This window comes from Ursus arctos, unplaced genomic scaffold (genome assembly GCF_023065955.2).
Source record: "Ursus arctos isolate Adak ecotype North America unplaced genomic scaffold, UrsArc2.0 scaffold_26, whole genome shotgun sequence".
Lineage (NCBI taxonomy): Eukaryota > Metazoa > Chordata > Mammalia > Carnivora > Ursidae > Ursus > Ursus arctos.
This window is the reverse complement of record NW_026622941.1, coordinates 13,611,368-13,855,160: the sequence shown is the minus strand read 5'-3', so window position 1 is coordinate 13,855,160 and position 243,793 is coordinate 13,611,368. Positions and strand designations below refer to the sequence as shown.

The window sequence follows — 243,793 nt, the reverse complement described above, 5'->3', positions numbered from 1 at the left end:
ACAGCACCACCCAACTGAGAGGAAACCCTCAGTCCCTAGCTTGTCCCTGGGGAGGGAAGGAAAGGACTGGATGATACACCCCAAATTCTCACTTTGCTGAAGACTGCCCAAGGGACTGGTTTCTGTCGTACGTGAATTTGAGCACTGAGAGCAGAGGGCCCCAGACTGGGAGCCACTGAGAACAGAGGTAGCAGTTGGGACGAGCATGTACATGTTCGCTAAAGACAAAGAGAAAATTTCTAAAGCAGACTTACAAGAAATGCTGAAGGGAGTTCTGCAACTTGAAACAAAAGGATTCTAAATAGCAACACAAAAGTATATGAACCATAAAACTTGCTGGTAAAGGTAAATATAGAGAGAAATGCAGAATCCTGCAATACCGAGATGGTAGTGTATAAATCACGTTTAGTTCAAGGGTAGAAGTTAAAATACAAAAGTATAAAAAACTGCAACTATAAAAACTATAAAAATACATGAAGTGGATACACAATAAAAAAAGATATAAAATTTGACATCAATAACACAAAGTGTTTGGGGGAGAGACATAAAAGTAAAGAATCTTGTGACTGAAGTAAAATTTTATCAACTTTTATCAGTGTTAAAGTTATAGGAAGTTTTCTGTAAGCCCCATGGTAATTACAAAGAAAATACCTACAGAAAATACACAGAAGAGGGGCACCTGGGTGGCTCAATCGATTGAGCATTCGACGCTTGATTTCAGCTCTGGTCATGTTCTTGGGGTCATGGGATTGAGCCCCGTGTCAGGCTCTATGATGAGGGTTCTCTCTCTCCCTCTCCCTCTGCCTCTGCCCCTCCCCCTCCTCGTGCACACACTTTCTCTCTCTAAAAAAGAAAAAAAGAAAGAAAGAAAAAGAAAGAAAGAAAGAAAGAAAGGAAGGAAGGAAGGAAGGAAGGAAGGAAGGAAGAAAGAAAGAAAGAAAGAAAGAAAGAAAGAAAGAAAGAAAGAAAGAAAGAAAACACATAAAAGAAAGTGAGGAAATGAGAAAGCAATCAAAGCATGCTACTAAAAAAAATAATAATAATAAAAATCAATGAAGCACAAAGAAGACAGCAAGAGAGAAAGGAAGGGACAAAAGAACTACAAGACAGATATCAAACAATTAATAAAATGGCAATAGGAAGAACTTTTCTATCAGTAATTACTTTAAATGTAAATACATTAAACTCCCCGATCAAAATACATAGAATGGTTGAAAGGACAAAAAAAAATTTTTTTTGAGACCCAACTAGATGCTGTCTATAAGAAACTCATTTTAGATTTAAGGACAAACAGAGGCTGAAAGGAAGGGATGGAAAAGATACTGAACAAAATATGAGCAAACTAAATTCAAAAGCATAGTAAAAGTATCATGTCCATGATCAAGTGGGAGTTTTCCCCAGGATGCGAGTTCAGTGGAATATAAGCAAATCGATCAGTGTGACGCATCACATTAACAGGGCAAAGAAAAAATACCTCATCATCTCAATAGATGCAGAAAAGGCATTTGACAAAATTCAGCGCACTCTCATGATTAAAAACTTGCAACAAAGTAGAAATAGAAGGAAAGTACGTAGCAAAGGCTCTATGTGAAAAGCTCACAGCTAACATCTTATTCAACGATGAAAAACTGACACTCTTCCTCTAAGGTCAGGAACAAGACAAGGATGCCCACTCTGGCCACTTTTTTTTTTTTTTAAGATTTTATTTATTAGAGAGAGAGCGCGCATGAGCAGGGGGAGGAGCAGAAGGAGAGGGAGAGAATCTCAAGCAGACTCTGTGCTGAGCGTGAAGCCCGACGCAGGGCTTGATCTCACGACCCTGAGATCGTGACCTGAGCCGAAACCAAGTCGGTTGCTGAGCTGAGTCACCCAGGCGCCCCTAAGCTGCCTTTTAGATGTATTAATTGTATTTTCCATGGTGATATTGTAGAGGAGGAAAACCTTTTCCTTGGCCTTCTGAGGGTCCCTGCCAGAGTCTGAAAATTAAACTGAGAAAGACAGACTAACAGGAGAAAAGCAGACAAATTGTGTTGAATATGCCCATGGAAGTCTTCACAAGAGAATGAAGACCCAAAGAAGTGACCAGAACAGGAAGCCTGTATACCTATTGGACAAAGAAACAAGGAATTTGTGAAGAGTTGAGAAGACAAAGGGGTTTAGGACCAGGACTAGGTGGTCCTTATCTTTCTTAAATAAGAGTTAGTTTAACAAGGTTTGTTTGCAGATTCTTCTGGTGCTCTCTCCGGGCCGATAAAATGTGTCTCCAGTAAAAGACTTTATTTCCTGCCTTCACGCAGAAAAGGAGGCCCTTCTTCTGTGCTTATCGCTTCTTAATTGCCTTCAGCTCAAAATAATTTTTATCTCAAAGAGGCCTATTTTGGGGTAGTGTTCTGGTTTCCTTCAGTATATTTCAGTTTGTGTTTGGAATACAATAAAGTAAAAAAAACTAAATTGACACTGAAAAGATATTTTTCTACTGAGATTAGCTCCAATCTAAAGGTTAAATAGTTTAAATTCTAAAAAGGAATAGTCTTGCAACATCTGTGTGCACAGAATTTTACGGAAATTGGGAATAGAAAACCCCTTTTTTATATTTAAAAAAAAGGTAACGCTTATTAAGTGCTTCACCTGTACCAGTTAATTTCATAATTATATGGTATTAGGCATGCCGATAGGTTCTCTGGATGGCGGACATAGCACGGTGGCACTCGGACAGAAAGCAGAACTTTTGTTACTTTCAGCTCCAAACTAGAGAAGGCAGCCGCACAAGGCCACAGCAGTGTGTGCCTGGGACAGGGTCAGCGAGCGGAGCCAAAGGGCTGTTTTATGGCAGGTAGGGTGGTGTGAGCTAGGTTTTGTGATTTTCTAGGAATTGGGTATTTTGACTAATTCCAAGGACCCAAAGAAGAACAGGCCATCCCTGGGTGTTAGGCGCCTGGGGGTCTCTGGCGCTTGGGTCCTGGATACTGTAACCCAGGGGTGCTAGAGCCTGACAAGGGAAGTAATCGGGGCGGAGGCTTAGCAAACTACCTGCAAGAGGAAAGGAGTTTTTAGCTCTGACTTCAAAACTGGATCAAGAGAGCACTCGTGAAATATTATGTTACACAGATATCGTCAAATCACTTGAGCTCCTTGAACTCATGAAACACCTAGGAGGTAGGTAGTAGCATTATTACTCCCATTATACAGATGAGGAAACAAAGGCACAGAGATAAAGTTACTTGCAAAGTGATGGCAGGTAGTGAGAGGCAAAGTGAAGATTTGAAGCCATGTGATTTGGTTCTAGAAGCCACATACCTTAATCACTATGCTTCACCGACCAGAATAAGGCGGACAAGGTGGGAAGTGAACACAAGGGATGCCCTAGGCCATCCAATCCTGGGTCAATAAACAGTGTCGCGTGCAAAGCATAAGGGATAGAAAGACAAACCCATTTTCATCAGAGCATCACATTCTCTCCATGTGAAGCTAGTGAAGCGATGTGGTTGAAAGGAAGACCCGGGGACCAGTTTTGGAGATTAAAGAACAATCTTTCGGCTTTTACTTAGCTTACTGTTTATTTGGAAAGGCTTCGGGGAGTCTTTTTTTCAGAGTGTGGGGCATCTAAAGTCACCCTCCTGCTGGAGCCATCGAATTCCCATCATCCATACTGTCGGATAATCCACCCACGCTGGAATTCGATTCCATGCAACTCACGATTTGGGGCTACGCTGGGAGAAAACAAAATTCATTTAAGACTTGCTTTTGATTTCAAGGTTATTTAAGGAGCTTACACACACACACAAAACACCCATAAAATAGAAAATAAGAGCCAAAATTAGTGCTATAAAGAATAATTCCAGGAAGGAAAATTCAAAGCAGCTTCAGGATAGAGCTCATTCTTCCGTCTTGGACCCTCATACAACTCGTACCTGTGTGGCTCTTAGTATTAATCTGGCTTGCCCATCGCAGTAATTCGTGTACTTACCCAAATCCACTACCGGACAGTGAGTTCTTCCTCCGGGGGCAGTAGCCACTCACCTTCTAATGGAGGTTCTGACAGTATCTAGCATAGTGACTTATTTTTTGCTAAGCTCTCCAAAGTGTGTGTTGAACATAGCCGATTTGGGCATAGGGCTGAGCCTTAAAAGACAGATTGGTTTGGAAAGGAAGGGAGGAAAGGAATAAGCTAGGAGAACAAACTCATCAAAAATGGAGAGAAAGGGCAAGATATTTCAGACGCACAGTAGACCAGAAGAGGGTTCACCCAGGAGAGATGCAATGAGATAGAAAGGCATAGAGTCATATTGTGAAGACCAGTCTATGAAATTGGAACTTTCTTATATAGGCTGGTGGCTTTCAACAACACGGGCTAGGGGGAATTTGAATCTTCTGGGAAGTTTTTAAAATCCCAGTCCAGGGGCGCCTGGGTGGCACAGCGATTAAGCGTCTGCCTTCGGCTCAGGGCGTAATCCTGGAGTTCTGGGATTGAGCCCCACATCAGGCTCCTCCGCTATGAGCCTGCTTCTTCCTCTCCCACTCCCCCTGCTTGTGTTCTCTCTCTCGCTGGCTGTCTCTATCTCATAAATAAATTTAAAAAATAATAAAATAAAATAAAATAAAATAAAATAAAATAAAATCGCAGTCCAGAGAAGATGAGATTGATAAGGGGGCAGCATGAAGCAACCATGAGCATTTTGAAAATGCTTCCTAGATGATTTCCACACCCAACGGTTTGCTTTTGGCACCAAAGAGACTTTGAAAAAAGTGTAACAACGGATCCAAAAATAACATGAATGGAACTATTTAATCAATATGTTCATTTAAAGTGAGAAAGCTTGATCTAAAATATACTTTACGTTTCAAAGTATATAATAGCCAATGTAAAACTCTGGATTCTAGTTACAATCTATTTAGAGGATTTATTCAGTGAGGACACCTTCAAAGACCTTCACTTTTTTATATAAAATGAGATTTCCTATGGATATTTTAAAATAAAAATAAAATTTTTAACTGAGAAAACTATTATATTCTGGGCATAAAAATTTTCAAAAATACCGACATGTGGGGGAAAAAAATCACCCCAAATCCTACAATACAGAAACATCCATTATAATACACTCACATAATTCTTTCCTTTGCCTAGCCGGCTTCCCCTTCCCCACCCCATTTAAAAGTTGTGCCCATTTGGACATAGAACAGCTTACATACAAATATACATGCTGTGAAACAAATTCAGTTTTGGTTCAACTGGCAGTTGAGGCCCATCCTTCTCCCAGCCACACTTCTATTTCATTAAACTTGCAAAAGCAGGTCCCTTGTATTAAACTGTTTCATTTTTGGACTCTGCTCATAGCTGATGGTGGGGTTTTACCATATGGTGCATTTTATCTTCACAGTGTCCATGCAGTTTGGCCCTCCCTGGAGTTTTTACTTAGTGGAGGCCATGCCCACAAGGAAATCATTCTCTTCCCCTCTCCATGGCTCCTGCTGTCATGTGGGCATCAAAACAATGACCTAATGGCCCCAAGTCTCATAAACTCTTTGGAATGCGCTTTTTCTGCCTCTGTCTAAAGCCCCTTCTCTTCCAAGAGCTCAAATCAAGTTAACAAGGCAGGCATGTTATGGCGGCGACGCCATGCTTTTCTCCATCTCCCTTCTTCCTTCTTCCCACCCACTTTGCTTTCCCCCAAGTGCCCTCACGCAAACCGACTGCTCCAGTTTCCTTCCTCAGTACAAACCAACTCAGGCAGGTGGCTACCTACAGGCTCGTGCGTGCATCAGACACATCCAAACATGAATTCTGGTTTCGCTCAGCCAAAGATCCCACACTACCGAAGCGTAGTTAGGAAGATCGTTCCCTAGAAGATACACAGTAGGAGGATGGGCTCCGGGACTGTTAATAGATTGCCCCTGAGTCACTTGTTTTTCATAGCCGATTTTGAAAAGCATGACTCGTTATTCAAGAAGTTATCAGGATGTAGAAAATCATTGCTCAATTTATTTGGCAATAAAGATGGCCATTATGGTTTTTATGCAACTTTGCTTCTGTTAGGTAATTCTTGTTGACACAGTGTTCCAACCAAGTTGCTGTGGAGCAAGCGCTGAGCAGAAAAGCACCTACAAGGGCTTTAAATGGCGATCAGCCACAGCAAGGAACCAGCCTACCCCATGCTATGAAGCATGCAGCTTGAGAAATGCACCTGTGTCACGGGGCAGGAAGAGGAAGCAGAAAGAAAATGATGTGAAATGTTGGGGTTCGGGAGCAAACGGTCAAGAAAATTCTTGAGACGTCTTCGGTGCAAAAAAGGTGGTTTTATTAAAGCATGGGGATAGGATCCATGGGCAGAAAGAACTACCCTGGGGTTGTGAGGAGTGACTGATTATAGACTTCCAAGTTGGGAGGGGGTTAGGGATGCGTTAGTCTCTCATGAATTTGGAAGCAAGCTTTCCAGGACCTTGAGGGGCTAGCTGCTATTAGGATAAGGTCACGAACTACTGTCTAGTAAACCCCTCTCGATGGTTATATTCTGTCTTCCCCACTCTTCAGGCCTTAATTTTGACTTGTCAGTCAGTTGATGTTTATCAAAGTAGTTTTTTCAATAATGATTGATAAAAGTTCTATTTTCTAAGTCCTTGAAAATATGTTAACCTTAATGCATGAACTAAAATTAACACAGTGTAAAATGTCATGATCACAACCTTTTCTCTTTTCAAAAGCATGCAGATGATTCTCCGTGCAAAGTTAATCTGATTTTTAATGCTCCGTGGGTAACATCCCCTCCCCACCATAGAATGAGCATGTTTTGTTTTTGGTTTTGCTTCTGTACCAATTCAGAACCCACTATTTTCTTAGTAGGTGGTATGCAGTTACCCCCAGGGAGAAAAGCACTCTTTTTAAGAGAAAACTCTGATAAGCCTGAAATGCGGTCTAGCCTCAGGGGCAGTAGACTGATGGATTGAGGTTTGAGAGAATCTGTTTTAAGAGAAGGAACCCGCTGGCTGCTGAAAGAGGACCGGAAAAGGGTAGCCAGTGTTTAGGTATTGGAGGTAGCATGGAAAAGGAGATTCTGAAGATGAAATTGGAACTTTCTTATATAGGCTGGTGGCTTTCAACAACACAGGCTAGGGGGAATTTGAATCTTCTGGGAAGTTTTTAAAATCGCAGTCCAGAGAAGATGAGATTGATAAGGGGGCAGCATGAAGCAACCATGAGCATTTTGAAAATGCTTCCTAGATGATTTCCACACCCAACGGTTTGCTTTTGGCACCAAAGAGACTTTGAAAAAAGTGTAACAACGGATCCAAAAATAACACGAATGGAACTATTTAATCAATATGTTCATTTAAAGTGAGAAAGCTTGATCTAAAATATACTTTATGTTTCAAAGTATACACTTTGGAAGTGTCTTTAAAAAGAGAGAGAGAGAGAGAGAGAGAGACAACAACTCCAAAATGGAGTCACTTGTGCTAAGTCCCACATCAGTAAGCCACAACTTAATATCTAACATAACTGTGGTTTCTCCAGAGAGGATGGTTTTTCACCAGTCAACCTGGAATTACCAGGTCAGTACTAGTTAGGCAATCCCCACTTCTCCTCCCTTTAAGAGGGCAACTTTCCTGAAACAATGCACTCTATGCAGGAATAATTTCCTTTTCCCATCTCCTTTCCGCCTTTAAAAAACCTTTCCCTTTCTACAGCTCAGTGGAGCTCTTCTCTATTTGCTAGATGGGATGCTGCTCAGTTCGTGAATTGTTGAATGAAGTCAGTTTGATCTTTAAATTTCCTCAGTTGAATTTTTATTACTTAACAGAAGCCAGTGAACAGCAGACAGCATGTGTTTCTCAACAGAGAGAGTATTCAAATTTCTCTTGGCGCCATTCCCTCAGAACTCCCTTCTCAGCCTACAGTTGCCTGGAAAATTAATATGCACAATTTATAACTCAATTTTCCGTATCCAGGAGATGCGGATCTAGTTTACTCAGCTAGACTGAAATGGCATCTTTCCCTAGTAACATTTTCTGGAGTTTTGACCTGGGTTAATAATGCTCATTGCTGGCCATGCTGTCTAAAATTTTCTTCTTACTGTCTTCGTTTAAAAATATCAGTAGTGGGGCGCCTGGGTGGCACAGCGGTTAAAGCGTCTGCCTTCGGCTCAGGGTGTGATCCCGGCGTTCCGGGTTCGAGCCCCACGTCAGGCTCCTCCGCTATGAGCCTGCTTCTTCCTCTCCCACTCCCCCTGCTTGTGTTCCCTCTCTCGCTGGCTGTCTCTATCTCTGTCGAATAAATAAATAAAAAAATAAAAAAAAAATCTTTAAAAATATCAGTAGCAGCCAGATTTATCAAACATTGATCAAGCATTTTTCATTTATTCATTGTTCACATACCCATCAGGTTTAAAGTCTTTCTTATAACCTAAAAGAAAAGGAGGGACATTTATCACAGAACTATTTCCCATCTACAGTCAAGGTTAGGTGCCACTAAGAAATGGTTCTGTTTGGGGGCGCCTGGGTGGCACAGCGGTTAAGCGTCTGCCTTCGGCTCAGGGCGTGATCCCGGCGTTTTGGGATCGAGCCCCACATCGGGCTCCTCCACTAGGAGCCTGCTTCTTCCTCTCCCACTCCCCCTGCTTGTGTTCCCCCTCTCGCTGGCTGTCTCTATCTCTGTCGAATAAATAAATAAAATCTTTAAAAAAAAAAAAAGAAAGAAATGGTTCTGTTTGGAATTGTTTTTATTTAGCATTTGTACTTCTGTCTGTAGAACGAAGATGATGCTAAAATATTAACAGTAGAGAAAAAACTGAATAGAGGAAGCCGGGGGTAGCTACTCCAGGATGTGGCCACTTAATTTAGGAAAGAGACAGAAAAAGAGACAGAAAAAAAAAAAAGAGAGAGAGAGAGACAGATATGTTTAGAAATATTTTGAAAAAAGAGCTATCAGGCACCAAATTATATCCTTATACAATGCAGAAAATGCCCTGCACCCTGACTTTTTCAGCCCCTTTGGAGGGAAAAGGGGGGATACAATGCCTATCAGCAGGGTAAAAAGTTCGTGTTTGTCATCTGTACAAAAAATAATAACAATAAGCCACTGAATCAGCGTTCAACTTGTACAGAAACTTCTCTCTTAATCTCTCATCGCCGGCTGCAGTAAACTATTCCCGATGTCCATCTCACCCGCACGCTCTGACCCTAGAGCTAAGACAGGGGAGTGACTTTACAATCTCTGACCAGTGACAGCCCCTCTTTTGTGTACCCCATTTACAAGACACTTGCAGTCTGGAAATTATAATGGGTGGCAGCTTAAATAAAGGGCAGGCAAGCGAGTAGAAGAAAGGGTGGGCAAACAGTACGGAAGTGTGTTCTACGCTTCTAGAAAATGAACTCTACAGGCATCAAGCCCAACGCCAGGATTTCTGGGGAACAGCTACCCTTTCTTTGGTTCTCTAACAATTTAAACTCTATATTCTGACCCCTATAGACCGAATAGTAAGTTTAACTACCAAAACAACCTACATACCATGATGGAGGGAAGGAATACCAAAGAAAAGAAGAATTACAGACATAAATATATGGAATAGTCGGATAGTAGGCTAAAACATTACCCTACACATTTTTCTTCTGAGACACTGTTTAATCTAGTAAATCTTCCATCACTCTATTTATTCCAAGAATCTAAGGCTTATTGCTCAAGGGAGGAAAAATGAAACTATTGAAAGATCAAAGAGTAAATGTGTGGCTTTTGAGGTCCCAAGCAGACATAGACCATAGTCTTCAAAGCCGAAAAATTGTAAGATCTATGCGTCTGGGAGAGGAAAATATTTTAAAATATTCAAAAACTTGGTTTGGAAAATTGAAAGACACAGATTGAAATAAAAGGGCAACCGGCATATTCAAGAACAACAAATTGGAATAAAAACTGTAATAATGTTGAATTAGTTCCTATCCAAAGAAGTAAAAAGTCTGAGGAGGTGATAAGAGAAACACATAGTGGCTTGATGCAACGGCCAACACCACCCTTCCGCCAGGGGCTGAGTCGCCTATTTGATGGGTGGGGCAGTGTGTGGAAATATTTGGTAATAGAAACTCAAGACAGGTCTAGAATTACCAGAGCAGAGGAGACGATGTTTAAACTTTCCAGAACATGGCTCCTGATCTTGCAAACCTTGTAATGGAGTTATGTGTCCCCACTTGGCACCTGAGATGTGCAGTAGCAACGGCTGGGAGAAGGGTCTGGAGCGGTGAACCCACGGATGGGCTCCCTGATTGACACACTAGACTAGAGTATCTGTGAGTCCCTACTGCCACACCCCAGGGATCAGAGAGACAGGAGAATGAACCAAAGGACCCAATGGAATCCAGGTCTGGATGGAGAGGTTGCCAGTGGTATCAGAAACAGCTAGCTGCCTACTAAAAATCTTGTTTCCCTACAGAGAGGTGATATTCCAGCCACTGACCGCATTTCCCAGCATCTCTGGCATACAGGTATGGCAATATGTCCAGATATTGCCAATGGAATATGAGCAAACGTGATTAAATCAGGAGTGTGTTCTCCATAATTTTTCCCTTTCTTCTGGCTGGAAGAAAAGACTCCAAGGTCCTAGGGTCCTGGTTTCTGCATCCAGTTTGTCAATCGTAATGAACTCACAAGGCATACCTAGAATATATTAAATATTCACAGGAAACAGTAATATCAGTAGAATACACCATAATGAACTTTGAAGGGTGTATTTGGGATATCATAGATTTTTGAATAAAACATAGTGCTGTCCTAGGACATTGAGCAAACTACTATTGTTAAACTGTTTGGCCCTAACTACTAAATAAAAGGAATCATTAGATATTTGTTTTGGTCTGCAGACCCAAGAATAGATTACTAAGACTCTTAGGACACTACGAACCAAGAAAGTTTGGGAACCTCTGCTTTAGGGAATGGTGGAACCACAAGATGAAAGGATGTTGGGTTTCTTTTTTTTTTTAATAATAATATTTTTTATTATATTATGTTAGTCACCATACAGTACATCCCTGGTTTTTGATGTAAAGTTCGATTCATTAGTTGCGTATAACACCCAGTGCACCATGCAATACGTGCCCTCCTTACTACCCATCACCAGCCTGTCCCCTTCCCCCACCCCCCTCCCCTCTGAAGCCCTCAGTTTGTTTCTCAGAGTCCATAGTCTCTCATGGGTTTCTAAATTTCTAAATGAAGGAAAGCTATGTACATACTACGAACTCCCACATCGAATGGGGATATGAGCCAGACATCAACTTCTGTTGTATTAACCCACTGAACTTTTGGAGTTTGTCATAGTAGCTAGTATTACCCTCACTAACACACAGAGTACTTAAGAATCTAGACCCAAGGCCAAGAACCACAGATAAAGGACCAGAGGAGATAAACCACATGTCAGTAGAGACCACCAAGCCAAGAGGATGACTCACAGAGTAGATGCCTCTTATCCAGTACCAGGTCAATACATAAGCCCCCTGAAACCAAGATCAATGTCAAGGAAATGGGGGAAGGATGTGGAGAAGGCGAAGGATACTAAGGACTTAGCCCAAATGAGACTGAGTAGCCTAAAATTTGACATCCTAAAATCTCTACCATCAGTGGATAAGTGTTTGAATGCTAAGCATACCTTTTGAAAAAGAAATAAATTTACATTATGTACATTTCATTCTGGAACTATAACATTTTGTTGTTTTTTTTTAATAATGATTTTTTATTATGTTATGTTAGTCACCATACAGTATATCCTTTGTTTTTGATGTAATGTTCCATGATTCATTATTTGCATATAACACCCAGGGCACCATGCAATACGTGCCCTCCTTACTACCCATCACTGGCCTATCCCAGTCCCCCACCCCCCTCCCCTCTGAACTATAACATTTTGAATCCATATGTATGTTACAGCAAGGAAAGAAATACAGAGGTCACCGTCTCTGTTTCTATAACTGGTCACCCAGCTATAGCCTGGGACCAACATCTCAGCTTGTTGGGATTCTATGTCTACTGGGGTGAAGAGCCTTAGTCCCTGGTGGTGCTCCCAGGTGAGGGGACAGCACATTCATCAATCACTTCGGTAGGACATGGTGAGACCAGGAACTCCCCCCGAGCTCTTTCTACCACTCCCTCCTATTACTGCGTAGCTGTATTTCCATTCCATTTTCAGGCTCAATCACTCTAACCAGCACTATAATCCTACTCATGCCTCTTTTTCTTCCCCCCAAAGAAACCCAGTGAAGACCAGGCAGCATTTTCAAATTCCAATTCAATGAAACTACTATTGTGCCTCTTGGTGAAAACATGCCTCTTCCCTTCCTCATGGAAACTTCTAAATCCGTGGAGTCCAGATCCATGAAAAAGTAGTACCAGGAATAAGGTAAAGGATGATAAGTAGCCCCAAACCACTCATGTCCACTGGAAAAGTGGTAAAACCATTTCATAGTTCACATCTTCTGTGGTCCTCCTCCCCTCAGCTTTGGTGTGAGTTCTGCAGCTCATTTCCCTCCCAGATATGCAAACCCCACCAATTTAAAGAAGGTAAGATGTATCATCATCCAATCCAGTGATTCTGAAATGAGGACAATTTTGCCCCTTAGGGGAACATTTGGTAGTAGTGTCTGAAGTCATTTGAAATAGTCACAACTTGGAGGGAGGGGTGATAACTGGCATTTAGTGGATACTGGCAAACGGATGCAGAGGGCAACCCCCCACAGCAAAGAATTGTATGGTCCAAAACGTCCCAATGCTGAGAGTGAGAAACCCTGATGGAATTAATTCGCTTATTTGCATAATTCGCTTCCCCACTAGAATGCAAGCTTTGTGAGGGCCGGGGCTTGGTCCATCTTGTCTGTTACTCCATGTCTGGCACATGGAAGTCAACAAATATTTGGTGACTACATGAGAGATGAATGAGCGCCTCCCAGCTCACATCAGGTATTTATACATATATGCTCACATCCAAACACTCGGCTCCGTGGAATGGAAGGGCTGCTGATGGTAGAAGGTAGCATGAATTTAATATCTGGGATGGCCCAACTTCTTCGTGCGTCCTAATGTAGCTCTCTTCCCAACATGGCACAAAATGCCCATATTTTCCCTCACTTTAATTTTCTAACTTGAAGAAAAATGTGCAGTTTTTACAATGTCCTCAGTTCCTTCATTCACATAATGAATGTGCTGTCACCAAGCAAAAGGATGACTTAGGACTTGTGTTCAACAATTTGCACAGAGATTTGATGTACTTGTTCTAGACCTTTTCTAACAATTATAAATCTATTTCCGCCTCTAGGAAAAGTGTTTCTCATCCTCCCTTCCCATCTGCCCTTGACACCGCAGTTAAGCTTAGAAGAAAGACCAGGAGAGAAGAGTGGGGTGCCTGGCCCCCCAGCTCTGTAGGAGTGGCTTGTCCCGTCCCGGGTTCCCACACTGTACCTTCACCATAGCTCTAGGACAGCACTAATGGCACCTTCGGAGCGCCTGTTTATTTATCTGGCTTTGTCCCTCTTGCCTGCGGTAGGTCATGATCTTGATGGTCTTCATACCCCTGGCAGCTGGCACACAAGATGGGCTCCATAAATGCTTATTGAAAAAATAAAATGCCTTCTGCCAACTTCACAATGTCACCTAGGGCACCCTTTGCCAACTTCACAATGTCACCCAAGGCATAGTTTTGCTTACTTCACAATGTCAACCTACCCAGCACAGAAATGGGGACTTCCCAGCGGCTCAGAAATAGATCTAGTTTCAGCCCCGTCTGAATCACAGTCTAGTGGGGGCTCCAGCCAATGACGAGAAAAGCAAAGGATCGAAAGTCGGGCTACAGCAAATGCCTTGAGGTTAGACAGCCCGCGATGGAGGAGCAGTAGTCACTGAGGGCCAAGGGACCCGTGAAGACCCCTGCAGAATGGCCAAGAACCAGAGCTGCGTGTAGAGGGGGGCATGCATGCCACACCACTGCTCAGCCTGCCGCTACAGACGAGGGGCCCAGTGGCCGACCCTGGCGACAGAGGCTAGCAGTGTTGACGTGAACGGGTCGGTTCAAGCCCGGGGCCGCCACACCGCCCGACGCGCGCAGAGAAAGTGGCACGTACGCTCGCCAGATCCCAGGAGTGCGGCTGGGGCACTTTCTCAGCCCAGCCCACACGGTGCCCGAGGGTCAGGAAGGACCCGCCTTTCCCGGCGGCGCGAAGGTTGTTCCCAAGGCCACGTGAGGCTTCCTCGCCCCTAAAAGCCCCAAACCGGCAGGGCTAATGGAAGAGTAAGGCCGCCCCGACCTCGGAGACACGGCGCCCGGCTGCCGGCTCTAGAGCCGCTCCAGCAACAGCTGCGTCGTCCAGCCCCGGGGAGGTCGCGGCCGCCCGGCCATGTCCCGCCGCAGCCCGGCCGGGCGCCTCCCGCTGCCCGCGCCGCCCTCCCCGCCGCCGCTGCTGCCGCTGCTGCTCCTGTTGGCCGCCGCCGTGCCGCCGAGCCTGGCAGGTGAGCCGTGCGCGCCCGCCGGACCCGGGAGGGGGAGTCCGGAGAGCCGGGGCCCTGGGCGCCCGCCCGGCCCCGCGCCGCGCCCGCCGCCGCTCCGTGCGCTCCCGCCCGCGCGCCGGCTCGACCGAGTTGACCGCCGGCGGGTGGCGGGGTTCTGGGGGCCGCGGCGGGCCGCGCTTCGGCGGGGGAGACTGACCCGGCTCGCTCCCGCGCCGCCGTCGCTCAGGGACGGGCCCGGGGAGGGCAGGGGCTGCGCGTCTGCGAACTTCCGAAGTGCGGGCGGGGATTGTTGGCGAAGGGGTCAGTGCGCTCCGGCGCGACTCGCGGCTTGCGGAGCCTCGACTGGTCCTAAAAGCGCAGCCAGAGGACGTCTAAATATATTTATTCACATCATAGAGGTATGATTCCGGGCTGTCAAGTTTGTTTGTTTTTTTTTTTTTAATTCCTTAACTGCCAATGACTTTGGCTTAAAAGAAGTGCAGCCTGGTATTGTCGGCTTGCTATGGGCCAGGCAGCGCGCTAAAGGGCTTTTCACACAATGCTTGCTCTGACCCTAAATAGGATTGCTATCCCCATTCTACAGAACATTTGAAATTGAGACAAATTCAGGAGCTTGGGGTAAGATACACCGCAAGTGGAGGCAGAGCTGAATTGCCAAACGGTATTTACTTAACTACTCCCCTCTTCGTAAATGAGGTTTTATCCCTAACAAAAAAATAAAGAAAGAAAAATAATAAAAATCAATCAATCAATCAATCAATCCCGGATTTGTCGGTTTTCTTCCCAATGGATAAGACCAAGATAAACCAAAGAAACTTGAAAGACTTCAACAGTAATGTTAAGAGAGGACTACGTTTGTTTTACTTCCTAAGCCCTTTTCTGTGCTGACCTTGTGCAAGAATAGGGTGGGGTTCGGGAGAGGGAACCCCTTCACAAACGAGTGTACTGATTCTTACCACACCACCTTCCATCAAGGAGTGACCGCGATTCGCAGATTTCAGGGCCTGCTTTTGCAACTTGCCCGCTTACCACTCTTCAATCTTTCCGGTCTTTTAAACTGCCTGGGCCTCTGGGATCAGAAGCATGAGCACCCCTAACCTCCTGCGTCCTGATCTACCTGCACCTTCTGTTCCAGGCCTGCACTGTGGAGGGGGCTTCCGGCCACCCTTTTAGCCCAGGGAGCCTGCTCCGTCAGACATACCTGGGACAAGGCTAGGAACTGCTGCAGAAATAAAATGGCTTTTTGTGTCTGGAATGTTGAGTGAAACCCTTCTAACTTCCCTGCTCTTTTGGATTGTGTGGATTGTTTTAAATGTTCCTTAGATGGAGGGGACAGCCTGAGGAGTGAGGTGGAGATACTGTTTTTCTGAAGGTGAGGCACTGTTTATTCAAGAAGAGAACACCTGGCAAGAAACAGCTGCTTAAACAGAGTTCCCCAGATAATCAGCTGACGCCAGGCCAGTCTGGTCAGGAGTCAAGGCAAAGACTGAGGGCACGTCTGTGGCCGGTGATCCTGACAGCACTGGGCCTGGCAATCCAGAAAAGACTTCTTATCATGGCCTTGAGGAACAGCTAGCTGGTGAAGCCCACGCCGACTGTTGCAAACAGATGTGAGCTCTGTTTCTTTTCTTCCACCCATAGTAACCTGTTTTCCAGTGCAACTTTTGGCTCTTTGTTTTACCCTTCTGCGAGACTGCCAACAACATGTGGGCACAGAAGAGGGCCTTTGATACCGCTTGCTTGTCGTGTTTTCTCTGAAGTGCCCAGCTCAGTACTCTGAATTTACTGAGTACCCAACACACACTCACGGGATTGCGTTTTCATCTCCCTGGAATGATCTTTCTATCTACCAATGTGCACCTATAAATCCAAAGACAACTTCTTTAATTTTTAAAGGTTACTTTGCAGTTTCACTACTCCAGAAATATTGGCCAACAATTGCACATTCTTCTTAGCCTATCTTTCAAACTAGTATACACTTCAGACATAATCAGCCTTCCACACTGAAAAGTCCCATATTTGTTTTTAGGATGTCTTCTATGATTTTTCTTGGTGAAGTCACATCACTAGGGAAAGAGACGGGTCGGTTACCCAGAGACTTATAAGGTGCCATGTGCCTTGGTAAAACTGGTTCCAAATCTGGCCCCTGGACTTGCAGGGCTAGATTCTAGAAATGCTTTCTTTCCCGTGCTCCAGAGCCAATCAGATACAAAGAAGCTGATTCACCCTGATAGACACAGAAGTCTATTCACCAAAACACCAATAATGAATTTTTAGCAGACTGGACGTTTGCATAGCCTGCCCCAGCCACTAGAGAGGTAGTATGAATTCCAGAAACAGAAAGCATGGGGCCAGCCTGCCTGTGTGTGAATCCTGGCGCCAGGATTTATAGTGTGACCGCCAGCCAGTTATCTACTCTCTCTACACCTCAGTTCCCTCATCTGTAACGTGGGCATTGTAGTAACTGCTTCCTGAGGCGGTTGTGTGGAGCAGGGCCTCACATACAGTAAGGGCTGTATAATTGCGTGACCGTTATTATTGGCCACTGGAGTTGCTTTTTCTCTGGAAAGACAGAACAGATCTTTGGATAAGGCAATCGGGACTACAGATGATAATCTATGTGCTGTGCTGAAATAACTTGGTATAAAAGCAGGATTTTCCCTTAGTCCTGGCCCAGCGTTGCTGGGATTTGGGATTCCCCAGGTGCTTCGGGAAACAGCGAGCAGTACCCTAGGTCGCTTTCCTGAGTTATGACTGATTGATTGAAATCACTTGATTTTTCCTAAGCGCAATTTTATCAGTCATGTCTGCTTTAGAATTTCCCAACTCTTCTCAGACTTTCTGAGCCCCACTAAATCTTCCGACAGCGCGTCCGCATTGTCTTAAGTGTTTCAGACCCAAAAGAAGTTGGTGCTGTCTGTAAACCCGAATATTCTCTCGTGCTCTCCCTCTATCGGTTTGTTTATAAAAATGTATACATTCAGCTTTAGTGTTAAAATTTGTTTCCTAGTCCTTCTGGAAATGGGAATCTGATGGCAAAGATCAAAATCCTTCTCCAGAAGAAAATTTTAAAAGATCCTCCTTCAGTCTTTAAATTGAGGTAGAACATTTAAAAAAAAAAACTTTTCATAATAGGTAAACTGCAAGTCACGTGAACTTCAGCTTGGGACTTCTGACATGCAGAACAGAAATTATTGTTTTCACACTTTCTTAGGCATTCTTTTTATTTTTGTCACCTGTTATCTTTTGGTTTTTTTTAAATTCTAAATTATCAGGCATCAACTATTGAGATAACAAAATAGGTAGCAGCACCAAAAATGGAATGAAACTCAAAGGATTTATTTTGTTCAACATTTTAAGTTTTTTAAAATGCATTTAAAATGCTTTTTTTTTTCCCCCAATGGAGTAAGTTCCCTACAACTTGTATTTCACAGTCACTTGAAAATTGTACTTTAAGATCTGGCTAGAAAATTTATTAATGTTTTTATGTTGTTTCTTTGCACTACTGCAAAACAGGAACTTAATGGGGTAGAAGATGAAACTAAGAGAGGTAGTGAAAATATGAAGAAACTGTAATCTACAACTTGAAACTGTCTGCACGAACAACAAATATCATGTTACAATCTTCCAATAGGAAATTGTGAAAGGCTCTTGATTCAGAGCTTGCTCTGAAATGTGTCAGTGAGCCTTGCAAATGAGTGACCATCCCTTCACCTGAAGTACGGGCGAGTTACTCAAACCAGCATTTGCAAACCCAAGATACCAAAATTTGAACCCACAATCAGAAATCAAGAATGAATATGCAGAGACTCGATACCGATCTGCCTCCTTCCCAGCTGGTGGGACAGTTTGGGATGTAGGCAAGAAAACACTGTTCGGCCCAATGGAGTCGATACAATGAAAGAACAGATGTCACCCCCTGATTCTCAAGGAGCTTATAATTAAATTTTCGAACCACACTACATACAAATACATCTAACAGAGTGTGACGTAGGTGAGGAGGGGCTAAGAGCGCCGGATCAGAACAGGGCAAAGCTGATAGGACTTTCTGCAAGAACTTGCAGGGCTAGACTGATTGAAGCTAGCCGTGCAGACTGAATAGTTCGTTCCGAGAGGATAAAAGAAAGGGTTCATTCCACATCCGAGCAAATCTCTGGCATTTTTCTGTATTACTGTTATGTTTCTTTGACACAACTTTTTTAAAGCGGTATCCCTTTCTTTTTTTTTTTTTTTTTTTAATTTTATTTATTTACTTGACAGAGAGAGAGAGAGAGAGAGCCAGCGAGAGAGGGAACACAAGCAGGGGGAGTGGGAAAGGAAGAAGCAGGCTCACAGCGGAGGAGCCTGATGTGGGGCTCGATCCCAGAACGCTGGGATCACGCCCTGAGCTGAAGGCAGATGCTTAACCGCTGTGCCACCCAGGCGCCCCTAAAGCGGTATCCCTTTCTATTTAGCTAATATCTTGGGCCCAGTCGGCCTCCCACCTCACCTCCTCCCCCTGCCGTCTCTCCTGGCTTCAGCCACTGTAACGTGAGCTGACTCACCCTAGCCACCCTGCAGGGATGCCTTGCTTTCTACCTCACAGCTTCTCGGGCATCATTAACCACTTAGCGCTGGAGCGCCTGCAAGCCTGGGCAGAGGCAACTTTTGACCCACGCAGGATGGGTGCAGGTAGTTAAATACTCCCCCTCCATCCCCGGGATGGGGTCCTGGGCGGGGGCTTATCTCCACCCTTGATTGGACCATCTCAGATTGCACCTTTGAATTAGCTTTCCCTCCTTCCCTGTTTCAGTTTCCCCATCCCCCATCCCTGATCCCAGAATGAGCCCCCTTTCAGCAGGAGTCCTAGGCTCTGATTTCTGTTGCGAGTGGGAGCTGGAACCCTTAGAATGTTGCTGCCTGGAGGTTGTTTCTCATGAATCAGTGATTTTCTTAGTGACTCTGTTGAAAAGTCCAAGCACATCTAAAAACCAGATATCAATTTACTGAGTCCTTCCAAAGAAGGGAAGTAAATAGAATGCCAAGGTACACCAACAGATACGGAGAGCTTTCGTTCGATGGGCGTAAAAGAGAAAAGCAGTTCAAGGACCGAGATCAGAGAAGTGTCAGCTAAACTCAAACTGAATAGATTAAGTTGCAGTCTTAATTTATAAAATATTTTCTCTCACATATTCTGCGTCTGCCCTCTCATGCTTCTTCCTCTTTTTCTCTATCTAATTTACTGAATATATTAGATAAAATTGCATTGCTCCAGGCTAAAAACCACTTACTCTATCATGAATAAAATGCCTGGAAAAAATAGGTTCCAAATATGAGAGAGAGTGATTTAGGCCACTTACGACTATTTTACAGATTCTAAGACAGGGTTAGGATTTTTTTTTTTTTCCAACTGAAAGCAACTCATAGAAAATATTAGAATACACAAGTAAATAAATTTAATTTGGTGTTTGGGTTTTTATGTTGAGAGAAATATAAAAATGAGGAAGCGTCTTCCATCTTTATCTACCCAAGAAAAGCACTCTGTTTTCATAAAGTAACGTTCCCATTCGTTCAACTTGATATTTATCAAGTGTGTTGATTTTGAAGATGTCGCCGTTAGAGACTTTTAAATCTCATTTCCCTTTTCTCAAGTCTAGGGGGGATCACATGGCATCAGCCCCTTGGGTGTCTGAACAATCCCCTAAGCCCCTTCCCTGAGCTTGAAGACATAATGACTTGAGTTATGTTAGATCAACTGTGAAAGTTCTGATAAACTTCACTTTCATTAGAACACATACAACTAAACTTGACTCAACCCAGAAACAGCGCTGTGCTGGGACGGCGCTCCCGGGAAACAGCGGTAAGCAGGACCCGCTCTGCCTTCACGGCGTGTTTATAAAGCTAGGGTGGGATTCGAAGTATGTGATCTTGTCCTGCCGTTTTGCAGGTATCCTTTCCACAACATCTGCTTCCCAACATGGAGATGTTTTGTTAAGAAAAATAGAAAAGTAAAATGGCTTACATTATTAAAGGATTTAAGAAAATCGGAAAGTAGTAGGGTAGCAGGAAATCCAGAAAGAGTCGATGCAGTGGAGAAAACATTGAGGGAGAGAGAGCATAAGTTAGGGGTGAAGTAAGAAATGCAGGTGTTGGCTTAATTCGCAAAGCACTTGCTCAGTTGGTAAGTTTGTTAGCAGTAATTTTTATCATTGAATTCTTTTTTTAATAATATTTTTTATTATATTATGTTAGTCACCATACAGTACATCGCTGATTTTTGATGTAAAGTTCAATGATTCATTACTTGCATAAAACACCCAGGGTTCCATGCAATACGTGCCCTCCTTACTACCCATCACTGGCCTATCCCAGTCCCCCACCCCCCTCCCCTCTGAAGCCCTCCGTTTGTTTCCCAGAGTCCATGGTCTGTCATGGTTCATCTTCTAAGGGAAAAGGTTTTTTTTTTAATGCCTGGAGGCACATGAGTGTCAAAAAAGCACCGATTTGCAGACGTGTATTATTTGTGGTCAGGAAATTACATAATGCCAGCAACAGTGAAAACACAGTCCTTGATTGCTTGGGTGGAGAGCAAGCCAAGGTTTATGGCAAAAGGGGCCATTGAAAGGGAAGATGAAGTGAGGGAAGGCTACGGTGTTCAATGAGAAATGCCAAGATTTTGGAGAAGGGAACAAAGCTAAAATTGTGCCGCGTGGATAGAACTGAAAGCGAAGAGCCCGACAAGGCAGGTTCACCTTCCTTCTTCCCTTCACCGTTTCTGCTTGTGACCCTGCCCCCCGCCCCCACTTGCTGTAGCAGTTTGCAGCTGCTGTGTTTCTGGTCAGCCGTGCTTTCTTCCTTTCCCTACAAGACTGGCTGGAGGGGAGGGTGGAAGAGAATGTGTGCGGAAAGCTGGGGAAAGTCTGAGGCCATGCCACTGTTATCCAAAATCAATTTGGAAAACACATTTATTGCATTTGGAAGAAGGGAAGTTTCTGCGGATGCTACCCACAGTTGTCAAACTGTGGCCAGTTGGCTTTATTAACAATTAGACTATTATTTGTCGCTGGAAGTCTGTTAAAGTATTTTGAACCTACCTCTGTTTATGAACGTCATTATTCCCACGTAGCCATTTTTAAAGAAAGCCCACCAGTATGGTCATGACTTTACTCAGAAGTAAATGGACTTTCCTGCTCAGGATCATTCCTTAAGGGCCATAATCAGCTTTAGCCTCTAAGCCTGACCAAATCCCAGCTAATCACCCAGCCCCCTCGGGACAAGGTGCTATGATACTCTAGTATTTGAAGATTATACCTTCAGCACTTATTTGATTGACAATCTTTGCATCAAAATAAAATAAAATGTTGAGTCAATTTTTGATGTTGACAACAGATAACCATATATAAACATTTAATCTGAACCTTCTGGTATCTTAACCACTGAAAACACAGTATGTCCAAAATTAAACTCATATTCCCTTCCAGGTCTTTACCCCATCTGCTCCCTCTCTCAGTGAATGATACAACAACATCCATCCATGGAGTCTCAGTCTAGAACCTGAGAGTCGTTCTGGCCTCTTCCCAGCTCTTTGCTGACCTGAATGCAAAGTTGGTCTTTAACCTGAGCAGCTGTGCCGTAGTTTCTTAGGCCAAGAAGCAAATGCATCACATACCATTTCGCTTCTCCATTTCTTTCTTCCTAAGTCTCCCTTCCTTTCACAAATACTTCCTGAGTATCTGTGACAGGCTAGGCACAATAGCAGTGCTGAGTCTTTGGCCTCCAGGAGCTCATAGGCTAGGAGCGGCTGAAGACGTGTGAGTTACAGTACAATGTGATAGGCCCAAAGAAGACGGACCTACAAGCAAGTTACATGGAGCTTGTAGAGCAAGTCAGCCCCCACAAAGGGGGGTGCTGCTTCCTGAGTCTTAAGTAGCACTTTCAAGATTGCCCCGTGGTTAACAAGAGAGAAACTCTGGGGCAGAGGAAATGGCATATACAAAGTCAGAGGGGTTGGACCAGCTCATGGCAGGTTGGACAGTGGTATATAATGGCTTCCGGGTCACTAAGTGCATGGGGTGGTGGATGAAGCTGCATGGGGTGGGCAGAAAGCAGATCACGAAGGCCAAGAGTGTAAGCTGCAGAATTTGACTTCTAGGAAATGGAAATCATTGACGATTTTGACAGGCAAGTAAACAAATTGGATTTGCATTTTAGAAAGGTCACTCTGGCAGAGTATGAAGAATGAGTTACAGGTCAGAGGAACCTTGAAAAAGGCCTTTCTTATAGTTAAGGCTAGCTGTGATACCTGAAGTAGCAGAGAAAGGTAGAGCTGCGGAGGTAGAGACGGGAAGGGAGAGGTGCTTACGAGGCTTTGATTCAACATGAGTTTGCAGGAGAGAGACGGGGCCTGGATGGGCTTGGGCCTCAGGTGGAAAGATCACAGAAGTAGAAAGCAGAAGGTGGAGGATGGGTGGGAGAGAGTAGGAGTTCTCTCTTGGATATTTTGAATTTCTTTTGCTTATGGAATCATCTAGGTGGTGTTATCAAGTGTGCTGTCGGGTGTACAAGATAAAGAGGAATCCGTGAGCACAATGAGGAAGAAAGCAGGCAGGGAAGGAGGAGATTCAGGAGACTCATGTTGTCCGAGATTCATGGGAGGAAAGAGTTCCAACAACAAGTGGTCACCAGAGTCAAATGCTCTCGGCAGTTCATGTGACATTAGGATTCAAGGATGTTATTAGTGACCCAACCCAGAGCAGTGTCAGAAGCAGGGTGGGCATGGATGCCAGCTGCTGCCAGCTGATGGGAGGAAGATGAGGAAGTGGTGTGTGTGTTCCTCTTTCTAAAGGATGAGGTTTGAAAATGGGCCAGTCATATTCACAGCTCTCTCACCAGAACCTAGGTTAGTCCCTGACACAGCGTGCCTTATAATACTTGTAATAATTTCATGAAAGGAGTGAGAGATTCTGGCAATGGGCAAATCTGGTCCCAGGATCCAGAGACAACTTCTGTGACTGGTTTGCCCTTAGCCATGAGACAATGGAGCATGTCAGTACACTAAAGGAGGAAGAGCCACTGCAGGAAGGGAACATTAGGGTACAAGAGCAAGAAGACACAGGATGGAGCAAAGTTCCCAAGGAAAGTGAGAGGAGTCGATCCATAGCATGGGTAGAAGGATTGAGGTGAACCAGAAGAGAGAGATGGCTATAGGATTTGTAAGGATAAACTCACAAAATTATCAAGAACTTGAGAGGCTCACAGGTGATAGTTTTTTTTTTTCCCTGCAAAATAGAAATCTAATGTCATGTGTGAAGAATTAGGCAAGAAAGATAGGATAAGAAGCCTGAGAATATGGATGCTTTGGTCCAACTGACTTGGGGATCAAAAATGTTGCAGACCAGGTACTTGAACCCTATCCTTGGTTGAAGTAAGAGCTGGGCAAGGTCTCCAGCTCTGACCTTGTCCAGAATCCCATCTCTGAGGATGAAGCATTTAGACCCACCTCTATGATGCTGTAATTACTTCCCCCCACTTTTGACCTAGGTCACTGTGCTCTGACCTCATCCCCCTTGATTAGGCTCTGGTTTTTCCCCACTTATAACAAGGACTAACTATAGTGGCAGATTTCCCAATTCTAGTAGAATGGAATTCTTTAAAAGCAAATGTGTTGGAATTGTTGGTTATGTGGGAAAAAATGCATCAGCAAATCAGTTAAATGGCATTCTATTATCACTGCTTTTTCTTTTCTTCCAGAAGTCTACTATGCAACCGCGTACTGGATGCCTGCTGAAAAGACAGTGCAAGTCAAAAACATACTGGACAGGAATGGGGACGCCTATGGCTTTTACAATGACTCTATGCAAACCACAGGCTGGGGCATCCTGGAGATCAGAGCGGGGTATGGGTCTCAGACCCTGAGCAATGACATCACCATGTTTGTGGCTGGCTTTTTGGAGGGTTACCTCACTGCCCCGTAAGTACTTCAGGCGCGGTGGAGAACTACCAGGTGACTCTGTCCCTTTCTCTGTCCACCATTGGCTCTTGTCTTCCTGACATCAGACATTAGAACTGGAAAGTAGTCTGAGGTCCTCCTCATGGGATAGAAACATGATCAGAATCACATTGTCACCTCTAATCAGTACCTGCCTTGGAAGAAACAAAGCCCCCAGCTGTGGCATTCTTCCTTTCTCATGGCACTTAAAATCTTTACTTTTTGTGAAACTGTTTTAAAATACAGCTAAGCCATTTTATCCTACTAGCCATTTATTGTCTGGTAGAAAGAAAATGATGGGTGGAGTGACCGAGGAACACAAAACACAGAGTATACATTAAATTTAAAATGTAAGAGCATTTTTTTCAACAGTCTTAAAACAATACTTTCAAGTGGGCAAAGATTTTAAATTGAAATTCTGATGTCTAATATAAATATTCCTTCCAGTTCTACTGTTACTTAATTCATACATCTTTCCCGTGTCTTATGAAAATAACAAGGGTGTAGTTAATAATAACACAGTCAGGACACATCACTTTTTGAGATAAGCTCTTTAAGGAAAAGAAGGTTGCAACTCATTTAATCAAGCCTCATCCTTTCTTTGATATAAAAGTGTCTTGACGATTTGGCTTTTTTCTTTTATTTTCTGTGACCTAGATTGTTGAGGACAGTTTAACCAAACCCTATTGTGTGCTGTTACCACCTTAGTAAGTCACCCTAATAAGTGCAGTACTGATCTTAATTTGTTTCTAAGTGCTGGAGATTATATCAAATTTTGAATAACTAGTTCTTGGGCTCTGATCTCTCTTTTTTAACGAACTAGAAATTTCTGTTTTTCTTTTTTGCACCAAATTTCTGTTACCATACAGGTCCCCTTAATGGTATACTACTCTGAGATGTATAAAACTTTATGACTGGATTAAGATTTTTAAAAACATGAGCCTGGGTGGCTCAATTGGTTAAGCATCCGATTCTTGATTTTGGCTCAAGTGACGATCTCAGGATCGTGAGATTGAGCCCCTTGTCAGGTTCCGAGCTGGGCGTGGAGCCTGCTTAAGATTCTATCTCCTTCTCCCTCTGCCCCTCCCCCCCAAAATAAAATAAATTTTTTAAAAAAATGTTTAAAACTATGTTATATAAATATAAATATATATAATATATAATCTGAACTTTTCATCCTTCTCTACAAATCTGTATTTACTGTGTATCTACTACTTCTGATTGCATTATTTAAATTGAGTTGCAAGTTTAAAGAAATAATTTGGGCTGAAGTTGTATGGCTGTAAATACATTAGGTTGTCATGGATGCTATACATACTGGGCCTTTAAGGGAGACTGTGATTTGAGGGAGCGGCTCTAGTCTGAGACAGTTGTAAGGATGAGCATGTCTTCTGTGGGTACGAGTATCACAGCAGGAGCTCTGGGGAGTTTGCCAGAAGGCTTCTGACAAAGGTGGAAATTCTGATATTCTTATGTCTCAGGAAAACATAAATTTTAACATCTCACTTCTAGGGGTGACCTTATCATTTTACCCTTATTCTTAATATAAAGCATTGACTTATCCTTGAATACCTTTATCCATTGATGAAGAAGATCCATAGAAATATGGGTTAATATTGATTCTATTAGTAACATCTTAAATGCTTCTACATTAGAGTAAAAAATACTTAAATTTTATTTCTTAGAAGAAAAACACATAGCTATTATTCAGTAACTGGGGTTTTTTTGTTTGTTTGTTTGTTTACTCTGTATTTTTGCCCTATCTCTTCAAAAAAAAATTCGACATGTGTGAGTCTTTTAAGATGGAGCCACTTCCTGGGGCTCCTGGGTGGTTCAGTTGGTTGAGAGTCCAACTCTTGCTTTTGGCTCAGGTCATGATCTCAGGGTCATGAGATCAAGCCCTCTTTTGGTTCTGTGCTGGGTGTGGAACCTGCTTAAGCTTCTCTCTCCCTCTTCCTGTGGCCCTCCCCCCACCACACACCCATGCATTTCTTATAAATAAATAAATAAATAAATAAATAAATACATACATACATACATACATACATACATACAACTTCCTGCATATTGTGTCCCATTTTGAGGATCTGGCAACTTAGTCTTCCATCTCTTCAGACAAGTTGCAACAGCCTGTGAGCGTGAATGATCAGGCGTGAGGAAGAGGTGGGTCTAGTAATCTCAGTGAGGAAAAATACTGGATCATTAAGACTCTTTCTGGGAACATTTCTGCTGCAGAGAACAACCTGGAAAGAGTGCTTTAATCATAAATAACTATAACAGTCCAAAAGGAAGGCACCCCATGGGCCAGAACAAAGAACCCTTTGCGGAAGGAGTGAGTTGTGGGTCTGGTGTTTGATGGGTGAGAACAATCAACATGACTGGGAAGAGGAAGAAAATAATTCTGGGCAGAAAGAAACAGAACAAAGTACTGAAAAAAGGCAATAAGCTTGAAATGAGTAAGGTGCATTTACAAATGAATGAGGAGTAGAGGCTCTGTTGATTAGTCAGAGGCCTACAGGTTTAGAAATGCAGATGGGGCTGTATCATGGAAGGCTTTGGATGTCATTCTTCATTTCAATCATAGGGTGCTCAAAGGTTTCTTGAATTTGAAAGACAACGTCTCTGTTTGGTATTCAGTACTGACAACTCAAGGATGTCACCTGCTCCAAGGATGGGCTTCCCCTATATGCAGTACCAAGAGTCTTGAGAGGACCTCTGCCCTGCAGAGACTTTGATAGATCTCATGGAACAAAAGATGTTGGTGATCAGGAAGAAGTGTGACAAAGAACCGAAGGGGCTGGATGGAAGAGAGAACTCAGGTATTTGTCTATTTGAAGAAGAGAACAAAAAAGAGAAAGAGAAGGAGGAGAGGACAAAAAGGGAAAAAAGGAAGGGAGGAAGGAGAACAGAACCAAAAAGAGGAAAAGGAAGAATTACAACCAAAACTATCGTTAGAAGGGCATTTCCCATGAGCACCTCTTAAGAGGCTGTCATTCTAATCGCATGCCTGAAAAATCAGGTAAGTAGGGAGATTTCCCAGCTTGCACTGCAAGGACTTACTCTGTGCCTAGCTCGAAGCTGACAAATAGTGGGACGTGGCCCAGCATGCTTAGAACACCCTGGCAACGGGCTAGAGAACAGAGAAGAAGGGAAGAGCCTCTCGATTTCCTCCCTCTTCTGATCTGGTCCAGGAGAAGGCTTGCCATACATTCTGTTGCCCAAGAGCTCATTTCGAAGGAAGGAGATCCGCGAAATGGAATGGAGAAGCTGGGCTGCCCTGCCAGTGACAAGAGCTCCAGGAGGGAGACAGAATAGAGAGCATACTGGAAGGAATCATGGGATTGCGACTCCCAGACCGGAGGCACCGCCAGGACCTGTTGCAGTTGGCAGCACAGCTGTGTGGTCACCGTCACTGTCTTCCATTATCTGAGAAGCAATAGCATCTTCATGCACACACATCATTTCTTCCATCTGAAACCTGTACTCCTGGGGACTGTGACTTGGGGGTGTTTGCAAGGTGTGATTCCACTTACCAAGACACAGCCTTGGAGCAAAAGCGTCTGAGCCTGGGCTGAGAAGGTGAATTTATGCCAAAGTCCAAAAGAAAGAGCCACCTTTCCTTGTTTTCCTTTTTTTTTTTTTAAGATTTATTTATTTATCTGAGAGAGAGAGCATGGATGGGCGCACATGCAAGCAGAGGGAGAGAATCTCAAGCAGACTTGGTGCTCAGTGCAGAGCCCCATGCGGGGCTCAATCTCACGACCCTGAGATCATGACCTGAGCTGAAACCAAGAGTCCCACGCTTAACCGACTGAGCCACCGAGGCGCACCCTCTTTGTTTTCCTTTCAGCTTGCAAAGTTGCTCAGGCAGCTGCTAAGAGCGGTGGGAAGTTTAGGGCCGCCATGTTCTTCCCACATCACCACATTTAAAATGGAGTCACGTTCCTTATATTCTCCAGAACCTCGAGGGGAAGAGGTGTGCGCGAGGTTGGGTATTGTGGCAGGAGCAGTTGAGATACTGTGATAAAGACCGTGGTTTAACTACCTTGGAGGAAATAATTTGCTCCATCTAACCTATGACATACTTGTGAGGCCAAATGAAAACATACAAAGAAATATCCTCAAATCCTCCATCATTTCATTTGAAGTGTTCAGTAATTGGTTGCCTCCTTGAACTCTTACGACACTCTCCAGAGAACAATTGGGACCTGGACCCAGCCCTCTGTACTTTATCACGAAGCTCTAGACCATCTACAGTCCTGTGGCCGCACAGTTACCCCGCGGGGTACACTGGAAGCATCAGGTCCAGCCACAGCATGGGGGAAGGCAGCTCTAGACATTTCCAGGGCTTCTCTCACTGTCTTGCCCTTCCTCATGCTCTCCCGCCCCCACCCATCTCCTGAGGAGCCACTTCCTGCGGGACACTGCCATTACCATGCAAACATTCCTTCCAGCTGGGCCCCTGAGCTTTCCCACGCTGCCCCGTCAGCCTGTCATACATCCCTTTCCAGCAACTCTTAGACTGCGTTCTCTGAGAGCCAGATGCAGCCTCTCCCATCTCCACCAATTGAAATATTGCTCAGCCCCCCAAGACCCATCTCACATGCTCTCTCCTCAAAGCGTTCTCTGATTCCGGTCCCACTGTATTGAGCTCCATCTCTCCCTGCCACCATCTGTTAGTGCTTTAGGGGCAGGTCCCTATCTTATTCATCTTTATATACCCCAGACACCTGGCACAGCGCTTCTGCCCCCAGCAGTTACTTAATTACATGCTGATTAGGCTTAATTGAATCCTGTGCTGTTCCAGTTCTTTAGGGATGAACCAAAAGTGTGAGGTACATATTTCCATGTAATGCAGTCTCTAGCAGCCAAATGGAGTTTCTTCTTTTGTTTTTTAATTTGTTGGGCTGGGCTCCCTAATCAGAGTATTTCATGTCTCACTAATGGTGTGTAAAAGCTGATAAACAGTCCTGCATTGGCTTTAATAAAATGAGTCATGACACCTTTCTGGAAAGAATGATGCTGAGGGTGTGGGTACCAGGTCTGCTCCAGTTTTTAATAAAGTGGCTGAGCCCATGTGTGGCTGAGGCAGCGGCTGAAATACCTCCTCTGGAATTATCTAGTTGGGATGAGCCAATTCGCTGCAACCAACACATGTTACACTGCTTTGTGCCAGGCTCTGGGGGGAGGAAGGAAGGGGGTGAGTTCGCTCCTGAGTACATTCTTCAAAGAGAACCCCATTTAAGTTATTATGTTGACACAACAGCTGTTAAAGCTATGATGAAAAGAGGTTCTAGCAAGATTGGGGCACACGTAGAGGAAGTAATCAAAGGTGTTCCCTTTTGTGTTTCTGGCCTACCACCAAGACACACCTCGAGAATCTCTTCCACATCCCCAGCTCGCTCCTTTGAGGTTAGAAACTCAATATGCTTCCCTCTCAAGACGGTAAGCAAAGCAAAGATAAGTGAGACACGTTCGCCTCCTCAAAAATATCAAATGGTCCATGAGCTAGTAATTATTTGGAACTTCCCATGAACCACAAAGTGCTGCTCCTTCTGACGATGACAGGGATGGCGATGACTGGCCCTCACATGACACTGTTCAAAGCATTTTACAAGTTGAATTACTTACTCCACAGCACTGTGATGTGCATGTTATTATTCCCATTATTATTGGCATGAAAACCTGAGCACAGAGAAGTGAAGTAATAAGCTGAAAGTCACACAGTAAGCACGACCACGTTGCCTATCTACAGAGTTCGAGCCGCATATACACGTACACACGCAAATGGATCAACTGCTTTAGGAAATTCTGCAGGAGCTTGTTATGGTCTCGGACCCAGAAAGTTAAAGCACGTAGAAAAGAGTAGAAGACAGCACCTGACAGGTGCTAAATGATACGGTATTAACGTGACACAGAGACTCAGGGTAGGGTGGGAGTGGGAGTACGTGTGTCTTCGTGATTCTCACATACGCATGCATGCGAGAGACGTAAAGGTACCCAAAGTCTTGGCCAACTTAGGGGGAACTTACTGATTTACACACCGCAGAGCTGAAATTAACGTAACACATCCGTGAGGCGGATCCTAGTGTTAGCTCTGCGTGATGAGAATTTGGAAGCGTGGAGAAGTTGGGCAGCTTGCTTACGGTCATACGGCCCAGAAGGAGTGAGTCAGCCTTTGAACTCAGAATTCAGAGTCTCTGCCCTTAACTGCGGTCCTGTATTGCTCTACCGCACGAAAGTGGAGGATCCCAGACCCAGGGATCAGAGAAGGGCCTCAACCTGACGAAAGTGGACTGTATTCCTCAGGGCTCCTGAAGGGGGCCGGATCCATTATCACAAGGTGGTGGAGGTTTCTCTTCCCCTGCTCTGAATGTCAGAATAGAAAAATCTGGTCCCCCCACCCCCAACAAAAAAAGAGAAATGTTCCATGATTCTAGCCCAGTTACCCATTGATGCCTCCATGCGTCCTGTCCACTGTAATGTGGACATCTTCAGCAACCACCCCCAAGTCAAGATTCGTGTTCCTCTGTTTCAGCGTCCAGCCTCGGCACTATTGACATTTTGGGTTGAATAATTCTTTGTTGCGGGGGCTGTCCTGTGCATTGCGGGTCGTTTAGCAGTAGCCCTGGCCTCTCCCCACTAGATGCCAGCAGCACCTTCCCCCCCACACCCCCTAGTGTGACAACCAAAAATGTCTACAGACGTTGTCAAATGCCCTGTGGAGGAAAAAATCACTCCGGCTGAGAAACCAAGCTCTATTTTAAAATAGACTGAAAAATTGAGAGGCTCTAGAACTCTGGATGGAGAGTGGGCAAGGTACAAGGATGAAGACTTTGGGTAAAAAGTATGAATTTTGTTTGTTTGTTTCTTTACCTAAATGAGCCTTGTAGGTCAATAGCTTACAAATTATTTTTTCCAAAACAGAACTTTATTTTCATATAAATCATTTTAAGAACCCGTTCCTCCTGATGGCAGAACATGTTACCATAGCCGTTTCTACACAAATAACTCATTATTTAAACTGAGTTCATTCAGATTGTTTCATGCCTCTTCCAAACAATCTCAGAATGGATTGGTATTCCTGCGGCATCTTGGAGGGAGGGGAGATGTTTAATCAGTGGTTTCCTTTGTCCTTCTCTGGCATCCAGCGAATTGGAACAGTCGTGTTTAGTCTTTAGCTTGGATGTCTCCCTATGTGACATCTGATGAGGCTTCTGTGGGGTCCCTGGTCTCCAGCTATATAATCAATGTCACCCGAGTTGGGAACAGTCACAAGTGTAAGTAGTCCTGCCCCCAGCTGGTCCAATGTCCACTTATTCCACGTCGGGCCATACAAAGAAATGTTTGCTCTCCAGAGCTCACTGAGGTACACAGGGCTCATGAGCCCAGACAGCCCAGGCAGCCATCTCCACTTTTCCATGAAGCCCTGGGGTGGCAACCTATGGGGTTGTTTCCGCCCCAAGCAACTAAATCACGTCATCAAACTCACAGGGAGCCTCTGTTTCCATTCACCTGGAGTGTGGTCCCTTTCTTGTCACCCACAGACCTGTCTTGTCTTATTGCTGTTCTCTCCTCAGTTTCAGAGGTGGTGGATAGAGAAACGTGATGAACTTAGTAATATAAATATGGCACCATAAAAAAATATGTGAACAAAAGTTAAATGGGATAATGCAGTTTAAAAAAAAAAATTAGAAATAATTTGAAGGAGAAGCTCTCATGAGGTGAATTTATTGAATTCAAGGATCATAAAAATAAAAGATTTCAAAGGATTTTAATGTTGTTTACCTAACTGGCAATAGAACTGTTTTCATTTTATCAGTTTCAGTTCTGGAAATTCCAAAGTATAGGGAGCCAAATTCCTGTTCTTGGAATCTGAGTCACCTCCTGTTTACAATGCCAACCTTCCTCGGTCAGTAAAAAGCATCAGATAAAAACCAGAACCAGGACCTTAGATAAATTTTCAGTCCAGAGATCACAAGGGGTTCACAAGTACCCACTTTGCTCCAACTTACAGCAAAAAGTCGATAACATATAGAAAGCATTATAGTAATATAGTGGGTCCCAGAACAAGATTAAACATCATTTGAGCCAGAAAGGGAACAGAAAACAGGGATGAGATGTGGATCCGCTGGGATCTTGGCATGAAACCAGCAGAGAGAGCCATCCCTCTGATGGGTGAAGGCCTCAGGACTTAGTGAGCTGAACCAAAGTAACCTTGCTGCTTTTGACTGTTTATAAAATTAAGAGGCCACAGAATAATTTATCCAGATGTGCATCCTTGTGTACAGATTATAAGAAGCCATGAGCTTACAATTGGGGGGCTGGGGGTGGGCCAACAAGAACCAAATCACCCATGTGCTGGTTCAAGTGGAGAAATATCTGCAACATCCCATGGGAAAGAAGTCCCCAAAAAGCCATTGTAAGACCTGGTTTTCACAGAGTCAGATGGAGTCACTTAGGGAAAAATGAGACGGGGGTGGTGGAGGTAGGGAGAGAGAGAGAGAATAGGAGAGAATAAACAATGTGAAATGCTTGCACACCAAAGTTCCAAAGTACACAAAGAAATTGAATGCTAAGAAAAACAGCCAACAAAATCAACAATAATATCATGAAAACACTCCAGATTGATTTCATAGACTGGCTTAACAAAGGCTTTAAATATGTCTAAGGCGCTCTTAGTTATAAATGATGTAAAACTTGAAGAATTTATGAAACAAAAAAGTAACAGATAAGAGGACAGGTAGATATTTTTAAAGAAACTGTGAAAAATTATAAATGAAAATTATGGAAATTAAAAAATTGATAAATAGGCAAATCGTGAACTGGACACAATCAGAGAAAAAAAATCTGAATTGGAAATTAGTATTGAGGAGTTTACATAAAACATTCCCCAAAGAAATAAAGGGTAAAAATAATTAGAGACCTGCTATTAGAGCAGTTTGATTGAGAAACTCCAAATTACATCTATTAGGAATCCCAGAAAAAGAGGCTGGAGGAAATTGCAGCTAAGCTATAACTGACGGGGTAATAGTTGAGAATTTATTAACATTTAAAAAGACACGAGTTCTTAGTTGGAAGACACATCTATTAAATTGCTACAGCATAGTGAAATTACAGAAAATTGGGGATAAATAATCTTAGAAAAAATTTTTTAGAGAGGGAGTGGGGAGGGGCAAAGGGAGAGGGAGAGAGAATCTCAAGCAGGCTTCCCGGCCAGTGTGGAGCCCAACATGGGGCTTAAACTCACCACCTCAGGGTGATCATGACCTGAGCCAAAATCAAGAGTCAGGCACTTAACTGACTGAGCCACCCAGGCGCCCCAGGGATAAATAATCTTAAAAGCTATTAGAAAGAGGGACACCTGCCTTCAGTTAAGCATCTGCCTTCAGCTCAGGTCATGATCCCAGGGTCCTGGGATCAAGTCCCGCATGAGGCTCCTTGCTCAGCTGGGAGCCTGCCGCTCCCCCTGCTTGTGCACTCTCTCTCTCTCTGACAAATCAATAAATAAAATCTTAAAAAATAAAATAAAATAAATCTATATCTAGTGACGGTATAGAAACATGCATTAGAGTAATAAATCACCCATTCAAGATTGGAGGTACCTCCATGGAGAAGGGTATGGAATTAGCGTCCGAGAACTGTACACAGGGGCTTCAGCTCTATCTAATGTTGTTTTTCTTTTTTTTTAAGATTTTACTTTTGAGTAATCTCTACTCCCAACATGGGACTCGAACTCACAACCTGGAGAGCAGGAGTCGCAGGCTCTACTGACTGAGCCAGCCAGGCGCCTCTCTAATGTTTTGTTTCTATTTAAAACTATCTGCACAAACATGGCAAAATGTAATGACTTTAATAAAGTTGGGTAGAGATACTTGGGTGTTGGTTTTATTAGATGCTTTTCCATATGTTGGAAATATTTCTCAATTTTAAATTGTGCGTTTGATTTTTTAAAAAGATAGGGGAGTTTTGCAATAGGGAAACCTTATAGTTAGTCCAAAAATTGTATAATTTGCTATGATGGACTACTGTAGGAGGAAAAATAGAAACGTAACCGCTTTCTTCTCTTGTTTCAGACAAATGTATGACCACTTCGTTAACCTCTACCCACAGCTGATTAAGAAACCTTCCATTGTGGATAAAGTGCAAGATTTTATGGCGTATGTATAATAGCTTTCCTCTTGTTGTTACTGAGACCGCAGGGCCTGAATCTGTCATTGCAAACAGCAATTTTTCCTTGGCCAATTTGCTTTTCTACGTCTTAGGCAGGACTCCAGAACTGTTCTCGTAGTAAGGTTTAGCACATTTTGGTAATGACATGAAGACTGGTTGCAGACAAGGTGTCCTCTCATTTGGGCTCTTTCAAAGGTCAGGTTGAATATCATTATCGATTACACATCTGGAGGAAGATACTATCAGCATAAGGAAGGCAAAGTTAAATGCCTGAGCTTCTGCCTGCGGGCCCCTCTCCTCCAGGGATCCCTCCTCCTGCCTCTCTGAGGTGCTCCTGTGTCATGGGCCTGCTTACTCAACCCAGCTGGAGTGCTGGCTGTGATCTAGTCCTTATTCTTAACATCCTCGGAGAACACGGCCATTGTAAGCAAGTTTCCTCAAGACTTAGTAATTCTCGATACTCAGAAAAGTTGTTTTCTATTCCTTTCACATGTGGGATTTGTTTTATAGTTGGGACTGTGATTAGTTTGGGGACAAAAGGGCCCCTGGTTTGGCCCTCCAAATCATACACCGAGCAACCTCTTCGTCGAATGCTGAAGTCCTGCAGAGAGCATCATTGCAAATTATTGGGCTAGACGCCGTGAAGCAATGACCTTGTATTCTCAGGCTGATCTGGAGACAGCCTGAACAAATCAGAATCGCTTTCAGTATACAAAATTATGTCAAACCATTCCCTAGAAAGCGCAGAGAACTGAAAGAGGAGAGACAGAACGGAAGGACGATAAAAAGCAAGACTCTCTTGCTAAGCATGCTAGGACAGAGGTGTTGAGCAGTTCCTGGCAGCAACCGAAATAGAATGAACCATAAACTATGAAAACGATCGGAGAGAAATATAAACATATATAAACGCCCCTGTCCTTAGGAGATTTTTTGTTGTTGTTGTTAACTTAACGACTTCCATATTAAAAAAAAGAAAAAGTTAATGACGTATCCGTACTGATTTAGTGAGATATCATGGTTTTATATGAAATGCATTTGGATGGCCTATCCTTGACTTTTGTAGATTTCAGTATCACAAGAAGCTAAATGTTAGAACTAGATAGAGCATGCAGGAAGCTATCAAGGAAGAGTCATAGACCTGGGAAGAAATTGAAAATCATTTAGGATTTCCCCTGATAGCCTTTCAAAGTGATTGGAATGTTACAAGATCCAGAATGTAAATTACAGTAGCCTAAATATCTGAATATATAATCTCTAAATGCCTTGGTTTAATTTAACTTTGGATAAGCAACCATGGAGATCTGTAGGGCAAATCTAATTTCTCTTGCAGGAAGCAGGATCAGTGGACCCGGAAAAACATCAAAGATTACAAGGATGACCCGTTTTGGAGACATACAGGCTATGTTATGACACAAATGGATGGGCTGTATGTAGGAGCAATGAAGAGGGCTACGTTAGAAAAGACAAAGGTAAGGTTTTTGAAAAGCTGCTCAGAATGTATATTGGCATTTGGCAATATTATTGCCAAGAATATTGAAAGTTATCTTTAAAACATGACAAGACTATTGAAAGAATGGCAAGAATATTGAAAATTATCTTTAAAATAACATTGCAATATAAATGGTAAATTGGAGGCAGGATGGTACATGAGCAAATGGAGGGTAGGAGTGAGGAGCATTTCCACTATAGAACTTACCATAATTTTTTCTTAAAGATTTTTGTTTATTTGAGAGAGAGAGAGAGCAGGGGAAGGGGCAGAGGGAGAGTCAGAGAGAGAATCCCAAACAGACTGCCCGTGGAGCCCGGAGCTCGACGTGGGGCTCGATCCCACGACCCCAAAATCATGACCTGAGCCGAAATCAAGAGTCTGATGCTCAATTGACTGAGCCACCCAGGTGCCCCTATCATAATTGTTAAAATCTTGAATAATGAAAGTATTATTTTTTCAAAGGACAACACAAAGAAAATATGTATACATAAATATTCAGGTTCTGGTTTTTGCTTTTCTTTTGCTTTTGTTTTCTGGTTAGCATGTCATTGGTGTTTGTCTTTTCACCAACTCTGCCTAAAAACCAGTTTGTAGATGACCAGTTCCCGGCTACTCTGGTGGACTGACTCTTGCTGGCACAAAGTTCATGTTCGAGTCTGATCATTGCTTTGAGGTAAACAGTGTCGAGCCAGTTAGGCCTCCATGAAGCCCACAATCAAAATCAAAAAGCATCTTAGTTGAATATTTTGCTGTAAAGCAGTGATTCTCCACTCTGGGCAGTCTCCCTCCAGAGCCTCGCTGGCAATGCCTGGAGACGTTTCTGGTCATTAAAACCAGGAGGGTGTTGCTGATACTAATGGGGTGAGGTCAGGGATGCTACTAAATGTTTTACAGTGCACAACCCCACACAAGAAAGAATTATTTGGCCCCAAATACCACTAGTGTTTTGGGTATCGAAACATGCCAAAGCGTCTCTTACAAACCATAAGGTAATAATTTTTTTTTAAAGATTTTATTTTTTTGACAGAGAGAAACAGCAAGAGAGGGAACACAAGCAGGGGGAGTGGGAGAGGGAGAAGTAGGCTTCCCGCTGAGCAGGGAGCCCGATGCGGGGCTCGATCCCAGGACCCTGGGATCATGACCTGAGCCGAAGGCAGACGCTTAACGACGGAGCCACCCAGGCGCCCCAATAGTTCTTTTATAAGCTACAATAAAATCTAGTGCATTTGTTCCATTAGAGACCCTTCCCAAAGGAATAACTGAATGGATCCCTGACAACAGAAAAACGAGAAAATGACATCCATCTGTCACAAATCAGTGTTACGAGCAGTCTTTGTCTTTCCCAGCCCATGACCCTGTTCCAGATTCAGTTCCTAAATGCCGTCGGAGATCTGCTGGATCTGATTCCCTCGGTTTCTCCCACAAAAAATTCCAGCCTGAAGGTTTTTAAGAGATGGGACATGGGACACTGCTCTGCTCTTATTAAGGTGAGACACATAGCAGCCTTTCTCTTCTTCCTTGCTCTGGGCCACGCAGACTTTTTCTGTGTCAACCCAAGTGTGGCCACATCTCAACCGTGGCTCGAGCCATCTATCAGCTCATGGTTCCTTTGTCTAGAAGTTAAGAACTGGAAGGAGCTGATGGAGGGAATTGGAAGTACGTGATGTTACCTCTGTTTCTTCCACCATTCCTCCCATGCCATATGGACCTACCACTCCCACCTCCCACAGTCTTCCATTTTGGATACTTGGAAGACAGAGTCTGTCTGTTTGGTGCACACTAAGGGTTAATGATGTGCTCCTTGGCCATATTTTCTGATAATAAATACAGCAATGAACACCCAAATTGACACAATCCCTGTACACTTCCCACGCTTGTAGTCAGTTATCTATATACTTTGCGTCATTCACTATGATTCTGGCTATAGGTTCTTCCTGGATTTGAGAACATCTTTTTTGCTCACTCAAGCTGGTACACATACGCAGCCATGCTCAGGATATATAAACACTGGGACTTCAACATCAAAGATAAAGACACCAGCAGTAGTCGCCTCTCTTTCAGCAGTTACCCAGGTAAATAAATTTAGAGGGACATCGGAGTACCCCGAGTATTCTTTCAGAAGGAAACCTTGGTGATTCAGAGTAACTGGAATGGGAGAAGAAATCTTTAGAGGTTAGTATGCATGAACGAAGGTTGATTTTCAGAATGCCTTTTGAAGAAAGACAGCTCTAATGCTTTTATTTAATGGGATGGTGTAAACAAAGTTAACCGCTGCCGAAAGTTCACTTCAACAAATGCCAAGTGAGGTATGAGGCACTTCCCTAGGCTGTGAGGTGGAAGCCAGGTTGGGCAACAGAGATCCTGCTCTCGGTGTCTCCTCGAGGGCCTGTTTCTTTTATTCGTCATAGTATCCACAGAACTTAACCTAGTTTCTTTTATTCGTCATAGTATCCACAGAACTCAACCTAGTTAAGCACCTTGGACTTAATCAATTTTTGCTGAATGAATGGATGGATGGATGCGTAAGCTTATAAATCTTACACTAGCAAGATGAGTACAATACAGATAATGATGGTATTATTACTGGGTGCTGTGCGTGCTACAGCCGAAATGTAAGGAACGTTATGAGTATTCAAAAGAGGGTCAGCTCATACTGGATTGTCAGGGGAAGGAAAGAAAGGCTGACACTTGAGATGAACCATGAATGATGACTAGAATTTGAACAGGTGGAGATCGGTGGGAAGGACAGTCTCTGTGGAGTGGGAGTTGCAAGTTCCTATTCTCAAAGGGGCCAGGCAGGTAATGTAAAATGGATAAAGGGAGGCTGGTGTAAGAAACTAAAAGTGAAAACGATTGTAGCAAACACATGACCCATTGGAAGGGTGCCAAGTGCTTAGCTCCCACTGACTGCTGTCACTCAGCACTATGGAGGTCAGCGTTACCAGGTCCTCCAACTGCTGAAGATAGAAATACGGATTCAACAAACCCCACTGTGTGAACCTTACAAAGCATGTCTGCTAGCTGGAAGGGCCCCCTCGGTTGTAGGTGTGCAACCTCTTCAGGGAACATCACAGGTAAAGGCAAGGGGAAAATTCTTACCAAGCACCTAAGAGTCCAACACGGATACAAGGTGGACACTTCCGACCTTTAATTCCATATTTGTAACTTACAGGGCGGTTATACCGACCACCTGTTGTATCTATCTGCCTTTGTCAGAGTATCATTACCCCTTCTGGTATTATTATTTCTGGTAGGATTAATAGCATCCTATTAAGAATTCTGATCAGTGGCATAACTTGGTCTCTTTCTGTCCTTGGGACCCGATCCTTCCTTTGAAAACACTTTGATTTCATCTTCGTCGTTGCTTAATTGTTTTAGTATAGAGGCGGCTGGGCACTCCTCTCTGAGTTAGACTGTGTTTTGACTTCTTTGTATTCCTTTAGACTGAAATTTAAGGACAGCAAGAGACCGAGGCCAGTCAAATATTCATATTCTTCCTCTTATTTGCAATAAAACGCAATGTTCCGATGTTACCTGCACTGCTCTGACGTCTCTGCGGAATGGTCTTGTTCCATAGTCTTAATAACCCTGGATCCCAAAGGTGGTGATAGGGAAACTCATGGAGGACTTTCCTTTGAAATGTGGAAGTCTGTTAACATTTGCACATGTGAATCTATCTTTCCAGAATAGATACGTCGATAATAGAAATTTTTTTAGAGCATTTGAACCGAGAGAAAACAAGCCTTTTTTTTAACCCCAAGGTGTTTTTACGGGAGCTAGTGTAGCAGAGTGATTCATATTTTCTTTAATTGGACAGTTTTGTTCTCAGCAGCAAACATGAGAAATGTGTAGGATCTCATTTCTGTTACAAAGAATTATTTGATTAAAGGATCTGTGCACCACTTTGGATTCATGCAGTACATATGGAGCTAAGCTTTGCCGTCAACTTCATTCCCTGCGCGCTGTCGATCCCGGAACAAAGCTGGGTGGCTTGTCTGTTTGTTGCTGGTGTTGGTGGAGGAGTGCCATGGTAGATGGAGTGGATTACGAGTGTGGTGTCAGGACCTGGAGGCTCTTCGTGATATGAGCAAGGATATTAAGGATATTAAGAATTGCTGAGTCAGAACAGAAACATCAAGTCATGAAATATTTGTGACGTGGCTGAGACACGTATGAAAGATGACAGTAACTGGGATGGTATGGAGACCATTATACTAAAGATACAAATAACCCTGTGAAGATTTCAAATGCACCTATCCGTACTTTTTTTTTATTTTAATGTTTTTTTATTATATTTGTGTTATTATATTGTGTTAGTCACCATACAGTACATACAGTACATGGTTTCTGATGTAAAGTTCGATGATTCATTAGTTGCGTACAACACCCAGTGCACCATGCGATACGTGCCCTCCTTACTACCCATCACCAGCCTATCCCATTCCCCCACCCCCCTCCCCTCTGAAGCCCTCAGTCATAGTCTCTCATGCTTCGTTCCCCATTCTGATTACCCTCCCTCTCTTTATCCCTTTCTTCCCCTACCGATCATCCTAGTTCTTATGTTCCATAGATGAGAGAAATCATATGATAATTGTCTTTCTCTGCTTGAGTTATTTCACTTAGCATTATCTCCTCCAGTGCCATCCATGTTGCAGCAAATGTTGAGAACTCGTTCTTTTTTTTTTTTTAAGATTTTATTTATTTATTCGACAGAGATAGAGACAGCCAGCGAGAGAGGGAACACAAGCAGGGGGAGTGGGAGAGGAAGAAGCAGGCTCATAGTGGAAGAGCCTGATGTGGGGCTCGATCCCATAATGCCAGGATCACGCCCTGAGCCGAAGGCAGGTGCTTAACCGCTGTGCCACCCAGACGCCCCAGAGAACTCGTTCTTTCTGATAGCTGAGTAATATTCCATTGTATATATGGACCACAGCTTCTTAATCCATTCATCTGTTGAAGGGCATCTCGGCTCCTTCCACGATTTAGCTATTGTGGACAATGCTGCTATGAACATTGGGGTGCATATGGCCCTTCTCTTCACTACATCTGTATCTTTGGGGTAAATACCCAGTAGTGCAATGGCTGGGTCATAGGATATCTCAATTTTTAACTTTTTAAGGGACCTCCACACTGTTTTCCAGAGTGGCTGTACCAATTTGCATTCCCACCAACAATGTAGGAGGGATCCCCTTTCTCCACATCCTCTCCAGCAGTTGTTGTTTCTTGCCTTGTCAATTTGTGCCATTCTAACTGGCGTAAGGTGGTATCTTAGTGTGGTTTTGATTTGAATTTCCCTGATGGCTAATGATTTTGAACATTTTTTCATGTGTCTGTTAGCCATTTGTATGTCATCATTGGAAAAGTGTCTGTTCATATCTTCTGCCCATTTTATGATTTGTTTCTTTGTTTCTCGTGTATTGAGTTTGAGAAGTTCTTTGTAGATCTTGGATACCAGTCTTTTATCTGTAGCATCATTTGCAGATATATTCTCCCATTCCGTGGGCTGCCTCTTAGTTTTTTTGACTGTTTCCTTGGCTGTGCAGAAGCTTTTTATCTTGATGAAGTCCCACAAGTTCATTTTATCTTTTGTTTCTCTTGCCTTTGGAGATGTGTCATTGCTTTGGCCGATGTCGTAGAGGTTGCTGCCTATGTTCTCCTCTAGGATTTTGATGGATTCCTGTCACACATCGAGGTCTTTCATCCATTTGGAGTTTATCTTTGTGTATGGTGTGAGAGAGTGGTCAAGTTTCATTCTTTTGCATGTAGCTGTCCAATTTTCCCAGCACCATTTATTGAAGAAACTGTCTTTTTCCCACCGGATGTTTTTTCCTGCTTTATCAAATATTAGTTGCCCAAAGAGCCGAGGGTCCGTTTCTGGGTTCTCTATTCTGTTCCATTGGTCTATGTGTCTGTTTTTGTGCCAGTACCACGCTGTCTTTGTGATCACAGCTTTGTATCCGTACTTTCATAATACATCATGACCCCCCACTCTTGCCCGGTTCTGTGGAAGTGACCACCAAGATGATTGTCCTGAAAAACACTAAAGCTTCAAGACACCAAGACATTTTTTTGTTTTGAGGTTGTCAGAAAGGAAAATGGTAGAGCTTGGACAGCCGTAAACTGTTCCTCCACGTACGAAATCCAATAATTTTACTTTGGCGAGCCTCGGTCTTCTCATCTGTAGAATGAGACTAACATAAAGGCTGACTTCATAAAGTTGTAAACATTATGTAATTTATGTATTCATCTACAATTTTCTATGAAATTGTCATGTTAGGCAAAATATTTATGAAGGGAAACAGGACAGATGCGGTCCCTTTTCTAACAAAATTTGTATTCTGGTGGAAGAGACAAATAAAAAAGCAATGATCAAAGTGTGATTGGTGTAATAATAGGGAAGACTAGTTTGGGGATGTTGCGATAGCTTCCAAGAGAAAGTAAAATTTAAGTTGAGGTGCAAAAACGAGCATAAATAAGCCGGCAAATGGGGACAATGGGGCGATAAAATGTTCTGTGTGGGCCAAGCAGCGTGTGTAAAGGCCTGTAGGCAAGAAAAAAATGTGGAGAAGTCCAGAAAGAGGGAATAGAGGACAATGCAAGACCATTCAAGTGACAAGTGGTAGAAGCGACATTAATAGATTTGCGTTTTAGAATTACTTGGCCCACAAGAGAAGGAGGAGGAGGAGAGTGGCTGCCAAGAGAACATTTAGAAGCCTGAGGCAATAATCCAGGTGCCTCAAGCCATGTAAGGTTTTGCAGATGGTCAGTCACGATGTGGAAGGAATATTGAGATCCATCTTCAAGAAGAGAACAGTATCCACAATGACTGCTGAATCACTCTAGCAATTCAGGAATTTCTATGGGTTCCCGTTGTCCTAGCCAGAATCTTTGAGAGCTAATTACCTAACGGGAGCTGTCGGAAGGGCACTTGCAAAGTCGTCCTCCAGCATAGGAGAATAGAAGAAACAGTAGTAACCCGGCACACGCAGACTTATCTAAGTCAGTCTCACGCTCTGTGCTCACCAGCGCCCCGGGTGACTCCATATGTCAAGGAAACAAATTAATATAATAACTCCCGTCTTCATCCAGAAAAGGTAAGGTGACTTGGTATAGTCGCCTTAATAGTTTCCATCTTTTCCAGAATGTTTTTTAAAAAAACTCAGTAGGCCTTTCCTTTACCCTTGGGGAAAATATTTCACCTGAAGATACTAACATGAAATGTCCTGAGAAAGTCAGAAGTAGACCACAAGTGTGCCAGGCACTGGTAAACCTCGGGACTACCCTCAGGCCCAGGTGAGCGATGTTCCAGCTTTGTAGTGCCTTCCTCAGAATTCCCTGAGTGCCCCCTCCAGCACCTCGAGACCAGCCAGGCTGGCAGTACTGGGCACACGTGACCCATGTGTGTCTTATTTAGCGGGTGCCTGGGTAGCTTAGTCAGTTAAGCGTCTAATTCTTGATCTCAGCTCAGGTCTTGATCTCAGGGTCTGAGTTCGAGCCCCTCGCTGGAGCCTACTTTAAAAAAAAAAATTGTCCCCACCCCTATGTGTCTTACTTAGGAGGCACCGTTACAGGAATTTTCAAAATGCCCTTCTAGTGCCCAGGGCTAGCCAGAATAGCTGAGCCATCCCAGTGGGGCTAAGCTTAGACAGGAACCCATGTGGCCCCTGGTCCTTGCATGTCCCTTTCTTGAGAGCTCTTCCCCTCCGCCCCTCCCCATACATTCAACAAGATGTTGCTTGTCAACATGGGGGCGCTGGGACGCAGGCCGGTGGGAGCACATCCTTTCTGCTGGCCGTCACAGTGTGTTTGCTGCATGACTGAGCTGACAGGCTGTGGGTGACAGGATGATTCGAGGTGGCGCTCGTGTCAGACCCAGCATGTGTGCAGGGCTCTAGGCTCTCGAAGGTCGCTCTCACCCTCGGGCTTAAGCATCTGTGCGGACCTGCCTCCCTTCAACAGCACTGGAGAGCGGCGAGGAGGCAACAAGGGCATTCACTGTGTGCCCCAGGGCTGGCCCCTCGGGTGGTCACCTCACCCCTGCAGGCTCTATACCAGGTGTTCGCCAGTCCTCTGCGGAGGGCTAGGCCTGGCCCTTACAGAGGCTTTGGAGAATCTCACTCCATGACACAAACAGACCTTTGCAGCAGATCTCATGCCCCATGAGGTAAGCCCCTACTCTCTCAGGCCAGTCTTCTGCCAGATGGATATTCCTTGTGAGATTGGGAGCGCCCTTCTGGCTCTGCCCAAGGCTTCTCCCCTGTCCTGCCCATAGGTGGGGGTGTGTGGAAGGAAGGGTAGAGTCCGTGTGGAAGAAATCACATTCTAGGAATGCAGTGATTACAGCAGAGGAGTCCAAGAGAAGACAGACACAGAAGGAACATATGTTGGTGTACGCTGATGCTATACAATTCTGAATGGCGCTTTCATGACCAGGAAATGAAGATCATTCACACTTTTCTTAATGTTCTGGGCAGGATTGGCATCTATGGTCATCATCGACAAGAGCAGTAACGATCCTGGAGAGAGTCCTCAGAAGCCGTGTTCACAGGTGGCACGATGGATTGCAGACTGGCAGAGTCATTACGTAAACGGTGTTAGGGAACGGCAGAGGCAAAGGGATGGATGGTGTTTCAGTACAGACAGGTCACGGAGAGTCCTGGCTCCATGAATAATAACAGTATTGCTCCCTTTTTCTCGTGGCGGGTGATATAAAATTACTCAGGAACAGTGCACTTCCATAATAAGGAATAGACAGAGATGGCACGTGGAGACTCTAAAGAACTTTCTCAGGTACTGACTGGAGGAGACATACCCATTATTCTGAGCCTTGTAAATCTCTAGACCTCATATGGGCCTATGAAGTTTGCAATTCGCCTCTTCATCACATTGTTTATATAGGCAGAAGCCCTGCAAAAAATAACTCACCTGGGGCTCTGGAAACTCTAAAGAAGGTAGCCCTAGGTAACCTTGTTCTAGAAGCATCCCATCCAGTTTTGAATGGCCATCGTCTCTTCTACCTAACAACGGAGGAAGAGAGCAGCCCCGTGCCGGCCCTCCTCCGACTATTGGTTTTGGCTGTGCAGTCACGACCCAAGGAAGTAAGACAAAGAGAGAAATCCCATGGGGCATGGCAGCACTAAAAACGTAGTTAATACCAGGGTATGAAGACCTCACTGCAAAGGTCTACTGATTTCGATTACACTGAATCTTTAAATCAATTCAAAGTAAATCAACACGTCAATAATACTGGGTTTTCAGTCCTCGAATACTGGGTCTCTATTTACGTCTTCCTTAGCTTGAGCCATGTTTTGTAGTTTTCATTATAAGGGTCTTACATACCTTTAGTTATTTCGCTATCTAAATAATTTTTGTTGCTACTCTAATCAGAATTGATGTTATTCCCTTTCCAATTGTTCTTTCTTTTTCTAGTTTATCTCTTGCTGCGTAAGAAGCCACTCCAAAAATTAGAGGCTTGAAATGAAATAATCATTTAGTATCTCATGGTTTCTGTGGACCAGGAATTTAGATTAGGACACAGTGAGAATGGCTTGTCTCTACTTGTCTGTATCTTTACAGACCTTTACAGGTCTTTAGCTGAAGACTCAAAGACCGAGGGGCTGAATGAAATCGCTGGCAGCTTAACGGAAACTAGAGGATACACTTCCAGGGTGACTCACTTACATGGTTGACCAGGCGGTGCTGGCAAGTTGGTTCCCCTCTCCTTGGGCCTCGCCACAGGGCTGCTCAAGTACCCTCCTGATGCGTTGTCCGGCCTCCCCCAGACCAAGTGATGCAAAAGAACAAGGCCGAAGGAGCAGTGCCTATTATGACCTAGTCTCAGAAGTCACACATTGTCACTTCCACCACATTCTATTCATTAGAAGCACATTATTATGATCAGCCCACATACAAGGAAAGGAAATTAGAATCTATCTAATCTATCTAAAGGGAAGAATGTCAAAGAATATATGATAATTTTAAAACCATCACAGTACAGAAATACAATTTTTTTGTATATTTACTGTGTATCCTGAGACTTTTCTAAATTCATTTGTCAGTTCTAACAGCTATTTTGTAGAGTTCTTGGGATTTTTCTGTATACATCATCATGCCCTCTCTGCGTGAAGACAGTTTTACTTCTTGCCCTTGTATGTCTTTGTTTTCCTACATGATTGCACTGATAAGACCTCCAGCACAGTGTGGACTAGACGTGGCATGAAAATCCTTTGCTAGTTCCTGATCTTAGGGGAGAAGTAGTCAGCATAAAGCATGATGTTCATTGGAGGTTTTTGGAGATACCCTTTATAAGTTTAAAGAAGATCCCCTCTCCTCCTGTTTTCTTTAATGTTTTTGTTTAATGCATTTTTGTGAAATTCTCAGCTTCTATTAAAATGATCATATGATTTTTCTCCTTCATTAATATGGTGAGTTCTATTGGTTGACTTTCAGATGTGAAACCAACTTGGCATTCCTGGGATTAACCCCATTTAGTCATATTATTCTTTTTATTTTTTATTCAACTTACTAATATTTTGTTAAGAATTTTTTCATTTATATTCATGAGAGATATTGGTCTATGGTTTCCTGTAATTGTTTTGGTGTCCCGGTAAACCTGTCCTTATAATCTGAGTTTGGAATTATTGTTTTCTTCTGTATTTTCTGAAAGAGTTTGTGTAGGACTGGTAATATTTTTTTTTTCTTTCAATGTTTAATAGAATTCATCAATTAAGGCATTTAGATATGGACTTTTTGTTGGAAAGTTTTTAACTATGAGTTCAGTTTCTTTCACTGATACAGGACTATTCAGTTTTTTTAATTGTTCTTGAGGCAGTTTTCAAAATTTGTCTTTCAAAGAGTTGTTCATTTCTTTGAAGTTATCATGTTTATTGACATAAAGCTATTTATAATATTTTCTATGAGCCTTTTGATGTCTGTCTGTGGGATCTGTAGTGAAGTTCCTTTCAACATTCATGACACTATACCTTCTTTTCTGTTATTCAGTCTAGCCTGAGGTATGTCAATTTTACTAATATCTCCAATAACCAGATTTTATTTTCATTGATTAGTTTCCTATTGTTCGTTCATTTTCCTCCTCATTGATTTCCATTCTTATCTTTGTCATTTTCTCTCTTGTACTTTGCACTTCATCAATTTTTTTTTCTAACTTCTTAAGGCAGAATCCTAGGTAATTTATCCTTCTTGCTTTCTGCTATAAGAAAATAAAACTATACATTTCCTTCTAGGCACTCCTTTCAGTGCATCTGACAAGTTTTGGTATGTTTTGTTTTCATTTTCCTTCAGTTTAGAATATTTGGTGATGTCTCACATGATTTCTTTAACCCATGACTCACTTGGAAGTATATTGTTATTTTCCGAAAATTTGGACACTTTCCGGATATCTTATTCATTTCTGTTCTGAGTAAGCTGTCTCTCCTGTGAGCTTTCCTCGTACTCGATGCATCATTTCTTCAGAGCCCGTACTCATATTTCGTGTTCATTTACTCCACATTCACCCCGTGCCCCCAGGACCAGCACATAGCCTTGCAATGATTGGAATCGTCTCTCTCCGTACTGCTCTCTCTCTTACAACTTTGATTTGAAAACAGGAATCCAAGATGTCCAGGAATTATTATCGAGACATTTCCCATACAATCCTGTATGGTCAGCACAGAGGTTGGACCTTGAAGCGACTCGCCTCTGTAGCCACCCTGATTACAAATGACTTGAAGAGGACCTAACTAGTTTTATGGGGTTTAGGCAGCACTCAAGTTTCAAACAAATTGCTATAAAGTTGTTTGTGCTCAACTTGTTATTGAAATTTAAAAAACCCAGTATTCGTTTATCTCCTACTTATGTGCCTGCCGCTGTGACTGATACTACGTTAAGCATTTGGTGTGTGTGATGTCATTTAATTTTCATGAAAACCTCACAAGGAGGGTATTGTATCTGCATTAAAAAAAAAAGTTCGGAAAAGTTAAATAACATGCTCAAAATCACCAGACTCAGGGGTTGGGGACTGAGTTCAAACGCAATATATCTGACTGTAAACACCCGTTGTTTGTTGTTGTTGTTGTTGTTGTTGTTTCAGGAAGGGTCCAGTTTGCTTTTAAGTTACAGGGTTAAAACTAAAAAAGAGCCAGGAGCTCCAAGGCCCTCCCAGGCATGCCACGGGGGTGGAGCTCTTGCTGGGGAACAAAGCTGGCATCCATTCAAAGTGTTTTAATTGAGGATTCCAGTAACAATGATTCCTAAGTGGCTGAGTCTTCAAGCTGAATTATCTGTAAGTGAGGTTCTCTAATGCACTTAGTGTGTCTCATCAAGCCTGCAGGCGTCCCTCCTTTGCATAACATCCAGGCATCCCATCACCTCCCTCACACACATATACACACCCCTCAGACTTAAAATTCCCAGGGGAGCTTGCTAAAAAACGCAAATTCCAAGTGCCATCCATGGAAATTCTTACTCAGTTGGTCTGGGCTGGCGCGTTTGTAACAAACATGCCAGCAGGTGATTCCAACACACCAGATCCAAGCCCGTCCACTGAGACGCTGGCAATTCTACGGGTCTGCAGCGAAGACTTTGCTCAGCCTTTTCTTGATGGAAGTTCAAATCCTTGAAAGAAGGTGCACAGGAAGAAGAAAGAAGAGTCTCTGAGCTCCAAGAAAATGTAGTTGCCTCCCTCATAATCCATAATGTCATCACCTTCATAAGTCACAAAACTGCCTACTTCAAGTACTAAAATTTCTTTTACTAACTCCACATTACGTCCTTTATCTCGGATCCTTGCATCGTCAAGCTGAAGTACATACACTCCGCGAGTTAATGCATGCCAAGATTTATGTCTTCTGCCTTATTTTAAAAAGTAGAACCAAGGCAAGAAAAGAAATAAAAGTAGAACAAGGGCACCTGTTTCGAAGGATTATAGATAGATTTTACGGCACTTCATTTCTTTTTTCTGAAGTACTTTTCTTTTGTTCTCGGCATTGTCCCGGGACACTGCTGCCTTCCTGTGCCCAGGCCACACCTGTCTCTCCCCCTCCTAACTCAGGAAACTTCCTCCCTTCTATCTTAGAAATCCCACTCTACTTTCCATACTTGTGTAAGGTGATTTTCCCCTACTCCACCCTGTTTACACCGGCGACTCCCTATGACTCACTCTCTTTTTCATTGTTTCTACTGTATTTGCTCCATTGCACGTGTCGTTAAGTGTTGTTGCCATTTGGCAACAAGAGGACACATCTGTCCCCATCACATTCGTCAGGCATAGGGTGTAGTGGAAGAGGCGTGTGTTGAGAGTCAGTCTTAGATTTTATTCGCTTTAAGTGGCTGAGTGTTGTTTTTTTTAAAAAGAGCTCATCGAAGTGCCATGTTTGTGAAGATCAGATGACAGTGTCCATCCTTCTAAAGCAGATATTCGGTGTCTGGTAGGTACACGGTCAGGGTGAGTCACCGCTCCCTTCTCTTTCTTCCTTAGATTTAACAGTTAGTTAGTGAGTGCCTACTATGTGTCAAATCCTCTTCTCGGTGCTGGAGTGAACAAGACAGAAAAAGGCCCTGTCCTGATGGATCTTACCTGCTATGGGATAGATGGGAAAGGAAACAGGAAACAAATTCATAGAAAGTAAATAAGTTGAGGATCACTATTGAAGAGAAGCAGATTTCGTCTGGGTGTGGATGGTGACAGAATGTCGATGAGCTACAAAGCCGACTTGTTGCTGGCCACTCGAAAGAACCTTTACGAGACCCACTCGCTCCTTTACTGCAGGGTCCTCAGTCTCTGCAGCTCGGGCTCCTGCGAGTCTGAATCCCCCACGGCTCACATCCCGGCTGCAGGATTAGGCAGAAAGGGGATAATCACTGGAAGGAGAGGTGGAGATTGATGGGACCAGTTAGGATCTTGGCAGGAAGACAAGCAAGTAAATGGCATGCGGGAAGGCCGGAAGACGGAGTCCCTTGTCGAGCAGGCAAAATAAGTGGCTGTCAGACTTTGTGTCCTGGGATCGCAGGGCGCCCCCCGGGGCTTCCCTTGCTGAGGGTGAGGCCGCAGGGAGCAGCCCGAGACCAGAGGTGCTGGTGGAGGCTCTGCGGGCAGCCGAGGGGAGCAGGGAGGGCCGTCAGGGCATGATCCTTTCGGAAAAGCTCCCGAGGGAATTCTGAGACGGTCTCCGAACTGGGAACTCCTGCACAGTGCTCGGGATATACTCCGTGTGTAACCACACCAAGGCAGACCGCCCAGCACAGGCCGGCGCCCCCCACACTGCCCCTCTTCCGTAGGGGGAAGAGGCTAAGCAGAGAAGCCGAAAGCATGGTACAGAGTTATTTTGTTTTTCCTTGGAAGAGGGAAGGAAGAAAGCGTTCCCAAAGTGTCAGATCCACCTGTGTGAATATCAAATGGTAGTAAGACCTTTTAAAACAAAATATGTTGTATAATTGGATGATTATCATTGTATCGGTTTGCTTTCTCTGTATAAAGAATAACCTTCAAAACTTTGTGGCTGGAAACAATATGTGATTTCTATTGCTTTTGAGTCCACAGGTCAGCTAAGTGGCTCTTTCTAGACCCCTCAGCTCTCACGCTCAGGCATCCGTGCTTGGCCGTGCAGTGCGTGTGCAGCTCTGCTGACGTTGGAAGAACTCCCTTGCACGTTTGGGGGTTGGCGGGCTAGAACTTGACCTTGGCTGAGATGGTCGGTCCCCCTCCACGTGGCCACTCTCACAGAGACCAGGCTCAACGGGGCTTCTTTACAAGACAACAACAAGGTTCCGGGACAGTAAGCAGAAGTGGGTGAGGTTTCTTGAGGCCTAGCCCCAGAACTGGCCCATTCTGTTGGCTGAAGCAAGTTCCACATGCAGCCCAGGTTGTGGAGATGGGGAAAGACACATCTTTTGATGGGAGATGCTGCAGTCACATCGCGGAGAACACGGCGGGGTGGCGTGTGTGTGAAGAAACGCAGCACAGCTCTTTTTATAAACACGAGCCATACTCCTGATGCTGAGATGTGTGTTAGTTATGATCTTGGTCGGCACTGATTCTACTCTTTTGGGAAGAAATGAGGGTGTTTGGTCTTTGGAGCCTCAGAGCAGCTAATTAATGCACTACGGGAATGGGCTCCGTTTAAAGGCACCTGATAGGATAACAAGGCTACGTTTTTTCTGGGTTGTACTTAGCAAGAGGTCTAACTGGCATCTGAGGGTAGTGGTCTCCGGTTATTTTTGTGAGTCAAGTGACTTGTTTTAAGTCTTGAGATTTATTAACTGTCAGGGTTCCCTTTTATTTCTTAATTAAATTCAGCAATGACATGTTATTTGCAGGCTGGCTTTCATACTTGAGCGTTTCACTTCCCCCTGATCTAGAATTGTCTGCCTTTCAAAGCTGCTAATGACAGATAAAAGCAGGAATATAACTCAACACTGCCTGAGAACATTTGTTTCTCTTGTAATGTTCCAGGACTTTGAACCCACTTGGCCTTTTCCTTTTTATTTCATCGTAAACTCTAAACCATAGAACTAACCATCTTGACTAGAGCTGTTTTGCAAGCCAGTTCATTCTCTTTGTTCCAGAACTCTGGGTGGCCTACGTTTTTCCATCTTTAATGAACAGTCTTGCTCTTGGATGAACCACGGCTCCTTACATGTTAGTGGCAGTCACTCACACATACTAAAGGACGCCTGCCCTCTTGTGTTCATTGAGATTGCTACAAGGAGGGAATTAGCAAGTTTATTATGCCAGAAATACGACATTCCTCTCTGTGGAGATGTTCTCCCAGAGAGCCTGCCCAAGGCTGCCAACTACGGTTGTACGGTTTGAAGACTGCAAAATGACCCCAGCCCGAGAGGCGAATGAACGGTCATTGAAATCCATCCCACACTTTGCTTGTCAAGCCGTGCATCCAACGTCCAGGCTGTATCTTCCAAGAGGAGTTGGCCCTTAAAATTTCACTCAAGGGTGCCATCAAGCCTTATCCCACCTGGAATGTGCAATCTTCTGTCATTTATACAGATTTCTGATAGGCCAACGACAGCCTTGTGGAGGTTCATTATGAGTTAGTTGGACACGGCCCTCATCGTGTAACTTTCCTACTCAGAAATTTCCAGAAATTAAAATTACACCGTTGGCGCTGAATGACATCACTTAGTCCCAGGTTATCAGAGGAAGGGAATGAGGAACAGAGAGATAAAATAAGAAGTGCCAAATTTGTGAGCTGCAGGGCAGGGAACTGAAATGCAGGCTCTCTGACTCCCATTGCACCTCTGGGGTCTTATCTGTAGCTTCAGGTGATCCCGTTATTTGACTGCACCCTAGCCATACCGACCAGGCCTAGAGGAGATGCACAATAGCTTGTTCATTGAATGAATAAATGAATGAATGTCCCACTATATTTTCTTTTTTTAAACTTGAATTCCAGTGTGTTAACATGAAGTGTTACATTAGTTTCAGGTGTACAATATAGCTATTCAACAATTCTATGCATTACTCGGTGCTCATCACAAGAAAAGAATCCCCATCACCTCTTTCACCCTTGCTCCCCACCCACCTCCCCTCTGGTAACCATCTGTTTGTTCTCTGTAATTAAGAGTCTGGGTTTTGGTTTATCTCTCTTTTTTTCCCTTTGTTCATTTGTTCTGTTTCTTAAATTTCACATTTAAGTAAAATGATATGGTATTTGTCTTTCTCCGACTTAATTTCGCTTAGCATAATACACTCTAGCTCCATCCATGTCGTTGCAAATGGCTTCATTCTTTTTGATGGCTGAGTAATACTCCACTGTATATACATACCACCTCTTCTTTGCCCTTTTGTCTATCGATGAACACTTGGGCTGCTTCCATAATTTGGCTATTGTAGATAATGCTGCAATAAACATAGGGGGCATGTATTCCTTCGAACTAGTATTTTCATATTCTTTGGGTAAATATTCTGTAGTGCAATTCCTGGATCATAGGGTAGTTCTATTTTTAACTTTTTGAGGAACTTCCACACTGTCTTTCACAGGGACTGCACCAGTCTGCATTCTCCACATCTTCACTAATACTTGTTGTTTCTTGAGTTTTTGATTTTAACCCTTCTGACTGGTGTGAGGTGGTACTTCCTTGTAGTTTCGAGTTGCATGCCCCTGATGCTGAGTGATGTGGAACATCTTTTCATGTGTCTATTGGCCATCTGGATGTCTTCCTTGGCCAACTGTATTTTCTAATGTTTCTTTGCCTCCACCTCCCCAAACTTCCAAACTCCTACGCCACTCTATCCCTGCTGTACGTCTTTGTTCATGCCTGTGGTGATCCCTGCTCTCTCCCGAGTCAGCTCTTTATCTTTTTTTAAGATTTTATTTATTTATTTTGGAGAGAGAGAGCGCATCAGTTTGGGGAGGGGCAGGGGAAGAGGGAGAGGGAGGGAAAAGAATCTCCTGGAGAGTCACCGCTGAGCACAGAGCGCTATGCGGGCTTGATCTCACAACAATGAAATCATGACCTGAGCCAAAACCAAGAGTCGGTTGGTTAACTGACTGAGCCCCCAGGTGCCCCCTAGTCAGCTCTCTTACAAGCTCCCAGACTCAGTTCCAGGTGTACTTCGTCCGTGAAGCTTTCCTCCTCCAGCCTTCATTAAGCCGGAAGAAGGAGAGCCGTGAAGGCTGAGCAGAGGTATTCACACTTAGCGGAAAGAGCGCGGGACTGGATCAGGGACCTGCACGCCAGGCTCAGGTCTGCCAGCAGCTGGCTGTGTGGTCCTGGACAGGTGCCCTCACCTCTCTGAGCTTCATCTTGTTCTTCCTGATTACAAAGCTTCAGCTGCACTGGTGTTTCTCCATGTGTGGCCTGCACAGTGCTGGTGAGGTGATAGTAGGTGGTTTGTGGGCAAGTGATTTTGTTTTAATGTGTTTTCTGAAACACATTAAACACAAAGCCAAAACACTGGCTTGGATATTATTGTATGTGACAAGTTAAGTATTTTAAGTTTGAAAAGAGAGTTAATTTAAGGGAAAAAATAGTAAGTAAGTAATAGTACAAGCGATCAGACATGGCAGAAATGATAAGATGGTATAAAAATGGTGTAAGTTTGGGAAGCACCAGAGGACCTTTTTACCTTGCTCCCTTCTAACTCGCTCACTGGGTTCTTCTCTGATGTTTCTTCACCACGGACAATTCGTCCATCACAACTCATTACTGGTGACAGTATATCCTGTGTCATTGTTACAGCTATATCTGATAATACTCTGATTTCTACCACAATCATCACAGCATAAAGCACAATATAGGCCCTTAAAAAAGACTTGTGGCTTCACTGATTTCCCTGTATTGCTGCCAACATGTATAAAAAGCATGGACTGACCCAGAGTGTCAGGATCCCAGTTTCAAAACCATGTTTACTTATAAGTGTAGATGGTTTTCCTCTTTCTAAAAATCACTGTAGACTCATTATGTAAAATTTGGAAAATACAGAAAAGTAGAAAGAGAAGAAAGAAGACATCCATAATCTTATTATCCAACAATGAACCCTGTTAATACCCCTCCCTAATTATAAGTTCTCCTGCAAAATCCTAGTTAGTGGGGATCTATTTCTGTTTATCATTTTGGAAAATTGGTATAGTCCTGATGTAATATATTTTTATCGTCTAAATTATAAAATCAAAAATATCAATAAAGAATCTAGGATCAGAGGTCCACTGGCCCCTTTTTATAAGCAGCTGTTAAGTAACCACCGCAGAGCTGAGCCCAAACCAAGAGAGGCTACTGCAGACCAAGGATCATAATAACGGATACTGTCTGCAAAATGCGTTGTGTCTACAAAGCTCTATACTGATAATGTTGGTCGGATATACCAGCTATATGTATGCTGATTTGTATATTTGTCTCTCCTGTAGGGTTTTTGGAGTCTCTGGATGACTTTTACATTCTTAGCAGTGGTTTGATATTGCTACAGACCACAAACAGCGTGTATAATAAGACCCTACTCAAGCTCGTGGTACCCCAGTCTCTCCTCGCATGGCAAAGAGTCCGTGTGGCCAATATGATGGCAAATGATGGCAGGCAGTGGGCGGAGATCTTCTCAAACTTCAACTCTGGTAAGTGGCCAGCAGAAGAGCTTTTAGGCAGGTACGTAGGTCTAGATTTCGAGTTAACCAGTAGAGCCGTACCCATACCCTACTTCGTGTCTCCCAATATTCCAGGCACCTACAACAATCAGTACATGGTCCTGGACCTGAAGAAGGTAAAGCCGAAGCACAGCCTTGACACAGGCACTCTGTACGTTGTGGAGCAAATTCCTACCTATGTAGAATATTCCGACCAAACGGAGATTCTACGGAAAGGTACTGTCTTTACACCAGAGGTCTGGAAGTCTGATGAGTCTGTGGGTGTGCATGCGTATGTGGTGGGGAGTGTGTGGGATGGGACCGTACGATGGGGAGGGTGTATGGTGGGGAAGAAAGGATGGGGAAGCCATTGCTAGTTACGCTGGGAAAGAACTACCAGCTTCAGCACGACATGTAAAACTGCCCCTCAAACTCTTACATGACATTGTATAGTTTGGGACAAAGCCAGGCATTTATAGTCTTAGGACTTCTCATAGCCCTAATATTACCTTCTCTCCTGGGTTCCTGGGTAAAGCCTTTAGTCAAATTCAGCAAATACTTACCGAAGTGCTTCCCTGGCCCAGGGACTGGAAAAGCATGGCTGCAGGTACAAATCTCCGACCTTTAGAAACTCAGAAGTGAGGCACGTGAACAGCCATTAGAACCCAGAAGGAAAGAGCGGTCGTAACGTCCGCGGCACCAAGCTCGGGGTGGGGGGGGCCCGCGGTCAGTGGGAGGATCAGAGAAGGCGGGTCTGGAGGGCAAGACCAGAGCCCCAACGTTTGAAGCGTGGGTTTTAGAGTGACACCGCCTTGATTTGAATCTCTGCTCCTCAAAACCTCGGGCAAATGATCCACTCTCTCCAAGCCTCACTTTGTCCATTTCAAAATTTTTTTTTGTTTTTTTCCTAGCAAACTTAGTAGCAAAATATGACCTGACCTGACCTCATTTCGGTAGCAAAAACGACCCCTCTGGTAGTTTGGCAGACTTGAACGATTTAGTCTTTATTTCCTCTCCTCCGGGGAGACTACACAGAAGGCTACAGAAGTTCCAATGCCTCTGATTATGAGGTGTGGCCCACAGAGACCGCAACGCCGTATGTAACATGCACACCCCGTTCCTGTCCTAAAATCTGCAAACCCTGAGTTCTGAATTATCTGGCCTCCAAGGGTTTGGGATGTGGGAGTGCGGACCTTTGTAATTTCAGCAAGTTGTCATGAGAACGAATTGCGATAATTCTTGTAAGTTCTTGAGCACATTGCTGAAACAAAGCAAGCACCCTTATCTTGCATCGCACGGTGTGTGGCCCACACAACAAATGTGCATATTAGTTGAATAAATGAGAGTGAAGATGATGTCTGAGTGACGGTTAAAGGTCAGAAAAGAGCTCAGCGATTTGACAACGGGACAAGGTCTAACAAAGGGAGGCCTGAAAACCGTGGTGTGATTGAGAGCCTGTTAGCTCGAGATAGCTAGAGGAAGGGCTGTGAAGTGGACGGTGGTGGTGAGGGAAAAACATCAGCCTCTATAACCTGCCAAACAGTTTAGAAAATGGGAGTTTTCAAAAAGGGAGACTAGCCTGGAAGTCAGAGAGAAGGGGGGAGACTAATTAGGAAGCCGTTGCAATAGATCAGCTGATAGATGAGCAGGAAGGGAACCAAGGGAAGATATGGACCCCGGGAATTAGGCCCGGTCCGCTCCCAGGTCCCAGACATACTATGGTGACACCAACCAAATGCTCGTAATACTCAGAAAACAGTTAGTGAAGGTGGAGACTTCAGTTGCCGAAAGATCAGATACCACCAGGTCAAGAGAGACGTTAAATCATTGGCGGTCACTGGTTAGGGTGGCAATTCAAAACTGGGAAGTCAGCAGTCTGACCCTGAAGGCTGGCCCTTCCAGCTCGTAAGGGCCTGATAAAATGGGCAGCCTCGAAGGGGAGATGTGTGTTAAAGGGCACAGATGATGCAAGGCCTTTTCTTGGACTGCTGCTGATTATAGAATGGCAGGCCGGTTCTTTGCCATCTCGTTCCTAGATCCCACGAAGAAAGCTACCCTGAGACTAAAAAATATCTGACGCTCATCTGTCTGTAGCTGTTTTGCCGGCGGTGGGAAGAACAGAGTGTCGAATTCATTGTCTGCTCTATACTAGTAGTATATAGTAGAGTATAGTGGGGCCTTCTACTTCCGTTCTCTTGTTTGATCTTCATTAGTACACTTCCAGATAAGTAGCATCGTTACCATTTTACTGTAAAGAAAGAAAGGCTCAGAAACATGTGATTTGCCCAAACACTTACGTGATATCATATAGCCATTATAATAAAAGACAGAAAGTTCCACAGATCTCCTAGAATTTGGAAGCGGCTATGGTATATTGCTGGAAGTCCTTGGTCAGAAGGGAGGTATTGGGCATCTCTGAACCCTTATCTCTTTCTTATAAGGAGGGATGGGAATGCTTATATACATCTTTAGGTTGTTGTGAGATTATACAAGATTATCTGTTTTAAATGTTTTTGTAAGTCATGAAGCTTTATGAAAATGTGAAGTGTAAAGCAGCCATTTTGATTTCATTGGAGCTGCATTCACATAAAGAGAAGTATAATAATTATAATAGTTCATATTCATCTAATGCTTACCAAGTATTAGACGCTATTGTAAGCAGTCCATCTGTTTGAACTCATTTCATGCTCATCATCCTCCTCGGAAGGTAAGTACTTGCATTGTTCACATTTTATAGATGAAGGAACTGAAGCCCAGGGAAGTTGAATAATTTGTCTAAGGTCACATACCCAATGATGGCAGAACCAGGGCTTCAGATCCAGGCAGTCTAACCCCTAAGTCTGTGTATAACCTAGCTATACTGTAGTAACGAACGTGATTTTAGCCTGTCATTTCAGTGTTGTCTTTATCTCAGTTCTTCCTGATGCTGGTCTTTTTCTTGTCATGTTTTTAAATCTCTGTAACCTCACCCCTGAGTACGGGATCCTATAAAGCATTAAAAAGGGAGAAAGGCAGACAAAGGCCAAGACAATATGGGGGTGGGAAGTCAACCCTGAATGGTGGAGGAGTCCATGTTGACTAACTGTCCTACAGACAATAGCCAAGCCACTGGAATCGGGGCTGTTCCTGAAATATCGATGGTACTGGAGCTGTGTCACGTGTCTGATGCTTAGTGACGAATGCACTCTATGGCCTTGGCACGCTATGGAGCTTGGGATGAAGCTAAGCCTTAAGGAATGCTTACGAAGAAGTTAAAGCCTGCTGGAACCTTAAAGATCATCTCCAATCTCCTCAAATTATGGATTCTCCCCTTCCCTCTCCCTGTTAAAAAGAGCAAATAAAGGTTAACTGCCTAAGACCTGGTGATTCAGCCCTGAGCCTAGACTTCAGGTTTTCTGAACTCTAGGTACCGTGTTCTTCCACTGTCCCGTGATTGGCACCTGGCCACACTGTTAGGGCCACGCTGTGAAACTGTCTCTTGGCATTTCAGGAACCAGGGGCACTTAAAACCAGCTCCCCAGACCGCTCCGTGTTACACTTTGTTATCCAAATCATAAGGTTATTTTCTGGTTAATAGATTGCTTTAAGAATTTTGGGTGAAAACCAAAGAATTCTGATGCTCTTCTTTCCCTGATGGAACCATCTAGATGTATACTGATTCTGTAAATTTAAAAGGATCGGTTTGAAGGCCAGTGTTCACATTCAAAGGTTTATTTTCTTTATAGTATCATTTTGCAGTCACACACCTGTGCCGATTTCCAAAAGAAGCTATCGCTAATAACATGCTTTTGTTCCATCTCTCTTTTCTGTCTCCCTGTCAATCTCACCTTCCTTCCTTTCCATCCCAAATCAGGATACTGGCCCTCCTACAACATTCCTTTCCATGAAAAAATCTACAGATGGAGTGGCTATCCAATGTTAGTTCAGAAGCTGGGTTTGGAGTTCTCCTATGATATGGCTTCACGAGCCAAAATCTTCCGGCGTGACCAAGGGCACGTGACTGATATGGCATCCATGAAATATATCATGCGATACAACAGTACGTAACACATTTCTCAAGAATCATCCCTCAAAATTCCTTTTCTTATCCATGTAAGTTTTCTCACGTAAAGAATCCACCTCTGTACTACAAGGAATTATAAGAAGTTGTTGAATTAAGTATTTAGTATTCAATCAATACTATACATATTTTATACTCAACAGAATTTTGTCCTCTTTTATAAAATGACAGGGAAGAAGATGCTACAGATTTTTTTCACTGAAAAAAATAATATGTGAAACACAGAAGAAATAACCCATACAGAGTACTTTCTTTTTATCCCTCGCCCTCAACCCAAACATTGGTTTTCTTCCAAGGACAGAAGCAGCTAATACAACAAAAATTATTCATAAATACTTATTTTTGATGAATAGTATCAAATTTGTATCTATTTTGTTGGAAAACAGTGACGCACATTTATCCTTTATTCACTCTTCCATCCACTCTTCACTGTGCAAGGTTCTGGAGAGCTGCTGGGCCAATGAGGCCACTGGGGGTGGGACTGTCTGATTATCTAGACTTGAACAAGTCCAGAAAGCTTCCTGTGGGCAGGTGTATATCAGAACAGCCAGTGCTCACCGTCTTCCCCATCACTGTTTCCTCCTAGATTATAAGAAGGACCCTTACAGTAAGGGCGATCCCTGCAATACCATCTGCTGTCGTGAAGACCTGAACTCACTTAACCCAAGTCCTGGAGGTTGCTATGACACGAAGGTAACATGCAGTTGGCTTTTGAATTTAATTTTCACCTGCATCTAGGCCTGTTCAAAGGCAAAGCTGCGGAGATTTTTGCGCATAAAGCACAATATTGTCTCTGACCTTAAATTCAATCAGCTTTCGCAGATTCTGGCGGTAGGTCTCATTGCCGAACTTTAATGCCCTGCTCTGCCGCTTAATAGTAAATTCCATCATCTTGGAGTGTTTGTTTCCTTATCTGTCAGTCAGACATAACAGCACTTGCCTTATGGGATTGTAGTGAAGAATAAATATTTAGTATCGATGTTGTGTTATTTATAAACGTACACCATCGTGATGATGGTGATGATGTTGATGTCTTAAGTTTTACCAGACTAGCCCACAGTCCAAAGAACCTATTATTGGGAGCAGTGTGATTTCACATTAAACAGGAACTGAATTTAGCTTAAGGAACAAGTTTATTGGACAAGCACTAAAGAGTTTTCACCATGGTAGAATTATTAAGTGCTGTAATGCATCTCTTATTATAGGTAATAAATAGGTATTACTTATTTGCAGCAGTGGGCTGAAGCCAGCTCCTAAGGGCTTGTGGGAACCAATTGTTAAAGTCAGTTCACATCATGTGGACAGCTTGAAATCAGCCATGAAGGAGTCTTTACACCACGTAAATCTGCGAACACTACAGATCAGGGTCTTTTTTCCTCAAAGAGTGGCCATGCTACTGGATTTGGGGTGGCCTGAGGGTGCAAGTTAGCCATGTGGTTGGTGGAAAAGAATCATTCTGCCACATTCTTTTGCACTCCTGGTTTAGGCATGTCTTTTTGTTTGCACTCTCAGTCCTAAATTCTGAAGAAAGTCTGTTAGAAGTGGAGTTAACTGTTAAGAATGCTCATCTCCCTACACATAATTTTTTCTGTCAGCCTAATGCCTAAACAGAAGATGAAAGAATAGTCTAGTTCCTACTCAAGCTATTTTTTAGCTATATGATGATACCAAAGCTCCAGCTTTAATGACCCCCAATATGTTGTGTAAAGTAAAATTTAGTGGATGTAGAGAACCTGACACACATGAAAGCCCAGTGAATGTTTATTTCTTGTTAATGGTATTTGCAAACATTCAGTAAAGTGTGCAAGAAGTGTTACAGCCATTCCCAAATACACAGAGAATTACCTCTGCTTCCTTGCCTGAGAGAATCCAAGCCAACCTTCCACTGCCAAATTTTACTTTCTTCTGGAGAGAGGAGTCTGACAGTTTTTCATCAAAAGAGTTTCTGTTGAAGGGTATACTTAATTTATTACCATTTTCCTTGAGCCATTTTGATTATGTGGAAAATCAGAAGTTATGAGACATTTTCTTCTTTTTCCTCTAAGGTTAAGACCTGCTGCTATCCAGTGTTTAGGTGCTTCTGAGAAACACGGACCTCGTGTTTTGATATTGAGTTCCTTCTACTTTAAAAATGCTTGTTACCGCCCTGATTAATTAGCTCCAGCATTTGCTCTCATTAAGCCTCATGACCACTCTTCTACGAAGTACGGTTATTAAAACCCTTTCACAAATGAGAAAACTGAGTCCTATAGGGGTTATTTTTAAACAAGTTTTGGAGCTAGAATTCTGAATATGAGCATTCTGACTCCAGATCTCACACTTTGGCTACGTTAACGCCAAACGTTAACTTCTACTCAATTCATATCTGAATACCAAATGGTTATGGAAGTACATGTTGTTAAGCTTGCAAGATTTTATTTTAAAGGGGAACTAATATTGTGACTTTAGGAAAAGAGGACAAAAAAACACCCCACAAGGGAAAACAGGAATCTAGTTTTTTCCAAATGGTTTTCTAAAATGTCCATCTCTTCTCTTTCCAGGTGACAGATATCTACCTCGCATCAGAGTACACAGCCTATGCCATTAGTGGTCCCACAGTACAAGGTGGTCTCCCTGTTTTTCACTGGAACCGTTTCAACAAAACTCTCCATAAGGGCATGCCAGAGACCTATGACTTTGATTTTATTACCATGAAACCAATTTTGAAACGTGACAAAAAATGAAGGAGGGAGTTGAGGGAATAGAAGGGAATAGAAGGTTGCAAATAAGATTCCAAAGGCACTATTTTAGCTATGTTTTTCCATTCAGAATTAGTCTTAATAAAATATTAATAAAAATTCAGTCTGTCACTTTCATTTTCTGTTGATTTTGTAGGTTTTTTTTTTTTTAAGATTTATTTATTTATTTATTCGACAGAGATAGAGACAGCCAGCGAGAGAGGGAACACAAGCAGGGGGAGTGGGAGAGGAAGAAGCAGGCTCATAGTGGAGGAGCCTGATGTGGGGCTCGTTTCCATAACGCCGGGATCACGCCCTGAGCCGAAGGCAGACGCTTAACCGCTGTGCCACCCAGGCGCCCCTTGATTTTGTAGTTTTTTACAACAAACATTCACTCCAGGGTGACACACTGTAGCAGAAATATTCTAGAAGATAAATAATACCTGGCTTTAGCATACAAGTTTATATACAAGACGGTAGTGCAGAAACTGCTCACCCAGATCTGTATTCTCCTTTCATGCCTGGCCACATGGACCACAGCTCCCAGGTTCCCCTAGATAGCTGTGCCATGTGATGGGGTTTTTGACAAAGGAATCTGATACTAGTGTCACTTCCAGGCCTGGCCCCCTAAGAACCTGTACTCCTCCATGCTTTTTCTCCTTCCCCTGGCTGGATATACTAATGACAAAGCCTTAGGGGGTGGTGGAGCTTCGTTTTCAAAGGAACCTCTCTAATAGAAAGAAATACAGTTAGTGATTCTTCTGGTCATTAAGAAGCATGAGCTGAGTCTTTTTGTGGTACAGTCTAGGCACACAATATAACCTTAATGTGGTCTCCCATTAGTTAAAAGCATCACATCTAATCTGGGAGCAAATCTACATAACTTCTCTTTCAAAGCTAGAGAATTTTATGTGGTTTGAGTGCTGTGGTATTGCCAAGTGGGTTAGATAAAAACCATATTATACAGTATAATGGATGATTCTTCACAAGGTGAGAGACTTCCAAAAGCAACACAAGGGCTAAGAATAATTAGAATGAATGAGAATACTCAGAATGTTAAAAACCCAGTAGTTTATTTCAAAGTATAAATTTCAGGCTTGCTGGACAAAATCCCACTACAGTTAACACTTATACAGACACCACTCTACTGTACATTTAAAAAAGAAAAAAAAAAACCCACAAAACCTCCAAAACCTAATAAAAATAGGGCAACTTGCTATAGCCCAGTTTATATTAGACATTAGGAAGGTCTTACATTGTCTTATTATTTACACTTTGAATTGCAATAAAGAAAAATCAGGATGCAAGTTTCCTACAAAGGATTTCTTTTTATATTTAATTTTGAAATGGCTGAGAAAGTAATGAAGCCAGGATCCCCAAAAGAGGTTTGATTGCCCAGTTACCTTATTTACAAACAAAACTAAAAAAACAAAAATAACCCCCCCTGCCCAACATTTAAAATAAATGATGGGTACTTAGCTGACTACAAATTAAAAAAAAAAAAACAAAAAACAAAAAAAAATTACGTAGCATGATAAAACTATTTGAAGAAGAGAAGACAAAACATGTGTTTTATCATTCCTCCCCACTGGCTGGCCCAAGGGGAATGCATTTTAGGAATTAGTTCTAAGTCTGCCACACTAACAAAAACACTTCATGAGATTGTTCTTTTTGTCTGTCCAAAAATTTTTTAAGAAGTGGGAGAGGGGCATCACTCAGTAAATAATAAGGAAGACAGAATCCTACACTCGTTTTAGATAGAATTATTTCCAACAATCCAATATTGGGGCATGGTTTTTCTGGAAATTAGAATAAAACAGGCCAATGCGTGGTCAACAATGAAATTAAAATACGAATAAGTCATATGATTCTGAAATAGCCCAAGAAGGAAAGTTGGGGAGAACACTTGAAAGGTCTTTTCAGTACTCTAATGTGCTAAAATCACAGTGTATCAAAGTAAGAGAAGAGGATACCACAGGCATTATTTTGTTAATCTTGTACAGTACTGGAAAATTCGCGGAACAAGATAAATGCATATCATGCAATACTAACATTCACCTTGCTGCATAAATAATTTGGAAAATGTAAGCAAAAGAGCAAACGACAAAAACTAAGTTAACACTTACTCAATACAGTTAAGAGAACTGTATAGTGCAGCCTGCCTAAGCAATTTTGCAACAGACGTACCAAAAATTCAAAGCTCCTTGCTTTCGGTCATGTTTCCCAATATATCTTTCATTTATTATCCAGCAATGGGGGTGGGGCGAGTGGGGAACACTCTGTGAGGCAAATGGCATCCCAATAAATATTCACTTTCCAAGGAAGAAAGCTGTACTCATCACTTCTCTCATGAACATCTATGGTGTGAAACAGTACACAATATTCTGCATATTTTAAAGTGAGTCTAGGGAAACAGGGATATAGTTACCTCATAAAGCTAACAGTTAACAACAGATGTTGTCTTTGTACTTTGTAAATTTACTGGCAAGAACATAATTGTAAAAAGAGGCTCACTTACACTTAAAACATGGTGAAAATTACTCTGACCAAATGCAAAACAGATTAACAAACGTCACCATTACCTTCAAATGCCACATGAACATCCTATATTTCAGGCTGAAATATCAGAAGCTTTCAGGATTTCCAATAAGGCAATACTTACACAAGTACTGTCAGGCTGAAACTGTAGCAAACTCGCATTCCCAAAATGGGATAATCAAACTTATTTGTAATACTTTGTGACAAGGTACCATGGAGTGTGAACTGCTACAATATAGTCTTGTAATCAGTAGCTATTTCTAGTTGAGTCCTCATTCTCTTTCCCAAAAGAAACAAAAGAAACAGAAAGTCAGAGCTCATCAACAAAACCTGCCCAAAATAAATGCCTACTGTTCTAGCCTAACACTTTTCAGTAAATTCAATAGAGCTGTCGCCTCCTATAAATCCCATGGCATGCTAATTCGAGGAGAACATCTCATAATATACACTTTCCTCAAATAATTACAGTCTCTCTTTGTACCTTCCTTCCACCATCTGGGAAAAAAAGTTTTATTTTGCTGTAGTAAATGTATTTTTAGGGTTACTATTTGAGAATTTATTTTTTTCTTTGACAGAAGACACATAATATAGGCTAAAATAATATTTTCATTCTACTGGGCTTTCTTCACCTGATTATAATAATGCTATGAAAGCTTTAAAAAAAAAAAAGACTAGTGAATATAAATAAAAACATTCAACCAAGGGAAGCTTTTCTAGGCTAGGTAAGCAATTGTCATCACATGACCATAGAACCGGCCAATAAAGAACATTTTTAATTGAACACGGGCTTTCCATTCTGTAGACAGGAATGATCTTGAACACATAATCAACAATGCAACCACTGCAGGTAAAAACATATACATGCAGATATAGATAGGTGTTCATACATATCTAGAAGATCATTAGTTTCTCCCTTTTAAAATTTTCATTGGCATGACATTCACAATTTCTTTTATCATTAGTCCTAGAATAAGTAACATCTACATAGTTGGTTGGCAAATTGGATTCATGAAAACTTTAATTCTCACTGTGGTCTCATTTTCTGAAAGTGAAAGGAAGGTTCTGGAGCACTTACATTTGGCAATCTGTAGGCTTTCTTCAGCATCAATCAAACTTCACACCTAATGTGACAGTATACTGACCGGTGAAGTCTCTAATGAGAGTCTCTTCACAACTAGAATGCTTCCCATTACAAGCCATCGAAGCTGCAAACAAGGCAGCATTAGCAGAAGGGATAGCTCCCTCCGATAATCCCAAGAAAAATTAAAAACGAATTTGAGAAGGTAGGAATATGAATTCAAATATGGTGAGGGAAGATGACTTGAAAAATTATTTCACAAACTCCATGAATTTCTTTCAAACTATTCCAACCATACTCTCATCCCCAAACTTACCCTCTCTCTCCTGCCCTGAACTACTTACACTTGAACACCTACCTGATACCAGCAGAACTGGCACTCATACTGAATATCCATGATCTGAACGGAATTTGATTAACTCTGAACAGGAACAGAGACGCACAGAAAGTATTGTCTAAGTGTTACATAAAATAACCCCCAAGGATATACTTTAAATTCTATCCAAAGTTGACAGAGGGTAAATCAGACACAACTTGGCACCATCAACACAAAGTTAAAAAGGTTAAAACAGAAAAACAATGATATGAGAATAATAAGGAAATAAAGTTTTCCCTTTGATATTTTAGCTCACTGTATTTTTACTACGTATGGGTGAAAAAGTGAACTAGCACTGCTTTCATAATCTCTAACACAGTATACAACATAAATTCTAAAATATGTTTGAAGGACAATTTTCTTACACAATATGGTCTTTCTCCTCTTGGTCCATTTTACACAGTTAATTTAAATAGTGACCAAAGATAAAAGCACTTATGTTCTTAGAAGAAAAGAGCAAGTCAAATTTTTAGAGTTAAATGTAGTGATGCCACTGGTAAGAATATACCTAAAAGCCTTGGTTTAAAATTGACTTGAGGGGAATGTACTATATTTAGTAGAGATGAAGGAGAAATGAAGGGCAAAAGGCTGAAAGAGAAGATCGACAATGGACAAATGGTCATGTTTATTTTTGTAGTTAATCTTTAAGGCACAAAATAAATGTAAGAGCCAGATTCGGAAAGAGGGGCCAATGCAGATCTTTTTTACCTAATTAACAACCAAGAAAAGAAAAAAGACGAACAGATCCTTTCCTGTGTTCAAATTAACCTATTTTAAACTATTTAACCATTTTGCTTTTTCTTTCTTTCTTTGGGTTTTGTTTAGTTTCAGTGTAAGTCATTTAGCTATGAACCTACAGATCCCTCAGAAGCAGAATCATGCCAGTTACATACCATACCTCGGATCCCTTGATCTACTTTATACTTGAAGAGAGGTAAATGCGAGAATGGAAATGGGAGATTCCACTGCAGTAAACATATAAATAGGGAAAAACACACATAAACACCCACACATATTCCCCAGCCTTAAAACTAAAGCAAGGTGCACATTTACATTTCAAAACCTTGAAGCTTCAATTGTCCAGGAAAAGATTCTTGCTTTATGGGCTGTTTATTTCACCTCTGATTATAAACAAATGTAGTGTATATACACACCTGTCCAAGAAATCTTGCACAATGTGGATTTTACAATGGATATCATGCACAAGATTAAAACAAGACCAAAAAGTGGAACTTGGGAAGAGGAAGAGATAAAGGCTCCAAGGTTTAACTGTTCTGGGAAGAGGAGATCACATCTGTTGACTGAGGATCACAGAAAGGTCCAAAACGTCCATAAATATCCTTGGCTCGTACTGCAAAGTAGTATTTGCTGCCAGATACAAACTGGGTGAGAGTGCATGCCATAGGCAAGGGAAGTGCCTTTACTTCTCCAATCTTTTTCCACTGTGAGGGCACAGTGGCACTGGGCTCCTCATGGTAAGCATAGAGATGGTAGCTGTCAACAGTGGCACAGCTTCGATCTACCTCCAAGACACTCCATGACAGTACAATGCCATTTTGACTTTGAACTCGTGCTAACTTCAAGTGTGGCTTCTGAGGCAGGGATGTGCTGGCAGCTTCTGGGGGCAGACGCTGTGGCTGTGGGGCTTCTGGTAAGGGTGCTGGGTGCACAGGGCGTGGGGGCTCCTAACAAAAGAAGAGTTGTGTTGATATAATAATGATCACAGAAAGGACTATTTCTGAATGCTAGAACTAAAACATCTTAGACGTCAGAGAGTCATCATTTTACATCAAGAATACTAAGAAATCCCAACTACTGTACCACATTTGGCTAGCTCTCTTTGATTTGTGGCCAGTCATGCCATAAACAGTGGTGCTCAGGTTACTCCTATATACTTTCTACATCTAAAATACTACGCTTTCCTTGAGAAAGAAAAGCCTTTGCTGATGGAAAATCATTCTGACAGAAACTAAAACAATTACCTATCTCTTACAAAATAATTTAACTTTAATTATCTATACTACAGATTCTCATTTTAGAATAATGTAACATTTTTAAATATCATGTGGCAGTCCACTATATGTATGTAATTTGAGTATTCAACTCTACTTTCATTTTTAAGCCATTTTTCCACCTAAGGACAGTAGCGTATCATAAATAAGCACATTTAATGCTGAATGTATATTATGTTCTTGGTCAGTCTGCACAAAAAAGGTGACGTTTAAGTTGGACTATGAAAGGTAAGATTTAAAAATGAAGAAATATTGTGTACCTTTCTGCCAAAACGTAAAGCACGAAATAAGGGCATGGGGCTATAGGAAAGTAAGGGGATTTATGGACAAAAACCAGTATTAAGTTTTACTTAGACATAAGGCATATGAATAGGAAAAGAAATTTAGAAAGGTAGGGTAAGGCCATATGATGAAAAAGCATGAATATTAAGTGTATGAATTCAAAGTGACTTGTTTCTAACACTGGATATTATTATTATTATTATTATAGCTAGGGTTTTTTTTAAGATTTTATTTATTTATTTATTTGAGAGAGAAAGAGAGAGAGCATGAGCAGGGGGGAGGGAGAGAGCGTAAAGCAGACTCCCCACTGAGCAGGCAGCCTGATGTGGGACTTGATTCCAGGACCCTGGGATCATGACCTGAACCGAAAGCAGACACTTAACGGACTAAGCCACCCAGGCACCCTATATCTAGGTTTTATTAAAGATTACACTAATGGTAATTTTTTTCCAAAAAGATTCAAGTGTGAGCCAGGAAAAAGGGATATGGAATGATCTCTTTTCCCCCAAGTGAAACATGTCATTTGCTCACTGACTTTAGACTGAAAATCACGAAAAAAAATAAGATTTCCTTAAATAAAACTCATTTAACAAGAACTAAAATTCATTTAACAAGAATATGCATTTCATAAAATGGATAATTTACATACACTAAACAGTGAATTCTGTGAAGGTCTGATGCTATCTTTTTAATCTCCATGCCCTGTCAAAGCTTAGTAGCAGTAATGTACACATAGTTCGACCTCAAAAAGCATATGCTGGATAATCTCAAGGAATGCAAATCCGCTTAAATTCATATGCCTAGTGGAAAAAGTTCATATACATATCTGGAAAAAGGTGGAATCCACAGTTAAAAAGCTAAAATGAGTATAAAGTTAGAAGGAAAAAAAATCAAATTTAAGTAAAATATTGAAAGCTGAGGAAGCAGAAGTGATTTGAATGCTGGCCATGTTGCTGTATTTTCTCTCTCAGATTATCTTTTTTTTTATCTTAAGTGATTAGTCGCCTAAGTAAATAACATTAAATAAACATGCAGCTAGCAAGATCCAAGAGAAGATGGCTGAAGCCATGAATCTGACTAGAGTATAGGAATTTAAGGAGTTTGACAACAGCTTTAATGGCTGTTATATCCCTTCTAATTCTTAAAATTCTAGGATTCTGAATCTGCTCATATCCTGAAACTAAGTCAACCGAGTTTTGTTTTTTCATTTCTGCCATTGCAATGGAGGGTTTTATTCAAGTTTTACAAATAAAATAACACAACAGGGATTCTGCTTCAAAACAACCCTGTGTATACATGGGTTGTCAGAGTAAGTGGGTGGCATTATATATGAAAAAGATTAGCCATATGCTGGTAAGTCATGATTGATGGGTAAGTGGGAATCATCAGAGTACACTCTCTATTTATATATTTGCAAATTCTCATTTAAAAGCATTTTTTACATTAATTAAAATACAATTTTTTAAAAAGTTCCTCCTGTGAGATACACAATTTATTATAAGACAATACAAATGGGCTCCTGTTTTTTTAAAAAAAAGCTCTTGATAGTTCATCAAATTTGTAAAACTATGGTATTAGAGATTTTTACTCTATTTTTTGGAGGAATATGGAATGAAAGAGATTATTTGTAGCTGCAAACAACAGTAATGGTACATTCACCACATATTCTAATAGGGCCAGATCTGAAACACTAAAACCACTGTAGGTGCTGGGATCAGACAACCTGTGTTAAAATGGCTCTGACATTAGCTTGGGTAATGACACTGAGTAACCTGAGTAACCACTTAACATCTTTGTGACACAGTATCCTCGTCTATCAAAAGGAGAATAATAATCCTCATAGGGTTGTGAGAATTAAATAAGACATGTACTTAGTAGAGTGCCTGGTATACAGTTAGTGCTCCACCAATTTTTTCATTGTAGTGGAATAAGAAAAATAACAGCTGTTAAGTGGATAGACTAGAAAGCTGGAATGCTTGAGTTTTTACGAGGTAAGACCCTGGGCTACTTACTCTCTGTATGTTAGCTGCCGTATCTACAATAAAGAATAAAAAGGAGAGCAAGAGTCCTAAAGGATTCCTGAGTGAGGACCAAGTATATTAACAGTGCCTGGCACATAGCAAGCACTCAAGAAATGCCAGCAATTACTATGCATACTTAAAAAGGGACACTTTGCTTGGTGAAAAGTGATACAAAATCTCAATCTCCTCCCTTCTCATAAAGCCAGCATTTCCATTTACATGGTATACCATACCAAACACTGTTATAATCATGTCGCAGAAAAATGCGACATTGTTTTGGAGCCTAAATCTAAGGAGAAATCTTTGATCTTCTCGGTCATCTCTTAACAAATGAATTCCCAATACCACTGGATTATTAAAAACAATAAAGTGATGGCAATGTACCAATCAGAACCGTTACAAGGTTTTGAAGAAAAGAATAAAGCTAAAACATGAAAAAATACTTTTAAAAATACTTTTTAATGTTCAAAAATACTCTTTTTAATGTAACCATGAGTTAAAAATGGTCTCTTTCACTTCACATGCCCCAGCTGTGGACTCTTCTTGAACACTGTACACCACCACAAACAAACTCAGTGATCCTTGATGATGACATCCTTAAGAACGTTGTTCATATAATGGTAAGATCTATTTTCTTAAATAAACTTCTGTTGGAAAAACAGAAGACCTGTCATTTTCTCTTGATACAACCAGGCTGAAGGATAAATGCTAACTACAATAATATTTGACAGCTCTACAGGTGAAAAGTTTGGAAATCCAAACATCAACACTTACAGTATGCACTTGTGGTGGTCGGTGATGCACTGTGAGCTGAGGTCCTGTTGATCCCAGGGTTAGTCCATTGTTTACAACATATGTAGTTGCTTGAGGCACTCGAACTGTGACACCTACAAAAGAAAATTAAGGCATGAAACTAGAATTCTAGGGACACCTGGATGGTTCAGTTAGTTAAGCATCTGACTCTTGATTTCGGCTCAGGTCACGGTCTCGGGGTTGTGAGATCAAGCCCCACATCGGGGAGCCTACTTAAGTTTCTCTCCCTCTCTAAAAAAAAACAACCAACAAACAAAAAAGCCTAGATTTCTATTCTAAATTTGGTAGAACACTGATTAAACACTTGAAACCAGCAAAGTGATGTTTTTTAAATTTGGAAGGAAAAACATTTCTAACCTAGAAGTCTATACTCAGCCAAATAATAAGCATAAGGAGGAAGAAATTTTCCTGTATACAAGCAACCAAAATAAATCTATCTCCATAAACACTTTCTCAAGTAGCCCTTGGAGGATGTGTGTCACCAATTATGAGAAAGAAAATCAAGAAAGAGGAAAATATGAGATACAAGAAATAGTGGAGATCCAGCACAGGAGAGAAATAAATGGAATCCCTACCAGGAGGACTACAAGCAAAAACCCTAGAACAGCAGAACACAGCGGTACACCACATGTAGATGCCAAACACGCCAGAATGGAGCAACTCTAAAGGTAGACAAACTGAAGCTGTCCTCAAAAATATCTCTGCTTGGGACACCTGCGTGGCTCAGGGTCTGCTTTCGGCTCAGGTCATGATCCCAAGGTCCTGGGATAGAGCACCACATCGGGCTCCCTGCTCACTGGGGAGCCTGCTTCTCTCTTCCCTACTCGTGTGCTCTCTCTCTCACTATCTCTGTCTCTCTCTCTCAAATAAATAAATAAAAATCTTTAAAAAAAAAATCTCTGCTGTCTCATCTTTTCAACTAGAACAGAAATCTCAACTGTAAGTTATCCCTGGTTTGTGTTAATGAGGTTCCTTGCTTTCTCTCAATGCCATGCTGAATAGCTGAGGATACTCATCTCACTGAACAGAAAACTATTTTGACATATGTTAGGAAAACACAAACAGACAATTTAAAGTCACTTACTGCCCGGACCATGTTACTGCCATATATTCCGTTCCTGGCCCATACTATAGTTCTGCCAGATACCTTGACTATGGTGAGCCCAGTTTCCCAGAACTCATTCATGACCCTACTGATTGATTTCCCAGAAAACGCTCTTGTAAACTTGAGAAAAACTGAAGCCAGATTGTGAACCAGAGACTGCTTAGTTTAATTTTCTCCTCGAAATCATCATTTATTAATGACAGTTTCTTTAAACAGCTAGATTTGCCCTTGCTATTAAATTCTGCAAAACTAAGTATTTTTGGTGATATTTATTTGTGGCAAAATCATACAGAAAAGCAGAAAGTGAAGATGGTGGTTACCTCTGATGAAAAAGGAGAGGGATACAATTAAGGCATACAGTAGGCTTGTAGGATACTGATAAAGCTCTATTTCTTAGGCTGGTAGAGATTTCATAGGTGGTTCATTTTGTTTTCTTTAAACTTTACATATGCTTTTTATATAAACTTCTGTTTGCATGATGTATTTTACTACTAAATATACTATATATATATAAAATTATATGTGCGCATGCGTGTGTGTGTGCGTACACGCACGCAGAAACAACAGATTTCCTTTAACATGTTCCTGTCTTCTATTTCTCAGCCATCTTCCACAACTTTAAGACTCTATCTCTCATTGGAGACTATCCTTAACCTTTATTTCCATTATCTGGGCTATGCCACAATTAATCATTTCCACTTTAATTAGGCAAGGTATCTCTTAAAAGAGTGCAGACCATTATCAAATGGAGCGTTGTGATAATACAGGCCATAAATAAAATTAAATTGAAGACAACACACAGAACACAAATCATATAATAACACATGTTCCATTTTTCTGGTTAACTCTCCTAAGCAAAAAAGAAAAATTAATAATAGCTTCAATATGATATTATAAGCATTTTTTGCTAAATCTAATGTCAATATAAGCCCACTAAACGCTGAGGAACTACATGTAACTTGAGGCCATACACAAGAAAAGATTCTCTTACTATTTTGGGGATTGACCTGCCGAACAGCAGGAGCCTGCATAACAGTTCCTCGCAGGGGAGCCTGAGCTGGTGGTGCTGGGAGAGTTGTATAAACCACTTGGTGGTTTGCAGGAGCTCTCGGTACAGGGAGTCTTGTGGTCACCTGAGTTACCGGACGATGTGTTACATTCACGGTGGTTGGAGCTAATGAAAAGCAGAAAAATATTAAAATGCAGTTATGTTAAGTAAACAGTTATTAATGGTAACTAATTTTGCATAAAATCTAACTATAATAAAGAGAGAAATACAGACAACAGTCTCCTTTTGTAATCTTGAACGAGAACAGTGATATGGCCAACAAAAATTAATAGTAACTATTATTACAATCCAAACCTCAGAAGAAGGGAGCACCTCAACCATGTCCAATGCCCTGCCCACTCTTTAGTTTGACTTGATGATAAGCATGTAAAGATAAAGACTTGAGAGTATGATCTTAAGGGAGTGACTTAAAAGAGCAAATTTTCACCCCTCAACATTTAATTATTCTTAGTAGAGTGGGATTTGGGGCCCTCCAGGCCTTCTACTAATGGCATAAATCCAGGAGTAACTGTATTCCCACAGTTCAAGAAACTGGCTGGCTATTGTAATGGACATTTTCTTTAGGTGAACCAAACCATCTCCAATTCTCCCTTCTCTACTCCAGCATTCCTCCTAATTTATGTTCCAGAGAACATTCCTGCCTTGAGTGATGTTAAATACATTTATCAAAAAACTCCTAAGTGTTCACTGGCAGCATGGAACTACAATAATTATTTTAGGAGTTAACATTTGCTTGTTAATAACTCTCTGAATTATCATCACATTTTAGAAATAACCACATATTAACTATATAATAAAAAAATAGTAATAAATCTACTTTCATATGGAAAAATGGGTTCCATAATAAGACAAATTTGGAGGTAAATACTGGATATGACAAAGATAAAAAGGTTTCTTTACTAATGGCTTATTTATTAGCATCTTAACTTAGTCTTCACATATCCAAACTTTCAATGTGAGCCTTTAGAAAGGGGAGGAAAGTACACAAGGAGGAATACTTACCTCTTCATATCTTTATTACCCATTTTATTATCTATACTGCACATGTTTTGCATAATGATATTTCCTTCTAAATTGGTGACTTAAACTTTGATTTCATAATTCCATGTGAACTCAATGTTTTCCTTAATGAGAAAAGTCCATATATAATTTTGCAGATAAATCTCTAATGATGGACTATTTTATTTAAAAAAAAAAAAAAAAAAAAGACAGGGGCACCTAGGTGGCTCAGTCAGTTGAGCATCTAACTCTTGGTTTTGGCTCAGGTCATGATCTCAGTGTTGTGAGATTGAGCCCCGTGTTGGGCTCCATACTCCGCAGAGTCTGCTTGAGATTCTATTCCCCAACCCCTCCTTCCCCCTGCACTCTTCCACCCATTTGCGTGCTCTCTCTCTCTCAAATAAATAAATAAAATCTTTAAAAAAAAAAAAAAGACAAACGGTCTTGACCGGCTTCCCAACAGGTTAGGAGATCTAGGTCACATCTTGAAAATACAGGATGTTTAAAAGATAAATAAAAAAGAAAAAGAAAATATAGGATTTATAACTTCTTGAGAGGTAGTGTGTAAAACATTAGTATAACATACCTTTATTAGTTATTAGTTCTTCCTTATAACCACTCTTTATCAGTCAGCGCTGCTACTTAAGATGGTCAGCAAATCTAAGTTATACTACATTCAAAAAGATGCACTGTCCTCAAAATAAGAGAGAATTATCCTTAATTTTCTATCCAATCTTTCCACTTACTTTCATAGTCATATTTCACTGTAAGCAAAACTAAAAGCTTTAACTCAATGACTCAGCAAGTTTACCTGTAGGTAGTAAATGAATGGTGGTCTGAGATGGTCCACTGGTTGGCACCCCAGATGGCTGAAGAGGTGGTGCTGGCTGGATGGGTTGCAATGGTCGAGACACAGGCTGAGAAGAACTCACAGTTGACACAGGAGTATGGTTTAGCTTTTTAGGGTCTATTAATTCAAGTGAGACATTGTGATTATTGATAAACAAAAATTAGAAATACAGGTTTTTCTTTTATTTGTGAATTTTACATTTGCTTGCCACTCAGTCACATTTACCATCAAGAGAACAATTTATTTCCATTTTAATTATGTACACATTTACTAGGTTAAAACATCACATCATGGCCTTAAATAATTCACTGTTGATTCTATCACATATTCTAATTCACATTTACAGAAATATAGTTCCACATTGTTTTTCATGAAAGAATCGTATTACTGAACTCGATACAGTACCATGCCAATCAGAATAATTTCATTTCCTATATTCATACATATCTATGTATCTATTATCTATAGCAAGGACATTCTCCTAAGCAAATACCTATAAATTGATGAGTTTTTTAATCAGTGATCTTGAACTCCAATTACTCTACCACAGTTTAGGTTCTTTTGTTTGATAATATAGACGGTTGCTTATTTACACTATCCAGTCATTAAAATATGATACACATAGAGTGTCTAATCTCAAAAAAGGTATAGGACAGCCTATGGAATAAATGTCTGCAACTCAGAAGAAGCCCTTAAAAATAGGTAACCACTACATGGCATTAATATAAAAAACTCTTATTCTAAAATAGATACAAATACATCAAGCATAATGCTGCAGAGATCTGTCTTCACTGATTACTACACTGGATTAAAAGGAAAAAAATGTAATCAAAAAACATTCCTTGGGGGTGCCTGGGTGGCTCAGACGTTAAGCATCTGCCTTCGGCTTAGGTCATGATCCCAGGGTCCTGGGATCGAGACCCGCATCGGGCCTCCTGCTCAGCGGGGACTCTGCTTCTCCCTCTCACACTCTCCCTGCTTGTGTTCCCTCTCTCGCTATCTCACTCTGTGTCAAATAAATAAATAAAATCTTTAAAAAAAAATTCTTGGTACTCGTACGATTACTTATAAGTACCTTGTGAAGCTCCACTCTCTTCATCATCCATTGTGAGATCAATGACACCACCTGAATCACTGCCTGTGGCTTTTCCACTCTGAAAAACAAAACTTCTTCATTTTGCAAAGGCAACTCTGGCAGACATAATGGAAAAATGAAATAATACTAAGGGGCAACAAGGATAATGAGTAGCCTGGTTCAATCTGGACCACTAAATGTCTTTCCTTGAAAAAACAGAGTTTGTCAGACAAATGACCCCGAATACTCATGAGCTATATACATCTGTCGTATTGAAAATAATTCTGAAAGATTTTCACAAGAAATTCTAGAAGTTGTTTTTTTTTTTAATTTGTCCACTGCACAGGGCTATTAAAGTGATTAGGTGCTTTCACTGGTAAGTGATTAAACACAAACGCCACTTTCCAGAATTTAAAATGTTGACCAATCCTACACTATATTATCAATATTAACTCACTAAAACACCAAAGGCAAATTCAAAGCTAGAATTAAGTTATATAAAATAATTTGTTTTTCCCGTAACAAAAGGTATGTTATGCTAAGATATGGTGTGCTACACTATTAACTGACATCAACCTGACCTAAGTCAACCCATTGTCCCAAATCATTAAAAATGTAATTTAAAAAATTATTATGTAATTTTAACTACATAATAGCAACAAAAAAGGAAGGAGTACAATATAGACCTAAAGAACCAGTATCGTTAAGTCAAAAAGACTGAGGACATCTTTTAGTTCCAGCTAATGTTAGCAATGTGAATTTACATTAAAAGATAATACCCTCAATTTCCAAACTCAGATTTCCAAATTCCATATGGGGCCTGTTACGAGGATCAATCCAAGTATGCATACAAAGAGCGTAACACCAGGCATGACATGTGCTGTGTAATAAATGCTAATCATAATTACTTTATATTATACTGAGATCAGCTCCAAATGATTAAGGCTTTCAACTGCAAAATTCAGACTTTACATAATTAAAGAAAATAATTCCTTGACATTAAAAATTTCAGGCACAATCCAAAGATAATGATGTAATTCTAAATCTTACAATTCTAAATCTTTCTATAATACTGACTTCATAGAAAATGATTTGTTAACTAACACACACAACAATCTAAAATCCAAAACTAAAAGTTCTTAACAAATTCTTAAAGAATGTAACAGAATCCACTTGCAGCAACATATTTATAAGGTCCAATTTTTAAAATTTACTAAATTTTAAATTTATCAAAAATTATTAAACATGCAAAAGCCCAGTAAAGTAGAACCCAACTAAAAACAAAACACAGTCAAGTGAAAATGACTCCCAAGTGGAACCAGATGCTGAATTCAGCAAAGACTTCAAAACAGCTTTTAAGAATACATTCAAAGAAATAAAGGAAAATATAGTATTAATGAATGTACAAGGAATCTCAAAAGTAGAAACTGAAAAACATAAATAGAAATTCCAGGTCTGAAAAGTATGATTACTAAATTGGAGTAATTTTAATTGTATTAAAGAATACTGATGGAAATCCATTATCCTATGGACTGTAATTAGAATTTTACTTTGAAACAGAAGAAATCTTACCTGTGATGTGCTATCAGCTGCTTTCTTATTAACAGAAGCATCTATTGTTTTGTTTGTCTGGTTTTCTGAGGAGTCAAAAAAAAAAAAAAAAAAAAGAACCATTTTTAAAAGCACCTACACAATGTGAAAGGTTTGACTGTCTTATATACAACAATTAATGTAACTTTCTCCAATTATTTTTTTCTGTTAACATGTCACACATGTAAATGAACTCTCTCATAGACCACTGCTACAGTAACTTTCAGAAGGGCAAATTCAAAACAGAGAGAAAAAAATGTCATATACCCATTGCCCAGAATATTTAACTCTATCCTAAGGAATATCTTCAGAGAAATAATTGAGGATGTGCATAATTTAAATGTCCTAACATAAGTAAATGGTTAAAATGTAATTGTCCATACTATATGCCTTTGGAGAAAAAGATGTAATGACATGGCAAAAATATAATAAATTTATTAGCAAACTACACAGTGATTCTGAGAAAATATATACCCATAATCTCAGCAGTTCAATCACAGATAATTTTAATGCATTTTTCAATTAATTTGTATTGAGTTTGTGATACACGTGCACACACACACACGAAAGTTATTTCCAGAACAGTAAAGAAAATAAATCAAGTATATTTTTCTGCCTCAACTTCTAAAGAGAAGGTATTAAATTTTATCAAATGTCTTTAGCATCTACTGAGATGATTATGTAACTTTTCCTCTTTAGCAATATGGTGAATTTCCAATGTTGAAACATCCTTTCCTTGCTTTCTGTAGATAGTAATGTTCTTGGTCAAAATATGACCATATTTCATTTCAAATCTTCAGAACGCATATAGAGTAAATCACTCATGCTAAAACACAGAGGTAGAACTATGTATTTCATTATGATAAAATACGAACATACACACAATTGCCTGTACATCAAAAAAATATGGATAAACATCCACCTATTGAAAGAGGTTTTATCCAGGCTAGAGAAGGAACAGGAGGCCCTTGTGATCTCTCTCTACCTTTCTGAATTATTTTAATTTTTTTGTAGGAAGAAAATATTAACATATTTTTTACTTTTTAAGATTATCTTAAAATTACTTCATTTATAATGAATCAACATCTGTTCTGGACTGTGAAGCTCCTGAAAATGCTACTTAATAAAATTCCAGGTTACTGCCCTTGCATGGTTAAGAGTATTAAAATACACTGATGACATTACAAAACTTTATCAGTGATTTACCACCAAAGTTTTTTATATATAATATCAGAATATATTCCTTTGGCTTTAGAAGAGTTTTATTCACATAACTGTACTAATAGTCCTTAATCTAGGTTTTTAATTAACATTCCCTGCTCTTTTATAGACTTTTTTCTTGATTTTTAATATAACAGTTTACCATTTCACTTATAATATCTACTTCAGATAACTATAAATCAATCTATAAATCAATAAAACTGGTGAGGGTGAGAAACCAGAAACTGTACCACAAAATCTTTCTATTATTTGGGAAACATCTCTAATTCTCAGATTGTTAAAACATACTGTCACTTTTAACCAACAGTGCATTTTTACTGGAGTCATACAAGGATTTTCACAGGAGTGTTGATTGGTAGTGTCCCTTTACTAAGGTGCTGCATTTTTGGTGTACTAAAATGAATTGCAAAACTTTTTAATCATTTTCACAACATCGTCTCTCATCTAGATCACTACCAGAGTTTCCTAACTGGTCTCCCTAACTCTACCTTTTATCTCCCCCAAACCCTTTTCCTCACTGTAGCCAGCATTCATGGCTGTCACACCCCTGCAAAAATCCTTTCATCCCACTGCCCACCATCTTTCCATTTATTATCACATACCTTTTCCAGATCTTCCACATCCTCTCACAGAAACCTCATATCTTAACATTAACCACTTTTCCAATTAATTACTTATTTAATGGCAAAGTTCTCTATTTGACTGCAAGCTTGGTGAGAATAGGGACTATATGTACATTTCTGAGTGTCTGCAAGATTTTAGATCAATTACAGGTATTCAATATTTCATGAATGAATGAAATTTTCCAAATTTTGATTTAAATTCATGTTAACATATACTGAAATACTGGTTTGAGGAATAAAATTTAGTGATTCATTACTTACAGATAACACCCAGTGCTCATCATAACAAGTGACCTTCCTTAATACACATCATTCATTTAACTCCCACCCACAGCCCTCCATCAATCTTAGTTTGTTCTCTAACCTTAAGAGTCTCTTATGGGTTGCTTCCCTTTCTCTCCCCCCCCCATATGTCCATCTGTTTTGTTTCCTAAAATTCACATGAGTGAAATCATATGATATTTGTCTTTCTCTGACTTGTTTCACTTAGCATAATACACTCTAGCACCTTCCACATCATTCCAAATGGCAAGATTTCATTTATTTGATGTCTGAGTAACGTTCCACTGTGTATATATACCACTTCTTTATCCATTCATCACTTGATGGACATTTGGGCTTTTTCCATAATTTGGCTATTGTTTATAATGCTGCTATAAACATTGGGGTGCATGCACCCCTTTGAATCTGTATTTTTAATCATTTAGGTAAATATCTAGAGTGCAATTGCTGGATTGCAGAATGGTTCTATTTTTACCTTTCTGAGGAACCTCCATACTGTTGTCCAGAGTAGCTGTACCAGTTTGCATTCCCACCAACAGCACAAAAGGATTCCCCTTTCTTTGCATCTTCACCAATATCTGTTATTTCCTGAGTTGTTAATTTTAGCTATTCTGGACTGGTGTGAGGTGGTATCTCACTGTGGTTTTGATTTGTATTTCCCTAATGATGGGTAATGCTGAGCATTTTTTCATGTGCCTGTTAGCCATCTGGTATGTCTTCTTTGGAAAAATATCTATTCATGTCTTCTGCCCGTTTCTTAATTGGATTACTTGTTGAGTATTGAGTTTGATAAATTATTTATAGATTCTGGATAATAACACTTTATCAGATACATCATTTGTCAATGTCATATGTCAGTATCTTCTCCCATTCTGAGATATTTGCAAATGACACTACAGATAAAGGACTGTATCTACAGTTCTATATCTATACAGTTCTATAAAGAACTTCTCAAGCTCAACACCCAAAAAACAAGTAATCAAGTCAAAAAATGGGCAGAAGACATAAACAAACACTTCTCCACAGAAGACATACGAATGGCTAACAGACTCATGAAAAAATGTTCAACATCATTAGCCATGAGGGAAATTCAAATCAAAACCACATTGAGATACCACCATATACCAGTCAGAATGGCAAAAACTGACAAGGCAAGAAACAACAAATGTTGGCAATGTGGAGAAAGGGGAACCCTCTTACACTGTTGGTAGGAATGCAAGTTGGTACAGCTACTTTGGAAAACAGTGTGGAAGTTCCTCAAAAAGTTAAAAACAGAGCTACCCTATGATCCAGCAACTGCACTACTGGGTATTTACCCCAAAGATACAGTTGCAGTGAAAAGAAGGGCCATATGCATCCCAATGTTCATAGCAACAATGTCCACAATAGCCAAACTGTGGAAGGAGCCGAGATGCCCTTCAACAGACTAATGGCTAAAGAAGATGTGGTACATATACACAATGGAATATTACTCAGCCATCAGAAAGGATGATTACCCAACATTTGCATCAACATGGATGGAACTGGAAGAGATTATGCTAAGTGAAATAAGTCAAGCAGAGAAGGTTAATTACCATATGGTTTCACTTATTTGTGGAATGTAAGGAATAGGATGGAGGACATTAGAAGGAAGGGAAAAATGAAGGGGGAGGGAAATGAAGACGGGGAAATCAGAGGGGGAGACAAACCATGAGAGACTATGGACTCTGGGAAACAATTTGAGGGTTTTACAGGGGAGAGGGGTGGGGGGATGGGTTAGCCCGGTAATGGGTATTAAGGAGGGCACATATTGCATGGAGCACTGGGTGTTATATGCAAACAATGAATCATGGAACACTACATCAAAATTAATGATTTACTGTTTGGTGACTAACAACAACAACAACAACAACAACAACAACAACAACAATCTTCTCCCACTCAGCAGGCTGCCTTTTAGTTTTGTTGATTTGTTTCCTTTGCTGAGCAGAAGATTTTTATCTTGACGAAGTCCCAATAGTTCATTTCTGCTTTTGTTTCCCTCGCTGCCAGCAATGTGCCTAGTAAGAAACTGCTACAGCCCAGGTCAAAAAGGTTTCTGCCTGTGTTGTCCTCTAGGATTTTGATGGTTTCCTGTCTTACCCTGAGGTCTTTTACCCATTTTGAATTTATTTTTCTGTATGGTATAAGAAAGTGGTCCAGTTTCGTTCTTCTGCATGTGGCTGTCCAATTTTCTCAACACCATTTGTTGAAGAGACTGTCTTTCTTCCATGGATATTTTCTTTCCTGATTTGTCGAAGATTAGTTGACCATATAGTTATGGCTCCATTTCTGGATTCTCTATTCTGTTCCACTGATCTGTGTCTGTTTTTGTGCCAGTACCATACTGCCTTGAAGATTACAGCTTTGTAATACAGCTTGACATCCAGAATCATAATGCCTACAGCTTTGGTTTTCTTTTTCAGGATTGATTTGGCTATTCAGCATCTTTTGTGGTTCCACACAAATTTTAGCACTGTTTGTTCTAGCTCTGTGAAAATGCTGGTGGTATTTTGATAGGAATTGCATTAAATGTGTAGATTGCTTTGGGTAGTACAGACATTTTCACAATATTTGTTCTTCCTATCCATGAGCATGGAATGTTTTTCCATTTCTTTGTATCCTCTTCGATTTCTGTGTTCTGAAGTTTTCAGATACAGATCTTTTACCTCTTTGGTTAGGTTTCTTCCTAGGTATCATATGGTTTTGGGTGCAGTTGTACATGGGATTGATTCCTTGATTTATTTTCTGCTGTTTCATTATTGGTGTATAGAAATCCAACAGACTTCTGTGCATTGTATCTTGCAACTTTGCTGAACTCATGTATTAGTTCTAGCAATTTTTTGGTGGAGTCTTTCCAGTTTTTTACATAGTGTATCATGTCATCTGCAAATAGTGAAAAGTTTGACTTGTTCTTTACCGATTTGGATGCCTTTTATTTCTTTTTGTTGTCTGACTGCTAAGGCTAAGACTGCCAGCACTATGTTAAATAGTCATGGTGAGGGCGGACATCCATGTTGTGTTCCTGACCATAGAGGAAAAGCTCTCAGTTTTTCCCCATTGAGGATGCTAATAGCTGTGGGTCTTTCGTATATAGTCTTTACTATGTGGATATATTTTCCATCTATACCTACTTCGTTGAGGGTTTTTATCAAGAATGGATGCTCCATTTTGCCAAATACTTTTTCTGCATCTATTGAGGGGATCATATGGTTCTTATCCTTTATTAACGTGATGCATCACATTGATTGATTTGCGAATACTGAACCAACCCTGAAGCCCAGGAATGTCACTTTATCATGGTGAATAATCCTTTTAATGTACTGTTGATTTGATTTGTTAGTTATCTTGTTAAGAATTTTTGCATCCATGTTCATCTAGGGTATTGGCCTTTAATTCTCCTTTTTAGTGGGGTCTTTTTCTGGTTTCAGAATCAAAGCAGTGCTGGCCTTGTAGAATGAGTTTAGAAATTTTCCATCCATTTGGTATTTTTCAGAACAGTTTGAGAAGAATAGCTATTAACTCTACTTTAAATGTCTGGTAGAATTCCCCTGGGAAGCCATCTGGCCCTGGAATTTTGTTTGTTTGAGGATTTTTGATTACTGATTCAATTTCTTCACTGGGTATGGTCTGTTCAAATTTTCTATTTCTTCTTGTTTCAGTTTTGGTAGTTTGTATGTTTCTAGGAATTTGTTCATTTCTTCCAGATTACTCAGATTGTTGGAATATAATTTTTCCTAATATTCTCTTATAATTGTATTTCTGTGGTATTGGTTGTGATCTCTCCTCTTTAATTTGTGATTTTATTCAGGTCCTTTCTCTTTTTTTTGTGATTAAGTCTGACTAGGGGCTTATCAATTTTACTAATTCTTTCAAAGAACCAGCTCTTAGTTCTGCTGATTTGTTCCACTGGTGTTGTTTATTTCTATTATCATTTATTTCTACTTTCATCTTTATTATTTCCTTTCTTCTGCTGGCTTTAGGCTTTATTTGCTGTTCTTTTTATAACTCCTTTAAACGTAAGGTTAGTTCGTGTATTTGAGCCTTTTCTTGCTTCTTGAAGCATGCCTGTGCCGCAATATACTTCCCTCTTAGGACTGCCTTTGCTGCATTCCGAAGGTTTTGGACTGCTGTATTTTCATCTGCATTTGCATCCATGTATTTTTTTTTTATTTTTTAAATTTCCTGGTTAACCCATTCATTCTTTAGAATACTCTTTAACCTCCATGTATTTGTGGCCTTTCCAAAATTTTTCTTGTGGTTGGGTTCAAGTTTTGTACTGTTGTGATCTGAAAATATTCATGGTATGATTTCAATCTTTTTGTGCTCGTTGAGGGCTGATTTGTGACCCAGTACATGATCTATTCTGGAGAATGACCTAGTGCACTCAAAAAGAATGTGTATTCTGGGCACCTGAGTGGCTCAGTCTATTAAGCGTCTGCCTTCGGCCCAAGTAATGATCCCAGCATCCTGGGATCAAGTCCTGAGTTGGGCTCCCTGCTCAGCACAGAGTCTGCTTCTCCCTCTGCTCTCTCCCTTTGCCCCTCCCCATTCATGTACGCATGCTCTCTCACACAAAAATTAATAAAATCTTTAAAAAAATGTGTATTATGCTACGTTAGGATGAAATGTTCTGAATGTATCTGTTAAGTCCATCTGGTCCAGTGTGTCATTTAAAGCCACTGTTTCCTTGTTGATTTTCTGCTTACATAATCTGTCTGTTGCTGTAAATGGGGTGTTAAAGTCCCCTATTACTGTATTATTATCAATGAGTTTCTTTATATTTGTTAATTGATTTATATATTTGAGTGTTCCCAAGTTGGGGGCATAAATATTTACCACAGTTAGATCTTCTTGGTGGATAGACCCCTTAATTATGATATGGTGCTCTTCTTCATCACTTATTACAGTCTTTGGTTTAAAATCTTAGTTTGTCTGATATAAGTATGGCTACTCTGGCTTTCTTTTGACATCCATTAGCATGACAGATGGTTCTCCATCCCCTCATTTTCAATCTGGAGGTGACTTTAGGTCTAAAATGAGTCTCTTGTTGGCAGCATATAGATGAGCCTTGTAGCAGACAGATGTGTCTTGTTTTTTATCCATTCTGATACCCTATGTCCTTTGATTGAAGCATTTAGTCCATTCACATTCAGAGTGACTACGAATAGATATGAATTCAATGCCACTGTTGTTACCTGTAAAGTGGTAGTTTCTGGGCCTTTCTAGTCCTTGTTGCTTTTGGTCTTTTTTTTCCCCACTTAGAGTTCCTTTAATATTTCTCACAGTGCTGGTTTAGTGGTCACTAACTCATTTAGTTTTTGTTTGCCTGGGAAACTCTTTATTGCTCCTTCTATTCTGAATAACAGCCTTGCTGGATAAAGTGGTCTTGGCTACATATTTTTCCCATTCAGCCTGCCGAATATATCATGCCATTCACTTCTGGCCTGCCAAGTTTCTGTGGACAGATCTGTTACAAATCTGATCTGTCTTCCCTTGTAGGTTAAGGATTTTTTTCCCTTGCTGCTTTCAGGATTCTTTCCTTCTCTGTGTATTTTGTGAATTTGACTTTAATATGCCTTGGCAATAGTCAGCTTTTGTTGGATTTAATCGGAATTCTCTGTGCTTCTTGGATTTTGATGTCTGTTTCCTTCCCCAGATTAGAGAAGCTTTCAGCTATAATTTGTTCAGATAAAGCTGCTGCCCCCTTTCCTCTCTCTTCTTCTTCTGGAACTCCTATGACACAAATGCTACTATACTTTAAGGAGTCGATGAGTTCCCTAAGTCTATATTTGTGATCCAATATCTTTCTTTCCCTCTTCTTTTCATGTCACTGTTTTTTTGTGATTGTTGGGAAAGCCTGTTATATTCCTGATCCTGAGAGGAATGGTTATATTAAGAAGAGGTTAAAAAAAAAATTAAAAAGCAGCTAGATCCTATTTCCCCTAGAGCTGAAGCTTTAAAGCACTCTAGGATCAGTAGACTTGGTGCTGGGTGGGGTTTGTGCTGGTCTTCTGGGGGAGAGGTCTGCTGCGCTGATTCTTCAGGCAGACTTGCCCTAGTGAAGATGCACCTGCAAGATGCATGGGGGCAGGGTTTGGTGTAAGCAGCTCTGGCCTCCCCTGGGTGGTGCTATTTCACTCTAGTAGTCAGTGCTGAAGTAGGGGAGGAATGGCATCAGCTCTCTCTCTTGTACCTGGAACCGGGGCAGGGGAGTGAATTCATCCCTGCCACTCTTCAGGAAGCCCTCACAGAAGAGCCAACAATCACCTTTCTTGTGTCCCCAGTTTCTGTCAGATTCTTGCCTTTACCCTGTCTATGTCCAAGCTGTCTGCCTGCCAGGGGGCACAGTACTCCTATGTTTTATCTCAAGCATGTGGCTGGGTTTCAAAACTCCAAGTTTTAGGGACGCTCACTGATTCTCTGGGGGAGGGTCTCACCACGCTTTTGTTGTTTGCTGTTTGGTCCCAGAAAAGCAGTCGCACAACCAGGCAGCAGTTCAGAGTTTATGGTAAAGTGCAGCAGAAAGCCCGCACCAAGGTTTGCTGCCCTCAGCCAGTGTCTTTCTTCCTGTGCTAGGAAACAAGGAAGCACACTGGCACCACCAGTTCTTCTGTCCCCGGACAGGCTGTGCCACCACTCCCAAATGCACTCCAAGAGGGGGAATTCTTTCTCCCTGTGGGACCCAGGGGATCCTCAGACCATGCTGCCCACTCCAGGGTCTCTGTCCTCCTTCCCCACAGGAGCATGACTAAGGCTGCCAGACTGAATGCGACGATGGAAAGGCCTTCTAAAACTTCATACTTTGCGATCCACTGCTTATAATAACTTGCAGTAGTCAGTCCCTCTCCTCTTCCCAGTTAATAGTTTTAGGGAAAAGTTTTTCTAGTGCAATCCCCTGTACACTGCTTTTATCTCTCTTTCTCTCCGTAATCAGGGCTCCCTCTCCTCCTGCAGTTCTTTTCTCCCCCAAATCAACTCTCTGCAGCTTCTATGTACCACAATACAGCTGTTTCTCAACCCTAGTTGTGCAGCTTGCTCTCTCAGTCCTCAAACTGATTTCTTGGGTGTTTAAAATGATTTGATGTTTACCTAGCTTGATACTACTAATGTACTTGAGAGATGAGGCAACCTTAGGGTCCCCCTACTCCTCCAGCATCTTAACTCTTCCCCATGAATGAATAATTAACTATAATTCAAGCCCTAAATCTCCTAGCAGTCTCTAGGAAAATTTTTACTTTACTATAAACAGAAAGTACTGACTTACTCTATGAGGACACATGAACTATAATAAAATACATACAAACACATGCATTCTAGTTAGACAGCCTACGTTCTCATTAAGTCAAGAATACCTACATAAGTATAAGACTTAAGTTTTAATTATACAACTAATTGATTTATCACATTACAAATGTATTAAAGGTTGGCTTCAACCTTCATATTCAGCCAAAATTTGCCATATGGCTTCAGCTTAGGTTTTGGGAAGCCTAAACAGCTAAATGCTTATTTTAATATCATTTATGGCACTGCTAAAATTATGCATGATTAAAGAATATATTATTTCATCAGATCTCATTCTAATTGACATGATGAAAAATACACAAAAAAAGCTTATCATTCACTGGGTTTATGGTTAATATCCAATAATTAAAGGTAAGCACTCTAAATAAAACTTGAAATGAAGATCTCCTTAATTTATACAATAAAGTACATAAAAATGTGTTAAATAAATATGTTAAAATATAAAAGTTTAAGTATAAATGTGTATTATTGCAGAAGTAGAATGATGTACAGATTAAAAATGATTGTGAAAACTATTAGTTTTACGTACAAAAACAAGAACAGTCAAGTAATTAAATAAATACAAAACAGACTAACACTACGGCTAACAGAGTGCAGTAGCTAGCTAATTTGGGGGGAAAAATATACCCTTTGTGTCAACATTTGTTGACACATAAACATTATGATCAACACTTGTTGATCATAAAATTTTAAGAAAACAGAATAATTAAATTACAACTCTGATACCCGTAGAAGCGTTTAGGGTATAAGCATTCAGTAAACTAAGCAAAATCTTTTAAGTTATTTCTTTTCAAGCCATAGTCTATCAGGAAAAGTTCTATGTTTAAGAACATATCTTGTGACCATGAATTAAAAATAGTGTCAACTTAGGCTCAATATTTCATAAGGAGGAAAAACTCCAAAATCACATAAAATAATGTCTATGAAAAAATCACCTTCTACCTGACATATTAGGAAAAAAAGAAATTAGAGAAAAATGAAGTAACCCCCCAAAATCTTGCTCATTCACTGAAAAGTAAGCATCTTTCAGTGCTGCAAACATGAATGAGAGTGTCTAAGAATAATGTGGTAGCAGATAAGGCTAACAAATATTGTTATTGTACTATGAGAGCATTTACATTTTAAATACTATTATCAATAATTGTATTTTTATATAAAATTTCAGATTTCCTCTTGTATCCCAGATGTAAATTTGTATGAGGTTGATATTTAGCTCCTGTCCACCATTAATTTTGATCATCCACTCATTTACTCTCAACAAATGAGTAGGTAAAGAAATACTACAATCATTATTTTACATGAGAAAATATACTCAGAGGGCAAGTACACTACTAATGGCTACATGACAAATTCAAAAAAAAAACAAACGGCTTGTATATCTCACTTATGAAATTTTGTACTTTAGAATCTGTTTCTTATATTTCATGGTTACTTACTATATCAATAAGAGAGACATCAGCAGCAATTTCACTATTACATATGATACCTACCCATTTTTGCCTAGCTTTACAATAGTGGGAATAAATGTGAAGCCAGAAATGGAGAATAAGAAAGTTTGAGAAAGCATACAAAATGTATGCTTCTTAAGAACAAGGGAGACATAGTGTTTTACAGATTTTAAATACAGGTACAATCAATTTCGCCTTTTTGCAATACTGGAAAGTATACAGACATATACAAACATAATCATATATGTCATGGGGGAATATATAAAAGAGAAAAGAAAAGCAAACATTTTATAGTAAATTAGAGAAGGATTTTCTATTTTTAAATTGTTCAAATTTGGAAGATGTGAGTGATGAATGCACAACGGATGTTAACAAATGGTAGGGAAGATATGTGATTTGTCATTTCCTCTTATAAGCATATATTATGGAAATGATATACTTTAAAATAAATATGGTCTATTCTGATATTTCTGCCAATTGTATTACGTAAGTAATTCATAATGCTTGCCTCAAACCCTAAATAAAAATTTCACCCAGACTGGAAAAAGTACTAAAAGCTAAGTTAAAATTCTAACTTTTCATTCAAAATAAACTCTCTCTCAAATACCATCTTAACAACATCATTTCTTAGGTAACTAAAAACTTACTAAAAATAATCTCTAGGATATTCTATTTACTTTCTTCTTCAAATAAAGATAGCCACTTCCATAAACATACACAAATGTTCAATTATCTAAATAGGCCATTAACATGCCCACATTTCTATTATTAAGACTACGCAGTGACTTACCAATTCTTGGGGTAGTAGTGCTCTGTTCTGCAGGAGATGAAGTACTAAAAGCAGAAATTGGAATTTTCATCTGTATAGGACCTCGATTATTTGATGGACTATAGAGTCCTGATGGGCCTACTGTAGGTAAAGAAGTCCTTGTGGCTTGTACAATAGAATGTGCTGTTGGAACAGCCTGTACAGCAAGCGTTGTTCCTAATGGTGCAGCACTGGCAGGAGAGTTCCTTTGAATACTAGGACTGGCCACAGAAGGAACATTGTTTGGTTTAGTGGGGTTTGGCAAGGCTGGCAAGGATACTGGATTTTTGGTAAGACCACTCACTGTAGGTGGGCTTTGTACAGAAATGAACTCAACGTTGCCAGATGGTTGATTGGTCACTAAAGTCCCCGGATGGCTCTGTAGGAGTTGAGGCTGGGAGGATACCGCAACAGGTACATGCAAAATCACTGGTAAAGGTTGTAAAGAGATTGTAGGTTGGGGATTTCCACTAGGCACCTGAGTAGTAGCAACTACTGTAGCTGTGTTGGGTGCAGGAAGAACTGACGTTGCTGTCAGAGAACCAGAAGTCACTGGAGTCTGCAATTTAGGTTGACTACTGACAACTGTTGGAGGAGTGACAAGACTGGCTGAAGATACTATAAAAAGAAAAAAGAAGTCTCAGTTTAAACGGCTGTCTTCATTTATCAGCTAGCATAATACAACACAATAAAATTTAATGCACTGCAGTAGATACAGTAAAGTCTTTGATAATAAAGTTTCTTCCAGATTTAAGTTTTGGAAATTATTGGAATTGAATTTATAGAAGCATTTTCACATCTATATCAGGCACACAGCTTATGATTAATATGGAAGACTGCTATCTCAGTATCAAAACAGTGTCTGAAAATTATTATCATCACTTCAGAGTAACTGGAAATGACTGAATGACTGAGAAACACTGAAAACTTTGTAAAATTGTACAGATATTTTTGAAACTACACTAAAAACATAAATGCCTTAGGACTCTGACAACATATAAACTCAAACAGATACTCTAGTAAGAGTCATCACTATTAATGAATAAAATAAGCTTGGTCATGGTATTTTATCACTTGGACCATGTGTAAAAACCTCGACCTGTGGATCAAGATTTACTGAATTACCTGGCAGGAGCTAGTAAGGGGAGGCTGCCTCTACTGACATTCTAGTGACATTCTATAATTTGGAAAATAAAAGAGTCAAGATGGGAGATGAATTAAGAAATAAGGGAATTGTACCAAAGACCAGAAAAAATCAAAACGCTGGTCACTGGAGTTTTACAGTAATTTTGGTTTAACTATTTGTTTATTCTCATTTGAATGGGTTTCAAACTGATGACCAAGTGTCTTTCTCACTGATCTGTATTCTTTCCAAACTCAAAGGCACACTAGAGCAGCAATCTTCAGTGTTATCCAGGGGGACACATGGGATTACAGAGACCCTCTCAGGGAGCTGGCAATGTCGAAACTGTTTTTTACAACAATAATAAGATATTACTTGACTTTTTCACCATGTAAATATTTGCACTGATAGAGCAAAAACAATGTGAGTAAAACTTGATGCCTCAGTACAAAACTCAAGGTAGTGAGTGGTACCAAACTACCACTGCATTCTTTACCACCACGTATTTACAGTAAAAAACAAAGCGAGCTTCACTGAGGAATGTTCATGATTAAGTAGTAAAACCTATTAATTTTATTAAATTTCAATCCCTGAATACAGGTCTTCTGAATATTCTGTGTGAAGAAATAGGAAATATACAGTAAGCATTACCACTGCATGCTGAAGAACCACGGCTGGCTCAGGGAAAAGTGCTTGTACTATTATTTTTTGAGTTATAAAGCTGAGCTAACAGGCTTTTTCACGGAAGATCATTTTTACTCGAAAGAACAATTTACAGACATACTGTGATTATTCACATTTGGGTATCTGACTACTCCTTTTTTGAAAATACACCTTGGCAGTCAGTTCAAAGAAAACAACTGCAATGGTACAATTTGAATTTATTGGCAATGATACAATTTGAGTTTGAAAATCAAAAATTAGAACTTTGGAAAAACTTATATCTGCCCCTGAGAGTGTGACAACTTCCCAAGTCCTTCAAAGACTTTTCTGACAAAAATCGAAAGTGAAGTAAATAAATGTGATTTTTAAAAAGCTTATTAATGAGATGTGTCAACAATGGAAGTCTTACATTACTCAGTGAATATTTTCCAAATGATTGATGAATGATATTAGCAAAAGATCCATCCAAGTATAAGACAGACAAATGGATTTTTTTTTAAAGAATGGGGGTGGGGAGAGGCAGATGGAGAGGGAAGAGAGAATCCCAGACTCCACACTGGGTATGGAGCCCAACCAAAACCAAGAGTCAGACACTTAACCGACTATGCTGCCCCGGTGCCCCCAGACAAATGGATTTTAGTGAAAAAGTCAGAAAAGTTCACTGGCATGGTTTCACATTCCACTTTTCAACTACCTTTAATAAACTACTGCCTGACTGTGTCAAAGAAGAATATCCACAAATCCTCTAAAAGGGCTAGCCCTTTTCCAACTATGTTTTTATATGAGGCTGAATTTTCTTCACATATTTCAATCCAAACAAACTGCAACAGACTGAATGCAGAGACAGAGATAAGAATCTAGCGATCTTCAACCATCTTTATGTTTTTAGTGTAAGAGAGATTTGTAAAACTGTAAACAATAACTCTTCTCAATAATTGTTTAAAGTTTGAAAAAGTTAGTTTTCATTAAAACGTGTTATTTGTGTTACATGATACAGGTTTGTTATTATTTTTAAATAAACATTTAAAATTTTTGTTTTAATTTCTTCTACAGTAAATATCGATTAATATAAGCCACAAAAATAAAAGCTCTTTGGGATTATTATTATTATTTTTATACAGGGCTATGGAAACCAGAAATTTTGAGAATTTGCATGCAGATCTGTAATCCTGATTTTTTAATAAAATTTTGTACTTAGTTAATTTTAGATAAATATCTCATTTCCTTAGATCATTTCAATCTCAAAAAGATGTAAAAGAGACCCAAAGCCTTCAATTCCTAAGAAAATGTTATTTTGGTATTAAAAAATATTACCTGTATTCACAGGGGTTGGAAAGGTTGGTGGTGCACTCTCACTTACATTCCTTTTGGACTCCAGCATCTGTCTCACTGTGCCTGCATTTCTACAAAATATATATATATATATACACAAATAGTCAATAAAAATGCCATTCAGGAGGACATCAATTTATGAATAGAGAAAGCAATGGCCGATAGGGGAAAGCATGGCAAGACTTGGGTATTGTAGCACTAAAGTGCAAATGAATGCAGAGGTAAAGACGGCACATAGACTTCAGCATGCTGGGGTCTATGGAATTAAGGAAGAGTCTTTCTCTTATATTCTAATGTCCTCAACACTTTAACAAAAAAACAAAAGTACATCCTTGTATCTGTAGACATTAGTTTTTATCACCCTTGATCAAAGCATTTCTCAATTACTTTGAAAGAATACTATTTAGTACAAGTGGTTAAAGAACCCTTCAATGACCAAAGAAAGCCTCAAAATAAATTAGCAAAACCAGTAACCACCATTATAACAAAACAAAAAAGAAAAAAATTTAAATCCAGTATACCAAATACTTTTCTCTACAAAAATAAATAGGAATACATTCCAGAATTTTCCAGTAAAATAAGGAGAATCAGAACCTTGTTCTGTTATTTAAAAACTTGACAAAGACACTGTTTACAATTCTCACCTGTACGGCACATTGTTGTTGCTGTTGACGTCAACTACAGACTTTCCTGGTGACACTGGTGGGTTTGGTGGATTCTGGGGGAGAAAAATACCCAGGTGAACTAAAACCCAATACACAAGGAACCTTTAAAAATAAGACCTTAACTGGACCTATCGTGATCACTTCATAACATATATGAATGCTGAATTACTATGTTGTGTATCTGAAACCAATATTATAAAAAAATAAAACTTTATATGCTTTCTTGATATATTATGTTACTTCCAGAAAATATTAACTAGATGAGAAAAGAATTTGAATCTTGGCATTGCCACTTAAACAAATTACTTAATCCATTAAAACAACTGTTTATTGTGTTAAAGAGTAACATAATGATTCCTATACCTCAGTTTTTTAAGATGAGTAAATAAGAACATAAAAATGGTTTACATGCTATAAGGGTTCAATAAATACTGATAATATGAATCTAAAGAATAACTAGACATATTCATCCAATATCAAGTGAATGCCTACTACATACCACACATAGCAGGCACCAAATTACCAACAGAAACCCAACAAAGTACATATCTATTCCTTCCCAGATATTGGTTGATTATCAATAAAGTGGTGCCTAAGGTCACAAATCAAAATTATTTTTACAATTATTGTTTAAAAAATAACGACTTGCCACTATGTGACTTACAACTTCATAAAAAGATATCTCAATTCTAAACTTAAGTATCAACTAATTTTAGCCTTTTCCCCAAAAAAACAGGGAGTACAGAAATGGAATTACCACTATTTGGGCCTCCATCAATAATTACACTATTACCATTTATTTCTTAAATTAAGAAATATAAATAATTCTGCTCAAGATTTAATTAATGCAAAAATAATAATAAATATTAAAACAAAGGTGGTAGGTGCTTAAGATCACATCAAGTAGATGTCACTAATCACTCCTTTCAATCAATTAATCTTAATGCTTCTTATAGGATAAAAGAATAATTTTAACCAACAAGTATAACAGCATTATACTAGTTACATGTGTTGAGAAGGTAAGAGACAAAATTACAAGGAATTGCTCTAACGGTGCTTAAAATCTGCCTGTGGACAGAAACATATGAAACAAATAGAAAAGCAAATTAAAGTAACAGTGCAGTGCCAATGGAAAAAGTTTTTTAAAAAGTTTTTGAGGAAAATGCATCTTCATATAGGTTAGTACATTCAAAATAGCGGAGATGAAGATAAAGAACATTTCAGGGAGAAAAACAGAAAAAGAAGGAGTAAAAGCATAATAAATAAACAAATAGAACTGGCTTAGAACATGGTATGATCACTGGATAGAAGACCTTAAGTACTACAGTGTGGTGACACCAACAGATGGCAGAATAGGAAGACCAACACCCCCATCCCTCATGGGATGGATCAAATTTCCTTTGCCAGAATTCCAGATGCCAGTCAAGAGGTTACAGGACCCCAAGCAATAGCAAGGCAAAGAAGAGGTGCTTTGTAGTGGGTAGGAAAGTCTGTTGCACTTATCTACCATATCCCAAACCCCTCCTCATACAGTACAGCACAATCAAAATTCCTCACTTGTGGCTTCTCCCTCAAAAAGGAAAGAGAAGAGTGGAACTTTCATGCAACATTCTGGCTTTTCAGGGGACTGTTCAAGCACTGCTTTCTGTTTCACTTGACTTGGAGGAAGCAGCACATGCTGGATGTTCAGGGGTCACATGAGAACAAAGGTGAGCCTATTAGCTTGGTACAGCAGCAGAAAAATCATACTAACAGAAACAGACAGCCGGGGGACCTCCAAAAGCATGGCTTATAAAACCAAAACTGTAATATGGAAGGCAGGTATCAGTGGGGAGTTTCTGAGTAGAAAGAGACAAACCTCTTCAGATAAGAGATTATACACACAACCTCAGAGAAAATGCATCTCTAGAAAAGGTTTGAGAGGTTCCCAGGGTGTTTCCTGAACTGAATAGTAAAGGTCTTCCTCTGTACAAAGATACTGTGAAAAGACAGGGAAAGGTGGTTGCTTTTTCAAATGCCCAAATTTCAACGTAAGAGAACTAAACATACAAGGAAACATGGAGATACAGCCCCAACAAAGAAATAAATCTCCAGAAATTGACCCTAAAGAAATGGGGATCTGTGAATTATCTGTTAAAAAATTCAAAATAACCAATATCAAGATGTTCAATGAGGTAAAAGAGAACACAGGAAGAAAACTAAATGAAATTAGAAAAACTGTGCATGAAGAAATAAAAATATTAACAAAGAAATAGAAACTCTAAAATCTATAGAAACAAGGGAAATTCTAGATCTGAACAATAATAACTGAATTGAAAAATATGCTACATGGGATCAACACCAGACTGTATCAAGCAGAATAAAGACTTAATGGACTTGATGACAAGTCATTTGAAATTATCAAGTTATAGGAGCAAGAGAAAAAAGAAGAAAAAAGTGAACACAGCCCAAGGGATTTGTGAGGCACCACTGAAAAGACCAATACATGAATATGGGAATCTAAGAATAGACGAGAGAGAAAATGAGCAGAACACCTTTGCAAATAATGGACACAAACTCCCCAAATTTGAGGGTTCTCAAATTCAAAAAGCTCAGAAACCTCCAACTAGAATAACTCACAGATCTATACTGAAAAACGCAGTCAAGATGTCAAAAGTCACATATAAAAAATTTTGAAAGTAACAAGAGAAAAGCAACCCATTACATTCAAGGTAACTCCCATAAGATTATCAGTAGTTTTCTCAGCAGATACCTAGAAGGCCACAAGGGAGTGGGATGATATATTCAAAACACAGAACGAGAGAACTACCAAGCAAAAACACTGTATCCAGCAAAACTTTTATTCAAAAATGAAGGCAAAATTAAGATTTTCCTAGATAACAAAAAAGCTGGGGACGCTTATTACCATTAGATCTGCAATACAGTACAAAAAAATGCTAAAAGGGGTCCCTCAAGTGAAAATGAAAGGACATGAGATGGCAACTTAACAGCATACAAAGAGATGAAAGTTTCTGATAAAGGTAAATACACAAATACAGAATCCTGCCTTACTATAAAGTTGGTGCATTAAATCACATTTAATTGTATACAACTGAAGCATAAAAATAACTAAATTTATGTTAAAGGATAGAGAATATAAAGATATAATAAAATTAACAACAAAGTTGTGGGAGCAAGGTAAAAAGAGTACAGTTCTTAAATGTGATTGAAGTTAAACTGTTACCAGTTTAAAACAGTTTACATAATTTCCATGGTAACCACAGATAAAATACCTACAGAAGATACACAAAAAGAAATGAGAAAGGAATTAATGATTGCCACTACAAAAAATAAATAAATACATACATACATACACAGGAAGTATGCAAGCGAGAAAAAAAAAAGACAAAACAGCTCCAAGACAAATAGCTAATAATTAACAAAATGCTAATGGTAAGTCCCTCCCTACAGAAACTACTTTAAATCCCAACAGATTAAATTCTCATGGAAGGACATACATTGACTTAATGAATAAAACAAGATCCTGCTATATGCTACTAACAATGAACACACTTTAAAGCTAAAGACACACACAGGCCGCAATTAAAAGGATAAGAAAAGACATTCCATTCAAAGGGTAACCAAAAGGGAGGAAGAGTGACCATACTTACATAAAACAAAAGAGAGCTAAAGTAAAAAACTGTCACAAGAGACAAAAAAGATGTTATATAATGACAAAAGCATCAAACTGACCAAATACAATATTTATACACAGATATGCACATAACATCAAGGCCTCCAAATGACATAAACATTGACAGAATTGAAAAAGAAACAGACAGCAACACAATAATATGAGTCTTCAGTCCATCATTCTATATAATGGGTATATGATCCAGAGAAAAATTCAATAAGGAAATAGCAAAACTGAACCAATACCAAAGACCAAATAGACCAGACATTTGTAGACATTTTCACCCAACAGCAGAAAAATACAATTTTTCAAAGTGCACACAGAACATTCTCCAGGATTGATCATGTATTAGGTCACAAAATAAGCCTTACCAAATTTATAAAGATGAAACTCATACCAAGTATCTTTTCCAACCACAATGGAACAAAGGTAGAAATCAACAGCAGAAGGGAAAATGGAAAAGTCACATATATGTAGAAATTAAAACACACTTAAAAAATCTAATGGATAAAAGAAGAAATCACAAGAGATATCAGAAAATATCAAGACAAAAACAAAAACACAACATACCAAATTTATGGGAAAATTTATGCAGCAAATGTAGTATTAAGAGGAAAATCTGTAGTGATAAACACTTCCATTAAAAAAGAAGAAAGATCTCAAATCAACAACCTAACTTTACACTTCAAAGGACTAGAAAAAAGAAAAACAAACTAAACTCAGGAGAAGGAAGGAAATGATAAAGATTACAGCAGAAATAAAACAAAGAACACAATATCAACAGGGGAAAAAATCAACTAAGAGTTGGCATTTTAAAGGATCAACAAACTGGCAAAACTTTACCTGTGAAAAAAGAAAGAAGACATAAATAAATAAGATCATAAATGAAAGAGGAGACAATACAACTGATGCCACAGAATAAAAAAGGATCACAAGCAATCGTAAGCAATTATAAGGCAACAAATTGGATAACCTAGAAAAAATGGACAGCTTTCTGGAAATATACAACCAAGACTGAATCAAGAAGAAAATAAAAATCTGAACAAGTTCTACACAAGTAGTGAGACTGAATCAGTAATCAAAAACATTCTAATAACAAAAAATACCAAGGATCAGATGGCTTCAATGCAGAATTCTACCATACACTTAAAGAAGAATTAACAGCAGTCTTTCAACTCTTCCAAAGAACTGATGAGGAGGGAAAACTTCCAAACCCATTTTATGAGGCCAGTATATCCTCATACCAAAACTAGACACCACAATAAAAGAAAACTACAGCCTAATATCCCTGATGAACACAGATGCAAAAATCCTCAAAAAAATAATTAGCAAACCAAATTCACCAGCACACCGAAAAGATTATACATGACCAGGTGAGATTTATCCCTGGAATGCAAAGAGAGCTTGACACGAAAATCAATCAATGTATAAATCAATCAATTAAACACATTAACAAAATGAAGGGGGGAAAACTACATGATCTTCTCAATTGTTGTAGAACAAGTATTTCATAAAATTCAACACCCTTTCATGATAGGAAACACTCAACAAATTAGGAATAGAAGGGAATTACCTCAACATAAAAAAAAAAAACTGTAGGTCAAAAGCCCAGAGCTAACATCACACTCAATGGTGAATCAATTAAAGCTTTCCCACTAAGATCAAGAACAAGGCAAGGATGCCCACACTCACCAACTTCTGTTCAACATGGTACTGGAAAGATCTGATCACAGCAATTAAACAAGAAAAAGAAATAAAAGGCAGCCATACCAGAAAGGAAAAAGTAAAATTTTCTCTGTTTGCAGATAACATGATCTTATAGTCAGAAAGCTGTGAAAAGTCCACAAAAAAATTTTCAAACGAATGAATTCAGCAATGGTGCAGAATTAAAAAATCATCATCATCATCATCATCATCAAGCAAATTCAATCATACTTCTATATACTAACAAAAAACAATCTGAGAAAGAAATTAAGAAAATAATCCCATTACAATATCACTAAAGAGAATAAAATATTTAGAAGTAAACTTAACCAAGAAGGCAAAACACCTTTAAATTGAAAACTACAAACACTGTGGAACAAAATAAAAGACACAAATAAATGGAGATACCCCATGTTCATGGACTGGAACACTTAATACTGTTCAAATGTCCATACTACCCAAAGTGATCAAAAGTTTCCATGTAATTTCTATCAAAATCCAATGTCATTTTTTTGCAGAAATAGAAAAAACATTCTATAATCCATATGGAATCTCCAGGGCCCCTGAATTGCCAAAACAATCCTGGAACAGAAGAACAAAGTTGGAGGCTTCTTATTTCCTGATTTCAAAATATGTTACAAAGATACAGTAATCAAAACAATGTGATGCTGGCATAAAGACAGGCACAGAATAGACAGCCCAGAAATAAAGTCTCACGTATATGGTCAATTGATCTTTAACAAGGATGCCAAGGCTATACAATGGGGAAAAGACAGGCTTTCGACAAATGGTATGAAAACTGGATATCCAAACACAAAAGAATAAAGTTGGACCATTACACCATATACAAAAAATTAATTCAAAATTAATCAAAGACCTACAGATAAGACCAAAACTAAAAATTGCTAGAAGAAAATATAGGAGGAAAGTTTCATTACATCAAATTTTGCAAGGATTTCTTGGATGACATCAAAAGCACAGACAACAAAGGCAAAACAAAGGAGATTACATCAAACTTGAAAACCTCCACACATCAAAAGAAACAATGAACAGAGTGAAAAGGAAACCTATGGAACAGGAGAAAATAACTACAAATCATATATCTGATAAGGGGTTAACATCCATCCAGAATATATAAAGTCCCACAACTTCACAATTAAAAAACAAGCAACCTGATTTTAAAAATGGGCAAAGCACCTAAACAGACATCTCTCCAAAATAGTCAATAAGCATGTGAAAAGATGCTCAACATCACTATTCATTAAAGAAATTCAAATCAAAACCACAATGCAATGCCACATCACATCCATTAGCACTGGCCACTATCACAAAAGAGAAAATAACAAGTGTTGGCAAGAATGTGGAGAAATTGGAACCCTGTGCCTTGCTGGTAAGAATGTAAAATGGTGTGACCTCTTTAGAAAACAGTATGGAAACTCCTCAAAAAACTAAAACCAGAATTACCAAATGATCCAGCAATTTCACTTTTGGGTAGATATCCAAAAGACTTGAAACCAGGATCTTAAAGAGTTACCTGCACACAGATGTTCATTGTAGCATTATTCACAAAAGCCAGGAGATGAAAGCAGCCCAAATATCCATCAATAAATGAATGAAGAAAATGCAGTATATACGATACACATACAGTGGAATATTATTCAGCCTTGAAAAGGAAATCTTGTTACATGCTACAATACAGGTGAACCAGTCACCAAAAACAAAAACAAAAAACAAACAAAACCAAATACTATATGATTTCACTTATGAGGTATCTAGAGTAGTCAAATCATGGAAACAAAAAGTAGCTGAGTGCTGAGGGGAGAGGAAATAGGAGATGGTCTGTGGTAGCAGAGCTTCAGTTTTGCAACATGAAAAACACCTACCTAAAGATCTATTTCGCAGTGTTAATACAGTTAATATTTCTGAACTGTGAAGTTAAAAATGATACACTTTAGGTTACGTGTTTGTAGCACAATTAAAACAATTTTAAGAATTTAATAGAAAATTAAAATGTAGAATTTAATCTAAAATTTTAATCAATTATACACTGATTTTTCATAAAAGATGAGAAATGTATACATCTCTTTTATAGTAAGAACTACAAAGTTTATAAGTTAGAGGCATCAGTCATAAGGCAGTAACAGATTAGATTATAAATGTGGACTTAATAGCAAACTGCCTATGAGGGTTTTCTGCTCTTTTAAAAATTAAAATAGAAAATGTTTTAAGACAAACCTGAATGGTGGGGTTTGTTTTTAACTGGTTAATATCAGAGGCTCAAGGAGCAAATCGAAATAGAAGAAGAGCATTTGAAGTATTATTGTTTATTTATTTTAATAAGGGGAGATCTAAAGTTTTAAACTTTCATTCTATATCTCTCCTGTTTTTAAAACCTAGCATGACACAGATATAAAATTATATTGGATACCATAATTAAAGGGAATCAGGACATGAATGAACAAATTCTTAAGATTTCTAGAAATCTCTCTCACAAAAAGAAAATACTAACAAGAATGGGTACATGGGTAACATGTCCCAGTTTGGGCATGTAAAACTGGCCTTACCCAAAAGCTAATTAAGGAAGGAACAAAATTTGAAAGCTTGAAGACCACATCGATATTTTTTTTTAAGATTTTTTTATTTATTTGACAGAGAGAGAGACATCCAGCGAGAAAGGGAACACAAGCGGGGGGAATAGGAGAGGAAGAAGCAGGCTCCCAGTGGTGGAGCCCGATATGGGGCTCGATCCCAGGACTCTGGTATCACGCCCTGAGCCGAAGGCAGACGCTTAACGACAGAGCCACCCAGGCACCCCCACATCAATATTTTTCTTCAAGCACCACAGACCCTAATTGTTCAAATTAATCTTTTCTAATCTTTAGGAATTATACTGTATTTGTTGTTTCCATAGTACTTATAGCTCTCCATAACAAACCTTTCAGGGATTGTAATATTTTCATCTTCTTTCCTTAAAGTTTGTCTCTGTCACTTTTAAATAAATAAACAAGAAGAACTAGAAAGTAGTTTTGAAAACAAAAAAGACATACACAAACACTGGAAAGTATATGATGGGCAGCATGCTGCTTAGTTCAAACATCAGGATAAAAGGAAAAAAGTGGAAATTCACACTGTACAAAAAGGAAAAATTGCAAAGCCCTTTCTTTGGTTCAAGCACAGCAAATAAAAAAAGGTTTTAAAAAAAGGTTTACATCGGGGCGCCTGGGTGGCTCAGTCGCTTAAGTGTCTGCCTTCGGCTCAGATCAGATCATGATCCCAGGGTTCTGGGATTGAGCCCCACATTGGGCTCCCTGCTCAGTGGGAGCCTGCTTCTCCCTCTCCCTCTCCCGCTCCCGCTCCCCCTGCTTATGTGCTTGCTCTCTGTGAAATAAACAAATAAAATCTTAAAAAAAAAAAAAGGTTTACATCAATTTTCTAATCTAAGAAATAAAATAGTGCAAGTTTTATATTATGACAAACAAATGAAGCTGAAAAAGTGTTCAGAATCAGGAAATCATATAATTGAGAAAAATAAAATAAGAGAAATCTTTGGGAATGGCCAAAGGAAGGTTTGATGAGATTTGTCTGTGTAGAACAAAATTAAAAACTATCAGTTGCTCAAGAAAAAAGAGCAACCAGAGCTTAAAAAGTTAAGTAAAAATAATACAGAGATGGAGAACACACAGGAATAGGTGGGTGTGGGGGGAAATGAGGTAGGTTTAACCTGTAAAAAGGCAGCATGAGGGAGTCCCATCATGGTAATGGAACAGTTCTAGATTTTGACTGTGGGGGAGGTTACATAAATCTATACATGGGATCAAATTGTATAGAACTGTGCATGTGTGCACCCACACATACACATAATGAATTCATATAAAAACTGGTGAGAAATGGTAAGGTCTACAGACTACTTTACAGAATTGTATCAATATCTTGGTTTTGATATTGTACTGAAGTTATATAAGATTTCACCACTGGGGAAAGCTAGGTGAAAGTTCACAGGAGTCTATGTACTACTGTTGCAATTCCCTGTACATCTATAATTATTTCAAAATAACTTTATTTAAAGTCAAGTAAAGAAGATGTCAAAATGAATGAAGACAGAAAAATCCTATAGTAATAATGATTACTACTGAAATAATTGTTATTGGCAATTAGTAAGTGCCAGACAATGGAGCTCTCGAGACAAAGAAGTGTAACTTGCCCAAATAGAAAAAAAGTCAAGAGGAAAAGAAAGAAATTAAACTAAAAAACTATAATGCAATATACAAGTGCTATATTAAAAATATGTATTATAGAATAACTAAGGAAATAACAAAAAGCAAAAAGCAGACTATACATTGGAGTTTATGTTATGCTATGATGTTTGGACTTAAATACGTGGGGGAAGCAAAAAAGAGAAAAGGGCTACTCCAGGTAATGGAATACTAACATACTTTGGAGAAAATAAGAGACTAGACTAGGACACTGGCAAGAATGTAAAAAGAAAACAACATGGTAAGACAAATCCCAAAAAGACGATTTTAAAAACAAAATGAAAATATAACTTCCAGAATGCCATAAAATAGATTAATGTAAGTGTTGATATATGAAAACAGTAACTGAGGATTAGAAAAGGGTTAATAATTATTTCTACAGCTGCAGCTCCAGAAAGAACATACAGGAAGTACACAGTATGAAAGCAAATTTCATACCTGTAATAAAGGAAGATTTTCCTAACTCACCATTTCCTAAGATTATCACTTAGAGCTAAATATTAATTATGCAAAAATAGAAATCCTTACTTCTTGTCTTTTCTTAAGATCTTCTTTGGCTGCTCCAAAGCGTTTGGTTAACCTGGCTATCTTGGCCTAAAAAAAAAGCAAAAATGAAACAGAAATCACGTAACATTATGGTATTAAATAGGATACATGCATACATTACAAGAAACCCACAAATAAAAGGATCCTGAGATCGCCAACAGCAAAGAAAATAAGGCAAGCTGATTATACAGAAAATCATAATGAAAATTAAAACGACCTTTGAACTCAATACCCAGAGGTAAACACTCTTAATTTTAGAAGGTAGCTTCTTCCCTCCTAGAACTCACAATCAGTACATTTCTGAGTATGTGTAATTGTGGGGATTTTTGTTGTTGTTATTTTTCAGTATGTTGTAACCACACAATTTTCTGAGAATTCTGACTAAAAACATCTGTAAGTCATAAAAGATCCAATGCCATGGGTTATGGATATATGTATAATATATTGAATCATTATTTATATACTCCGTTTCCCAGTGGAAATGTTCAGTATTTCTCAATGTACTGCTATAGTCAAAAAATGCAATTAACAATTTTTTCTTTCAGATTATTTCCTTGGGTAGCACTCACATAGATGTAACTTCTGAGATAGAATCTATGTTTAAAGCTCTTGTCTAAATGATTCTTATCTAAATGCTAATTTATATCTAAATTATCTAATAGTTATCAAATGTCTAAATAACAATTTCTTCTTCAAGTCTTTGCTAATTTGTACACTCAATAGCGTGTATATGTGTGCACATTTAATATTACTCTTTGAAACACTTACTTTCATATTATGTTCATTTTAATAATCTGTCAAAAATGTTACTATTTTCTCATTGCTCACTGTTGATATATATAGAAAAACTACTAGAAAGTTTTTCTTCAATCGGGTATTTTTCAACAGTTAGCCAAATTAATTCTATTGTGTTCCCAATCATTACTCTTAATTTCTTTTTCCTATCATTATTTTATTGCTCAGACCACCACCAAAACTCTAAATAGCAGCATAGATAATAGATGTCTTTGTCCTGGTCTCAACTTCAGAGTTCCTTATAATTTTAGGCTTCCTACTTCCTTACTAGATAAAATGGACACCATAGGTATAAAGTTGTATATAATAACTCTCTTAAATTAAAGAATCTCCTCTGGATCTTTGTCTCCTTTTTGAATCCTTATGTAGTTTATTTGTACTCATTATTTACAAATCAAAAATTAATCTACTTTTAAAAAGTCTTCACAAAAGAATAAGGTTTTGCATTCATTGCTCAATATTCAAAAAGAGTTGAGTTTTTTTACATTTTATTAATTTATTAACTCTTTCTTCCTTCTAGGAGTTTAGTTTGTAATTGTTTTTTCCTAACATAGGAGATGAACATATAATGTTCTCCTCTTTTCTCCTGTTCAGTAGTAATGAATTTAAAATTATAAATTTCCCTTTGAATACTGCTGTGGCTTTCACTTACAGGTTCTAATATGCAGTACTTTAATTACAGCTCTGATCTAAAGAGTGGAGAATTTCCATTTTTACTTCCTTTCTGCAATTATCTGGAAATGTGTTTTGGGGGAGGTTAAGGTCTGGGAGAGGTAGAAAAGCTAAATATTTATTGATAATTTCTATTTTTATTACACATTTGCTACTGACTCCACAGCAAATGACAACTATCTGCATTTTAAGACTTTCTTAGGGTACCGCGATAATTCTCGTCTTGACAATGCATCAAAGACATATAAATCTAAAAATTATACACTTTTACTTAAAAAATAATTAAAATCCCGAAAATAACTGTTGAGATTTACTTTGCCATTTGACATCTCTGAAAAAGCAAAAATATACAGAACTTTTTCATAATTCAGGAAGCAACCAATCCCTCAGGCACCTGGGTGGCTCAGTCGGTTAAAGCGTCTACCTTCAGCTCAGATCTGAATCCAGGGATCCCGGGATATAGAGCTCCCTGCTCAGCAGTCAGTCTGCTTCCCCTCTTTCTCTGCCCCTCTTTCTCTGCTCCTGCTCTCTCTCTCACAATAAATAAAATATCTTTTAAAAAAAGCAACCAGGGGCGCCTGGGTGGCACAGTGGTTGGGCGTCTGCCTTCGGCTCAGGGCGCGGTCCCGGCGTTCTGCGATCGAGCCCCGCATCGGGCTCCTCCACTATGAGCCTGCTTCTTCCTCTCCCACTCCCCCTGCTTGTGTTCCCTCTCTCGCTGGCTGTCTCTATCTCTGTCAAATAAATAAATAAATAAATAAATAAATAAATAAATAAATAAATCTTTTTTAAAAAAATAAATAAATAAAATAAAAAATGCAACCAACCCTAAAGAAATATAAAAGATATCAGTGCTGAATATTATTTTCAGCTCTTATAAAATATGTTTAGTACACAGAAAAGGAGCTAATCATTTAAAATAGGCTTTAATAGAAGGATGTGGACAAAAGTCACATCACACAACAAACATTACAACCTTAAAAATGATCTTAAATAAATCCATTTTAAAAACACATAAGAATGACAATGTGAAAATCAATAAAAATCTACTTTCCTGTATCTACAGAGAAATGTATACCCTAAAAATTTTAGCAGAAAAGAGAACTTTATGAACTTTCCTCTAAAGATAAAGTCTACCTGAATCAGTTCTATTCTCTCACCAAATTTTTCAATGTAAAATAAATTTTTACACTATTGCAAAAGGATCATGTCTCTCAAAAGTATATCTTTGTAATAACTGCTGTGTTTAAAAAGAGAGGGCACTAATACTAAAATTAGTTATTATATTTATTCCTTACAGCAAACTATCTGAATCCAATTTAAGTATTTGTTTTCAAATGTGTTTTAACTTTGAATTTTATAAAACTCATACTAGATTTTGGCAAAGTCAGATACAATAAATGAATATATATATGCAAATCAGGAAGACGTACTCATCAACTGCTATGGAATAAGATATAGAATATATATATGGTAGTACTTTCAAAACGTTTGTTGTCAGCTGTAACTAAGAAACAGTAAAAATAATTTAGCAAAGTATATAATTATTTGCTGAAGTATGTGATATGTAAGCTTTAAATACTGGAGAACTCGAAAGTAATTATAATAAAAATACTGGAACAGAGTTGTATCACCAAAAATGGCTGAGTAGGGAACTGAAATCAGGGTTCAGTCCCTTCCCAAAAGCAACTTGCATTGTTAGAATCAACTTTTGCACAACTCTGGAATCTACTCAAAATCTCAGATCAGTGGGGTGCCTGGGTGGCTCACTCGGTGTCCAATTCCTAATCTCAGCTCACACCTTGATCTCACTCAGGGTCATGAGTTCAAGTCCCATCATGGGCTCTACACTGGATGTGGAACCTACTTAAAAAAACTGAGAACAGCCAGGGGGAAGACTTAGGGAAAAATAAAGCCACTACATTGCAGTAAGAGAGCACTGTGGTCTTTTAGATTGTCCATTCATTATTCCCCATACCCAGATCAGCAGTGGCTGTGAAGATGACAGAGTGCCTGGTACAGGCTTCTAGTGCCACAGGAAGCATATGGACCTTATCTTCACTGGCAACTCCCTTAAGGACCAGCACACAGGCCAGCCTTTGTTTCACACAACTGGAGTAATTCCCAAGGCTGGGGTAGCATCGTAGACAGCTTTTCCTAAAAAGATTTGAAGGCACAGGTATTGGCACAGCAGCCTGGGGCAAAGGACAGCAATTGGGACAAGCAATAAACAGAAAAGCCTGGGTAAGAAAGGGTTGGGCAAGGTGACACAAGGCATAAAAGGGACTCTAAAAGCTCTTGAATTGAGAAGACTATGCAAATGCCCAGGACAAAAAAGCAAGAAATGGCCTGAAAAGACCCTAAGCTTTCACTTATGCAAGCAGGAAGTGAAGGATAAGGCAAGTTGGATAGGGCAAGTTGTAAATGGCCTGGTTAATAAGCACTGAAGGAGTGCCCCAACAGAGCTAATCTGCAAAGACTGGGAGAGAATTTTTTTCCTTCTTCCTTTTTTCTTTTTTATGCTCCAAGCATTTAAGGTTAACTGTCAGAACATCACCTGACCAGTAAGCTAATAAAACACACACTTCAATGGCCACACACAACAAAGAATCTATACTTTCCACAAAAATAGTTTAGAAGTCATCAAACCAACAAACCACAACAAGCATCAACAAACTCTGGGTAGCAGGGGGGCAGGAAAAATGTGATTGCCTGAACTGCCACATTATAATATTCAAAATACTCAAATTTCAAAAAAAAAAAATTAGGAGGCATACAAAGAAACAAGAAATAAAGTATGGGCCATTCACAGAAAGAAAATAATGAAAAGAAAGATAGCTCAGGTATTGGACTTACTAGACAAAGACTTTAAATGAATGGATTAAAAATCTGTTCCAAGAGCTAAAAGAAACAATGAGCAAAGAACTTTAAAAAAAAACAACACACACACACAAGAAACAGGAAAACAATGTCTCACCACACAGAGCATCAAAGAGATAGAAATTGTGTAAAGAAAAAATACAGAAATTCTAGAGCAGAAAGTATAATAATTGAAATAAAAAATTCCGCTGTGGGGCACCTGGGTGTCTCAGTAGGCTAAACACCCAACTCTTGATTTTGGCCCAGGTCATGATCTCTGGGTTGTGAGATAGAGCCCCGCAACAGGGTCCACACTGGGCATAAGCCAGCTTAAGAGCCTCTCTCCCTCTCTCCCATTGCACCTCCCCCACCTCTCTTAAAATGAAAAAAAAAAAAAAGTTATAATGTATTTTCGACTACACCAGGGGAGGGGATCAGCACCCCAAACCCTGCATTATTCAAGGGTCCACCATTTATATAACACATACCCATTATATTATATATTATATAGCTATACATATTTTAGTTTTTTCCTTAGTGATCACTCTGGAAATTACACTTAACATCTTGAATACCTACTTATTTTCTTTTTTTTTAAGATTTTATTTATTTATTTGACAGAGATAGAGACAGCCAGCGAGAGAGGGAACACAAGCAGGGGGAGTGGGAGAGGAAGAAGCAGGCTCATAGTGGAGGAGCCTGACATGGGGCTCGATCCCGTAATGCCGGGATCACGCCCTGAGCCGAAGGCAGATGCTTAACCGCTGTGCCACCCAGGCACCCCTATTTTCAATAGGTATTCAAATACTTTCAACTGCATACAAATATAATTAAATATTACTTAGCCATAAAAAGGAATGCAGCACTGATACATGCTACATTGTGTATGAACCTTGAAAATGTTACACCAAGAAAAAGAAGCCAGACACAAAAAGTTACATATTGTAGGATTCTGTTCATAAGAAATATGCAGAGTAGGTAAATCAATAGAGACAGAAAGCAGATTAGTGGTTGCCAAGGACAAGGGGAAAGGGAAATGGGGAGTGACTATTTAATGGACACAGGTTTTCTTTTGGGTTGATGAAAATGTTTTGTAACTAGAAAGAGATGATAGTCACACAATGTGAATGAACTAAATGCCACCGAATTGTACACCAAAATAGTTATTTTGTTATCTGAATTTTACTTCCATAAAATACTAAATATCAGAACAACACAGAAATAGACAGGGACTAAACTGAGTTTAGTAAAACTTTATAAATAGCATGGTAAGGGTAAATTGTTATAGGTAACTGAATGGGAGAAACAGTATGAAGTTGAAAGCCTAAAATAAAAATAACTATGAGCATTGATACTCTGTAGGACAGTGTAGCAACTGGTAGGTATTAGGAAATGTGGATCAAAAACTAGGAGATCCAGAAATTAAAAATAAAAAAATGAATAATGGCACTTTGTTGAGGAATCCGGACTATATCAGGGAGAATGAAACAAACAGTATTTTAGAAAGATGAGTACAATCAGTGGTCGGGAAGGACCAGTAAGAACTTAAAAAGTAGAACCAGAATAATCATGTAAAAGGCTATTGCTATAATCAAGGAACTGAAAAAAGAAAATATATTTACAGTACTGTACCTATATTTACTGAAAAAAATCCACATGTAAGTGGACCTGTGCCTTGTGAAAAGTGAGAAGAAGCAAAAGACAGACTTTAATAAGAAATAAAAGTTATAATTTGGCAACCCACTGTATATGTGAGATGACTGAGATAAATCAATTTCCAAGAACTCAAAAACTATCAATATGAGAAGAAAAATGGGAAGCTATTGCTTGAAGATTTTTCTAAGAATTGAAGAATTATAAGTAAGAGGAACAATGGCATGGGCAATTTATCTGTGGAGAAGAGACTGGTTTGGTATTTAAAGGATTCAGATTCTGAGGCTACCAAGAAATATCAAAGTGAAAAGTTTATTAAGTGTTAAAGAGCTCTGGACTTGCATATTACATGAGAATATGGATGTCAAAGTCTCAGATTTTAAAAACACAAAATGAGAAACAATTAATGAAATCACTCTTTTTAAATCCTCCAACATTTTAAAATTCTAATTCAGAATTCTCAACAGTATTAGCAAAATAAGTTTAATAATTAAACAACACTTATCACCATTAGAAAGACATGCTAAAGGTAAGAAAGAGGACTAGTAATGTCCTAAATGGTACATTACAAAATTACTACAAAGATCTTATTATTTAAAAAGTCTCACTTCAAACAAAATTAACAATATGAAACCAAGAAAATAACTAAGGCTAACAAATATAATATATAAATTCTAGTCACATTTGGTTGCAATTTGCTTTATAACTAGAAAACAGTGACTTTATTTTCATGGACCACTTTTCCCCGCTTTTGCAAATTAAGAGTCTGTAAGTGGTTTGCAAACTCAGCATCTGTAGACTATGCTCATATTTCAGATAGCCTTATAGAAACAATGCATTTACTTATGATAAAAATTTCCAGTTTCTTAGTCTTGGAATAAAATGAAAACACATATTATCATGTGTTCATTTCAGTCATTTAGAAGCTCTGGCACTATACGTATATGTATATGTATAGTTATATTTAATAAAAAATGAAAAGTAGTAATTAACAAATATAAGTATCTTTATATCATAAGATCCATGGCAGGAAGTGGGTTAATATAAAAAGAATCACTTACAATAAATATTATTTGGTACTTATGAAATGCCAGCCTTTCTTCAGTGACTAAGGCTCTATTATGGGTTGAACTATATGAAAAGCTTATATATTGAAGTCTGAACCCCAAGTATTCTCAGAATGTGATTCACAGGAAAGAGGGTCTTTACAAACGTAATTAGTTAAGACGAGGTTATACTGGAGTAGGGTGGGCCCCAATGCAATACAACTGGTATCCTTATAAAAAGGGGAAATTTGGGAACACACACACACACACACACACACACACACACACACACACACATATAGTGCAATATGAAAACAAAGTCACTGATGCTTCCACAAGGCACAGAATGTCCAAGACTGTCAGTAAACCATCAGAAGCTAGAGAAGACACATGGAAAAGATTCTTTCCTATAGTCTTCAAATAGAACCAATCCTTCCAACACCTTGGTCTTAGATTTTTAGCCTCCAGAACTAGGAGACAGTACTTCTCTGTTGTTTAAGCTACCAGTTTATGGTATTTTTTTATGACAGCCCTAGCAAACTAATGGTGACTCCTTTTACTTCCAATATTTAGAAGTTAAATGTAGTTTACTATCAACTTTGAAAATGCATCCCCCAAAATAAGTAATAAAAATAATGACACGTAGGTATATAATTCCAGTCAGTATACAAACCTGTAGTTCAGTAATAACTGTTTTATGCCTCTTGTTACATTCGATCTTTTCGACTCGTGTTTTCAATTCTGCCAATGTCTTATCAAATACAGCACACTGTAGTGCACACAATTTTTCTTCCAGCAACCACTGTACAACCTAAAGAGATATATATATTTCTTTGTTAAGTCAAAGAAGGCATTTCAGCAAAGAGTAAATATTCTTAAGGACTAGTAAGATAGTACTAATATATTAATTAGTTTAATGAGAAAACATGCTGGCATTCATAACACAATGGTATCTGCTGAAAGCCTCTACTTCTACATATATATCTACTATGATAGAATTATACTAAAAACAGAAAATTTCCAGAGAGTGAAATTTTATAAATAATTTTATACTGAAGTTTTCGTATTTATTTCTCATAACTTATACTGTGGTTCCAAGGAAATCAGTTAAAGGGCCAGTTTTTAAAATTTCTAATCTCGGGGCGCCTGGGTGGCTCAGTCATTAAGCGTCTGCCTTAGGCTCAGGGCGTGATCCCGGCATTCTGGGATCGAGCCCTGCATCAGGCTCCTCCGCTGGGAACCTGCTTCTTCCTCTACCACTCCCCCTGCTTGTGTTCCCTCTCTCGCTGGCTGCCTCTCTCTCTCTCTCTCAAATGAATAAATAAAATCTTTTAAAAAAATAAAATAAAATAAAATTTCTAATCTGCTACACATGGTATTTTTGTGAGACACTAAGAATATCACCTCACTATGAAATTTCTATAAAATATTTCTAAATTCCTACTTATAATTTACATTATTTATCTTATGATGGATCCATAACAAACAGAATACATGATACATGTCCACAGTTCATACTTGTGTAACACTGTTCCAGAGGAATACATTCTCAGTACACAGAGAAGTTTCAAAACCCACATACCTATCTTCATATTTCTAACAGCTCTACAAAAAGGACTAAATAAACATTACTACCTCCATATGACAAATTTAAAAGGCTGTGGGGAAATGGCACTTTTTTTATTGCCTCACTAACTAACTGCCTTTTTCTAAAGTGAGTAGTTATACTGTATCTTAGAGGAAGAAGGACACTGATCTAAAATCTAGATTATTTATAATTTCATTATTAAATCTATAAGACCTTAAAAAATTAATTTCACTCGACTTTCATATTCCTCTAAAAAAGGCATCTTTCATACACATCTGTAAGCACATTTTGAAAAATATATTAAATACTACATAATTTCAGTATTTCTAACTCGAGTTTAATAAATATAGGCAGATGTTTCCAAGGTCTGTATTTTTTTTTTTAAGATTTTACTTTTTTTTTTTTAAAGATTTTTTAAATTTATTTATTCGACAGAGACAGAGACAGCCAGCGAGAGAGGGAACACAAGCAGGGGGAGTGGGAGAGGAAGAAGCAGGCTCATAGCAGAGAAGCCTGATGTGGGGCTCAATCCCATAACCTGGGATCACGCCCTGAGCCGAAGGCAGACGCTTAACCGCTGTGCCACCCAGGCGCCCCCAAAGTCTGTATTTTAAATACACCCTTTCCCTAGTCATTCTAAAGTCCTGTCCCTACTATTTTTAATAGTAAGCCTAAAGAACATAACAAAGATTTACAACGTAGGAACTTATAACCATGAAACCAGCTTTAATAAAGATTAAAATGTTAACATATTAAAAAAAAAAGTTAAAATATAAGACTCTAATATTTCCATAGAATAAACATCAATATAAAAGAAAAATAAAATCGGGGCGCCTGGGTGGCTCAGTTGTTAAGTGTCTGCCTTTGGCTGAGGGCGTGATCCCAAAGTCCTGGGATCGAGCCCCTGCATCGGGCTCCCTGCTCCACCGGGAGCCTGCTTCTTCCTCTCCCACTTGCCTGCTTGTGTTCCCTCTCTCACTGGCTGTCTCTCTCTGTCAAATAAATAAATAAAATCTTAAAAAAAAAAAATCTGAAAACTCTTTTAAAAAGAACTGGAAAGTTTTAAAAATTAAATTATTAAGAATAATAAGCTCAACCACTTTCTTCAAGTTCTCTCTATGAAAAACCTAAATATGTCAGTAAAATATAGAATAATGTCAAAAACCTAGAAGAATAAAAACGGTCATGTTTTTTATTTAATATGGTTTTTAACTTATAATCTATAACACCTTTTGTAGTTTCTGGTTAATATCTCCTTTGGCTGTAATCTTCACTTGAAATTCTGCTTCATATTCTTCTTCCATATATCGACGACGTTTGGACTGTACATTGTCCATGTCCTCTGATTTAGAACGTTTTCTTCTGGAAAATTCATCTGAAGACAAAAAGCATAATGATCAGTCAGGTTTTTATTACAGATCCTAGTATGCCTCTTTTCCATTCTCAGCAAAATATTATTCCTAGATATCATAATATCTTTCTCAATCAGTTATTTTATGAATTGTTTTTGAGATTAGAAAAATGGATAGTTAGCTTTTTAACTTCAAACTTGAAATGATTTTCAATATGCTAAACAAGAACTCCCTCATGGCTAAGCAATGTATAATGTGATCATAAAACATTCTTTCTTTGAAATAATGTTAAGATGAGAATCACCTAAAATATGAATATGAGATGAGAAGAAATCATCTCATATTCATTCCCTTTGCTAAATTTTATAGTGCACATGAATCCTCTGACAAAATATAATATTCATTCTCATGTCACAGATATCTAACAACTATACATAGCTTTAATTATTTAATTCTTCCTCTTCAATACATTTTTTCTCAGAATTTAGAAAAAATCATTAGTCTTAGGAAAATAACATAAAACTAATTATTCTTTTTTTTTTAAGATTTATTTATTTATTTGAGAGACAGGGAAAAAAACCTCGTGCATGTGCACAGGGGGAGGGGCAGAGGGAGAGGAAGAGAATCTCATGCCAACTCCCCACTGAGCACAGAGCCCGACACAGGGTTCAAACCCACGACCCTCAGATTATGACCCTCAAATTATGACTGGAGCCAAAATCACAAGTCGGACCCTTAACTGACCAAGCCACCCAGGCACCCAAGGCTAGTTATTCTTAACATATCCAAATGAATTTCAAATAAATAAACATAATAAGTTTTATGTCATTATAAAAGTAAATGTGGTAGATATTCAAAGATCTTCACTTAGAAAATTTGTATTTCAAATACTGGTAACATTCATGAGCTCATAAGCAAATTTTATCTCGTTTCTTTTTCAATATATAAAATGTAAAAATACTAAAATCTCCACTTATTAAGGGAAATGTCCTTATGTGACCGTAAGTATCCCTCTTCGCTTTTCTCTATACCCATACATCTATGTGCCTACTTTTAAAATCCAGTTCTACTCCACGAGTTCTCTTATAATCATTACTTATATAGTCATATATGGAAACCAGAATGACAAGGAGAGATACAGAACCTAGATTTCCTGACTTCTAGTCCAATAATAATCTTACAAACCTAATGACACCCAGACCCATCAAGTTCCCTTTCCCGTGAAGCTTAGAAACCTTAAGGAGACAGACACATATTTTCATTAACTTTTATCACCCCCGACAAAATTCTTATAGCCCCATGCTCTAAACATAAATCTAAAACAATTTATCTCAAGACATGCAGATAGTATCTTATTAAATACTGAGCATAAATCTTTCTTATAAAATACTGAAAAGTATAAATAAACAAAATAAAATACTGAAGTATATGAAATAATACTTTCAAAAATCCTTAGGTTAGCTTCAACAAAATGATTTAACTGTGTTTTACTTAAACTGCAAAATTTTAAAATCATCTTAGGAAAGGAAATATATACCACAGCCTTAAAAGAAGAAACAATGAATAACTATTTTTCTAAACTAGTTCAGGTTTTTTGTAATGCTTACTTTTCTCAGAAGGTCTTTCATCTTCATTTATTACTTGCTCTTCTTCCACAGGTTTGCTATCCTTTTCATTTGTTTCTACTTCTGCTGTAACAAAAACAGAAAAGGAAATCTTACTTCCATCAGAATTTATTGCAGCTCATCGTAATTTACAATTTTGGTGTTAACAATCCAGTGAGTAAAGTTTTATAAAACCAGTCTCAAAATGTGAAATTTTAGGAATAAAAAAGGAACAGAGCATGGACTGGTAGAAATGAATGATCAAGTCCACTTTCAAATGGTCCTACAAATTCATAAAAAGCTCCTAAACATGGAAAAAAAAATTAATAGTATAAATTTGAAAACAAGGAATCTTGCTTAATAATTTATTGTCAACAGTAGATTAATAAAACCTATTGTAAAGCATTTGGATTTGATTACATTCAATTATTAAAACTAAAATACTGGGGTGTCTGGGTGGCTCAGTCAGTTAAGCATCTGCCTACAGCTCAGGTCATGATCCCAGTGTCCTGGGATCAAGTCCCACATCCGGCTCCTTGCTCAGTGGGGAGCCTGCTTCTCCCTCTACCTGCTGCTCCTCCCGCTTGTGCCCTCTCTCTTTCTCTGACAAATAAATAAATAAAATCTTAAAAAAAAAACAAAACTAAAAAACTGTAGTAGTTGTGACAATTACAAAAAAAAATTACAAAGTACTGCTAAATTCAAAACATCTAACATTTTAACCAGATTAAATCATTAAGTTACTTTAATGGTTATGAGTTAGTTCATAAAATAGAAATGTAAAAACTATCATAAAGATAACAAAAGCTTAACTTAATAGTTAACTGATAACAGTGCCAACAACTGAGTTAAGTGCATGACCTAACATTACTTTATATCCTTAGCATAATCCTACACTATAAACATTATTTCTGCCATCACATAGATGAGGAAAGTCCAGTGTTCAAAAAAGGTTTAAGTAATTTTCACAAGGCATATAAAATATAGCAAAGAGTGCTACCAAAAAAAATTGCTAAAAATGTCTATATAATTGCATTGTTACAATAAATAAAACCCCATAGGTATCAGAAAAGATCTTTAGTCAATCTATTATCTCAACTAACTTAATCATTAATTGGGGGAGAAAAACAAATCACTAATATTTTTCCCCTTACATCACTGCAACTGGGAATCAGTAATAAATATCTAATACATAAACAAATAGATGTGGCTCTATTCCAATAAAACTTTATTGACAAAAACAGAGCCTATAGGCTATAGTTTGCCAATCCCCTGTCTGAAATTACTGGCTCTATGAAAATATTTAAAACAAAACAAAAAATTCCCACAGATTAATTAAAGATAATATATCCATTAGCAAAATGAGCAAAGTAGGTGAACAGGCAATTTATAGATAAGGAAATACAAATGGCCAAGAAACATATAAAACTTCTCAACCTTACAAGGCATATCAGAAAAATGTGGCATTATTGATAACAAAACATTTACAGAAAATTTTTTAAAAATTTTATTTAATACAAACTTCCAAATAATATCTTCTACAGTGAATTTTTGTGCTCCCTTTTAAAGCAAAACTTGGGGGGAAAGTTGTATTTTATTATTCCCAATTCTCCTCCCATTATCTCTGAAACCCAATCTCAAGTTGGTTTTCAATTCCACCATCCCATGTCAAGGTCACAAATTATCTTCAGGTTATTAAATATTTGTCTCCCATCTTACTTAACAAGCAGCATCTGATACATTAACCGAATTGGGTCGATTACTCCCTCCTTGCAACATCCTCTTTACTTGACATCTAAGATAACAGAATCTCCTGATTTTCTTTCTACCAGAAAAGCTGCTCTTTCTTTTCTTTTTGGTTAATATACTTATTTACTGTTTTTACTCTTATTATTGAAGTACAGTTGACATATAAGAGCTGCTCTTTCTTGTACTCCTTTGCTGGTTCTTCTTCATCTCCCAATCTCTAAACATTGGAATGTCAAGAGCTCAGTTCTTATACCTCCTCTCATCTCCATTTATACTCATTGAGGTGATCTCATCTTGTCACTCAACTTCAATTAAGGTCTATATGCTATATACTCCTAAATTTTTCTAGATAGTACAAACCTCTGGACATATCTAACTTGGGCAACAACAATCATTTGAAACTGATGTTCCTCCTGTACTTCCCTTTCCAAAACCTACTTCTTTGATTTTCCTCAACTCTGAAAAGAAAAATCTGCAATTTCCACCAATGTATAGGAATAAGAGGTTCCACAAAGAAAACCAAATACAATAAGAAATAATTGAATATAAATGGATTGAGATAATAAAGAACTTTAGCTGAACACAATAAACAGTGACAATAAGATATTAATAAATTTTAATTAACTAAACCACAGTAATTCTATCACTACTAACCTAAAGCAAAAATAGACAAAACCGATGAAATTCTATTCCTATGCAATTATCCTCATAAGCACTTATACTCATATTTATCTTAGAGAGAGAGTAGGGAAAAACAAATCAACCACAGATACATTTTTCATTTGAAATAAAATCTGGAACGAAACTTCATAAATTTAGTATAAAATCTGGTTTAATCTAAAACATTTTTCTCCTCAAAAAGATTAAAAAACAGTAATGTTTATAAAACAAAAAAAGCAGGTGGAGAAGAGCTCTCCCCCCTATTTTTCTTTTTTTTTTTTTTTATATTTTATTTATTTATTTGACAGAGATAGAGACAGCCAGTGAGAGAGGGAACACAAGCAGGGGGAGTGGGAGAGGAAGAAGCAGGCTTATAGCGGAGGAGCCTGATGTGGGGCTCGATCCCACAATGCCGGGATCACGCCCTGAGCCGAAGGCAGACGCTAAACCGCTGTGCCACCCAGGCGCCCCTCCCTCCTATTTTTCCATTAAGAAACAGAATGAGAAGGGCCCAAGAAGGATGAAAAAATGGAGAATGCATAGCCCAAAAGCTAGAGAGTCTCAAGAGGGAGGGATTATTAAAGAGAGCATCCAAGTGTAAGAGAATAAAGACAAAATTTTGGATTTAAATCCCTGGTTTTAACAATATGAGCATCAATGTCACTTGACTGAAAACAATGAGGAGGAGATTAAAATCAAAATCCAATTAAATTAAAGAATAAATAGGAAGAGAAAAAATAGTGCAAGCCTATTAACAGAACTTGAAGAATGACTATGAAAGAGGAAAGAGATGGAACAGGAGCTAGAGAAAGAGTACATGGCATGGAAAGTGAATGGAAGAGAAACTAATACATGTACCTCTTCTACTGCTGTTTAAACTTTCCCAAACAGAAATCTTTATTTTCTTAGCCTTCTTAATAAAGATTATCATTTTAATCATCTAATGACTATCAGTTATCATAGAGTACTATGCAACAGTATGACAGTATCTTCAGGCCTACTCAGTATATCTGCAATACTTTCTTAGACCTCTCTTTTACTATTGTAAAATTAAAATGGCTTTTTTATTTGCTTTCTTATATCTTTCATCATTTTTTGTTGCTGCTCATAGCTATCATAACTGTTATATTTAAAACAAATTTGCTAAAGAAGTACCTGGAAATGACAGAGGTTTATGTTTTCCCATTAGTACAGCACATAAATGTCAGTAGCTAGAGGGAAGAAGTGGTCCTCAGTACTTCAATTTATAATTCTGTGTTCTGAAAACATTAGAAATTAGTCAAGAATACCGGGGTCCTGGGATTGAGCCCCATGTCGGGCTCCCTGCTCAGCAGGAAGTCTGCTTCTCACTCTCCCTCTGCCCCTCCACTCCTCCTCCTGCTCTCTCTCAAATAATCTAAAAAAATTAGTCACTAATAAAGAAATGGTGAAAGTAGTATCTCAGAAGGTACACAGCAATGAAAATGGCATGTACAATAGTCCCCCTTTATCTGCAGTGGCTATGTTCCGAGACTCCCAGTGGGTGTCTGAAACCATGGATAGTACTGAACCCTGTATGTTTTTTCCTATACAGATATACCTATGATAAAGTTTAATTTATAAATTAGGCACAGGAGATGAATAACAATAATAACAAAATAATTAAAACAATATACTATAATAAAAGTTATATAAATATAGTCTGTCTCTCTCAAAGTATCTTATTGTACTATACTCACAGTTCTGATGATGATGATGTGAAATGTTAAAACGCGTATGTGGTGAGATGAAGTGAGATGAATGACACAGGCATTGTGATCCAGCATTAGGCCACTACTGACCTAGAAAGTTAATACTACTGAGAATAAGTTAGAAGGAGAATAATCTGCTTCAAGACCATGGCTGACTGGGGGTAACTAAAACTGCAAAAGCTAAAATCATGGTAAGTGAAACCATTGATAAAAGGGGACTACTCTAACAGTTTCTGCTCCCATGTAAAGAGAACAGAGTACAGTTTTAAGACCAATGAAGAAACTATACTTCAATGTATTATATACAAAACTTCCTTGGGGGTTGGGAAAGGGAGGGCAGGAAATAAGTTTAGTTATCAGCTAAGAAATTAAATCTATCACTACACATACTCTGCTGATAGCATACAATAATTAAAATCTAAAAGTAAGTAATTGGGGCGCCTGGGTGGCTCAGTTGGTTAAGGGTCTGCCTTCAGCTCAGGTCATGATCTCAGAGTCCCAGGATCGAGCCCCAGAGTCCCAGGATCGAGCCCCAGCGGCCGGCTCCCTGCCCGATGGGGAGTCTGCTCCCCTCTCTCCCTCTGCTCCTCCCCCCACTCGTGCTCACTAGCTCTCTCTCACTCCTCTCTCAAATAATCTTTTAAATAAACAAACAAACAAATAAATAAATGTAACCAAAAACAAACTATGCAACATGGGTGACTTAATAGTCATCTCATGGCATGTAATAGCATTAAGTGGAAAGGATGGTCCCTAATATCAAAACCCTGACATAAAGGTAAAATGTGTAAACTCATTAAATAATAACCTGAAATTTGCTATGACTACCAAAAGGTTTTTTAAGAACTTACCCCAATAACACTTTCTCTATAAATATTTATTGAATGAATGAGTTAAGATCACCTTAAATATGGTTACCTATTATCTTTCCAAAATGTAACTTCATTATGTCATTCTCCTCTGCTTGAAATCATTCAATGGCTTCCAAGTACTATTAGAATGCTCTGTCATTGTAACCAAGGTCCTCCATGATATACTTCTCTTATATTATCAATTATTCACTCACTCCACAAATATTTACTAAGCACTGACTATAAGCCAAGCATTACTTTGGCCTGATGATGGTGGCTCAGAACAAGGGTGATGATAGTGGATGGTAAGAAAGACTGGATTCTAAATCTACTCTGAAGGCAGAGCCAACAGGATTTCCTGATAGACTGGTGAGATAAGGGATATAAAGAAAAAATACAAATGGCTCCAAGATTTTTGGCCTGAGCAAGCCGGGCGGAGCTACAATTAAGAGGGATGATCTTAAATAAAACCCTATGTTACACAGATAGTGAAAAGAAAGTGCTTTTCTAAATACATCTATGTTTTTATAAAGTTACCCTTTCTCTACACTCCCAGAATACCAATTTAACATCATTAGTATATTCACAGCCTTGTATTTAATGTCCTGCAATTGAATTCTTGTCTGCATCCTGAGGGCAAGTACTAAATTTTATCTTTAAATCCCCAGAACCAAAACAGCCTAACCTGTCTCTCAATATAGCTTTAATAAATAAATATAGCTCTAATGAATAAAAGCTCTCTGGAAATGAGGTCACCTTTAATAAGAAAAAAATCTTTGCCTCCAAAAATTGGTACGATATGTTGAGGGGGAAAACATCCCTGTGTCTCTGAGGCCTGTCTCTTATTTCTTTTGAACAAATTAGAAACCAAATGCTGTGTTTCATGCTACAAGGTCACTCCTCTCAAGAGTTCTAAGGCTAAGAGAATGGTGATTCAATAAGAACATAGAGGTACTAATGCCACTCAGAAAAGAGTTGAGAAAGTTTCAAACAGAAATCATATTTGAGTTTGACCATGAAAGCAAAATAGGATTTTTTTCATTCTTTTCTTTTCTTCCAGGAATAATAAAAGAGACGGAAAGATAGGCTTTTGAACAAACTATGAAGTTTATATACCTTTTATATAAAGGGTTTGGAATTCATCTAAAAGTAATAGGGATCCAACGAAAGAGAAGAATACAATCAAAATAGATTTAAGTTACAGAGAGATCACTCAGAAAATGCAGGGGAGGAGAATCAAGAAGGCTGAAGAAGCAAATGGATGAAATCTTTATCAAACAGATTATCAATATGCAAGGTTTCTGAATTCTAGCAATGGTGGTGTCATTCTCTAACAAAAAATATTAAAGGAATCATATTTCACTTGGAAAATCAATTGTAAAATGTGATTTGTTACACCTGAAGCAAATAATTTAAACCAGTTGGACTTTACATTCTAAGTTATTTGGTTGCTAAATGACAGCAAGAACAATTGTTAGGACTTTGATCAATTATGTACTGACTTGAAACTGTTATCTCACAGTATCATGTTGGTCCATCTTATCTCTCTATTCCTAGACTATAAGCCCCTAAAGGATAAGGGCCATATTTTCCAATTATTTTAACTCCCTTCTTATCAATTCACACAATGTTGCTCACACAATGTAAATTCTGTTAAGAACCTATGACGTTTAGAGATCATTCCAGTCACCATCATTCTCAACTTTCTCAGCAACTAAAAAAAATTTAGAACTTTTTAAGAATGCTTTATTAAGCAGTTTATTAAACCTAATCAAAATGCTTAAAACTTGAGCAATATGCTAACCTGGAGAGCATGTTTCATTTTGTGATATAACTTCAGATTCATCTTTTTCACCAGAAAGATCCTCTTCATCAGAAAGGACCAAAAAGGCTTCTTTTGGCAAACTTTCACTGCTTTCTTGTTTAGATGGTGAACCAAAAGAACCTTCCATCTTCTCTTCCAAATCTGGATTTGTCTCATCAATTGGAAGGAGAGAAGTTTTAGAGAAGCAAGTAAGTTCATCTTCGGCAGGTGCAAGCTTTTCCAAAATAGGAATAATTTCATCTGTCTCCATAGAATCTGTATTTTCCAAGATAATCTCATTTTTGTCATCTTTTATAACATTTTCACTAATGGTTTCTGCAAGGTCTGCAGAATTTTCATCTTCATTCTTTTCACTTTGGTCAATTTCCATACTGCTAGATATAGCCTCCTCTCCAAGAGCAGGTTCTGTGACAGCATCTTCCTTTGCCTTCTTTTCATTTTCAGGAGGTAGATCTGAACAAATAACTGTATCATCTGTTTCTAGGGTTTCTTCATCAGCATTGATATTACTATCAGCTTTATTTTTCTCATCAACTGAGAAAATCTGGTCTAACTTCTCATCATCCCCATTTTTTTCAAGAAAATCATCACCTTTATTGCTACTAGACTCTGTACTGTCAGTTTCAGGAACAGGTTCACACACTGGTACAGAACTTGGTTCAAAGGTGGGATCAAAAGCTGATTCAGAAGTCAGTTCACCAGAAGTGGGTTCATCAGAGGCCAGATCACCGGAGACTGGATCACCAGAGGCTGGATCACCAGAAGCCAGATCACCAGAGGCTGGATCATCAGAGGCCAGTGCTCCAGAGGACAGGTCACCAGAAGCTGAATCACCAGAGGCTGGATCACCGGAGATTGGTTCACCAGAGACTGATTCATCAGGGACCGATGCACCAGAGACCAATTCACCAGGGAATGGTTCACTGGAGACTGTTTCACCAGACACTATTTCACCAGAGGTGGTATCACCAGAGGTGGGATCGCCAGAGGTGGGATCGCCAGAGGCGGGATCGCTAGAAGCAGGATCGCCAGAGGTTAATACTTCAGAAGCCAGATCTTCAGGGGCTGAATCTCCAGAGGCTGGATCTCCCATAGCCAGATCAACAGAAGCTGGCTCATCAGAAGCTGGTTCAGCAGTCAGTTTACAGACTAGTTCAGGAGCTATACTATTAGGAGACAAAGGTTCATGCTTTAAATCATCATCCTGCTTGTTTTTTATATTAGCATTTAAGGTACAGGAGGTTTCTTTCCATTCTGATTTACTTTTTTCAGGGTCAAAACAAAGCTCTTCAATGCCATTCACCTCTTCCTTGTCATTAATATAATCCATATTTTCCAAAGGTGAGGTTGGGTCCAAATCTCCATTTTCATGGTTGCCATTTAACAGCTTGACATCAGCTTTCAACAGTTCTTCTTTGACCTTGTACACTGCTTCAAGTTGCTGACGATCACTCACTCTCATTGTTTTTCGAGCCTTAAAGACTTTTTTCTGAGGTTCTTCTATACTATCCATTTTGAATCTTTAAAAAGAGAAAGAGAGAGAGAGTTTAATCATTGAAACAAAAGCCACCTAATCATAAATGAACTGCAAATTGATCTTATAAGCAAGCAGCGCTTCATGTAATTTTGAAATAATGACATACAGAAAGCTTAATAATCCTTGCTATGTGTTAATTTTCATATTAACTGGATTTGTGTAATATAAAATTGATGACAGGTACAAACCATAGAGGATCAATAATCAGGAAGTATTAGAAAAAAAGGACAGCAAGAGTAGGTCTTCAGAGCCGCCCTTGGTGCTGGAACTGTCATGTCCCCTCTTCTTCCACTTCCCATGGCAAACAATAAAGGCCATTCATACCATTAAAAAAGAAAGAAAGAAAAAGCGAGAGAAAAAAAGGAAAAAGTGAGTAGTTTCTAGTTTTAATTCCCAGTAAGCTAATGAATTCAGAATCTGGAGAAGACACATAAGCATGTGTCAACAAAAAAGTTGATGGATAAAGAAAAATAAAAGTATGAGAGACCAAAAGCAGTAGAGGAATGGAAAAGCAGTATACAGATAAGGAAATAAAGAAAGTTAAATTAAGAAACACATAAGGAATGATTACATTTGCAATCAGGCATATCAAGATTAACAGTATTGCAAACCTATTTACAAAAGATTACATCAAAAAATTGCTAAGACAATTCACATAACAGGAAACAGTTACAAATCATATATCTGCAAATAATTTATCTAAGAGACTTGCATCTAAAAAATATAAAATATTATTACAACTGAATAATAACAAAATAACCCTATTTATAAATGGACAAAGTAATTGGGGTGCCTGGGTGGCTCAATCGGTTAAGCGCCTGACTCTTGCTTTCAGCTCAGGTCATGATCTCAGGGTTATGGGATTGAGTCTGATGGTAGACTCCACACTCAGCAGGGTGTCTGTGCTCAATGGAGAGTCTGTTTTCTCCCTCTCCCTTTCCCTCTGCTTCTCCCCACCCACCCCTAATTCAGGAAGCACAGAATTGCTCTCTAAAATAAATAAATCTTTTTTTAAAAATGGACAAAGTAATTGAATAAAAATTTCTTTACATAAATTGCCAATAAACCAATGCCAATAAGCACTAAAAATGAAAAGATGCTCAACATTACTAGTCATCAGAGAAATGTAAATCAAACTGCAATGAGATAACACTTCATATACACCAGGATGGCTATAATCAAAGAGAATAACGAGTATTAGTAAGGAGACAGACAAATTGGAACCCTCACACAATTGATGCTGGTGGGATTATAAAATGGTGCAGCTGCTCTGGAAAAGTCTGGCAATTCTGCATCATGCTAAACACTAATCATTAATTTTCTATCTTTCCTCTTTTGCAATACACATAAAGCTATAAATTTCCCTTTGAAGGTTGCTTTAGCTGCATCTCATATTTTGATGTGTTATATCTCCATTGTTGCTCTTAACATATTTTCTAATTTCCATTGTCATTTATTCTTTCACATGTCAGTTAATTAAAAGTTCCTTTAAAAGGTATATATTATGACCATGAAGCTCATTAAAAAAATACAAGGGTGGTTTCATATTAAAAAAAAAATCAAGCAATGTAGCTTGTGAGTCATGAAGCATTATGGCTTTATTTCAGGCCAAATCAAGGTGTCTGTCTGATAAAAACGTATCAGAACTCTAAGCCCCAACGACTTAGAATGTGACCTTATTTACAGTCTTTGCAGAGGTAAACAAGATAAAATAACATCATTAGGGTGGGCCCTAACCCACTATGACTGGTACCCTTATAAAAAGGGGGGAAAAATTTTTTTTTGAGTAAAGCAATAGAAGTTTATTAAGTGAAGATACAGAAAAAACTTTCAAGAGTGAGACGGGTCCTGACAGGGTTGCCCAAAAAGGGGAAAATCTGGATATAGATACGCACACAGAGAGCCATGTAAAAACTGGAGTCTGGCTGTCACAAGTCACAGCTAGGAGAGAGGTCTGGAACAGGCCCTTCCTTAGTTCCTTCATGGCCCTAGATCACCTTGATTTTAGACTTCTAGCATCTAGAACTATGAGACAGTGAATTCCCTATTTAAAAACATACATACATACATGCATATATAAAATTCAAGCAATGAATTCAAAATTCACTGCATAAACAGAATAGAGGGTGAAAATAAACACTAGATCATCTCAACATACAGAACATTCATTTGACAAAATTCAACACTGACTCATAATTAAAACTCTCAGAAAACTAAGGAGAAGAAAACAAATGTAATAAACATTATCTACAAAGAAAACTACAGATATTGTACTTAATGGTGAAATAAGATCAGAACCAAGACAAGGATGTTCCCTAATACCATTTCTATGTTAACATCTAGCCAGTGAGGTAAAGCAAGCAAAAGATGCAAGGACTTTGTCCTGGAGAAAACAATGTCACCAGTCTATAACGGAATAAAACAGAACTCTTTTACAGACTAAGATATACAGGAAGCAAAAATATTGCTTTCACACTGGATTTTCACTCATCATCACCATTACCTGTAGGAATGATGGCTGGATACACTTGCTTTGCTAGAGTGGGGGGGGGGGGGAAGCAGCCTCTGACATCTGGGAACTTAATCTGAGGCTCACAACTAGACCTCATTGTTATAAATTGACTTGATGCTTACAGCTAAGCCATGTTGTTCTCCTGAACATAAAATCACCTCGACATTCAAATTAGACAAGGTCACTGTGCGATCTGTGAAATATCAAACCTCTCTCTCTCTGACTAAATGAGTGATGGCTACTTTTTTTAAAAATAAATCACAGTTTTATCCTCTTACTGTAGTCTGTCCTCCCTACAGATAAGATTTATTGCAATAACCAAGCACAGAATTTGCCCCCACTTTCTGATAGCACCTAATCCAGAGTAAGGCTCTATTTTCTCAAACCCTCCCCCAAATAACTCAATCTCTACTATACTAAACCCAATATATTGTTATATTTTTTCTAATATCCTCTTCCTGACTGATGTGCCTCAGTTTCCCCACGGTGAGCATTCTCCCTCACTGCAACAAATAATAAACCCAACATGTTCAATTACAGGTCTGATTCTGATGTTCCATTGTTCTTTTTGGCTGAAAGGCATAAAACTATGGCCTAGTCTATTTGCTAGAGGCCAATACAGCTTGAAAACCTACCACTTTGTTACAGTACTTCTAGACTGTGGTACATTCTGCATTCATTTGCTCACTTTAAGCCAATTACTTATATTTCTTAGTCTTCCTAGCCTTTTAATTATGGAACTCTATAAAAATATTCAGAACAATTATCTTTCAATTGAACATAAACTTCAATGCAGAATCATCATAGGCACTATTTTAAGGATTATTCATTACAGTCTACCATTTAACCTTCAAGTTTTTTCCCACCCGCTATCCATTTCAAACTCACACTAACCGAAAAATTTTCTGCAAAGAGGATGCAATGTAAATTTTGTAGTCACATTTTCTTGCTGACTCCAAAGACAAAAAGTAACTAACTTTAGCATAAGGAGTATGATTACCTTTCAAATATTTTTAAATACTGAACTGCAATTCTTTTGGACTCTCACCTCATAATGTCCCCATTTCTCAGCTGTTATATGGAAGCTGACAGTTATTGACAGCTGCATTAACAAGAAGAATTCCTCTAAAAAAAAAGTGTATTTTCATAATTTTCAGTAACCCCTTTAAGAACATAAATCCTGCAGGGATTCCTGGGTGGCTCAGTCAGTTAAGCATCTGCCTTTGGCTCAGGTCATGATCCCAGGGTCCTGGGATTGAGTCCAGCACCGAGCTCCTTGCTCTACATGGAGCCTGCTTCTCCCTCTGCCTCCTTTTCCCTCTGCTTGTACGCACTCTCTCTCTCTGACAAATAAATAAGTCTTAAAAAAAAAAAAAAAATTCTGCAGACAGGATTCGAATTCCAGCTCTCCCATGTATTTACTATATAACACTGGGCAAGTTTCCTAACATTAGTTTTAGCTACCTTAAAAAGGGAGTATCATTATCGGTACCTGCCACAGAAGTTGTAGTCATGAGTAAATGAGATTCTATACATTAAGGACTTAGAACCTAGTAAACATTCAATAATGTTATCATAATTGTCTACGTATATTAAGAATGTTTTTAGACATAAATTAGAGAATCTGAGACAAATTTCTCTTTACTTCTGGTATTTTGTAAATAAGTTAGAACATCCAACATGCAAACATCACATCTAAAGTTAAATTGCCACCACCAAATAACATTTAATAAAAATAAATATTATCCAAGCAAGCTGGTTTTACCAATTAAATTGCCATTCAATTCAGTAATAATAAAGTGCTGTACAAAGAATTACAAAATAACTACCATCTATACCCACAAGGGAGCACACTACAGCCATTTACCACACTTTTATGGGTTCTAAGTATAATGAAAAACAGACAAAGCATAAGGAAGTAACATGAACAACCAGTTCAAACTAGTTCAGCCATATCTGTGCAAACCAATCAGCAGTAACTTTTTAAAAATCTATTTTGCATAAGGACAGTATATTTAAGAAAGATACACATTAGAAAAGGGTGTGTTACCTGCAAACAAGTCTCCATGGCTGTACTACCGGAACAATACATTTCTAAGGATCATTTTAAATACGTCATCTGGAACTGAGATGCCATTCACAAAACTATTCTACAAAAGAAAAACTACTTTTTTAGGTTGCAACACTAGAATCATGAAGCTTTCATATGACTGTAATTCATTTTCACAGGAAAAAGCATTTATATTTTACAGTAGAAAATGTCTGCCATATCTAGAAGTAAATGTGTAAAACGTGATGAACTTCCTCTAGAAAATATTTTTTCATGAAGAAGATAGTCAAAAAACTGTTTTTAGGTTCCTATTCTATATATTCAGATTCAAGAACTCTGAGACAATACCATCACAAATAAAATCTTTTTCTACAGCTTGGTTTTTCACCTTTACCATAGGAATTTATATTTAAATAACCAAGAAGGGTACGTTACCTGCAAATAAGTATCTATAGCTTAGAATTTTTCTCAAATTTTGGGTAAATTATTTTTAAGGAAAGCCCAATGAACCTCTTCTTTTTTTAAGTGAAAACATTATTTTCTTCTCTGCTTCATCCCCCCTCCACCTACAACTTTTATTCTTTTTTCCAGCAAAGAGATCATAGCTATGAAACAACAAAGGGAAGTATTACCAAAAGCTGTAATGTCTTAGCCTACAATCTGCCTGCTCAAAAAGCTCAAGAATTTAAGTGGCTGCTCAAGAGCTGCTCACAAACTCAGCCAATCAGTAGCCAGCATTTTGATTCCTGCCCAGCAACAGGAGACAGACAATAAGGTCAGAGAAACATAGTTAAAACCTGGATCCGCAATACATTAGTGAGGTTCTTTGTCTAATATAAGTAATCTAGAACATAAATGCATAAAATCTAAATCCATATGATACACACTTAATATATCACATAAATAAATGAATAAAAATTTATACCTTTTATGCTATTTCAATTTATCTTCCTTTAAATATCCATGAATGTTTCCAAAATTATAGATCAATTCCCTAACTGGAGAATGAGTCAAATATGGACAATACATAGTAAGAATGCACTTCTCTCCCCATGGGTAAGAATCCGCGAAATTCAAATGTAAATTTCTTTAAAAAAATTTTTTTAAATCCACAATGTTTAACATTTATAAAACATTTATAACTAAAAATTCAGCAATACCTTAAATCCAAATAATAAGATTCTTTTCATACCCACCTATCACTATTGTTATAGATTTCTGATTCCAAAAATTAACAGTATTATGGACCCAAAGGTTTACTACAGATAGCATCATGAAGTATTTTGTTGCCTACTGCACCGAACTGACTTAGTTTGATTCATCTAATGAAATTTAAATGCCTGACTCTTGACAATCTATATTAAGTGTTGTAAGTACAATTATTACATCTTTTTCTCCTTAACTGCCTTTCACAGCAGGTTATGAGCTCTCCCCTTTTGAAGCAATAAAGCAAATGTGTGGATTACAACAGTCAATACTCATGTAAATTGAAGGGAAATTTTTCCTATACTACATCATTCTGCAGTCCTTTAAACATAAAATTATTTAAAAAATAGGAAATCTGTCATCTGAGTATGTTTCTCTCAAATTCACTACCTATCAGACTTTCTTAGTAAACAAGTTTTAAAAATAAACCTCATTTTTTTCTCCTTCAGTTACAGATGAACCTTGTAATTTTTCAAACATACCCAAGAGGGAGCTTGCTGCAGCCATACTCTTAGTTTATATAATCTCCCCATAGGAAAAATAAATCAGCAGCTGCTTCAGTGCTTCGTCCTGTGAGAGAACTGAAATTCACTGCCTGATTGGCTCAAAGCCGATGCTGTCTAAAACCAATCAGACATCAGCATCACAAACCTTGCCCAGCAACAAGGGAAGCAGATGAGGGCAAGTACTCTACCAAGAATCCAAACGGTGTGAAAATAAAGGTGAAGGATTACACTGAAACATATTTGATGAAACTGAAACATACAATATACTCCCAGATTTATAGTTTGAATAAGTCTACCGTAGGGTTTTTCTGATGAATAAACAAGGGTCTGTACTACTGCTTTCCAAGAACAGTGAACAGAACAATAGGAAGCACCTGTATTGTTAAATCAAAACATATGCAGACACACACAAACACTATCCTACTTCAAAGTTATGGATACCTGACGAAGTGTACTTAAAAATGAAACTTAGCACAAACTTGCAAAATATGAAGCAAAGCCATTTAAGTGGACTTGACATTTCTATCTTTGACAAAAGCACTCCAAGTACATTCATGCTGTTAACTGGCATTAGTGTAATATTATTCTGAATAACGGGATGCTGGAAATAATTTTTATTCAAATTTGAGTTTTCCTTAAATGGCTTAAATAAATACTGGTCAACAGAACTGACTAATAATAATTTACTCTTAAATAATCGCTTTATGCTCACAATTCCTAGCCTCTTCAGAAACACAACTCTGCTAATTGATTCTTTAAGAACCCATTCTCCATTGAGAAGTGTGATTTTATTTCACACACCCAAATTTTACTTGAGAATTCTGTAACAGTCCTGAAAATAAAATCATAAAGAATAGGCAATGTGTTGCACAATAAATCTGCTTTACTGTACACAACCCACTAATGAGACTGGTAAACCTGAAAATGCAAAGGTCCATGCACGTTGATACTTATCTGCACAAATTTAGTATAAAGACTTTCTAAATTTTTATCTTAAATAATTGGATACATCTCTGTTAATAGTTATTTTTCTAAAACTTCAGTAAAACATAATCATTACTCTCACTACGTCTGTTTAAAATCCCACAAAGATTTTCATCATGTTTCCATATTCTCTTTCTTCCTATAGGTTTTCTCTCCCAGTCACTCACAAAGCACTCACAATATTTACTTTAGGATCCAGAATTCCCTGTAGTTCACAATTCTTCAGTTCTACTAATGTTATCGTTCTTCTCTCAATTGCATAAAAACACCTTCAATAGCTATCCTACCATCTTTAAAAAAATATTAATTGGTGAAATCTGTTATCTAACACTCATTCAAGAAAGTATTAAGTGATCATAATATTTAACACCTCAATGAAGAATCCCTTCTATCTGTCATCAACCTACAGATACCAGCTGGAGTATCAAAATGAAATATCTCCAAACTAAATTTTTTAAAAAAATAATCAACAAAGGAAACATTGGGCTTGCTGTACCAACAATTCCTTGGACAAAGTAGGATCAAATCATATCTTGCAATTTTGGTTACATCAAAACCGAATGGTCACTACAGTCTAACTTGTTATACATTCACTGCTATGTTTTGAGAAATTCTAGGGTATTCTACATGAAAAAATGCAAGATGCCCTAAAATCACTTTTCCAAGTGTATTTCTGGGATCATTCTGTTATACAGGCAAATTAAAACTAACTGACCTGATTCAACAAATGCAATTTTAGAATACATTTATCAGATTACACCCCCTTAGAAAATGAGCCAGTTATCTTATTCATCAGGGCCCTATCCACTAGCTTGGCCCACTCACCAAACTCTACCACCTGTGCATATAATAGTGAAGTTACAGAAGTACATGTATTAATTTCTTCAGGATTTTAAACCAGTTGTCCAAATGTATTTTTCACAGTTTGCTTGGGTGAATTAAAACACCCAGAATGATTTATAAGAAGTTGAAAGATGTAAATCCTTCAAATGCCAGGAAATAGCTCTAACTTTTCTTAGTGACCTAACCTATGGAGAAAGAGTGAAAGCTTACTTTCTGTTTATTAGCCAGCTTTCACTAAGTAATATTGACTGGCTAATAACATTCTTCTTTCTAGGTGATAGGCTGAAGGAGCAGCACCTTCACCCCAAATCTAGGCCTTGTGGCAAAGGGAAAGGACCACAATGACAGAACCATAAAATATACCAGGGTTTTAAAGCTATCTCTTAGACACAGTATACACCACTTTCACGCACGGTCTATTGGTTAAAGCCACATTAGACATTAAGGGGGTAGAGAAGTAAAAAGCAACTACTCGAAAACACTTCATGTCACATGGGAAAAGGTACAAATATGTAGTCTTACAGAAAGAAAGGATAATGGTGAACTATCATATAATCTACCACGCTTTAAAAATACATAATTATAAAAAGCTTGGCCTACCAAGGATTTCTAACCTAACAAAACTGGGTCTACTCAATTATCTCTTCTAACATTAGTGTAACAGTGGAGATAGGATAAATCACTCTAACTCTCTAGATTTTATCTCAAGTGTAAAACTGAGATCAGACCAGATGCTTGCTAAATTCCATTCTAGCTCAAAGTTTATATTATTTTACAAATGTCTAGATATACTGATGCTCTTTTATAATTCAGTTTTCATTATAAAATACTGTGAACATGCAAAATTTAACGACCATGTGTGTACCCATCACCCAGATAAGAAACAAAACAATTAGAAATAAAAAACAAAGCCCTCAGTATAACACTGCCAGACAGCATGCTCTCCTTCCCATTCCCAACTCCTTAACACAAAATTAAGCATAATCTTGAACTTGATGTTTAGTATTTTTAGGCATGCCTTATACTTTCTGTATATTATAAATTCCCCTTTTTGTTAACTAAACAACATACTTTAAAAGGAGAAAGACACTGATACTTATCAAGGGATAATTACATGTCAGAAACTATACCAAGTCATATTCTTTTCTCATGTATTTAAGTGACAACTTACATCAATTCATGTTTACATATGACCTGAATGAATACATCAAAAATCATGCTGCTATCACGCATGTCTTTACACAGTAATTTTAGCTTGGTAAGGTCAACCAGACACCCAATTCAGTACAGAGTTGTTTTTGTTAGCATTGATTGCCCTTCTTATACATTTCATCCTTTAAATTTTGCTACCATGGGGTGTTCTATTTTCTCAGAATGTTAAGCAATAAATAAACAACAGATGATCCTTGAATAACACAGATATGAACTGCACAGGTCCACTTATGTGCAAATTATTTAGAGTATAGTACTGTAAATTTATTTTCTTTTCCTTATGATTCTCTTAATATTTCCTTTTCTTTAGCTTTACTGTAAAAATACAATATATAACATACATAAAATAAAAAATATGTGCTAACTGTTTATGTTATCAGAAAAGCTTCCAGTCAATAGCAGACTATTAGTAGTTAAGTTTTGGGGAAGTGAAAAGTTATATGCAGATTCTTTACTGCATTTGGGATGGGCACCCTATCAACCACATTGTTCAAGACTAAACTGTATATGGTATTTGCCACAATTTTCTTCTCTCTTTGAAAATGGAGAAATCATTCCATGTAATTCCTAAAGACTATCAACAGAGTAAATGCAATCTGATAGTTGACTCTTAATTTTACCCAACCTGCAGACTGGTTCATATATTAGCCACAACAATACTACCAGTATCCTAAATATTCAATTATCTTTTTTTTTTTAAAGATTTTATTTATTTATTTGACAGAGATAGAGACAGCCAGCGAGAGAGGGAACACAAGCAGGGGGGTGGAGGAAGAAGCAGGCTCAGAGCGGAGGAGCCTGATGGGGCTCGATCCCATAACGCCGGGATCACGCCCTGAGCAGACGCTTAACCACTGTGCCACCCAGGCGCCCCTCAATTATCTTTTAAAAGTAACTTATCCATAAGTCATCTTAGCAAATAACAGAATTCACTCAACAAACTATAAGGCAATTTCCTCAATCTTATAAAGGGAATTTAGGAAAAGCCCACAACTAACATCATACTTAATAGTGAAAGACAGAAAGCTTTTGCCCTAAGATCAAGAACAAGACAAAATGCTTGCTCTTAACACTTCTACTCAGCATTGACTAGAGGTACTAGCCAGCAATTAGGCAAGAAAATGAAATAAAGGCATCTAATTTAAAAAGAACAAAGTAAAGCTATCTCTATTTCAATGACAAAATCTCGTATATGGAAAATTGTGAAGAATCCACTAAAAAATCATAAGAACTAGTAAGTGAGTTTAGGAGGTTGCAAGATACAAGATCAATATATAAAATCTATTGAATTTCTATACAGATGCAATGAACAATTCAAAAGTGAAATTTAAAAAACAATTCTATTTACAATAGCATCAAAAATAACAAACTTAACAAAAAGAAATACAAAACTTCATTCTCTGAAAAACTATAAAACATTGTTGAGGAAATTAAAGAAGACCTAAATAAACACAAAGACAATGCATACTCCTGAATCAAAAGGCTTAATATTAAGATGCCAATACGCAAAACTGATCTAATGATTCAAAGTAATCCCTATTAAAAGTCTAGCTTTCTTCTTTGCAGAAATTGACAAACTGATCCTAAAATTCATATGGAAATGCAAGGGACCCAAAATAGCCAAAACAACCTTGAAAAAGAAAAACAACACTTGAAAAACTCTTTCTTCATATTTTTCAAAACTTAACTACAAAGCTACAGTAATCCTGTGAGTGTGGTACTACTAGCAAAAAGGACAGACATATAAATCAATGGAAAAGATCTCTCAGTCAAGAAATAAATCCTCACATTTATTTGCAGTCAACTAATATCTGATAAGGGTGCCAAGACCATTCAATGAAGAAAGAATAATACTTTCAACAAATACTGTTGGGACTACTAGATAGCCACATGCAAAAGAATGAATTTGGACTCCTCTTCTCTTATCATATATAAAAATTAACTTCAAATGGCTTAAAGACCTAAATTTAAGACCTAAAGTTTTAAATCTTAAAAGAAAACATAGATATAAATCTTAGAATAGGCAATAGTTTCTTATATTTGACCAAAGAAAATAGGCAATGAAAGAAAAAAAAAAAAAGATTAACTGGACTTCCATCAAAATTTAAAAACTTTTATCCTGCAAATGACACATAAAGAAAGTGAAACAACTCACGCAATGGGAGGAAATACCTGTAAATAACATATCTTATAAGAGACTTGTACCTACTAGGACATAAAAAACTGTTACAACTCAATAATAAAAAAGCAAATAACCCAATTTAACAATGAGAAAAGTACTTGATATTTCTCCAAAATATACCAATAAAAAATAAACCCGAAAAGATGCTTATTATCATTAGTCATCAGAGAAATGCAAATCAAAACCACAATGAAATAACACTATACACACATCACGATGGCTATAATCAAAGAGAGACTATAACAAGTGTTAGCAAGGATGTAGAGAAACTGGAAACTTCATATAATGCTGGTGGAACTGTAAAATGAAGCAGCTGCTCTGGAAAACAGTCTGGCAGTTCATCAACATGTTAAACATAGAGTTGGCATAAGATCTAGCAATTCCACTCCTAGCTATATAACCAAAAGAAATAAAAATATATGTCCACGGAAAAACCTGTACACGAATGTTCACAGAAATAGCCAAAAGCGACCATTCATAATAGCCAAAATAACCCAAATTTCCACAACTGACAGTTAAATAAAATGTGGTATATCCATACAATGGAATATTATTTCGCTATAATATAAGAAATGAGTACTGATAATTATTACAATATGAATGAACCTTAAAAATATGCTGAGTAAAAGGAGCCTGTCACAAAAGGCTACATATTGAATGATTCCATTTATATGAAATGTCCAGAATAAGCAAATCTGTAAAGACAGAAAGCACATTAGTGGTTGCCAAGGATTGGGGAACTGGGGAGGAAATGAAAACTAGCTGCTAAAGGGTATAGGGTTTCTTCATAGGACAATAAAAATGTTGTAAAATTAATTGTGGTAATATATGCAAACTCTGAAAATATTTTTTTAAGATTTTATTTATTTAGGGGCTCCTCTGGGTGGCTCAGTCGTTAAGCCTCTACCTTCAGCTCAGGTCATGATATTTGGGTCCTGGGATGGAGCCCCATGTCAGGCTCCATGCTCAGCAGGGAGCCTGCTTCTCTCTCTCCTCCCCACTCATGCTGTCTCTCACTCTCTCTCTCTCTCTCTCTCCCCTCTCTCTCAAATAACTAATAAAATATTTTTTAAAAAGATTTATAAAAAAAAGATTTTTAAAAAGGAGCACGTGCGCAAGTGAGGAGAGGGACAATGGGAAAGGGAGAGAATCTCAAGCAGACTCCATGCCAAGTGTGGAGGGCTCCATCCCATGACCCTGAGATCATGACCTAAGTCAAAATCAAGAGTCCAGCACCCAACCAACTGAGCCACCCAGGCAGCCCAACTATGTAAATATATTTTTTCTTTTTTCTTTTTATCATGATAATGTTAGTCACCATACAGTACATCATTAGTTTTTGATGTAGTGTTCCATGATTCATTGTTTGCGTATAACACCCAGTGCCCCATGCAATACGTGCCCTCCTTAATACCCTTCACTGGGCTAGCCCATCCCCCCACCCACTCCCCTCTAAAACCCTCAGTTTTAAAACCACTGGACTGTACACTTTTTTCAGGTGAATTGTATGGTATATGAATTATATCTCAAACCTGTTCTTTAAAAAAAGAAATATCAGAACTACAGTTAATTTTTTGTTGTTTTTTTTAATCAAACCCTCCTTTACAAGGCCACACTTTTAACACAGACAAAACAATGATACCAAGAGACCTCAACGTTGGGTTATACTTTAGGGAGTTTACATTTCTGGGTCAAGAAGTATATCTATAATCATACCAGTGATGAAAGACAACATACATAAAATAACGGCAGCCTTATTCTCCTGTGCTAAGCTTAAATAAACCAGTTATTCTTTTTCCCTGTTCTAAATAGAACAATTCTTTAGTATGTTTATACCATAGGATGATAATAATGGGCATGAGATACTCATATATGTTATAAATAAATAAATAAATAAATAAATAAATAAATAAAACTTTATCAGCAAAAAAAAAAAAATCAAACAGTACTGACCATGGTGAGGACAAAATGTATATTAATAAAATCGTCTACACATGGAAAATTAACAAAAGAACTAGAAAGTCTTAAGTAAAACAGAAGTATTTGCTCCTATTACAAACTGGCACTATCAAAAAAACCTTATATGTAATGAACGTTGATAGATTTGTTTTAAAATGAGGTATACTTAGTGAACCTTCTGGAGTTACATAAAGCTTTGTCTCATTTTATCAACATTGTCTTTATTCAAAATGATGGTCTTGCCACCATTACTACATTTTCCAATACTTTAAATGCGCCTTTTTAGAAATAATTATTAAAATGGACCTTAATATCTATATTCATATATTGTTTAACAAAACAATTTGGCACATCTCATATGTCTACTATGAGATTAAAACATTTTAAGGGTCCACAGCTTTGTTGTCAGAAACCATTTTAAAATATGCTCGTATCATTATGATGTGCTTCAGAGGTGATTTAACAAAAGAATGAAAATTAAGTATTCTGATACAATATTAATAAGTATATAGTGTCTGGCACATAGTACACACTTAGTAAATATTGGCTAAAAGAATGATGAACTATATAACTAATATCTAAAATAATTCTTAAATTAAAAACTAAATTACAGGGCATCTGGGTGGCTCAGTCAGTTAAGCATCTGCCTTCAGCTCAGGTCATGATCTCAGGATCCTGGGATCAAGCCCTGCATTGGGCTCCCTGGTCAGCGGAGAGTCTGCTTCTCCCTCTCCCTGCTTGTTTTTTCTCTCGTGTTCTCTACCTCAAATCAATAAATAAAATTAAGGGAAAAAAAACTAAATTAACCTTTTAGGAAGCAAAGACAGTATTTTTGACACAACTGCAAACTAACATGCTGGCAGGTTCACATACAGCAGGTGTACATACAGAGGACAACCTTTCTTTGGGGACTCAGGATGCCTATTTACTAATAAAAAGTAACAATATATATCCACTTACATATAATGCTGCCTCAGAAAAAGTGCAATACATGGCACCATTAAAATTAATCAAATCTGACATGAGAGGCATTTTTCAAGCCTTACAAAATTTGTTTAGTTTGATTTCATATTTCAAAACATAAAATATCATTTTGAAAGAAATTCACTTTTGCTTATTTTTATATAATGACAATCTTCTCTACAATAATGAACATACCCAAAGGGAGCCCACTGCAGCCATCTTATCAGTTCTCTCATAGCAACAGAAACTAAAATACAGTTTGCATAGTCACTGTGGTTGGCTAAAGAAAGCAGGTTCATGTAACCAGTCAGAAAGCTAGAAGTTGGACAACCATAAAAGGAGAAATTTTAAATCTGCCTGGCAACAGCCTAAAAATAGAACACACTAGTATAAATCCCAGAATAGATGTGACTATAAGAGCAAAACTACCATCAAAAACTTTATTTTGGGGGGGGGGGGGAGATGTGTCTTGCACTTCATCATCTAAAATATTAACTTGGCATCTTTTCTTACTAGACAGCAATTAAAGAAAAAATAAACACTGAACTACAGGCCACTTCAAATTACATGTCATTGTTCATATTATTTTATTCATATATAGGTGTATGTGTGCGTTTATGTACATACATGTTTAAGCACTTTTCTTCTTCAAGAGAATGATGAGGCATTTTAATCACAGCTCTAAAACATTCAAGGCTCTGTAAAATCTAACAAAGTCTGAACAGCACTGCATTTTTTTCCTATCACTTTTTCCCTGAAATAATTTGGGAATCTGAGTTACGGGTAAAAGACCATTTACTGTGTATTAAAAATACAAAGATAAATAATTTATCAACGCAGATCTCTAAACAGTGGGGATTATGCCTTATTCTGTTTTAAAACAAACTTGTTCTAACAAACAATAGTGTCTTTCATACAGTAGGCATTCAGTAATTGTTTTTCTTAAATTAATTTCTGTTACCGAGAAAAATTATCTTATTGTTCCTGTCAAGTAAAAGTTAAATTAACATGTAAAATTATAATCTATATAATACTGATATTTTTGATTTTTCAATTTTGCCTGAAGTGGGATAATGCTAAAGTTGACATCGCCTAACATTTCCTTTGTTATTCCAGATAACGAAATCTATTTTCATCATTCTAAACTTTCCAACCTAATAGTGCTTAATATACATGTTTCTTTGTACATTACAAATTTACCCTGTAGTACATTTTAATTCCTAAAGATCACAAACATTGTGCAGTCTTATGCAGTAACTACAAATACTGTTGGCTAGTAAGAAATAACCAAGTCATAAAAGGGGAGGGAGTGATGAGAAAAAAAAAAGCTTTATAATTTCAAGAAATTAAAATTATACCTGCTGAAATAAAACACTGGTTAGACAGCCACATTAAAACAAATGCTATTTATCAAAGTACATGTTTTATGTATTTCTTACAGCAAACTTGCCATCAATGTATTTTAAGGAAACGGCAAGTTACTTTTTAAATGTTTTCTTTGGTCACTATTTGTTATCCAAAATACAAAGTGAATTCATATATTTGATACCAGAAAGTTTAGTTTATACTACACCAAAAATTTAACTTTGAAAATTATATGTAAAGGACTTACTTTAATCATAAATAAAGCTTAGAAACAATCCTTTGAAAACATATTGGAACATAAAAGTTTTAAGTAACAGAAAGAACTCTGGTGAAGGATGGAGAAACATGAGCAGTATAAAATTAAATGAGCAAACTGGAAATATATCCTTTTAATCTAAACATTTAAAGATAGCTAGATTTTAAGATTAAAGTTTAACCAAGCTTTTGAAAGCATAAATACTGTTCTTTTAAACACTGGTCTGAGTGGAAAAGTAATTGAGCTTATTGACTTATTTACGTTTCTTACTGCGATACTCACATGTAACTTGGATATCCAAAATCTAACTACAACTGTATTTGCATCTTCAAGACAATATAAATCTTTTATGTACACAGATCTTGTTTACTTATCTGAACAAATAAACTATAATCCTCATCACAAAAGAAGACAATATGAGTTGCAATTACTGTGGGAGAACATAACAAATGGGTCACATTTGGTATCAAGGTACTACAAGTGAGAAAAATTATTTTATAATTCTAGATACATAAATAAAATATCATTTTAAATATAAATCTCAGCATTTCATATTTTCTTAAATATTACTTAAAGCAGCTATAATACTTTTTTTGAAAATGCACTTATATTCACCAGTTTTATTTCAAGAGAACAGAAAAAGCATGTTTGTAGAACATTATTCAAAATAGCCATACATCTTACCACATACCAATCTGAATTCTGGGGGGTACTGAATAATCAAGGACACCTCAGTGTTAATTAATTAGTACAGCAACTAAAACGCCCTGGAGAAGTTTAGATAGTTCCAGAAACGTTACCTTTCACTTCCCCATTCTCCTCTTCTTCTCTTGGCCCTCTCCCTCAAGAACTCACAGGAATTTAAAATGTCAGCTGAGAGCCAGATGTTCTGGAGCTCTAGCCTATGTGTACAAAAGTGTAGTTTTAATAATGTACATAACTAAAGGAAGAACCCTAATCTTTCATATCCTGAGGCAAACTCAAATTCCTCTTTGTACCTATTATTTTTCTTTTCTATAGCAAAGCAGTATTGTTGGTATGTTATCCCTCCTTGGAGATCTAATGAGAATTATAATTACCACACCTTTTTTGTCTAATAAGAAAAAGATCAAATTTCTATCTTTACAAATCTATCTTTCTTCAGTCAGAATTTAAGAAAAGAGTTATGCTTTTGATGACAAGATCTCTCCTGGGCATACAACTCAGAATGGACCAGCACACACCCATGGAGCAAACAAAGAAAAATTACATTCCCTTCTAAAATTTTTCTCACTAATGATACATAAAAATACAATCTACTTGTTTTAGCAAATATTCTTAAGAAGCTTACTTTCACAGGTTGGACTGTCAGAAGCTATTATTATCAACAGTTCATGATGCCATTTAAGAAGATACGGAGTTCCTCCATCCCAAACCATGAATTATCACCGTGTTTCATCTTCTAGAACCTAAAAAAAATCTGCAGAAATCTAACCAAAAAACACTATATTTTGGAAATTTTCTTAACCTCTCTTCTCTGAACCATCATAGCAAATGAACCAATATCTCTCTGGCTGATTGATGATCACAAATACACTGAGATCTCATGTTCTTCTGTTCTCACCTAAACCTGCTCATATTGGTTGTGCTTGTTACTGAATTCAGTTGCACATTTTTATTATAAGTTATTGAATACAACTGAATTTTGTGTAAACTAATGAAATATGAGTGCAAAAAAAAAAAAGAGCTGCTAGATCCGCATGAGTAAGAGAAACTAATGCAGAAAAAGCACATATGTGCAGATGACTGCTGGCTTAGATAAATCATTTAATAACACCTCTAGGTCTAAAGTTTTCCATCTGGAATAAATAGAAATTAAATTAGAAGACCTGAAAGGATTCTTTAAGTTTTGAATTCTTAAATAAAATTTTAATAAATTCCACTCCAAAATGTTCTACTGAGAAATTATAAAGGTAGATTGGGTCTTTTCATGTATTCAGTATTTATCAAATACCCACATGGTCACTATTACAGGACAATTTTTAAGATACTCTAAAGAAACAATGTGATTAAAAGTACAAAAACATTCTGTAAGATTAAAGAGTTACCTCCTGTAGATTTTAATATAAATGTGGAAGAGAAATGCAGGCAGTAATACAATGCATGGATATCTTTCTATATAAATGACTGTGAAAATTAGGAGAAGTTCTCTATTTTCCATTAACTATCATGGCTCCAAAACAGATTATTTTTAATAATCAAAATCATACTTTCAAATGTGTCATTATAAACAAAACCTCTACAGAACCTTTTTTTAAGTCTTCCTGATAGGGTTAGTACTAATTTTTATAAACCAGATTTCTAAAAAATGACTCTGCATAAAGAATTACTCAAATTCAGCTGAGAGAAGGAAAGAGTATGCCTTTCTTTACAATTTCAATTTCACTTCTGCTCATAACCCTATTTATAATTCAGTTACATCCACAAGACTTCACAAGTAGTTGCTAAGCAACAGGAACATGCTGAGTTCAGAGCCATTGAAATCTGGCTCTCTGCCACATGAAAACATTTAACAGAGCCTAGAGCCTCCAGAATTTACAAAATGAAGAAGAAAAGGAAAGAAAAGAAAAAGAAAGATTCCAAAGAGATACAATAATAAATAGACTGAGCTGCCACACTCTTTTAGAAGATTCACATATTCAGATCAAGGACTTCATTTTGGTATTTCCAAATATTTATTATATCTTTCTCTTCAGTATTTTATATCACCTTTTTAATGTTGAAATTAAGACTCTGGAGTTATTCTCCTGGGGAAGAGAAGAAATATGATTAGTGCTATTGCTGTTAAAGGCATAGCAGTTGACTTAAAAAATATATTATGCAAAGAATAGCCCTTGAAGAGACTAGAAGAACAGTCTGTGGGACATGACTGAGACTTTCTATGTTGGGTTTTTAAGGCCAGGAGACAAGAAACTACACATTTTCTTCAAATTCCTTTATCCTCATATGCCTGGTTAGCTACTGAAAGAAGAGGTAATTTTTTTTTTACCCAAAACTGCACTGATTCATCATTTTAAGCACCTCTAATAAATAAAAAAATTAAGCATAGCTAAAAATTCATTCATAACTCAAAATGGTTATAAAAATTAACTCAATTTTCAACAGATATTGAAAAGGCATTGCATATGTTTCAATACTCATTCACTGATACAAATAAAAATTAAGAAGATAAAGATTGCTCCTTATGCTGATAAAGGCTACTTCAAACCAATGGGAAACTTTATATTTAGTGGTAAGACACCACAGCTATTTCCATTCAAGGCAAAAACAAGAAGTGTGTTAATATACTCAATATTGTTCTAGATATCTTACCAAAGCAGTAAGAGCTCAAACACAGTAAGAAGATACAATGAAGAAAACATTTATTTCAGAACAGCAAGAAAAAACTACCTAGAAACATTAACATATATGAAAAAATTCAATTATAAAAATATGTAAAATATTAGAGCTATGTTGGACATAAGGCTGTGATGTAGGGGGTGCCTGGGTAGCGCAGTCGTTAAGCGTCTGCCTTCGGCTCAGGGCGTGATCCCGGCATTCTGGGATCGAGCCCCACATCAGGCTCTTCCATTGGGAGCCTGCTTCTTCCTCTCCCACTCTCCCGGTTTGTGTTCCCTTTCTCGCTGGCTGTCTCTCAGTAAAATAAATAAATAAATAAATAATCTTAAAAAAAAAAAAAAAAGGCTTGATGTAGAAAACTATCAATTCTTCCTGGATGAAACTTATTAGAAGTAATCCTAGCCAAAATGTTACCTAATTATTTGTATATCATAACAAACTTCTGAAATTAATGTGTAAAAAAATGGCAAAATAAGAAGAAAATTAAAAGTCAAAAGAAAAAAATGATATTTGCCCTCTCAGATGTGAGAGGATACGACAAGCAGTAATTATTATCTCAAATATTGAGAGATGAGTGCAATAAATTACCCAGAAGACAGACACACACAATACAGTCAGTATCTGACAGAACAGCATCACAAATTAACAGGGATTAAGTGGATTTTGAAATAAATGATTGAAAATGGATCAAAACAGCAACTGAGCATACAAGTACAATAGCAGACTAGATATAAAATAAAGATTTTCAAAGTGCAGAAAGCACCAAAAATAACCACAAATTTTGAGAAATACTTGAAAACTCAAAAACACAGCCAGTGATATGGAATTAGTATCCAGAATAAAAAAGAACACCTAATGGTGAATAAAAAGGATAAACAATTCAAAGTAAAAATTAAAAATCATAAATAGGGAATCATAAAACAACAAACATAAGATGTTCAACTTCTCTAATAATCACAAAAACACTAAACAAAAAGAAGATACATTTTTACGTATCTGACTGGCAACTATAGTTAGCAATAATATATAGCAGTGAGTAGTCTCATACGCAGCTGGTAAAAGACATCACTGTCATAACCATTTTTAAAGGCAAAGAGGCAAAAGCTGTACACCATTTTGACACACCAAAAACATTCTGAGATATCGTAAGATATACTACATACTGGGGCACCTGGGTGGCTCAGTCAGTTAGGCGTCCAACTCTTGATTTTATTTTAGCTCAGGTCATGATCTCAGGGTTTTGAAATCAAGTTCCTCATTGGACTCTGCACTGGGTGCAGAGCCTGCTTAAAATTCTCTCTCCCTCTGCCACTACCCCCTTCTCTAAAAAATAAAAATAAAAAGTTTTTTAAAAAAAGATACACTAACATTTTTTAAAAAGGAACATATCAGGATACCTACTGCTGCACCAAAATAGCAAAAACACAAATTGTTTTTGTTTAGTTTGTGGACAAAGACTTCGACAAGTGGGAAAAACAAACTCTTTTTTGTAATCCAGAACTCACTGTTCCAATATTTTGATACAGAAAAGAAGGAATATGATACCTAAAAAAGATTAAAGTGATGAGAGCATTCATAAACACGAAGGTTGGCTCCAGGACTACAGAATTACTAAAAGCACAGGATATAAGGAAAATCTCAGCTATAGTGAATTAGTATCCTAATTTTAATGCTGACTTGAAACAAAGATGCCTTCTTTCTTTAGGCTTTTCAATTCAGAACACAATGTCTGGACTTATGTATAATTCTAGGGTGTGATAGTTTAGGGGTGAATATGATTTGAACTTACTCATGTTCGAGGATCTCTGAAACTGAGAACCACGCAGATCTAAACATGGCCCTAAAGTAAGCTGCTTAAAGAAACTGTATGCCAAAATTTTCCAGTGGGGGCTTTTTGAAATATGTCCATATTCAAGTGGAAATCAAAGAAGCCCATAAAAACAACCACAACAACAACAACAAAAACTGTGGACTGACTTAAAGTGACAAATGTGGATTGAACAAAAGTTATTTTTAAAAGTTATTTTTGAAGATTCTGATTCTGACTTCAGAAGAACTATGGTGATTGACAGGGGAAGGAGTCACATGTGAAATTCCTTAAATAACAATTTGTTGACTTTAAATTAAAAAATACAAAGAAATATAACATCCATCACTAAGAAAATAGCTTTTAAAAAATACTGTGGAGAATCCTCACTCAAGAACACTAAAAAGTTAAGAAAGTAGTAGATTTCTTTCATGGACATGAATATAAAGTGTACAACAAAGCAGCTGCAGAATTCTTAACACTTTAACACAAAAACTGAAGCCAGACATACCTTTTTGAATACTGGTACTATCATTTCCTAGCTAAGTTACCTGGTCAATAATATATCCTTTCTTTGCCTCAGTATCCTCGACTATGAAACTAAAATTCTAACAATGCCTCTCCTCATAAAAATGTTACAAGGGTTAAATGGGATAATAAAATAGAAAGCACTTGGATACATAAGTAGTCAATAAATTGTTTCCAGGTTTTATGTCATTGTGTTAAAACACACAAAAAAATAATATATTTCTAAACGTTAATTCGGGCATGCAAGTGATATTTTAAAGTCTGGAAGGATAAATGCCTAACTAGTTTATAGCAGTTCACACGGGGAAAGAAAAGGAATATGAATACCAAGTTTCACTTAGATGTACCATTCAAATTTTCACAATAAAGACACATTCATGTAATTTGTATCTTAACAGTTAAACTCATTCCACTTTCCCCAATCTCTTCCATGCTAATAATAAGCCAGAGCAGCAATGACATTTATAAATGTAATTAGCTGACCCACCCAGACACTAAACTCCAGAAGAGACAGAGAAAGGAAGCTACAATCCAAAAGATAAACTCCCAGCATTTCCCATGAGCATCAAGTACAAGTACCACTTCCCAACCGCTCAATCATTTCAGTCAGCAAAGACGCACAGTAAAACAGGAAATCTCAAATACAAAAATGAGTGTATTCACAAATAGATGCCAAACCCCTCAAACAAAAGAACTAGTTACTTAGTCAAACGAACAGAAAACATTTTAAAATAGTATACTGAATATTCTAAAAAGATATTGTACTCCCAAGAACAAGCAGATATGAAAAGAAATCAATCTGAAACCATAGAAATTCAAAACAAGAGCTGCATGGACACAGCAGCTGAAGTGAGACATGGGTAATCAAGACCAGATGTTCTCTCAAAATATTATACAAAGAAAAAATAGAAAAGCTAAGAGATAGGGAACACACCCAGAAGCAACAACTTTCACTGAAGATGAGTTTTAGAATAAAGAACTAAGAAGAAACGAAAATAAGAAAAACAATTCATAGTTAAATTAAAATATATATATATCTATATATATAGATATATAGATAGATAGATAGATAGATAGATATATGTTTTCCACAGAATAGGCCTGCTACCAAAACAGACTAAATTAAAACAAGCAAAAAAAAAAAAAAAAAAAACCACAAAACCCTAACACTTAGACATATTGTGTTAAGACTTCAGAAAACCAACATGAGGAAATATTAATAACTTAGAGTAAAAAAATCACTTAACTACAAAGGAGTAAGAATTAAACTGACATCAGACTTGTCATCAGCAATACTGAATGCTAAAATAAACAACAATATCCTCAAAGTTCAGGGGAAAAGTTATTTTTAACCTAGAATTCTATTGCCAGAAAAACTAGCAATTAACAGGATAAAGAAATATATTATTTCTGGGCAAAGACTGAGAAAATGGACCCTTGTTAAAACAATTACATAAAAATTTACTACAGATTCAAGACATCAAAACACCCTAAGAAATGGGGGAGGAACTCAAATTAGGAAACTCAGATAATGCTCCAAAAGGAAACATCAGTGCTCCAAAAAACAAGTAAAATGCATGGGCTGACTGAAATAACTGAGGATCCATCACTGTTAAAATAAATAGTCTGGAATTAAAATCTCAGATAATTATATGATAGGAGTTAGCAGACTTAGGGGCTGGGAAATGTGGGGCAAAAATAAAGAAAACTGTCAGTCTAAAAATAACTTACTAGGTTTCAAACTGGATAAAGTGACAAAAATATAAGATATGCATTATAAACAAGAGACACACTTTATAATAAAATAGCATACAAAGGTTAAAAATTTAAAAGATAGAAAATGATACACTAAGCAAATGTTAACCAAAAAATCTAAGTATGTATATAAAACTTACACATAACATGTAAAAAAGAATTCAAATTGAAGATCAAGTCGCTGGACAAAAAAATATATATTTCCTGTAGATAAAATTACATCACTTCAAATCACATAAAACAAAAACAGGTTTAAAAAATTCAGGAAGAAACTAATAAATCCACAAGAGATAAACACACCTCTATAAAATCTGCAGATGAAGAAAATGAAAGTAATATAAACAATGTATGCATTTCTTAATAGAAAAATAGAATTGTATATCCAACAAACCCAGAATATGCATTTTTCATGAACACATCCAACATACATTAATACTGACCACATATGTGGTAACAAGGAAATAATAAATTCTAAGACAAGAAAAAAAAAATCTTGCACATCCTCTGGCCATAAGATAAGAAAGTTAGATGAGCAACAATGAAATGAGAGGAAAAGGATCTCCTCATAAATTAAAAAAATACATATTTTGGATTAACACGGAAATCAGTGGTGAAATAACACAGAGGAAAAGTGATAGCCTTAAGCTGCACATATGAATTAAAAGAACCACAAACTCAAAAAAGCTAGTAAAGAAGAAAAAGTACAAACCCAAAGCAAGGAATTATTATAAAAGCAAAAATCATGAGAGAAAACTCAATAAAACAGCAAGCAACAACAAAACCAAAAGCCAGTTCTTTGGGGAAAAAAAAAAACTATTAAAAAGTGGAAAATACATCAAGGAAAATTGAAAAAAAAGCATAATAATATTAGAAATTATAAAGAAGACACAACTACATATATAAAGCAATACACTTGGTTCAAATATTCCAATATATTAAAGGTTATCAATGGTATGTGTAAAAAATACTGAGGGATTTGAACTTATTGCAAACTCAATAAAATTCAACAGTGCTAGGTGGCTGCCAGAAATGCCAACACAAAGTTAAGCTGCAGAACAGAAGCACACAGTCTAAGGAAAGGGAGACATTTTTTGGTATTACATTTAGTTCTGAGTGGCCCAGATAAAGAGAAACTCTTAAAGAAACAGTAGGGCAAACAGCATGACCAGGCTAAAGAATGACCTAGAACAACGTGTTGTACGAGAAATAGTTGGAAAAATGGAGGATATTAAGCCTAGAAAACACAGGAATTTTAATGGCTTTCTTTAAATACTGCAGATCTATCATGTGTGTAAAACACATACAGAGAAAAACAGGCAGGCAGGCAGACAGACAAGTGCAGAAACAAAAACAAAGAAAGGCCAATTTCTCCTCAAAAATCAACAAATATTGATTTGTTCAGATGTCCAACAAAAGAAGGAATTAACTGCCTTATGAAATTAGAGACTCTCCTTTCTGTCATTTGAAATGTTGAAGTAAAAACTAGATAATTATCTGTGAGGAATAATAAACAGTAGGTTCCTGCAGAAAGTGTGATGTTACAACTACTTGACCACCTAGGTCTATTCCACTTTCAAAATTGTGTTATTCGACATTGCTCACTAATAAATTTTGTTGCCTAAGAGGAACACAAAAACTGAAAACTCAAAATTTATTCCTCAGATTCCTGGATCATTCATACTCAACTTCAGTAGTCTCAAAAACTACACATCTTTATCCTCAAGAGGTTTATCTTTGTTTTGCATGATTCCCTTTAGATTTATTTGTGTCTATACAAAAACTCCTTTCTGCAACTTTCCCTCCTCTTGCTTTGCTATGACCCCCAAATGAATATTTACTGAATGCTATTTTGGTCTAACTCCTTGCCTCTTTACCTATAAATAAAACCCCCTCAGTCTGTCTCAGCTATCTTCCCGATCTAACATTCTCCCTAACAATTATTGCTCTAGAGAATTGTGAACACTTCCCAATTGTTTTATATATGTGTGTTCTCCACACTAAGAGAAGCATGCCCTTTTCCCAATCCAACCTTTAGTAAATTAACCAAAATTGGTATCTTTCTAGTATCAACATTTCTAATCCTAGTGAAGGTGTTTACTCAAATGAAACACACATCCACAAACATAAATTTTTATCCTTCAACAAAACATATATTAGAATAATAATTTTCAAAAGCCTAAGCAACACTGTCAAAAGGCAAAAGGCAACAGTTTGTACCCCTGAAAAATGAGTGTGGCTTCTATCACACTCAATCTAGCTAGCTGGCCTCTAGCTTTGAAGTAATAAATGACCAATGGCCTTTCAGAGTCTAGAGAAGTGAAAAGTCCCATCTAAAACTAACACGTTTAAGTTGCAGAAAGATCCTGCTGTTCAACTTCTAGAAAGGGAAGTAAAGACCGAAGAACTGCCTAATACCATTCCTTTCCCTCTCTATTTCTCGAAGCTAGCCTCACTATCACCCTTTGCTTTGTCACCTACCCACACTCATCCCCCAAAATTATAACAACCATTTAATACATTTTATCACTGGCCATACTGATATTAGCAGACACACATACTTGCATTTCTTTATAAACTTAATCTTTATACCTTTATAGTATAGTTATATATTCTTTATGTTGTGTGACTTCTTTTATTTCAATGAGATAATGGTTTTCTGTATGAAATTTTTGAAGCATACCAAAAAAATAATATAACAAATGCCTCTGCAACCTTCGCCTAACTTAAGAAATAAAGTATTAAAATTCCTAATATTCGTTTTAATTTTAGACTTAAGTTCACTTTGTTGAGATGGTGCTAAGTTTAAATATACGGAAATGGAAAGCATAAGGGTAGAACTGGAAAACTTGACCATGTTATATGTATAAATATATATTACCTAATGTATGTCAGTGAACCATTTGTGAAAACAGAAGCAGTCAGATTTTGATGATGAATTCAAAGTGGTACATTTATTCTAAAACTTTACAGTTTAGTAAGGTTACAAAACGTCATTTCTCTATATGTACCAGTTGGTGTCACTACAACTGAAAACACAGTAACAGGACTATAATGAAAAGAGGTCTAAAACTGATTTCTATGTAATATGAACATATTGCATGCATGAGTAATGTTCATATACAAAGCCCACTGTTAGTTCATTTCAATACAAACCTGAGGAAAATTATAAAAAGTGAAAATCATTTTTTAAAAGATAAAATCCAAATATGGTATTCAAAATCTCCTGAAAATTTACATTAAACAATCTACCAATCCTGGTATGACTAAAACTAAAAACAAACAAAAAAACCTCCCAAAGGTGAGAGACAGATATTAAGGCCTGAGGGGTTGGGGGTGGGAGGTGGGGGTGGTCACAAAAAAAAAAAAGGACCTGAATCTCTTACCTGTGGGTAGCTTGATATTGTGAAAAGGACTTCCTCTTCTGTAAACCACTGCAACTTAGTTCATTTGTATAAACAGTAAAAGCTAATGCAGACTTCTAGAACAGCCTTCTTGAGCCTAAATTCCTTGCTTGGTTCATATTCATTAAAAAAAAAAAACAGGAATACAGTAGATTGGCTACATATTAAAATTCCTTTCAAACAGTGATTCACATCTGTTGTGTAGTTTGTGCAGCAAACATCCCATTAACCACAAAAGCCAAAAAACGTCAGACAGTATGCCAATGAAGCTCACAGAACACACAAAGTACATCTTCCAAAGGACTGTTGCAAGTGAGGATGCCTAGAATCAGAATTCTTTTGTACTGCTTTCTATTCTGCCAACTATTAGGACTGCAGCAACTGTGTGCAGTTAAGTACCTCCCACATATTACCCAATAGTATCAATAGGCATAAATCTATAAAAGCAGAACTAAAAGCCTCAAAGGCTTATAGCTTCTCATTATTCCATATATTGTCAGTTGTGGAGGTCTCAGTACTCTTATTCTAAAGCATCAACTCTGTTCTTCCAGTCCAAAAGGCTGAATTCTTATACATTCCAAACAGAAAATCCATGACACATATTATTTGCTGCCCTAGCACAGCCAGACTGCAGTTACAGCTAGCTGGCACCAGTAAGAACAATTTACATAAAGCAGTCCTCATTTCATGACCAAACTAAAGGAGAATATTGCTGAGTAAACCCTCCCCCATTCGTTCCCCAACAGGCACTGACTGGTTCTAGAATATATCTAGTTATCTATTTACCAATGATTCAAATCCAGGTAATAAGAGAATATCAATTTATAATTCTTATGTAACTGACATTTTACCCCCACCACACGAAAAATATGTTTAACACCCAGAGATATTCAAAAGCCTTAAGTTTTTTGTGACATGGACCAATATATTACATAAATCCAACAACTGCTATTTTAACAATCATTAAAAATATAAATTATAATTCACATTAGCTAAAAGCTGTCCTCTACAGCCACCTTTCAAATTTTGTTAATCACTTAAATAGTAAATGATCATTAAATAGATTTGCTCTTAGAACCACACTGCTTTACATGTTACCAAATAATAGGACCTAATGCATATTCAAGTATCACTAGTATGATGATGATTAAGTAATTCAACATATTTACCACTAGTTAATATTACTAAACTTTTTGATAAACTCATACATGTTAAGTTACAAATATCTACACAAGAACATATTTTGTCAGTGGCACATTCTTATTTAACCTAAATCATTCTTGTGCTGTTTTAATTGGCCAGATCTGACTGAGCAAGAGTTGAGTCACTGTCTGTGAAGTCCTTCATTTAAATTTTTTCAATAATTACTTTATCACCTACTAATACGTAATTCTATCTCTTCACTTCTATTTTTCGACTAATTTTAGTGAGTCTAAATATACTATATTTCATTTTCAAATAACAGTCTAGAAACTAGTTTAGTGCCACATCTAAAATCACAATAAAAAGAAGTGTTTAATATGCTAACTAGGGTTTATCCAAAATATGTTCCTTAATTTTTTTTAAAGTAGGCTCCAAGTGCAGCATGGAGCCCAATGCAGGGCTCGAACTCACAACATGAAGATCAAGAGTTGGACCCCCAACCAACTGAGCCACCCAGGTACCCCGTTCCTTATTTTTTAATCTTATTTTCAGCTGGTTTTTTTTTTTTAAGATTTTTTATATTTGTTTTATGAGAGAGAGAGAGAGCAAAGCAGGGGGAGCAACAGAAGGAGAAGGAGAAGCAGGCTCCCTGCTAAGCAGGGAACCCAATGCGGGCTCAATCCCAAGATGCCAGGATCATGACCTGAGCCGAAGGCAGACGCTTAACCAACTAAGCCACCCAGGTGCCCCGTATTTTCAGCTGTTTTAAAACATGTTCTTAAACTATCCCTATTACACAATAAAGACAATGGAGCTCTAAATTAGGGGAAAAATAAAGTTATCACACATCAACAGTAATTAGCAGACTTCTAATGTGTGCATAATCCTAAGTGTTACCTTTGATAAGCAATAATGGATTTTCTCAAACAACTATATATATATTTTTTTAAAGATTTTATTTATTTATGTGACAGAGAGACAGCCAGCGAGAGAGGGAACACAAGCAGGGGGAGAGGGAGAGGAAGAAGCAGGCTCCCAGCCGAGGAGCCCGATGTGGGACTCGATCCCGGTACACCAGGATCACGCCCTGAGCCGAAGGCAGACGCTTAACGACTGCGCTACCCAGGCGCCCCACAACTATATATTCTTTTCAGAATCTGTACCCCACCACAGCAGCAGAAGGAGGAAGAAAAACAAATATATATAATACAGTGTCATTTCACATAGTATACACTGTTTAAGTAACATTTGGCTATTGATCATAATATCTCAGATTTGGAAATCATCCAAGTATCGTATAACTTCCAGTTTTAATTTTGTTAGCTGTGTCCTCCCTCTCTCTTCCTACTTTATGCATCCAACTCTTTGAATGAAAGCACCTGAAAATCAAAGGACCTAAAATCATTTAATCCAGCATAAAATATAATGTATATAACAACTATGCATTAAGCTGAATAAATTAAACAATCATCTGACAGTGAATTAATCATAAGAAGCTTAAATTCTCTACAACCTGCTTACTGAAGTGCCAACAATGTTAGTTATTAATCTAGCTCAGTGCTTTGCAAATTAATAATGGTAAAGAACCAATGTTTTAGGGGCGCCTGGGTGGTGTAGTCGTTAAGCGTCTGCCTTCAACTCAGGGCGTGATCCCAGCGTTCTGAGATCGAGGCCCACATCAGGCTCCTCCGCTAGGAGCCTGCTTCTTCCTCTCCCACTCCCCCTGCTTGTGTTCCCTCTCTCGTTGGCTGTCTCTGTCAAATAAATAAAATCTTAAAAAAAAAAAACAATGTTTTATCTCTAATCTATCAAAGATCAACACTTTTATAAATTCAATGAAAACGAATTACTTGGAAAGTGAAATAAAGAGATATATAAATACTTATATTTTTATATATTTATTTATATAAATATAAAATGTATGCCTCAATTATTTTTATTATTAGACCCAACTGACATAAAGTTACTTTACCAGATTCATATAAAAATTTCTAGACACTCTTAATTTCAGTTCTTATCTCATGGAAGACCAGGAATAAACAAACTAATCTGAACTGACCTTGAACTGCTCCACAGCCCACATTTTGGTAGTGTTCACCTAGCTATTCTCTACCTATTCTACCCTACCCCCAGGATTCTCAACCCCTTGGGTAATTTAACCTTCTCATATTTAGTATCTATCCTCCCGTTTAGCCTGCCCCAGTGTAAACTCCTTGAGGGCAGGGATCTTGTATGCCAGATATCAAACCAGTGCCGGGCAAATAACAGGTACATAGTAAATGTTTGTTAAATTTGTTGAATCAACTGATCAATTCACAGTCCATATTTGTTTTCACTCTAATATGCTGCCTTAGCACCAGTAAGAATTCTTATTGTGTCCCCTTCAAGCTCTTTAAAGTCTTCACTTTGAGATTTAAACACCTTGCTTTCTGGCATTTTTACTATAAATCAGCCAGACCCCTAACAATCCCTTACCCTAAAGATCCTTTTCTAAAGTATCCAAGCAGCCCAGATTGCTCCCCAATAATATAATGATTGAAAAAAATAGAAAAAAAAAATTTTGTGCCAGAGGGAAACTAGTGAGGAAAAAGCAACCGATATTTACTAATACTTAATTTGTGTACCACACTGCACTAAATGCTTTATATATACTATGCTCATTTAAATCCCAATTATCAACTCTGTATGGTAGACTTTACCATTTTAAAGATAAGAAAACTAAAGTCTGAAAATAAGCAACTAGCTTCTTCCCATAAAAAATAATGCGTAAGACTTACTGAACACTTACGATAGGCATTATACTTCCAGCATTATATATACATTTCTCATATAAACATAACGTCTAACTAGTCAGTGAAAGAAAATGAGTTCACCTTGACTGATTCCAAAGTTTGTGTTCTTCCCCGACTCCTCTATCACCTCTCTCTTTTAATGGTTGCAGAATGGAATTAAGAGCTTAAGTGATTTATCCAAAACTATACACTTACTTAATAGCAGTACCAGACAAAAATAATAATTTCCTGACTTCTATACTAATAGTTTCCCCAATGCATGCCATGATACTTCCACGTCAGCAAAGGAAAGCAACAGGTCACATGAGTCTCCTGGGTAGTAGCACCTGGTTTACTACAGAAAGGGCAGAAGTCCTTAGGCAGATGCAGAAGCAACTCGTCAAATATGGTGTTAAACTCCTTTTTCATTAAACTCAAAGGATTCACTGAGTTGATAAGCACTGTTTTCATTGTTTACATATTCACACATTAATGACTAAGAACAGACTGCTACAAATTACTAATAGAGAATTCTGTGAAAGTTCTAAGGAGTGATTTACGTTTTTGAATAGACTAAGTTTTCTCCCACATCACTATCTCTTCCGGGAGTGTGAAGAGTTTGGAAAGCAGGAGTCAGTTTTTCCTGTGCAAGTTAAATGCTTTTTCAATTTCCACTAAGTTTCCTCTCTAACTTAAAGCCATTTTCAAAAAAAGAGTAACATTTCCCTGGAGTTAGCAATGTCATGGTATTACACGAAAGCTAAGAAGCGGGCTTTCACTCTGGAAAATGTGGAATTCAAAATCACATCACATCATGATCATAAACTACCATGTTTCCTGCATCATCAAAGTAGTCTCAACATCGCTGCAACAGTGAACATTATGTAAACAAAAGCAAACTTTTAACAAAAATAAATTTATAATGGCCTCTAAAATTAGTCTAGTGGAGTTAAGAAAACTTTCTGCTAGCAACTTTCTCATTTTTAGTGCTAAGACTTCTCAACTCAACCAATTTAGACATAAATCTTTTATAAAATGTATTTCATTTACCTGTTCAGTAAACTGTATATCTTGAATATATTTTAACTTTTTCTTATGCAATATCATCATTAAGAACATCAATATGATAAACAGTGATATCTTTAACACTGTCATAACATTTAAAGAAAAGAGAACCTAGTATCACATTAAAGGACCTCAAGGTATTCATGTTTCTAATTAGTACTTCTTTAATCTCTTCACTTTCATTCTACTTTCACTTTTTGCTGATGTCACTGGATCCCCTTCAATCAGTACCATGGTACTCTAATACAGAGAAATGAGGACAAAACTGAAGATTAGCAAAGGTGCCGTATCTTCTAAAGAGTAAATGGTCTTTACACATGCAGTCTCTCCTACCAAGTTTACACATGCAGTCTCTCCTACCAAGTAAAGTACACTAGACTTTATTCTTACTTTCTTCTAGGTTAGAAACTATATTCTAAATATAAAAGGCTGCCAACAATCTGTCCAATAAGTAGGATAGGGATTTAAAAGGAAAAGTTTACAGGTCATGTAATTAGTGTATAAAAACCAGATGTGAACTGTATAGGCCCTATCTGAAGGGGACAGGAGCTACTCCACTGAAGATTATTATTCTGATGCACAAATACATTCTTAGCACCGCCCATCTTCTATTTTTCAGAGATGAGACATTCAGATTTTTGTGTAAAATGTGACAGCTTTGGGGAGCGTGGGTGGCGCAGTCGTTAAGCGTCGGCCTTCAGCTCAGGGCGTGATCCCAGCGTTATGGGATCGAGCCCCACATCAGGCTCCTCCGCTATGAGCCTGCTTCTTCCTCTCCCACTCCCCCTGCTTGTGTTCCCTCTCTCGCTGGCTGCCTCTATCTCTGTCAAATAAATAAATAAAATCTTTAAAAAAAAAGTGACAGCTTTAACAACTAGAGTAATAGGGCAGCAGCTAAAGGATAAAGTCTGTTGGCTGCCAGTTTGTGGCTACTGAAAGAAAACTACACTGTTCTTAAGATTTACATTTGTACTGAAACACAGAAAACTCTAGGCCCTGAACTGAAGTCATCTCTTTAGAGAAATTATTTTCTCACTGTATATTTGGAGGACTCAGACAGACTAGGATCGAAACATTTCTTTCATTTATTCCCTTAATTCTGTAATGCCAACATTCTACATTGGCTTTACTTAATAAACATATCAGCCACTATCCACACACAGCAAAAGGTGGCTAATCTATGTAACAGAATAGGATCAGTAATACAAACATGAATACAACATATTACCAAGTAGATATGGATATACTAATATTAGTCAGTATTTCTTGCTTTTGAGCATGAGTTATACGAGAAATTTCCCATACTGTTTAAATATACTACATTCCCTGATCCAATCACATTTGATAAAGTACATGACATCTGAGAAACAAAAAATTTGAAAAGCATTCAAATATTACTGGAAAATTAGCATGCAGAATATTTCATGGTACTCTTCAGAAACATTATGTAAACTGATTCTCAGCATATCCTCACAATATAGATGGGAATTTTTTCCCATTTTACAGATGAGGAAACGAGTCAAAAAACGGAATGAGTTGACCAATATAAGTAGTTGTAAAAATAATTCAAATTTAGGTTTGAACTCTTAAGTCGATTTCTTTCAGTATCTCAACAATTTCCTTAAAGGCTTATACTTAATGAAATAGCTCAGGAAAAAAGGATAAACAAATAGGGAGCACAAAAAGTCACAAAAATAATAACATTAAACCTTAATTATCCAGCTCTGAGACTTATCAGGCCTTTAATTATTCAGCCTAATAGCTAACCTGGAATTCAGCATGGACAATTTGAAAACTGTCACGAATCCCAAAAGTAATAATCCCACTGAGGTCCAGTTTATGCTTATAGTTGCAAAAATGCAACATGGCCCTGAAAGAATTAGCAATAATATCCTGAGTAACCACATTGTTGGTGTTTCCCCATGTACAAGTAATAATCAATGGACTCATCTTGTAGAGGGCGGAAGTAAATTTTCTAATCCCCAACAGAAGGCAAAAAGAGTGGGTCATTAAAATTTCCCCAAGGTCTCACTCTGAAGTTCAACATAAGGTGGTTCAGTAATTTCAACCTACCCAGTTTTTCTCTAGCATTAAAGAACAAATTGAGTAGCTGGCTTGCATCGCATGAAATATTTGAATACGGGAGGCTGTTCATACTACGAGAGGAATGAAAATAATAATAATTAAGGACACGGCACATTCACTTCCTATGTCATACTCACTCTAGGGCATGATGGATAAAATTTCTCGCACAACACTGAACTTGTTGTTCTTCCCTTCTGAGGGCAAGCTCATGTTATTGGATTTATATAAAGTAATGTTCAGGTTATTAGAATCCATTATATCACATAAAAAGAGTCCTAACAACTTCACAAAGTAGTAAGCTAATGGAAGAGAAATAAACATGCTAAAGCTGTTGATGGAACTAAACCAGTGATCCCAAATATATCTGAAACTACTGAATAAATGACCAATGATTAAGTTAACAAAAATATTATTTTGTTAAAAAAAATTGGATATAAATGCAATTTTGTGGCAAGGCAGCAACTTCAAACTGTTAAATCATGTAAATATAGATCTTATACTCTAACTTCATGAAATTAAAAAAGAACATAAAGAATTCACTTTCTAGAATACTTTTCAAACTGAATTCTACAGTCTCTTACCACCTGAAGTTCTACAACTAAGCAACCTAGATCCTGACACTACTACCAGATTATAATTGTGATATATGATCTGGTTTCAAACTTTTTTATCATAACAGCCTAATTGTTCTCATTTTATTAAATAAGCTTATAGTAAGTAAATGTTATACTTCTAAGTTATAAAATAAATACAAAATAATAAAGTACCACATGTATCCCTTTTAAATACAGGGGTCCTTCATAAGAATTTAATGTGCAAAAAGTTGCATCTAAAGTTGCTGTGCTTAGTTCAAAAACTTACTGTTCTGTGTCATATTAGTCAGGGATATATTCATAATACTCTTAACAAAACTGGAGAAATATACTATACCATTTACAAAAAAGTTTTAATAAGTACCACAACTTAAACATTAAAGCTTAAAATTTCTGCTGTCTGAAATATTATGTAAATAAGAAGTTCATTCTCCTAACTCTCTGGGTCACTATGGCCTTACCATATCTCAATAAATGCTTCAACTTCAGAAGAATGTTAAGAAAGCTTTTTTAAAATTGTGAAACTAAACTTACAAAATCATTGAATTACATTATTCTTAAATATACCACAGGTTTAAACTAAGACTAAAGTGGACATCAACAACTAATATCAATTAACTAAAACAACTGAATATTTATTTCAGCTCTGTCGCATTAAAATACATTAGCTAGAAAGAAAAGGGTTATCCAGACCTAGATGTGAACTTGTTTCTAAATTCAAAATCCGAATTTGAATAACAATTTAAGCAAAAAGTAATTAGAATAAAAAGTTAGCACCCTTAAAAATGTGAAAGAATTGAATGGCCAAGAGGAGGCAGCATAAGGAGAAAGAATTAGAACTCAGTACAAAAAAAATCTAAGTGTTTAAATTTTTTTTCTTTCTGTAACTATGACTTATAGTCAGAGAATTAACATTCTTCTCAGAAAGCTACCAAACAATAGCTCCAAAACATACACATACACATACACACACACACACAAACACACACACACACACACACACACACACACATCTCTCTTTATGCAAAACAAGGCTTATTTATGGCTTCTTTCAAAAAAAAAAATCTATTCAGTAAATATACTGTTTTTAATTTCTACCAAAAAATATCAAGCAAACTAAAATATCCAACACAAAAAGAATATTAAGTTAATTAGGCCCAGAAAACACAATTGTAGTGATCAAATGTTCTGGCAATGACAGAACATAAGATGGTGAGAAATTACAGGAATTTAACCTTTGACCTCACCATCCTATGTACTGTTTCCATAAAAGAAGCCTAAAGCAAACACTTAAACTTCTTAGCAAGCAAGCTCTAAGTTCACCTTGCTATGTAAACTCAGTAGAATTCAAATATTTTTTAATTAAAATGCTCAAAGATAAAGAGTAATTGGTTCTTACCTCTGGTCCTGGTGCATGTGCCAAGTCTCCTCACTGGCATAGTTGCTGCCTAAGCAGCTACAAAGACTAGGTCAGCAGCCATTTTGAGACAGCTGCACTGTCTCAGTTGCACTAAAGTGTAATTAAGATGGCTGCAATGTGCACTCAAGAACTCACACAGTGAAAACTCAGCTATGTATCAAACAAAGCCCCTCCCACTTTGTCAGTCTGCAGGAAACTGAACACAGACAACAGCTAATGCATATACTGCAACAAACAATGCAGCTGCTTAGGACACAGAAAACAGAGAAGGCAGCAAGCCAGTTTTGTAACACAATGCCTGTGAATCCGGACTTGCAATACAGACTTTGGGCACATCCAGATCCCACACAGCCGAAAGTCCATGCCACATATTAGCAGTTACAGAGATAGAGCCAAATCACACACAGCAAACATCAGGGAATTCGCTTGAAAGAAAGCCTCCATTTCAGTCCAGAAAAAAAAAAAGTCTGCTCAAGGCCCTTTTTTTTTTGTCTTTTATAGTACTTTTATCATGAAAAGAGTGCCAATTTTTATAATTTCTGGAAAATTAAGTTGTTTAAATCCTGGTAGTCAATTTTCATTTATAGAAGGCTAATTAAAGATCTTTTTTCCACAGAGTCTAAGCCCCAAAGTACTCAAATCTAGCAGAATAGTTAAAGCTTGCAATCAAATTTTTGAATCTTGACAATAATTTTAAATAACTGTGGGGAAGAAACTAGAGTCATTACAGTAACAAAGCTTATTTTGAGTAATCTGCCATAAAGATAAATTTCTTCTCTTTAGTAGTCCAGATGGCCACAAAGACATCTCTAGGTGAGTGTTTGGTCCCAGGGCAAATTAAATTTCATGCCCTGCCACAGACCTCCCAACATTTTAATATGAGTGAAAAACAAATAAAAATAAAGAATGTAGACACCCCTGGGGGGAAAAAAGAAAATAGGGAGAAGAGAGTAAAATTCAATCTGAAAGTGGGTATATTAACAAAAGAAATTTGAGAGAGATCCCATCAAATCTGTCGTGGCAGTAACCTACCCATCAAGAGAAGAGAAGGACAAGAGCACAGAAAAAAAACTTGTTTGTTTGATAGCTCATATTATCTAGGAAATCCACCTTTTCCTTCTCTTTTCCTTGGTTTACCTTCCTAAAATCTAGCTGCCCTATGTAATCTTTCGTCTATCCAGCACACCATGTAGACATTTACTAAAATTCATTAAGGGTATAAGGAGGTGGTTAGGGGTATAGCCAAAAGGAGACTGGCCCCATTAAATTGATAGTTGTTCAAGCTGAGCGATGGGCACATGGAGTTGATTATTTCATTCTATTTCTGTATATATTTAAATTTTTCCAGTAATAAAAATTTTAAAATGAAACAAAAGTAACTTGCTGTTTTTTTTTAATTTAGATTTAATTAATTAACTAACCCAGCTTTTTAAAAGATCCAACTGGATAATGTATGTGAAGACTATTCAAGTACTACACTAGATTTTTTTAAAAGTTACACTTAACTAAGCCACATTAATTCTTCAAAAAAATAACATTCTCTGAGGGTCGCTCAAATCTATTCCTTAGAAGCAAGAGGTCAGTAAACTGCAAAAGATTCAAACAAGATAGACATTACTGTAGCACTGAAATGGGACTAAGGTTATTGGGGAGACAAATAACCAGAACTTTTAAAGCTGCCAAGTGAGCAGCTTCCAATATTCAGGATAGCAGATTCTTTTGGAAGTCTGTTCTACAAAAATTCAAATTATGTAACACCTTCAAATGTACCCTGTCCCATCCCCCTCACCCCAAGCCTCCCCTGTCTTGCCAAATACCTTTCCAATGTAAATCCTAACTACTTTTTTCTCAGTCTAAGCTTTCCTGAGGAAGCTAAGTTGTTGACTACTACTACTGGCTATAAGAACTAGTTTCCACACAATTTAGATCTCAAAGTAAAAGACATACATTCCCTCATTGTACCAATTCTCCTCCAGCCACTACTATCATTTTACTACCAATTTACTAGATTTACTCTATTATCCCAAAGCACATAAGTAAAACGATAACTATACTGATTATCTACTTTACACACAGCAGTTAGGAGACAAAGGAGTAGGAAGGTACATTAATATAGATCAAACCTTCAGATAAGTTTTACATGCATCATTTCAATAAATTCTCACAGTAATCCTACAAGGTAGGTATTACCTCCAATTCATGAGTGAAGGAAACAGGCTCAAAGATTAAATAACTTCACAAAAGTGCTAGGAGCTGAAATACATGCTAGACTACACTCAGTCTGAGCCCGTGGAGCTTCCTTCACCCATCCCTTCCCACACTGGTTCTGTTTCTACACATCATGAAAATGGTTTAGAAAAGGAAAATGGTTAGGCTGCTACTCTGATAACTGGTGCCACTGCCAACATGTTTCACTCTGCATCCCAAAGAAACAATCCTAGTTCACCAGACAAATCCTACTCAGGACTCAACCTAAACTATCTCATCAGTAACAACCTTTTCCTTACTCTTTTCTCTTTACTATACCCACCTCCCAAGCCAGGTATAATTTCACTCTCAGGATCTTTTGTGCATACCATCGTTATACTTAACATATTTCTTTACTTCTATCTTTATACATGAGTCCCTAAGGATAGAAATCAGATCTTAATTCATTATTCATTCACTTCCATAATGCAAAACAGTATTTGCTCAATAGATGGTGAACAGAAATTAATTCCCAGTGTTTTCATTTCTACCACAAAAATCTCAGAAAATTCTACATCTTTAAGAACTTTCATTTTCAGGATCTCAACTCTTACTAGATAGGAAAAAAGTAGTCAACTAATGACTCAAAAAGCCTTTGTACTTTAAAACCCAGGATGTAGGGGCACCTGGGTCAGGCTCAGTCAGTTAAGCATCTGGCTCTTGGTTTGGGCTCAGGTCATGATCTCAGGGTTGTGGGATCAAACCCCGCAAAGGGCTCCATGCTCAGCTCAGAGTCTGTCTGAGATTCTCTGCCTCTCCCTATGCCCCTCCCCTGCTCATGCTGTCTTCCACTCTCTCTAAAATTAATAAAATCTTTAAAATCTAAGATGGAAAAAACACCTTTTGTAGAGCATTTTTCAGCTTTTAGACAGTTTTAACAGGCAATACACAGGAATTACTATGTGCTTAGAAGAGCTGAACTCTAAAAAGTGTCTATAAAAAATTGCGGAATGTAAATATATTACTTACTTTTAAATTCTTAAATTTTACTAAGAAAGAACATTGATTATCTGTCATATAAGAAACTTATTTTAGATAGGATCAGTCCTAATAAACTGAATCACTGTTTATTTGTAAAAACAAACACATCTGGAAGCTATTTATGTCAGGTAAACATTTCCATGATTACCCAATGTTTTAGCTCTTCCTAAATATAAACTAGCACTTTTCACATAATTTTTTCATTTCATTTTTTCAGTCTTACAATGATCATGTAAAATAAGAGTGTTATAAAATCTAAATTGTGTTTCAAAGTTCTATGAGAAGAGAATATAACCATTTGCTAGGAGTCGCACAAGTAACAATGAGAATTGGAAGAGAATTAACTAATCAACTACTATAACCTTTTTATACAACATGTATCATCCTATTAAAATACTTTGTATATACAAAATACTGAAAATTCCATAGAACCTAAACAAAAGGTTTCACTGTATTAGGTAGAAAGTAAATACTTTTACTTAGTTAATATACTTTAGTTACGTATTATTACCAACCTCATACATACAAAGAAAACAAACATTAAAAGGATGTTAAGGTAATGAAATGGAAACACCTAATCCCACTCCCTCAAATCCCACTAAAACTACAGTAAAGTTATTTTTTGAAAGCATAAATCCTCAAAACTGAGGAGAAAAATAAAAGAGAAAATAGCTAAAAGATTTGGGAGCTGGAAAATAAGAAGAACCATTGGTAACTAACTAAGCAGTTGCCCAAATATCATATTCCATGCTTTACTGGGGACAAGAACCAATTTAAGTTACATGACAGCAACTTCAAAAGACAGCGACTAAGAGAACTAGGCTAACTGAGGTGAAGGGAGCAAATAGTAGGATGGTGTGACTAAAAAAGGGACTACTAGTCAAAGTTGTTTGTGAATCAGTAAGATATACTAGATATCCTCAGCACATTCCACTGAATACCTCCTCTCCACAATCCTAGCAAAAATATGAAGACAACATCCACAGTTAAAAATTAGAGTAGCATACCAAAAAGAGAGGGATTGAGTGCTTACTGCAGAGACCCCTAATCCGCTTCTTCCATTAATCTTCCAGAATGCTGGCAATCAGACCTTTATTCCCCATGTATGAAAATAGAAAACTAGAGCAACGCTCTCGGGTCCCCTCCCTCTTTGGGAGCTTTGTACTGTCACTCAAGAAACTTCGCTTTACTATCACTCAAGATAATGGAAAACTATTCTCTAGAGGTATCTAAAAAGCACAAGACTCAAGATCTTAAGGTCTTGGGAACTCTCAAAACAGCCCACCCAGATAAGCCAAAGAGAAGTTAAAAGCTGACAAATGTAGACATTCTTTTCTAATCAACTTTTCCAATTTTTTTAAAGATTTTATTTGTCAGAGAGAGAGCACATGCACATGAGTGCACACACGCAGGAGGAGAAGCAGGCAGAGGGAGAAGTGGGCTCCCTGCTGAGCAAGGAGCCTGATGCAGGACTCGATCTCAGGATCATGATCTGAGCCAAAGGCAGACGGCAGACGCTTAACCAAACTGAGCCACCAGGCATCCACCTAATCAACTTTTTTTTTTAAGTTTTTGAGGGAGAGAGAATGTGCACAAGTGGGGGGGGGGTTCTGGGGGGAGGGGGAGAGGGAGAGAATATTAACCAGGCTCCACACCCAGCACAGACCCCCATGCAGGGCCCAACCTCACAACCCTGAGATCATGACCTGAGCTGAAATCAAGAGTCAGATGCTTAACCAAATGAGCCACCTAGGTGCTGTTCTAATCAACTTTTTAATCTTCCACAATATATAATATAGTCAGGCAAGGAAGAAAAAAGCAACTGATTAAAGTCTAACATGGAAGACAGAGACCAAAAACAAACCAAAAACAAGCCAAAACAAAACAAAAAAGAAAACATAAAAACTATGCAAGAAAAAAACTTCAAAAAAAATTAATATCCACAGATAAAAAAAGATGTTGCAGTCATGTGTCAAGAACAGAATACTAGGGGCACCTGGCTAGCTCAGTCGGTAAAGCATGAGACGTAATCTCAGGGTCATGAGTTCTAGACCCACACTGGGCACAGAGTTTACTTTAAAAAGGGGGGGGGGGAAGGGAAGGGGAATACTACAGGCAAGGACCAAAAAGCAGAAATGACGAAGATGATAGAAAAAAATGAAAAACTCAATAGAAGAACTGGGTGATAAAGTTGAAGAAATCTAATTGAACAAAAAACCAGAGTTGTAAGTAGGAGGGGAAAAAAATCTAAGAAAAGTGAAGTACCCCTCCAAAAATTCACACTGGAATGACAGAATGGCAGAAGAAAGGTATTGCCAATGAAATCATTTAAGAAAAATTTCAAGAATGAAAAACAAGAGTTCCCAAACTGAAAGGGCCTGATGAATGCCAGCAAACAATGATAAACAGATCCACATCCAAGAATTACAGTGAAATTTCAAAACACTAAAGACTATTAACAGATTAACAGCTTCCAGTGAGGGGAAAATCAGAAATAGGAATGGCTTCAGATTTCTCAGCAGTAATAGAAGCAAAAAGATATTGAAACAGTGCCTTTAAAATTCTGAAGAAAAATATTTTCCAACCTAGATTTCTATACCTAGCCAAACTATCTATCAACAATCTAAAAATATAGTTAACCATGTTCACACACCCCTGGTTTCAAAAGAAAATACTTCCCATTTACTCTTTCTCAAAAAGTTACTAGAGAATAGGGTGCCCTTCCCCTAATGACAGAATAAACCAATAAGAAGACATGATACATGGAAAACAAAGGTGCTACACAAAGAGTAAAGAATTCCCTACATGGCAAATAAAATTCTGACTACAGCAGTGTACCACATGTAGAGGGCAACTAGGCCAACCGTAGCAACGAAACTAAAGAAATAAAAATGAGTCAAGATTCTTGCTGCCACTGTACGTGAGGGATGCTTGTCTACTAAATAAACGTAAGGACCATACCAAATCATCTTAACTATTACTATTATGTAGAAGAGACTCCAGGATACAGGCTTCCTGGTATAAAGCTAACATTACCTTCATAAATCATCTATCATATCTGTATCAAGAGAACGGGTCAGCACTTCTATGATTCTATTGGTACAGTGCAGACAACTTTGTGTAAGTAGATTACTTAATTCTAGACAAGGAAAACAAGAATTACCTAGGACCAAATGAACTGATTTAACTATGGTTAATATTTTTAATGGTTATATATGGAAAACACTTTCTTTTTTATCTATCTTTAAACTTCAATTTAAAATATACTTTGTATAAATAATAATTTAAATAATATCTTGATCCAGTATCCTCAGAATTCCAGGGGAAAAATAATCTGTGAAAGATCTTAATGTAGGTTATAAGAAGCTACCAGAAAAATTAAAGAGCAATTCTGTAGAAAAATACTGAATATATTGATTGAACTTACCTAACTGAATATTTTTACTTTTTTATAAAGCAGTTTACATAGTTCCAATAAGAATCTTTTCCTTCCTATCAGGAAAAATTGGATAAATCAAATTGGTAACCATGACTACAAGAGAAATGTGACATTTAAAAAGAGAAAGCTTAAAATTAGGTTACAACAGGGAAAAAGGACTGTTCCTCAAATGTAGAAATGACTGCACCTCAAATGTAGAAATGACGCCTAGTAAGTCCTCCCAGAACCTAATTTAGTTATGTCTTCTATACTTCATACATTCCTAAGTTTAATAGGAGTAAGAATATCACTTCCCAACAGACCAGGACATTGACAAATATGGAAATCAGAACCATAAGACCCTAGTTTTAAGTACTGCAGGTGAACATTCATTGAGATGAATTAGATGGCTCTTGGTTCCTGATCTTGTAATCAAGCAGATAAATAATTACACTTTACAAAACATCTAGACAAAAGTTAATTCTTAAACCTCAAGTCAAATGTATGTAGTTTTCCTAACCAGACAATAGGGAAGTCTTTTGGTATTAAACAACTTCTCATTAGACCTGTGTAAATAAAGTATCAAGAAAAAAAATAAAGAATAAGATCATTAAACAAACAAAATCTGTATCTTAAGGGGCAGGAACTTGGCCACAGGAATGGTTATGGAAGAAAACTGACACTTTGTTTTGCCTTAACTTTGAGTGAGCATGTCCAGCAAGTTCCATACCTGGAAAGTAAATATAGGGGAGGGAGTACTGTGCACCCTTAAATTAAAAAAAAAAAAAAAAAAAAAAAAGGCATTTGTGGATCTAGTCCCCAAAATGAATGATTTCCTCTCTAACTTTGGCAATAATGATTATCTGAAAAAAACTGACAAACTCTAAAGATAAATAATTAATGTGAGAAAATGGCTGCTTCTTTGCCATGAAGAAGCTTACTGTAAACTTAGTAAATTTAGTAACTTTGCGGGGCTTTTAATTGTTAAATACTTTCTGAAATAAAACAGTCCTAAATCTAGACTCCTTCACAAACGTTTGCAAATACACTACTTTTTTAAATGATTATTTTTCTCTATTAGTGAGTGGATCATAAAACTACTTCTCTAAATAACATTTTAATTCTAGCTCCAGTAATCAAGCATATTGTCATTTTCTATAAATCTCCTCCATTGAAGGGCTCCCTATGGCTGCACCTAGCTGCCTCTTAAATATTCATGCCTGACTAATTGATTCATCAATTGATTGAAGTCAGAGAAGAAAAATGTGCCACAAAAAATTGCTAACCATTTTTTGTATTTAATCTCATTTAACCCTCACAACCATCCTACCAGGTAGGTGGTACCACCATTTTATATTAATGCAGCTGGGAGATTCTAAATGCCCTGATCCCAATATAAAATTACTGTTCTTTCCACTTCACCATATTATTGATTTTAGGAAAATTCTTTTTCTTTCTTCATTTTTGCTATCTTCCAACTTTTAAATCACTTAAGTTTGGTGGGAAAGTAAAGAATTACACAAAGATAAAACACAAAATAATTATGTCATTCCATATTTTCAAAACTTTATTAATTTGTATACATTATGCCCTTCAGAGTTATATCTTAGAAACTTATTAATAGGTAAGCAATGGTGTTTCCTTGTTTTCTTCTATTTTGTAATGAATGAGATGGAAGAATTTTTTCTAAAATTTGACTCACAATTTATAATTTTTCATATGCAAGTGCCTGTCAAATCTTTTGACAATTTATCCAGTGGGTGCTTAAGTAAATTATGTATTTAATTATTTTTTAAAAAGTCTGACATCTGTGGATAATCATGAGTTAAAGGAAAAGAGGAACTAGCATACCTTACTTCTCTTTCTTGCACGCCACCTAAGGCAAAAGGGTTCTAGTCTTTCAATAAGCAAATATTTATTGCCTATTAAGGAAGTCAATGTGGAAAGCAATCTTACTCTTTTAATAGTGGCCTTATCATTCCTAATTAGATGGGGTTTTTCTTTAAAATGTGACAGTTGCCACACATGTCAATAAGATGTAATTCCTAACTGCAGAAAGTTTATGAAGCACTACACAACTATAAACATAGAAATAGAAAGGAATAAATGCCTTTAAGTGAGACAGGAAGTAAAGCAGAGTCAAAGAAAAGAAATTAGAAAACTTTCAGCTGAAAATAACAACATCCTTTATTAGTTTTATTATGTAGGCACCATGGCAGCAGTGACTCCTACAATATCAAGGATCTTATGTCATATACCAGAGAGCTATTCAGACTTCTCCTAACACACTACCTTCTTTCTCATTTCTGATACCCTGAACACCCTATTTATTTCCTTTACTGAGAATATCCTTCTAATTCATCCCTTAAAATACAATTCCCCTAAGATTTCCTTGATCTCCCCTATTACAGTTTCACTTTCTGTGCCTTACATGGTATGTTTTTTTACTTATATAGAAAACTGCTTTTAATTACTTATTAATCAGGTAAGTTTTACCTATATGCAAAGAATTTACAACCACAATCTTTTTACTTGTGTGTATTACAAAGTCCTCAAAAATCATATTTTCTATCTTCAAAATGTGTATTTCACACATATAGCTACAAACGAAAAATAAGATCTGGAAAACATGATAAAAACATAACTTTGGGGCACCTGGCTGGCTCAATCGGTGGAGCATGTGACTCTTGATCTCCCAAGTTGAGTGTAGAAATTACTTAAATGTAAAAAAAATTTTAAAAACACACACTCAACTTTGACACTGAAACAAGTAGTTCAAACAACTGTCATTACCCACAGTCCTTACCCACAATCTTTCACCCTTTTAAAATAAGCAAGTTAACTGATAAAGTTTTAAAATAGTAAACTGAATGAATGAATGAATGAATAAATAAATAAAATATTACACTGAGATTTTAATATTAAATTATAATTCTAATCTTGCAAAGCTAAACATGATTTTAATATGTTTGCAAAGGCAAGAAGAAAGGGGCAGTATTCCACCAAATAAGGTAAATATAATAACTAGAATCTCAACCACAAATCATGAATACAAAGCTCTCAAAATTCCACTTCAAAGGAAAATATAGAGGGGTGTGTGGGTGGCTCAGTCAGTTAAGCGTCTGACTCTTGATTTTAGCTCAGATCATGATCTTGGAGTCATGAGATCAAGTCCCATGTCAGGCTCCACACTGGGCAAGGAGCCTGCATCAGATTTTCGTTCTCTTGGGGCGCCTGGGTAGCTCAGTCGTTAAGCATCTGCCTTCGGCTCAGGGCGTGATCCCGGAGTCCTGGGATCGAGCCCCACATCAGGCTCCTCCGCAGGCAGCCTGTTTCTCCCTCTCCCACTCCCCCTGCCTGTGCTCCCTCTCTCACTGGCTCTCTGTCAAATAAATAAATAAAATCTTTAAAAAAAAAAAAAAAAAGATTTTCGCTCTCTCGCCCACTGCTTCTCCCCTATTCTCTCTCTCAAAAAAAGGAAGAAACCAAGGAAGACACAGTTTTAACCATAACTCTTAAAACAAAAAACTAGTTTTCAATATCAAATTATGAATTACTTTGAGAGACTACTTCTCCAGCTTACTTTTATAGCAGAAAGGGCTAGCTGTTCCCTAACAACCATTTCTTTCCTTTTATAAAATTCCTTAATTTTAACTGAGCACATGGTTATCCACCTAGATACTACATTAACCAGCCTTCCTTTCCCAACTGAGTATGTTCCAATGACTAAATTCTCACCCATAAAACATGAGTCAAAGTGATACATGCCACTTTCAGATCATGTTCTCAAAAGAATGAGGTGTGTACTCCCATTGCCCTTTCTCTCTTGCCCCTGGTAGGTAAACTGTGGAGTAGTCATGTTCAACCTGGAACCATACGTTAAGTCAAAGCCACCTTAAACCCTAAACAGTCTTTTTCTGTATTGTTACAGGAGAGAAATAAACATTTATCATCCTTAAACCATGGTAATAATCTCACAGAGCAGTTCAGGCTTTATTGCAATCCAATTAGTTCCTGACATTTAACACCTAAAAGGAAATAAGAGAAATTTTCAAAGACAGTCTCTTTTCTCTTCCACATTTTTCACTACTTCTTCCTTTTAAAACACTTAATCTAGTAAGGGCAATAAGGCAGATACACTCCTACTAAACTCCAAAGCCTTAGTTGAGAATGAGCTGAAGCAGTCACATCATTCACTGTTTCACCAACCTTTCTCCTGGTTCTCAAAATGGCAGATTCTATTCTCATCTTCTAGGTTTATCTTTTTATGAACTGGATGGCATTATCTTTGAGAATGACTGACTCAAGGAGAAATCCTTTAAGAGCTCTGTCAGTTCTGAGAATCACTGCCTTAACATTCGGGCAAATTCTCTTTAACATGTAAAAGTACCATAGAGTACTGGACACATAATTCCTAGGTACCCACCCAGAAAATAATTACTCCAGAGAGCACAGGGTTATACAAAGAAAGGGACAAAGAACTGTACAGTTAAGACATTATGACACTACTACCTCACATCTTACAAAGGGGCCCTCTCTCCCAAATTAAAGGGTTTATAGCTAATTATTCCTAGTTATTAAATTAAAAAATGACAAAATATTTTTATAATATTCTGAGAAATGAAAAACTGCAGACATGAATAAATGAATATTTCTCATGATAAAGTTAATAGGTCATCTTCATTTCTCAGACTTTCACATTCACCTAGGTCCAATTATAAAGTCTCTCAAGAAAGTATTGTCTACTGTACCCTTAGGCTTATCACATTTTTTGGAAAGTGGCCAAGGAGATGCCTGAGTCATTCTCTTAAAGACTCAAAAATGCAAATGATCAAAATTCAAAAGTGAAGACATTCACATTGTACAAACAAGCACTGGTGCCCTAGTCTTCTCATTTTGCAGACATTAAAAAATGAAAATGCTGCCCAGCACTCATACTCTCTATCTCCAATACAAAATGGGTTTCCACCATGTAACTCGAAGAATATATAAACAAAATTTAATTTTTCGGAATTCACTTTTCTGTTTTAACAAGATAAAATGACTGGTTAAACCACTGACTTACTCTTCAGATTTCAGGACAATCTGAAAAGAACACCGCAAAATCATTTTTAAAGTCTTGGGTTCTGTAAAGAACATAACAAGGTCAAATGGGCAAGAAATTCAAAAGAGAAACTCCACTAATGGATAGGTAATTTCTAGATACCCTAGGGAACTTACAGGGACTATGGCTTCCCAGAGGTGCTTGGTCATTTTTTTTATTTGTACTCTACTATACATTATGTTAAAAACATCACCTAATTTTCATCCATAATACACCCCACATGTGACTCCCTTGAGAAAGTACATATGCCCATGTATGAATCTTCCATATACCTCAAAACTTAAAAATTACAATAGAAACCTTTCTAACCTAAATTATACAGTTCTTTGCCTTCTTGAACAAGTTAAATTAAATATTCTCTATGATCCAGAATCATTAATAAGATCATCAATTACCATAATGAACATGTTACAAATACTGACTCAGCTTTAGGAATACTAATTCCCAAACTACATGACCTCAAAACTAAGTTTTTAAATTCTTGCTTCTAACACTTGAAACCTGACCCCTCTTCACTATCATGATGCTAGCCATCACTTCTTGCTCCTATCCATATATGTTTCTACAGTAGCACTTCTCCTGTCCCTATTTTACTATTCCTCAACTATTATAGTCTAAAAAACCAAGTATCATAATTTGTCAGAACTAGAAAAAGTTTTCAAGAGCAAAGGTCACATAAAAGAAGTAAAATATGCAAATTTCTATAAGCGGCTTTGCTTGAAAAAGACCCAAAAATGGGAGGGAATTTTTCATTTAAAAAGTTTGGTAGGGGCGCCTGGGTAGCGCAGTCGTTAAAGCGTCTGCCTTCCGCTCAGGGCGTGATCCCGGCGTACCGGGATCGAGTCCCACATCGGGCTCCTCTGCTATGAGCCTGCTTCTTCCTCTCCCACTCCCCCTGCTGTGTTCCCTCTCTCGCTGGCTGTCTCTCTGTCACATAAATAAATAAAATCTTAAAAAAAAAAAAAAAAAAAAAAAAAAGTTTGGTAAAAGCCAATAATATCTTAAGAATTAATTTCTACCTATTTCCTAGAGTTATTTTCATGGAAGCCAATCAGCACAAAGAATAGATTTAATGGACAATGAATTTATACTAGTATATTAGGAAAACATCCTTACGAGAGAATAACATATAGTGACCAAAGAAACTAAAAATAAAAATGTTTAACTTTATTATATTATTAGGTTCCATCCTGGCCAGAAAAATGAATAACTTTTCAACATTTCTCTATTAAAAAAAAAAAAAGTCTATGTTAAAGAAAAATTTTGGTTTCAAATACTGTAGAACACTTTAACTTGCCAACCTATTTTCCCACTTCTAACTTCATACTTGCACTATTTTCATATCACCATGTCCTAAGGCAGATTAAAAATAGAAATGCAGTCCTATATCCTCTAACAACTTATCCCTATTAACATTATATCAGCACTAGGAAACAAGTAAAATAACACCTTAATGAAAAGTAACATATCACAAATTTTCCCAGTGTTCTTAAAAAAAAGGACATTTTGTGGAATCTGCAGGAATTGTGTTCTATTCATGAGTTAAAAAAAAAAAAAACAGTATAAAGATGTAAACTCACCCCAATTTAGGTTTAATGCAATCCTAAACAAAACTTCAAATAACTGGTTTTTTAAAAACTTAACCAAATGAATCTAAAGTTCGTAGGCAAAAACAGAGAAGACTAGCTAAGAAAACTCTGAAAAAAAATTATAAGTATTGCCCCTCCACATATTTATATAGTCTACAGCACTACGGCAAATAAAACAATACAGTACTGCTGTATGAATAAGGCTAGACAGTGCTTGCTGACCTGCTCTTAGGTTTTATACTACATATTCCCGTCAACAGTTGATGAAAACTATAACTCTTAACCCAGAAAAAGGCACATATGCACACTCACATAAAGTTGTATACATCAAGGAATCCATGGAAGAATCTACCAAGGAATCCTCTTAAAGCCTATCTATAGGAACTCCTGAGACCAATGGACCCCAAGTTAAATATCCCTAGTAAATGAAGCAGAACTATAGCTCAAATCTAGTAACTTATGACTAAAAATAGTAACTCAAAGCAGTAAGAAAAGAGATCAACATAAAATTCTAAGAAAACTAGATATTTGGAAAAACTGGAAACTAGCAACACATCCTCATATAATACCGCAAAATAAACTCCATACAGATCAAAATACATTTTTTAAGATCCTTACAGTATGTAGAAAAAATAAACAAAATAGGTGAACATTTAGTTTATCCCACAACAGGTCATATTTTCTAGGCAGAGAAGTCCTGGAAGAAATCACAAATAAGAAAAAGCAGTGCATTACTACATAAAAATGGCAAACTTCTGAATATATAAAACCGTAAGCAATTTTAATAGTAATAAACTAAAAAAAACCTGCCAAAAATATGAATAGCAAAATATGGACTATATCCATAAATAGTCACCAACAGGAAAAACATTAAAAAATAGAAAAATACATAAAAAAGCCTCAAACAGCTAATTCACAAAAGTGAGAAAAATGCATTCATAAACATTAAAAAGCTGAATTTCATTAGTTATCAAAAAGAAAAAAAAATTAATGAGCCACTACTTTTCAGCCACCAAATTGATGGTGGTATGGGAAATGCTTTTCAAAAAAACCAAGCTTTTATTAATTGTGTAAATTACTTTAAAAGCCCTTTGAAGCAGTAATTTCAAAGAAATATAAGATGCAGTTCATGACTCATGTGCAAGGATGTTCACTGTAGCATTATTTATAACAGGGAAAAAGGCAACTAACAAATGGTCAATGAAAGAAATATTTAGTAAGTCACAGTACATTCTTATTAGAGATAACAATATCACATAACCACTTAAAATCATCTGAAGAATATCTGATGATTTGGGATATTTTCACAACATAATATTATGTAGCCATTAAACATTTTTAAAAGAATATTATATATTTAAAAAACATCAAAGTATTATTAAAAGAATAAGGAAATGGGAAAAGAACAGAAATGAAATTATGGCCCAAATGAAAAACTAATCAATATTTATTGAACAATCCATATTTATTGATTGATTGATCAGCCATGGAAAAATAACAAAAATCTCCAAAACATTTAGAGTTTACTTCTAAATGTTGCTAATTCTCAACACTTTCCAAATGTGCTATAATAAGTAAAAAAAGTTTTTAAATATATGTATCATATATTCAAATCACGATTTTAAGGAAAAAGATAATTTTAATGGTTTATGGCTTAATCAAACCTTTTTGTCTAAACTACATTTTATATTTAAAATCTACAAAACTAAAAAGGTTTTAAATGACCCCAGTAACTTAGTATTCGTTCGTTAAGTAATCTAGTCTTAATGTTATATATGTTGCATATGTGCCAAAATTTTGTGGTTTCATAACTACCAAACTAAAATTTCAAAACATGCTTGTTACTGAAAGAACAATAACAAACAAATAGTGGCCATTCAGACAATTCACTGATCTTAGTTTTAAGTTCATAGAAGTATATTTGCCTTTCTAACAGCAAAATTATCTTACTAAGAAATATTTACATTATACATTATGTTCCTCAGTGTTTTCAAGTACCTCTTACAATCTTCAGCATTAACCTAAGAGGCAATCATTTGTATATTCAAATGAAAACATAAGCTTAAATACACAAACCAAAATACTTCACTTTTCTGGAAATGCAAAGTGTACCATGCCCTAAGATCAGAGTTCTTTTCTTTTCTTAAATATGTATGTGTATATAAATACACATACAAACACACAGATATACAAAATACAACGTATTTTCAACTCTAAACATCTGAAACAATGTCCCAGGAAGTGGGGGAAGGGTGTGCTGGGTAATCCACCCCACAAGTATAAAAAGGGAAGAGATTACACAACTGCCCTCTAAATATATTTCTGTGTACAGGAGTCCAGAGGTCCAGGAATTATGTGAACGGCTAATTTCCTGTTGAGAAAAAAGAATTATCTTTCCTATCACTCCATTCTATCTCATATGTGACGTCATTTTTTAAAAATCCACCAACCAAAACTATTCCTTTCAATTACATCTACTTAATACTAATGGTACTTGCTTTGGGCAAGAAAAACGTCCCTAACCAACCATTATAAGTACTAGCCACTTCTTCATTTGACAGATGACTGATTTAAACTTAGTGTTCTATAACTAACCAAGAAACCAATTATTGTACACACAAACCACAGGTGAAGTTTATGAAAACCAGTTACAAGCTTTTAGCCCAGTAAGAAATAATTTGCACAATAATAGAATTATATCAAATTGTGTAACACTCATCCCAGGGGTGTTATGTAAGATTTAAATATAGTGACACAACCACTTTAAACTAAAATAATCAGTAGCATACTTACAATTACCTTCTTTAAGAAAAAAAAACTAGGAACACTAAGAAATCAAACACAACTGTATCTCATACACATGTATATGGGGCAGTTTTTTTTAAAGAATCAACTGATTTTTTTTCATTGATGGTTAACTTCATTTCCTCATAAAGGCCTCAGTTCAGTTAGTTCTTTGCAGAATTCTTGGTAAGAAAAATTTACCAACCAAGTGTTATTTCACATATCATAACAAATAAAATGCTAAAAAAAAAAAAAAAAAAGACTTAATTGTAAAAGTCAGAGTAACAAAAATGACCAAACTGAAGCCCTTATGGACAAGAGATCAGAGACTGCAAAATCTAAAACTCAAATGCAAGTAGGATCAGAAGCACACAAACTGATAAAATTAAGGCTTCATTAACTTAGATTGAGATATGATTCTTCCAATGCCCCTTCCCCCTCATATTTCCAAAACTCAAACTGTTTCTATTTTGTAAACATTCCCTGATAACAGAACTGGTAAAAATAGGGTTAAAAATGTATTTGCAAATGTGCAGTTCAATTAAATGTACTTCCCCTGAGACCACCACTAGGTGCTGATCTTTATCTCCCTAAATATAAACTTGACCCAGCATTACCCTAAAAGTGAAATTATAATCGAGAACCACAAGTGACAATCATTTTTACAGAAAATTAAGTTTACAGCTTCTCAGAGAATCGGAAAAATATAAAAAGAGTTTGAGGTCGATAGAAGAGTAAAACACAAGAGAAACGTCTTCCTTGAAAAATGTGGGAATTGGAGGATAAGAAAATGAAACTCCTCAAGAACGAGGAAAATTAAATCTAGAACCCAAATGGCGTCCAACAAGAACATTAGATCTTGAAAATGAATATTGCGCTTGCGCAGCCACCGCCCCGCCAGCTGCACAACTGCAGCTAGAGCCCGACCCCGCAAGATCACGTGCTCCCATGCAGCGCCCGCCCGCAGCTCCGCAACCGCGCAGGCGCACACACATCTCCCGCAGCCGCCATAATGCGGTCTTGACTCTTCATAAATACAATAGTAATTTAAGAAAATGTGGTTATAACAGCCCCTAGGAGTCACATATACCTTTCGGGGCGGGAGATGAGGGAGGGGGAACCAAGTTCCTTCCTACAGAGCCGTTCCGCGCAACCGTCCTCAACGCGGCCGCTTCAGTATCGCGCGCTTCAGTCGCCGCGCCGCCGCTGCCGCCGCCGCCTCCGCAGATTCAAAAACAAACCCGCTTCTCCCTTGCACGCGCCGGGGCCGTTATGCAAATTAATGTAGGCGGGGCTACATGGTCGTAATATTTGCCACGCCCATGGTACTAACAGCCAATAGGCTCACGGATCAGCCGTTCCCCATGCAAATCTCCTGGTTTTTTATTTGAATGAGGGAAATTGGCCACGCCTCCTGCCTTGGAAAGGAGAAGGAAGTCTGAGGTGGTGGCGCTGCGCCTTTCAGTTGCAGTGCGAGGTGTGTTTTGAGTGGAGCTTCGCTCAACCAGTGAGTAGCACTTTATTAGCGCCCTCTATGAGCCTTAGGAAAGAAGGAAGGGATTAGGTAGGTGAGAGTTAAAGAGCTGAGAGAAAGATTTTCGAAAAAGGCTGAAGTATATTAGTTCATCATTTATATTAAAAATTCACAAAATATACTTTAAACTGTAAGTAATGAGAGAATGGCAAAAACACATCTTTTTTTTTTTTTTTCAGTTTTGTGCCAGAGCTAGCACTTCCAGTCAGACCCTTCCACCGGAAGTTGTATCCCTTATATGAAATTTTGTATTGGGACCGAATCCTTAATGAAGGCCATGAGATGTAGTGGAGAAGGTGCTACTCAGTTTGTTGGGAGATCTGGGCTCACATCCAAGTACTCCTGTCTTCTTGCCTGTTTCTTGGAACACGTGTGTTAACACAGTTTTCTCATCTCTAAAACGGTGGTAATGCCTGTGATTCAAATCGGTTAAGAGAGCTCAATGATAGGATAAATGTAAAGGTGTTTTGCAAAGCAAGAAGAGCCTGACAAATAGATAGGGTTTGGTTATCTTGTTTTTTAATGTAATTTTTCTCTTCAATTAATCTATTCATTCAGTTTTTATTTAGCAATCACTCTTCTAGAACTATATTAGGTGACTGTCCTCCAGAAATCTATGCTAGAGGAAACGAAAGGAAACAGGACATTTTTGTAAGTAATAAGAAATTAGTGGAGGGTGGTTAATACTTATTTTTATAATTTGGGTCTTTCAATTTAGTTGAAATACTGGGTAGCTTTAGGAGAATCACCTAATACAGAGTTGGACAATCAGTAATGCCTTCCTAGAAAGCGTGAACTCCAAGATGAAAATTGATTTAAAAGATTTTTTGCCTAAAAGCTGAACTTTATTGTAGAACAATGAGGGATCACTTGAAAAGTAGTAAGTCAGGAAATAACACAGATTTGCATTGCTTCATTGCTAAATTTTGTAAAGTACTTTACACAGAACATAGTATATGATTGTTCAAAAAAATCACAAATACAGGCTCAATTATAACATTACATATTATAATTTATTTAGTACATACGTGCTCAGTTATAAAATACTCAACAAATTGCTAATATTAATATCGATATTAAAAGCTTCACTCTAGGGGCGCCTGGGTGGCGCAGTTGTTAAGTGTCTGCCTTCGGCTCAGGGCATGATCCCGGCGTTTTGGGATCGAGCCCCACATCAGGCTCCTCTGCTGGGAGCCTGCTTCTTCCTCTCCCACTCCCCCTGCTTGTGTTCCCTCTCTCGTTGGCTGTCTCTGTCAAATAAATAAATAAAATCTTTAAAAAATAAAATAAAATAAAAATAAAAAAATAAAAGCTTCACTCTATAATAGTAAGACAAATGGGATTGGAATAATAGAGCCCATCAGGTTTCACTTTGTATGTTTTCTATAAACAAAAAAGAACCATGTTTATAATAGTTCATTCTCAATTGTTTAGACCAACGGCAAAGGGGGAAATAATTCAGCATTAACTCACCAGTTAGTTAATTTTCATAAATATGCTCAAATTCTAGACTTGCCTCCCTAAGACTCTAACTAGACAGCTTTATTGTATTTGAATCTCCCCAAATATACTCAACCACACATTTATAGTCTCTTCAGCCATTCCACCTGCTGGTTGATCTAACCAATCATTGATTGTTTCATTCAACAAGTACACTATTATGTACTCACACCCTATTCTAGGCACTAAAGATGCCCAGAGGAAATGACACTCCCTGTAATGGGGAAAGACACGTATATACAGATAAACATTATTAAATCATTACTATCAGAGCACCTGGGTGGCTCAGTCAGTTAAGTGTCTGCCTTCAGCTCAGGTCATGATCCCAGGGTCCTGGGATTGAGCCTCACATCAGGCTCCCTGCTCATCAGAGAGTCTGCTTCTTCCCCTTCCTCTGCCTCTATGCCTCTACCTCCTCCCCCCCCCACTCATGTGCTCTCCTTGGCTCGGCTCTGCTCTCTCTCTCAAGTAAATAAGTAAAATCTTAAAAAAAAAAAAAAAAGAGAAAAAAAGAAATCATAACTACCATGAAGATATATGCTAAATATAAAAGAAATACAGAACAAGAGGACCTAAATCTTCCTCATAGAATATAGGAAAATTTCTTGCCTGTTTCTTACAATAAGTGTGCTGCTTGACCTGACTCATAATGAAGAGCTTAAAGTGACCATCAGCATAATATAAAGGAAAGAGAATTAAAGTTACGTAAAACAGAAATGCAAAATATTTCTCATTCCCTATGGCACTAGGCACTGGCCAATCAGAAGGGAAGCAGACTTGAAGAACTTCTACTTTGTCAGATGTTAATCCTTTAGTTGTAGGATTGTGAAGAGGTCCCGGGCTTTTTCAGCTGGGGACCTAAGCAGACTGGATGGTAGGAGGAGTATTCAGAGGTGGGGCAGCTACTTACCAATCAGTACTGAAGGATTTCCATATTTTATCCACCATTTTAGCCTTATTTATACAGCAGACTGAATATTCTAGGAAAAAAATGCTGTAGTAAAGCAAAATTACAGAAGTTTTCACCAAAAAAATCCAAAAAACAAAAACCTAAAATAATAAACATAAATGAATTTCAGTTATAGCTCTTAAGCAGCAATTGAACAAGGAAAATAGAACTTTTGAAAAGCAGCATAAGCTTGAAAAAGGAACAGCTAATGAGGAAAACTGAAGTTTCTAAGTACTACAAAATGAGACCACCTAATGTAGTGATTACAAAAATGGGCTTTGAAAGCTTACTACCTGAATTGGAATCTTGTTGCTACTTCTTTACTGCTGCACAGTCTAAACTTCTCTATACAAATGGTTCCCAAAATATGAAATGAGCATGATAAAAAATAACCTCTGTCTGCTGAGGTTTTTATGAAGATTAAATTCTAGTAAAACACTTCAAACAATACTGAATATATAGTAATATCTCGGTAAGTGGTCAGCTAATAGTAATCATCCTCATGGTGGTAGTAGTAGTAGTAATAATAGTACTTGTCAGAATGGTAAAAGTGCAGACATAGCTAAGCTGAAGTAGTTTCTATCTGTACATCCTACACTATCAAGAAGAAATATGAATTAACCTGATAATTATTTTATTATTGTTCTCTAATTTGCAGAGAAGTTTAGTGAAGTGTTAAGTAGATAACTCTGGGAAAACTCAAGAGGCAATTTTGGGAATAGGAAATGTGGGATATAGGATTCTAGGTTGATGTCCACTTCTTTGTGTCCATACCATGTATAATCCTCTCCCCTGAAGTATGGCAGAACCCATGATTTACTTCTAGGCAGTAGAGTATGGCAAAGGTGAATGAATTTTGCAGATGTAATTAAAGTCTCAAATAAATTGATTTTGAGTTAACCAACCAAAAAGGAGATTACTTGGGTAGACCTGTCTTAATCTGGAAAAAGCCCTTTGAAAAGGAGGTGGGCCTTCCCTGAGGAGAGAGTTTCTCCTTGCTGGCTTGACACAGTAAGCAACTATGTTGAAGAAACCAACATGGAAATTTACTAAATTGGCCTGTGGAATCTGTGGGTAGGCTGAGATTGGGCTTCAGCCAACAGGCAGGAAAAAGCCAGGACCCTCAATCACATACCCATAAGGAAATACATTCTATACATAAACCAAATGAGCTCTAAAGCAGGTTCTTTATCAGATAACACTCAGATGAAAATACCAAATAATACCTTGATTGTAGCCTTGTGAGACTATAAGCAGAAGATCCATCTAAATCATACAGAAAATCCTGACCCACAGAAACCAAGATAATAGATGCATGTTTCTTTAAGTTACTAAATTTGTGATAATTTGTTAATTGGCAATAGAAAACTAATACAGGAAGCCATCAGAGAAGGGAAGGGGTATCTAAACCATTTTCCAAGGTATATAGGCACTCTAAATGAATGAGAAAAATATTTAGAAATACTTAAATATTAGAAGATATTTAACTGGCAATCAAGAAAAAGGATAGAATCAGTCCTATAATTATACCTCTGCAAGAGGGGCCTCTTTTCTGGTCCCCATATTTTAGTGGACCCTATATATCATAAACATACATACACAGATTTACAAGAACACACAGATGCCTTTGTTGCTCAGAATCTGACACTCAAGAGTACCATAATGGTAACTGTGACCTTAAAACATCTGCTCTACTAATATTACTGAAGGCCTCAGGGGAATGCTTCTCCATATTTTTTGCTACGTGTCCTCAAAACAAAAAGCAATTGTCAGAATACTATGGAGTTCAGTGGATTGAGACACACACACAACTTCAGAGTATGTAATGATTTGAGCAGCAAGATGAATTTTAAAAATTAACTTTTCAGATCCTTCCTCTCTCTTAGTACAGATTTTTCCTTAACAGTCATTTGCCAGTAATGTCAAGCCTCCATTTTCTTGCTTTTTTTCATGTTCCAGTTTGTGGTTCTGTAGGTACTCAGAACTTATTACAATATTCTCAACATTTGTACTTAGCTTCTGGAAAACTTTTCAAAATATCAAATAATCCATATTAATCCATATTAATCATATATTTGTATATCATACATATAGATGTTGATGTAATATAATGAAATATGATATTCAATTTTTAAATTAGCAACTAAATTACATTGAGTTCAAGAACTATAAATGATTTCATTTAATAAAAATATTTTGATCCTGAACAATCAGTGGATCAAAGATGAAATCAAAAGAGAAAAAAATACCGTAAGACAAACAAAAATGGAAATACAATATACCAAAGCTTATGTGATGCAGCAAAAGCAGTTCTAAGAGGGAAGTTCATAGCAATAAATTTCTGCATCAAGAAACAGGAAAAATCTCAAACAACCTAACTTTACATGTCAAGGAACTCAAAAAAGTTGAATAAACAAAGCCCAAAGTTAACAGAAGGATGGAAATAGCAAAGATCAGAGTGGAAATAAATGAAATAGAGATTGAAAACAGAATAGAAAAGATTAATGAAACTGAGAGCTGGTTTTCAGAAGATAAACAGAATTGACAAAACTTTATCTAGATTCACTAAGAAAAAAATACTCAAACAATATCCAAAATGAAAGAAGAGATGTTACAACTGATACCACAGAAATACAAAGGATCATAAGACACTACTGTGAATAATTATACACCAAGAAGTTGGACAACCTAGAAGAAATTGATAAACTCCTAGAAATATGCAATCCATTAAGAATGAAGCGTGAGGAAATAGAAAACCTGAACACTTTGATTACTAGTAAGGAGAATTACTAATCAAAAACCATCTGACAGGGGCGCCTGGGTGGCACAGTTGTTAAGCGTCTGCCTTCGGCTCAGGGCGTGATCCCGGTGTTCCGGGATTGAGCCCCACATCAGGCTTCTCTGCTAGGAGCCTGCTTCTTCCTCTCCCACTCCCCCTGCCTGTGTTCCCTCTCTTGCTGGATGTCTCTCTCTGTCAAATTAATAAATAAAATCTTTAAAAAAAAAAAAATCTGACAACAAAGCCCAGGACCAGATAGCTTTACTTGATGAATTCTACAAAACATTTAAAAATGAATTAAGGAGTGCCTGGGTGGTTCAGTCAGTTAAGCATCCAATTCTTGATTTCATCATAGGTCATAATCTCAGGGTCATGAAATCAAGCCCTGCATCAGGCTCCATGCTCAGCAGGAAGTCTGCTTGAGATTCTGTCCCTCTCTCTCTCCCTCTGTCCCTTCCCTCACTCACATGCATGCGCTCTCTCTCTCAAATAAATAAATCTTTAGAAAATCCATAAATAAAAGTGAATTAATATCAATCATTATCAAAATCTCTCAAAAAACAGGAGGGAACACTTTCAAACTCCTTTTACAAGGCTAGCATTATCTTGTAACAAAACCAGAGAAAGACACCACAAGAAAAGAAAATTAACAGACCAATACCCCTAATGAACAAAGATTGCAAAAGTCCTCAGCAAAATATTAGCAAACCAAATTCAATAATACGTTAGAAAGATCATACACCATGATCAAATGGGATTTATTCCAGGGATGCAAGGATGGTTCAATATCTGTAAATCCATCAATGAGATATACCACATTAAAATGGGCAAAAATCATACGATCACCTCAATAAATGCAGAAAAAGCATTTGACAAATTCAACATCCATTTATGATAAAAACTCTCAATAAAGTAGGTATAGAGTAAATTTACCTCAACATAATAATGGCCATCTATGACAAGTCCACAGTTAACATCATCCTCAACAGTGAGCAGCTGAAAGCTTTTCCTTTAATTAGGTACAAGACAAAGATGCCCACTCTTGGCACTTTTATTCAACATAGTATTAGAAGTCCTAGCCAGAACAATTAGGTAAGAAAAAGAAATAAAGTCATCCAAATCACTAAAGAAATAAAACTGTCACTATTTGTAGATAACATAAGATCATATATATATATATGATATATATATATATATATCATATATATATATATCATATATATGTGACATAATATTACATATATATCCAAAAGAACTCCTCCAAAGAACTGTTAGAATAAATGGATTCAGTAAAGTTGCAGGATACAAAATCAATATAGAAAAAATGTTGCATTTCTATACACTAATAACAAACTATTAGAATGAGAAATTTAAAAAGAATCTCTTTTACAATTGTATCAAAAAGGATAAAATACCTAGGAATAAATTTAACCAAAGAGGTGAAAGATTTTACACTGAAAACTATAAGACATTGATGAAAAAAATTAAAGAAGATACAAATAAATGGAAAATATTCCACATTCATGGAGTGGAAGACTTGATATCATTAAAATGTCCAGACAACCCGAAATAATCTATAGATTTACCACACTCCCTATCAAAATTCCAATGACATTTATCACAGAAATAAAGCAAAATTCCTAAAATTTGTATGGAACCATCAAAAAAACACAAATAACCAAAGCACTCTTAAGAAAGAAGAACAAACCTGGAGGCATCATGCTTCCTGATTTCAAATCATATTACAAAGCTAAAGTAATCAAAACAGTGTGGTATTGGCATAAAAACAGACACATCTTTTCTATCTCTCCTATAGAACTTAATTTGTAGTGAAAAAGGCACCAAAAACTGTGGGCAGAAAGAATGCTCTATCCTTGGAGGAGGAGCAGGAAGACATGCTAGGCCTCATACTACATCTTCAGGAGAAACAGAAACATTTCTGAAGTCCATACCCCAAGACCTAAGTTTACAGTGGCTATTTACAGCTATTAGTCTGAACATCATAGAATGCTCACCTCCTGTACCGACCACCTCATGCCAAAACGACTTTATTTTTTTTTTAAGATTTTATTTATTTATTTGACAGAGATAGAGACAGCCAGCGAGAGAGGGAACACAAGCAGGGGGAGTGGGAGAGGAAGAAGCAGGCTCATAGCGGAGGAGCCTGATGTGGGGCTCGATCCCATAACGCCGGGATCACGCCCTGAGCCGAAGGCAGACGCTTAACCACTGTGCCACCCAGGTGCCCCAAAACGACTTTATTTTTAAAATAATAGTACAATACTCCTGGGAGAGCTATAAGAGACAGATTCTCCCTGGGAAGCAGTGAAAAGGAAGACGCATATGATCAAAATAAAAAACACAGTTAACAGAGATGAAGAATGTTTAGATGAGCTCATTGGTAAACTCAACACAGGGAAGCAAAGAATCAATAAACTTGAAGATAGATCAATAAAAATTACCCAAAATGAAATGCAAAAAGAAAAAAACAAAAGAAAAACAGAACAGACTATTCAAGAGATGTGAGACTCTACCCCAGACTGTCATGTCATCAATCTCCACTTCTATTCATTGTCCCTGACCATCTAGCCATATGTCAGCAATTGCCCATGAATTAATATAGATCCATACTTCTGGTGAGCTGTGGTCTAGATACAGTAGACAGCTAAATGTACCACTTGAAATTCTGCCCAATGAGAGGATTATCCTTCACCAGTATTCAAGTCCACCGCAGAGTAGCATTGTAATACTGCAGTAATTCAGTTTCAGGTGGTGTCAGCTATACTTCATAATCATCTTTAAACCAGGCCCGATTTTTTTTCTTAGCTATAGGAATTCCCAATGCATTCATAGGTACAAATTGGAAGAAAGGAAGCAGTGTAGCAAGAGATGGAGCTGGGACTCCTACAACTTACTTTTTCCTGTAGGAGTATCTCATGGCCCATGTAGATTTATAATAGAGTGCTGTTGGGCAAACTTCATTTTATGGTTGATAAGTCATACAACACTCAGCTCATGATGGGCAGCTTGGGTCACATGGTAACTTGGTGGCTTGTGGTCAAGTTATCAGTCTGTATTAGGGCCAATAATAGGACAAAAACCTTTTCCCAAAAGACAGTAGTCATCTGCAGAAGATAGTGTAGCTTTGCTTCAAAATCCTATAAGAGTCTGCCAAAGACTCCTACAGGATAAGACAGTGTCCTTATCTACCATAGATAGCACAAGCACAATCATATCATCTGGATTATATGGCTCAAATGGCAGAGCAGACTGTGCAGGAGCCTACATCTGATGCTGAGATTCCTCTAGGATCCACATCAAACCAGTAACCTTTCATGTTACCCAGTAAATGGATGAGAGTAGTATATGCAACTATAGTTTATGTTGCTAATCCAAAGAGACCCAACAGTCACCATGTCTCTTTCTTCCTGGTGCAACTTGGAGCAACTTGTCCTTTATCTTGGAAGAGATACCTTCCAAGTCCATACCCTGGATACTGGATCCTATAAGGTAACCAACACAGGAAAGGTCATTACTGGTTCTTCAGACAGAGAAGATTAATTTACACAGACAGAACACAAAAGCCTTCCTAATGCAAAAGATGCTTAGCAAAATTCAGGTCCTTAGCCTCATTGTAATCTTCACTATGTTCCCACCCCAATTCTCCCACTACTTCCCAATCAATACCCTAACATTACTATAAGAGACCATATGGCGTTATGAATTCAATTTGCATTGTAGTTTAGCCATCCACATGATAAGACTTTGGGCTGGGTCAGGAATCTTGTTACTCTGCAACTAAAAGAGATGAAGGTTTGTTTTAGGGCAGTCATAGGAGCCATCTAGTTCCTTACCTGGATCTAAAGCTAGAATTTAACACTCTGAACTTGTTGTTGTTGTTTTTCTTCAAGTTCTACAGTGCACCTAGAAGCAAGCAGCCAACAATATTATTTTTCCTCTAAGATAATCTGTGGCAAGAGCTATATTTATAGGCACTTCATTGCTGGTGACAAGATCAAGCATTAATGCTTGCAATGGTGCAAGCATTAATAATTTAAGCAACTCTTTTGCCACTTCATGTGATAAGATACCATTTTACCACTGGCAACAGTGTCATTAATTCTAAATTTAGGCAGATCGGAGGATCAAGTCTAAAGTCCCATCTTCATATTTCTATTTCTCTAGGCCAATTTCCAGTACCAATAACAGTATCAGCTATAGTTTAGTTAGAAGAGCAGAGACCCTAATGAGTCTTATGGACTAAGAGATATATTATAGGATTTGAACCTTCTATACCCGTAGTAGGAGCTGGGGAAATAACAATTCGAGGAGAGGTAGTTAGAGGAACAGAGGAGTTACCAACTAATTAATGTGAAAAGTCAATCATATATAGCTGCCTAAGTGGGACTGCAAAAGGAAAGCTATTGCTTTGGTGTCATTATTACCACTGTGAGTCCAAATCAAGTGTTTGTTTCTCATCAGGTTTGGCAGATAGGAAGACAAGGTGGAGGTGAAGTAGAGGAGAGCAAGGACAATCTGGAACTTATAAGCTTTTTTTTTTTTTCTTTTTAAAATCATATCTGACTAGGATGACCCTCAGAGAGTAATGACCAGTACTTCACTGCAGCCTTCTGAAATACATTTCAAATCATAAAAAAGAGACCTGTATATTATTTTGTTTTATTTTATTTTATTTTTTTAAGTAGGCTCTATGCCCAGCTTAGAGCCCAATGTGGGGCTTGAACTCATGACCCTGAGATCAAGACCAGAGCTGAGATCAAGAATCGGATGCTTAACCAACTGAACCAACCAGGCATCCCCAAAAAAGACCTATATTTTAAAATACATCGGTAGCATGTTTGAGTAATAGGCAAGATAAAGAAAAAATCCTATGCTCTTTAGCTGAGGATTGGCTTGAGAGAGTGTGTATGCCATGGGTGGATATTTGGTGGGAGGGTGAAGGATGGAGACACAACATGCTATGTTTGAAGAAACAAAAATGACAATGACATCAGACTTCTCCTCTGTTATATTAAATACCAGCTACTTAATGAAGTAACATCATTAGAGTTTTGAGGTAGAAAGGATGGGACATTAGAATTTATGTTTAAATTGTCTTTCATGTAGAAAAGTAACAAATTTATTCTTTGATACTCAAAGGTTTGGAAAATATCAGACTTATTTATCCCTTAATAAAAGCTAGTGATAGCTTTAGACATACTTACCTAAGAGTATTATTAAGCAAAATTAATACCTTCAGAATTAGAAATTTGGAGTATTAATTTAAAAGACTTATTTAAGGGCACCTAGGTGGCTCAGTCAGTCAAGCATCTGCCTTTAGCTCAGGTCATGATCCCATGGTCACGGGATCGACTCCTGCATCAGGCTCCCTGCTCTGCAGGGAGTCTGCTCTCCCTCTTCCCCTCCCTCCTCCACTCCTGCACTCTCTCTCTGAAAAATAAATAAAATCTTTTTAAAAAATTTTTTTAAAATAAAAGACTTATTTAAAAGAACTGTTCATAAGGGCACCTGGGTGGCACAGCGGTTAAGCGTCTGCCTTTGGCTCAGGGCATGATCCCAGCGTTATGGGATCGAGCCCCACATCAGGCTCTTCTGCTATGAGCCTGCTTCTTCCTCTCCCACTCCCCCTGCTTGTGTTCCCTCTCTCGCTGGCTGTCTCTCTCTCTGTTGAATAAATAAATAAAATCTTTAAAAAAATAAAATAAAATAAAATAAAATAAAATAAAATAAAATAAAATAAAATAAAATAACTGTTCATAGGCACAGCACTCAACTCCCAATAAGAATTATGAGAATAATAATTCAAGAAGCCACACCAGATTGACATTACCACACTAATCATCTTGCAAGAATGCAAAAGTATAGATGCCTCCTTACCAGTGGAATTTGGACAAAATTTTAAAACAAGCAGTCTCATTATTAATATTATTTTCCTTTAGGATCTGGCAGAAAATGCTTCTTGAGAATAGCTTCACCCCCAATCAAAGTATATAGTTAATTTCAGAGTTTCAATTAAATAATGAAACAATTATAAATCATCTAGTCCCAGGACAACTTCTATAAGAAAGTACATTAAAATTATGATGTTGCTTTATTAAAATGATAGCATTTTGACTGAATATTTGTCTTTTTTTAAATTTGGGATTATTTTTCAAGTTGTCTTTCATGAACAGATTATAAATTTGCTAACTGAAGCAGTTATGCTTCCAAGTAAGATGTGGTCAGTCTCACAATGCCTAGTCTCAAAGTCCTACTGGAGGAATAGGTATTTATACACACAGCAGAGAACTCCAAATCTCACCCTCAAAATGTTTGAAACCTGAGGTGAACTCAAACAAAGTAAATTTGCAATCCAAATTCAACAGAGCATAATGCCTGATCAGATCAAAGCAATGTCTCTCATTCTAGCTTCCTGACAGTGGAAATGACATGCACTCTCTAGGACAAAATAGTGTTTCAGTTCCCAAAAGCTTTTGGATATACAATGTTCAACATATAATTAAAAAATACAAGACATGCAAATATGAAGGAAAATGTGACTTACAATCAAGAGAAAATATAGCCATTAGAAGCAGACCCATAGAGTGACCCAGATATTGGAATTGGCAGAGAAGGACTTTTAAATTAGTATTATAAATGTGTTAAGGGAAAGATATATAAAACAGGTGAAAATATATGGAACTTAAACAATAAAAATTAATCTCTAAAAAGAGCAAATAGAGGCAACTGGCTGGCTCAGTTTATAGAGCATTCAGCTCTTGATTTCAGGGTCATGATTTCAAGCCCCACACTGGGCATAGAACTCCCCAAAAACAATAATAATAATAATAATAATAATAATAATAATAATAAAGATCAAATAGATATTCTAGAACTGAGAGACACAATAACTGAAATTAAAAATTCATTGTATAGGCCTAACAGCAAGGTGGACATAGGATAAAAGATTAGTGAATTTGGGGGCGCCTGGGTGGCACAGCGGTTAAGCGTCTGCCTTCGGCTCAGGGCGTGATCCTGGCGTTATGGGATCGAGCCCCACATCAGGCTCCTCCGCTAGGAGCCTGCTTCTTCCTCTCCTACTCCCCCTGCTTGTGTTCCCTCTCTCGCTGGCTGTCTCTATCTCTGTCGAATAAATAAATAAAATCTTTAAAAAAAAAAAAAAGATTAGTGAATTTGAAGAAAAGTCAATATATATCATCCAAACTAAAGCACAGAGAAAGCAATAAGAAAAAAGAGATGGGATGGTGGGAGGAGAAGAAAGCAATTGAGAGAATTCTGATAACTTCTTTGCCATTTTCTCTTCAACTGTTTCTTCTGCCACATAATCTTTCTCCTCTCCATCTGGAATACCATTAGGATGCATGTAAGACTTTTTTTTTTTTATTGTGCTAACATTTCTTTTACGCTCTTTTTTGTACTTTTCATTTCTCTTATGCTCTTTTCTGTAGTTTCTCTGTTCCTCAGCAATAGCTCTCTGGATAAATTCCAGAACATCAACCTCTTCCTTTTATCCAGAAATAGAAAATTCCCTCAGCACAAAAGCATCAGTAGAGTATCATTACCTTTAGTAAGATACTCTATCATGTTCTTTAGATATTGCGCAATACCCAAGATAAGAATAATAGAAAGCTATTTAAGCAGAAGAGTGACAAGATCAGATTTATACTTTAATATTAATATTACTATTGGGGCGCCTGGGTGGCTCCAGTCAGTCAAGCATCTGTCTCTTGGTTTTGGCTCAGGTCATGATCTCATGCTCAGCAGGGAGTCTGCTTGAAGATTCTCTCCCTCTGCCCCCTCCCCCCCACTTGCATGCACATGCTCTCTCTCTCTGTCTCTCACTCTATCTCTAAAATAAATAAATAAATCTTTAAAAATATTAATATTACCATTTATAACACCTGAAGTAATACTTTCAGGGAATAATCATCACTGGCTGCACTGGCTCCTAAATCCATTAGCTCCGTTGCATTCTAACTTTTTGTGCTTCACATTTTTGAAATTATTGAGGACTGCAGAGAGGTTTTCTTTATGGGGGTTATATATCTGAATATCATATTAGAAATTAAAACCGATAAAAATTTAGAATAAAAATGTCACATAGCCTCTGAAAAGTTCTGCTGTGCACTTGTGAGAAAATGAAGAGAAAAGGCAAATAATATCTATTACTATTTTGAAGTATTTTGGGCCTTACAGACTCCTGGAAGAATTTCAGAGATATCCCCATGGTCATGGGCTACAGTTTGAAAACTATGGCATTAGCTGAAACATTGTTGGGAATCTTGATGATGAATGGATTAGGCTAACAACATACCTTGAACTGAAAGTCAATCTTGTCCACACAAAAAAGTCAATTATTTGATTCATGATGCAATACAGTATGAAGTACACAGCATCATCTCTTGAAATGTTCTTGCCAAAGAAAAATGAACTTAAATTTCTAGATTTAACAAGTTATAGGAAATACAAGGAATAAAAGAACATGTTTACAAATAGCAATCCATAATATGGGAAATTCTACAAGACAAACCAGCTTTTTAAGCCAAAAAAAATGGCAGGAGGAGAAAAAGAGAGGCAGGGATTATTGTTCTTCTTCTTCTTCTTAAAAAATTACAATTATATAAACCACAGGAAATCTGTGGGCTTTATTTGGATCATCCTGTTTTAAGCAAACCAACTCTATTTTTTTTTCTTTAAGTTGGTGTGGCCACACAATCCTCCCCTTGAAGGTGGCTCTCTCCTGAACATCTCCAGGGACCCTGGGCCCAGCATCCAGCAGGTACTGGATGAGGACTATCCCTAAACTGGAAAGATGGTGGGGAAAAAGCAGCAACTGGAAAGAGCTGACAGGTTCCAAGGGAGCAAGCCAGGCCTCAGAGGAAAAGGAAGGCTTGGGCAAGCCAAGCTGTTGCGGGGGGGGGGGGGGGGGGGGGCGGTTGGAGGAGGCGGGGGATGGTGGTGGTACTGGCAGCCTTCCTTACCAAGCACCTGAATGCTCATTGAAGAGTCACCCCATGAACCGTGATCAGAGACATGAAAAAATGCAACACTGAAAGTCCTTCGCCACCAATTAAAATGTTGCAGAGATCTGATAGTCTTGAAAAAAAATTCTGTGACAGCACCGGTCACGGTGATGCCAAAAATGTACATATTCAAAATTGGAGAGAGGGGTGGTGGCACCAGTTACTCTCTACAAGATAATTCACACAACTGCATTGCTATTCCTAGTTCAAATTCACATTCTTCTAATCCAAGCAATAATCCAAGGAAAACCAGATGCATCTTACATTTCGGAAGATAACTGGTCTGAGCCTATTGGCTCTTCTGGGAAAAAAATACAACTACAATTGTCAAATGGAAGTTTCACAATGGGAAAAAAACAACAGAATTGCTTGAAAAATGAAAAAAGATAAAAAGAAGCAAAGAAGATGGCAGTTAATAGCTTCCAAAAAGATAGGGATTACAGAAGGGAGGTGATGCAAGCAACAGACACTAGTGGGTTTGCCAACGGGATGGAAGACAAGAATTCCAGTGATGCCGGTAGTTTGCTCCCACAGAAATATTTTGTCTCAAACAAGCAGAAACAATTACACGGACTACAGACTGCCAAGAGCAAAGATTTATAGTAGTTCTACACCAGTACAGCACCCCATCAAACCAGTGGTTCATGCAACTGCTACCCCAAACACTCTTCCTTCTAATCCATTTACACTACAGTCTGAGCACCAGCCAAATAAATCTGATGCTAATGGAACATCTACTTTATCAGAACTACCTACACTCACATCTTCTATCCCTGCACAAGAAACAGAAAGAAAAGATATGCCATTATTATTAGATGTTTCATGTTGAACTATAGTTCCTGAGTTTTTTAATTATATTACATTATTTTCATTAACTTAACGAAGACTCTTAATCATCTATATATTTTTAAAGTCTTTTTAAAATGTTACTATATAGACTTAGATCTACAGTTAGCCATACGTAACTTAAAATTTTTTTTTTATTATGAAGCCTCAGAACTGTTTTTTGCCTTTGAGATTTTGAAGTCAAGCACTTAATTTATAACAGTTATATAAGTTAAATAACTTATCAAAGCCAGATTACTGTCTTTTATGGTTGTATAAAGTAATTTTCAGTTTTTGTGATAATTGTCATAATTTAGTTTAAATATTGCCTCACTTTTCTATTAATTGAAATTTAATATGAATGGGGGGGGGAGTTGGTGCAGCCACTATGGAAAACACTATGAACGTTCCTCAAAAAATTAGAAATAGAACTGCCATGTGATCCAGGAATTCCACTTCTAGGTATTTACACAAAGAAAAAAAAAAACACTAATTCAAAAAGATATATGCACCCCCATATTCATCATCACACTATTTACAATAGCCAACACATGAAAACAACCTGAATATCGATCAATGGATAAATGGATAGAGTAAATGTGGTGTGTATATACAGTGGAATATTATTCAGCCATTAAAAAAGAAATGAAATTGTGTCATTTGTGACAACATGGATGAACCTTGAGGGCATTATAGTAAGTGAAATAAGTCAGAGAGAGAAAGATAAATACTGTGTGATCTCATTTTTGTGTGGTATCTTGAAAAACCAAGCTTACAGATACAAAGAACAGATAGATGGGTGCAAGAGGTGGGAGTTAGGGGTGGGCAAAATGGGCTAAGGGGGTCAAAAAGTACAAACATCCGGTTATAAAATAAATAAGTCATGGGGATGTAATATATAGTATGGTGACTATAGTTAATAGTACTATAAGTCTATTCGAAAGTCTCTAAGTCTCTAAGATCTTTAAAGTTCTCATCACAAGAAAAATAATTTTTGTAACTACATATAGTGACAGATGTTATCTAGACTTACTGTGATCATTTTGCAATATACAAATAGTGAATCATTATGCTGTACACCTGAAATTTGTATAATGTTTATGTTAATTACACCTCAATTGAAAAAAATAGACATTACATCTCAAAAAAGTGACACAGGAAAATTTGAATAGTGATTTCACATTCGTTGATACAAAGACATATTATATCTGTGATTTAAGATAGTCTGGTGGAGTAAAGAAAAGTGGGGGGCAATATATAAGACAAAAATGACTATGTGTTGATAATTTTTGAAGTTCGGTGATGAAGCCCATGGGAGTTCATTAGACTATTTTTCCCATTCTCCCTGATATATCTTTAAAATTTTCCTTGATAAAATGTAAAAACAACCAAGATTAAGGATTTTGAATAAAGTAATTATAAGATAAATGTAGGAAAATAAACAATATCTAAAAAGAGCTAAGTCAATTTTGAAAAAGAATAGCAAAGAAAGGAGACAGGCTTCCCAGATATTAAGATATACTGCAAAGTCAGAGTAACAAAAACAATGCTGTACTGACACAGGACTGATATATACATAGTTCAAAATAAAGAGCCCAGAAACAGATCCTTGTGTAAAAGAGAAATTGGTATATAATAAAGACTGCATCATGACTCAACTAGTGGAAGGAGGGAGGAGATTTAATGATACATTTTTTATGAAAATGCCTCATTACAAAGATAAAAAAGAGTTAAATCAACAGCTGTGTCATTTCAGATACTGTATGATATCATTTATATGTATAAGCTATAAAAGCCAAAATCAAAAAAACAGAGTAGAATGGTGGTTACCATAGGTGGTTACAGAGTAGAATGGTGGTGTTGGTTAAAGGGTACAAATTTCCAGTTAGAAGATGAATAAGTTTGGGAGATCTAATGCATAGCATTTTGATTACGATTCACAACACTGTATTATATACTTGAAAGTTGCTAAATGAGTAGAACTTACATGTTCTCATCACAAAAAAGAAATGGGAATTACGTCATGTGATAGAAATATTAGCTAATACTATGGTGGTAATTATTGTGCAATATGTAAGAGAACTGAATCAACACACTGTTCACCTTAAACTTCAACAGTGCTTTGTGTCAATTATATTTTAATAAAGCTGGAAAAAATATCTTTTTTCAATAAAAAATAAAATCATGATAGTTAAAATATTAAAACTATTAGAATAAACACATGTTGGAGAAAGATTACATGATGCTGGGGGTATTAGCAGGGAGGAGAGGAGTCTTAAGACCCCCAAAAGCATACAATTTGAAGGGAGGGAATGATGGAGTTTTTTATATCAAAATTATATGACAAAGCATACTAAAAAGGTGTTAGATCCTGGACAGATGGATAAGGTGTGTATCAATGATTATAACTGATAAAGGATTAATATTTAGGATAAACAAGAAACTTCTACTAATCAGTGAAAAAATGACAGAAACCCAATGACCATATGGGTAAAAGATATGAACACAAAAGAAGAAATGTTCTATATCACCAATACAGAAAAATACCATTTTTTAAACTGGAAATCTGAATAGTCCTCAATTTAGAGAACTCTAAACCCAGATGGTACCATGGATGAATTCTTTAATACACTTGAGGAAATAATACCAATACTACACAAATTCTTTCATAAAGCAGGAGAGAAAGGAACACTTTCTAATTCATTTTGTGCGATCAGAATAACCTTAATACCAAAACCTGCTAAAGACGTTGAGGTAACAACCAGCACCAATGAAATTGGAAGGATTATTAGAAACTTTTATCAACAGCTATACGCCAATAAATTAAGCAATCTGGAAGAGATGGAGGCCTTTCTGGAAACCTATAAACTACCAAGACTGAAACAGGAAGAAATTGATTTTTTAAACAGGCCAATTAATTATGCAGAGATTGAGTCAGTGATAAACAACCTTCCAAATAACAAAACTCCAGGCCTGGATGGTTTTCCTGGGGAATTCTACCAAACATTCAAAGAAGAAATAATACCTATTCTCCTAAAGCTATTTCAAAAAATTGAAACAGAAGGAAAGGTACCAAACTCATTCTATGAGGCCAATATTACCTTGATCCCCAAACCAGGCAAAGTGCCCTCAAAAAGGAGAATTACAGACCGATTTCCCTAATGAATATGGATGCCAAAATCCTCAACAAGATCCTTGCTAATAGAATCCAACAGTACATTAAAAGGATTATCCATCATGACAAAGTGGGATTCATCCCTGGGATGTAAGCGTGGTTCAACATTTGCAAATCGATCAGCGTGATACATCATATCAACAAGAAAAGACTCAGGAACCATATGATCCTCTCAATTGATGCAGAAAAAGCATTTGACAAAATTCAGCATCCTTTCCTGATTAAAACCCTTCAGAGTGTAGGGATAGAGGGTACATTCCTCAATCTCATAAAAACCATCTATGAAAAGCCTACAGCAAATATCATTCTCAATAGGGAAAAGCTGGAAGCCTTTCCCTTAAGATCAGGAACACGACAAGGATGCCCACTCTCGCCACTATTATTCAACATAGTACTAGAAGTCCTTGCAACAGCAATCAGACAACAAAAAGGGATAAAAGGTATCCAAATCGGCAAAGAAGAAGTCAAAATGTCTCTCTTCGCAGATGACATGATACTCTATATGGAAAACTCAAAAGAATCCACGCCCAAACTATTAGAAGTTATAGAGCAATTCAGTAACGAGGCGGGATACAAAATCAATACTCAGAAATCTGTTGCATTTCTATACACGAATAATGAGACTGAAGAAAGAGAAATTAGGGAATCCATCCCATTTACAATAGCACCAAAAACCATACGTTACCTTGGAATTAACTTAACCAGAGACGTAAAGGACCTATATTCTAGAAACTATAAATCACTCTTGAAACATTGAGGAAGACACAAAAAGATGGAAAAATATTCCATGCTCATGGATCAGAAGAATTAACATAGTTAAAATGTCCATGCTACCCAGAGCAATCTACACTTTCAATGCTATCCCGATCAAAATACTGATGACATTTTTCAAAGAACTGGAACAAACAGTCCTTAAATTTGTATGGAACCAGAAAAGGCCCCAAATCTCCAAGGAACTGTTGAAAAGGAAAAACAAAGCTGGGGGCATCACAATGCCGGATTTTGAGCTGTACTACAAAGCTGGGATCACAAAGACAGCATGGTACTGGCACAAAAACAGACACATAGACCAATGGAACAGAATAGAGAACCCAGAAACGGACCCTCGGCTCTTTGGGCAACTAATCTTTGATAAAGCAGGAAAAAACATCCGGTGGAAAAAAGACAGTTTCTTCAATAAATGGTGCTGGGAAAATTGGACAGCTACATGCAAAAGAATGAAACTTGACCACTCTCTCACACCATACACAAAGATAAACTCCAAATGGATGAAAGACCTCGATGTGAGACAGAAATACATCAAAATCCTAGAGGAGAACATAGGCAGCAATCTCTACAACATTGGCCAAAGCAACCTTTTTCATGACACATCTCCAAAGGCAAGAGAAACAAAAGATAAAATGAACTTGTAGGACTTCATCAAGATAAAAAGCTTCTGCACAGCCAAGGAAACAGTCAAAAAAACTAAGAGGCAGCCCACAGAATGGGAGAATATATCTGCAAATGATGCTACAGATAAAAGACTGGTATCCAAGATCTACAAAGAACTTCTCAAACTCAATACGTGAGAAACAAAGAAACAAATCATAAAATGGGCAGAAGATATGAACAGACACTTTTCCAATGATGACATACAAATGGCTAACAGACACATGAAAAAATGTTCAAAATCATTAGCCATCAGGGAAATTCAAATCAAAACCACACTAAGATACCACCTTACGCCAGTTAGAATGGCACAAATTGACAAGGCAAGAAACAAAAATTGCTGGAGAGGATGTGGAGAAAGGGGATCCCTCCTACATTGTTGGTGGGAATGCAAGTTGGTACAGCCACTCTGGAAAATAGTGTGGAGGTCCCTTAAAAAGTTAAAAATTGAGCTACCCTATGACCCAGCCATTGCACTACTGGGTATTTACCCCAAAGATGCAAACGTAGTGAAGAGAAGGGCCATATGCACCCCAATGTTCATAGCAGCATTGTCCACAATAGCTAAATTGTGGAAGGAACCGAGATGCCCTTCAATAGATGACTGGATTAAGAAGTTGTGGTCCATATATACAATGGAATATTACTCAGCTATCAGAAAGAACGAGTTCTCAACATTTGCTGCAACATGGATGGCACTGGAGGAGATAATGCTAAGTGAAATAAGTCAAGTAGAGAAAGACAATTATCATATGATTTCTCTCATCTATGGAACATAAGAACTAGGAAGATCGGTAGGGGAAGAAGGGGATAAAGAAAGGGGGGTAATCAGAAGGGGGAATGAAGCATGAGAGACTATGGACTCTGAGAAACAAACTGAGGGCTTCAGGGGGGGTAGTGGTGGAATGGGATAGACTGGTGATGGGTAGTAAGGAGAGCACGTATTGCATGGTGCACTGGGTGTTATATGCAACTAATGGATCATCGAACTTTACATCAGAAACCAGGGACGTACTGTATGGTGACTAACATAATACAATAAAAAAACATTAAAATAAAAAAATAAAAATTTTAAAAAATTGGACAAATTAAAGAATACAGATAGAAAAATTCCTTCATGAAAATTACCAAATCAAATCTAGCAATATATAAAATGAATAATACTTCATGACCAAGTAGGATAAATAACTATATTTTCAAAACAAACAAACAAACAAAATGAGTGAGAGAAATGGCATTATTTTACATTTCTGCAAATCTCTTGACTATCCACCTTAACAAGAAAGAACTGGATTCTCATATCTGCTTCTACATTCCATCTGTTGTGATTTAGCACATCATGTAGTCTCTGGAGAAATTTTCTGTCCATTTGTGAGAGAGTGAGAGTGAAAAAGGCAAATAGAATCTTAATTTTATGGGAAGATAGTGTTGACCTCATGCAACCCCTAAAAGAGTCTTAGGAAAGTCCACCAGTTCCCAGACTGCACTTCAGGAACTGCTGATCTAAGCAATAGCAGTTTTAGGGATAGATGGGGGTAGAAGTAGATAGAAATCAAACGCTTAAGAAATTGATGGCCCGCATATAAAACTTTGAGATTTTTAAAATCAATGCTTGTAGTAAACAGTTGTCAAAAAGAGAATGGGAAACGTTAAGAGTGGTCGTTGAAGGGAGGTATGGTCAGAAGAAGCTTTTTTGCTTGTCTTTTCAAAAATGGGAGAATGTTAAAGGGAAGGATTTCACTATAGAGCAAGAAGCTGAAAATCCAGGAGAGAGGAAAGAGTGGGATCACAATTCCTGAGAATAAGATGGGTGATGGAAAGAATTGGAAGCCAGAATAAAAATTGGCTTTGGATAAAAGAAGGGCTACCTCTTCCCAGGGCCAGACCTAGAACAAGACAAGCAGGAACCCTAGGGTGCAAAATTTAAGTACACACTCACAGGTTCATGCAAGTTCAGGACCAGCAATGGGAATGAGTGCCTCCTTAAATTTGCACCCTAGTCCCAGTCCTGCCTTCTCCTTAATTACATAGAGGAAGAAGACCATTTTAGTAGGTTTATTGATTTGGTGGCGGGAAATACAAAGACTCACATACCTTGTTTTCTATTTTGACTGTGTAAGAGACACTAAATTTGGTATGAGGAGAGAGAGTGCTGGGAGTATGAGGGTGGTAATGTTTTCTCTTCCAAACATTTTATTATTGGAAGAAGCATCAATGATGATGTCTTAGAGAATTATGGAAGTATGGTAACAACTGAGGGTGAGGAAGTTGACTAGAAAAATATTGTAAGATTGTTGAGCTATGCTGAAGGCACAACTGAAGCAAGTAACCATTAATTTGGAGCAATACAATCGTCCTGACTACATGAATTTTCTCCAGCAATTATTTGCCCAAGTTGCAAACACAGAGAATGGGATAGGGAGTTCTTGCAGGTTTTTTACCAAGTGAGTTCACAAGAAGTCAGAGGACAAAGGAAGTTAGGGAATACTCACTTTTTGACTTACACATATTTTACTGATTTTTAAAATACACGTGGTGAATAGCCAACAAGCATATGAAGAGACATGCAATATCATTAATCCTTAGAGATATGTAAATCAAAACCACCTCATACCCATTAGGATGGTCACTATCAAAACAGTATAAATAAATAAATAAATAAATAAATAAATAAATAAATAAATATTAGCAAGAATTTGGAGAAATTGCAACAGTTGGGCTCTGTTAGTGGGAATGTAAAATGGTATGGCTGCTATGGAAAACAGTATGGGAGATTCCTCAAAAAATAAAAATGTAATTCCTATATGACCTATTCGAGAGAGCAATCTCTCTTTCTGGGTATATATCCAAAAGAATTGAAAAAAGGATCTCAAGGAGATACTTGCACAAACAGGTTCATTGCAGCATTATTCACAACAGCCAAGAGGTAGAAGCAACCCAAGTGTTCACTGACAGATAAATGGATAAAGAAGTGTGGTATATGCATACATGGAATGCTGTTCAGCCTTAAAAAAGAAAGAAATCTTGTCACATGCTACAGCATGGATGAACCTTGAGAATTACACTAGGTCAAAAAAAAAAAGTAAAAAAAGACAAATACTATATGATGATCTCACTTATATGAGGTACAGAAAGCAGGCAAACTCATAGAAACAGAAAGTAGAGTGGTAGTTGCCGGGGGATGGAGGAAGGAAAATGGGGAATTATTATTCAATGAGTATAGAGTTTCAGTTTTGCAGGATGAAAAAATTCTAGAAATCTGTTTCACAACAATGTGAATAAACTTAACACTACTGAACTGTGCACTTAAAAATTGTTATGATGGTTTAAAATGGTCAAATTTACGTTTTTTACCATAAGTAAATAAATACATACATACATAAAATGATAAGTAAACTAACACAACCATGTAAAAACTATTGATTTTGAAAAAGGTTTGATTTGTTATTTCTTTTTTTTTTTAAAGATTTTATTTATTTATTTGACAGAGAGAGAGACAGCCAGAGAGAGAGGGAACACAAGCAGGGGGAGTGGGAGAGGAAGAAGCAGGCTCATAGCGGAGGAGCCTGATGTGGGGCTCGATCCCAGAACACCAGGATCACGCCCTGAGCTGAAGGCAGACGCTTAACGACTGCGCTACCCAGGCGCCCCTGATTTGTTATTTCTGACCAAATTCTTTGGTCTCCTACTAAAGGGAGCTTTATGGAAGCATTCATTTTCCTAGTTGCTGTGTGTGTGTCTGAGTTTAGAACTCTTACGTTTCTGGAGTACTCCGTGTGTGTGTGTGTGTGTGTGTGTGTGTGTGTGTGAAGTGAAATAAAAACTGGAAAAATTCAATTAATATCAAAAGGAGGCTCACAGATGAAGAAATAAGCTATTATTTTCATTGGAGTCAAACGGAGATCATATGCCAATTGGAAAAAAGGAAGAGATCCTTGACATAAGCCACATATGTCCCCTTAGAAGTCTGGCAAAAAATTTTTTCTCCAAATATTCTGATAATGGAGGAAAGGGGAAAATAATATAGACAGTGTTTATAGCCTAATTTTTTAGAGCCTTGACTAACGTTATCAGAATTTATTGGTTTGCTATGTCCACAATAGCTAAATCGTGGAAGGAGCCGAGATGCCCTTCAACAGCTGACTGGATTAAGAAGTTGTGGTCCATATATACAATGGAATATTACTCAGCTATCAGAAAGAACGAGTTCTCAACATTTGCTGCAACATGGACGGCACTGGAGGAGATAATGCTAAGTGAAATAAGTCAAGCAGAGAAAGACAACTATCATATGATTTCTCTCATCTATGGAACATAAGAACTAAGAAGATCGGTAGGGGAAGAAAGGGATAAAGAAAGGGGGGTAATCAGAAGGGGGAATGAAACATGAGAGACTATGGACTATGAGAAACAAACTGAGGGCCTCAGAGGGGAGGGGGGTGGGGGAATGGGATAGACCGGTGATGGGTAGTAAGGAGGGCACGTATTGCATGGTGCACTGGGTGTTATACACAACTAATGAATCATCGAGCCTTACATCGGAAACCGGGGATGCACTGTGTGGTGACTAACATAATATAATAAAAAATCATTTAAAAAAAAAGAATTTATTGGTTTGCTAAATTAAAAACTATATTTTTACTGCTTTCCATAAAGTTTTTTAATGTATTTTTGATATGATTTTAGAAAGAAGAAGGATGCAAACATTTTTTCAACGTAATGAATATATCTTTTGCTTTTCTTGTAAGAAAAATATTTTTACTCATGTATTCAATTTTTTTCTGGTACCTAACCAAATAGCAGACTAAAGAATGGATGTATTAGCAAAATAACCCTTCCATCACTATGGCTTACATCAGTTATCTAGAGGGAAGGAAAGTAAACTGAGGTAAAGAAAAGTTGCTAGCTGGCAAGAAATCATTAATACTAAGAGCACTTCCAGGCTTAGAGTTATTTTTTTTTTAAGATTATTTATTTACTTATTTGACAGAGAGATAGCCAGCGAGAGAGGGAACACAGGCAGGGGGAGTGGGAGAGGATGAAGCAGGCTCCCAGAAGAGTAGCCTGATGTGGGGCTCGATCCCAGGACTCTGGGATCACGCCCTGAGCCGAAGGCAGACACTTAACGACTGCACCACCAAGGCACCCCCAAGCTTAGAGTTTAAAATAAACAGATTATGTATGAGATTTTATCACAGTTCAGCTGTATCGAATATAAGAAAGCAGTGTGTATATGGATATTTATTTTATTTCATAAACCATACCTGTGTAAAACATGTCACTGTGTGCAAAAAGATGAATAAGCCTATCATTAGATACACTTAGAATTGAGGTGCTAGATTACTTAAGGAAAAAGCCTTTGAGAACAAATAGGTGAAGAGAGATCTAAAGAAGTTCATAAAAGAGGGGCGCCTGGGTGGCACAGCGGTTAAGCGTCTGCCTTCGGCTCAGGGTGCGATCCCGGCATCATGGGATCAAGCCCCACATCAGGCTCCTCCACTATGAGCCTGCTTCTTCCTCTCCCACTTTCCCTGCTTGTGTTCCCTCTCTCGCTGGCTGTCTCTATCTCTGTTGAATAAATAAATAAATAAATAAATAAATAAATAAATAAATAAATCTTAAAAAAAAAAGTTCATAAAAGAGAAATTAGGGTTAAAGTGGTAAGTTTCAAGGTACTGGAATGAAGTTCTGTGGTGGTTTAAAAGTGATTTCTCTCGAAATGTTGGTATAACTTTAAGTTACTTCCTATTTATATTTCACTTCAATTACCACTTGTGTATGAAGGTGAGAGAGGCATTTGTTCCAGGTTGGCTCTCAATTTCCTTGAGTCAAGTTTGATTGAACCCCAGCTTTGGGCAATCAGGTAACAGCTGGATGCATAGTACACTAACTTAATGGAACACAGCAAGCTGCTGGGGAAGAGTAGGGTGCAAGATGTCCATACCTCACATGTTCTTCTGTTTAGTTCTATTTGGCCCAGACTCTGTCTCAAAAGTGTTTAATGTACAGTTCTCCACAGGGTCTGTACAAATAAACACAATAAAAGAAGCCAAATTCTCTGGCATCACTACGTTCTGTGCAAAATCTGCAGTAGCTTCTCCACCTGGAAATTCAGATGACAGTGTAACTCTGCCTATGTCACCATAATTTGTTCTTATGTTTCCTTCTTCTTAGCTTCTTCTTTTGTGCTCCCTTCTCATGTTTTTTCCCCTTTTATCTTCTTTAATATTTATTTATTCATTAAGAATTTAACATATCAGTTTAACAGTGCTATTATTTTTATTAGCATTATTTTGCTACTGCTTTTGTTTAAATGTTGCACATGTTTTGAGTATTTTTACTGCATAATTTTACAAAATGAGAAGTTTTTCAAGAACGGATGTATATAGTTGTAGCAGAAATCCAAGTATAGTATTAGTGAGGCAGTAAGGACTAATCCAGAGCTTCCCGATCTAGATTTAACTCTGCCTGTCTTTGAAGAGCTCTGTGATACTAGACTCATATGAATACCCTCTTCCACTCCATGAGAATAGTCTTGTTAATGTCAAAATATAGTATCACTACTATATATAACCAAGAAATGCCCCACTAGGACCAGGACGTAGTCACAAATGGTCTACAATCTACAGAGGGTCAGAAATGCAAATTTCTTTTTTTTTTTTTAAGAAATGTAAATTTCTAACTAGAAATAAGGAGGTTCCTTAACAAAAGTTAGTTATCCCTTAATATAGTGTAATCACACCCACTAGAGAGATTTTAACAAAATTGCATATTTTGAATTAGACTGAATCTAGAGGGCAGGAATCCAATATATGATAACATTTACTAAAAAGAGGTACAAAAGACTATAAGAACTTTGTCAAACTTCTTTAGCTTTGTGACTTGTCTATGTTTGCAGTTTTACCCACCTTATCTGTTTATCTTAGAAATGGCAGTAAAACCCTTACTATATTCCACTTACTGAGGCTTTTCAGTGTGCCTACCACTGTGCTAAGTGTTTTAAATATATTGTGTCATGTAATTTTCATAATCCCAATGGGTATACATAGTCTTCATTGTGGAGGAAAGTAAAGGTCAGAGAGATTCACAGTCACAGAGCTACTAAGTGGTGGGGACAAGATTTAAATACTTGACTCAATATGCCATAATCTTTTTAATGCCACAGAGATCTATGGAGTACATAGAACTAGTAAAAAGCTGGTTAAAAAAGGAGAGAGAACTCAGGTCTTACCCTAGAGCTATTAAATCTAAATCTCTCTACTGACTGTCAGTCTTTTCCACATTTCAAACTCCATAATCCAAATTATAGCAGAAGCTAGTGTGTTTGTCTTAGATATTTACAATCGCTTCTACAGGTGATCTCTTAAGTTGTAAGCTAGCTTCCCTTAAATTATGTACCTACCCTGATCTGATCATAACACTAGAATGCAGTTCAAAGCAGCTTCCCGGAGCAGGGCTTGAGTTATAAGAGGACAAACAGGTATGGCAGCTAGTATGACTTTATGTCCAATATATTTCACTTCTTGGGTGTCATACATGAAACATCTCCTTATAATTCCAAAGATGATCTATCGCATGAAAAACTATAAATGTTTTCAAACTGTCCTTAATAGACAGGAATAACTACTCTATCCAAAAGTGATATTAAAGTGTTTAGTAGAGGGGTGCCTGGGTGGCTCAGTCGTTAAGCGTCTGCCTTCAGCTCAGGTCATGATCTCAGAGTCCTGAGATCAAGCCCCGCATCGGGCTCCCTGCTAAGCGGGAAGCCCACTTCTCCCTCTCCCACTCCCCCTGCTGGAATTCCCTCTCTCGCTGTGTTTCTCTCTGTCAAATAAATAAATAAAATCTTTAAAAAATAAAATAAAGTGTTTAGTAGAAGAAAAAATGTCCCCCACCCCTGCAAAAGATATATTCACTTTCTAAGCCCAGAACCTGTAAATACTACTTTATATGACCAAAGAGTGAATATTACCTTGTATGGCAAAAGATATGATTAAGTTAAGGATCTTTGGAGGATGAGTTTTTCCTGGATTATGTGAGTGGGCCCTAACTCATAACTTCATAAGAATAGTATGTATTCTTATGAGGGAGGGGCAGAGGGAGATTAGAAAAACACAGAGGAGGAGGCAATTTGAAGACAGAGTCAGTTTGGAGAGACGTGGCCACCAGCCGAGGAATGGCAGGCAGCCCCCAGAAGCTAAAAGAGGCAAAGAATCAGTTCTCCCCCAGAGCCTCTGGAGGGAGTGTGACCCTGCCGACAACCTTGATTTTACACTTCTGGTCTTCAGAACTTTGAGAGACTAAATGTATGTCGTTTTAAGCTACCAGAGTTGTGGTGATCTGTTACGGCAGCTGCACTAAACTAATATAGGGGTAATTTTCAAATTTGTTTTTTCCTTCCAGTTCAAAATCTCCAGGTATTTCATATTAGTCCTCTAGTCCTTTGAGGACCTATCCAGGTCTTCCTTGCCATTCTTTAGCCTTTGGACTAAATTCTAAGTGTAAATACCACAAACACTCCCTATCGATTAGTGGTTTACAATTATTAGTGGCAGAATCCCCAAAGAGGCTTATAACTGGTATAGCTTTTTGGGTCCCACCAAAGAAGTTAGGGTTGCATCTAAAAGACTAAATTTTGACAAGTAGCTCAGATCATTTTGATGGGCCTTGGTCTACATTTTGAAAACCAATTATGTATATAATAGGGGAGGAAAGAAGAAACATTAGTGCACCAAGTAGAGTTAGGTTTAGCTGTGAGTGACAGAAAATCACTAATAGAGACCCCTTTTAAAAGTTAGAAGTTTAGGAGCACCTGGGTGGCTCAGTCAGTTAAGTGTCTGCCTTCAGCTCAGGTCATGATCTCAGTGTCCTGGTATCGAGCCCGGAGTTGGGCTCCCTGCTTGGCAGGGAGTCTGCTTCTCCCTCTCCCTCTGCTCCTCCCCCTAATTCCTGCTCTGTCTCCCAAATAAATAAATTTTTAAAAATCTTTAAAAAAAAAAAGTTAGACGTTTATTTCTCTCATACATAAAAAATAATCAGAGGTAAGCAATCCAAGGCTCTCATAGCTCTCCATTAGGCGAGAATTCAGGCTTCTTCTAAACTGTTTCTTCTTCTATCTTACTTTTGCCCCATCCTTGTGAGTCTAAGATGGCTGCTTGGAGGCCAGCCATTATGTCCACATTCGTCTTGTAGAAAATTATGTTGATGCAACAGTGACTTCTAAGTACACTACTATGTAAGCTATCACAGCGATCATAGAGCAAAAAGACCAGCAGACCAGATAAGATGCTTGAATTATGTGGTTTAGTAAGTCAATTTAAAACACAGAATGAGAAACAAGGAAAAAAAGATGCGATAACACGTTAATACATTTAGGATAGGATGCAAATGGGATGGAAGGACCACACTATCTAAATCCTAGGTTACACAATGTTCATATAACCTTTCTCTCTGCCACATGTCTTCCTCTTTGATGATGTGATTATGAGGAATGGAACTAGGATTGACACAAGGGAGCATAGCAGGCAGGACCAACACACTCATTTGCTCTATCAGCAAGAGGCAAGGGTGAGTATGCCTGGCTACAAATGTAGCTCCCTAATTAGTCTGCTGAACAACTATGGGTATTATCTGTTTTCAGGATAGAACATGTGTGAGACCAGAATGGGACCATGATGAATATCACCACTGAGTAGTTATGTTAGTGTCTTATTGTTGCATTACAAATTACCACAAATTTGGCAGCATAAACAATACCCATTTACTACTCATAGTTCTGTAGGTTTGAAGTCTAGCATTGCTTGACTAAGTTCTCTGCTCAAGGTATCACAAGGTTGACATCAAGGTTCAGCTACGTTGAGTTCTTATCTGAGGCTTCATGGAAAAATCCACTTCTAGTTTCATTCTTTTTGATAGAATTCAGTTCCTTGAAGCGTCAGGATGAAGTCCCGTTTCCTCACTGGTTATCAGCTAGAGTTGTTCTTGGCTCCTAGAGGTTGCTCATATTCATTGCCATATGCCCTCCTCCATCTTCAAGGGCATCAACTCCTCTTGCTTTGAATCTCTGGCTTTCTGTCTCTGATTTCTAGACCCAGGTTTAAAGGGCTCTTGTAGTTTGGTCAGGCCCACCTGAATAGTCTCCCTATATTAAGGTCAGCTGATTTGGGACCTTAAAAATGTCCGCAAAATCCCATCACAACAATATCTAAATTAAAATTGATGAACAACTAAAAGAAAATGTGTATATACTAGAAGCCGAAAATTTGGGGGGCCATTTTACAATTCTGCCTGCCACAGTAGCCAACTCGGGGATGGCATAGCTGCCAGCCTAGAGAAGTATCTGTACCTTGTGACTTGATCTTTCCACCCCTTTATACCTATAAATAGCATTCTTATTTGTCCTGTCATATACTCCATTTATTATGTATAACTTTAACATGTCTTACAAGTTACTAACTTACTTAAAATCTACACTGTATGAATTCTGCCTGTGTCTCACAAGCTATTTGCTTACACCTTATCTGTAGTTAACACATTCTATGAGTTTCATTAATATTTCATAAGCTACTACCTTACCTGGTATCTAGGCTTACTACTTCTTACGAGCTTCAAATATTTCATTCGTATGTTTTATCCTATACAGAAGAATTGAATATTCTCAAATAATTCAGTGAACATAACATTATTTCAGTCAGCAAGAAAAAGAAGGAAGTGAAAATATTATGTGCCTCCTGTACCCCACTTAAGGACTTTCACTAATACAATGTTTCTGCTTCTATTCCACCTGTCAGAACTTAGTCACACAAACATACCTGGCTTAAAAAGAGATAAGGAAAAGCAGTGTTGGTTTTGAGTTGTCCTGTGCCTAGAAAAAAACTGAGTGTTCTATTACAAAGGAAGAAAGGAGAAAGAGATGATAGGGGACGATCAGTAACTTCTATGACAATTAGTAAAAAAACAAAATAGCAATAATAATAAATTGAACATAGAAACTATGGGTAAAGCCCTCATGTCTGAAATTGATCATATGGCAGTAGCTAGTATTTACGATATATGACTTACCTCCCTCTCTACCTAGACTGTGTTCCTTGCCTTCTGGCAGCACTTAAGCTTATACAATTCTACTCCTCCCTTCCCTCCCCTCTCTTGCCTAGTCATCTAACCCCCAGTGGAGTACTCAAACCTTCAATTTTGAAGGCAAAGGATCATTTGTGACCCTTCCTGTACATGTCTCTGGTACTCTGGTACCTCTAGATAATAGTAGAAGGAGTTCCTAGGATTCTTGATGTACTCTTCATTTCTCCTTTATAATCATGATCCATCACCCAGCTAAAGTCATTAATTACCTCCTTTCCTGCCTCTTGCTTTGGTAGCATAAGGAGGCTTTCTACTTCAAACTTATTTCCGCTATTACTATATCCCATCTTCTCCTTGGTTTCCTTTTTTTTTTTTTTTTTAAGATTTTGTTTATTTATTTGACAGAGAGAGAGAGAGAGAGAGACAGCCAGCAAGAGAGGGAACACAAGCAGGGGGAGTGGGAGAGGAAGAAGCAAGCTCCCAGCGGAGCACAGAGCCTGATGCAGAGCTCGACCCCAGGATCCTGGGATCAGGCCCTGAGCCAAAGGCAGACACTTAACGACTGAGCCACCCAGGCGCCCCTTCTCCTTGGTTTCTAAGACTCGAGGCTGAAAAGTTTATGGTTTCCAGGTCAGGATACAAAAATTCTGAAAGTGGATTATTAGGTGTGATCATGAGAATTGCCACTCTCAAATACACTGCCAGTTCCCTAAAATCTTATTCTTTACTATGGGAGAGAAAGTATCATTGTTGGTCACTGGTTCAGAACATATATCATAGTCTGCAAGACAGGACTGTAACTTTGCAAAATGAGGTTCCCAGTCTGATACCCTGTTTGGATTTTCAATAAAATATTCCACTTTTTTAAAGGACAACTTGTTGGCACAGGAAAGTATGATAATGACATACTCTAGGCTTCAGCTTCATTTGTTTTTCTATAAAGAGTGGTCTGAGGTAATGTGGATGGAATGTCATAGTGATGTATAACACATCCAGTAAGTTTATAGATTATGGCACTATAACCGTGAAAATGAGCACACAACCAGAGGAAGTCTAGGTGAGAATAAAACATTGTCATCTACATGTCAGGAAGAGCCCAGTGAAGATGATCTACAATCAGGTAGATAGTTTCCCCTTAAAGTATGGATGAGCTCTCTCTGTGTTTTCCTCTTGTCAATGATCACTATGGCTTGCCAGTTAGAATTTAGCAATGTTAATAAATGAGGTACCCTTGGTGAAGCAAAGTCCAGGTGATAAACTCATGATGGCTTCCTTCACTGCCACCATTGCTGCTTTACTCATGGGTCCATTGAGAAAGAACAAGGCCAAGAATGATTGACAACCACAATATGGGTCATATTATCCATCTAATTAATGATCCATCATGTTTTAAGTAAGGACTATATGAAACCTCAGGATGAATTCAGAATCGGGTTGGGCCAACTGTACAACAAATTCATAGCAGAATTCCAACTCTCCTATAATATCTCTAAGGCCATATTCTAACTAATGGAATTAGTTATATTCTGGATCTTAAGCACTTATGTTAGGTCACAGTCAGCATCAAATTATCCACAAAAAGTTTTGCTATTTGCTTTCTCCCAGTGTGTGGTGTTATATCATCCTTTCTATGGGGTTTCTCATCCCCCATTCATTCAGATAGTCTACTTTTATGAACTTATTTAAGTCTGAGAAATGCCTCAGAGTCTGTTATTCCAATGTGGTGGTTTAAAGCATTCTCTGTTAGGTTCAGTGTTTTTCTGAAATATATGTTAAGCAACATCTTAGTAAGCTGGTTGTTGATTTTTTTCCTTGCAAATCCCACTGTTCTGAAGCTAAAACCACTGATACCCAGACTGAGGCATTTTTTGGCAGCACTCATATTACAATGCCTAGTTATCTGCTGCTTTTCTTTTAATCTCTGCAACTCCCGTGCATGGGCAATACACTCATTTTATTCTCTTAATTGTTGCCACATGGGCTAGGCCAGCCCCATACCCTTTCAATACTATAGTTACCAATAATTCTATTTTGGTTTCTGTCTTCCTACCAGTTGGTGTGGAAAACTAGCTTTTAATCCCTATTCTTAAAATATGTGCTAATGACCACATGCATGAGAATTCCTTTAGAGGTAAAAGTACAGATTCCTGAGCTAATCTCAGTTCTATAGAATAGTTCAGAGTATCTGAGTACAAATCCAGGATTCTTTATTTTAATAAGTTTCTTGAGTAAGTCTTATGTAAAATAACAACAACTGCCTGGATGGCCTTAAAACCAGGTAAAGAAAGTGAGGCAAAACAGGTTAACGTACAAAATCAGAGTTAGAGGGAGCTGTGCCCCCCTCTTAGCCACTGCTCTATGCTCAAAGACATTGGGTCTTGGGATAGACTAGAGCGTAAATACCTCAAGACACGTAACTTAGTTGTAATTGAGTGAAAGAGCCAAAAGTAAGTTTTGCATATGATACAGGTATAAGTAGATGTAAAAAAATTATTCGTATTTATTTGTGGAGAGGCATGGAGTGTGGGGGTTGTATTGGAAACTGATCTGCTTCAAACTCCATTTTTCCATTTTTAGAAACGTAGCTAGAAGTGTTTCTGTTGAAGAAGCATTAGCTTTTACCTGCTTAAAAGGAAATTAAAGATGCTAGACTTCTTGTCTTTGCTAATAAATTAATGGAAGAGGGACAGTGGATTAGTCAGTTAAGTGGCAGACTCTTGATTTCAGTTCAGGTCATGATCTCAGGGTCGTGAGATCAAGCTCTGCGCCAGGCTCCACACTCAGCGCGGAGTCTGCTTGAGATTCCCTCTCCCTTCCCCCTCACTTGCACACTCTAAATAAATAAATAAATAAATAAATAAATAAATAAATAAATAAAATATTTTAAAAGCATTAGTTAAGAGAAAATTCTCAGTGAAAGTAATTTCGGATGACCTGCAGTCTCCACCTGGCTTGGGATCTCAGGAATCTGCAAAAAATGTGGCAGAAGTTACTAAGAAATAAACAAAATTCTACAGAGGAACTAAATTTGAACTTTTTTTCACACTTCACTTCGATATTCTTTCCTGTTAAGAAAAAATTATCCCAAGCTTGGAAACAAAGCAAAAGGATGATTGCATGTCCTTTCAGTGTTACACTTCCTCCTGTTAACAGGCTCTCTCTAGTTCTAAGATTTTTTAACTACTACAGTTTAAGACCGTAAAGGTACATATTGCCTTGTAGATTATTTTTTCTGGAAGAGATGTAAATAATTAATGTTCTAGAGAAAGGATATCATCATAAGTTATAGTGTTATTGACCAGTAAACTTTTAACCACTTTTGTCTCAAATTTATTTTAGTATGTCTTTCCTGATTGTATTATATAGTCCTTAATTTCTCTAATTCTTCTCTAAATCAACTTTACAGTTCTGCTATTTCCTGCATTGATGAAACAAATTGTTGATGGTATCATTCTCTGTGTGTTTGAGTCATTCTAAGATTTTAGAAATAAAATTATACTTCGTTACTAAAATTATTCCACCTGGATGCCAGTGTGGACTCACACACTAGAGCCAGTGAAACTACCTTGCTTAAGAAGCATACCTCATGGGTTGTTTAAGGCATTTCCCTTTTTGATCTTCAGAGTGAATTCCAAGCAGAAATAAAATTTTACCTTCACTAACTCACCTGCATCTCCCTCTGTTTTTTCATTTTTTCTCTAATCTGTGATTTGTTTTTGTTTCTGGTTCTTGGCCAAATTTGGTTTCAGTTCTGGTTTGCATATAGCTGATAAATAATTTCCCTTTGGTAACAGCAATGATTGAAATCTGGTTTTAGGGGTGCCTGGGTGGCTCAGTTGTTAAGCAGCTGCCTTCGGCTCAGGGCGTGATCCCGGAGTCCTGGGATTGAGCCCCACATCAGGCTCCTCCACTGGGAGCCTGTTTCTTCCTTTCCCACTCCTCCTGCTTGTGTCCCCTCTCTCGCTGGCTCTCTCTCTCTCTGTCAAATGAATAAATAAAATCTTTTTTAAAAAAAGATGAAATCTTAAAAAAAAAAAAAAAGGAAATTTGGTTTTATTATCTGACCATTTGGTGATCTCTATTGACTTGACAGGAATCTATTCTCTGTTGAATTGGATATGGCAGAGAATTTGGTTTACTGATCTTTTTTCCCTTGGCTAATTTATCTAACAATTTGTGAATTCAAATGAATTAAGCAAATATACTGTGTCTAATGGAAAGAAAACTTGTCTTTGGACTGGTGAGCTTTTATGTTCTGGGTTTACTTTTTACCCATAGGTAAGGTTGTAGAACTAAATCTGCACGCTCTCAGTGATATCTTTGTGTCTATAATTTAAAATAGCCTATACATTTCACTGTTTGAGTAGGAAATAATATCCTACCTTCAGAGTATATGAATGAATTTGATTATAAAATCTCTCAAGGTAAAGGAGCTCCAATTTGGCTGGTTTACAGAGACCGAAAAAAGCTTGCAATCCATAAAGAAACCCAAGAATTCTAGGGGAAAACCTCTGAATTTCTAATACTCTAAATGCGCTGGTCTTCTCAGAAAAAACAAATCTCATAAAACTCCTAGCTCAGATGTACTTTTATATAAAAATCCAAGTTCGTGGAACTATAGTGAATCCTTGGACATATGGGACCAGTTTGACAGTTTTAGTTTCCTGTTTTTTGTTTTATAAAGATTTATTTATTTATTTAAGAGAGAGAGCGAGCAGGGGGAGGGGCAGAGGGAGAGGGAGACAATCAGACTTCCTGCTGAGCAGGGAGCCCAAGGCGGGCCTCGCTCCCAGGATCCTGAGATCGTGAGATCATGACCTGAGCTGAAATCAAGAGTCAGATGTCCAACCAACTGAACCACCCAAGCGCCTGACAGTTTTAGTTTTAAAAGAACTATGTTTTCTTGATTTAGTCAGTGGAGAGCATAAAACAAGCATTTAAGATTATGAAATATGTAAAATTATATATTTAACAAAATTGAATTATAATGCTGACAATCTTTTTCATATCAACAGTAATTGTATTCCAAGCACGTCAACTTAAACAAAATCCCCAAGATCCTTAGTTAGTTAATTAATGGTTAATTAATTAATGATTCTATTAATTAATTAATGGTTCATCCTTGATTACCTGAATAATTCCCAAATATGATAGAATACTGAAGCACTGGTCATTAAATATAATCTATACTTTTGCCTCTTATGTTTATATGTAATTAAACAGCTGGATATGTTCATTTTTGCCACCTTAAGAAAGTGCTAAAATAATGTGTGTATGGGGTTATGAAGATCATCATAAATATGCTTCACTGATGTGCTAAAATGCTTACGAATAACAGGTATTAATATCCCGCCTCTTGGTTCTCTCTGTGAAATAGCAGTTAGTTAATTTGTTTAAAATGCATATTTTAACAGTCCTTACTTTAAACAGTTCTGACATGCATGAATTTTAGTTATTGCATTTTATCATACATATCATTTTATAAGTCTACTTACTGTGAGATAATAGAAATTATATATTGGTCTTTGCCTCCCAGTTCCTGGCATAGGCCTCCTGAAACTCTTGTAATTTCCTGGGTAAGAGGAATGTCTTTTGTGACTCTGGGTGGGCTCCTGGATGGCCCCTGGATGAAGGCTGGTCACTGGAAAGATCAAGCTACGTTTAGAAGCTTGGAATTCTCAGCCTTGCTCCTTCTCCCCCCATGCTCTCACGAAGGGAAAAGGCTGAAAATGGAGTAAATGAAGGATAATGCCCATGTGATGGAGCCTCCATAAAAATCACAGTAGTATGAGGAAGAGCTTCCAGGTTGATGAACATTTCCATGTACTAGGAGGGTAACACACCCCAGCTCCCTGGGGACAGAAGCTCCCACCCTCTCTTAGACCTTGCCCTATGTATCTCTTCATCTGGCTGTTTATCTTATTTTTTTTAACATGTCCTTTAATAAAATAATAATAATAATAATAATAACGTTGGTAAACATTAAGTGTTTCCCTGAGTTCTTGAGAACTATTGTAGCAAATAATCACATCCAAGGGGGATGAGGTCATGGAAACCTCTGATGTGTAGCCAAGTCAGACAGAAGTTGTGGATAACCTAGGGACCTGCTATTTGGTATTAGCATCTGAAGTTGGGAGCGGTCTCGTGGGACTCAGCCCTTAGCTTGTGGAATTTATGCCATCTCCAGGCAGATAGTATCAGAATTGAATTAAAGTGTCAGACAGCTAGCGGGTGTTGCAGATTTGCTTAGTATGGGGAAAAAAACTCATACATCTGGTGACCAGAAGTGTCAGAAGTGAAGTGTTCTCTGTGAAAGGAAAGGAGAAAGACACAGGAGGAAAAATGTAGGATTTCCAAAATAGTTACCATGTGTATTGGTGTCATAGGCCTACTATAACAAAGAACTGTAAACTAAGTGGTTTAAAACAACAGAAATTTATTTTGTCAGAGTTCTGGAAGCTAGAAATCTGGTGTTGGCAGGGGTTCCTTGTCTCTTCCTGCTTCTTGTAGCCCCAGGTGTTCCTTGGCTTATAGCTACATAACTCCAAGCTCTGCCTCCATTTTGTATTTATTCTGATCCTATTTTCATTGTCTTCTTATCAGTCTTATCAGGGCATCTGGGTGGTTCAGTCCATTAAGCGTCTGCCTTCAGCTCAGGTCATGATCCCAGAATCTTGGAATCATGCCCTGTGTTGGGCTCAGCAGGCAGTCTGCTTTTCCCTTCCCCTCTGCCTCTTCCCCTGTTTGTGTGCGCTCTCTCTCTCCCCCCCAAATAAATAAATAAAATCTTAATTAAAAAAAGAATACCAGTTATATTGAATTAATGGCGCACCCTATTCCAGTATGACCTCATCTTAACTAAGTATGTCTGCAATAACTCTATTTCGAAATAAGGTCACATTCTAAGATATGAGGGGTTGACTTCAAATTATTTTTCGGGGTCACCATTCAAGCCCAAACATCATGGGTTAATTAAATAACACCAGTTCCCCAACACCATGTTTCGAATTTCACTTACCATGCTATATTAACTGTGAGTAACTGCATAAAGTAAAAACTTTGCTGATAGGTCTTGTTAAAAACAAGACAACAGGTCTAGGATGGAGTCACTTATACTAAGCCTCAGGTCACCGAACTGAGACTTAATTACAGTTTTCAGCTTTCCCAGAAATGGAATTTTAAGCCAGTCAATCAAGAAGGACCTGATTAACAGTAGTCCAGTAATCTGCCTGTTTGACCCTTACCATCCCTTAAAGGAAAGTGACCTTGTCATAACCAACCCACTTTTTTTTGCTTACTCTACTGTCCTCATTCCTCTCCCTTATGTCTTTAAAAGTCTTTCATTTTTGTACAGCTCCTTGGAGCTCCTTTCTATCTGCTAGCTTGAATGCTGCTCAATATGAATTGATTTTTGCTCAAATAAACTCAAAATGTGTAAAATGCCTCAGTTTATCTTTTAATAGTCTTCAGTACAAAAATCACTATGTAAATAGCAGATATATGTCATGATCAGCAGTGACTGGTCACATCATTTCTTTTAAAGTCTGTTGGCAATTGATGAGCATGCATATCATGGAAGTAGCAACTGTGGTAAACAGCTAACAGCCCTAGTACTAAAGCAACAAAGGGAGAGGTCGGAATTGATAAGACCTAAAAATTTAGAGGAGAGGTCCTTTGGAGCTAAAATCTAGCCAGAGTTGCTGAAGGGGTGCCAGTCAGTTCGTGCTGGTGTCTCTGAGGATATTGGAAGCACATTAAAATTCATTCTGCCACTGTTGGGAAAACTGCAGACTAGATTCAGTTGCTGCTATGAGAAGGAACTGCTGCTGCCAGCATGAAGAAGCATTGCTGGGGTGATGATACAAGAACCACAGTTACACAGGAAGCAGACAGGAAGGGGCAAATCCTTTCTTCTTCCTCCAGACTTGCAGTTTCCTTCTAACATCCTCTATTAACAGAGCCTAAAATGGAGCCATCTGGCAAAGCAAGATGTTTGAAGAATCCTGGCTTTAGCATCACAAAGCAAAATATAGAAATGTTTGAGACTGGACTACAATAACTTAATAACTGGCATGCTATTCAAGGAGCAATAGTGGCAGAGAAATATAACCAGGTATTCAAGGTAATGGGATGTGTTTTATTTATCAAGGGAAATTGATAATAGTTTTGTCCTAATGTCTCTGGTTGATCAAGAATGTGAAAAGAGACCTAACTATGAAACTTGTATGGATACAAAAAAATGATAAATGATATGCAGAATAGGAACTTTATTTGATGTGGTTTCTAAAACTGCGATATCTGAAAATAAGGAATGAGTCTGAAAAACAGCAATAAATATATTGAAGAAAAAGTTCTGCAAAGTTTGCTCAGTTTCAATCAACTTATAACTAAAATTTTAAAAGGAGTTTGTGGGGGCGCCTGGGTGGCACAGCGGTTAAGCGTCTGCCTTCGGCTCAGGGCGCGATCCCAGCGTTATGGGATCGGGCCCCGCATCGGGCTCCTTCTCTGGGAGCCTGCTTCCTCCTCTCCCACTCCCCCTGCTTGTGTTCTCTCTCTCTCGTTGGCTGTCTCTATCTCTGTCGGATAAATAAATAATAAAATCTTTAAAAAAAATAAAAAAATAAAAATAAAAGGAGTTTGTGAATCATTTCCTGCCAAATATTAATGAAAATAGAATTTTTCTTTCTTTCTATTAAAATGACAAAGTTTGGCTTTAGCAGGTGTTATTTAAATTTTTTTTTTTAATTTAAGATTTTATTATTATTATTTTTTTTTTTTTTTTTAAGTAGGCTCCATGCCCAGCACAGAGCCCAGTGCAGGGCTCCATCTAACAATTGTGAGATCAAGACCAGAGCCAAGATCAAGAGTCAGACACTTGAGGCCCTTGGGTGGCTCAGTCATTAAGCCCGCAACTCTTGGTTTTGGCTCAGGCCATGATCTCACGGGTCATGAGATCAGACTTCACACTAGCTAGAGTCTGCTTAAAGATTCTCTCCCTCTGCCCCTCCCCTCTCTCTCCCCCTCCCCTTTCAAATAAATAAATTTTTTTTAAAGATTTTATTTATTTGACAGAGACACAGTGAGAGAGGGAACACAAGCAGGGGGAGTGGGAGAGGGAGAAGCAGGCTCCTTGCTCAGCATGTGGGGCTCGATCCCAGGACCCTGGGATCATGACCTGAGCCGAAGGCAGACGCTTAACGACCGAGCCACCCAACTGCCCCTAAATAAATATTTTTTTTAAAAAGACTCAGATGCTCAACCAACTGAGCCACCCAAGCACCCCTTAAGGATTTTATTTTTAAGTATGGGGGTTGAACTTACAACCCCGAGATCAAAAGTTGTAGGCTATACCACCTGAGCCAGTCAGGTGCCCCATAAATTAAAAAAAAAATTTTAATTGTGACAAATAACACATAAAATTTACTATCTTAACAATTTATAAGTGTATAGTTCAGTAGTGTTAAATATATTCATATTCACAATCTCCAGAACTTTCTCATCATGCAAAATCAACTCTACGCATCCACTCCCCCTTCTCCCCAACTCCCAGCAACCACCATTCTAATTACTGTCTCCACAAGTTTGACCCCTGAAGAGACCTCGTATAAGTATTTGTCTTTTTGCAACTAGCTTATTCCACTTAGCGTAACGTTTTCAAGGTTCATCCATGTTGTAGCATGAGTCAGAATCCCCTTCCTTTTTCAAACTGAATAATATTTCATTATATGCATGTGTGTGTGTATAAAATAATACATAATAATGTGTATATATTTATTACACACATGCACACACCACATTTTGTTTATAAATTCCTCCATTGACAAACACTTAGGTTGCTTCTACCTTTTGGCTATTGTAAATAATGCTGCTATGGACATGGGTGTACAAATATCTCTTTGAGACCCTGCTTTCCATTCTTTTGGATACATACCTAGAAGTGGTATTGCTGAGTCATAGAGCTACTCTATTTTTAATTTTTTAAAGAACCACCATATTGTTTTCCATCGCAGCCGCACCATTTTACACCCCTACCAACAGTACATAAGAGTTCTGATTTCTTCAAATCTAGTTATTTTCTGGTTTTTGCCAAGGCTGGTTATTTTCTGGTTTTTGTCTTTATTAGCAACCATCCTAATGGGGGTAAAATGATATCTCAGTGGTTTTCACTTTTTATTTGCATATTTCTAATGATTAGTGATGTTGAGCATTCTTCATACACTTCTTGGTCATTTGTATATCTTTGGCGAAGAAGTCCTTTGCTCGTTTTTTAATTGGGTTATTTGTTTTATTGTTGTTGAGTTGTAGGTGTTCTTTATATATTCCGGATATTTACCCCTTATCAGATAATATGATTTGCAGATATTTTCTTCCATTCCATTGGTTGCCTTTTCATTCTGTTGATTGTTTCCTTTGGTGCACAAAAGTGTTAAATTTTGATGTAGTACAATTTATTTTTTCTTTTGTTATCTGTGCTTTTGGTGTATATCCATGAAATTATTGCCAAATCCTATGTCATGAAACTTTTCTCCTTTATTTTCTTTCTTCTAAGAGTTTTATAGTTTTAGCTCTCTCATCTTTGATCCTTTTTGAGTTTTTCTATATGGTGTAAGGTAAGGGTCCAACTCCATTCTTTTGCATGTGGATAATCAGTTTCCTCAACACATTTGTGGAAAAGACTGTCCTTTCCCTAATGAACGGGTTGGCATCATTGTCAAAAAATCATTTGAGCATATGTGTGAGAGTTTATTGCTAGGATCGCTATCTATTCCATTGGTCTATGTGCCTGTCTTTAGGCCAGTGCCATATTGTTTTGATTACTATAGTTTGTAATAAGTTTTGAAATCAGGAAGTGTGAGTCCTCCAACTTTGTTCTTCTTTTTCAAGATTGTTTTAGCCAGGTCACTTAAAATTCCATGTGAATTTTTGGATGCATCTTTCTATTTCTTCAAAAATAAAATGTTATTTTTTACCTACTGCCAGATAGAAAAGATTTATTATCTCATCAAAATAATGTTCTGTGCTTTGTGCTGTATTTAATTATTTTTTAGTGTCTCACTTCTGAAAAAGCTAAAGTTGCATGCAATTGTTACCTTCTGCTAGTTTATTCTAATGCCTACAATCATTCATTGTTTTGTGATACCTATGATCCTATCTTAGTCAAGTGACCATATCTCTGATAGTTCTTTATTTTTATTTTTTCTTCCAAGATCAGAGTTTAAATTCAGGGAAAAAACTCAAAATGTCTTTTACACTTACATTGTATCAAGGGCTTCCTAAAGGGTCCCTTGGCGAGCACAAAGATTTGTTCTTTTACCTTATTAAGGAGAAAGCTAAAAATGAGGTTTTGTGTGCTCTATTTTGTAATTATTTCAACACTATTTTAAGACATGCCTAGGAAGAACCTCCCAATGATACAGAAGTGTAACTTTAATTTTTTTAATTTTATTTTTAATTTTCTAAATAAAAGTTATATGCATATTTAAGGTGTACAACATGATGTTTCATATGCATATACATAATAAAATAATTAGAACAATCTAGTTAGCATATTAATCTCTTCACATAGTTAGTTACCTTTTTTATGTGCGTATTTGTGTTAAGAAAACCCTGAGGGGGCACCTGGGTGGCACACCGGTTAAGCGTCTGCCTTCGACTCAGGGCGTGATCCCGGCGTTCTGGGATCGAGTCCCACATCAGGCTCCTCCGTTATGAGCCTGCTTCTTCCTCTCCCACTCCCCCTGCTTGTGTTCCCTCTCTCGCTGGCTGTCTCTCTCTGTCAAATAAATAAATAAAATCTTTAAAAAAAAAAAAAGAAAGAAAACCCTGAGACCTATTTTCCTAGCAAATTTCAAGTATACAGTGCAGCATTATTATGACTATAGAGTCACCAATTTACATTATATCTCTCTAGAACTAATTCATCCTACATAAGTAAAATTTTACCCTTTGGCCAACATCTCCCCGTTTCCCCCACTGGGGATAACCACCATTCTTCTCTCTGCTTCTATGAATTGGACTTTAAGATTCTACATTTAAGTGAGATCATGTGGCATTTTTCTTTCTGTGTCTGGCTTTTTTTTTTTTTTTTAAGATTTTATTTATTTATTCGACAGAGATAGGCACAGCCAGCGAGAGAGGGAACACAACCAGGGGGAGTGGGAGAGGAAGAAGCAAGCTCTTAGCGGAGGAGCCTGATGTGGGGCTCGATCCCAGAACGCCGGGATCACGCCCTGAGCCGAAGGCAGATGCTTAACCGCTGTGCCACCCAGGCGCCCCCTGTGTCTGGCTTCTTTCTGTGTCTTAGCATAATGTCCTCCAGGTTCATCCATGTTATCACAATACTGTGGAAATGGCAAGATTTCCTTCTTTTTAAAGGCTGAGTAATAGTCATTGTGTATATTTCTTTATCCAGTCATCTGTTGATGGACACTTAAGTTGCTTCCATATCATGGCTTTTGTGAATAATGCTGCAGTGAACATGGGAGCACAGATATCTCTTTGAGATACTAATTTCATTTCTTTTATGTATATATCCTAGAAGAAAGATTGCTAGAGCATATGGTAGTTATATTTTTTTATTTTATTTTATTTTATTTTATTTTATTTTATTTTATTTTATTTTAGAAACCTCCGTACTGTTTTCCATAATGGCTGTCCCAAGTTACATTCCCACCAACAGTATACAAGTGTTTTCTTTTCTCCACATCCTTGCCAACACTTGTGATCTTTCTGTTATCATTGTGGTTTTGGTTTGCACTTCCCTGATGAGTAGTGATGTTGAGCACCTTTCCTTTGATTGATTTTGAAGTAAAATATTATTAATATAACTATATCTCAGATACTATGTACACTTTATCTGGAAAAAGATTTGTCAATGTCCTCACTGCCCCTAGTATGTTCTTGCCTTCAGGAAAGCATTGATCAATATTTAATGAAATTGTTATGTAGTTTATCAAAGATTTTTATTCTCCATTCTGATATTATTGGCTAATATTATTAGTTAATCAGAGCCATTCAGTCTCATCAACAACATGGTGGATTCTGGGGCACCTGGGTGGCTCAGTCTGTTAAGCATCTGCCTTCAGGTCAGGTCATGATCCCAGGGTCCTGGGATTGAGCCCCACATTGGGCTCCCTGCTCAGTGGAGAGTCTGCTTCTCCCTCTCCCTCTCCTCTTGCTTGTGTTCTCTCTCTCTCTCTCTCACTCTCTCTCTATGTCAAATAAATAAATAAAAATCTTAAAAAAAAATTAAAAAAAAGAAAGAAAAAACACAACAACAACAACAACAAAAAACAACCCAGAAACAAAACATGGTGGTTTCTGCTTTTCTCTCATGCTTGCCTAAGGGATTTGCCATATGCTCCAAGTACAAATTGGGTCTTTGGCAAAGACAGAGTCAGAGCCTCACGAATAGGATTGTACCAGGTACTTTTTTTTTTTATTTTATTTATTTAATTTATTTATTTATTTATTTATTTATTTATTTGTCAGAGAGAGAGAGGAAGAGCACACAAGCCAGGGTGGGGGGAGGCAGAGGGAGAAGCAGGCTCCCCACTGAGCAAGGAGCCTAAGGTGGGACTCGTGGGACTTGATCCCAGGACCCTGAGACCACGACCTGAGCCAAAGGCAGATGCTTAACCAACTGAGCCACCCAGGTGGTACTCAGGTACTCTGGAGTACCAGGTACTCTAATTATTAATGCTGCAGCAGACAGACTCATCAGTACAGGCTTCTGAGCTAGCATTGCTTACACCCTGTCAGACTGTACTCTAGGACTAAACTGTGATTTTCGGATTATTTTTAGATCAGAAGCCATGACTTTGTGAAAACCTGCTAACCCAAGATCCTGTGAACCAAGATCTACATAGAAGTGAGTGAACTGATGAGAGAAAAACTAATACAGGACCAACGACCACAGGCAATCAGTTCAGAATGTTATGACATCTAGTGGAGAACCCACACATGGGCTGTAGGACTGCTCAGCCACACGGCCCTGTCTTAGCGCCAGCCTGTGTTCTCTTTTCTTCTTTGCTAAGTAGGCTGTAGCCTTCTTTCTCACATTCGTTGCTGTCATGTCTCACTTTTTTGTCAGTCTCTGAAGACGAAGCTAAGACAGGGGATTTTCCTCTTTAGGAGTTTTGTTGTTAATCACTACCAGGAACTCAATTAGCATTAAAAAACCATGACAGAAAAAAGGGAAGCTACAAGGTTCCTACAGCCGACTAGTTTCAAACTTAGTAAATGACAAGTGGAAAACAATAATAGGATTTCTTTCCCTCTACTTCTATCTCTCCAGTGGGGGTGAGAGGAGTGGGGAGGGTAGAGTTTTTGGCCTACTCTGCCTCCTTACTCCAATTCACATGTAAATGAGACCTAAAGATAAAATCCTCGTCCAAGAGTAGGTATCTCTTTGGTGCAAGGGACATTTCACATTTTTTTAGAACCCACAGAACTTTTCCTTGCTCAGGCAGAATCCTCTTGCAAAATGGAGAGAATATAATCTCAAGGGAATTAGATACCTCCTTTTGGAAAGAATGGAAGACAAAAAATCTCAATTGCAGTTGAAATTTGAAGTGCAAATTTTGAAAGAAAAAAAATTGAAATTAAGAGGAGCTAAAGAATACTGATTTTGGAAATTTTTACCCAGTGATACGAGAACTGGGTTTAAGAAATTCTTCACAAATTCAAGTGACGTTGGGTTCTGAGTATCTAACCAGAAGAGTAGTTCCTTTTGGGACAAAGGAATCTCCTTGGTTTGGAGCCGAAAAATACCTTGCTGTTCTGTGACTAAAGAAAGTATTCTGGTATTAAGGGATGTCTGGCTGGCTCAGTTGGAAGAACATGGGACTCTTGATCTCAGGGTTGAGAGTATGAGCTCCACGTTGGGTGTAGCGATTACAAAAAAAGTAAATAAAAATAAAAAGAAATTATTCTGATATTAAATTAGGTGTACTATCTGATACCTGAACTACAAGAAAACTATATTTTGTGTGGTTCTGTAGCAAAGTCAATTTAATATCAAGATTGCAACTTAACTACCAGGAGAGCAGTGGTTTAGATCATGAAATAGGTGAAGCTTACATTTGGCATCTTCTCCTTTCTAATTCTTTTATCCCTTTCAAATTTCTTTGTTAGACATCTTTTATTTTCCAAGTCCTCGGCTAATTTTTAGTAAAGTTCTTTTTTCTCACTTATTAATGAATTAAAAGCGAATTCTTAAACACCAAAAATACTTGAAGAGGTAAAGGAAAGACTAGTGGTGGAATTCAGGCAACATGGCAACCTGTGAGAAAGAGAGCGCTCTATCTGAATGCCTCATATTCTAGTGTGTGAGTGATCTTCCTTTCTGTTTCTTGCTTCTGCTCAGGTATGCTTATTTACTGCCACACATCTACAATTGCGATTGGCTCACTTACTATTTAAAGTACCGGACTTTTAAAAAATTCTTATTTTCTTTTTCTCTCTTTTCAACAAATATGACAGGATCTATCATCAGTTGTTTATACCTTGACTGAAGCCTGTTCACATTAGTCTACCACTCTCAGACTTAATTGCATTTATCTTTCACTTGTCATAAACCTGCATCTAACAGAATTGGACACCTAGCCTGTGACCCTGATGCAGACTTCATTTAGTAAAATAATCCTGATTCATGACAAGTAAAACAAGACACTCTAATCCCAAAGGAGGACCTCACATACTTAGCTGAGGGAGCTGGACGCCATAATCCTGAGATGGGCACCAAATGCACAGTAGATCACTTCCAACCTGCTCAGCGCTTACACAGCTGATTAACTCCGGAATCAGTAGCCAGTGATACCACTCTGAGAATTTGCTTTCCTAATATGGGCAGATACAATTTATGATCCTTTGATGTCGAAGACTATCCCATTTTTCGTCCCTAAACCTCATTTCCAAGAGCCTACTTAGAGCGCCCAAATGGGTTCTGCACTTGGCAGTAACGCTTTTTCACTAAGTTCTCAATTTTGGGTCTCTAATTTTTTTTTTTCTTTAACACCTTTGTGAAATAAAAGGCTTTATCTCTTTTCAAAGGAATTTCAGGTATCAAGGGTCAGAGAGAAGTATTTGAGGAGTGGAGTTAGTGAGTAGGGTAACCTTTCCATGGCCCCTGAAACGTTACTTATCTGACCATGATTATATGCAGTTGAGAATGACTAGATCTTCCAGTTTTACCATTAGCAAAGAATTGGTCAGATTTAAAATGCTGCTCTTTGTGTTATTAATGCAAGATTACTTTTTATTTGCTCTCCAAATAGAAAATTATACTATGGAATATACTTATTCATACCGAACATTATATCCTCAGAGGGGCAATAAATATACCATTGAGCTTTGCTTTACATTCATTGTTTAATATTCATGAAATGTGATAACAATATAAACTTAAGAACTTGTAGAGAACGTGGGTGTTCTTCCTTAAAATTCCACTCCAGTTTTCTTTATGTACATGGTTTGTACCCTAAGATTTCTTCAAGTTGTCGTGAAGTAACTCCATACTCACAATTATCAGCTGAGTTTTTTGTGCTGATGATGAGAACCGAAGAATGGATGGTTAGGTTTCACTTCTATATACTAAACATAAAAGATTATTCAGTGAAGGTGGGGGAAGCTATGCATGTATGGGGGCAGAAGGTACATGGGAACTCTCTGTACTTTCCACTCAATTTTGCTGCAAACCTAAAACTGCTCTAAAAAAAGTCTGTTAAAAAAAGAATTTATCCGAGTAGGAGTGAAACAAGGCACCTGTGCAGGGTCTTCCATGGGTCACATTTTGACACACATAATAGTTAACATTTATCCAGTTCTTAACTTTATGATTGTCACTGTGCTATACGATTCACATGCCAGAGCCAAGACTGCTCTTTGTCACCAGATATCTATTCTTGTTTTCCCCTTAGTAATAAAACTCATTTACTTTCTAGCTGCCCTTGCAAGTAGGTATGCTAAGTAACTAAATTTCCACCCATAAGACAGAACTGAAATTGGTGAGTACTTTTTCTGGACAGTACACCCAAAGAGAGAGAGAATAGTTTTTTGCCTCTTCTTTTTAATAGCTTGGCAATTCAGTGTATTCCCACTCCTAGCGGAAAGCATTTCTTTCAGCTAGGTGTTGCCACAGAACTGAGTTCTAACCAATAGGTGTAAGCAAAAGCAGTGTTCTGGACACTTTTGGAAAATTGTCTTTAAAGGGAGAGTTCACATCTTTCTTCTTTCCACTAGCTAGAAGCTTTGGGTTTTGAAAAGGTTTGAGGATGGAAGAGTAACAAGATAAAAGACAAAAGAATGAGTCCTTGAGGACTGGCACTGCTTTCAGGCCCTGTCCCGTTCACTTACAACATAATATAAACAAAAGAGAAGAAACTTCCATCTGATTGAGCTATGTGTTGTTTTTAGGTTTCTTTCTTTCTTTCTTTCTTTCTTTCTTTCTTTCTTTCTTTCTTTCTTTTTTTTCCTTCTTTCAAGATTTTATTTATTTGACAGAGAGAGAGAAAGCACAGATAGGCAGAGCAGCAGGGACAGGAAGAAGCAGGCTCCTTGTGGCAGGGGGCCAGGGGGCACTCAGTCCCAGGACCCTGGGATCATGACCTGAGCCGAAGGCAGACGCTTGACTGACTAAGCCACCCAGGCGCCCCTGTTTTGAGGTTTGTATGTTTCATGCTAAATGGAGTCCCAAGAGACACAGGATTAAGTATTTGGAAGTGGGGTACTGCACCTAACAAAAACTGAAAATATGGCATGGTACTGGCTTAGAAGTTGGGCAGCAGGTGACATAGACTCAGTATTGCAGGATAATCAGTTGGTGGTAAACATTTCCCTGCTTTCACTTGAAAAGGACACCATGCGCTGACTGAGGCTGTAGCTTTAGGGGAAATGATAGGAAAAATTAATGATTTGTGTGTGTATTGACAGCTTCTTGACACTTTTAGCCAAGCCTTACAGGCTAGAGACAGTACAGAACCAGAGATGGAAGGGACTACAGGATTGCTAAAAAGAGCTGCTATCTGCCCAAGGCCTGCCATCTAAGTTGATAATTGGGCTTTTGCAGGGATGAAAAGGGCAATTGCTTCTGCGTTCCAAACTGAACCAATTATCAGCGGTGGCTAAAAACCTGCAGCTTTAGCAGGAGATAAAACTAGTGCTTCATCATACAAAAGCATCAACCAGCTGGCAAAGAGTAGATTAAGGGTTCTTTCTTCCCACTCAAGTCTGTTTTAAATGACTTTAAGGTAGTTCCATTAAGTGGAAGGAGGAAATGGATGGGCAGAATACTATAAGCAATGAGTAAAAGACCAGTCTTCAGGCTTAAAAAAAAAAGATACCTAGATAAGACTTTGGCTATGATTATAAGGACAAGAAACAGCTGAAAGTAAATAACAAGAGATTCCCCCTTGAAAGAATGATATTGCCTGCAAGGAGGAACTTCTGAGCTAGCAAAGCTAGGGGCCATAAAGGCTGTGCTAGTCTTCTAATCACTAGACTGGGTAGCTTAGACAACCGAAATGTATTCTCTCCAAGTTCTGGAGGCTGGAAGTCCAGAATCAAGGTGCCAGCAGGTTTGGCTTCTCCTGAGGTATCTTTCCTTAGAGTGTGCACAGCTCTCTGTCCTCGCATGGCCTTTCCTCTGGTCTCTCTCTCTCTCTCTTTTTTAAGAACATCAGTTATGTTGGATTAGGCACCACCCTTTTGACCTCATTCAGCCTTAATCACCTTCTGAAAGGCTCTATCTCCACATACAGCCACATTGAGGCATGAGTGCCTCAACATATGATTTGGGGGGAGATACAATTCAGTTCATAACCAGGACAGTAAGTGAAGGAGTTTACCACAGAGAACAGCACCGAGCGATGCCTAGTAAGCTAATGAAGGAACTCTGTTTTTAGGCCAGGGAGTCTTTGAAATTCCTGCCAGGCAAAATCTGATAACTTCTATAGGCCAGAAGACCTATTCACCATTATATATTGAGCTTGAGTGAGGGAGCAGGGCAAATAACTTTCAGCTTATGGATTTCTGGGCTGTGAGCAGCTACATCCTGCCATGATGGAGATGATGGAATGTCATCCCAAGTTTCTGGATTTTGAGCTTAACGCAGTGACCAGATGGCACTTCGGGGCTACGTCTCAAAGGGACAGAGTCTCTATGTGGAAAGAAGGAGCAGGTTGACGAGTGGATTGTGACAAAAACAGCTATTTGTCCCCTGATACTGATTTCTGACCTCTTTCAAGTTTTAGCTAGATATGAGTTCCTGAAATAAAGATCATGTTTCCCAGCATCCCTTGCAGCTGTGTGACTTTTCCAGAAAGTGCTTTAAAAAAGCATTTTACTTTTCTTCTCCTTCCTTCTGACTGGAACGAGGACATGAATTTTGGAGCTTCATTACCCCTCTTAGACTGTGGAATAAAGCTGCCTGCTATGGATAGCAGTGCGAAAAGATCTAAAAGCTAGATCCCTGTCACTGTGGAATGACCACCTCTAGGCTTCTTTTACATGAGACAGAAATAAACTATACTTTTAAAGCCATTGTTATTTGGGGAATGCTGAATTGTTCTGTTGTCAGTTTGGCTAATCTGGGAAGTACATTTCCCAGAGTCCCTTCCCCTGTATGGTTCCAGGTTTGAGTTCACCAAGAATTTGCTCATGATTTCTGAGGCAGAAGTGAAATAGTAGCCATGTCTCTCTGACGGTCTTTATCATCCCATGTGGTGATGAGCCAATGTCAAGGTGCTCAGTGGGCCCAACCTGTCCAGTCTCCTCTATTCTACAGCAGGCCCTTCTTTCTAACTGCTAGGCCAGACAATCAATACCAGCTGCGGCGCACCACAGACACTTAACAATAGACACATAGAGGTTGTGTCTACAGAGAGGTATAGCTTCCCACAGTCTCAGTGAGCACGCCCTTCCCAGTCCCACTTTGGCTGAGAGAAGCGCTTGGCTTCTCAGATTTCCTTGCAAGCTTCAACTGGCCCAGTGACCCCAAGGCTTTGGGGGGATTGCTTGGTGACTATTCCTCCAACTTCCCCTTCCAGGTCTTTCCTTCCTCAGTTCCTCCCAAAGTGTGTAAGCTGTAATTCCTGAAATAAGTCCCTTTCCTAATAACACAAAGTGGCTCTATTCCCTCACTGAACCCTCACTATATATTAGGTTTTAAGACTTACGCAGACAACTTTTAGGGGTGCCTGGGTGGCTCAGCAGTTAAGTGTCTGACTCTTGGTTTTGGCTCGGGTTCTGATCTCGAGGTTGTGGGATTGAGCCCCGTGTCGGGCTCTGTGCTCAGTGCAGAGTCTGCTTCAGATTCTCTCTCTCTCTTCCTCTCCTTCACTCTCTCTCTCTCAAATAAATAAATAAAATCTTAAAAAAAAAAAAAAAGACATATAAAGACAACTTTTATCCCAAGAGAGTCACATGCATGAACTTGTTAAATCTTCCTAAGAACCTTAGGAAGGGAGCACTGTCATTATCTCTATTTTATAGATGTGGAAACAGGTTTGGAGAAGTTAAATAACATTTTCATTTTCATGCAGTGAGTAAGTGATAAAGCCAAGTTTTTGACCCAGTCTACCAGCTAGAGCCCAGGAGCTTAACCACTACACCTTAATACACATATACCTACTGTCCAAGAGTTCTACTCTGATTTTTGTCCCTCTGGCTATAGAGTTTTTATGTTGAGAGTTGTCGTGCTACCTGACCAGACATATATGAGCAAAAATCAATAAAGATTGCCAATATGTCATCAGGGTTTAGTAAATAGCTTGGGAAAGAATCAGTTTTATTGGAAGTCTATTTGTCTATTTACACTGCAGTTCCCCAGAAAAACAAAATCCCTGATTAAGTAGAGCTCCATTCTAGGCAAGGGCTAGAATCCATTTTTTGGTTTTGTTTAATATTCAAAAGTTGAGGAAAGATTAATGCCATACCTATGACATATGGCCTACTGAAGCAGAAACCTTAGGATAATTTGTCACAATCAATTCTTTGTGTGTGTGTGTGTGTGTGCCTAAAGAGGCATTAATTCTCAAAATGTTTATAAAATCATCCTGAATTCAAGAGTTTCAAAACAACTCTTTAAAGAAGACACATTTGTGGGGCGCCTTGGTGGCACAGTTAGTTAAGCATCCGACTCTTGGTTTCAGCTCAGGTCGTGATCTCGGGGTCATGAGATCAAGCCCCACGTCAGGCTCTACACTCACTTCAGAGTCTGTTTCAGATTCTCTCTCCCTCTCCCTCTGCCCCTCCTACTCATGCTCTCTCTTTTAAATAAATAAATAAATAAATAAATAAATAAATAAATAAATCTTTAAAAATAAATAAATAGGGATGTCTGGGTGGCTCAGTTGGTTAAGCTTCTGCCTTTAGCTCAGATCATGATCCCAGGGTCTTAGGATCGAGCCCTGCATTGGGCTCTTTGTTCAGTGGGGAGCCTGCTTCTCTCTCTCCCTTCTGCTCCCTCTGCTTGTTCTCATTCTCTCTCTCTCTTTTGCTCTAACAAATAAATAAATAAAATCTTTAAAAATAAAGACACATTCAAGTATGGACACATTTGCATACATTATGGCCTTTCATCTCAACATTTTAGTGTGTATTTCCTAGGAACAAGGTTATACTTTTATATAACCTCTGTACAGTTACGCAATTCAAAAATGTAATATTGATACTTTATTTTATGAATCATATTGTGATTTTATCCCAGTAATTCCTTTATGGTACTTTTTTTTTCTTCAAGGGCAGGGTCCAGGATCACACGTTGCATTTAGTTGTTGTGTTTCTTTAGTTTCTTCCAATCTGGAAAATTCATTAGTCTTTCTTTGTTTTTCATAACACTGACATTTTTGAATAAACCATTCTATTTTATAGAACATTTCTCAATTTGGATTTGTCTGATGTTTCCTCATGATTTGATTCAGGTTATGCATTCCTGATTGAAAAATAACAAAAGTCATGAACCCTTCTCAGGATATCAGACCCAATGGAAACACTATCTAATACTTGTCTGATTTGTTTCCCCTTTTAAAAAATACACTTTAGTCACTAAAGTTACATATTTTAAAAACCAAGTTTTTTCTTAAATGTATGTCTTACAAATACCAGGTTTGAATTGAAGTCTAACAAATTTTTGCGATCCATTTTTATATTTGAAGTATAGTCGACATACATTATATTAGTTTCAGGTGTACAACATAGCGATTTAGCAATTACGCAATGTTCACCATGATAAGTGTAGTTACCATCTGTCACCATACAAAGTTATTACAATATTACGCTTGGTTTTGTTTTTGTTATTTTCCACTGTGGCAGATATAATTCCACTCCCCCCCAAGCCCAGCCACAATCAATTCTGAAAGAACAAAATAACAGGTCAGAGCCTGATACTGGGGTGTACATAAAAACGAGGTCAGACCTATGGCACACTGGGGGATTTACAGGGAAGGAAGAAGGAAGGTCGGCAACATGGGAAGTTGCTATAAAGTACTTTTGAATTCTCTTAGATCTCAGTACTTTGTGGGGAGCAGTCCTCATTTTCTTGGCCAGTGTGGAAGAAACTGTCAGTTCTGTGCTCACATCCCTACAATACTTACTGTTTCCACACATGCAGACAGTTGTCCTAATGCTAGCATATGACTCTGCCTGAGGGTTTTCTCTCAGCCCAGGTGCAGAGTAGGTTCTAAGTGCTGGGGAGTTAATAACCCTGGGAGCAACCCTCAGCTAATGACTAATAAGAATTAGAGGATAACTACCCTAGCCTCCTCTCTCCTGGATGGGACAACCCCCAGAGGCTCCCAGCTTGACTGAGCCTCAACTGCCCCAGTACAATTGCTAATTAATGTAACTGCTCTAGGCTTCCTTCCTCCCTCCCTCCCTTGTCTTATTTCCCCACTCCCTATCAGTGCTTCCTAAGATCACCTTGCAAACCTACTTGTATTGAAATCTTTTAGTTAGGGTCTGATTCTAAAGAATCTGCCCCAAACTTAGTTACAGGGCTGTCCCAAAATACTTGGCTAAAATTCCCTGTTTTATCAAGCTTGAAATTCTATCCCTTAGAGATGCATATGGGGTGTCAGGTATTAACTTGGGAAACTCAAATGCCCCGTGCAGGATTAAAAAGTAACTATCATTTTCTTTTTTCATATTTTAGGGGAAATTAGTTGGTTACATTGCTTTCCTCTTAATATTCAACCTGGCCTCGGTATTAGCTCAGAAGAATCATTAACCATCGTGAAGTAAATAAATTCCTACAACCTTAAACTGGAGCCGGCTAAATAGAGTTGTCTATGTCAGAAGGAGTATAATCTCAACTCTACATCTGCAATTTGGAATTGAGAGACTGAATATACAAGTGGACAATGGCCAGACTATATATAAAAATAGAATTCTGACCCATGGAGGGGATCAGAATATGCCACCTAAAATATGCCATTTTGGCATATTGATAAATTTGACCTGAAGGCAACTGAGAAACAACAGATACAGGAAGGATTCTCTGACTTCCTCTTTCTGCCTAAAAGCAGGTCATAAATTTCCCATGAAAAAGATGCCCTCCTGGTACCAGGAAGAAAAGAACATTCTTATCAAGAGAGACAGTGAGTTGGCTCCAAGATGAGAGTGCTCAAACGAACCTTACTAAAATAACCCTTATCTTCCATTTGTCTCCCCCATATATTTTGTAGTCACTTTTCCACAATTTACTGCCCATAGAAGCCCAAACCCCTCTCCTTTGTTTAGTCATTTCACCACAACGTATAGCCCTTGCTTAGCATGGGGTCTAACCACTTCTTTGGAGTTTTCACTTCTTTTCTATGAAGCTCTCCCTCCCACCCCCACCAAGTAAAAACATAACATTAAGTAAGATTGACACGCTTTTCTTCTCTCTCTTTTTAAAAAAATTTATTTATTTGACAGAGAGAGAGAGCACACAAGCAGGGGGTGCAGCGGAGGGAGAGGGAGAAGCAGGCTTTCCGCTGAGCAAGGACCCCAGTGCAGGACTCTGGGATCATGACCCGAGCCGAAGGCAGCCACTTAACCGACTGAGCCACTCAGGTCCCCCCCCTCTTTTCTAAGTTTATTCATTTAAGTAATCTCTACACCCAATATGGGACTCAAACTCACAACCCTGAGATGAAGTGTCGAATGCTCTTCCCAACTGAGCCAGGTGCCCCTGTTTTCCTTCTCTTAATCAGCCTTTTATCAGCTTAATTCTCACTAAACCTAAGAGGGAAAAGTTTTTCCTCCCCTATAACCACAATCTGAAACAACCTACCTGGGCAACCAGTCTAGTATTCACAATAATCAGCACAGGAAGCCAGCGTGCTGTTAGTCAGACTTCTAGGAAGTCAGACTGTTATCCTCTAGTGATAGTCCAGGAAACCACACAGTCACCCCCAATGGCCAACACTTGATTAATAACTTTCCACTTCCATCTTAAGACCAACCAGAGAAAGCACTATTTGCACCCTTAACCAATCACATAAGATACCCCATGGCAGGTTAGCCCACCTACAGTTTCCTTATACAATACACTTTATTCAGGGCATTTTTGAAGGCTTCCCTTTTTTCCACTATGAAGCTTTCCCAATCCTCTGCGTGCCTTTGAGTCTCTGCCAAAGTATAAGTGATGGTAGCTGACTTCCTTGCTATGGCGAACTCTGAATAAATAGCTTCCGCTTATTCTTGTTTGGATGGTCTTTGTTTATTTCCACAATGTCCACCCTTGTAAATTTCTGCTCGGGGCTAGTATTTGAAATTATACTTTATTCTCCCTATCTAGACAGTCCTAATATGAATGGCATGTGGTTCCGGAGTTCCAAATATAATGATGCTTTTCATCCCTGGATAAGACTGTATTTTAATCTCAGTGAGCAGAAACTTTAGGATACCGAGAGAAAAAAGCCATAGGATTTCACTTGTCCTTTTTCCCTCTATCAAATTCACTCACTAACACAATATTTAGATATTATCAGTACAGTTTTTGTCTCTTATTCTTTGCCCAAAGGTGGGAATCTTCAATTATCTGAAGTTTCTTAGTCCCCTAATGTAGTCCTGTACCCTCAGCATCTAAGAGCTGAAGATTCTTGAGTGGCTACTGACAGTTTTACTACTGAGTAGCCTCAGAAAACCTTCCAAGGGAGGGAAGGGAGTGTCTCGCTCTACCTTGTTAGGGTCATTGCAATGTAACTGCCTTGCAACATTACAGGCTGGTAATTTACTCAACTGTCATTTTCACACTTACGTGCTTTGCTGTACATTGTAAGGTGTTTACAGATTTCATAGCTGGTTTGGGGCCAGATTCTGCCAATGGAAATTAAAAGACAAGAGGACAGGAGATGTGACTCTCTTTTTCCAGTTTCCAGTCGCAGTTGAAACCACAAAGACTATATAAGGACGATGGCAGAATGGAGGTGGCAATAGCATTGGTGGCAGAGGCAACAATAGTAGCCTTGTCTGGGCCAGGGAAGCTACAGGGACTCCAACAGCAGTCCAGGCTTGCAGGCTCCTGGGCTACGGCGCAGGGAGCTGGGCTCCAGTAACAGAAACCTCTGGTGCACACACTCTTGGCTTCTGCTCAATGATTTTGCTCCCCCAACTTAGGAAGGGTTGTCACTATTGCTCATTGAGTAACCTTCCCTTCTTTGCCAGCCTTCCCAACAGGCTTTGGGAATTCCTTTATTTAAATCTCTTCTAGCATTTCTAGCTGAAAAGACTAGAGTGGCTTTTATTTTCTAATTGCATACTGAATGACACAGATCCTCCGTGGTGATATCCCATTAGAATTCCACCAATCGAGAAATCTTGGGGCATTTCTCTTGTACTTTAGGTGGAGAACAAAGGGGCAAGTTTCTGTCTTATCTCCTCGGGAAGATATTTGTTTTGGAGAAAACACTCAGGCAGTGGATTTGCATAGATTATTCATTCTCTCTCAGTGCAGATATGCAAATATATTCCAAGAAAGGACTCTGTGACCTTGAGTTACTTAATAACAGTCATAGCTTAGTTTTCTTTGTTTACACATTTTGAAAATACAAATAAATAACATAGAGTAAATATTTAAAAATTATCATTTATTGGCCAGGCCTAACCCCATGTAATCTTCCAGAATATCTCCCGTGATACAGGTTTTTCCCAAGCAGCAGTGTGAGATATGTCTTGTGACGGTAAACTAATATTTCTGTCATCTTTAAACACAAGTTTCCCTCTGTATGAAGCCCAGTTACGCACTGGTGGGGAAGCACTTGTTTTTTCGTTGTCATTTGTTGGTGGGGGTTTTGTTTTGTTTTGTTTTTATTATTTTTATAATTTTGTTGTTAAGTAAACTCTGTGCCCAACGTGGGGCTGTGGGGCTCTAACTCATGACCAGGAGATCAACTGTCACATGTCTCCAACGACTCAACAAGCCAGGTGTCCTGGTTGTCCTTTAGTTTATTTATTTTGTTTGTTTGTTTTGTTTTGTTTTTTGAGTAGGTGCCATGTCCAGCATGGAGCTAACGCAGGGCTCGAACTCATGACCATGAAATCTAGACCTGAGCTGAAATCAAGAGTTGGGCGCTTAACCACCTGAACAACCCAGGAGCCCCTATTTGTTTTTTAAATGCTTTCTTGGCAATAAGTAAAGAATCACTGCCCCAAGCCCATGAGTCTCTCCTTATCCTTGCAGCCCCAGACCTTATCCTGGCCCTTTCCCTGGAACCTTTCAGACCTTCCCAAAGTCAAGCAACTAAACGGTCAATGACCCTGCTTCAGAACTCTGACCAGTGTCCTTTCTCATTGGTTTATGTCCATAGCAGTCACTACTGGGTCCAGCTCCAGCACCCATTGTTTAGCCCATTTTTCCTCCAGGGACCTCAGGCTCAGTAAGAGTTGGATCAGAAGCCCAGTGGGGAAGACAGGGCCTCTGACAAGGTGCTGGCACTCCAGCATCAATGACCTAGGGTCCACCTAAGGAACCCCTGCTGATGGTCCCACTGAGTGACCCTCACATGACTGCTTATGGGAGCTTCAGTCTCTGCAGAATTGTGACTCTGAGCAAAGCAAGGAGAGAAAAATGTTGTTGGGCAGGTCATGGTAGAGGCAAAAGCAGTCATGGAGAGATAGAGCTCTGTACTCTCTGCTGGCATTGCAGACACTCCCAAAACAGAAGGGAGGTTGCAGGAAAATGCAAGGCTTTGGGGGGGCAGTTTACACAGGCAAGGGTTACCTAAGGTATAGGTACCACTCTTCAATGTCCTTTTTGAATTTCACCTCCATTTAATGTGATGAATTCATTTATCTGAAGAAAATGAAAGCACTTTGAAAAGACATATGGACCCCTATGTTCCACTGGAGCATTATTCACAATAGTCAAGATATGGAAGCAACCTAAGTGTCCATTGATAGATGAATGGATAAAGAAGACGTGGTGTATATATACAATTGAATATTACTCAGCCATAAAAAGAATGAAATCTTGCCATTTGTGACAACATAGAGGGAATTATCTTAAGTGCGAGAAGTCAGAGAAAGACAAATACAATGTGATTTCACTTATGTGTGAAATCTAAAAGACAAAACAAATAAACATACACACACACACAAATAAAACAGAAACTGACTCATACAGATAGAAAATAATCTGGCGGTTAACAGGGGGAAGGGGAGTAGGAGGATGGACAAAATAGGGGAAGGGGATTAAAAGGTACAAACTTCCAGTTATAAAGCAAGATGTGGGGATACAGCATAGGGAATATAGTTAATGATTTGCAACAATTTTGTATGGTGACAGATGGTAGCTACATTTATTGTCATGATTGCTTCATAATGTATATAAATGTTGAATCACTATGCTGTACACCTGAAACTAATAACAGTATTGCATGTCGACTGCACTTCAAAAGAAAAATTGACTGAATTCCCATTGATCAAGGATATTAACATTTATTTTAGTAATAAAAATACTAATACTTAGCATTTTCTCTATGTCAGTTTCTATTTTAAAAGTGTATTACTCATTTAAGACATCATCATCATCCATAATTGACAAATGAGAAAACTGAGCTCAGTACAGAAAATTATTTAAAATTTATCTGGCGAGCCAGTATTTGAACCCAGGCAACCTGGCATATGAGCACACATTAACTGCTATCTTTCATCTGGCCTGAAGGATGATCTTTATCTTATTTTTATTTATTTATTTTTTTAAAGATTTTATTTATTTATTTCACAGAGATAGAGACAGCCAGCGAGAGAGGGAACACAAGCAGGGGGAGTGGGAGAGGAAGAAGCAGGCTCATAGCAGAGGAGCCTGACGTGGGGCTCGATCCCAGAACACCGGGATCACGCCCTGAGCCGAAGGCAGACGCTCAATGACTGTGCTGCCCAGGCGCCCCTATGCAGTTCTTTCCATGAAATCATGGCTCATACTGGAGCATCATTTATCTAGTGAGGACTGCATCAAAAAGGTAATGCCAACTATTTCTAAAAATCATAAATTACTTGGAAATTATCAGAATAATTTGAAGAATAATGTGTACCAAGTTTTTATCATATGATAAGCAGTTCTATACACATACATATATACCTGCATAAGTAGATATATAATTGAATAAAGGAAGTTAAGGAAATTATGGAAATAATTTAGAAATTAAGGAAATATTAGAATAATTAGATAATTAGAATATTAGAATAATTAGAAATTAAGGAAAATATGTTTTAAAATTTTTACATTTATATATTGATATATAGGTTAATTGTTAATTTATAACACATACTGATGATCAAAATGTTGACTATCAACCCTGGCTATAAACATCAATCAACCCCACCTTAAATAGGCTGAAATGGTAAAAAACAAAACAAAACACACACACACACAAAAACCAAAAAAAAAAACAAAACCCAAAAAAACTAACTAAATAAAAATAAATTATTTTTTTTCGCACGTAATAGTAGTCCAGGGTAGGCTGTTAGCTAAGTACTGTCACTAAGGTCATTTTCCTATCTTTTTGTTTTCCTTGATGTGAGGGGACCCTTGGGCTGGAGCCCCTTATAATCTCAATATGGCTACAGTACTTCCTACTGTCACATCTGTGTTGGTTTAAAATATGTCCACACATTCTTAATACTCCTCCCTGTAAAAGTGGAGTCTAATTCCCCTCCTCTTAAATGTGGACTGTATTAAGTGATTCACTTGTAATGGGGTGGAAATGACAGTGTGTTACTCCTGAAATTAGGACACAAAGGCATTGTGGTTTCCTCCTTACCGTTTCTCTTTGATCACTCACTTTGGGGAAAGCCAGTTACCATGTCATGAGGACATTCAATTAACCCTGTGGAGAAGTCCACATTGCAAGTAACTGAATGAATCCTTCTGCCAAGAGCCAGCAATGAACTGAGACCTCAACTGCCAATTTTCACTTGAAGGAGACATCTTTGAAGCAAACTCTCTAACCCTAGTAAAGTTTGCAGATGACTGCAGCCCTAGCAGATGTTTCAACTACGACCTCATTAGAGACCCTGAGCCAGAACCACCCAGCTAAGCTGCTCCTGAATTTCTGACTCGCAGAAACTGTGGAATGATACATATTTGTTGAGACAATAAATGTAAATTGCAACACAGCACTAGAGACCTAGTGTAATATCTGCATATGACAACAGCTAGGGAAGGAAGGAAGCAACTCTTCTCTTTCACTCTCTCTCTCTTTTTTTCCCCCTGAGAAACTTTCTAGAGACTCCCCAGCAGACTTTTTCACATTTTGGTGGGCAGACGTGAGTCACATTCCAATTTCTAAATCAACGACTGGTCAGAGAGTATTACCGTGATTGCCTTACACTGAGCAAGACCCATCCCCTGGAGCTAGAGCTGGAGTCAGCTTCTCCAAAACAGAAGAGGACTATGTAGGGAGTGGTGACTTCTGTTGGAAAGGAAGTAGGGTAGAAGACTTGAGATAGTCCAAACTGCGCTCTGTATCCAATATCCATCAATTCTCAATGGCGTAATACACCAAAAATTCATTTCTCTCTCATACTACCTGTCTGTTGTGGTTTGGCAAGGAGACCCTGCCTGAAAGAGGTTTCAGCTCAACACTTGCTTCTGTGGTCTCCCCAAAGGTGGGCTAGGAAAGTAGCCAGTTGTTTACCAGGCCCTAAATAGTTTTCCTGGAAGTGACACATAACACTTCTTCTGCTCTCTTATTGACCAAGGTGATTATACTTAATTGCAAAGAGTTCGGGTAATGGAATCTGACGTTGTGCTCAGAAACTGGAGACTCAGAAATATCTGGTGAACTCACTGCTGAGTTATCGGCAGAAAAAAGCAGGGTCTGTAATACCTGCTTGCTGAGGGACCAGAAATTGGGGTTGTAGTAGGAAAACAGACGTCTTTTACACTCCAGCCCCTACCATTCATTCCTCAAACCTCTCAAGGAATCTCTCTTCTTGTCCTTGTCTTTAAGAGCTGAAGTGCTTAAACAGATTGAATGTTAGGCCCATGGCACAGGGAGAGACCCTAGCTTAATCGCCAGGACTAGATCTTAGCCTAGCATGTGTGAACAGGTCTTAGCAGACTACTTGAAAATTTCAGTGAAAGCAGTATTGACTCAGCATCAGGTATTCCACTGCAGTCCGAGAAAAGGTCCAATAATGTGTAATTTTGCTAATAACGGTAAAGTTACAAATAACATGCTGAAATTTTAAAGTGCTTCGGTGTTGATATCTGCACCAATAGCTCACCTTTGCTAAGGATTCTTCACTTTCGTGGAGCGGGTATTATTCTAAGAGGATGCAAGGAAACCTCCTGGCCAAGGAAACAGATCAATTCTTTCACTAGGCTAGTTCTCCAGTTTCGGTCCTGCAAAGCTCCTGACCTGCTGGACTTCAGGTCCCCTGCTTTGCCTTTACCTTTTGAGTCCTTTAACATCTGCCTAGTAGCTGATCTATTGATAAATTTGGAACTAAAACTCAGTTTCTCAGACTCCTGGTTCTGGTATCATTTAGCTAACTCCATCTCCTTTTTCAGCTCTTTCCAAGAAGCTATCTGACTATCTCACTGCTCCACCCATCCGTACTCTGTTTTTCATGTCTTTCCTTTCTTCTCTCACTGCACACCTTCCTGTTCCTACCTTTATAAAGCACGTATCATACCACTCTGCAATAGCTGATGTCCTGAGTATCTTCCTTCCCACCCTGTAAGCTCTTTGAAAGTAAGCTCCCTGTTTAACGTGCTTGTCAAAACTCATAGGTCTACTGGAGTGAATAGTACCATAGTACCAGATTGTTGGGGAGTGTTCAATCAATGTTGAATGAATATTGAATACTATAAAGTTCAAACTCTGGGAGGGGGATTATATATCCCTGCATTGTAGGAATTTCCAATACTCTAAAAGAGCCTTTAAAAATTCACTGTACGGGTGCCCGGGTGGCTCGGTTGGTTGAGGGTCAGACTCTTGATTTCTGCTCAGGTCATGATCTCAGGGTTGAGACTGAGCCCTGTGTCAGGTTCCGTGATCAGCCGAGAGTCTGCTTGAGATTCTCCCTCTCCCTCTGCCCCCTCCCCTGTTGGTCTCTCTCAAATAATAAATAAATAAACAAACAAATAAATCTTTAAAAAATTCACTATAAAACCATTGTTTTCACTTCCTAAAGCAGAGTAAGCTAACAATATCTACTGAAATATAAAGAACTGTGGGAAGCACAATAAATTTAGGCCTTAATATAATATTAACACTTCATCCAATTAACTCCTTATAAGGGTGGCCCGGGCATTGGTTTTCAACTGTGGGGAGGGGGGAGAGGACACTTCCTATGGCAACAGAATCTCCAGGGATAGGGTGGAAAGTGAAGTTTGAAGAAGACCCTCAGGCAAAGCCTATAAATTCACCCCCAGGAGAATGGGATTTCCCTCCCTCCCTTAGGGAGCACAAAGGGACTGATGTTGAAGTATAGGCCAAGGGGATTTTGGTCTTGTCGATTTTAGAAAGGATTGAGCTCCCCCAGAGCACCGAGACTCAGGGAGCAGGGCTTTTATTACCATGAGGTAGTTGAGCTCTTACTCTTTCGGGTTTATCTGTTAAAGAATTACATTATTTATAGGTGTGGGTATTTATGGACCACCGCTGGTTATTAAGCTTTTAGTAACGGCCTTTGTTCTTGGTCTTGTGGGTGGGGACTGCCAACCCCATCCCCGTTCTCATCTTTAGGGAGGTCATACACTGGCTCAGCAAAGCTAGAGATAGCCTTCAACGTGCAGGGTGTAGTCTGGCTGGAGATGACTTGAAAGCCTGGAGGCGTGCAGCACACTGCCGCCTTTTAGCCCTCTGAGCTGCAGTTTCCAAACTCGCTGGAGTGAAGACGTGCAAGGGGTGGGGCTGGAATGTCTTCCGCATTCCTCCTCCTTCTCCTCCTCCCACTCCCCTCCCCCACCCCTCAGCTCACTCCCCTCTCCTTCCACCTCCACGGTCTGCCCCGCCCCCTCTCCCCCCCCAATTCCTGCCCCCCTTCCTCTACCTCCTCCTCCTCCTCCAGGCTACGGGGGTGCTGGGGGGGGGAGGGGGGAGGGGGAGGGGGGAGTGGCTGGAAACAGAGAGTGGGAGGACCCTAGTCTAGGGAGTCCTGGTAGCACCCAGGCCCCTGAGCACGTGGACATGAACCATCTTCACATTATCTGTAGCAAAAGGCAGGACTAGCTTCACAAAACCTTTTGAAAGGACGCCCAGGTGTTTTAATAATGTTTTAGAGACACCATGTCCATTCATGCTTACTAATCTCTCATCTGTAAAATGGGGATAAAATAAAAATTAAACAAATGTTTTCCAAAAATAGGAAGCTTGTGTAACAAAGCTGTGTTCATTTCCTGTGAATAGTAAAGAGGAACTAAGTAACTGCGCTTTGTTGATTTAATTCCAGCCAAACACAAAGACAGACCCTATACAACAAATGTTTTCCTTTGTTCTGGGCCTTGTAAAGAGTCATTTCTCTACAAAAAAAGAATCCCCTTTGTGCATTCCCCGGCCGGACTGGCCATGGGGATTATGAAGAGAAAGCGCTCTCGAGCTGTTTTCCTGGTTAGAGACATTGTTCTGGAAAGCAGGCTGGGTTGCCATAGCTACGGCTCCCCAGCGGCCTCGCCCTGCCCCTTTCCACCCCTCCTGCCTGTGCTGTCTGCTAGTACTAGGGCAGTCCTCACTTCAAATATTCCTCCCCACAGCACGGAAATGGTAGGGAAATTCCAAACTATTTTCCCCAGATGGCCTCTGGGGCCCAGAGGCAGAAAAAAAATAATCCCTTGTCAGGCAGTCCTGAATTGTCCTTGAAAAAAAACAGCTATTAGATTGAAAGCTCGTTGAAGGCAGGAACCATGCTCTCATCGCTGAATCAATTCTCCTCCTGTCATTGTGACCATCTTCCTCCCCAGCCCGAAGTAGGTCGATGCATAGTAGGATCCAGGAAAAAGTTGATAACCTTTAGCCGGTGAGTCTGCAGTTTAACACGGACTCTGCAGCCAGAATCCTGGCCTGCCACTTCAATCGATAAAAGACCGACTCTTTGCAAGCTTCATTGTCCTCATCTCTGAAATGGGGATGGTAATAGCTAACTCAGAAATACATGATGGGCATTGAATAAGGTAATTTAATATGTGAAGCATCTGGTAGTATGTCAGGCTTGGAGCAAGCTCTCAGTATTAAAGTGATTATTACTCTTCTGTCTTCTGTAGCCTCCTTCATGTTCGTGTTTGGGAAGAAACACCGTCCTCTACTAAAAAACAAAAGCCCCTCGAACAAAAAAACCTAGCAGAAGGTACACCAACCCAGGTCTAAAAGTTAATTAAATGAACATATAAGAGCAGCATAAGTTATTTGTGTAATAAGCGTCAAATAGAACACGCTAGTAACAAGCTCGATTTCTGGTAGGTTGTCGCACAAAAGTAATGCAAAGCGAGTGTTTCCAATTGTTTCTCAATGGTGAAAGGATTGTGACATCTTTCAGCTTGACCTTCTCCCTCTCCCCTCCCCCAATCTCTTAGGGGATTTCTGAAACCTACAGACCAGGTTGTCATTGAATGCATGTATTTGAAATCTCTTAACTCCATAGGGGTCCCCCAGGAGCCTCCCACACCAGGGCTGCCTTCCAGGTCACAGAAGCCCTGGGGTCTGGAGGCCCTTAAACCTGGTGCGGCAGGAAGATTCTTACCTAATCTTTGGACACTCAAGGGAGAGTGAATTTAGCACCCCCCCCCCCCAATTTCCTCTGCTCTCCTCTCCCTCCCAAGGCAAGCCCAGACTTTGTCTACAATTCCAAAAATGCCTTTGGAATTTTGAGGGGGGGGGAGTCAGGAGACGTAACTGGTCGGGGAAGGCTGTGAGCCAAACCTGGCCGCAGGAGGTGCACACCCTCAACAGCTGCGGACCACATCTCAGAAGATTAGCCTCTCAGAGGAGCCACCTCAGGGTGGGACTGATCCAATGGCGCGGAGGTTCTGGCACCTGGGGGAGGAGAGGCGAGGACAGGATTATCATTCTACTGTTACCTAATACTGCTGTGTCTCTTGGTTGAGAAGGTATGTACAGCTTGTTTCTATTTTAGGACACGAACGAAAAGAGCACACGGACGGTATGGCGTACGTTCCTTGTCATTAATGCATAGGGCTGAAGAAGCCTGGTCATGACACGTGTAAGTGCCAGTTGTATGTAAGGTGCTCCCACAACACCGATGTGCGGTGTTGTTTGAGATTGTGCAATAATGCGGCAAAGGTGCGTAGAGGTGGTGTGAACTGCAGGGTGTGAAGTGTTGTTCCCTCTCCTTCAGCCCCTCTCCCTCTCACACAGTTCCCCCCCACTCTCCCCCACCTAGCACACTCTTTAAACTACCAAGACACACAATCCTCCCCTCCCCCAACACTGCAGCCAGCTTTCTCTGAAAACTGATACCCTGAGGCCCTTTTCCCTCACCAGCTACGATTAGGGGCAGTAGGAGAGAAAATGCGGACCGGATCATGGCACAGAGGCAGTGCTCTGTAATTTTTCCTCCAGTAACAGACCCCTGTTCCGGCTCCAGGCCTTATATTTTATCTGACTTTGCTACTCCAGGAAACAGCTTTAGGCTCCTGCGAGTCCAGGCCAAATCCACTTCTTTCTGCGAAGTCCATTTTGTATTTTCTATTTTACCCTAGTCAAGTCTCAGCCGAGGCTGTTGTTCTCAATCCAGCTCAGAAACTGGCTCAAACCGCCCTGAACTGGATTTGGTGGCTGTTGAGACACAGTTTCTGCCTCTTTGTTAGGGCGGATCCGGCCTCATTCGCTCTTCGGTTTCCCTCCCTCCTGTTTTCCCAGAGTCACCAACAGCAATTCCCCACCCCCTGCCTCTCCAGTTTGGCATTTTTTTACCCTTCCCTGGGCCAGGGCCCCACGAAGTAGATTACATTCTTTAATAAAATAGTGGATTTAGGTTGCGGACCTTCAGCTTCTATTACATTAACTATTAAGTTCTGCTTTTCCCAAATTTGTTATCTGACCAACTGACATGGTGCCCTTAAAATCTTGGCTCTCATTCTAACCTAGAAAGGTTTTAAATTTTCACTCCGGATGGAAATAACTTTAAATTCGACACCAAATGCTGAAGGGTGTTGGTGCAGTACCTTGTTAATTTCCGTTTTTGTAACTATATTTAATTTAAATCATTCATTTCTTTGCTGAGAAATGACAAAACATATTATGTATAGAATTTTTAAACAGTCACCCATACTGGCTCTTTATTGCAACTGCGCGATTCCCAGAGAAAAAAATGAAGAATTGAGATGGGTTTTGGTTTTCGAACGTGTAATTTTAACCCTGGATCAGATTCTGTGACTTTAGTGAAGAAGGCTGTTCGGAGAATGCGCGGGAACCATTCCTAACATGATGCAGGTGGAGACAAAACGGGGAATGTGACAGAATAAGGCCAGAACGGGGCCGGACATTTGTATAAATTTCTCTTTCTATGAAATTTAAGCATTTCTTACGTTTTAGAACTAGAAAGGGAGAATGGTTGCACCACATTGTGGGTGTACTAAATGCCACCAAACTGT

At 38.0% G+C, this 243,793-nt stretch overlaps 2 protein-coding genes and 1 non-coding gene across 8 annotated transcripts; 2 read left to right on the top strand and 1 right to left on the bottom strand.

Annotated features, from left to right (window-relative positions):
• The first annotated feature begins 6,236 nt into the window (after positions 1 to 6,236).
• PLBD1 (phospholipase B domain containing 1) lies at positions 6,237 to 62,063 on the top strand. 2 transcript variants are annotated; one of them, XM_026502375.4, is made up of 11 exons: positions 6,237 to 14,467; positions 24,197 to 24,416; positions 34,511 to 34,594; positions 35,938 to 36,076; positions 37,443 to 37,583; positions 38,024 to 38,168; positions 54,957 to 55,157; positions 55,263 to 55,403; positions 59,020 to 59,205; positions 59,813 to 59,919; positions 61,767 to 62,063. In XM_026502375.4, exons 1-11 carry the CDS (start codon positions 14,356 to 14,358, stop codon positions 61,947 to 61,949), a joined length of 1,659 nt encoding a protein of 552 aa, XP_026358160.2. In that variant the 5' UTR covers positions 6,237 to 14,355; the 3' UTR covers positions 61,950 to 62,063. The 2 variants fall into 2 exon arrangements, with proteins under 2 accessions (XP_026358160.2, XP_044241152.2); XM_044385217.3 differs by lacking the exon at positions 6,237 to 14,467 and adding an exon at positions 15,812 to 16,077.
• A 936-nt stretch (positions 62,064 to 62,999) lies between these two features.
• ATF7IP (activating transcription factor 7 interacting protein) lies at positions 63,000 to 176,691 on the bottom strand. 5 transcript variants are annotated; one of them, XM_026502378.4, is made up of 15 exons: positions 176,534 to 176,691; positions 121,779 to 123,319; positions 114,988 to 115,071; positions 113,258 to 113,403; positions 111,114 to 111,251; positions 103,398 to 103,463; positions 93,219 to 93,292; positions 92,557 to 92,645; positions 89,439 to 90,074; positions 77,734 to 77,798; positions 76,162 to 76,240; positions 75,048 to 75,203; positions 73,160 to 73,342; positions 71,025 to 71,137; positions 63,000 to 67,620 (listed from the first exon to the last, which is right to left on the bottom strand). In XM_026502378.4, the coding sequence occupies exons 2-15, from the start codon at positions 123,310 to 123,312 to the stop codon at positions 67,201 to 67,203; spliced, it is 3,783 nt and encodes a 1,260-aa protein (XP_026358163.2). In that variant the 5' UTR covers positions 123,313 to 123,319; positions 176,534 to 176,691; the 3' UTR covers positions 63,000 to 67,200. The 5 variants fall into 5 exon arrangements, with proteins under 5 accessions (XP_026358163.2, XP_026358161.2, XP_048072676.1 ...); XM_026502376.4 differs by lacking the exon at positions 176,534 to 176,691 and adding an exon at positions 159,300 to 160,727; XM_048216719.2 differs by lacking the exon at positions 176,534 to 176,691 and adding an exon at positions 159,300 to 160,727 and having other exon boundaries at positions 114,988 to 115,068.
• On the top strand, positions 144,174 to 144,293 carry LOC113258135 (small nucleolar RNA SNORA40). The gene has a single exon (XR_003317148.1). It is a non-coding gene; the product is annotated as a small nucleolar RNA SNORA40 (small nucleolar RNA).
• Positions 176,692 to 243,793: the final 67,102 nt, after the last annotated feature.

What these genes read in the sequence shown, in the direction of transcription:
- ATF7IP (XM_044385219.3), bottom strand. Translation starts at nt 138,052, where the DNA reads ATGAACCTGCTTTCTTTAGCCAACCACAGTGACTATGCAAACTGTATT. An exon ending in CAGCTGATAGCACATCACAG is followed by an intron (nt 76,241 to 77,733) that starts GTAAGATTTCTT and finishes TTTGTTTTTCAG; the next exon opens with AGTGGAAAAGCCACAGGCAG. An exon ending in GACCACCACAAGTGCATACT is followed by an intron (nt 67,621 to 71,024) that starts GTAAGTGTTGAT and finishes TTCTTTTGTTAG; the next exon opens with GAGCCCCCACGCCCTGTGCA.
- PLBD1 (XM_026502375.4), top strand. Translation starts at nt 14,356, where the DNA reads ATGTCCCGCCGCAGCCCGGCCGGGCGCCTCCCGCTGCCCGCGCCGCCC. An exon ending in AAAGTGCAAGATTTTATGGC is followed by an intron (nt 34,595 to 35,937) that starts GTATGTATAATA and finishes TTTCTCTTGCAG; the next exon opens with GAAGCAGGATCAGTGGACCC. An exon ending in ACTGCTCTGCTCTTATTAAG is followed by an intron (nt 37,584 to 38,023) that starts GTGAGACACATA and finishes TTCTGGCTATAG; the next exon opens with GTTCTTCCTGGATTTGAGAA.